The sequence below is a fragment of the Ambystoma mexicanum genome, chromosome 1q (assembly GCF_040938575.1).
Source record: "Ambystoma mexicanum isolate Mex_15411 chromosome 1q, UKY_AmexF1_1, whole genome shotgun sequence".
Classification (NCBI taxonomy): domain Eukaryota; kingdom Metazoa; phylum Chordata; class Amphibia; order Caudata; family Ambystomatidae; genus Ambystoma; species Ambystoma mexicanum.
In genome coordinates this window covers 612151436-612439793 of record NC_090922.1, presented here as the reverse complement: position 1 = coordinate 612439793, position 288358 = coordinate 612151436, and positions in this window count along the sequence as shown.

Below are 288358 nucleotides of genomic sequence, written 5' to 3'. Positions count from 1 at the left end.
GGCAAAATCGGATTTCCAGTAAAGGAAATGTGGGAGTTTCTAGATACAGTAAAAATCACCTCATAAACATGACATCACTTTTCTGATATCCAACCAATTGTGAGCAAGGCAGAGACTATGACCTTGCCCAATCCTATTGTTAGGGGCGTGGGAAGTGAATCCTGCCCCTGTCATATACTGTAATGATGTCATCTGGCATTATAAATAAGGGCCACTGTCTAGCACTCAGGACACACACTGATTCCTGATTCCTATGCCGGCGTCCTGTTCCTATCTGTTCCTGGTCCATTGTGACCCAGGGTATTTGAAAAGTGGTTGCAATATGAGTGGTGTATCTCTCAAATATTGAGCCTGTATATAATAAAATAAGCATTTCAGTTGTGCGCTCATGCTAGGCTAAGACCAGGGTGTTTCGTCTGATCGAATACTTAACTATGTGCATGAAATGGATGGGGTTCACAGAATAACTCTAAATCCAAATAATCGAACCAACTCAGGAAGATGGCAAAGGTTGTTGGTTTATTAACAATTATCTAAAATAGGGAGGTTACAAAGGACATCAACGAACATTCGCTCAGCTCTCGAGAAATTTCTCATAAATCATACACTTTATACTAAAAATACATCAGAAGAGATGTCAAACGACATGGCAAAATAAGAAAAACCTACAACCAATTATAATTGGTTCAAGGGGATCATCTAAGTATACTTTCTATGAGGACTGGGATTGTGATTGTCAGTTTACTGTCAGGTGGACAATTTATGCCTACCTCTAAACATGTAATCTTCAACACTGTTAAGTACACGGTTTATCAATTGCTCTCAACCTATAGTACCCTTCGTTATATGGCCCTCTATAATTGGTTGGCATGCTCGTGCCATGTCTGGAACATTCGGTTCACTTAACAGCATGTAAGCTCATACCCAGGTGCCAAGAAGTGGACTTGACTTTATCTCCCCACCCAATTAGTCCAACATCTCTCATCACCCATGCCTTCTGCCATGCAGATTGTCTTTGAACTTCGCCTTGCAAAGTATCTTTGTGTGTGGGAATATATGGGAGTGCAGGCACTCACTATCATTGTTGTAGGACTCCAAGCTCAACTCTATTTCCATCCTCAGCTCACGTGACAGGAGATAATGATTCTGGTCCATTCTGCAGTATTTAAATGTCTTACATGAATAAAACCTGGCACCCTTGGTGTTCTTTCTTTGCCCCTTAATAAGGGATGATTCATCCTTTGCACATTCACTGCTTTCAAGAATAGATAACTGAGTTTGGCTGCTTCTGTTTTGATGCCAGGACAGACGGCCTTGCCAGGCGCTTCCACGATCTCAGCTTAATCCTGCTCTGACACAATTCTCTCTCCATCAGTCCAAGCTTACTAAATTCATGTCACTGATGTCCAGTTCCTATACAATGGTGGCTTCGCCTGAAGCCTATTCACTACGTATAGCCAGCTTCTACGATCACTTGGTCTACTTGCATTTCTGTGTCTGTACAATTATTGAATGTTTGTATTTCTGTAGCACTTTGCACATGTGCTATCTTGTTTTCTGCATATGAAAGTTTACTCAATTCTTATCTTCATCATCAGTTTCCATAAAATCCATGCATTCTCTTCAGCCAGTATTCTCAGTGCATAACGCTTGTCACTTGTGACATCACTAACTTCTCTTTTGCTCTATTTCATATTCTTTCAGGGAGTTCCCCCCTCAGATTGTCGTCTCTTCAGGGATACATTCGATAGGGTTTTCTCTGTGGCTACCTTTTCTCAAATACTCGCTGCAGTATTGGCACAACTGCTGGTGTCAAACATGACACAGTCTCTGACTTCCAACCTATAGGAGGCAAGTGGCGAGAGTTCCTGCAGAGGCATGCAGCAGCTCCTCTACACTGTTATTGATGTCTGGCCTTATTGTGTAAATGTTTCTGCGCCATGATGCCTGCAGGCTTTCGGTGCCTAATAAATAAATACATTGAAAAACATATAATTAATTTTATGTATTTATATGACATTGGTGAGATATGGGAGATGATTGTTTTCTTCGAAGACTAAAAGAACCTATTCTGCATAATCACATTATAATAAAAACCTTGCATATTACAGGGAACCAAACTGTTGGGCTGTACCTAAAAAGGGCAGGGGGTACACAGTCAAGTCCCAGCCCTTTATTGGCTTAAAGAGAATCAATAGCCAACCTTACTTTGAGTAAAGTAGCTTATTTGGCAATTAGATTCTCAATCATCTCACTCAATAATTGTTATTTCCATTTCTTTGCAATGAAGAGCTATCTACCTGCACATTGGTTTCTATGTTATGTGTTGTCCAAAATGCTGTGAATTAACCAGGGCGGCAGCTTGAAGACATTCCTCCCATGTTTCTTTGGCCAACTCCAATGTACTGCTGCTTAACTGTACTTATAATACTTCCTCAATTTGCAAATCACTGGTTGACTTGGGGAGTTAGATGTTCACAACAAATCTCTTTTTAGCCACTTTTCAGGCAGAATTAAATGAACCCATATGACTTTGCTTCTTATGAAATTTAGATGCACAAATCATTTGGTCTCTAAAGTGCAGTATAAGGAATTGATATTTATGTAGAAAACTAGTTGGAACAGGTGTTATGGGCAAACAATCTATTGCAGTCCTGTTATTCACAAAAAACTCTAGTTAAATGTTTCCTAGTGATTAGATTTTTTTCCATCAATGATTTCTTGTACTATAGGTCAACACACCCTCCATGACCTTTGGGGAATTTTTTATTCCACATATATCCAATAGAATATTTAAATTTAGTGAATCGACTGAATAATCACTTTCGGCATGAGGCAGAATACTGACATTATTTAACAGATTTCCAGTGGGAAATATTTGTAACGAAATTTAGACCGGTGACTTTACCTTGATGCCCATTGAATGTAAAGTTGCCAGGTGAATACAAATGGTCTATTAATTTATCTCATGCCATGCCCAATTCATGCAAAAGACTATGGGCCTCATTACACGGATGGCGGAGAACCATGGCGCTATTAGCGCCATGGTTCATGCCGGTAAAATACCGGCACCGCCTTGGCGGAAAGGGGAATTACCGCCCCATTCCAAGGTTGGCGGGGCGGTAATTCCCCCTTCAACCATTGCCCCTCCCCATTCCCATTTTTGCCCCTTAGGGCATAATGGGAATGGGGAAGGCGCTTATTACGGTACTGCAAATTGCGGTACCGTAATTAGCTCCCTAGGTCCCTTTGCGGGTTGGTTTTTAACGCCTGCAAAAAGCAGGCGTTAAATCCCCCAACCCGCAAAGGGACCTCGTAGTAAGGCGGTAAGGATTTACCGGTAACGGTATTTTACCGGTACCGGTAAATCCTTACCGCCATCCATGTAATGAGGCCCTATGAAGGATCAGATTCTTTGTGTCGGTCTGAACAGCAATCATATTTATGCTAGGAATCTCTATATAGTCCTCTTCTGGTTGATCAATTAAAGCTTCAGGTGTACCCATTTCTACGTTCAAAGTAAAATCCCACCTCAGAATGAAATTAATCCAACATAACAGTATTTTCTCTTTAATTAACCTCCACCTCTCACCTGTCTTCAGCCTTTCAATGTCCTCTTGTTTCTTCCCTGCTTTGATTAAGGTGGCTGCCCTCATACCCATTTTGAAGAAAACTACAGCTGACCCCAACAACCCATCCAACTATTGACACTTCTCTCTACTTACTCACTATTTCAAAAATCTAAAAAGTGTAGTATTTAAATTCATCACTTACTACCTGAAGGCCAACACACTCAGCGACACCCTCTGAACTTGACTCCTCAAATGACACTTCATGGAGGCAATGCTTAACCATGCCACAAACTCCCTCATTGTATCACATCTGTCAACTCTTATCTATCCTCAAACATCATAAACTCAATGCTACATTTGATATAGATAACCATCCCAAACACCTGGACACTCCCACATCTTGGCTTCCAGGGCACTATTCATTCCTGTTTGAGAGGCCCCATACATAGCTGAGTACTCTTTTTCCATTTCCTGAAATACTGGGACCTTTTTTTTATTCCTCTGGGATGTGTGACTAACACTTTGCTCATAGAAGATGAAAACAGTAATTGTATGGGGGTGCAAGGACCTAAGATAATGAATGATGATTCAGGCAGAGCTATGCCTGGTGAAACACATGCTGAAATGCGATGTGGATCCGCTTGTGCTAAAGCGGTGCAAACTCACGGCCCAGATAACACATTTAGACATAAAAGGAAAGAGATAAATAACAAAGTGAATGGTGACGAAATGCTAACTGATATGGAAAGCTTGTTTCAGCTGCTGGACACCAAAGAACCCACTATATACAATGATGCCTCCCTCCACACAAATATCAGCTATTGTGCCTATACAAGATGACAAACAAAAAGAGAACTCAAATAAGGTCGAAACTAAATGAAACACAAAGTAAGGCACATAAAGTTAGATGTCTATTTGGGAACATGCAGGTAGACTACATTAATAGACAAAGATTTCTTGATCTGATTCATGAAATAATACTATTAAGATGTATAAACAATGAAGACATTCGAATAGTGGAAATCGGAGAAAGTGAACATAGAGTTACATCACACATACACTTCAAAATAAATCGCATATTTGATTACATCAGGCAGTATGACACCGGGAATAAATTAAATGAAACATTAATAAAATCGTCCCAGAAACGGTTTTGTCCATCAGGACAAAAGAACATGCACAAGAAAAGGATGAGGAGGGTTGGGAATGGTTGACAACATCATAAGGCAAAAACTAACCTGTGTTTCCTAATCAAGCATCCTTTCTGTTGTCATGGAACACCAGAGACTCTAGACATCTATTTGAAAATGCGGGGTTACTATAGTCTATACACATATTCACCATTATTACTTTACAAGAAACCTGGTTGGTGACCCCACTTATTGAAGGATGGAATTTCATCAGCAAGGGGCCAACCAAGGGCCCTAGACAAAGGCCCAACAGGGGTCTGGCATTGGCAGTCAAACACCATCTACAATTAAATGAGGTGGAAGAACACTCAAAGCATCTATTGGCTGGAAAAATTACATCCTTTGGAAAGGAGACTGGTGGAACTGCCAGAGAAGAGATACTAATTAGTGCAAAATATGATCCTCCTTCTGCTAAGGAACACACTGATATTATTAGAAACCCACCCGATGCTCTTACCCTGGAGTGGGTGGTGTGAGACAGGCATGGTATCAAGTGAGATGGCACAGACAACAGAGATATATTCAAACAAAGCTTTATTAATAATCAGGATGGTATAACACCTAACTAACACCATGCTATGGTGGGATTTCCTTGCCTAAAGAAATCTAAGAAACTTCTGTGTCAATAAGTCAAAACCAAAAATCTGTCTGTGTCTAAACCTATACTTGTTCTCACAACTTCAAAAAAACAATCAGGGAATTGCTCCCAACCAAATATAAGTGTTTCAAAGTTCCAAAGTAAATGTTCGCGATTGGAAAAGTAAGTTCTTCTAAAGCTTTCTGTCTCAAAATCAATACAGCTCCTATGTAGTCTTGTGGCAACAAGTACTGATCAGGTTCTGAGGTTACCCTCTGCAGATTCACAAATATCACAGTTCACATTACTTGCCAGTCTCAGGTTTCCCTTCCCCAAGTTCCAAAGGCAACAACGTTCACACAACACAGTGGTCTTGGGATTCCCTTCCCCAAGATGAATATCCAAGATTTACTTTCAGAAGTGCACTTATCTCTTACACTTACTTACCTGTTCACAAAAGACCATGGGGTCCACTTGACCCTTCCTTTGGTTAACTTCACCAATGATTCACCTCTTTGCTGCTTTTCAACCTTTTGTGGTTGTTTTTCTAGGCGCAGTTATCAGACCACACAGTCCACCCATCACAGGTCATGCAACCAACAACCACATTTGTTTTAACACGTTATGTTGGAAATGCTTGTACTAGGAAACTTCCTGGTCTAGAAGCAGTTGTCAGACCGCACAGTCCACCCATCACAGTTCACGCAACTATAAGTCTCCCAAAGATTATGCTTAAAAGTTCATAAGACAACACTTTAATTTCCTTGTAGGATTTTCACCTGCTTTACAAAGTGCTTTCTAACCCTGGGGCACTTACTTTACCCGGGCTGTTTTTATAGTTCTTTCACACTTTGTTGTTTCGATCAAGTAGCAACCTTCTTGTCATTAAATATATCTAACATTGCAGCATTCACGTGCGTTCAATCTAACCATGCTTTCCTGGTATTCACTATTCAAGATGTAAAGCTTTACGTTGTGTGAGTTCAAATAATGTCTTGCAAACAATTCAGTATTCAATGGATGCAAGTTTTACTTGTGTCTACTCAGCAGTTCCTTTCATCAAGTTCGGTACTCACTATTCCTACCATTCCCTTATGTGGGCTCAACAGCCCCTTATTTGCAAGGTTTGCTTATGCAGCCTCATCAGCCAGCTTTGTATTCAATATTCTGAAAGGTCACTTATACAGGCTCAGTAGCCCCTTTCATCAAGTTTGGTATTTAATATTAGCAAGGTTTACTTGCGCAGGCTCAAGAGCCCCTTTCATAAAGTTCGGTATTCACTTTTAGCATGGTTCACTTGCCCAAGCTCAACAGTCCCTTTAATCAAATTCGATATTCATTATTAGGAAGGTTCCCTTGCGCAGGCTCAACAGTCCCTTTCATCAAGTTCAATATTCACTATTAGCAAGGTTCACTTGAGTGGGCTGTACAGCTTTTCGGACCTCCCTGGAATTCTTAGACTCCTCGAGAGCCTTACCGGATTACTGCACCACTCTGCGACTTCCCCCTCCACACGGAAGAAGTAACTTGCCGGTTTGCTGGCTGCTTCCTTCCAGGTATGGCATCCTTCGTGCAGGGCTGCACCTCTGATCCTCCCTGGCTTCTGCTCTCTGCCTCCATCCACATGGGTTCCCGGTCCTGCTTGGTCCGCTGCACAGGACTCCTGGGATCTTAAACGGGCTGCTGAGCATCTTGGCTTCCACCCCCTCAGCACAGCACAAACTCGGTTCAGTTCTCATTCTGCTTCTCACCACCTGCATCACTCACGTTTCTCACACCCCTCATTAGGCATATTTGACTGCCACAATGTATATATCTTTTAGTAATAATGGGCTGCAGGTGAAACAAGGTATTCCCAATTGCTTGACATTGTTTAAGCCCATTATTGTGACATGTCTGACCTCTCTCCTTTGTCACAGTACCAGAGTGGTGTTGGCCATAAGAAATCTGCACTGCGCCTAGTTGCCTCTTCTTCTTCTCAGTACTTAAAGGAAAAATACTGGGGATGATAAAATGAGATTAATAATAGCCCATGAAGGATAAGGGAGGGGAAGGTAGGTCAGTGTTCGAAATGGGAGATATTATGCCCCACCTTTAGGTACCCTGTCTCAAATCCCCCAGGACCCTCTATGCAGGTGATTCTCCCTCGCTTGCCCACACCCAGGGTCGGGATCCAAAAGCAATGGCCTTTCACTGGCCACCTGAACAGAAGATCCCTCGGCAGTAGATGTCAGAGCACCTTCAGGTTTCTCACAGTGGGAGACTAGATCTAGGATACAAGAGAGGCATGAGCTGGCTTGGCTATTACATACTTTAGGTCTATCTATGGTGAATGAAAATTGTCTCTCTGACTTCCCCACATTACACCTGGTCATCTGCCCTTAGCTCAAGTATCATAGACTATGTATTCTGCATCCAACTATCTACAATAGTGGTCAACAAGTGCATAATGCAAAGAGAAGAGAGTGGCCACCTTCCTCTGATCTGTTCCCTTAACTGAGATAACCCAAATGACAACTCTGGAAAGATGGGCGTCCTTACTGCCAATACACAGAATAACTGCATTACATGGACTCCCAACAATTTACCTGTGGTGGGTGTGGTGGTGAATCGACTGCTCACTAGTTTCATTAATGAGTGTGCAAGGACATTCCAACAGGAAACAACCAAGGAGTCAGCCAGACAGGGAACAATCTGCTATAAGGAATATGTAAAAAATATCAGCACTAGTATTTATACAGTAAAAAAAAGACTAATTAACCAGGCAGCTAACAAAGTGCGGTTGATTCACCAACATGAGCTGGAACATGCACAATTAGTAGGCAGACATTGGGTGTCTTATAGAACATGGTTGAAACATCACAAGTGTGCCTTAGAATGCAAGAAGTGGTGTAAACTGGTATACTGTGGAATGAAGAATTACACAAAAATGTTTTGGAGACTTATTATTTCACATAAGGAATATAGTCCATTGGTCTGTGACGTATTGGAAGAGGAATGGGTAAGGCATATTGAGTCTTCCTTGGGTGTCATCTTTACCACTTCTTCCCTGCACCCTTATGATACAAAAGAGTGGTGGGTCTATTGCTAGAAACAGACAGATATTAGGCATCTGATTGGTGTCAGCAATACATCCAGGGCCCCTGGGTGTAACGGGAAGTGCAATTAATTGATAAAAAAAGATCCAGATGTATGGGCTGGGGCACTACGTTGGCTGTTTGCATTGATTGGCAAAACCCAGCAACTACCACTACATGGAGAGAAAGTACCATTGTACCAATTCATAAAAAAGGCAACATACAGTATCCATGTAACTACAGGCTATTAGCAATGCTCAATGCCCCTGCCAACATTTTTGAGAAGGTTCTGCTTGGGGAATTGAATCTCTGGATACAGGAAAATAACATTATTCCTTATAATCAAACAGGGTTCAGAAGGGGTTCCAGCACGGCTGACAATAGCCTGCCTCTGATAACAATCATAGAGCAGGCATGGTTAAAATGTAAGCTGCTGGTCTACGTAGCTTTTGTAGACTTTAGTGCAGCTTTAGATACTGTTGCTAGGAACATGTTATGGATGATGTTGACTAAATGGAACATTCCCAGGGTGCTGTTCAGTTTGATCATTGCCCTGCTCATGGACATTAAAGTAAGAGTTAGAACTAACCATCTTGGGGTAATGAGCAAATGGATTGAGAACTGCTCTGGCCTTAAACAGGGGTGCATATTAGCACCTACTTTGTTTAACCTGTACCTGGTAGACTTGGGTGATGGCATTCAGAATTCTATCTCTATCTCCCCGAAGCTGGGCAGGACAGGTATTCAATGGCTTGCATGTGCTGATAATCTGACATTGTTGGATTTACCTCTGAGGGGTCTGCAAGCTTGGCTGGATCGTATGCATGATTATGCAGTCCTTAACTCTTTAAAAATGAACATCAGTAAGACAAATATAATGGTGTTTGTTCCCCATCATTTGTTGGCATAGTGCAAATCTCGAACCTAAAAATTCAACTGAGACTGTCAACGCTTACAAATACTTTGGTGTAATATTCAACAGCAGATTGAATGGAAAATTGCAACTCCAAAATGTACAGCTCGGGACTGTTCAGGTCACTGGAGCCATTAAAGCATTGACCTAAAAAGCAGGAGGTTATTCTGTCAGTACCATCACTAAGCTATATAATAGTAAAATCCTCCCCATTCAGTTGTATGAGATTGAATTTTGGGGCTTAAAGTTGATAGTCAAACTATCTCTACTTGAAAGATGCATTTGATGCAGGTTATGGCAATTAAATAAGCATATTCCGGTGGAGTTTATCTTTTTAGAATTTGATAGCATGTGTATCGCTGCAAAAATGGATCAATGTAGTTTGCATATGCACTGGAATTTAACAAATGCAACAGCTGGCTCATTACAATGATGCCTAGGGGAAGCATACAATAGTAAACGAGCTTGCTTGTGGCTTAAAAGGACCCCTGGTCATGTATTGTGACTCTCGTACCCTATGTTTAAACATACGATGCAAAGAACTCTTGAAGAACACTGCAGGGAACAAAACATGGTGGAATTAGCAAGTAAATCTACTGCTGAATTATTTGTGACATACTACCTGGAATGTGGTGGCATACCCACATATTTGAAAAATGTCTTGGGGAACCACTTAATGTGGACTTATATACGAATTAAGTTCAATAATGTAATGACCCATGAAATATTGGGGACACATTTTGGGGTACTGAGGAAGGCAAAATTACATTGATGCTTTGGTGAAAATATCATTAAAACATCTTAGCATCTCATGATGGATTGCAATGCATTAAAAGATATAAGGAGAAGGTGCAAGTTAGCTTGGGGCAGAAAAAGAGAATGGTATTTGGGATTTATTTTGGGTCTTGAAATAGTGATGTGTGTATTTTTCACTTAATGAAACTATGGATATCTATTGATATTATTCTTTGAATAATCATATTTTTGATATTGGAAATTGCAAATTAATTTTTCCAGGTTTTAAGGTTGCTTTAATGTGAGATAAAATAGTTTTTATAGTTGACTACTTGTCATACTGAATAATACTTAATGAATGAAAACATATCTTTGCTCAGTTAATCATAGCGGAATTATGAAAATTGTTTCCATTTCGCAGGATGCTGCACGTCTGAACTGTGTTTGTTCGCCATTTCATCAAGTATTATAAAAGTTATGAATTTGGGCATTTTCTTCCAGATATCTAATTTAATAAATCACCAGATCCCCAACTTTCGGATTCTGAACATTTTTGGGGAAGCTAGAAACACATTTTAGGTTGTAACAGGGTTTTCAAAAATTGGATGCAGATACAAATGACATCAAAGTAACGGGCTTGTAACAAGCTTTACAATGACACCGCTATGGACTCAGTGTGACTTATTGCTGCAGAGAAAATGATCAGTTATGATAGTTAATTTAAAATAATGGAAATGTTCAAACAGATATGCAATGCTCACTTCCATTGCACCATATAGATTTCATTTCTCTTGAAACACCTGGTCCAGGCCTGTGTGCTGCAAAGGTGATTTAGCCTGTACTTCAATACTTAATCATTCATGTGAAGTCAAAAGGGCCGAGTCAATAAATGCTGAAAGATTTTATCTCTCTGTCTAGATGGGTCTCTGGCCTCATGTGACAATCTTCATTGTAGGCCACGCACAAGCCGGTCCAGGGATAGTCCACAACATTTCTTCAATTTGGGGTATTTTTCAAAGTTCATTACACTTAATAGCAGTCTCTCTGTTTATCCAGCACACCAATTTGGTATACCAGACTGCAGCTCCTCTGAGATCCTGAACTTCAAAGCAATTGTCTTTCAGAGGAACTGCAGAGTATAACATGTAATGGGTAATGGTGGCTTTGAATCTCGGTGTGGAAGTCAGCTCCAATTACCAACATTCTGTACTTTTCATGTCGCAATATCCTTCTTTAGACATTAGGCCTTCCTATTATTTTCAACTTGTTTGCACATCACTGTTCATTTTATGATCATGATATGTTCTTTCTTAACACCATTTTTCCTCATGTCTCACTGTGAAATCAACATGCAAGGCCCTATTGAATCAGATTGTCGTGCACACAGCATTTATTTTCCAATGGAACAACTGAACGTGAAACACTGCTGTTTGTTTCGTCATTTGCAATGTTCATTTTCAATAGCTTTTCGCAGTCTGGATTTATTTTTCAGCATACTCCTTGTTTCACTTGCAGACAGACACACACTCTTCATTCTCTAGGTACCTTGCATGTGTTAAAGTTTGAGGCTGGCTTTTCATTCTGCCAGTGTGCCTTTCCATAAGAAAAATGTATTTTACATTAGAGGCCTAACCTGGCTTTTCTGTTAATTTCCGTGGACTGAAAACATTCCACAGAGAAGATATGTCATAATGCTGGCATCCACACTCATGCAAAATTGATTGACCTTGTGCTTCTTGTCTGTAATGAGAGAATTTATCAATTGCACAGAAATGTTATGTGTTCTACTAAGACTTTACTTTCAGATCGTTTGGAGGAATACGCTGCCACTGAACCTTTGTTTGTATGGGTTCCTATCCACCTGTCCACACTAAAAAGAGAGCCCACATCCAAGCCTGCATCTCTGCGGCATCTAGCAACTCAGCTGAACTCTTTAAAATCTGCAAGGAGCTGGCCAATCCTGCTACAGTCTCTACCTTTCTCTGGCTGGCCCTGGCTTCTCATTTCATCTCTAAAACCCAGGACAACCGGTCCACCCTCTCGTCCTCTCCTCCTCCTCCCTCTACTCTCTCTTCTAACTCCAGCCCCGTGTGGCCACCTCTTCTCCATCTTTCTCTTCCTTTCCTCTGTTCTCCCCTGAGGAGGTTACTAGACAAGTACGACCTATGAAAGTCTCGTCAAAAACAGGGTCTTCCCTGTTCTTGCAAAACCATCAAGGACCACATTGACACCCTTGCTCCTGCCCTGGCTTAATTCTGCAACCACCCCTTCACCACTGGAGCCTTCCCTTCCCCCCTGAAGCTTTTTTTTTGCACCCTCGTCTCAAGAAACCCTCAGCTGATCCCTCCTGCCTGGCTAATTATGGCCAATCTCCATCACTCCTTTCAAGGGCAAACTCCTGGAAAAGCTGGCCATCTCCATGACCATCAGTCTGGCTTCAGACCAGCCAGAAGCATGGAAACTGCTCTCCTGAACATCCACGAAGACTTGCTCTCTAACCTTAATTCTAATCTCCCCTCTGCCCTCATCTTACTCGATCTCTCTTCTGCCTTTGACACAGTCAACCATGCCATCCTGCTCAATCATCTCTGTGATAACCTGGGTATCACCAATCAGGCCCTGGCCTGGCTGATCTTTTTCCTCTCTGATCGACCCTCCCAGGTCCAACTTGGGTCCTTCCTTTCCTCAATCTCACTCTCTACCTGTGGTGTTCCCCAGGGGTCTAACCTCTCTCCCTGGCTGTTCAACCAATACCTGGCACCTCTCGCCACTGCATTGCCACTCTCTGCTCCAACTCATTGCTATGCGGATGGCACTCAGCTCGTTTTCAGGCTCACTTCTGGCACCTCTTCTCCTTCTCTCATCTCTGACTGTCTGCTCTCCAGAAGCGGTGTGCCGTCAACAATCTCTGCCTTAATGCCAAGACAGAGATTCTCCTCATCAGTACATCTGCACCCTCTTTTCCTGTCACTCTCTGACTGGCCTCCTTTGGCCCTCTTCCTGCTCCCACCTGTGAGGTTAAGAACCTCTGGGTCCTCTTCGACTTCACACTCTCCTTTTCTCCTTACGTCTCTGACATCTCTAAGAAGTCAAACTACCAACTGCACCTCCTCAGGGATATTCTTCCTTTCCTCTCCTTCTCCCAGAAGCTCGCTGTGTCTAGAGCTCTAGTTCTCTCTAGGTTGGACTACTGCAACAGCCTTTATCTAAATCTGGCTGCTTCTACTCTCCGCCCACTGCAACTCATCCAGAACAGCACAGCAAGACTTTTCATTGGCCTCACACCCAGGGACCATATCACTCCAGCACTGAAATATCTGCATTGGCTCCAGTGGCTACAAGAGTTAAGTTCAAGACCCTCTGAATTGTCTACAAGGCCTTCTGGGGCCTGGGTCCTCAATACCTCCAACTCTCTATTCGCAAATACCTTCCTACTCGAGCTTTTCGCTCCTCCAACTCCCTCAGTGTCAGTCGCTTCTCCAAGCAACGGGTTGAGGTAGATCTCTTTCTTCGGCTGGGGCCTCCCTCTGGAACAGCCTCCCTGCCTCTCATAAACTTGAGGAGAATCATCTCAAGTTCCGGAAGCACCTCAAGACCTTCCTCTTTGCTTCTGCCTTCTCTCTTCCTCTCCCCTGCTGATTTCCTGCTTGATACCTCACTGGTCACCCGGCTACCCTCTGATTTCGGGCCCAGGTCCCTGTCCGCCCATTTGCACACCCGCACTGCCTCCTGGCAACCCCTGCACTTGGGTCTGTATCTGTAACCCTAACGTCTCCCTACCTGCACTTTTGGACACCTGCTGTCTGCACTTACCCCTGCACCTGCCACCCGCTGGCCACACTTGATGTTAATGTTTTGATCCCATGTACAGCACTGCCCCCTGCCCTTTCCCCTGGCACATTTCCTCTCCCCACCTCCCCTGCACTTGCGCGCTCTCAATGCACTTGGCCTAATAAGATCGTTGTCTCTGTCCTCCCTCTGTTCCCCCTTCCTTGCCTCATCACGCCTTGGAAAACTTGTGTATAGGTGCGTTACAAATGCCATATCATATCAAATCACCCATTATATGTTATTGTCCTGAGTGCAGGTTTATAGAGCAAAGAGAACTTTAAAAGGATTCTTCAAATGCATCCTCTTACAGACCTCTCACATTATTATATTGTTCTTTGCGTCAAGCAGCTGCATTTTAATTTGCATTGAACATGGTTTTTGAAATCTGCCAAGTGCATGTTAATGATGAAAAAAAACCTGTCCAGTTTTTCTTTTTCTCATTCATCAATGCCAAATGCAAAAGCTATTACAGAAATTCATTGTGTCGCACTTTCCTTAAAACACATGGGGGTAACAGTACACACCTCCTAAATTGCATGAGAGGGCATTGTGCATGTTTACACTTATGTGCGAAATGTCCCCTTCTGTGCAATTCGTGCCATATCCAAAACAACAGTGGAAATGTGAAGAGTAGAACAGCCTTTACGCGTCACTGCGTATGATGCTTTCCACGATCATTTATAATAGATTCATATAGAACCTGCAATTCCTTTCACAGGTCCAAAAGTATGACGGATTCCATAGGAACCCTTAGGTTTTTATCCCTGCAGGAAATGGGCAGAAAATCATAGTGCAATTTGAAGGCAGAGCGGGACAGCAACACTTAAATGCATATCTTCTTCTGTGCCCCCACACTGCCTTTACATTGACAGAACATCCCATGATCGTTAAGTTCAAGTGAAGTGTCCAGAGCATACGCCTTGCTCTTGTGCTTCATTTAAACGATTCAGGGGACTATAAGTGAGCCCCTAGGAATAGTCCTGTGGGCAACTAATTGCCATTTCACACTAGCCCTAGGTGATTTATACAGTTGCCCAGGTTAGTTCCCCTGTGGCAAGACTCACTATGACAGGTCAACCTAAAATATTCACTTCCATGATGGCAGCTGTACAAGGGATCCAGAGCGATCCTGTGAAAATGGGTCATGGTTGCAAGCAGCACATTGATTACACTGTTTTGACACTACTATCAGCTCACCCCTGCTGCAACATCAGGAATCAAAATGCCCCTTTACCAACTGCCATATATGGGCAAAGACACTCCAACTTGATGACTTCGACCAGGTGAAGGGCTAATATGTGCACAAAACAAACACTGCAGATGCCAAAATGGAAGCTCACTTGGACGGATTGCTGTGGGTGGGAAAGGCATCGCACTTGTATGAACTGTTGCTGGTGGGAAATGTGTCGCATTGGGAGGGATTGTTGGGTGTAGGAAATGGATTGTCACTAACCAACCATACTAAAAACTCACCTTTCTGAATACTCACCATCACACTTGAACTAAACACAACCACTCCTGCACAAACCGCACGCACTTCCCAACACCCAACATGAAAGCAAACCGCACACAAACACACCTCAACACCACATGACGGTTACCGACCAGAAACGCACCAACACTCAGTGACCTATTTCCCCGAACTCAAGTTGCCAACCGCACATCAAGGTCTCTTGCTCCTCTCCCTCTCAACCCCACTAACACACTTGTAATCCTCCTTCCTTTGCAGACCCGCCAACGCGCCAAGAGACCGCGCAAGTAGCAACAGTGCGCAGTAAAAGATCCATTAACATTAACACAGGATTAATTGTGCACAGAAAATGTCCACACATGTATGGAGGAATCTGCGGCCCCAAGACCTCAGCTGCAGATGTGGCCACATCAAAAGGATTGGCAAAAGAGACCAGAAAGCCGTGCGCCCACAACAATGACCCATTTACACCAGCAGCTGAAGACATCACCCAGAGTGAGGACTGACCAACTCAATGCCATGATAACATAAAATACAAACACACTAGCCACACAGAGCAAGCCCCATACACGAGAGTGATCATGTTATAATGAAAAGCACAAATGCGCTAGATACACAACATATTTTTTCTTGTCAGACTGCAGGCGCACACACATAGCACTGCTTCCAGCCAAGCAGAGTCGCCGCCCAAGTGCACAGCAGAGCTGCATAAGGCTCTCACGATGCAGTTCCTTTTGCCAAACATCAAATCCACACCCAAGTATGGACAACCATCTCAGTCCTCATCAATCTGCACATACACATCAATCTTTAAGCACCTGGAGAATCAAAAACACACTGCTCCAATATCATCACCCCACACTGAGCCAGCAATGTGGACAACACACTTGCATCACATATCCCTCACACCTGCATCAGTCAATGATGGAACCAGACCTTCTAGCAAACTGGGAAATCTTATCTGGACCCACACCCAGAGGTGTATACAGGATTGGGCCTAGCAGGCATGACCCACCCAAAATCTGTTAATGCCCAGTCAGTAGCGCTGTGTAGGCATTTACAGACGTTAATGGCACTATGGTGGACCCAGCCACCTTTAGCTTCAGGCCCCACTTGTTAGATAATCCTGGCTACACTCGGTCGTTGAACTATTGGCACACAACATTTGCCATTCCGTCCTGCCAAGACCCCATTGAAACTGTGCACAGAGTACCTGGAAATGGGATCCACGGTTGATAAACCCCATAGGCATGGGCACGATTGACCGCTGATGAGGTCGATCTGCAGATCCTCTCTGTGCACAAAAGTCATGCCCCGATCATCAGAAGGATCCCTATCCACGTGCAGAGCCCATCAAAGACAGCACAGAGGACGCTGAGCAGATCTGTGTGAAAAGTCTGAGGTCAAAAAGACCTACTACCAAAAGTCCGACCTTTTTTTTCTTTCCCATTTGTTCGCATATATATATGTGGGGGGAGAGCCACCCATCCCCCAGCGTACGCCTTTATATTTTCTATTAACTTTACCCCCCACACATATATATTATTTATATATATATTCCGGAAAAAAACCTCTGTTACTGATCCATTAATTACTGGGACCAGTGCAAAAAGTAGGCGGAATGCACTCCTTGGAACAGTGGGGGACGACTGGATGACTCTCCACTCGAAGACTGAAACACCAACGCTTTTCCAGACTGAAAAGTGCTTTTTTAATAAATATCAGTCAGCATGATAAGGAAAACAAACAAAAACGACGCGTTTTGCAGTAACACACCACTTGATCAGTAGTGTAAACATAGTCAAGGTAACTTAAAAGGGCTTGACAGTCTCTATCCCCTGTGAGTGAGATAGACTGTCCCCCTGAAAGGCTAAATGCCTCTGTAATACCAGCTTGGCAGACATTTTAACACTTGCAAAAAGTGGCGTTACTGTGAAGTTTGAAGATTTAACACAATAGAGTAAAAACACACAGTAGCGTAAATAGCTTTGTGGCTGTGTGTTTTTTAGAAACCGCATTCTCTCAAAGCATTTACTTCAAAATAACAAATATTCGTTGCATTTTAATGCTTAGTGCACAACAATTTAGCATATTCCATGTACAATTAACTATTGACAAGCAATAGCCGTCCATACTAATCATGACAGCTAGCATGATGATAAGACACCATTTGTTCCCATTAGTGTATACACAAAAGAAACGCTGTGCTGTAATATCCTTAATTAATGATAGTACAGAAAAATGTATATATGGGTAATACACATTACCAACGGCCTCAATCTAGATTTAAATTGCAAAAAGCCCTAGCCATACTAATATAAAAGTGTTCAGAGACTCTAGTGGACATCAGTCAATGAGGTACATAGTGCAAATACAAATTAGCATGATAAAATTCAAACCGTGCAAATATGCAATAAAGTGCATGGTGCAAGTGCAAGTTAGCATTGTAAACATTTGACATGTGCAAATATGCAAAGCAGCATCTGACTGGGATATGTATCCCTTACAGAACAATAAAGTGCTTAGTGCCTATAGACTTCTTATGTAAACAATTCGACTTGTGCAAACCTGCAAATATGTAATAACTTTATCAGTTTCATGCTAACACTAAGGCCGTCACTAAACGGTCCTAAAAATAGAATGATGCAAATCTTCATTACGTTTCTATACTACTAGAGTCTAACATGTATATAGTATACATAGTTCCAGGCCTCATGCTCAGTCCTTAAAAAATGCATCTTTGTGTTTCAAAAATTGAACAGTATAAAAACACAGCGTTAAAATATTGTAAATCGGACTCAGCCTGCTAATATTCAGGAATCCAAACCAAGAATAATAAATAAAGGGGGAAAGTGGCTGTTAGATGGAACCCTCTATGTTAATAACCTGAATACACTACCTAGGAAACAGAAATAATAAAATCAGATATCGAAAATAAACAGTACACCAAAACACTGTAAAAAGCTATGCTTAAAAATAACCTATATAAATGTCACACAATAGACATGGGTGTCTATGTGAGAAAATCTCTCTTCGGGGCACTGATAAACATCAGGCTAGGCGAGTAGCACTCTCCATATTTATGGAAATAAACAAGTCCGGAAGCCAAATGATGATTTGGTAAAAATGTACCTTCTTTATTAATGCCTTACAACTTGGCAAAAAAGTTTAAAAGGCCATCAGTATGTGGCACTCCCAAGGTGCATAGTAAAGGTGCGCGTTGGGGACGTTAATGCGTTTCGCAGCAGGACTTGCCGCTTGATCACAACCACGAATCCCCATTCAACCAGTGAGTTTATAACAATGGTGTAGAGCGTTTGGTGAATATTTTCACCGAAATAGAAGAAGGACTCCTTGGTTGGAACACTCTTTACGCAGCAAAAGCATGTTGGCCATCTTTACACGTTTTGAGCGTTGATGTTGTATGGGTGAGCTGAATGCTACTGTTCTGTGTAGGCTACACAAACAGTCCCTATCAGCGACCAGTTTTGATAATCAGTGCAATTGCTCAATATTTCATGGTTTCATGAATATGTATGCCACAAATATCATCATTTTAGCCTTTGCTGTTTCTGAGTGTGCCCTCCATGGAGCCCCTCAATACCTGATGTGTCTTTGAAAGCATTTTGTAGTTCTTAGCACAGCATTTACTTTGCTTTTTGTTGAACATGTGCCCATATTGTAGCATCTCATAGCAATCCCATAGTGTGTAATATGCAACGTGGGCATAGTCATTTCACCATTGCTATTGTATTTGCGAATGGTTAAATCGTGCCGCCTCCCATTATATCATGGAGTTATAGCTTGCTATGCAGTACGTTGGAAAGCAATAAACAGCATAATGCTAAGACTGCTACTTAGGTTTAAGATCCTTTTCTTGAGGTAATCAAATTGCATAAAGTGCGTTATGCATACCAATAACAATGATCAACATCATACACTGTTAGCAGCATAGTCATTAGGTGCAAAGTTGCAAAGAGATCCTAAAGTGCATAACTGGCAAATATATATATATGCGAACAAATGGGGGGTTGGAGGAGTCAGACTCTTGGTAGTAGGTCTTTTTGACCTCGGACTTTTTGGCATATACCAGCTGAGCTGAAGCAGTGGAAGGCCTCTGTGGAAACAGCACTCACAGAAGAGGATATCCACCTTCAGTCTCCTCCATCTCCGCCGATGACACCTAGCTAAGCAGGACCCTGAGCCATTCCTATGGAACCCGGCGCAGCGGCAGGACATACCCCATCCATGACTGACACTGATGACACCATCTAACCCAACACAGTGTCTTTCAACTTCAGTGAATCCAGACCACAGAGAGGGTTTGAAAAATGGCCGACTTCAGCAAAAGTGAAGTGCTGATTCTGGCTCGAAAGGCAAAACCACATGTCCTGCTGCTGTACCATGGAGGACACATCAACCGTCAGCAGCAGATGAATACCTGACAAGATATTTGTAGGCACTTCTTTGCACAAACCCAGGACCATAGCAGTGCTGTGAAATTCAAGATAAAATACTGCCAGATGCACTTATGTATATGGCAACGAGTAGCGGACCCATGTCAGTGGCTGGGTCTTGGGCATACACTTCGAGAAAATACACTCAGTGGTAAAAGATTGTCACTGCTGGACTGACCCAACAACAGGTGTCCACCGTGCCACAGTCAGACACTGATGACTAGGGTAAGTATGAAGGCACTTGTCTGAAATGCAAGCAGGGATTCCTATATGCCATTGCAACAGCAATAGCCATGTGGGGTGGGTTGCGGAGAGGAAAGGGATGCTCGGGCGGTGGGGGGTGTGATATCAGGCACTCCATGTGCTTCATGCCTTTCTGTCCTGAATCCATTCATGTACGCCTATCTCATTGCGTGCCATTGCACTATGCTCTTCGCTCAGATAAACCCAACCTTTGTCTAACACATTGACATGCCTAGAACATGTCCAGAGTAGTTCCTGCCATCATGCATTGTGCATGGATTGTCAATGCTGTCAGGGAGCTGCTCTAAGGATACTGCCTTATAGCTGATTGTCTCCTTGTTTGTGAGGTGTGGCAGCCGTTTATCAGTCAAGCCAACCCTTGACAACTCTTCCCTTCTCTTCTGCCCACACACAATAGGAGGCCACATATATTTGCGCTATGGGACAAGCGCCCATGGTGTCTCAGGAGGAAGTTTGTTCTCAGATGGAAGATCACACAAGAAGCACTGGAGACATGGTCAGTTGTACTAAGTATTGGCAACATATGTCTAGGATACCAGAGGCCAGATGGACCAAGACACCGGACCTGCAGCTACAATGGAGACGGAGTCAGTAGGAGCAAGTAGAGGAATGTGTAACTGCTTTTAGTCTCTGCCTGGGATAACAGCCACAGATAGGAATCATACTAAGATCACCAACATAACTGACTCCACCCGCCAAAGAGATCAGGCACCATTTTGGTCCAAGAGAACAGAGAGCTCCATATTTAGAAGAAGAAGCTGCTGCAGTGGGGGGCAATGATGGAGATGCCATGAGGTGGACAAGGCATTGCCATGGGAAGTGGACGGATCACCGTGGAGGAGGAGAGCCTCTTGAGTGCTGCATTACATGGCTTTAGAGAGACTTGTTTAGCCTGGTTTAGGAGATGGCAGAGCACGGCATAGCAGAGCAAGAAAGTTAATGTGGCCCAAACCAAAATTCCTAGTCCACTACTGAGATCTCGCTTCCGATACAGATCTACCATTCTTGCCACAACCCAATGCTTGGACAATTGACTTTGCGTCCCCGGAAACTCCTGTGGGTAAACCTTATATTCTTTCTGCTGGCCCACATGATAGAGGTGATCCTTGTAGATGTACATGGATTGCTACACTAGAATCTGCCTCAAGCTCTTTACTAATATGCTGATGTGACTACAGCCGGCAAAGCATGCCGCCCACCCTACTTCACCTAAGGTTTTCCACTGACGTCTCTCGAGCCATGAAGGCTCCACCCTCACTGCTGATAAAAGCAACACATTGATTTCGAGACACTCTGCTTCCCATGGAGATGTGCCATGCCACCTTGCCAGGATAGTTTCGATCTTCCAGGCCAGAAGCATAAGGCTCCCTAAAACTGCTGGTACTGTGGTGTCACGTGCCCTTACGCAGAGGGTCACGTGACACGAGTGGAAATAAAGGGATCACCGGAACTGGCGTGCGAGCGCCAGTCCGGGTTTAAGCACCGCACGAGTGAGTCGTGTTGTCTTTCGCGCTGCGGCCTCTCCTGCGCAGCGCACCCAACAGGCCCGCCCGCGCTCACTGCCTGATGCCGGGCGTGAGTGCAAATATCACACTGGCGACGAAGCCGGCATACGGACCCGACGCGGACCCGCGCCTACTCCTCGAGCGGAGCCGCGCCCCAACGCCTGCAACGACGCACCGCCTCCGACACACCCACACGCCGTGGACATCACGCGGCCGTGCATAACGCGGCACACAAGTTGGTTGAAGCCCTGCAACTGCTAATGACAAGGGCTCCCACACGCAGCAAGGAAAAGCCACTCAACGCTCCTCCTGCACCTCCGAGTAAAGTCAGGTACTGCAGAGCTGCGCACAGGCCAGTTGCATTAGCCCCTGCGACCTTTCAGGGACACCGTGAACACTGCCACCCAAGGTTTACGCCCCAACGCCAAGGAGGCCACGCAGTGTACCAACATGTCCAACCCAAGCACCAGCCCCGTGAGGACAAGCATGAGCTCATCCTCTAGGAGGAGCCTCTCCAATGAACATCCCGACCCATCACAGACGACATTCATGCCGTCATTTGACCCATTCACCACGGGTGCGGCCATCAGGTGGGAAATCTGGCTTCAACAGTTTGAGATGCGCCTCGAAGCCAGAGACATTACCACGCCGAAGAAGATGCGCACCTTCCTCCTACTCAACATCGGAGCTGCGGCCCTGCGCCTCTTCAACGCCACACCGAACCACGGTAACGCAGACAACTATGACGCAGCGAGATAAGCACTCACCAACATGTTCAAACCCGATCTCAACCCAGACTATGAACGCTTCCACTTTTACATGGCGAGGCAACGGGAGAAAGAGACAGTAGACAAATTTCACGCTCGCCTTCGCGAGATGGCAGTAGGCTGTGAGTTCCCGGACGAAGAATTTGCCATCCGTCTCCAGATCATCAACGGAATATCCTCTGAAAAATTGAGAAGGGCCATACTGTCTGAAAGAAACATACGCCTGTCACGCATCCTCGAAATGGCGCGCCTCCGAGAACAGACGGAGGACCAGGTAGCGGTAATGGAAGCGGCAATCCAGAGATTACCACTGGACAACCCTGGACCCGCAGAGGACGTAGCAGCCATCTCCAGACGCCAAAACAGTCGCACGAAGCAAGATCTGAGGCCCCACCCGTCACAGGGGCGGGACAAGGGCTGTAAGTGGTGCGGAGGCCCATGGCACAAAGGAGACTCATGCCCCGCGTGGGGATCCACGTGCAGGAAATGCAATCGCCTCAACCATTTTGCCGAGGTCTGCCTGAACCCGCCCGACAAAGACTCTGACCCGCGTCAGACGCAAGAACGCCGGAAAAAGTTTGCGCGCAGAGAATCCTCCCACCAACAAGCACGCAAAGGAAAAGCCAGAGCCGTCGATGAATCCCAGAGGTCCCCAGACACGAGCACTAGCGACGACAGCGACAGCAGCACATCTCCCGAAAGGAGAGACAAAGGAAGACGGAAAAAGGGAAGCAGACAAGTACATTGCATACACTTAATATCTGCAGTAGAACCGCACCGGTCACAACAGGGGAAAAGACAGTCGTGCACCGTTCTCTCTAATGGAGAACCACTAAAGGTGGTCATTGACACTGGCGCAACAGTAAACGTTATGCCGGTGGCAGCATTCAACAGACTTCGCCCGAAACCCGACCTTCAACAGAAGAAAGTCAGACTATATGCATACGGATGTAAGAAAACCCTCCCCGTGCGAGGGTCATTCAAGTCGTAGTAGACGCCGGCTGCGAGACGTTACTGAGCTGCAAAACGGCAGAGAAGCTAAAACTAATACACTTCGCATTCGGCCTCCAACATGACGAACTCAGCAACCTACTAAGACGACACAGAAAGCTATTCCAGGACATCGGGTGCCTCAAGGGGAGAACCATCTTGCTCCACATAGACCCCAACATTGAACCGAAAGCAGTTCGACACAGACGGATCCCATTCCACCTGAGAGGCGCAGTAGAAAAAGAACTGGCCAAGCTCGAAGAAGAAGGGATCATTGAGAAAACATCCGGACCGACTCCGTGGGTCTCACCCATGGTTGTAGCCCAAAAACCTAAACAGCCGAACGCAGTAAGAATATGCATAGATATGAGGCTTCCCAACGTAGCGATCGGGAGAGAACGCCATGTGACCCCCACGATCGACGAACTCATCGTAGATCTCACCGGAGCAACAGTCTTCAGTAAACTTGACCTCAGATCGGGCTATCACCAGTTAAGGCTATCCAAGGAGTCAAGATACATTACCACCTTTTCGTCTCACCTCGGCTTGATGAGATACAAACGACTCAACTTTGGAATATCTTCAGCCGCAGAAGTGTTCCAACATGAAATCCGCAAGGTCATCACGGGATTAGAAGGAACCACCAACATCAGCGATGACATCCTCGTATACGCCCCAAACAAAAGTGAGCACCATCGGCATCTAGCGGCAGTCTTGAAAAGGCTCGAAGAAGCAGGCCTGACACTCAACGCAGAGAAGTGTGAATTCAGCAGGAGTGAACTATGTTTCTTTGGCTACATATTCAGCGCGGAAGGCGTATCCCCTGACCCGTCGAAAGTGCGGGACATAAAGGACTCCAAAGCACCACAATCAGCCTCCGAAGTGAGAAGCTTCATGGGGATGGCAACCTACTGCGCACGCTTCATCCCCGACCTCGTAAGCATCGCAAGCCCGCTCAGAGAGCTGGCAAAGAAAGACCAGAAGTAGGAGTGGACCGCAGCCCATCAACAAGCATTTCAACAGATCAAGGACACTCTATCGGCCTCCACCACCATGGCCTTTTTCAACATAGGAAGGCAGACTGAACTCCTTGTCGATGCCAGCCCAGTTGGCCTAGTGGCGGTGTTAACCCAAACAGATAACGAAGGCAAAGTGTTCCCCATCGCATTTGCCAGCAGGGCACTCACAAAACCCGAACAAAACTACGCACACATAGAGAAGGAGGCCCTAGCCATCTTGTGGGGATGCCGCCATTTCAAAGTGTACCTGCTAGGCAAGCAGGCGAAAGTCTTCACAGATCACAAACCCTTGATCCCATTCTTCCGAGGCTCTGCCCCCCACCCGCCTGCACGCATTGAAAAATGGATGCTGCAGCTACAGCCGTACAACATCGAGGTGGAGTACCGCCCAGGATCGGACAACCCGGCAGACTATCTGTCCCGCCACCCGAGGCCAGCTACCGACAGCGAACAACACCACGCGGTGGAGACCGACGAGCATGTCTGCCACGTAGTTGCCTGCGCAAGGCCGCAAGCCCTGACACTGCAAGAAGTGGTGCGCGAGACAGAGGAAGACACCGTCCTACAGCACACAGCCACAGCTATCCATTCCGGGAATTGGAAAAACTATCTCGTGTCAATAGCCCAACGCACAACATCGGCGCAGACCAAGCTCAGAGCACTGTTCGGGATCAGACACGAACTCTCAATAGCCCCGGAAGGAGTGCTGTTAAAAGGGCACCGAATCATACTACCAGAATCTCTGGAAGAGAGAGCTCTCAAACTAGCCCATAGCGGGCACCAGGGAATCATAAAGTCAACAGCATACCTTAAATCTAGGATGTGGATGCCGAACATGCGGCAAAGGGTAGTGGAACTAGTAGAATCCTGCGCAGCCTGCCAAGCATCCAGGAGGCCCGAAAACCCTGAACCGATCAGCAGTGTCCCGAGGAGCTCCATCCGCTGGGACGCAGTCAGCATGGATCAGTGACAACGGACCCTCTTTCACAAGCCAGGAGCTACGCGAATACTTTAAAGAAGTGAACTTCAAACACCAGCGGATCACCCCGAGATGGCCCCAAGCAAATGGAGATGCTGAGCGATTCATGGGGTCGCTCAACAAAGTCATCAGAATTGCCAAAGAACAAGGACACCCGTGGCTGAAGACAGTATATCGGTTTCTGAGAAAACACCGGCAAACCCTGCACTCAGCCACTGGGATCAGCCCCGCCGCCCTCATGTTCAGGGTACCCATACAAGCAGAACTCCCCATACACCCCCACTGGACAGCCCCAGAACCTGACATCCCAGCAATTGACGCCAGGCGGCTAAGGCGAAACGAACAAGAGAGCATCGCCAGGAGAGCCTTCCACTGAGAACTGACCCCCGGAGACACTGTCATTGTCAAGAACCGTGCACCACCCAAAAAGATGTCCCTCAACTTCGAAGTGCGACCATGGACAGTCAGTACAACCAACCATAGCATGGTTACCGCCACCCGAGGGGGAGAGACCGTGACAAGGAATGTGTCGCACTTCAGGAAAGTACCCCCAGAAATGTGGGAAGAACCGTCAACGCCCCCGAGAGGAAACAGAGGAGAAACGCCGGCTACACCTCAAGGACCGACACCACTGGGTGGTCTAGCCGCACCAGGATACCCGGACAGATCATACCTGCCAGACGAGAGAACCGAAGCAGAAGCCACCAAAGACGACATGCCCAAGGAAAGAAACACCCGCTACCGTCTGAGAGAGAAACCCAAACCGTCGTGCCGCCTCCAGGGGTATGTAATAGACGGAGTCTATCGTCAGACACACACGCCAAGATGAACCCAGAAAGCAGCGAATGAAAGCAGGTGCATTACGATTATGTAGTACTTTGTAAGTCAGACCCGTTTACAATGGTTGTTGTCAATTACCGTATAAATACCTCCAAGTTGGGGAGGAATGTGGTGTCACGTGCCCTTACGCAGAGGGTCACGTGACACGAGTGGAAATAAAGGGATCACCGGAACTGGCGTGCGAGCGCCAGTCTGGGTTTAAGCACCGCACGAGTGAGTCGTGTCGTCTTTCGTGCTGCGGCCTCTCCTGCGCAGCGCACCCAACAGGCCCGCCCGCGCTCACTGCCTGATGCCGGGCATGAGTGCAAACATCACAGGTACTACACCAACCAAAATCCACAGGTTTACATTCGCAAGTGAAAACATCTGGATCTGCCTCTCTCTTGCCTGGATTGAGATCAGGGGACAATCACAACCCACCAATCCCGTTCCATCTTTGTGAATTTAGGTTGACAGATTACCCCTCTGTTTCCAGCTGATGTTTTTGGTCTGTCCATCCCCAGTTACGTAAACGATCATAAGTGTCCTCCGGATTGTATATATATTAATACATTAAAACGAAAAATGTTTTGCCTGTGGGACTCCACCATGGTCTGCATCAATGTTAGCAGTGATTGGCAGTCCTGAGAAACAGCAGCTTTATGCGAGAGGTGCTATATGGGAACAATTCGGGGACTCCTCTAGTGAAGTGTTCATGCCACCCAAGGCTTAGTGGTTCTATTTTCTTTTGCCGCCAGCTTTTTTTCCGTTGAGTTTTTTTCAGAACATTTTTCATTGAAAAGCTCATCAACATTTGTAAGAAAATATTTGGGGGAGTTCTCATCCCAACCCCCCTCGACGCTATTATTTAATCTCTGTGCCTAACCCCCTATCATTTTTATACCCTTACCCCCAACCCCCTTTATTATTCATTGAGTTTTTCGATTCATATTTTTTGGGGAAAAACTCGTTGGAAAAAAAACCTGACACCGAAACCAGTGTATACCGGCTTAGTGGTATCTTGGTTCCCTCACCTGTTTGTGGTGATACTCTGGTGCCCCGAGCCGGCCGCCTAAATTTACTTTACTGTAGAACTGTCTCTGTCTGTAAGATTCTTGATTTCTCTAAATAAGTGTTTTTCTTGCTTTCCTGCCAATCCCCCTTCCAAATGAATCCGAGTGACACCTCTGTGCTGAGTGACACCTGGAAGTATAAACACATTTCTGTTGCTATGCAGCAGGCGCCGGTGCCTCACGGCGTGCGTGTGGGGGCAGAGGCACTCCGGAAGATGCCTTTCATTTTTGAGTACCTTTCTCTCTCCTCTATAATAACCTTCCCGATTGATCTTGTTGTCCTTTGGGACTTGGTGATTAGAGATCCAGGGATCAGACTCTTCCCAATGCAGCCTGCTGTTTCCAAAGCCTGGACTCCGAGTCCTTTGTTAGACATTGTATGAGCCTAGGTGTCCCCAAGGCTTTGAGCAGGGAAATGGCTGCAACAAAAATAGCACCACTCCTTATCTGGCCTAGTAACACAAAGGGCAGATAACTCAATAATTCAGGAGTGAACTAACTGTCCAAATCTGGCATGCCCTGAATAGCGCTGATTGGTTCCCTGGAGGACTAGTGCAGATATGCAAATGCCCTCCACCCCTTCCCTCTCCTGGACCACACATAAGGCTTTGTGGCGACCAAAGACAACATATTTGTAACGATTATTCAGGATAAGCTGGGAGCTGAGCTGAATCTCCAAGGAATACTTCGCAGCTAACTTTGATTGTGAACAAATACTTACATCCAGATTCCTCTGCTGGAGGACCAGATCTCTGGGGCTCTGCCTACAGTTAACCCTCAGACGAACATCCAATGTTAACACAAATATTGTGGGGCAACATAACTCATGGTGTTATGCGCTCATCTGCATGACTGATTTACAGCTTCATCCTTCGGGGGCTGTCGGTGCAATGGGTACCGTTGTAGAAGCAGGAGCAATCTGGCATATGTAGCTATTTAAAATGGGACATACTCATTATTACTTTCAAACTGAATACTTTCAACTTTGTGCTATGACTATTCTGGGTTTATCTCTCTCTCTCTCTTTCTCTCTCTCTCTCTCTCTCTCTCTCTCTCTCTCTATATATATATGTATATATATAGAGCATTGTTGACTGCAAAATGCCATTATCTCGTTATAGACCACCAGTCTCTATTGGCTGCTCGCTGCTTTGCTCTTCTTGGAATCACAAATAATGTAAATTTGGAACAAGTGCAATATATTGTGCCGTTGGAGACAGCTTGAAAACTCAGTGTTGGCAATCACAGAGAAATGTGTGACATGTCTGTCAAATCGTACATGGGAGGTATTTCTGGGCTCTGTCACATCACCGGTTGTGACACCATTGAGATATGCCAGTGTTGCGTGCAAAGTCTTAAGGCACAATCGGGGCACATATGGCTGCAGGAAGTGACATCAAGGGGATCTGGGCATCGCCAAAATGCTGTCTAGGCAAACATTCTGGTATCACATTTTGCTTCACCCTCTAGAAATACATTGTACATCTACCAAACTGCATATTTTTTCACTTGCCCAGCAGGTTAACTACAATATGTATGAATGCTCAGTTATGCTATTTTAAGGACTAGTTGTAAACAGCAACATTTGATATTTCCATGGCTTGTATGTGCCAGGCCCGGCTCCAGGAATTTTCATCTGGGGGGGCCAGGGTTGTGATCATGGGGGCCCACATTCCATTGGGTATGGGTCTAGGAGTACCATAAACAAAGTGCTGGCGTTGATCCAGATTTCCCAGATCCGTGACCAGCAAAAAATGTCTTCCCAGGTCTGCAAAAATACATTTGCACCCCTCTATAAAAAACAGTACATGGCAAAAGAGAAGCAAGGAAAATAGTGTTGCAACATCAATCTACCTATCTTCCCTTCCCATCTGCTCTCCCCTTTCTGTTATATCTGACCCTCCTTCACTTTTCACCGTCCAGTCACCTTCCTTCAGTTGCCCCTGCCCACCATTCCCATTTATTTCCACTCCCACCTACTCCCACCAGCAACCAGCATGTCTTTCCTGGCCTGGCTTGGGAGAATTGAGGGTGATGCCTCCTCCTGCTCCTCTGAGAGGGCTGAGCAGTGAGGCCCCCAGTCTTTGTACCAACTTAGATGGTATCCACTTAACAATACCCTGCTGAGCACTGTGGCTACACCCAAGAGGCCCCGGAGGAGATGCTTGTGCTCCCTCCATCTTGTTGGGAAAGATATTCCCCCTGCCCCTAGAATACCGAAGCAAGGAATAGGAGATTTTGTTTCCTACAAAATTACATTTTTTTCCAAACTTCTTTTCATTTCAAGGACAGAACATAACATGTCCAATCAATACAGGTAGCCTTGTTGATCTTAAGAATATTTCGAGCACAACAACATATCCTCCAATAATAAACACAGGTATATACAATTCACCCTTCACCCACCCATTCCACAACCTCCTCCCCCCTCCTTTCCAACAGTAGTCACATTCTAAATTTCTCCCATCAATGGTTCATGTCCAAAATTACATTTTAAACACAAAATGTTATTTTGCGTTGCATTTTTGCAGCACATTTTAATTGAGTTGAGAGTGCAAGGGCTGTAAGGGCTGCATCAGGAGGTAGACAGTGCTGTTTGAGAGGTTTGCAGCCTCCTGGTATCACTCCTGGTGGGGCGTGCCCCTATACATCATTTTCTGGTACATACTGTTAACATACTGGTTATAATATGCAATTGTCCATGATGACTCTTTGTTTGATGTGTTTACTTTGATTTGCTATTGAATGACACAATTCTGTTCAATACATGTGGCCCAGATATTTTCAAAGTTAGATGTGTGTGCATCCTAATGCCTGTGCTGCCCATCTATTAAACCATTAGTGAGGCTTTTTGGATTAGCTTATAATGCAAACTGAATCACTTCTAGGGGCACCTAATTTTAACAGGTAAGGCATAGTGAAATTAAAAAATATGCTTGTCGTCAAAACGTAAAGCCATAATTTGAGCCTAGCTTGAAATTTAGATACTTGACCACACATTTTCCGAGCTCAAGTTGGTACAAATATGTGTTGAAGTTTGGCTTTGAATACCTAAAATAATACTAAATGTTATGCAGATTACTTTAAAAATGCACAAGTCACATGATAAACCAACCTGACAATGTATTTATCAAACATATTGATGAAAAGATCAAGGGGGGGGGGGGGGGGGCATTTTGTTTTGAATCCTAAATTGCACTGAGCGGAATTCTCCTGTTTGCACCTTTTTTGCAAAAGGGGCCATTCATTAATGTTAATTGTTTTCACCAAGTACTGGAAAAGTAAAGAGTAAAACCCAGGCGAAAATTGCATTTGCTCCTTTCTTTACCACTATGTGTCTGGAAAAGTGTAAATCACTTCCACAATTAACAATTGTGGGAGCTATCCACAATGTATTCCTTTGGCCTCTGTCCGCTTTTACCAGGTGTAAAAGTCAGGCAGATCCCATAGGAATCCATTCGTTTTCTGACAATGTAAAAATACATGCTGGTGGAACACCAATCGGATTTGGCAGGGGGACCTTGTTAAGTCGGATTTGCTCTCCAACTTCGCCTGTCAAATCATACAAAAACCCGCAGCTCATAAAAAGTGGAGCTAAATGCATTTAACGCCACTTCTTCCACTCCGCTTGACCTGGAATATTATCCCCTATGACTGTAGCTTTATTTTCCCCATCCTGAATGGAAGCCTACAAGCTGCAGCATAGCAATTAATGTGAACTTACAAAAAATGTCATACAGACTTTACTTTAAATTATTTGTTAGGCACAGCCAAACTGTCCTGGAGGCACACGGGCGCCGAAGACAGTAGTTAGCAAGCAGTCAGATTGTAGGAGTCTGAGGACCCCTTTATTTAAACAAGAGTGTTTTAAGTTTGTTCTTGAATAGCTCAAGTGTCAGGCAGTTTCTAAGGCCTGAAGGTAGAGCGTTCCATCTCGCCGGGGCAGCTGCCCAGAAGGCGCCCCTTTTAACGAGTTCCAATGAGGTTTTTGGAATTTGCTAATTTTTGCCATCATTAGAGCGCAGAGTGCACGCCACCTGTTTGTACTTCAGTCTGTTTGATATATAGGCAGGAAAGGATCCTTTGAGGGACTTATACGTGATGGTAAGCAAACTAAATTCAATCCTTTCTGGAATAGGTAGCCAGTGGAGCTTTCTTCTTATCTCCGATACATGTGCAAACTTACATAACCCCATGATGGCTTTGATCGTGCTGTTCTGCACCACTTGAAGTTTACAGAGTTCTGTTTTACCCACTCCTATGAGAAGGGAGCCACAGTAATCAATTTAATCGCTTGAGAAATCGTTTCGCAACCCCGTTGGGATAAAAATGGATAAATATGCACAAGGAGCCTGATATAATAGGCTGAGGTTGACACTAGGCTATTAACATGATCTGACATATTCAAGGCCTGATCAAATGTCACCCCTAGGATGTTTATGTTGTCCCTTGTCGGGATGTCGTGATTCGCAATGCAGAAAGATTCGTACTGTGGTGCAAGTTTTCCAATTCTAGGTCTGGCTCCGACAATCATAAGCTCGGTCTTGCTATGATTCTATGCCATCCCACTCATGGCCATCCACAAATTCAAATGAAATGCATGACAAGGTTGTTTCACACAGCTTGCTCTGTATCCCCTTAATTACTAATTACCCAACAATTACACTTAAATAGCTTCTTAAAACCCTATATATATTTTTTTGGTCACTGCCTTTTTCCTTTTCTCATCTCTAATCACTTCCTGTTGTAAATAATCTGCCTCTGAGACATGTTAAAAAGATAAGATCTCACTGGTAGGGCCTGTTCAGCCCTGCTGTTTGCATCTGATGGGAGGGAGTAGAGTGGGGGGCATTGGCATTTGTCCCTTGTCCAAATGTTAAATCCACCTCTGATTGCACTTTAGGATATATTTAAATACTGCTTTTTAGGTACACCTTTTATTCTTTGTCCGTAACATTATAGAAAATTCTTTGTTATTTTACAGGTGTTCATGTTTCATTTCCGGCACTGCCTAAACACCCAGCACCCAGGATTTACATCATACTTTCCAAACAAATCCCACAACATACATGACATATTCTGTTTGTATGCAAACTCTGTAAAGTTAATCAAACGGAATTAGGTTATCAAGGCAGTACTTATCAGTTTGAATCATGAAACGTTCTGGCAGAGTAGACTATGCTTCCAAACAAAGATGCATTCTATTTAGGTCAGAGCCCCACTGGTAAGTATGCATTAGAAGATCTGAAACTGGTCAATACTTGCCAACCTACTCTTATCATTTTCAGGTAGGGCCTTGTTGGACCAGCTCAGTGAGGTGCAGCTTGATTCCATAGGCATAGCAAGCAAGACACCAACATCTGGGCATATACACATTCACTTAGGGAGACAAACTCAAGGCAACATGCATTGGCCTAGCCAACAGCTTGGGCTTTTGATTAGGCATGGATTGGCATTTGCCAGGCACTGCCATAAGGTTACCAGCTGGCCATAAAATGGGAAAAGCTGGAAAATGGTGTCAGTAATTGGGCATATGATGGCATGGAAAATGTCTGCTACTACTTATACGCATGCCAAAACTGCTGTCTTTGTGGTCGCTTGTTTAAGACAGGACTTCAGTGCAAGTCAGAAGCATTGACAAATATATTGCTTATAAAATCAACTTGCTGAAGACACACATTAAGAGAATTGTACTACAGCAGGAGTTCATTTACAGAGGCAATTAAGTAATTAAACACTCAAAAGAATGCTTAGATATAACACTGGCAGGCCCTATACAGCAACACATTTGTTGTTACTTTGTGATAGAGCTTGCTCAAAGGGTTCTGGAAAGGTTAGATTTTGGTGGTGAGGCATGAACATACCCATGGCTAGTCATTAGGTGGGTAAATGACCAGACACACCCGTAAGATGTGTGTTTCTCCTCACAGTTTATTGCCATCCTATCTGTGGTCCACAGCATGCGTTCTGGTTGTACCTATTAGGTAAAAAGTCTCTGAATCAATTAGAACCACCATCATTGCTCTGGCTAGCCTTCTATACCATTGTTTGCATATCAGTCTTGGTCCTGTCACTAATGTCAGAAGTCCTTCCAAAACTGGTAGACCACAGGGACAGAATATGCATGTGGTTGTTTGTGTTCCAGGGCAGATGGAACACGGCCTAGCAATTGAGATTCAACTGCACCTTTTGGTGGCAGCACCAAAAGTAATTTGCTAATGGCTTTTCCCCTTCTCTAATCGCACAGACATACTACAGAATTATGGCATGGAATGTTGTGCACAGCAACGGTAGTGGTAATGTTTAATTCAAAGCATTACATCTATCCATTTTTGATTTTACTACACTCTCCCCTCCAAAATTAAATTTGTGTTACTACCAACCTTATCTTTTCACTTAAACTCACGTAGTTAATGCAGCAGAATATATACTGTGTATGTAATTTGTAAGGCCCCCCGTCAGTTGACGCACCTTCTGCAGAAATCTGTGTTAAAGCAATTTTACCTGTCATTTATTGTTTGATTTAGTTAACCATTTTATTACACATGATGTGAAAAACCACTATATTCCCACAAAAAACAAACATACTTTAAATTACGGAAACCAAAATTGTGATTTTAGGTTTCAAAAAATAGTTGTAGGCAGCCTGTTTGAATAAGTGTGCTACCTCACTTAGAGGTGTGAATGTCCCTCCATCTCCCTGGTCATTTGTACTTTTATGGCTTTGGGGCATAAATCATTTTCTAGGGTAAGAAAACAAATCCTGGCCGGGCCTCCTGCAATTCAGCCTCTCAGAAAGTCTCTGAGGTTGCTGCTGAATGTTTAGAGTGACATCCACCCCCACTCCCTCGTTTACCAGTGGTGTATAACACACCACTGACATGGCCTCCTTTCTAGGGGGGGCCAGAGGCTGGCTCTGGTGGGGCCTGGCCCACCTGCCCCCCTGCTGGAGCCGGGCCTGGTATGTGCTGACAGCTGTCACAGAGGAAGGCGAGAATGTGATGAAATGACTACTGCTCTGCAGGAGTGCAGGCATGGGAAGTGGCTAAACAGCCTACTCAGACCCACACTACTACTAAACAAGCAGTGATCCAATCATAAAGGTAAAACGTAAACAGCCCATCCAGTATACCACCTTCACCTTAGTTAGAGGGCAGTGCTCTAGTATTCCTCAAATGCACCTGTGCTGACCTCTGTGGCAGAGGACTTTGGAATGGATTGGAATCCGACCATGGTTCCTAGGATTTCTTTTTATTGGTGTCCAGGAAAGAATCATGGAAGGATTGTGAGTCTCCTTCCTTACAAAGGTAAACACAAGTCTGCTTTAAGGGGTTCAATCCATGTCACTTTGACAAGTAACCTTTGCATTCTGGCATCAAACCCGTAGTGCCTTGTAAAACAGGAAATGGAGGTGACAAGAAGGAAAGAGAGCACAACAGAAAAGCAAGATGGTAAAACCCTTCTCAGTTCCACTCATTGCCTTTTGGCCACTCAAACCCCAGCCATTTCCCAAGCCAGCATCACAAATGCACTTTGGTGTGTAAACCCCTGGTATGAGGCTTGCTTTTGTTATATATGTGCCTCTTTGAAGTATGGTTCCCAGGAGGTCTCCTCGTCAGTGCTCCTGTGCTTGAGGGGAGGTGTTACTGCTCCTCTGAGTGGATCAAAGGGGAGCAGCATCCTGCCTTTTTTCTCACTTACTGAAGTGGAGACAGGCGGGCTTGCCATCGATCCACAAAATATGGGTTGGCTTATTCTTAGAGTTTACCCTGCCATCAGACTGATAGGACCATCCAAAAATCCAAAAGAGCAGCAATCCAACTCATACATTCTTCTAATGTCTTATGATCATTTTGCCAAATAATCAAAATGACATCTTGATCATTGATGACATCTTGATTATTTGGAAACATTATTGTGTAGAGTACTAGCTCTGCTCATGGCACAGTGTAGGCTCAAATATCACAAGATGCCTACTCGACTGCTGCAATAGCAAAGTCACTGCAGCATAGGGGTGACATTTCCGATATTTCCCCTGAACCCAATGAGTTTAGGGCCCTTTAGGAACATGTATGCAATGGATGGGATCACACAGAATAACTCTAAGTCCAAATAACCAAACCAACTCAGGAAGTATTGTTTTATTAACAATTATCTAAAACAGGGAGTTTACAACAAACATCAACGGACGTATGTATGCTCAGTTTATCTCTCAGCACTCTTTACACAAACAATATCTTTTATAACAAAAATACAGCAGAAGTAACGTTACACTACGTGGCAATAATGTAAAATCTATCAAGGGTCGGGAATGGCTATGGAGAACATCTAAGTCTACGTTCTATAGAAGCTAGGATTGTGATTGGCTGTCCACTATCAGGTGGACAACATGTGCCTACCTCTAAAAAATGTCATATTCAGAAACATTAAATACACAGTTTTTCATTGGTCGCCAAACAATAAAGTCCTTTGTTATATGGACTACTACAATTGGTTGTCACGCTTGTGCCATGTCTGGAACGTTAGTAGCACGTAAGCCCAGAATCGGGTGCAAGGAGGTGGGGCATGACACTACCTCCCCATTCAAATAGCCCAGCATCTCTCATCACCCATGCATTCTGCCATGAAGATTGTCTCTCTACTTGGCCTTGCAAAAGTGTCCTTGCACGTGGCATTGGGAAGTGGCTGTTAGGCTGGACGGACGCTGCCTAGCTTTGCTCCGGCTTCTTCTACGACTGTGAAAATGCTTCTGTTTGCCGTCGCTGTCGGCAAGAGGAAGCCCTTCAGAGTGTTTCTTCTCCGTAACACTCCAAATACCACAACACAACGCGCACCTTGGCCACGCCCCCATAACTCTCTCCCGGCGATTGGCCTTGGATATTTACTGGTGATCCCGCGCATTGCGCCCGCATTGCAAGTGGCATTGGGAAGTGGCTGTTAGGCTGGACGGACGCTGCCTAGCTTTGCTCCGGCTTCTTCTACGACTGTGAAAACGCTTCTGTTTGCCGTCGCCGTCGGCAAGAGGAAGCCCTTCAGAGTGTTTCTTCTCCGTAACACTCCAAATACCACAACACAAGTAATGGACTAACTCATGGACTGCTTTCCTTTTTGTTATTGTGTTTACCTTGTGTTTACTTTGTGCATTTGTGCATTCACCGCTTACTGCGGTGCAAGTCTTTTCAACTTGGTTCTGACGATAGCCCTTTCTTTTCTTTTCCTGCAGCGCACGCCTTGGCCACGCCCCCATAACTCTCTCCCGGCGATTGGCCTAGGATATTTACTGGTGATCCCGCGCATTGCGCGCGCATTGCAAGTGGCATTGGGAAGTGGCTGTTAGGCTGTTTGGATGTGTGGCTGTGCAGCTTCCTTAAGGTATAACTCAGTGACTACAAGGTAATAGATATTTATTTTTGTGGCGGTTACGGGTTAAAGCTTGGAAAGAGTCCAGGATCTGGTCTAACGTAAATTTTAGGTAGGAGTTCTATTTGACCACTCTGTGGATTACATTTCTAATTGACAGGATAAAGTGGAGTACCTCTATCCTCTGGGCAAGTGTAAAAGAATTAAAATGGTGAAAAAACTACGTAACGGTAAAAGGTGTCTGAATATATCCTGCGGGGCTGCATATGAGGGTAGTCTCTCAGAAGAAGAAGATATTGATGTTCAGGCGAATCAGGCAAAAACAAAAGTTGCAATATGTATAGCACGCTTGCTAGCAGTGACTTAAATGCCCATGAGTGCTTTCCAGCGGCTTACAATTTAGCTGACCACACACATGTGGCTAGCATTGTAAAGCCCATTGACTTAGAGAAGGACAGTTGCACGGAACTTTCTGATGGTATTATATATCCAAAAAATGTGATTACTAATGTACCTATTAATGACAACTCAATGTTGGGTGTTGTTGGAGACGAGGACTCCTTGCCGCCATTAGATACCTCCCTAGTTGCTCCGGTGGTGTTGGCGGAATTACACAGTCGAACCAGACTGTCAAATGGGCCTTTTACGCCAGCCGCAAGCTCTCATCAATTTAGAGAACAAGTTCATTTTCATGCTGCCATTGAAGCAAATTTGAAACAGCTTAAAAAGGACATGAAAATAAATGATGCATCTAATGCTAACACCATGAGGAAGGTCAGCTCGCCTGCACATGAGTTACCTCAAATGTATAATGAATCAAGTAATTCACAATCCCCTGTTTTGGGCATAGGCCGAACCCAACTAAAAGAGAGAAATGAAAGTCCACGCTTACCAAACTTGTCTTTTCCTCTCTACCCACTTGAGGATACCCTAATTGACCTGAACAATCAAGAACTCCAAAATTTTCCTGTGCTTGCAAGAATTTTGAACTTGCTTGATAAAGGTCATAAGTATACACATGGAGCGCTGCATGCATTAAGTAACTCTAACGCAGAAATTATGAACAACCTAAGTAGAATCGAAGGATTTATGATGTCATAGGAAAAGTGTAATAACTTCTGGGCTTCACAACTGGACACTGTGAGGCAATTGGAACACCCTTTAGTTAGGCCTCCATCTTGTGATCAGGCTACTCAAACTGAGGGGATCTACGTAGAAAAAAGAGAGGCATCTGAGTCACAATTGCAGCCTGTAACTAAGGACAAGCCTATACCTGTCTCTGAATATCTTGAAATTGCAAAATTACAACATGACAGGATACTGGTCCTTGAAAACATCGTAGTAGCAGCGAACTTAGTTCCCCCAGAGTTAATGGAAAAAGATGGTGTTAATCTCCCGATAGCAGTGAACATGGTCCTGGAAAAACCAGATAGTCCTTCAGCTATCACGGATCTGATTGACCTAAATATGGCCAATCTTTCAGTGACAGAAATTCCCTCATCGATAGAGGCAGAGGAAACTGAGCCACCGCAATCTATGTTTTTTATGTCAAGAAAGGCAAAAAAACAATATGCGAAAGCTCAAAAAAGAAAGGGACGAGTTACAGTCTCCTCACTGCCCCTAGATATTACGAAAAAAAAGAAAAATTCAAAAAAATCTAAAACAATAGCCACCCCCTTGTCCACTAAAATGGGTGTTGCACAAAGGCAATTGGACGATATGGGCATTGACATTACACAACCGAATAAGGAGAGTCGGGTGTTCTTGGAGGAGAGTAAACTGCTGGCTGAGACCAAGTAGCCTCCCGCAAGTACCTCCTCTGAAAAGACATCCGAGAACTCTCCTATGCTAATACAAACACAATTACAGAGGTTTTTTGAGAAGATTGATAAAAAAATGACATCCATGTCGGTACATGTGATAAATGACTCTTCTGAATGTGTGGGGAATGATGTGGAGAAACAAGCAGGAAATGAAATTGTCATCCAAAAAAGTAATATAACAAGTGGGTATTAGCCCACCCCGTCGCCAGTCTGTACAAATGTGAAGGGGTCTTTAGATCCAGTCTTGTCCTATACAGATAATGTAGAGAAAGTGGGTAGGGCGGTCCAAAGGGAAGAAATACCATTAGAAATGAAATCTATAATAGGATGGTGGGCCGATTATAACTTGATTGATAAACCCAGTCTAAATCGAGCGGCGATAATGAAAATCTTTCATCAGATTCCAGCTTTACGAAATTTGGTCTCAAACGACATTGACTGGGTCAAATTACCATTCACATACAATCACCGAATGATTTGCAAACTACAATCTCCCATAATTGCATCTTTAATTTGGGCTCACTATAGAGACCTAGAGTTTTTGGGTTATAAGATATTTCACTTCCACTCAATGGAGGATGCGTCTGCCTTCATAGACTATCAAGATGTAGAGGAAAAATTAAATAAAAAAATTGAGCCAAGGGACACTCAACTGTCTATGTTACATGAAAAAATAAGCTCACAGGCTGAAGCTGTTGATCAAATAATAAAAAGCCTTGCATGGTTAGAGCCCCTGATGAAATTGATGATTAAAGAAAATCCTGTGGTTGACAACTCATAAAAAAATGTATTTATTATAAAATCTTGGAACTGTTGTGGTTATAAGAACTTAATGACTTGGTCGAGGACTAATTTATGTCTAAACAGGCCTGCGATTATTATTCTGCAGGAAACTATGGCCATTGCAGATATGCCCATTGAAGGTTTTTCTTGCTTCTTTAGCCACGCGCAAAAGGGACTCCTGGGGCGGCCAAGAGGGGGCCTTGCAATTCTAGTCTCATTGGTTTTTGATGTGGTTATAAAGAAATTGTATGTTTCTGAAGAAATCTTGGCCATTGTCATATTGTCTCATAACTCCCAGAATACTCCGCTAGTAGTCTTATCTCTGTACTGGAACCCGATGAGGTCTACAGTTGATGGAATATTAGAAAAATTGAATGCTCTGTTAGAGGTGATTATGAATGAAATGCCGAATGCTGAAATTATTCTGGGTGGGGATTTTAACTCTTCCTTGTTGTACTGCCATGTTGAGTATGAACACTCAAATAATCAACTTGCTTTATCGTCTCATGAAAGAGGTCAATTGTGGGGTCATTTTTTTGATGACTGGAACATGCAAGTTATTCCGTTTGGAACAGATGGTCCTCAAACGACCTGGAAAAGAGGCCACTATAAGTCTTCTATTGATTACATCGTTGTATCGACCTCTTTAGTCACCTCTCATGTGCATTGCACAATTGAACAATCAGCTCTTAGTGATCACTCTTGCTTGAGCTGTGCGTTAGCATGTACCTTAGATGAACACAAATTGTATGGTCCGTTAAAATTGCCTGTAATTGACAGAAATATGTTTTCCATAAGATGGAATTTAAACACGTGTCGCAAGTTGAACAGTCTTGTGAATCGTGACCTGCTTACATTTGATCCGAAAATGTTGTCAATGGCAGAATGTAGGTGGTTGGACTTATGGAATGGGAAAATGATTTGTAAACACCTGAATGATATGTCCTCCACTTTCAAGCCTGCGCGGATTGTGGAAGGAGGTGGTATATTTGACTTGGCGATTGCAAAGAGAAAAACACAAAAAGTTCAAAGAATAAGGGTCTTGAAAAGGGCATATAATCTCTCGTCTGCCCAAGGAAATTATGGCAAAATACAAAAATTATATTAGATTTTTAAAATACATTATACATATGAAAAAGAATCAACAATTGATTAACATGATGCTTGGTCGAAAAACCAGAGAGATTTGGGGAATATTAAGAGACCCATTGAATAGAAGCCAGATTCAGAAATCCTCTACAGTAAGCGGGGAAGATTGGGTTGTATTCTTCCGGAACAAATATGAGATGCCTGAAAAATATAAGTCGATTAAATATGAGGTATGCTTAGCAGATTTACCTAGCAGTTGTCCATGGGAGGTGGAGGCAATTGAGTTGGTAATAACGAATCTTAAACAGTCAAAAGCAGCTGGCCCAGACGGAATTCCACCGTGTGTATTGAAAGATGATCCAAAATTCTGGGCCTCTTATTTACATCGCTGCTTTGAGCTTATAAAAACAAGCTTTAAAACAAAAAAATTGACCCCCTCTTGTACCTCTGCCTTAGTTATCCCCTTACACAAAAAAGGAGACATAGCTTATCCTGCCAATTTTAGACCTATCGCTCTGATCGATATCTCGGCAAAAGTGTTTGCTGCATTAATTCTAAAAAGAACTAAATTCCTTTATAACTGTTTCTCAGACCTTTTCTCGTTATCAAGTTGGTTTCAGAAAGGGGCTAGGGACACAATTAAATGCAACTATTCTTGCACACTTATTAAAGAGCGTAAGGCAGGATCAAAAAGGTACAATATATATGGCATTTGTCGATTTATCGTCTGCATTCGACTGCGTCATTAGAGAAATTTTATGGGTGAAGATGAAACTGTTTCAGATTCCAGATCACTTAATAGCAATGATTGTTATGCTTCACTCTAACACCAGCTATAGGGTGAGAATCGATTGTTTTGGTCGTTTAACTGATCCTATACAAACCTTCATTGGGGTCAAACAAGGGTGTAATTTAGCAGCAACCCTATTTAATTTATACCTTGCTGACATAGATGAGCTCTGGAGTCAGATGGTTTCTTTTCCAGCGAAATTGGGTGAGCTATGCATAAATTGGATGGCATTTGCCGATGTTATAATTCTTCTAGATCGCACCCCCTATGGGTTACAACATAAACTTCAACGGTTTTTTAACTTATGTGAAACCCAGAATTTGTCAGTTAATCCAAGCAAATCAAAGATACTTATCTTTAGTAACGAAAGAAAGGCGGTATCATTTAAATGGTCCATAAACAGCAATGAGATTCCTCGGGTGCCAGGACTTATTTATCTGGGATGTAATCTGTCAAACGCCGACTCAATATCTAAATGGCAGGCGGCAATCTCAATAAAAGCAATGCCATTGATTGGTCAGATGAAGATTATTCACAGTAAGTTATGCGAATTTTCGCTTATTCCACTTATTGAGTTTTGTCTACTTAAAGTTGAATCAATCATCTTATATGGGTTAGACCTATGCTTACTTTCAATTGGGCCGATACTAAATGCACTGCAGGGGTTGATCTGGAAGAAGGTGCTACATTTGCCCCTTTCTATGCCTAATTCGATCATCATTCATGAGCTACGACTCAATTCTCTGGCATCTAAACTCTTGTGGCGGAGACTTGCTAATTTTGGAAAAATGTTAGATCCTGTTAAAAACTCACTATATGAAGATCTAGAATCCATGGTAATGAAAGGTATTCCTATATCCTTGCAGAAGGCAAATGCCGAATTACTTAATGCCCTGTCTATGATTGCACAGAACCTATCAGATTTGGTCCGATATCCCCAAAGTGTAAAAAAAAAACTTTACATGTGTGATTGGGCCAACACCGCTGATAAGATTGGACAATATAGCAATCATACGGAATATGCAAAATTCCGCCACAAACAGCAACCTCTTCTTTTATATCTTACACAAGTTCCCAGTAAATGGGTGAGAATTTCTTTTATGCGATTTAGAGTTAACCTTCTATTGACTAAAGATTGCATGAAAAGTTGGAAGAAAAACATTGAACAAATAGACATGAATTGCAGATTATGCATGACAGGTGCTCAGGAAACCCTGAAACATCTTGTATTATATTGTACAGCCTTGGAATCAGAGAGGGTGAAACTTCTTGGAAAATATATATTTTCAGCTACTGGCGTTGCCTATGAATCCTTGTGAGCTCAATGTATGTGGGGATTTAGGGTGCCGGTTGTACTTGCTCTGGTACGTCTGCTTCAAATTATAGAAAAAAGATTAGGCACAGTAAATGTTGACTGAAAAAGAAGAAATGAAAATATGGTTGTAAAGATATCTAGTTATAGCCTCTACTTTGAAAAGGGAATATAATGTTCCTCTTAATCACTATCATAACTTTTAATATCAAATGCGTGATAACAATTTATTTGGAAGCCTAAACTTGAATTGTGAAAATTTAATTTTCTTTTATATTGGACATGTTTGTCTGATTCTTTTATTGATTTTTATATCCCATATGTGTTGTTTTAGTATTGTATCGTTGAAAAAGATGTTTTGTAAAGTTTGAAGTGTTTTGATTTATTGTATTGTTTAAATTATATGTTGTAAAGATGTTCCATCAAACACAACAATAATAATAAAAAAAAAAAAAAGAAAGGTGTCCTTGAGAATGCATGCGAGTGAGGGCATGTACTATCATTTCTATGATTCATCCTCTGCATGTTCACTCATTTCCAGAATAGATAGCTGACCTTGGCTGCTTCAGTCTTGACTCCTGGCCAGACAACCTCAACTTGCAACTCCCCAATTCTGCTTATTCTTGCTGCGACACAGTTTTCCCTTCCCGCTTCGTGGGTCCTGGCTTACTAAATTCATGATACCGATGTCCAGCTTCTATATAATGGCGGCTTCACCTGCTTTCTATTCACTACGTATAGCCAGCTTCTATGATGACTTAATCTACCTTGCGTTTCAGCATTTGTACATCTATTGAACGGTTGATTCTTTGCAGCACTTTGTGCACGACTAATCTTCTTTGTATTTAAAAGATCACCTGATTATTTACTTCGTCATTAGTTTCTTTAGGATCTATACATCCTCTTCAGTCAGTATCTTGGGTCATTGTACATACGTTTTGATGATGTCACTAAATTCTTTTCTTTTCTCTTTCTCATATTCCTTTAGGGAGTTCCTCCCTTAAGTTGTCATCACTTTGGGGGTACATTTGATAGGGTTGTCTCAACTGGTATCTTCTTTCGAACACATGCTGCTGTACTGGCACAATGGCAGGTGTCAAACATGGCATGATATCATGTCTTCAACATATAGGAGAAAGGGTGTTGCAGTCCCCTGCAGAGGTATACAGCTACTCCTCTACAGTCCCTCCCCTGGTCGAGACCTCGACCACCTCCTCGAGTTTTTCTACAACTTGGTATTTTCTTTTGAAGTGTTTCTTATGTGGGAACACAAGGAAGGGCAGGGACCCTCTTTTATATTAACAGGGGGCCTGACTCTAGAGGGTAAATATGTAATGAACCGAGAGAGCATGTGCTGAGAATGTGCTACAGTACATTCAATAACTCTGTATTTGGTACTCACTATGCATTAAGCCCACACTTTTTTGATATTACAAGACAAAAGTGAATCCTCGCCCTTTTGTGTTTTTACTATGTCTATTTCTTAATTAAACTTTGTTTTATCTGTATCTTTCTATGTTGCCAGTGTGATCATCTATGATTAGTCTAAATAATTACTAGCTTACAGTAGGTTGTTCCAAGCACCTCTTGTGCGTTTGAAGGAGGGGTAGCCTGTACTCTGCTCTCTCTGTTCAATAGGTGTCCATATTTTCATCACCCCCTTCAGGGTGCATGCTGTTTTGACATGTTCTTCAACACTCCAGGTCATGTAGTTATGATTCTTTGCACGCAGAAACTTTGTTCTCTCAGGTGCTACGATGCTAGCCTATATATATATATATATATATATATATATATATATATATATATATTCTGACAGCATCATCCGTCAGCTCCTTGGCGTTTGGTTCATCCTTGACATCAATCATGATCTTCATTCCCACTACCTTCTTTGCTGTTTTCTTGCATTGGGAGATCACCACCCTGACTATAGAGAATCCAAAAATTACTAGCACCATTATTCCTCCAAGAACCTTGAATAGATTCACTAACCACTGAGGAATCCATGAAAACAAGGAGGTAGACCAACTGTAATCTTCAATGTTATTTGTCTCATCTTCCATTTTGGTATGCAGGTCTGTCAACATCGATATGGCCTCTCTCAAGGTCCCATTCTGACCATTGTGAGAAGGTATGAATGTGCACATGATGGCCCGATTTTGGCTCAAACTCCTCCTTGCATTGCTGTGATCATATCAAGGACATCTCTATTCTGGAGGGTTATCAAACGCATGGCCCTCAGCTCTTCTTTAATTGCATTGATTCCCTTAGTGGTAGCATTGATTGTCAGCAGAAGCACCCATCTGGTGATTTGCAACCATTTGGCGTTTACCAATGTCTCAATTCCAGGCATGAATACAGCTGTCATTATCATAGCAGTCTTGCTGAACAACTTGTGCTCAACAGGAATAGTGTCACAGGCTGTTATTGATTTGGCTGAGAGGTCATTTTCTCTTTTCATCCGTATAAATTCAAGTGATCTTCTCCTTCTCAAATGGTCATTCACATTTGGAAATTCACCAATGTTTAGATTGCTGTGAGGAATCACTAATGCTGGAAAATGGATGAGCACCAGGGAACACACTATGCCTCAATCCTTGGGCAACTTCATATAGGCTCTAGATCCACAAGCACAATATAGACCCATAAGGACAGCTGTCACCTCTCTCATTCCTGGACAATCATTTGTGATTTTGCATTCTTTGTTACATCCCACATGGTTATCTCCATGTCTTCAGAAACCAATTGAATTACAGCTACTGGGCCTGATTCGCCTTCTGCCCATGTCAGTAGCTAAGAGTGCTTGGTCCATGACTTGAAGCATCCATCATTCACTTTCTGTACTTCTTGTACGTAGTCTGTTTTCAGCAGATGAGCTTCACAGGACATCATTCCTTCTTCCCATCCCTTCTTGGTATGCACTCGTCCATGGATCAATAGTTGTGTTTGTTCCCAACATCCAGGCGATCCTGCTATTTCCATCACAACAGGACAGTTCATTCTCTTAATTTCTTCAATGATTACTTCATCCTGTCCTTCAGCAGGATACACAAGCATTCTGTCTGTCCATCCAGGCTCCTTCTCCATTCGTATGGTCTTGATTTAGTCATCCTGGTATGGAAACTACAATTTTGATCTCCATCGCAAGGTCGCCCAACTTCCTTGGAACTGTCCTCAGTTAGTACATGCTGCAAGATGGCTGAGGCATTTCGGTCGTGTGCTGAAACCTCCTTCATAATGAAAGTCCTTACTGTATTCATGGCATAGGGGATGAGAGAGCAGACATAGCAACTCTCATCAGATGCTCTTTCCCCCATCCTTTTCATTTGTTGATTTAACATGTTATTCCCCAGATGAGCAGACTTATCTGGATATGTATGTATCCCTGCATTATCTTCTTCTGCATCTCTTTTATGTCTTCTAACATACCCATTAAGGTCAATGGCAGTATAATTATTCGCACTCATAGTGGGGAGAATCATGGGAGCTCTTTCTTCAGCAGAACCATTAAGATGATAGAGATTGTGAAAAATAAGGAACAAAAAGACAATGAGAACAATCATGCAAATATATATTATGCATATTATGCATAGAAATCTGGGCAACCATTTATCGTGCCATCCTACTGCTTGCTGAACTCTTTCTCTCTCTATAATCATGCCATCTTCATTAATCATTTTTAATACAATCATTGAGTTTCCTTTTATTTTGCAACTGCACAATTTGTTCTATTATAGCAATGAGGAGTCTGCTTATCACTGGACCATTTTTAGGATCCTGTAAAAAATTGTGAATATGAACGTCTCTTCGAACAAGAGCAGGGTAAGATTGAAGTATTAACACAAAGACATCAACCACTGGCTTTCCAGTGCTTTCCTGTTGCCATAAAGCTTACATGGGGATAAAGAACACCCCCTTCGCTTCCATAGTTCTTGCTCATCCTCTGTTGGACTTTCCTGCACTTCTATAAATTGGGATATTGACAACGTATTAAACCCCTCCTATAATAACGTAGTTGTAATCTCACTCTTTTTAATATCCTCCGTATCAAATTTCTGGAGAATATGCAACCCTTTTGGCTTGTATGACTGCAGCTTCTATTTATTTTAACATCTTTTTTCATTGGCATTTGATCATATACAGTACTTTCATTTCCAATCAACAACATCCCATTTCAGCGTTACTACTTGCATTACTGTACTCTCATACCGAGTGTTGCCATTTTTGTGGAACAAAGAAAATACAACTGTAAACAAACAACAGAGTAAACATTCCTCACAAAGTGAATCCAACCTCGCTCTCGCTTAGCATATGAATAGAGCTATTCAGGGGGCAGCACCCAAAACAATGTATTCCCTCAGCAGTGACAGCCACATTAGCTGTGTTCAGTAGTCAGCTTTCAGTGTTTAACTATGTCTTCGCATATCCTCGCTTGTTGGTAGTACAATTAACAACAATTCCTACTCTCATGGTGGTTTGTCATCCGAGAGGTGGAATATGTCCCAAGTCAATGCTTTCCAGGATCTATATGCAGCGCGGGCTAGCACCTCTAGCCCATTAATTGCGCCACTCCACACCCTGGTTTTGATCACTGACCAGACCTCACATTTTTTAGGCCAGCGTTTGTATTGTGGCCCACCAGTAGATTTTCACGCCATTGCAATACATTTTCTAGCTAATATGCAGGCCATATCCATGAATTTTACTACATGTTAACATTTACTATTCCTTGGATATGCACCCAGCAAGCACTCCTATGGGGTCCAGTCATATATAGCAATTCCAGCAAGCTATCTCAATTTGTGCCCAGAAGCTTTGCATCCTTACACAGCTCCAGAACATATGCATTAAGGTCACCTCAATGTCCCGCTCCAAGGACATGTGTTTTGTTGTTAAACTTGAAACCCTGCTTGGGGTCATATAGGTGTGATATAGCACATTGAACTGTATTAGCCTGAAGCAGGGATTTCTGGAGACCTCCCCAGCGTATCTCACTATGCGCTCCCATTCTTTTTCTCCAATGTCCACCCCAAGGTCTCGCTCCCACCTGGTCTTTAACTCCATACTCTTAGGGTTAGGTTTGTCTATCAGACTGCTATACAGTCTAGACATCGGTTTCCAACCATCTTCCAAAGTATGCATAAGGGTCCAGAGTGTTTTTGCCTCTGGCTCCTCGGGCAATTTTGACCGCTTCCGCTTGGCCACCACCCTCACCCGTGAATAACACAAGAACTGTCCCCTGGGTAATCCCACCTACTCAGTTATATAGACTACTCAATCCTTCGGCAACTTCATACAGGCTCTAGATCCACAAGCCTAATATAGATCCATAAGGACGGCTGTCACTTCTCTCATTCCTGGAATGTCATTTGTGATTTTGCATTCTTTGTTACATCCCATATGGTTCTCTCCATGTCTTCAGAAACCAATTGAATTACAGCTACTGGGCCTGATTCGTCTTCTGCCCATGTCAGTAACTAAGAGTGCTTGGTCCATGACTTGAAGCATCCATCATTCACTTTCTGTACTTCTTGTACGTAGTCTGTTTTCAGCAGATGAGCTTCAAAGGACATAATTCCTTCTTCCTATCCCTTCTTGGTATGCACTCGTCCATGGATCAATAGTTGTGTTTGTTCCCAACATCCAGGCGATCCTGCTATTTCCATCACAACAGGACAGTTCATTCTCTTAATTTCTTCAATGATTACTTCATCCTGTCCTTCAGCAGGATACACAAGCATTCTGTCTGTCCATCCAGGCTCCTTCTCCATTCGTATGGTCTTGATATAGTCATCCTGGTATGGAAACTACAATTTTGATATCCATCGCAAGGTCGCCCAACTTCCTTGGAACTGTCCTATGTTTGTACATGCTGCAAGATGGCTGAGGCATTTCGGTCGTGTGCTGAAACCTCCTTCAAAATGAAAGTCCTTACTGTATTCATGGCATAGGGGATGAGAGAGCAGACATAGCAACTCTCATCAGATGCTCTTTCCCCCATCCTTTTCAGGTGTTGATTTAATATGTTATTCCCCAGATGAGCAGAATTATCTGGATATGTATGTATCCCTGCATTATCTTCTTCTGCATCTCTTTTATGTCTTCTAACATATCCATTAAGGTCAAGGACATTATCATTATTCGCACTCATAGTGGGTAGAATCATGGGAGCTCTTTCTTCAGCAGAACCAATAAGATGATAGAGACTGTGAAAAATAAGGAACAAAAAAACAATGGGCCTCATTACGAGTCCGGCGGTAAATGAGGCGGTAAACCCGCCTGGTTACCGCCGGACTCGTATTACCATTCCACCTCCATGATTCCCGGAATTACCAGGGCATTACAACCCCTTTTTCCCGGGAATCACGGAGGCGGAATGGTGTTAATCCCCATTCCCATTGAGTCCTATGGGACTCAATGGGAATGGGGATCATGGAAACACCAGCAGCATCTCGTGATGCTGCCAGTGTTTCCTCGTCCGCCTGCAGGCGGGCGGTGTTAAACCCGCCAGGTCAAACCTGGCGGGAACATCACCTCCCGTCTGCAGGAGTCGGGATCAGGTGGTCCGGAAACAAGGGTGGCGGTGGGTTTACCGCCACCGTTATTTCCGGACCGCCTGATTTGAGAAATCTGGGCAACAATTTATCGTGCCATCCTACTGCTTGCTGAACTCTTTCTCTCTCTATAATCATGCCATCTTCTTCATTAATCATTTTTAATACAATCATCGAGTTTCCTTTTATTTTGCAACTGCACAATTTGTTCTATTATAGCAATGAGAAGTCTGCTTATCACTGGACCATTTTTAGGATCCTGTAAAAAAGTGTGAATATTAACGTCTCTTTGAACAAGGGCACGGTAAGATTGAAGTATTAACACAAAGACAGCAACCCCAAGCCGATAAGCATCACTATCAGCAGGTATCATGTATTGTTATCACTTAAAACAGATGTTCTCCACGTAATGAATTTGGATATTGGTCTCTCTTCCAATTGCTGATTAAGAATGACGTTTAGTTATGATTCTAATGCATTATTCACTGCTTGAATATATTTCTAAAGTTCATTTCAAAACTCTAGAATTTCTCTGCAAATCCTTGCACTCCCAGCTAACATATATAAGGAGTGTATAAGGAGTGCCCATTGACTTACAGTCCAAATGAAGTACATGTTTAATAACTCATTGCTTTTTCATCCTTATCATCGTCCATATAAATGCCATATCATATCTTATTCTTAGTCATCGATTAAGTCTGCACACGTGGAAATTCTTCTTCTTGTCTTGCATCTGGATCAGCAACAGTGGGAGGGAGGGTCTCGCTTTAAAAATCTTCATGTCATTCAGATGCAACCAAGCATGCTTCCTGAAATTTTAACAGCTGAAGGGGAAACTTATTCAACAAGGAATGGGCTATTAAAGCGAGGCTCATGCCATTTCCGGGTGAAGTTTTTGATCAGGATCAGGTCTCAACATATAACTTAGGTGGTGGTAATAGTTAACTCGGATTGGTGGCCGAATTATCTTCTTCCATGTTCCTAGATATTCCCCCCCAATGCTTGATTTGATCTGAAATGAAAGAAATACTGGTAGTCATACATGTCAAATAATCGTGCATCTCATCACCTAATGTTTTGGCTACACTCTGGACGTCACTCCTGATCCTAGACAGAGGTGTAAGGGGTTTTCTCATTCGATGCCCTGTTACCAGCTCATGTGGGGTGAGGTGGTGGTCAGAGCCTGGCTGATTCCAGAGGCCATATAAGGCCTGGGGTAGACGATAAAGCCATCCCTTTTAAAAGTCAATTTACTCTTGGCAATCCTCTCTTTGAGGAGGCCTTTGAGTCTCTCACATATCCCATTCACTAGTGGGTGATACACAGAAGAGTACTTGTGCTGTATACTTAATAAAAAACCCTATTTGTTTGAATAGCTCATTGACAAAATGTGGCCAATTGTCGGATCTTAGTACTTCGCACACACCCCACCTCGGGAAAACTTTGTGTACTAAGAACTTCACTGTGCAAGTGGCATTGGGCCTCATTAGGACCCAGGCGGTAAGGGGTTTACGGCGGCGTAAACAGCGCCGACCCTTACCGCCTGATTCCGAGGTCCCTTAGCGCCATGGCGGATTTAACACCTGCTTTTAGCAGGTGTTAAAATCCATGGCGCTAAGGGACCATGTTGTTAATTACGCCACCGTAATTTACGGTGGCGTAATTAACGCCTTCCCCACTCCCATTATGCCCTATGGGGCAAAAATGGGAATGGGGAAGGGTAAATGGGGATTGGGGACTTACCGCCCCGCCAACCTCGGAATGGGGCGGTAAGTCCGCCAACCACCATGGCGTAAACGTAGTTTACGCCATGGTGGTAAAGGTACGACCCAGGCGGCAACTTACCGCCTGGGTCGTAATGAGGCCCATTGTGGTGTGCACACAGACCCGCTTCAATCCACCTAGAGAAGGGGCACACCACCACTAAAAGATACCTATATCCATGACATGTCTGCAGCATATCGACAAAGTCAATATCTAAATGTTGAAACAGACCATTCGGTCGAGGTATTACTCATCTAATCGCTCTCAGTGTATGCCCAGCAGTAAACCTTTGACACATGATGCAATTTCCCATAAACAGTGCAACGTGCCCCAACAAATTAGGAATGAACCAGTCTTCTGCAATATTGGCAGCAAGGCTTTCTCTGGTTACATGCACAGGGTAATGCAGCTGTTCAAGTGTGACGTTTAATAAGGTAACCGGCATCGCTGGCTTTCCAGTGCTTTCCTGTTGCCATAAAGCTTGCATGGGGATAAAGAACACCCCCTTCACTTCCATAGTCCTTGCTTTTCCTGTGTTACACTTCCCTGCACTTCCATTAATTGGGATATTGACAACATATTAAACCCCTCCTGTAATAACATAGTTGTAATCTCACTCGTTTTAATATCTTCAGTATCACATTTCTGGAGAATATGCAACCCTTTTGGCTTGTATGACTGCAGCTTTTATTTATTTTAACATCTTTTTCATTGGCATTTGATCATATACAGTACTTTCATTTTCAATCAACAACATCCCATTTCAGCCTTACTACTTGCATTAGTGTACTCTCATACCGAGCGTTGCCATTTTCATGGAACAAAGAAAAGACAACGGTAAACAAACAACAGAGTAAACATTCCTCACAAAGTGGAACCAACCTTGCTATCGCTTAGCACATGAACAGAGCTATTCAGGGGGCAGCACCCAAAACAATTAATTCCCTCAGCAGTGACAGTCACATTAGCTGTGTTCAGTAGTCATCTATCAGTGTTTTACTATATCTTTGCATATCCTCGTTTGTTGGTAGTACAATTAACAACAATTCCTACTCTAATGGTGGTTTGACATCCGAGAGGTGGAACATGTCCCAGGTCAATGCTTTCCAGCATCCATATGCAGCGCTGGCTAGCACCTCTAGCCCATTAATTGAGCTACTCCACACCCTGGTTTTGATCTCTGTCCAGAACTTAAATTTTTTAGGCCAGCGTTTGTATTGTGGCCCACCAGTGGATTTTCACGCCATTGCGTTACATTTTCTAGCTAATATGCAGGCCATATCCATGTATTTTACTACATGTTTACATTTGCTATTCCTTGGATATGCGCCCAGCAAGCACTCCTATGGGGTCCAGTCATTTCTAGCAATTCCAGCAAGCTAGCTCAATTTGTGCCCAGAAGCTTCGCATCCTTACACAGCTCCAGAACATATGCATTAAGGTCACCTCAATGTTTTGTTGTTAAACTTGTGATATAGCACATTCAACTGTATTAGCCTGAAGCAGGGATTTCTGGAGGCCTCCCCAGGGTATCCCAGTATGAGCTCCAATTCTTTTTCTCTAATGTCCACCCCAAGGTCTCGCTCCCACCTGGTCTTTAACTCCATACTCTTAGGGTTAGGTTTGTCTATCAGACTGCTATACAGTCTAGACACCGGTTTCCAACCATCTTCCAAAGTGTGCATAAGGGTCCAGAGTGTTTTTGCCTCTGGCTCCTTAGGCCATTTTGACCGCTTCCGCTTGGCCACCGTCCTCACCCATGAATAATACAAGAACTGTCCCCTGGGTAATCCCATCTGCTCAGTTAAGGACTGCATCCCCGTCAAGATGCCTTCCGCATACATATCCCCCCACCCACGTTGAGAGCCCTAACCCCTCCCAAAGCCTAGCCACTGCCAGTTCACTTTTACTTCTACATACATCCACTGCTAATGGTATGTCAGGTGAGTATGGGTTCTCTATTTTGTGCAGTTTCTGTATTCAGAGGCACACCTGTCGAACCAGAGTCACTAGTGCCGGCACACTGCCCAAGCATTCTCGCGGAAACCATAAGATCTCTTTCAGGTAAGCCGGTGCCACCAGCTGCTATAGCAGCAATGATTCCGACGTGGGTTAGTCTGATAGTCATTTGGTACCAAACTAAGCTGCGCCACTAGATAATACTTCAGATCTGGCAACTGCACTCCCCCAACCCTACAGGGCAGGCACAGCGTCGCTAAGGCAATTGTGTGTCGCAGTTTACCACAGAGGAATTCCCTGAGCATCATTTCCACTAGGCAGAAAAAGAGAGGTGTTATGTAATGATGAACATTGTGAAAAAGTACAGGAACTTTGTAAAGATTATCATTTTTACAAAGGCAACCCTACCCAACAGTGACAACAGGAGTCTTGACCAAAACACCATGGATCTCCTCAACCCCTGTACCACAGCCCTAGTGTTGTAGGCATGCATGTCCCCAGATGAATGAAATATGTGTAGCCAGGGTAGCTCTATTTCTGGCAGTTCATCCCCCCTCCCCCAATCCTCTCAGACCCGCTAACGGGAAAAGGCAAGACTTCTGTCTGCTGAAGCATATTCCAGACACCTTAGCGGAGTTATCCAGCACCTCCATCACCAACGTTTGTGCTGTGGGTCCCTAACACTTAGCAACACATTGTCTGCATATAACGATATCAGGTGACCAACCCCTCCGACCCATATACCTGCCTCCAGAAACCCCTTGCGTAGATAAATTGCCACTGGTTCAAGCACGAGCACATATAGCATGGGTGCAAATGTACACCCCTGCCTTGTGCCCCTTTGTATGTCCAAAGCCTCAGACACCTTCCTACCCGATTTGACACGGGCAGTCGGGGATGCATAGAGTATTCTCACCCAACCTATAAACTGTTCACCAAATCCAAACACCATTAAAACCTCGAACAACCACTCCCAATACAGGGAATCAAAGGCTTTGATTGCATCAAGTGACATCACCGTGCAAGGTTCATGGCGGCTAGCAGTTTGTGCCACAATGTGCTGCAATCTTTGCAAGTTTAGAGCAGTGCTGCGGCCTGGAATAACACCATTCTGACCATCATACATTAATCCCCCAATCACCCTGCAAAGCCGCCCCACCAGTATCGCAGCCAGATTGTCATATCATAATTCAGCATGGCTAACAGCCTATAGGAATCACAGCTATCAGTGGGCTTCCCAAGCTTCGGAACCGGGATCACCAAGGTCTCCCTCATACTACTCGGAAACCGACCCTTCTCTTAGACCTCCATAAATACCTTGTGTAGCAGCGGGGCCACCACCCCGTGTATGTTTTATAAGACTGTGGCTTCTATGAGTGTGGTTTAGTTCCTGCAAGAGATAACGTCTGTTTGTTTAGTATACGCTGTGCATTTAACAACCACTATGGCCACAGGGAGTTGTAGCACCTTAATGAGCCTATCCAATAAGGATGCATGCTGCATTGGAGAGCCGTCTGCGCAGAGATAGCCCCTCCCCTTCCAACGTGACAATCCTGCGTGTATGGTTGATGTCACATAGGCGGAGTCACTTCCTGCCCTTCATGTTTCTTAAGTGCAATAATGAGCGCTATTAATTCTGCTGCTTGTGCTGAAAAATGAGACGGTAGCCTTGCACTTGCCACAACCTCGAATTCTCCATTTAATTTTGTCTTACTACTGCAACGCCTGAATGCCTTTCCCCACTAGCCTGATCAATTTCGAAGAACCATGAATAAAAAGAATCCCCCCTCCCTCCAAAGCATTGTCTTTCACACAGGGTATATCATCATAGAATTCAAGATAATTGGCACAGTCATGCACATGATCACCTTATTCTACTGGCTCAGCTATGAATGGGGCTGGGTTCATGGTTTCACATCTTACACTTTTAATCATTAGATTTGAAATCATTACCTCGTAATCTCAAGCTCTTTGGGATGTCAAAGTGCCCTTGGGTTTTTCTAAAATGGCAAATAGAGCATGCTCCACATAAAGGGTCATAGAGCAGCCCATGACAATACTTGTGGACTTCTCAATTGCAAACACGGCAGCTGCCAAAGATTGTTCACAAGCAAAGTGTCCTCTCAGAACTGGGTCTAAAATCCAACTTTAATATGTCAAAGGTTTATACCCTAATGTAGTTCTTTGTGTAAGTGCTGCTGTCATGAGTGTCCCATTTGTGTGCAAAAGCAAATAAAACTCCTCGCCATAATTGGTAATCCCTATAACAGGGGCTGTATAAATTGCTTTTTTCAACTACTGAATCCTTCCTCCAAATCTTCGGTCCATTCTATTTTGTTTTACCAACTTGTGCTTTCTTTAATGCTTACACAATTGGCTTGTGTATGTGCTGTAATCAAACACCCAGGCTCTAATATAATAGCATAAACCCAGGAAAATTGCTGCATTTGTCTCACTGTGTTCGGATTTGGTATTTTCATGATTGCCTCATACCTTTCATGTGTCACTTTCTTTCCTTCATGTGAAATTAACTGACCTATGTAGTACACTTCATCCTGACAATACTGTAATTTCTCCTTGCCTATATTATATTCCTTATCTGCAAAAATAGTCATCAATTGGACAGAATCTTGCCTACACTCATCCTCTGTTTTACTGTGAATCAATAGGACATCTATGTGCTGTATCACCATGCTTCAAGATTTATATTGCCTAGATACATCTGTAGAACTCTGTTAAAAATGGATGGGAACTCACAGTGCCCTTGAGGCAAATGAGTGTGTTGTAGTTTCCTTTTGGTGAAACGTAAAGGAAGTCAAGTCTTGTGAGTCCTTGTACAACAGGCTCGAGAAAAATGCATTTTATAAATCGATCACCGTGAAGTACAGAGCTTCTACTGGGATACTGGACAATATTTTTGCCGGATAAGGAACTAAAGGAAACTCAGCATCTACAATCTGGTTAAGAGGTCTCAAATACTGGATAAATCTCCACGACCCACCTTTAGATTTTTTTTATTGGATACACCGCGGTATTGCCGATGATTCTGATGGCACCAGAATCCCCTCATTCATCAGTGCTGAAATAGTTTGAAATATACCTTCATCATCTTCTTTAGGCATGGGGTAGTTTTTTGCTTGGGGTAAAATTGCTCCAGGCTTAAGCTTTATTTTAACCTCCCCTATGCCTTTCAATACACCTATGTTATAGGGGCCTGTCGTCCATAGGGCACTTGGCAACTTTTCAAGAGGTGTCCTTAAAATATGCTGGTCATTGCTACATTATCACCATTCTCTGTGGGACATCCCTTTTTTCTATCCTTATCCAATATGTAATGCTCATGAAGAGCACCACTTCGTCATTGCTTTGGTCTTCCCTGAACATATCATCATCGGTTAGGTCAGTCAGTCTGTACCCCTCCTCAAAAGATATCACTGTTCTCTGTGGTCTACCCTCATCATCTGTTCCTACGAGCATTACCATCTCTTTTCATACTATAGCTGCTTCCAACTCAATAGGAACAGTCTGTCCACCTTCCTCATCCATAGGAATTTGTGGTCTAAATAAAAGCTCATCTGGTATTCTCACAATCTTTCCTACCAGGCCAGGTAGCCATGGCAGCAAAATACTTACTCCATATAAAACATTCTCTGGACCTACCGGAACGCCCCACAGGGCCACTTATGAACACCAGTATGTACTCTCCCACGTTGAAATAGTGTATTCCCGGAGTGGAGCACACTATGTTTTTATTTTTTTTAATTTTAATTATAACATTTAGTTTGATTACAAACTTTAATTACAAATTTCAGTTCATCAAGCTCACTCTCCTTTACAATTTCATGGTTTGAACATTTCACATCTAAAAAACAAAAGGAAACAATGATAATGAGACAATCAAAAAATCAAAAAATATGATAAAGCCCTCATATCTTCACTTTATAATGTGCCTTTCTCTATGGTATCTGCTGTTATTTGACAGATTCTTCTCCAAAAAGTCAAGTACTGCACATGTCAATGGAACATGCTTGCTTGATAGCAACTGGTACCACCACTCATCCATATTACCATTTACAGGTGCATACTTCCCCAGATAAAGAGATCTTGAGTTGGTTAATTTTTGGCATTCCGTAATCAGATGTTTTAAAGACTCAGCCGAGGTCTTGCAAAACCTGCAGCAGTTGTTACTGGTTTCTTTATCATGTCTGTACCGCAGTATCTCTTTAGTTTTATACGCAATTTAGCCGGAGCCTTAGAAAACTATTGCTGTTTGCCACTATTCCCATATAATGAAGTTGTCAGTTTACTCCTCCTTTCGTTTTTTTGCAACCAGTTCTATAGTCTCAGTTTTTTTTTGCTATTTGTGGAGTTGACATTACTGTTTCCCATTTTATATCTGCGCAGTCTAGAATGTCTTTATTTTTGTGGCCCAGTTCAGTAGAATGCCAGAGTGTGGAATTGCTGCAGTCAAAGCCAATATCTGATAGGCAGGAGCCTGATCCGTCAAAGACATTTTTCTTAAGGCAGCAATTGATCTCCATAAGACCGTGCCGTACATTGAGTAAAGGCCAAGCTCATGTCTAATTGAGATCAAGGAAACATTAGATGGCTACCTAAGAATATATCTCCAGAACTGACCTTCTAAAGAAGACCACATTTGCTGACCAAGGTTCCAACCTGCCTTAGCAACAAATGTGATAGATGGAATAAACCTTTGAGTATAGAAGGTCAGAACTGGTTTTATTGTAAATTTGCCATATTCGTCATGTAGTTTAACTCCCTGGTGTGAGAATGTAGTCATACAATGTTTCAAGTCCATCACCCAATCTCTTTCTCTAACGAAGTTATTAAATTGAATGCCTAAATAACGAATGGTGGGGACAAGGTCAATCGTTGTTCCAGCAAGATGCCACTTGAAATTCTTATCCTTATTTTGCTTTATTGCACCGATTGCAAGGATCTTAGTCTTACCTGTATTTATTTCAAGATCGTTTTTGTTTAGATAGATTTGCAGCTTGGTTAAAAGCCTCTGTAGGCCATTCAGGGTGGAATCATCTAGGACAATGTGGTCCGCATAAATGGCCCAACTGATCCATTGCCAGTTTAGTTTCAGTGGGAAACAACAAACTTCCTCTAGGGCCACTGACACATCAGAAATGAACAACTTGAAAAGGAGCGCTGCCGAGCAGACCATGGAGGCAGAAGAAAGATGGACGATGATGCTTAATGGCAAATCAAACAAACTGATCTTTACGATATGCCAATTTCTCCAAGAAATATTAAAGTTAGACAAGGACACCACAAAGTAAAATGGAATAACTGTAGAATCTGAGACAAATGAAAAGTTTAAAATTAAACTATACCATTTAAAAAAAAAAGAAAAAAAAAGTGAAAAAAAGGAGTGCTGCCAAGGGGTACCCCTGTTTGACTCCTTTGTCGGTCACAATTTCGTCTGTAAGATCACCTATTTCATTGATCTGGACTCCGAGTGAGGTGTTCTCATGCTTTTTTAAATATGGGAATTATTATCACCGTTTGCCATGAACATGGAAGCTGCATCGAGCTGGAAATTACTTTGAATAGTTCTTCCATGAATCTTGCCCATAATTCTTTTGTTTTTTTAACATCAGATTTGTTAGGCCATCAGGGCCTGCTGCATGAGGGTTTTCCAACTGTTTAATTACTAATGCGATGTCTTCTGCAGATTCATTTACATCCCATTTATTGATCTGTGTGAGAACAGGTTTAATTTGTGAAATCTTGCCGTTGTTTTAGACCGTTGTTAAACACCTTTCTGAAATCTTTCTGAAATGTTGCTGCCAGCTCACTTTAGAGATACCATTTGTAAGTGTTTGTCGTTATCAAACCATGAAAAGATCAAATCTCCACACAAGATTACTGGCAGATCATTATATTTTATCATAAAGGACTCAATCAAAGAAGTGATAGAATGTATATACTGGGAAGTAAAAATCATCATTGGGTTCCAGTATGTATTGATCAGTAACAGCTGTTTAGTGTGTACAAGGTCACTGTATTTTAACTGGAGCACTGTACCTTGAACAAAGATGTTAGCATTACATGTTTGTAAAATATTCCAACCATTAGCATTGTTCACCATTGTGAGCAGACCAGAATAAGGCCGTCCAAATTAGTCTTTTCCTGCAGGATTTAGCAACATAGAATAACCATCTCTCAATGGTGCCTCCTGCAGCCAAGTCTCCTGGAGACATATTGCAAAGTTGTTATCCAATACAAGTTGGGAATTCAGAAACAGATGTTTAACACTCGGGGCCTCGCTAATACGCTGTGATAGTTAGGCTGATTGAGATTTTTCATAAGTCACTGACTTTGGATATGACTTTCGCGAAACATTCTGAGAATCTTCTTGACTGTCTCTGTCTTTTATACTAAATTGATTTCTCAGAGTTTCACGTCTTATTCCATTTGTGGTCCTATTGTCACAGCTTGACTGCTGACTTTCTTGCACAGACGTGTGATGTTCTTTCTCCACAATTAAATCAAAGCCATATGACAAGAGCTCTACCTTTGCCGCCATCAGTGTGTTTTCAACTGCTTGAGAACTAATGTGTAGATACACCTTATCTGAGCAATCTTCAGTTATATATTTGATGATCGAAATGTCATCTGATTTAATACTTCTTAGTGATGGAAAGTTATGAAAGAGACACATTACATTATTTCGATTTAAATTAACTTCATTTTCATCTGGGAAGATGTTATCAACTCAAATTTTCCAGGTCTTAAACATCTTATCCAGTTTCCAAACTGGTAGATCCTTTGGCTTATTCTGATTTTGTTTATGACATTCGGCTGCTGTCATTTACGGATTTAAATTTGTGGGTTATTTTTTAGATTATGTATTTGCTGATTCCAGATTTCTTTGCAGATTGATTTTTTTGCTTGTACCAGGACTTTTTGGAACAATGTTCTTGACAGCATTAACATTGATCATCCGCAGTTTAGTCTCAAAAATTGACATTTGACTGCTCTTTGTGGTGCCGACAGTACAGGTGGCACCGCATTTCATAGTTGAATGGGGGCAACTGTCTCTTCTTCTGACTTGATAGAGTAGGTTGATAAATCACATAAGTCAATTGAACACTCTGTCGAACCAACCGAACAATCTTCAGACTCTAACCTTCTCTGTTTATTTGGGTTTCTTTGATGCATCACTGAGGTCTTCTCAGCCACATCAATTTTTGTGTCGACTGAAGTAATTCTTTCTGTACGACCTGATGTTTGTTTGCATGGGTTTCTAGTGAAAAGACCCAACTTCTGAGGTGTTGAAAGATTTCTTACAAATTGTTTCGTCTTCGTTGTGTTTTTTATCGCTTTATTTTTCCTTGTCTTGTTTTGCTTTGGAGATATTTTTTCAAGTTTTCCTACTATAGGAGAATCCTGTTAACTCACTAGAGTGTTTGCAGTTCCAGAAAAAATTCCAAATGTGTTCAGCTGAGTTTTAGCAGCGACTACTTGTGGTCTGCCATTTGTGTCTGTGCTTAAGTCACGACGGATTTCACTTGTTTGCTTCCCGTTGGATGTCTAAGAGAGTCGGCAACTGTGTGAAGCCTACTGCAATAGAGTCCAAATTTTCGACACCAGTTTTATAAGCAGCTCTTTCTAACTTGCCTTTTTTCTTTTCTTGATGTCTAAATCTTTTGTATGGTTGACTGATGATGTTTGCACCTGTCAATGAATTGCTGGCGTGTTTGAACCAAACTTAGCTGTCTCCAGTCTACTTCTTTCGGTGTGGTGAAACCATTTCATGCATTCAAGAATAGCATCCATTAAATCTGTTTTGTCTGTATGCTCTTTCATGGCTAAATCCCCTAGTCGGTATTGCCATTGGAACAATATCTTTGATACTCGTTCTAGTTTTTGCTGCAGGATGACATTAGTCTGTTCAATTGTTGACAGTTTGGATGTTAGAATTAACAACTTTGTACTTTGATCTTTCATGGTTTTGCTTAGTGTCTCAAAAGGTTTCACGAAAGGAATTCATGCTAAAGTTGTCACTGCTAACACATTATTGTGTATCTGGATTCCTGCCACGACAGATACATTTGATTAACATTGTTATCCTGAGCTATGTCTTGGTTTTTCACACTTTTTGCTGATGATAGGCGATTTGTGTCTGGAGTCTGCCTTATTTTGTCATTTAAGTCATTATTTTTCAAGTTAGAAACTCTCTTTTGAAACACCTTTAGCTTCATTATTGTTGTAGCCGGCGTCTTTGATGTATTATGGGTAAGAAAACCTTTCCAAAGCGGCATACTTGTCCGGTCCAAATGCAATTCTTGCTCTACAGGCCATAATGTAGGTGTGCATCTGTCACACTTGGGTCTATTTTTCTCCCGAATTGTTGTCTTATTGGCTGAAGCATTGACAAAGCTGTTAATAAGTTTGTCTTTAACCATCTGATAGTCAGCTGTTAAACATTCTGTTAACCGAGCTTCAGGACCAGCTAGATCAACTCCACTTGTGGCGAGCATGTTTGTTTGCTTGTCATTACCCTTTGTCTTTACGTGCCCAATAACATTTTCCACAGGAGAGAGTGCAGGATGTGCCATAGCTGTCTTTAAGCTTGATTCTCTCCACGCCTGCAAACACATTTTAAAGGCCAAGCACAGAAAATGCAGAGTTCACGAAGCATGTAGCTGCAGCTCCTCAATGCTTGAAGGACTGGGGCAGACTGGGACTCTCACACGGAATCTGCACAATATTCCTTGCTCAGTAAATGAAATTGTCATATTAAGTTTCATCATTAAATATCTTCCTAAAAAGTTAACTGGTGTCTGTCGTGAATATAACAAAGGGACAGACATATCACCTTGTCCTATGGAGACAAGGTAATTTATCAGTAAAAGGAACTAGACTTGGAAATTCAGAGAATCCTTGAATATTCATGGCAATACCTGGCATTGGGTACTTTCCCTCCTGTATACACAAACGAGTTGCCCTAGTGTCTAGAAGAAAGGGAAAAGATTTTCTTCCTATCGTCACATCGACCCTTGGTTCCTCTTTGGGGTCTGGTGTCACAGATAGTACTGAACACATCAAGTCACCCTGTGAACTGTCCAATTGCGGGTAGAAGCTCATTCCTGTCCCTGTGAAAGGATTTCCTCCTTCCACAATGACACCTCCTAGTCTAGGTGTTAATACTTGTCCTGTATTCACATACTGCTGTTTCTGAATAGGGGCCTGTAATGACTGCCCCTGGGGTGGATTCATTTGTGCTTGTCCCTGCTGTGGCACCTGCTGTACTTGTGGTGCTTGTGCCTGATAAAATATGTGATCCTGGGCAACGCCCTCTCTGGTCTGTGTGCTTTATGGTAGTGGATAAGCTGCCTCCCTCTGGACAACTGGCCATTTTGTACACTCCCTTGGCTCTCGCATACACGCACAATATGTCCTGTCATTCCACAATTCCAACATACTGGAGAAGCCCTTCTGGTAAACCCTCCTGGGCTATAGCCTCCCTGTGCACTCTGGTTCTCGTTCTGTGTATTTTGAAACCCACCTTGGTTATTCTGAAATCTGCCTCCTCTTCCGCTATAACCCATACCTCTGCCTCGTGGCATAAACCTATACCCACCTTGGTCCATCGGGCGCAAATTGTTTGCCTGCAAAGCACCTATTGCTTCGTGCATTCCCAATCCTTCTCAGCTTGTCAATACCGCCCCTCCTATGCCGAATTTTGATAATTTCTTCTGAACTAATTTAGCTTCCTGTACCCTGTCGCTGCTCTTAATTTCTTTAAAGTATACACTCCTATCTCTTCCGTAGCAACAGTCTTTGCTTCAGGCAAAGTAGGGGAGCTGAGGGTTTAACGCCTTCCACCTTATGTTGATTAAGCATCTACTCCTCACATGGCGGATCTTCTTTTTCCTCTTAGTACATCTTACAAAGTTGGATTGCTAATCTTTTCTCTAATTTCTTCCCTGTATATGCAGCATAGAAGTATGTGGTCATGTGCTGCAATACTGATTTTGACAATGGTCCCCCTTGTGGCCACAGCATGAACATTTTATCTGCTTTGCCCTTTATGCATTCTGCACTGTACCTTTTGAGCTTGGGCATATGTTTTGGCAGTGTCTTGCATAGGTGCATGAGAGGAGTATCCCCCATAATGACAAGTCTCAATGGACTGCCAATACTTACCAAATCGTTAAATAAACCTTTTATTTTTACTTAAATCACCATGTTTAACATTTCAAAACATCAAATATGAGCAACCACCATCAATCAATGCTCAATCCTCTTATTTCAATGACCTATCTATTCTTTTGATTGGTGCCAATCGTTTTACTACACTTTAACTTTAGTCACTGTTATTTTTCAACTCTTCACAATTCTATCCGCTCCTCTATATTCTACTCGACAAACAACATTTAGACTAATCACACATCACAATTTATTAAACACTGTGATAACCTCTTTTCTTGCCTTCACTTTTTACCCTGTACAGGTTTTGAGACATCACCTTACACAGTCCTGACCTGTGCATTTTTCTCTATTTCTACTCCCGTTGGAGTTTGAAATGTCTCCTTCTAATTCCCTTGAATTAGGACTCCCAGACGGTCTCTCTTATCTCCACAATATTTCCGGTTACTCAAAATGATCACAAATCCCTTTATTTGCCATTCCCTTTAGTCCACTTAACATTTGTTAATTGACTCGAGACCTTCGGTATCTACTCCTCCTTCAATTCAACCACTTTGCCTTCCATCTGCAGAGTGCCCGTGGAAACTGAACAGGGATTTATTCAAAGGTGGTCCTGCCCAGCATCTCGGTTATTCTTGCAAGTTTATTTCTATTTGGCTGCTCTCCACAGGAAACTATGCGATCTTCCGGAACTCTGGAGCTGAACTTGTTTGGATCTTTAAACTATCCGCACCACTACCACGTGAGCTTAGGGCCCTTTAGAAACCTACATGTAATGGATGGGATCACACAGAATAACTCTGAGTCCAAATAACTGAACCAACTCGGAAGATGGCAAAGTACTGTTTTATTAACAATTATCTAAAACAGGGAGTTTACAACAGACATACACTCAGTTTTTCTCTCAGCGATCTTTACACAAACAAAAGCTGTTATACCAAAAATATGCCAGAAGTAATGTCATACTACTTGGCAATAATGAAAAATCTATCAAGAGTTGGGACTGGCTAAGGCGAACATCTAAGTATACTTTCTATAGGAGCAAGTATTGTGATTGGCTGTCCACTATCAGGTGGACAACATATGCCTACCTCTAAAACATCTAATCTTCAGAAACATTGGATACGCAGTTTCTCATTCGTCATCAAACTGTAAGGTCCTTCGTTATATGGGCTACTACCATTGGTTGGCATGCTTGTGCCATGTCTGGAACATTCGGTTCACTCCCATCACCCATGTCTTCTGCCATGAAGATTGTCTATGTACTTGGCCTTGAAAACGTATCCTTCTCTTTCAGAATGCATGTGAGTAAGGGCACTCACTATCATGTCTAGGACTCCTAGTTTGAACTCTATTTTCATCCTTGGCTCATGTGACAATTTGGTCAATTTTCCAGGTTTAAAATGCTTACATGATTTAAACTTGGCACTCTTAATTTTCTTTTCTTGCATCTTAACAATGATTGATTCATCATCTGCATGTTCATTCAATTCCAGAATAGATAGCTGACATTGGCTGCTTCAGTCTTGACTCCAGTCCAGAAAACCTTGCCTTGCTCCACGATTCTGCTTTTCTTGCTGTGACACAGTTTTCCCTTCGTGCTTCATGGGTCCTGGCTTACTAAATTCATGATACCGATGTCCAACTTCTATATAATGGTGGCTTTGCCTGCATTCCATTCACTACATCTATTGAAAGGTTGATTCTCTGCAGCACTTTGTGCACGAATAATCATCTTTTTATTTAAAAGCTTACTTGATTCTTTACTTCATCATTAGTTTTTTAGGATCTATACATCCTCTTGAATCAGTATCTTGCGACGTCGTACATACTTTTTGATGACGTCACTATCTTCTTTTCTTTGCTCTTTCTCATATTCTTTCATGCAGTTCCTCACTTAGGTTGTCATCACTTTAGGGATACATTTGATAGGGTTGTCTCAATGGGTATCTTCTTTCGAACACACGCTGCAGTATTGGCACAATGGCAGGTGTCAAACATGGCGCAGTCTCATGTCTCCAACATATAGGAGGAAGGGGGCGGGGTCCCCTGCAGAGGTATACAGCTGCTCCTCTACACCAAACTACAGTGATTATGAGCGCCCTATGCTGGTGGCAAGGTAATCTCTAAGAATAGGCTATGCCTGAGTTTAGGCACAGTGCATGGCATTACTTATGGTCCAGACCAGCACATCCCAATTGATATTGCACATTGTCAGCTCTCGTGACTCAGCTCTGCTGTAGTAGGGCATGTGTCTTAGTGTCAGACGTGCCGATACTGCCACATAGCAGGACAGAAACCCAGAGGACCCACCCTCTCTTTGATTCTCTTTGTGAGGGCCTGGTAACCCTCTCCCCCAGAGGCAGCCACACAACAGGCAGTTGCCCTATGAAAGGAGCAAACCCATTGAGCAGGAGTAGTCTCACACCAGGGTGATGCATGTCTAAAGGGCTTTGTTGTCAATTGGGGCGGGAGTTGGATAGGCAGGAGTGCTCTGGACACTTGAATAAGCCTTCCACCATATTGTTTCTTCCTGTCTCTTTCCGTTTCCTGTCCCCACCACTTCCTCTTGAGCAAAGCACTTTGTGTGTGACGTCAACACAGCAAAGTCTACTCCATTCAGGAGCAGGGATTGGTCCCCTTAAGCAAGATAGCTTTAGACCAATTAACTTGTGCCTTTAAAAGGATGGGTTTTGCACTGCTTAAACCGAATTCTCTCAGTTCCTCAAGGATCTTTTAAGACCAAAGAGACGTTCCAAACATTCTTTCCTTGACTTTGTTTGGCACAGTTGCACTGTCCAAAACTCTCAGCCTGAGGTGAAGAAGGAGCCATCCAAGTACGAGGGACGATATGTCCTCTAACAATCCCAGGGAACATCGAGAGTAACCAGTGCTGTGGACCAGGAACAGCCACTCTATAATGGATCTTCTGTACCAGAAGGGCAGACCTTGAACTGGGGCATCCTGTCCTCAATTCCTTTGCGAAGGCCTCACTGCAGCAGGAGGCCCAGACCAGTGAAGCTCCCTGTTCTATCACACTGAACCAGTCGCTCAGTGTTCCTTGCATCTTGAATCATAGAGAAGGCGCTGGTGCTGGTGTCTGCATTCCTCCAAGTTGAACTATTGAACTGCATCTAAACCAGCTCAACACTGTATCATGTCCTAGTGAAGTATGTCACTGCCAAGCCTGATGTGACTGCTCAACCCGGAGTCTGAACCAAATCACTGGAGGGTAACTCAGTCCAGCTAGCCTTACAACTGCCACCTTTGGGGTTCAGATTCCGTCCCAGACAAAAAGGAAGCTGCATTTGGCTATGTTGGGCCTAGAAATGCAGAGCGTTAAAAACACACAGAGATGACTGCCAAACTGAAAAGGCAGCATTTCATTCTCAACTGCCATATCAAAATACTGTTTCCAGATAAATAAAGATTAATTGGCCCTACACATGATTGACAAGGCTCAAAACTAAATGCCTACTTTTGAATACAAGTGACTGAAGCCCCAAAGTGCACTTTTTCCAAAAGAAAGATGCCATGGCAGAAATGCAGACATTCTGCAGCCTGGAAGGAAAGGAACTGTTTACCAATGAAACTCCCAGGCCTGAGCCATTCAAATGTATAATATGGTATAAAGATGGTCTGCGATGACACAATGCCATAATTCATATGCATGTTTTTCACATGTTAAGAAAATGCAACAGATATAAGGCATCGTGTGTAAATGAAACTGTAACATTTAAAAGCACCAGTTTCTTTTCAGGACAAATGGCATCAGTTTCTGTTCAGGGGTAATGGCTTTTGGTGTCTGTTAAGAACACTCAAACAGTGACCTCCCCACTATATTCTATCTTTCTAAAATATCTTTTTGAAGCCACAGCAGTGACCAAGAAGGAGTGTATGGTGGGTTGAGGCCTGTGCTCAAAGATAAGCAACAGATTAGTGCTGGAGAAAAACAATGTTTATGGATTAATTGCAGGCAAAAGCACCAAAGAAAGCAGAAGGTCCAGATCCCATGTTAGGTGGGGAAACACATACACATATTTGCCATAATGTACTTTTTAAATCCTCAAATCGAAATGTGTAGAAAAGTTAATTTCAACTGGGAGTACTTGCCCCTGCCAACTTTGGCCTTGGTAAACTGAAGAGACCAATCAAAGGAGAGGGGTTAGCCTTGGATACAGGAATGGAAATATTTGTCCAATCAAAACTAATGACCAATGAGCTAGCATGGCATATTTAGACATTTTTGTGAGAGTGGTAAAAGATTTAAAAGGTGTTGCACAGTGTGAATCAAGGAGATGGCCTGAAATTACCTGGGTTGGAACTCTGATGTAGGAAACCAGGAGAGGGAACAGAGGGTGGGTCTATGACCAAGGAGATGTAAAATAGAGAGATTGAGCCTGAAGAATATCCCTGACTGCTGTTGGTTTCTGGTGGTCCCTGTTCTATACCTGAAAGATGACCTGAGCCTTGATCTCCTTTTTTCCTGAGAGCAAACCCAGAAATATTTGATGCAAGTAAACTTGTTCAACCAAACCAAATCCTGTAGGGATCTGTTTGATTTAAAATCTCCCCATTATTGATTGGGTGGTGTGAGGTTGGCATCATGGAAGGAGACACAGACAACAGATTCAATGTATAACAAAAATCTTTTATTAAATAAAAGGTCAGGATGGAGTAATGCCTCGCTTGCCCTATGCTAAGGTGGAGATTTCCCTACCTAAAGAAACTAAGGAAAGTCGGTGTCAGTAAGTTCAACTGAAAAGTCTGTCTGTGTCGAAAATCTATGCTTGTCCTCACAACTAAGATACAACAATGTGTAGGGATGTCAACCATAAACCAAATAGTGTTTCAAAAGAAAGGTTCTGAGCTATTTTCAGCTCAGGCTAACTCTTCAGCCTCTTCTCAAATGGCAACCAGTTTACCACAATGTTCAATTTATCTACTTTTAGACTGCAGTTAACAAAGTTCCACACCTTAGTAAATGTCTGGATGCCCTTCCCCAAGTTCAATATAATTCCAAGGCAGCACGTCTCAGGGTTCCCTTCCCTAAATTCAATGTCAAAAGATGATATCGCAAAAAGAAGTATCATGATGCTTTGTTTTTTGGATTGATTTTCACCAGTTTATGACAGCTCAGGGTTCCCTTCCCCAAGTCTTATATACACCAGTGGTAGCTTTCCTTTAAACACAATGGCAAGATTCCTTGTGAGCATATACGGGATGTCAGGTCTTGGCGCAGTTGTTAGACGACATGGTCCACCCATTACAGTTCATGCAACCAGGAACATTGTGTTTGCTTCAGTAGTTCATTATGCCACATGTAGAAGTTCTCTAGTCTTGGCTCAGTTTTTAGACCACACTGTCCACCCATTACAGGTTACGCAACCAGGAACTTTCAGCTCTCTCTTGATTAGTTCAACATCAAACTGAACCACTGGTTTGTCAAAGTCAGCTCCACAACTTCTCTAATCAAATGGCTGCTTAAATATAGTTTCACAACAAGCACTTGTTCAGCCCTGGTTTCAGCTCTGCTTTGCAGCTTCACTATTAGCAGTTGTATTGTTTCACACAATTCAATATTCAACATGCAATATTCTTGCCTTTCTTTTACTTCAGTATTCAATATATGCAGCTTTCCTTATTCAGTTCAGACTGCACTAAATGCAGCTTGGTGTGTTTCATTCAATTCTGTATTCACTAAACGCAGATTTGCTTGTTTAATTCAGTTCGATATTTAGTAAGTATAGATTTGCTTGTTTCATTCAGTTCAATATTCAATGAGTATCGATTTCCTTGTTTGATTCAGTTCAATATTCAATTAGATTTGCAATAAGTACTGATTTGCATACTTTTGCGAACTGTTGCTACATTAAGGGTCCTTCGGAGCACCCAGGTGGTTCCAGTGTCCCTGACAGTTACCCGGACCCGTCAGCTCCAGTTAGCGGCTTCCTCCAAGTGGGAAAGCTCATTCACTGGGTGCTTTGTGCAGCACTTTCTGGCTCTCATGCACAGCTGCGCCTTCACTCCATGGCAGTGCTTGATGCCCGCCTTCCCTTCCAAGCGTTCTCCATCCTGCATTGTCCCACCAGCAACACTCCTGGGGTCTTGGTCAGCATCTCAGCTTTTCGGCGTCTCATACTCCTGCATGGATCCTTCTGCGGGGGCTTCCTCTTCACCTGTTGTCTCTCCTCTCTTCTACTGCACTCCACCTCTAATACACATGTAGTCCCTTAATGGGCTGCAGGTGTATTCCCTCAATTAATGTTGTCTGACCCTGATTACAAGGACATGCCTTACCTCCATGCTTCTTCTTTGTCCCAGTACCAAGGTGGTGAGAGTAAGTGATATTTTTTGCTATCAGTTTCTTCTTCCTCGTCTCAGTACTAGTGTGGGGAAAGTGTGCAATGTGCCTTCCTTTCAGTTGTTTCTCCCTTATTTCCGTATTAGTAGATGTCTCAAGAGGGGAGTAAAGGGGAACTGCTTTAAAATGCCCCATAAACGTCAGGGAAGAGTTGAACGGGCTGGACAAGAATAAGGGGAATACTGAGCTTTGCCCCAAGACACCGTATCCCCAGTCCTTCTCCTCCTCTTTCCAGCATGCCTGGGTGATAATATATCTTGCCCTTTTTAGAGACAATGGAACATGGTGAACAATATCCCATGACTACTTCTGGGATAGGGTTTCGCTCCTGCACAAAGTCACGCCAGTGCCAAGCACTCGACATCACCCACAAATGACCAGAATCACACACCAAGGAAACATGTGACTCCCTCGTCCCATCCTGCCGGACCCATGATGCCAAATTTCCACTGACGCAGTAAGTGCCACAGGCAGCAGGCACATGGGGACCACATCCATGGTACAACCCGCCACAACACAATATTATACTGCTTGTGTGCCACACCCCTAATACCCTACCCAGAAATCACAAGTACACCACAACAGGCACACACCATGTAGGCATATCACACATCCACCCTCAGAGTATCCATGACACAGGCATGTTTGCACCATGCCATTTCCCCCACCATGTCCCTGACACTGCACTGTCATCAAAAAGTCATAGCATTAATGTCTGCCCCATCAATCCACATGCATCACTGATGCCCTGCATTTCTCACTCCCTTAGGCACATCATCTGGCAATGAGGATGGCCAGCCCAGTACATCAAGGGACACCAGGAGTCGAGACCGAAGGACCACCACCACCTCAACACAGGACTATAGAGCCTCAACAGGCAGATGTCCAAGTGCTACGCCAGCTGCATCCCTCCAGCCACTGCAGGACCCTGTGGCACCTCCACCACAGACACCGCAGGCCCCTACACCACCTCCACCACAGCCACTGCAGGCCCCTGTGCCACTTCCACCACAGTCACCGCAGATCCCTGTGGCATTTCCACCATAGCCACCGCAGATCCCTGTGGCACCTCCACCACAGCCACTGCAGATGCCTGTGGCAACTCCACCACAGCCACCGCAGATTCCTGTGGCACCTCCACCCCAGCCAGAGCAGATCCCTGTGGCACCTCCACCACAGCCACCACAGGCCCCTGTGGCACCTCCGCCACAGCCACAAGGACATGCACATGGGTTTTTGCGAGAGAACTCAGCGGATGAGGGTGGTCTCGAAACTGACGACACACACCAGAGCATTGATTAGGCCCTGCCCTTCAATGAGCCACCAACCTCAACTTCCACAGTGTAAGGGATATAGAAGGCAGTCTAACCAGGATGGAGCAACGCCAGGATGCACATCCCTGGTACAGCGGCACCATCATGAGGCACAGCTAATGCAAGAGAGCATGCAGGCCACTTCCAGGTGAAATGCATGGGCACTTGCACAATGCACAGTTGCTATAGTTCAAATTTCACAGAGGGTGAGGGAGGGCAACAGCATCATGTCTTCAATCGCTGAAACTATGGCCATGTTGCTCCAGGCCTGCCTGGACAGATGGCCCCTGGCAACACCACCTGCTCCCTCAACTAGCACAACCCCAGTTCAGTCCAGAGCAGCCAAGGCGCCGCTCCATGCGGCTGTCTCACCCCTGCACACAGCTGCACACTGGAGCCTAAAAGGGGCCGCAAATAGGCCAAGGACCCATAGGTGCCTTGTCTGTGACTCATGCCAATGTAAATAGGAAAACAGGACAGGAGTTGGCTACAGACAGTTGGGGAGGGGGTGTGGGCAGGGATAGTTGGGTAGGGGGTGTGGGCAGAGATAGTTGGGGAGGGTGTGTGGGGAGGGATGGTTCGGGACGGGCTGTGGGGAGGGATAGTTGGCAAGGGGTTTTGGGGAGGGAGAGTGGGGAGGGTTAGTTTGGGTGTACAGTATTAGGGGTGTAGTCATTTCACGTGTACATATTTTCATTTCTCAAAATATAATTGGTATTATAAACAGAATTAATGACTGGATATTGATTATTCAGTGTGAGTGTTTTTATTCATGTTCAGTGCTCAGTGCGCTAGCTGGCCTGTGCCGCGTGTGTGACAGGTGATTAGAAGTAGTGCTCTATAAGTTCATCTCGTGCAACACATCCATCCATGCCATCACGGCGCTGTGTAATTGCCTGATCAACATCACTGTCGTCCTCAGCCTCTGGCGGGTGCATGTCCATGTTGGGAGCCAGGGGGACGTTGCGCCTGATACACATGTTGTGCAACAAGGCACAGGCAAGCACTATCTTCCCCAACTTTTCTGGGCTGTTCATCAGCGCTCCCCCCCCCCCCGATCTGCTCAGGCAGCAGAACCTTGCCTTTAATAGGCCAAAATGAGTATGTACATGGGCACGATTGTATGCCTGCTCATGGATGTTGTGTGATTGCCTCACAGGGGTCATCAACCATGGCATCAGGGGGTAACCAGCATCACTTGCACGGGGGCAAAAGAAAGTGTACAATGTAATTCGACTGGCCATGTCGTGTTGGCACAGACTCTATATTGTTCATTTGAGTGGACAGACATGCACATGCAAAATGTTGTTTAGTTAGCATATTGTTGTAGAGTGAAGAGTGTGTACGCATGCGTGAGCCTCGTGTGGGCTCAAGCATGTGCATGTGAAATAAAATACGCCCGTATGGCAGTTGCCGCCGGACCTCGCACCAGACAGACGTGTCTCTGAGTCCTTCTTGGTATGCGTGTGTGTGAATGTAGCGAGGCGACCCGAGGTGCTCAGGCAAGACCAACATTGGCGACCAGGATGTTGGCTCGTGCTGGGAGGTGAATACAATGCAGTTATGGCCTGCAAGGCGTGGCAGTCTACACTCCTACGCAGCCGGAATCCGACGCTGATACGGTTGGCCATCTTTAAATCCGCTCGTGGAGCAGTAGCGGGCCGCGAGGCTGCCCACGTGTCAGAAGCTGTACATTTTTGGAACTTTCATGGTTTTCCTTCGGGGGAGCCGCGATTTTTGCCCTGGGGGCCCAAACAAAAGAAAAAAAAAAACAGAGAAAGGTGTCATCCCTGCCTGAAGGCCTAGGCCAGGAGGTGCCACTGGGACATGGCATCTGTGTGCTGCATCTAAAAGACAGGTCAGTGGTCACCAGTGCTGGACTGCAACTCACTGCTGCCTATAGTTTTCCTGCGGTAAAGTGCTTCCGAGGGGAGAAAGGTTTGAAGCCTTGTACATGTGGATGAGGTGCCTGTGCGACCTGTGAGAATGAGTGACCAAGATGGGGAAACAGCGGCGCCTGCGCAAGCGCCACGTCGACAGCATGTCACTCTGGCACCGATGCCAGAATTCAACACCTCAGGTCCGCCCTCCAAGTTGGGGCCCAAGTGGCTCATATGGATCAAGAAGCTGGACATGTTCTTCAGAGCGATTCGGAAAGATGACGATGATGCAAAGGTGGCAACACTGCTATACTCGGCGGGAACCAACATGCTACGCATCTATGAGTCATTGAACATTCAGGTGGTCACATATGCCGCCGTCAAGACTGCTCTCCAGAATCATTTAATGGCACTCTCGAATGTTGACTTTGACAGGTTTGTGATGAATGGCGAAAAGCAACACGACGATGAGTCCCTAGACAAGTTCTGTGCACGACTGTGCCAACTGTCAAGCACGTGCAGATGGGACAATGAGGAGGTGATGATCAGACACAAGTTAATACAAGGGTGCAGTTCAAGTATGTTGTGCAGACAAATCCTGCGGGAACCTGGAATGACATTAGTCCAAATCCTAGACAATGGCAGGATATATGAACTAGCGGAAAGCAGGGGGGTGAAAATGGATGCGGCCGTACGGCCTAGCAAAGGTGAGGAGGCGTGTAACATAGGAAAGTCCGCCCCATCGAAGTCTCGGTGGAGCCAGAAGCGTCAAGATACATCTCCTGCCCAGGGCACCCCACCAGTGTGTCAATACTGTGGATACGATCTACCGCACGCAGAGGACTGCCCCGCAAAGTCGAGGGTATGTGGTAGGTGCAACACACCGGGCCACTACGCAAGAATGTGCAGAGAGGCAGCGCCAGTGATGACACACAGGGGCCCTGCGAGGGCAAGCGGTGGAAACTTCAGGAGGCCAAGGAGCGTAGCCACGCTAGAACAAGACACACAGAGACTCAACCTGGCTGAAGAAGAAGAGGGGGACGAAGAAATATTCTTCATATCTAACATAGCTATGGGAGCCAAGAAAAGAAGGCAACTTATCTGCGTAGTAGACATTAAGGGCACCTCCACACCAGTCCTTATAGACACAGGTGCATCCGTGTGCGTTCTGGCCACAGAGCATTACAAGGCCCTCCCTGGCCCACCGCAGCTGGAAAATTCGAAAGCCAGGATCTACACATTTGGAGGCTACACGTCCCTGCCGATCCAAGGAGTCTTTGTTGCACCTGTGACCCACGGCCCCAATGCGATCAAAGCTCGTTTCTATGTGACGGACGTCAGCCCACACTCTCTCCTAAGCTGTGCAGCGTCAGAGGCTCTGAACATCGTCCATTTCACGCTAGCAGTGTACCAGGCAGACATTGAACAGCTCCTGAGCAGGTTTGGAAACATTTTCCAAGGGGTGGGCACGCTAAAAGCGGCACCGATTCGCCTACGCATTGACGACACTGTAAGGCCCACCGCTCTCAAGCACAGGAGGATATCCTTCCATTTGAGAACGCAAGTGGAGAAAGAACTGCAAACTCTAATTGAGATGTATATCATCGAGAAAGTCAAAGGTCCCACGCCGTGGGTATCGCCAATAGTAGTAGCACCCAAACCCAAACAACCGGGTGCTGTCCGTATCTATGTGGACATGAGGTTGCCCAATGCAGCGATAAAAAGGCAACGCCACATTACCCCAATGCTGGACGATGTTGTCAGTGAGCTGCAAGGGGCCAAAGTCTTTTCTAAGTTGGACCTACGGTCCGGGTACCATCAGCTTGAGCTTCACCCGTAATCAAGGTACCTTCACAACCTATGAGGGGCTATATCAATTTAAGCGACTGAACTTTGGTGTATCCTCCGCCGCCAAAGTGTTTCAAAACATGGTCAGGGGTGCACTGGCTGGCCTACGTGGGGTCCTCAACATAGGCAACGATATTTTAGTGTTTGCTTCGTCGGAAATGGAACATATGAAGGGGTTAGAACTGACCCTGCAGAGATTGAGCGATCTGGGTTTGACGCTGCACTGAAGGAAGTGAGAGTTTTTCAGAGACCGCATAGAGTTTTTCGAATTTGTTTTTCATGCTGGAGGGATATCGCCCGACCCAGAAAAGGTTTGCAACATTCGTGAGGCCGCAGCACTGGAATCGCCCGCAGAAGTGCGCCGTTTCCTCGGAATGGTGAATAACTGTGGCCGATTCATCAAGGGACTTGCTTCGCTCTCGGAACCCCTCCGAGCTCTGACGAAGAATGACGTGCCTTGGATGTGGGACAAAAGAGAACAAAAAGCGTTCCAGGACATTAAGCTGGCACTGTCTGATCATGACACCATGGCCTACTTTGATCCAGCAGTCGAATCGGAGATAGTGGTGGATGCCCGTCCCATGGGTTTGGGGGCTGTACTGCTGCAGGCTGGCGCACAAGGAAGTATGCGTGCAATCGCGTATGCAAACAAGATGCTGACAGAGACGGAAAAAAGATATTCTCAAAACGAGAGAGAAGCGCTCACAATTTTGCGGGGCTGCCAACATTTCCAATGCTGGATGCTGTCACTCATAGAATATGGGGTGAAACTTCAGTACACGCTGGGGACAAACAACCCAGCGGACTACCTGTCTCGCCACCCAAACAGTAAACGGGAGCAAGGCCAAGGAGAGATCGTGGCGTGTCAAGAAATAATACACAATGTCATGGAGGTGGCTATGCCAGTTGCGCTATCGAGAGAGGTCATCGCCAGAGCGTCCAATGAAGATGAAATATTCAAAGTCATCCAGTCGGCCATCAGGAATGGGGAGTGGAAAGAGGTCCTGAACAACAATGCAAAAAGGGAAGTGAGAGCACAACGAGATCTACAGGCGCTGTGGAAGGTGAGAAACGAACTATCAATCTCGGAGGAACGCCTGCTCCTATGGGGCCGACAGATAGTGATCCCATTTGCTCTCGTACCAATAGTGCTTGAACTTGCGCATATAGGTCACCAAGGGTCTGCCAAAACCAAGGCGAGGCTGAGGCCAAAAGTGTGGTTTCCAGACCTGGAAGACAGGGTGGATGAGCATGTGCGGAGCTGCTTGCCGTGTCAGGCCGCAAGTCCAGCAGAGAGGGCACCCCCCATCAAGTCTATGGACAGGAGCGAACTCCCGTGGGGAACGGTACACGCAGTTTTTGCTTCGACTGGCAGAGGATGTACTTTTTAGCCGTTATGGACCAGTGGTACCCCGAAATAGAGCTGGTAGAATCCACGGCGTGTGACCACACAATACTAGCCCTAGAGAAAATGTTTGCGACCCACGGATTCCCCACCGTCCTATGCTCGGACCATGGGCCTCCGTTCATGGGGAGTCAGTTTGCAATGTATATGGAGGAGAGGGGGATACAACACAGGAATGTGACACCTCTATGGCCCAGGGCAAATGGAGAAGTGGAGAGATTTATGAGAACTTTGAACAAAATCTTTCGGATCTCTACGAATGGAGGGGGAGAACAAAGGAGGAACCTGTTTGAGTTCTTGCGTGAGTACAGAACAACACCCCATCAATACACAGAGGTCACCCCCACAGAGGCCCTGTTCAGACGCTGCCCAAGAGGGCTTCTCCCAGAGCTAGAAGGGAGAGAGCCAGGAGTGATCAACAATGCCCGGGTCAGACAGGAAAGAGTGGTCAGGAACGAGAAGGAGAGCGAGAGAAGACGTCTACCAGAGAAAGAAGTGACAGAGGGCGATACTGTGCTGGTCAAGAATCGCCATCCAGAGGGTAAACTGTCACTCACCTACAAGCCCCAAACCTGGAAAGTGACACATGTGAAAGGGTCGATGATAACCGCGGCCAACACGAGAGGAACAGTAACCAGGAACAAGTCGTTCTTCAAGAAAGTGGACTTGGGCCTTGCAGAAGGATCGCAGGAAGATTTCTCGGAGCCAGGAGCAGGAGAAGGTTCCCCCGAGGCGGATAGAGCAGAGGAACCCGCGCTCAACGAGGACGCACCGCTGTTGACCTTTGGGAGCAGCAGTCGGTACCTGACCCGGCAAGGTAGACAACCCCCTGCGCGGTTCAGAGACTACATCATGGACTCAGGTGACTGAGCTGGCAGTGGCCAAGGTTCAACGACTCACGTTGAGTCACCGTTATGTTACACATTGTTGATGTTTTCTGTTTTAAAGAAAAGGAAGGATGCTGCAGAGTGAAGAGTGTGTACGCATGCGCGAGCCTCGTTTGGGCTCACGCATGCGCGAGTGAAATGAAGTACACCCATATGGCAGTTGCCGCCGGGACCTAGCACCAGACAGATGTGACTGAGTCCTTCTTGGTATGCGTGTGTGTGAGTGTAGCGAGGCGGCCCGAGGTGCTCAGGCAAGACCAACACATATGTCCTTTTTCAGGTACCTGAAAAGCACTATGTCAAAATGCGTGTTGGGTGTGTGGTCTGCAGTGGCATTCACTTGGTCCATTCACAGACACATGACCTTTGACCCTTTTAGTACAACTGACACAAATTGTACTGCTGGATAGGCCATTATTGAGTTATTAAGAATAAATACCAAGATGTCCATGTACTAGAGTACTTTTAGATTTGTAATGACATGCATGTGTGATTGTGTGGTTCGAACAGACAGGGGACATGGACACTTGGTGTGCTGACAAACGCTGTTATGTGGGTGGGCGCAGAGTATTTTCTGTCTGTGCATCATGTGTTGTGGGTTTGCTTGACTGTGTTAGTACATCTTGTTCTCAGTGTGTTGTTGTCCATTCTGGTGCATGTAGTTATTTTGTTTACAGCTGTACCGAATTTATTTTCTCATGCATGCACTGGATCTATTTTGTTAATTCTGACACGCCTGTCAAGGCCTTGAACTCAGGCATGCTATTATTGGGTTGCAACTTGAGTGACACATGTTCACTTTCATAGTGTTTTTGTAATTTTTTGAACGCTGAGAAGAGGGATGAAAGATGGATTGAAGCATTCAATGAGCACAGCTACTGGTGATGGGTGTTATACAGTGCCATGATTCAACTTTGTACATGGCCTTGTAGTTAGACTCACCCAGCAGCCAGATAAGCTATGCTGTTTTCTGTCCCCCACCCACACACATTCAACTGTGCACATGGCCTTGTAGTTAGACTCAACCAGCAGCCAGATATGCTGTCCACCATGACGTGCCATGTACCATGGCAGTGTGGAGTTGTGCAGCACCATGGGGTCGTGGGTGGAACCTTGAAATCTGGCACAGCAATGGGTGGTGATGTGGCGGGCATCACACACCATCTGCACCATCAGTGAATGATAAAGTTTTCTGTTGTTGTACACAGCCTCCACATCATGCCTGGCCACCAGCTCCCCATGTGTTCAGTCTAACGCACTGATGATGTTAGCCTTCCATGCCCTTGCAGACATGCCTATTTTACGTGCCATTAACCTGGTCTGTGGTCCTGGGTAGGGTGATGTGGTCTCAAACATGATGCAGGAGTGCATAAATGACCCGGAACAGGACATGCGAAAAGCAGGGTTGCGATATCCCATTCAGCTCACCAACAGTGTGCTAGTATGTGCCTGTGGCAAGGAAGTGTAGCACAGAGACTACCTTGAGCAAGATGGGGATGGCTGTGCAGATTTTTATGAGGCTGACCAGGTCGTCATGGATCAGGTCCACTAAAGGAATGATGGTGTCCCTGTTTAGCGGGTACAGGGTGTGGATCTGGCTTTGGCTCAGGTTGAAAGGTGTGGCCCTTAAGCATGGGATTGGTGGCTGTCTGTGTGGTGCAACCACCTGGACAATGGGGTTTTGCTGGGCCATGATGGCCCTCCTTCTCCTCAAGTGCCTCCGCTGCATCCTCTGCCTCCCTGCCTCTACAAGCAATAGTCCTGCAGGCATGGCATTCAGCTTCAGTACTACTACTGCTAGCATTGTTTCGTGGTAAGGGGTGTGGGCTGTGGGAGTGGTCCTTTTGTGCTATAGCACTGCTCATTTGTGCCACCTGTGCTGATTTTTTGCACCTGTGATATGTTTCTACACACATTAATCTACTTAATGCCTGGTCCGCGATGCTGGTGTTTCTGGCATCGTTTTCACGTTGATACTGGCATATCCATGCTGGTAACTGCGTGTCTGTGCTGCTCGGATTGTGCACGTGCCGGTATGTCAGGCACGGCTTCCGCATCTCTCCGCAAATACCAGCAACGGTGTTGCCAGATGCAGTGGGTCACTTGCGGTGCTGGTGTTACCAACATTGCAACTCAGACTATGCCGGTCTGAAAAAAGGTGCCGTACAGAACTACCGCCAACACTATTTAAAGAGCGGCATACTTGTAATGAGGCCCATAGTCTGTTAAATCAATTTGAGACTCGTACTTCTCATTGCCAACCACAAAATCCCCTAAAGGGAGGGGTGAAAACAAATCGAAATTCCCAACTGTTCACCATTTCTTAGACCCTGCCTTAAAGCTGAGCGGTTCCAAATGATCAAATGAATACCTGGGTTTGTGTGCTGGGGCAGGACAGTGTCTACTCAAAGTTAAACCGAGTGGAGTCACTGATTTAAAAACTTACCTTCCGCTGAAAGTGAGAAAGTGGCTCCTGGGAGAAGGGAGATTATGCATTGCATAGTGTCAAAGGAAGAAAGGTTTTCAAATATAAATAAAACGTGTTTGTTCTGTAAGGTTTGTTGTGCTATTGACTGCCAGCTTTGCTAAGAGAGCAGCGCCAGTCAACATTCGTTTTACATGTGATTAAGTTACACACTACTGAAAGCATTTCCAAGTGTGCAGGGAGATTTAAAAGACAGAGCACCGCATGTGTGCTTTGTTTTTGCCAGTGTCATTCAATTTGTAAAAAAGAAAAAAATTAATTATTAGGAATGAAAAGCATTTAGACCATGGTGTAAGGTGGTGTGATCTGTGATTTTGTACAAATATTAATTTTACTATTCTGTAATAAATATAAATTATTTTTGTACACCGGCCTGCTTCATGGCTTCTTGACATATCTGTGGCGCAGAGATGAGGGACCTATGTGGTTCCATATGAACTCTAGGTATTTTACCACCGCGCCACCTTTACTGCATTTATAGTCCCTCCAGTTTGTCTATACCCAGTATGAAATGTTCCAATGGTACATGGCTTTGGTTTTGTTTTTCAACCTTCGGTAGAGGATAGAATAGTCCACACACTGGGCCTCATTATGACCCTGGCGGTAAGTGAAAAACGATGCCGGTAAAGGATTACCGGCATCGCCTACCGCTAGGGCCGATTATGACCCGACATAGCGCTATTAGCGGCAGCGTAATTAACGGTGCCGTTCAAAGCACCATGGGTGCGGGCACGCGACTCCCATGCCGTAAATTACGCCATGGCGTTAAGTTGGGAACATTACGAGTCACGCGGACATGAAAATGACGCCTTTGTGAAGGCCGTAAAGTACCTTACCGCCATGGTGCTAATACCGCCATCGCGGACCAACCGTAAATGGCCATGTGCAGTGTTCCCAGCTGCCACAGGTGCCCACAATCAGCACAGGTGGAGGCAATACAGACTGGGCAAGTACAAAAGGAGCACACCCCACCACTTCCCACACCCAGTTACACTCCACAATGATTCCAATACGACTAGCAATGTTGGGGCTGGAGGACCTGATTGCAATGGAAGTGCTACAACAACAACAACTACTACTACTACTACAACAGGCAGCACAGAGGAGACGCAGGAGGAGAAGGAGGGCAAGGCAGGGCTAGCAAGCCCCACCAGCACAGCCAGTGCCACCACACAGGCAGCCCCCACTCCCACGCATCAGAGCCGGTCCATTCAACCTCACCGCTGAGCAGATCCACACCCTGTACCGTTTGGACCGGGACACCATCACCACCATCGTGGACATGATACACGACGACATTGTCAGCATGATTGAAACACCCACCGCCACCGCCCCCTACTGAAGCTAGTGTCCGTGCTCCACTTCCTGGCCACAGGCACCTACCAGCAAACAGTGGGGCACTTGCATGGCATTTCACAACCATTATTCTCACGTACGCTGATCCAAGTGCTTGATGCCCTCCTCAAGCACACAGACAACCACATTTCCTTACCACGGTCTGCCCAGGAGATCGCAAACACCAAAGTGGGTTTCCATGCACTGTCCGGCATACCTGGTTGCATTGGTGCCATCGACTGCACCCATGTGGAATTGGTGGTCCCACATGCCATGGAGGTAGTGTACCGCAACCGTAAGCTATACCACTCAATCAACGTGCAAATGGTATGTGACTCGAACAGGATCATCACACATTGTTGTGCCCGATTTCCTGGATCAACCCATGATTCAATGGTCCTGCGGAACTCCACAATACCACGCTACATGGAGCGACATGCAGGGCCGAGATCTTGGCTACTCTGTGAGTCTCATGTCATGGCCATGAAAATGTGAGATAGGTAGGTGACTGACGTACAAATGCATACTTTACCTGTCTGACATGGTGGGGGAGAGATGCATACTTTACCTGTCTGACATGGGGGGAGAGATGCATACTTTACCTGTCTGACATGGGGGGGGAGAGATGCATACTTTACCTGTCTGACATGGGAGGGGAGAGATGCATACTTTACCCGTCTGACATGGGGGGAGATGCATACTTTTCCTGTCTGACATGGGGGGGGGAGATGCATACTTTACCTGTCTGACATGGGGGGGGAGAGATGCATACTTTACCTGTCTGACTTGGGGGGGGAGATGCATACTTTACCTGTCTGACATGGGGGGCGGGGGGATGCATACTTTACCTGTCTGACATGGGGGGGAGAGATGCATACTTTACCTGGCTGCGAGTACCAGAGGTAATTGAGCAAGCTCATAACCTAAAGCAGGCCAGACTTCAGCTGACACCAGACCACATAATGCTAGATGTGATCAGCCCTACCATGTGAATGAAGCTGTGTTCCAACCATTCCACAACCATCTGCATGTGCACTGTACCAAATCAGACCACACCCACCCCAACGCAATGTAGCTACCTTCAATGACTTCAGGCAATACACAGAACCAAACACCATCAACTGAAAGGCCAGTCCCCCATAACTGCGCACAAAGGAGTCACATGGCGGTCATGAACGCCAATACACCACTACACTGACACAGAGGCCCAACCGAATTGCATAACAACATTTTTAGTGCTCAGTGAGATCATCATGAAGCTGACAGCAATGGTGCCATGATGAAAGCATTAATATCACTGGACATCTGCCAGATCACCAAAACAACCGCTATGGACTAACACAGTGGATGGGCACTCACAAGGTACTGGACCTCCTTGCGTACACTAGTTGATGGCATGCAAAACTGTCCATAAGGGGGATACACATATAGCGGTCACATCATGTGACTCCATTCGTGCATGGAAATGGGGTTCAAGCTAAAAGTTGAATGCATGCCATGGTGTCACGTAATGATTTGCAATCTGATGTCCTGACAGACACATACATTGTTTCCCACATACAGGTGATGCAGGCTATCCCTTGAGGAGGTGGCTCCTTACCCCAGTCCGGAACCCACAGAACCGGCATGAGGAGGACTTCAATTGTGCACATGCACAAACTCGTGTGGTGATTGAGCAGACCTTTGGCCTCTTGAAGGCACAGTTTCACTGCCTCAGCAGGTCTGGTGGGGCACTCCTGTACCGCCATGAGAAGGTGGCAAAGATCGTCATGGTATATGTAATGCTACACAATATGTGCATCAGACGGAATGTGCCCCTGCCCCCTGACACTGAACTGCAACCACCTGACGAAGAGGATGATGAGGGTGGGGATGGGGCAGCACCTCATGGAGGAAGCGATGCACAGGAAGGACGTGACATGCGTCAGACTGTCATTAACCAATGCTTCTAGCACACATTGACGGGGGGTGTCACATGGAGATGGCATTTGGGGCACTGTGTGTGTCTGGGACATGCACACTGTGGACTGTTCATCAATAAAGCACACGTACGCAATGAGCAATGTCCACACATGTGATTTGTGCATAACCAAAAAGTGTATTGAAATAGTGATTTGAATGAACACACCCACTCCCCCCTCCCCCTCAACTCCCCAACACACCCACTCCCCCACCCCCTCAACTCCCCAACACACCCACTCCCCCCTCCCCATCAAATCCCCAACACACCCACTCCCCCCTCCCCATCAACTCCCCAACACACCCACTCCCCCCTCCCCCTCAACTCCCCAACACACCCACTCCCCCCTCCCCCTCAACTCCCCAACACACCCACTCCCCCTCCTCCCTCCCCCTCAACTCCCCTTAACATGTTGTGGATGTCAGTGTTCAAGTGCATCATGTGTGATCGTTCCACAGGGCGGCCTGTATTGGCACCCCCCTCTCCCGGCACCCGGTGCACCCCTGTCAGTACGCCGCAGGTTCCTGCCCGATCTACGGACGGGGTTGGTTCTTGTAGAACTTGCAGCCAAGTAGGTACTGGCCTGCTCACAAGGACACATGTCCCTCATCGTTTGCACAAGCTCCGAAAGTACGTTCCGCACAGCGGCCAGTTCTGCACAAATATCCTTGGAGCTGGACTGCATTATGCATTGCATAGTGTATTGCAGCCTTCACAGTTTCTGCACATTGTTGCATTTCTGCCCTTGCACTTCCACAATCTGCCACATGCTGTGTCAAGAGGGTGGACAGTTGTTGTTCCATCGACTCCTGTTTTTTTTGGACTATGGATAATGCTAGTGGCGTGTCCATTGTGCTGCTCCCCTCCTGCACATCTGCCACTGGGCATGGAGTGGCCGGACAAGAGTCATCAGGAGATTGCCCCTGTATGCCATCATCATGCTGGCTGCATGGGGACAGGTAGGGGGAATGAAGGGGGGCAGTGGGGGGACCCACAACAACATCATCATCCCCTACATCATTGTCCGAGCTTGCTGTGGTGGCAGCAGTCTTGCCAATCATGCTGCTTCCTGCAGATCCAGTGCCTTCAGTGGACACCACTTGGTGGATGTTTCTCACAGGTGGTACCGTGATGCTTAACTTGGTGCACACCTGTGCCCTGGCCTGTGTTGTGCTGGTAGATTTCGGCTGCTGTGGGGTTTTGCTTTTTGCAGCAGAGGTGGAGGGTCGGTGTTTTGGGACTTCGGGCCTGGCATTCTTGGCAGGTGTGGTGGCAGTGTCATCGTCGGCACTGTCCGAAGGAGAGCCTGTGGTCGAGCAAAGGAGGGGAAGGGTTAGTGATGGGTCTGCGGACATTGAGCAGGCATTGTGATGGCTGCATTCATTTTGATTACTAGATGGTGTACATTGGAGGCAGTGACATACAGGTTGTCTCCCTCTTAGGTGGTAGAAGCATGGAGGCATGTGGGTACCTACAGAAAGGGTGTGCATACTGCATGTGTAGAAGGTGGAGATCAACACTGCCTGTAGGCAGTCCTCTGCGAATGTGTCGTGTTAACCCAGTTAGGCATCATTGCACTTCCCAAAAATCTGGACTTCAGTGAGTTTGGCATGGCTGGATTCAAGGCACCTACCTGCGTCACCTGATTTCGGGGCTCCTCTCTCCATTTCTCCGACCCCCTCGATGCTCTCTGTGCCTATGGTTGCGGCCCATATCTCCTCCCACGGCTGCATTTTGATCGGTGACTCAGCTCCTCCACCAGTTGCCATGCCCAGGTTTCTATTTGCAGACAGTATAATCCTTACGCGGAGCCGTAGATCGTCCCACCTTTTTCTACACTGTCTTGCATTGCGGGGTGTTGTGCCAACTGCACTGACCCTCTGTGCTACAATGTCCCATATGGCCTTCTTCCGTGTTATCGACGGTCTGGTCATCTCTGCCGAGAAAACTACATCGGCATGCTCTTGTAGTGTTTCTGCCAACATATTCAACTCCTCCCTGGAAAAGCGCTCCTGCCGCAGCCGATCTCCATTTTTTTCAGAACTTTAGGCATTCTGACGATTGATAGGTGTAGGAGAAGGTTTGTGGAGGTTGGGGGGTCAGGTGTCCACTGGTTGAAGAGGATGGCAATGGATTGTGTTTTTAAAGATGGCCGCTGTGCTCTTTCCCGTTCCTGTGCGGTGACGCAACTTCCAGATCCTCTTATTTGCGGTCACTGCTAATTGCGGTTCCCGCTATTTGCAGTCACCGCTATTAGCGGTGACCGCTAATGTCGATAGCTAGGGTGGCGGAGGTGCTATTTGCATGGCATACAATGCCGGTAAGTGGGGTTTTAAGGACTTTGGCGGCATGGCAGTGATTACATTACCGGCATGGCGCAATGCTCGTGCCCGAGGTGTCGTAATGTGCCGCTTTTAGCGGCATCTGGACAGCACGGACACGTTAATTGCGCCATGCCGGTAATGACCGTTACTTAGCGCCAGGGTCGTAATGAGGGCCATTGACTTCTACGCACCTCTGGCTGACATATGGCCTGTCTACGTACTGATTAATTCAAGTCCTTTGTACTATGTATGTAGTGGCTTCTAACATCCGGTAAGCCACCACAGCGGATATTTCATGGGCTTGCAATAACCAGCAGCCCCAATATCCTGTTTCAAACAATATATACATTTTAGTTTTGTTGCCCGTATGTACGTATCTTTTACATATTAGGAATACATAATGATTGAAGTCTGGGGTATCATGTCCTCTGCTCACCACATTTCCTTTGAGGCTTGCCTGCTTTGAGTCTTGATATAGGGCAAGCTTGTTTAGCTCACATAGAGGTGAAGCAATCACTGTTAATCTGTATAGTATGTTAGTCACCAAAATGATGCATGTTTCTATATTGCAGGGTGATGTACTCAGCCCTGACAAAGGCGGCCAACTAACTTTAGAACTGCAGAATCTCGTAATTTTCCAGGTCTACTGACACACGTCTATGACCTCACGGCACGTTCACGTCGGCATGTAACAGCCCGTGCATCTATTCAATGTCGGCAATTAAAAGACCCAGCATTTATTTTATGTTTAGACTCATGTTTAGGGATTTTCTAACCTTTAGACACCTTTAACTGTTCAGTAGGATTTATTCGCTACCAAAAGCACTCAACTGACTGAGTTTGTATTTGCTATTTGTATTTGTAGTTATTTTAATTTATATAGAGCTTTAATCCAAAGCGCTTTATATGACGAACAAGCAAATACAACAAGCAATACTTGACATTAAATCTAAACCAGAAAACAGTAAAAGGAACAATTTACATTATTGATGAGGTTAAGCGCAAGTGGAGGGGGACCAAAGTGAGAGAGGGGGGTAGGAGATGGAGGTGGAGGTGGCTTCAGTGGTGTGAGAGGAAGCAAAACTATGCTAGGGGGGTGAGTGGAAGAGATAGGATTTTAGAGAAGTGCGAAATGAAGGGTAGGAGGTAATAGAGCAGACCGGGAGGGGTATGCGGTTCCAATGGAAAGGAGCAAGAAGTTGGAAGGAGCAAAATGAACTAATGTGTTGCACATTATTCTAAATTTGAAATCTTACAGCGTGTGTCTTGTGGATCAATGTATTTCTTGGAATCAATGCATTGCAGATGAAATTATTGTTAAAGACACGACTAGTGAATTGATTTTCGACAACTTTGACAGTTGCTGAACCAGTATGCAGGTCTGTTGTCTCTGAAAACTGGGAAGATCGATTGGTGTGTCCATGACATCGACACTGGAGCCAGTATTATGGTGAAGAGTAGAACTCACCAGATGTTGTACAAGATCAAGGAAAGCCTCAAGGAGGAGGTCTACAAGCTGTTGGCCTTGGAGGTTAATGAGTGTTCCTGCAGCCCCTGGGATATCCCAGTGGTACTGGTCACTAAAAGGTCCAGTAGTGGGAAAATCAAGGCCTGCTATTGCGTGAACTATCAGGGGCTCAACTCTGTTATGAAGACAGATGCACACCCCATCCCAGGGGCGGACAAGCTAATCAACCATTTAGGTGCTGCCCGTTCATGAGTACCTTCGATCTCACGGCTGGGTACTTGCATGCCGGTCTGACCGATCCTGCTAAAGAGAGGTCTGCATTCTCCACCCCGTATGGGTATTATCAGTCACTTTTATGCTATTCAGACTCAAGAATGCCCTCCTTCCTTCCAGAGGATGGTAAACCAGGTCCTAACTGGCTGGGAGACTTCAGCATCACCTACCTCGACAAAGTTGCTGTATTCAGCAACACATGCGAAGATCACCTGTCCCACCTGGAACAGGTGCTTTAAGCCATGCAGAAAGCGGGCTTGTCTATCAAGGCGCCCCAATGCAAGATAGTGCAGAGTACTGTTACTTACCTAGGAACCAGATTGGTGGCGTTAAAAAAACAGGCTTCACTTGCCAAAGTTCAGACGGTAATCTACTGGGCGGACCCCATCACCCAGACACAAGTGAGGGCCTTCCTGGGCCTCACTAGTTATTACCAGCCTTTCTGTAAGGGCTGTGGGACTTTTGTCCTTCTCCTGAATGACATAACCTCTAAGAAGCTGCTGAACAAGGTCACTTGGAAGGTTTATAGTCATAATCCCGAATTTAGAAATCCCGAAAAAAAAATCTCGAATAAAAAAGGGCGAAAAAAAATATCGAATTTTTTTTATGACGTTTTTTGTTCAAAATGGGGGGGTTCCTCCCCAACCCCCCCCCCTTTTTTTTTTTTTTTTTTTTTTTTTTACTTATTATAATTATATTACTAGAGCCAAAAAAAAATATGAAAATTCGATATTTTTTTTTTCGCCCTTTTTTATTCGAGATTTTTTTTTCGGGATTCTGAATTCGGGATTATGACTGACCACCCACTTGGAACGCTGCTTGTCAGTCATCCTTCCAGAGCTTGAAGGTTTGCCTCTGCCAGGTCCCTGTTCTGAAAAACCTGGATTTCAGAAAATAATTTATCATACAGACTCGGGTGAATTTGGCATGAGTGCCGTGTTAGCAAAACTGCACCCTGAAGGGGAAGGGGTAAACAACCTTGTGCATGCCTAAGTAAGCTCTTGACCAAACAAGGGCGCAACTGGACCACCATTGAAATGGGGGCATTTGTAGTAGTTTGGGTGTTAGCCAAGCTGAAGACCTACATTTTGGGGTCACACTTCACTCTTCAAACAGACCACAGACTTCTGAGGTGGCTTATGGCCTTGCAAGGACAGAACCCCAATTTATTGTGCTGGGCCATATCCCTATAGGGTTTGGACATTTATTTATTTATTGGGCCTTCGTTTTGTTTTTTAAATTGACGTTTTATATACAAGGGAACAATAGGAGGAAGCACTGACAATGTGCAACCACAGACCGATGAAAACATTTTACTATTAACAGGATACAACCAGGAGAGTCTGCATCAAGTAGTGGGGGGTCACTGTGGTAAAAGCAACAAGGACGATGCACTCCTAAGGTGGTGCCCCAAACACATGATATGATATGATATGGCATTTATAACACGCCTATTCACACACAAGTGTTTCGCAGCATGACGAGGCAAGGGAAGGGGAACCGAGGGAGGACAACGACAACAATCTTACTAGGCCAAGTGACATTGAGATCATGCAAGTGCAGGGGAGAGGGGAGGGGGGAAAGTACCAGGGGAGGAGGTGGGGGACAGTGTTGTACATGGGATAAAGCAATAACAAGAAGTGCAACCAGCAGGTGGCAGGTGCAAGGGTACGCGCAGACAGCAGGTGTCCAATAAGTGCATGTAGGGGGACTGTAGGGTTACAGATACAGACCCAAGTGCAAGGGTTGCCAGGAGGCAGTGCAGGTGTGCAACTGGTCGGGTAGGAACCTGGGCATGAAACCAGAGGGCATCCAGGTCACCAGTGCAGTATCAAAAGGGAAGATCAGCAGTGGAGAGGAAGAGAGAAGGCAGAAGCAAAGAGGAAGGTCTTGTGGTGCCTCCGGAACCGGAGATGGTTCTCCTCAAGTTTCAGAGAGGCAGGGAGGCTGTTCCAGAGGCAGGCCCCAGCCGAAGAAAGAGATCTACCCCCAACTTGGAGAAGCGTCTGACCCTGAGGGAGTTGGAGGTGGAAGAGCGAAGAGCTTGAGTAGGAAGGTATTTACGAAGAGAGAGTTTGAGGTATTGAGGACCCAGGCCCATAAGTCCCTGTGGACAATGCAGAGGGTCTTGAACTTAATCCGTACAGCCACTGAGAACCAATGAAGAGATTTCAGCGCTGGAGAGATACAATCACTGAGCTCGTAGGGATCATCAGGGATAGTACAGGCTAACACCAAGTATGAAAGGGGTCCAGCAGGGCAGCATTTTAAGTTTTTATAGGTGAGTCACATTAAGGGAAAAGGTTAACCATCAGAAAACAATGACAAACCAGCAGGATTCATTGTGATCCTCAACATCGACCACTCTCTGCTAAAGGATGAAAAATAGAGGGAGTTCTGTCCTGCCACAAGACCTTTATTAGGTGTTGTTGCCAGGTGACATCTCTCTAGTGATGGTTTTCAGCAGCTTATCGGCACCCTTTGTATCCCAAAATAGATACTCCTTCCAATTCCAAGAAATACTCCTTCCAATTCCAAGAAACCCTCAACTTGGCAGGTCGCAACAGTCCTGCTTGAACACTGCACCCCAAAAACCCCTTCTCAATTGCGTTCAGCGACCACCTTCTGTTTTCAGTGGCCGGTGAGGGATCCGGAAAAAGGTGGACTCGGTGAACCTGGTATTCCAAAGATTTCTTTGCTGCTGCTACCCTCAGAATCCTATCTCTGTCATGTGTGTCGCTTAGTCGGGCTGACAGCGTGGGCCCTCCTGCCATTGCCATCTTCACAGTGGAGGACGATGATTTGGGCGTATAACATTTATCTACGTAGATAGGGTCTTCCTCCACCTCAAGGTACAACAACTGTGGCAACCAGATGGTAACTAAATCAATCAGGTCTGACCCCTCCACTCCCGCTGGGAGTCCGATGACCCGCAACTTTGAGACCCACACTGTGTTCTCCAGACTTTCCATTCTGTTCTCCATTGCCTTGATACCCCTTGCCACTACCTCCAGGTCCGATGACCCGCAACTTTGAGACCCACACTGCGTTCTCCAGATTTTCCATTCTGTTCTCCATTACCTTGATACGCCTTGCCACTACCTCCAGCTCCAGGCTGATTTTCTATGCTAGAGGTAAAGTCTGAGAGCACTGTTTATCCAGCTCGCTTTTCCTCTGCTGCAGTTTGGAAGACCTCACCTCCAGCTGGGCTACCCTTTCTGATAGTTTATCAAACTTGCCATCCAATCTGGAAATAAATTGCTCAATATGGCTTAATGCTGCCATGATGGGGTCCTCAGAAGCTGGCTTCTCCTGGCTGCACTGCCCACTACGGGGAGCAAAGAAGTATGAGTCCTCCAGGGGAGGTTTTATTTTTGATTTCCCTGCTGCCATTCCACCTGCTGACTTCCTAATTAGGTACAGGACCCCGGGGCCTCCATGTCGGAGCACGTCTCACTGTACACTCTCCAGGACTAAGGGCTTTCAGCTGGATGTTCAATCGCTGACAATTCAAAGAGTAGCAGTTCACTGTGCCACCGTGGTCCCGGGCCCTGCGGTCAATACTGCGTCTCTAATACCGTGCTTTTCCTAGCGCTGACGCATGCGATGTATGTGCAGGTGCTCACAATGTCCATGCCCTTCCACTGTCACACTTTCCAGGAGCCTCTTCCCCTCCACCCTAGCAGGGCATCATACTCTGTGCAGAAGCGCAGAGAGTTTTCCGTGCATCAGGGTGCATTTCCCCACCGTGAGTTGCTCATAGTGCAACTCCCCAGGCACGCACTCAAGGTGCATTCTCGTCACCTCGCCTGTCTCAACTCACGGCACCAGCCACTGCTGGTCAGATCTCAGCTTCAGAGGGGTCAATCGCTCTCTGCTCTTTCAGCCATATCAGCTCGGCAGGGTAATAAACAACCCGCGTCCGTCTCGCCTCACAAAAATGAAGGCAAGCAGCCCTTTGCATCATCTGCCTCATTTCGTGGCCTGGAGCCGCCATATTATTCGGGGACTCAAGCTCCCCCCCCCGTCCCCACCCTTATGGACATTTGTAAGGCACTTATACATCAACAAATGTGTGTTTCAAAGCGCCCACAGAGCCCAGGAAATGGAACAAGGGAAACAGCAAGACAATGGAAAATGCAAATACAGAAAAGCGGTCCTACTAGGCCATGTGAACATTTGGATTGTGCAAGTGCAGGGAGAGAGAAGGGACAGGAGAAGTGGTTAAGTGCTAGAGGATCTACAGAGGGCTGAAGTGCCAGGGAGATAGTTGCAAGCAACAGGTAAGTGCAAGAGTCAGTTGCGAAGGCAACAGGTAAGTGCCAGGCAGTGACAACCAGAAGAGGAGCGGTCACCAGCCCACCAATAAGTGCAGACCAGTGAGGCAGCACAGGCCAAGTGGTGCCCAATGGTAAGGGCAGGTGGAGGGTGGATGCTGTGGGCAATCGGACAGAAGGCCAGGCCCCAGAAGGACAAATAAGGGCCCAGGCCACCAATCAACAGCTACTGTGGGGTTTAGCATGGGAGGGATAGAGGGAGGAAGAAAAGAGGAAAGTCTTGAGGTGTTTGCAGAACATGAGGAGATCTGGCTCAAGACAAAGAGAAGGGGCAGGCTGTTCCAGAGGAGGGAGACAGCTGAGGACAGGGAACGACCACCAGCTCTCTGCTTAGCAAAGTTCTTGACAAGCAGAGAGTTGGAGCCAGAGGATGAGAGGGATCTACAAGGAGAGTATTTGGTGAGAGCAAGTTGCAGATAGCATGGTGCCCAGCCCCAGACAGCCTTATGGATGATGCAGAGGGATTTAAATTTGATCCTTTCAGCAACTGGGAGCCAGTGGAGAACTTTAGGGTTGGTGAGATACGGTCCCTGGGTTTAAGGCCAATGATAAGTATTGCAGCCCTATTCTGGATTAGCTGGAGGGGGCGGATAGAAAAAGAAGGTAGATTAAGGAAGGGGTTTTTGCAGTGGTCCAGCCTGGAGAGTACCAGAACTCTGGTGACATTGAGCTTCTGGGGGACGGTGAGGAAATGGAGGATTCCCCCTATGGAGCTACAGTTGGAAATTGTCCTTCTCGGAAAGATCCAAGATGTGAGGGATGAAAGAGAGAGAACGGTCAAAGATAACTCTCAGGTTTCTGGCCTCAGAGGAAGGAGATGGGGGAGAGCCCATTGAGGGTGGCCAGAGTGCAGGGAGAAAAGAGGCAACATGATTCTGATAGGAAGAATCTCAGTCTTGATGGCATTGAGACAGACTTCATGGAGGTGCACCAAGACTGGATAGTGGACAGGCAGTCAGGAATAACAGAGGAGGTCAGATGAGATGTAGAGGGTAGTCAGAAGAAGAGTGGTGTGTCATCTGAGGTGAAGAAGGAGCCGTCCAAGACAGAAGGAAAGAGCTTTCCCCTAACCACTCCAAGGGAACATCCGGAGTGGCCAGTGCTGTGGACCAGGACCAATTACTCTGCAACAGATCTTCTGTGCCAGAAATGGTACATTCTGTCCTCAAGTTCTGTGTTAAGGTCTCACAGCAGCTGGAGGGCCAGATCAGCTGAAGCTCCTAGTTCTATCACACCAAACCTGCTGCTCTGTGTTCCCTGAATCTTGAACCATTGGGAATGCTCTGGTGCTGGTGTCTGTGTTTCTCCAATGAGGCGAACTATTGCACTGCAGCCAAACCTGCTGTATCATGCCTAGTGAAGCAGGTCACTGCTATGCCCGAAGCGACTGCTCAACACCGGAACCCAAACTGAACCATTGGAGATCACTCGCCAACTCTAACCGGGGATTACAACCATAGCTCGACCCAGCTATCCCGAGAACTGTGCCTCATTGAGTGCACAACGATGCACACTCGATCACCACTTTCATGACCGTCGCCTGCCGACTCAAAACGCTGGAGCATCACTCACTGGCCTCTCCCAGTGGCTAACGCCTGACACTCCCAGGCCAACTGTGAAGCGTTCTTGGAACTGCCCCAGCCTGCATCACTTGAATTGCTGCCGTTGAACTGCACAGAGCACCCGCAATAACCCCTACTCAGCACCCACTTGTTGCCAGATCCTCCACGATCCTACTGCCCGAACTGAGCCTTATCGGCTTGCATCAGCGTTTGACACCGGGTCTGATGCATCAGGCCACCAAGAGCTGAATCCAGGTACTGTTGAAACGGAACTGCCTCCACAGTCCACTGGGACCCTAGGGACTGGTTTTGTCATGATGGCTTCTGTTTTCATCAATATATCCTTTTTATAGTAGTACCTTACCTAGCACTCCTGGAACTACACTCAGAGTGCTACTTTCTCCAGTCTCTTGCATATTCTCTTTTCTTTCCTTTGGGGTAAGTTTTGTATAGTAATCTCTTACTGTTCTATGTGCATTTGGCGTGCTTTATTAAAGTGTTTATATTTTTATCGAACCTTATTTGGACATTCCCCTTATTTTGACTGGCCACAATAGCACACTTGTCAAGCTATTGATTATCTACAAGGCAGGTGAAATCAGATGTAGGTGGCTTGTCTGTGGTGGTTGATCGCACTGAAGTCAATGGCAACTAATGCAACTTTTAATGTTGCTAACACCTTTTCTGGGCGAGCAAGTCAACTGAAGTCTAGGGAAGACAGTGGTGTGTTGCTTGGGTGATTATATGTCGAAGGAAGGTGACAACCTCCAAATGCGGGTGAGTTGAGAGGTATGCAATACAGAAGATGAAGACACCAGCACAGCAGAAAATCTGATACCAATACAAGTGTTTCTACCCACCCCAAGTGCACTGATGATCCCACGGGCCAGTGAAACTCCAAACACAGAGTGTAACTGGAAACGTAAGGTTGTGCCAACAGGTATAAGGGCAACACTGACAATATCTGGGAAAAGAGAAGGGATTAGAGGTGCACTACTCATTCGTATATGTGTCTAATGAATACTTCTGTTAACATTCCTGTATTTATCAATAGGTCATTGGGTTCAAATTAACCTGATTATTTCAGGTGCTGGAAAGTGTAGAATCTCTAGACCAAAAGAGACCCCAAACGAGTAAAATACAAAGGATTACCCCTTATTTGCAAAGGGGTGAAACTTTCCTGCACTCCTGTAGGATCAATGCCCCTCTTATGTTATTTCTTACTTAAAGGATAACCACTTCTAGAATTCAAGTGTTTTCGCTTATGTTATCATTCACGATATTCAAGAAGTAATTATTTCAATCAAAAGTCATTTTGAATACTTTACTTTCTCTTTACGAGTAAATCTTAAAAATCATAAATACATTTTTCCAAATACATTTTTCCCAAAAAGTTAGGAAATATACACATTTTAATCCAGTAAATCACAATACGCATTCATTACATGTCCTTATTAGGTATGTAAACAGTTTTAACTTCAAACTGTACACCATATTCAGTATTCAAAATTAGAGCAGAAAATTTCAGTTTAAACATAAAAAAATGTCAAGTTGTTTCTGATAGTTCACCGTCTATCTATTCCCCACTGGTTTCGTGTGGTTCTGAAAATGTAAGTCTTTAAATTATAAAACATCCAGAATAGTTTTATTTAAAGTTATTTTCAGGGTCCGGAGGATACTAGGAATGATGCTTTTGAAATTAGTGCCAACGTGTTTCAAACTTAATCAAGTTCATCTTCAGGGTCATCAAGTGATCTGTGACAATAAACAGGACACTGAAGTACAGAGACTATTTAATACGGTCCTTGTAAATTAAAAATCAGATGGGACAAGCATCCAAGACATATATGAAGATGCTTTCAAATGGGTGGCATAGAGATTCAACACAGTTGCAAATGCTATGAGGAGCCGTCTGACATTTTACACCATGAGGCAAGAAGTGTCAGAGACAATGGATGAATGCCCAGGGAACAAGTCAACCTGGACAGTACCACAAGGGACATGCCAGTAGTGTTGTGCAGGAGAGACCACAAAAGAAGAAGGTTTGGCCATCAAAAGATACCAAACAAAAGGTTGGCGGACTGAGACACAGTCCTGTCAACCAGTACCCAAAATACTATCTATTGTAGAGCTTAAAATCTGCATACTTAACACTAGATCTGTGAATAAGCATGCTCTTTGTATTCATGATAGGATTGTGGAGGAGGATATTGACATATTCTGCATTACAGAAACATGGTTAAAAGAACCATTAGGCCCCACATGTGATATTGCAGTCCCCGTTGGATAGGCAATATATTTCACTAATAGAGAATCAGGCAAAGGAGGAGGAGTGGCAGTCATTGCCAGGGATTCGTAAGGGTAGCAAAATCTTACACCATAAATACTTGCCGACCGGAAACAGCTGTCTCAACCTAATAGTCGTATATAGACCTCCCTCTAGCACTCCCGACTTTAATGAAGAGTTCTCCCACCTTCTTAACCTTCTCAAAGGCTCTAATTGTGCCACATTGGTAGTGGGTGATCTCAATAGATGGTACGGTGACCCAGCAAATAAAGATGCCATCAACCTAGAGAGACTATTAAACAATCTTGACTTTCATGTCACCAACAAAGAACCCACAATGAAAAATGGACCTCAATTAGACTCGGTAGTGACTAACAACTTAAAGACACATGACTATAGGACAGAACCATGTATTTGGTCAGATCACTTCAGTGTCACTTTTCAGATTACCCCTCCATCCCCCGGAGATAAAATCCAAAACACACATTGTAAAATAGCCCAAAGGGATTTTAAAAACATCAGTAGGGAACAGTTAGAATCTTGCACAAAAGAGGTTAATAATAACATCAAAGAGGAAGACTCCTGCGAAGGCTTGATGACCAACCTACTAGAACACCTCAAGCAGTTGTATGACCAGGATGCTCCCCTACAGTCTACAACTTGCAGATCAATTGCTAAACACCTTACTTGGTTTACTAAAGGTTTGCTAGAACAAAAAAGGGAAAAAAGAAAGTTAGAAAATGTATGGAAAAGGCCTACTGTACAGAAAAAGGAAAAATTGAAGAATATAGAGCAAAAATATAAGAAAGAGCTAATTGAGGCAAAAAAAGTACAACAATAACCAAATTACCTCCACGGGTAATGCCACAGGCAAACTATTCAGTATCCTGAAGTCTATCGAAAAGCCTAAGGCCATTTCACCCCCCCTCATCCCATCACAACAAGATTATGAGAATACACAACAACCATTTTTCACGAAAATTGAAGCTGCTAGAGAGTTAATTACTAAATCCCAATTAGATAAACTTAAAAACTCAAATCTACCTAGGGAAGAGGCCATTGACAAAGTTAACATTTTCAACTTCTCTAATATTATGCCAGAGGAGATGAAAAAAACACTTGCTACCATGAAGCCAACTTTTTGCGCTGAAAATATTCTTCCAGCAAAAATGATCTTGGACAACTCTGATCTCTTCTCACCTATACTATCCAAAATTATTAACACTTCTTTTAGGGACCAAATAGTCCCTTCGGACATAAAAAGGGTTACTGTTACTCCACTGGTTAAGAAACCAGGTCTGGATCCCAGAAACCCTAGTAATCTCAGGCCAATTACTAACTGTAATTTTGTTTTGAAATGTATGGATAGGATAGCCACTCAACAATTACAGGCGCATGTAGAAGCACCTGAATCTGTTCATCCACAACAGTCGTTTTTTAGCCCAGCCCATAGTACTGAGACAGCGATGTTAGACCTTCAGCCAAAGATGCTCTGTATTATGGACACTGTGAAAGCAGGCCTCCTGGTCTTTTGGATCTCGGTGCGGCCTTCAATCTTCTAGACCACGACCTTCTTGAAGTGACACTGAGTAAAACAGCCAACTGCTCTAAGGCAGCTAAGGGGTGGATAATGTCATTTCTACAGAATAGTACATCTCGGGTTCACTGGGGTGACACATTTTCGGCAGAAAGAATAATCCTCTGTAGGGTTCCCCAGGGAGGAAGCATGTCTCCCCTGTTGTTTAACTTGTATCTTAGATTTCTCTGCCTTGTATTGGAGCAGTTAAATGTCTACTTTACGAACTATGCAGCTGATTCTCAGTTAGTGACTGAACTTTGTGGAGATCATAAGAAGGATAATGAAAATCTACTTAACATCTACTCCAGCATTGAGCATTGGATGGATCTGAACTGGATGTGTTTAAACGGAAAGAAAATTGAGTTGATGTTCTTCGGTTCCCAGCAGGTCAGAAACTCTCTTTCCCCAGAAAACAAATCTTTTCAGATAGATAACACACCGATCAAGGTCCTTGATATAGTTAAAATGTTCGGCATATTGATGGAAGCATCATTAGGAGCCGAAGCACAGGCAGAATACACAAAATACTATCTTAGACTCCTTAAAATCATCAGGCCCTATCTCTTAGAGGATAATTGTGCCACAGTGGTTAGGGCAACCATCCTATCTCGGCTGGATTATGGAAATGTCCTTTTGGTAGGAGCAAACAATAAATGCATTAAAGCCTTCCAAATTATACAAAACAACGCAGTCAGGATTATTAAGCGCATATCCAAACGCAATCATATTAGCAATTACAGGAGAGAATTGCGTTGGTTTAGAATAGAGAATATAATTCAATTTGAAGCCCTTACCATCTTACATTGCTGCATTTACAGCAAAGCTCCAGTGTACTTGAAAGCAAAAATGTACACACACATACCCACTCGCTCTCTTAGATCAGCCGACCAAAACAAAGTGGTGGTAGAGAAGCATAATCGTAAGCTAGGCATATGCAAATTTTTCCCGACAGTTACTGCAGGTCTTTGGAACAACCTACCCATTAATATAAGAAAAGAAGTGAATTACTTAAGCTTTAGGAAGCACGTGAAGACTCATATTTTTAGCTAATTGACCCTCATTTTACATCTAGCTGCAATCTTTGTTTTGTCCCGTGTCTTATGATGGTATAACGTGTGTTCATATTTCTGCGCCCCGAGACTCGTGAGTTACCGGCGCAATATAAATGAAATAGAAATAGAAAAAAAAAGAGAATCTGACATCAGATCCAAACCTAAAGGAATCCATGACCATCATGCACAGCGGCCAGTCTGTACAGTGTGGTCACATTTCAGCTTGATGTGCAATCCTGCTGATTGCATTGTGATATTCTGTGCCTGGGGATTTGCATTGTGTGTGCTTTATTGCTGGTTTGAATGCAGCTAATGATGCGTTGCATCGGATTGATGCTTTGCACCCTATGCCACTTTGCTCCCCATTCAACCTCGCTTTGACTGCACCCAGTGATGTTGTGCTCCTGTCTGGTGTTTGAAACCTAAATTGCACCCTACTAACCTTTTCTGACTCTCACCATAACAGATATTACATCTTACTTCACCACATAACACCAAACACAGCAACTGGAAGCACCAACAAGCACATACCTACCATGCATGAAAGTATGCGAGCCACCATGCAGACCCATGCTTGGAAGAATACCACTAGTCCACAGACCCCACAGTGGTTTAATCACCTGCAGGGCATTCTAGAGATTAACCGATGGGCCCCTAGATCACGAGCCCCTTTTTTGTGATCAACGTGGTTGTGTGCTCCTCTTACCCTCTCTCCCAGTAAGGTCACTCCCATATCTCCACATCCCCCACTTGCCTTTGAAGCACAGAGTTTCTCATTAAGTTTCCACTATGTTATTACTCACTGTTAACAAATGGATATTGTCCGTTTATTGATAGGGTTAACCACGTTTTAACCTCTATATGGGGATGAAACGTACTTTAAAATGCACCATTTGGACCAATCTTTCAAAATTCCGTTGGGCAGAGAACGCCCACACCCACTACCCCAATAAAGCCTTACTTAGAAGGATTTCGCTTGCATGCAGAATCTGCTCACATGCTGTAATATGAGGCCACTTTGAAAAACATTTCCTGGGCGAATCTTGGTTTCCAGTCCACCTTTGGACCATCCCACCACCAGAGACGTCATTTAGGGGTCCCCCTTGCTACCCCTGAGGTCTCCCTTGCTACCCATGTGGTCTCCCTTGATACCCCTAAAACAAAATTCAAATACACATTTTTTTAAACATATTGAAGCTCCTGGGCTGGCGCCAATGCCATGTGGCTCTTTGTTTTTAGCGTGGCTAGCTTTCTTGTTCAAGCTTCTTAAAAACAGGGGTATCCACAAGTGTAACACTTTGAGCAGTGACCCTAAATAAGAAAGAATAGGAATAACAATTTGTTTTTCGGTAATTCTATGCAATAATTGCTAGACTCACCAAAGGTTTATTTCAGGCACACTTCCGGGGGTGAGTCACTAATTTGCAGACAAAATCCTCCAAAAAAGCATTTAGAGTAGAATAAGCATCCATTTCCGACTATGTATTTGGCTTTTTCGCAAATTGCAGTTATAGCAAGTTTTTTTCTGCCGAAACATATGGTGATCCATTCTTGTATGAAATGTGTATCATGTTACAGTAATATTGTTAACCTATTTTTCATAGTGTACTTAGAAACAATGCTATGTGATACCACTTCCTGGTTTGTCAAGGCATAAACCGTCATGTTCCATCGCTTCCTGTGATGTCACTTTGGTGTGTGGTCAAATGACAAAACTTCCTGTGATGTCATCAGATGTCAAGGGTCATGTGACGTCACTTCCGCTAGCCCTGGCATTTTGGTGAAAGGATGTACCTGACCCCCCCAGCAACAATAAAAATGGCAGCAAAGGCGCTTTATAAAACCTAATAACATACCATAACATAGCAGTGGTAAGGAAGCAATACAGGGCCACAGTGTCAATGGCTAGATCAGATTGGAAACCACAGCACTCCCAATCACTGAATAAGGCAGTAGCTGGAATTGATGGGTGCATTTAAAGGTCCCAAACAGAAGTCCCTTTCACATAAATATCAAAATGTAAACACTGCAACCAAAAGCGGACTGGCCTTTGCTTTTATTTTCACATGAGTGGCAAGAATGTAAACACTGAAACAAAAACGGCCTGGCTTTTTCTTTGTTGTTCACGTAAAATTAAAGAACAATGAGGAAAGGGGTCTACCTGTCATTATCAATGGCCAGCAGCAATGTAATTCACCCAAGAAGCAGGAGGAATCAAAGAAACAGGATTTTTAAACATTAAAAGCAAAGACGGCCTGCATATTTGTTTGCAGATAAAACGTCTTTAAAAAGCCACAATGGAAAAAGATATCACTGCTCACAGAAGAATGTCAGGAAAGCAGAACAGGATGTGTGGGTTGACCAAAGCAATGCATATTATGGTTCGCCCACAGAACTCCAGTGACAGTTGGAAAGACACTTACTTCAGGAAAAACCTGTTCTGGCTGGGTGCAGAAACTTCACAATAAAAAACACTAATCCAGCTGGATGTCGCACCTCCGAGCTAACAACCCTGCAATAAATGTGATGCTTCTGGAGGCATCAAATTTCCCTATTCTGCAGATTAGCTGGCAGGATAGCAGGGATTTCAAAGAAGACAATCGTTAGCTAAAGCATGACAAAGAGGTGTGAGCCGGTGTTGCACCCACTTCAAAGGAGCCCACAATGACTTCAAAGGCACTCTAACCAAAACTCTGGTCACAGGCGAGCCCAGGGAGACAAATGTCTGTGGGGGATGATGCAGCCCTCCCATATGTTGAACAGACACTCCCAATTAATATTAAAAGACTATGTACATTTTAGGCATTTTGTGCAGCCATCAGACTGCGGATTGATTTCAATTTTATGCTATTTTTCATGTAATTTCCAGGTAGCTTTAGGGGTATAAAATGCATCTACTTGTGACTTTGTGAACTGTAATTGCCGGTTAGATTAGGTTTCTGGCTGATCTCAACGTGTGACAATTGTGAGAATTGGTGAAAAGGTGGAAAATTAAATTAGGAATATGCTTGACTACTTACACATTCATAACTATTGTACATTTTATGAAAATGACAAAAATGTGGCACATGGCCATGCTACATCATACGGAATAGGCGGTCAGCTTATCTAATTCCCCATGATCAGCTAACACCGAATATGTTTCATATGGCAGTTGCTAACACAACTATCAAGGTATGATATATAACTAGTTTTTGCAAAAAATTTGTAAGGAGAACAAAAGGATGATGACAGAGTGAGGATATTAGCCTCCTGAAAAGAAGAGGTCTGAGTATTCCCAGATACTACAAGAGTTACAGAAAGAAAGTGAGGCCATGTGTGAGGATAACAAGGGGTTTCACGGCCAAGTAGTGGCCCAAGGTAAGGTTATAGAAGCCAGTCAAGCCCTAGTAGCAGAGTACAAAGCTCAGACCTCTGAATACTACCAAGAAATAGGGTTTGAGAAAGATAAATTAGATAGATTAGAAAAAGAACGGGCTAGATTTAATCAGGCCTTAAGGAACCCCGAACAGTTAGGGAATGGAAGGGCGACCCCTGATTATGGTGTAATGCCCCCTGTACCAGGGACCTCAGGCCAGCTCACCACCTTGCATGCGCAAGAGGTGGCCACCTTCTTACCTATGAGTTAACAAGAACCAGGAAATATGAGGCAGCTGGACCCAAGCAGGTCTTTCATTACTGAGCAGGAAGGCCAGCCCCCACCAGAGATTGATTGACTTGCCTCATTGCTTAGGTTTACAAATATTCTGGCAAACATATCTGACCAGGAGGACTCCTATGAAGAGAAGATCAGGGAGTTTGAGACATCAGCTACAAAGGGACCGACTTGGCAGATAAAAAAGAGTCTGGGTTTAGGCCCCAAAAGAGCATCCTGAAAGCCTCCACCCATTCAGGGAGGTAGGGGGAGTTCTCCAACAACCCAGGAAGAAGGGGGGAGTCAGATGAGTACTTCCCTGTGCAAAGAAGGAGTCTAAGGGAAGTGTCCCAGAGAGCCCACAATACAACAGGGGAGAAGAGACCAGGCCCTTCATTCTGGGAGAGACTCCCAGTCTCATAGGGATGGGACCTCAAATAGCATCAGCTCTGAGTCTGAGGGCGAATGGAATCAGGTGCAGCGTAAAAAGAAGGCTGCCAAAAAAAAGAGAACTCCGGTAAAAGCCCCATTAGACAAATAAAAGCCATTAGAAACTTCATGACCCTTTTTCCATAAAAATGCCAAATACTCAGTCTGGGAGCATCTGGAGCTGTATGACTCCAGCTTCTTTGCTGGGTTGGAGGATCAGAATCATTCAAAGTGGTCTACCTACAAGGCAGCCATCTTGAAGCACTTCTCCATGCACTGGAACACCCAGAAGGCACCAAGAGAGTTTGTCCAAGAATTAAAGCGGGCATTTGCCCAAACCACTAGACGGGGTGCGCACAAACAGTAGGGAGTTCATTTATACCTATTTCCATGCCCTCTCTAAGTACATAATGACACAGCTGGTTAGGGATAGGGACTTCCACGTAGAAAGTGCCCTGGACTGAGTAATAGAGCAAGCTATCCAGATCTATTAGGTCCAAAAGACAGTGGAAAATAAGAATTCCCCCAAAAATCCCAAAGTGACCAACACCCCTGCTGCTGCCAAGGTGGAGGAAGTGAAGAATACCCCCATTTTGGACCTAGAAATGGGGTGAGGGGTCTAAAAATACACCTCCCGCTAACAAACCAAACCAGAGGCAGAGAAGACCCTCTGACCAGTCCCAAGAATGTGGTAGCCAGGCAGGGTAACACACAAATGTGTCACATGACTCTGCCGACTCCATTAGCCCAAGGTATAAGGGGAACAGACCCATCTAGGGGTACATATGGACTCCCCTGGCTCAAGGGGGATCCAAACAGGTAAGTATGGCCCCAGGTATCTTCCTCCCAATTTTCCCCAAAATTTCCCACCAAACTTCCCGCAAGAGGGCAGTAATATTTCACCCTCCAGTTCAAGTTTCTTCCCCAGGTACCCTCCAAACCCCAACATACAGAACAATCCTTCTGTCCCCGCTTTCAGGATTCTAGACCACCAAATCAGGCAGAAGGGAGACCAAGAATGCAGGGCTACCAGGGAAACCCTCAATACCCAAGCTACTCTCTGAGAAGGGACAGTTACCCTTCCCGAGAGCAGCAAAGATTTGACCCAAGACCCCCGTATCAGCCAGAGAGGGTGTCACAACTGGAGCGCCAGGTTCAGAGCTTGACCCAAGACCTGAGTCACATGTTGAGGGCTCAGCAGAGTCCTCAAATGAACATAGCTACGCAGAACAGCTTGAATCCTGGCTCTGACACCACAGATCAATGACAGGGAGAAAACCCCTAAAACCAACAGGTTCCAAAGAAGGGGGCTTGGGAGAAAGGGGGATGCAAAGCCCTAGAGGAAGCTTACTTCCTTAGCCGTGAAAAGCCCCTAGAAACCTCTGAACCTGAACCCAAATCTCCTACCCCCCAAAAACTGCAACCTAGGGAACAGAGGGTATAGGAGAAACCAAGGGACAAAGAAGACCCATTTTGTGGAGGAAGTCAGCGTCCTCCATTTTGAAGGGGAAGATTCCCTGAAGGCTTCTGTGAAGAAAGTTTTCTCTTTCAAGGATGGGCAATTCCGCCAAAAGAAAAAGGGGTCCCAAAAGACCCTAACTTAGACTGGGTAAGTATGGGGCCTGACCTAGAACCGCTTATCCCTGAACCCCAAAAATGTCATCCCGAGAACTCAGAAATAAATGAGGGATCCTCCCCCCAAACCGGTTCAAGTGACTGTCTCCAGGAAAAGGAGGACAACACAGAATCAGGGGAAAAAGGGGATTCCCAAACTCCCCAAATCTCATAGTGCCACATTTTATTTACAGTTTCCCGACCTCCAACACAGAAAACTGTGCAAGATCCCATGGTTTCGGAGTCCAAAATAAAGAAATTAAGTGCCCAGCTGGCCCACAATTCACATTTCCTTTGTCCACTGGAGGAGAAAGAAAGCAGGTTGTATGCCCCTGTAAAGGTGTAAGTTCAGCGCTGGTAGACACAGGATCCCAATCCACCCTTCTATCCAAAAGGGCATTTGATCAACTCAATTCAGGAAGGGGAAGAGTCACTTCATTGCCCTCACACCTCTTCCTGAACAACTCCAGAACTTCAACGGAAATGACATTTCCGTCGAGGGGACTGCAGATCTGGAGATCAAAATTGGGCAACACAAGGTGAAACACCTGGTTATAGTCATCACTCCAGAAGGAAAACCCTGTCTCCTAGGGAATGACTTCCTTTGGAGGGTGTCACCCCTAATAGACTGTGTGAACAAGGTCCTCTGGACACAGACTCACTGGCCAATAAAATTAAAACAGAACACAAACTATGTAAGCTTAAATGGTGCTTGCCATATTGTTGAGAAACGGTCTGACAAAATTGATTTCTACTTGAGGAACAATCAAGTCCCTGACGTAACTGTAATTGCTGTAGGAGAACAAACTGGTGATGAGAACCCTTCTCCACTCCTGAAAATCAACCTTCCTCCCATTTCTAAGTGATATTCCACACTTGAAGTTGAAGGAAATACCCTGAAATGTTATATTGATCCACAATTTGATGGGAATCCAATCCCCATGATAAAAAGTGATAAAAATTCAGCTCAAAGCATGGCTGATATTCAGAAAAGGGTGAACAGCTTTCCTCCCAAGTCCGGTAAATGATGGCGGGCATGTCCTCACCAGAGTATGCCAGAATAATGTAAGAAGCTTCATCAGCGAAGTGGTATTTAGCAAAGTGCCAAAAGATCAGACCATTCCCTCATTAAAGTTGAATGATAAGTGGGATATGAGCCTGGAAACTCCCAATTTTAAACATTTCCTGCTTAGCAGGTGCGTGTTCAAAATGTCCATTGGTAATAAAAGCATAGAGAATAATTGTGGGGTCTTGCGATATGTCCCCTCTGCATTCTACTTAGGCAGTGACATTCGCAATCGATTCACAATTAATTTGGACTCAATTTATTGCCAAGTCTGGTCCCGACAGGGGGGCGGGTAACACCCTGCGCTTTGACAATCCTGAAAAAACATTTTGGTCAGCTCAATTGCTGCTGTATGCAGTTGAAGTTCAAACTGGAGAAGAGGTCACCATCCCAGGACTGGCCCGGCAATTCAACATCCCCCTAAAAATTATCCTCCGAGGAGTAAAGGTAAGGAATTGGAACCGGGATGAGAAAAAAATAAAAAAATAAAGTGAATATATATATATATATATATATATATCAGGGAGTTATTTTATTTACTTGAAGTCATTGTACAAATGGAAAAAATAAAGATAAACATTTTCTTAATGAAACTAGAAGGTCATATGATCACTGGAGGTTATTGTTGTTGGACATTCTTTGTCAGAGCCCGAGCAGAATCCCGGGGACATGGAAGGGAAGGAAGAAAGGGGATGCCGTGCCACATCCTCCATTCCAGAGACGAAAGGGGATACTGGAGGTCCCACTCCCTGATGAAGGAAAGTTGCACCAAAGGAAACCCCACTCTGCCCTGTTCTTCCCCAACAAAGAGTCATGGGAAAGCAGGGGGGGCATGCAGGGTGCATTTTAAAGGCCCCAAACTGAAGTCCATTTCACATAAATATCAGAATTTAAACACTGCAACACACACGGCCTGGCTTTTTCTGTGTTATCAATGGACGAGCAGCAATGTAATTCACCCAAGAAGCAGGAGGAATCAAAGAATCCTGTGACATGGAAAACAGATTTTTTAAACATTAAAAGCAAAAACGGCCTGCACATGTGTTTGCAGATAAAACGTCTTTAAAAAACCACATGGGAAAAGATATCACTGCTCACAGAAAAATGTCAGGAAAGCAGAACAGGATGTGTGGGTTGACCAAAGCAATACATATTATGGTTCCCCCATATAACTCCAGTGACAGCTGGAGAGACACTTATTCAGAAAAAAACCTTTTCTGGCTGGGTGCAGAAACTTCACAATGAAAACCCCCACTCCAGCTGGACGTTGCACCTCTGAGTAACTACCCCGCAATAAATGTAATGCTGCTGGAGGCGTCAAACTTCCCTATTCTGGAGACTAACTGGCAGGATTGCAGGGATTTTAAAGAAGACAACCCTTGGCTAATGCATGACAAAAATGTGCACCCACTTCAGAAGAGCCCACACTGACTTCAAAAGGACTCATAAATAAACTCTGGTCACAGGCGAGCCCAGAGAGACAGATGACTGTGGGGGATGACATAGTTCTCCCATATGTTAAACATACACTCCCAATTAATGTTAAAAGACTAAATTAGCAGTTAACAGCAAAATGGCTGCGCTGACAATGTTGAGCACTATCGCCTTGCCCTAAAAACTGCATTTTGTAGTCACCATAATAATGGCTTTGCTGTCTTTGCCAAGTACATATGAGGCAAGATGGAATCGGGAGCACACCAAGAAAGGCTGCCAGTGTGTTTCCGGATGTGCACCAATGAAGAGAGTTGAAAAACAGCGCTTCTTGGCAGCTAGCTCAAAGATTTCCCACGAAAAAAGTAAATATTTTACATTAAAATGATGATGCCCTGATGCTCATTTTAATCTGTTCAACAATATACAGTTCTGATCCAGTGAGACCCAGCTATGCCCAGCCATATTCAGGTTGTGCTCCAGCAAAAGAAAGTATTTCTCACTCGGTAAAATCACAAACAACTTTACACCCAGCCGTACGTGTCATGATTCCTGCCTCTCATGTCCCCAGCCCTCCAAGATGTCAGGCTGGAGCCAGGCCACGATCACCGACATGGCCCTCACGGGCCTCTCCATCCCTCCAAAGACCCACTTGGAGTCAGACTTGGCGCTTGTGGCACCAGACTCACTTATTCCCATAGGATAACATTGGGGATTGGACTTGTAGTGCATTGATGGGGACAAGATGGATGCCCCACATATTTCGGTTCCCAGAACTGCATGTGCGGTCTAGTCTTTTGGGTGTGGTTCAGCCCAGATACACCTGGGACTATTTAAGCCACACCGAGGCTGAGAAACATGCTTTGCGTTTTCTGCGCCTGCAGCGTGACACTCACCGTGTTCAGATCGGTCTCCAGTAGGGCTGCATCTTTCTTCTGCGCTCAGCTCCTGCAAGAACAAGAACACTGTTAGGAACAGCCTTACCTTGCGGCGCTTCTGCCGATCATTCATCGCTCCTTCTGTTCTGCGGGCATCTTCAGCGGTGTCATTCCCATCCCGGCACGCCGCTTCCTAAGGAAAAGGGAAAAGAACAGAAAAAAGGCATTAGTAAGCAGTCTGCAAATCTTCGCTTATTTTTAAATACTGTACGAGCTTCAAATGCTTCCCTGAATCCCAGCCGCTCTGGGGGAACTCTGTCTCCGGAACTTCTCATCCATCTGCAAGAGGGAAAATACCTCCAGGTTAGCGTGGAAACATCTAGAGGCACTGCATACCGCGCTTACCCACCGCATGTGTTCTTCATAACCAGCATCCAAGCTGATAACGACGCGGCACCTAAAATACACAGAAAAATAACTCATTTTAATGCAAATACGAAAAGGGTGCATCGCGCATCGCGCTCTACTCACCTTCAGCGCTACTCATCTCAGCAGTACGCCACCATCCCCAGATGCCGGCCATCATCTAAGGAAGGAAAGGAACAAAGTTAGAGAACTGTTCAAAAGACTCTGTTGGACTCTTACCAGTGAAGTAACTAGGCAGCAACAAGCCCGCATCAATCAACGTGCCCCTGCGCTGAAAGCAGGACGGAGAGCACACTATCCAAGAAAACAAGGTGAGCTGTAGATCAAAGGGAAGGGTTGGACCCCAGGGAAGAAGGGTTTCAAACACATAGAGGCAATAGGGAGTTAAACTCTACCAAACCTGTGTTTCAGGCCCAGTCTCCAGTCGAATAGCCTCCAGGGAAGGGTTTGAGGTCGTAAGAGGTCAGAACAGGCTGAGTGATGTCCCCGTGGATACCAGGTGAGCGTTACACGTACGGAAAAATGTGTCACTTTTTGCTACAAAATATCCCAGATAAACTCTCCAAAAGAAACCCTATCTCTCTGTGCATATGTCAGTTTCAAGGAATCTTTATTTTGACATATGCTTGGGGCTTTGGAAAGATTCAGAAAATGGATGTAAGAAGGCCGCATTTGAAAGTGACATCCCAGCAGAATTAAGCATGTGTAAAAAAGGTTGCTTTTTGCAAACAAAGAAAATGCTGTTTAAAAGTGAAATGTGGCGTTAAGGCCTTGTCCTTGCATAGAAATGTGAGGGAGGGCTTGTTTGAAATCTAATATAATGTTTTATTCCAACACCCTTGCTTTTTGGCTCAGGAAAAGAATGCATTTGCTGTAGTGGGGAACCAGCAAAACAGGGTTCCCTGCTTGGTTTCAAAGGAAATTTGTTTGCTGGGAACAGGAGTTGCTTTCCCCCAAAAGGGGCCACCCTCTTGGAAACTCTGAATGGACCAAGAGGAAGCATACCACACGCCGTCAGACTTTGTGCCTGGACTTGAGCCTCATACAATAGATTCCAGGGTACCTAGGTGTGAAATTGCAAATAACACCATCCCTCAACTTCAACTGGGGGGCTTCAAAGCCAACTCCTCAGCAGCCTTGTAAATGATGCCCTTATTTGAGAGACAATGCTGGCCATCTGGCTCAAAAGACTATTTTATTAATAAACTTTAAGACTGTTATTTCTGCTGTCAGACAACGCAGTAATTAGAGAGTTTTTTCAGTTTAAATGCAATTTTTGTGGCTTTAAATTAAGACGTGGTAGCCTTCACTAGTGTATTGCGGATGGAAATAGCAGAAAATTGGATATTCTGAGGAAAGTGTAAATGGTGCCACTTTGAAATTCAGTACTAACATGCCTTTTGATAATGTGTACATATGTATAAAATTATAGAATTGTAAGTGAAATATTTCCCACTGAAAATCCCCAAAAATTATTAGAAGGATGAAACAATGTCGTACAGACCTGGGAGTTGGACGTGGAATATGTAATTTGCATATGTGATTTGCGAGAGCGCCAGAACTGTAAAAATGTGCAATTTTTGTCAAAACTGATTTTTGGCAAAATTAACCGTGGGAGGGCCTGGGCATAGCAAACACACACCATAAAACCTGATGTCATGTCCTTGAAGTCCAACTGGCTGGCAGGAAAGTGGTAACAGTCATGCCTGGCCTATCCAGTTGTTAGAGTCATGTCCAGCCTAAGCCTGCCCCACCGTATAATCCTATGATGTCATCTGCCTTATAAAAGGGGGAAGCTCACACAGACAAAGGGCACACTCTCTTCTGAATTTTCCAGCGCCTGCGTATCCAGACATTCCACTTTCACTCTGCAAGATTCCAGATTCTACTGCCAGGTCAGAGCATAGCTGACCCTATCCAGGCAGAACCACCCTTCAGAACTAAACCCCATAACACAATCACACTAACTCAGTGAGAAAGGGGGAAAAGCTATAATACCCTTTTTGAGAGTATCCTGTGACCAGACCGGCTTTTTGCCCCACTACCTGCAGGCCGCTGTGCTGTGCCCAGCTGTTTTCTGAGCTGATTGTGAGTATTACCCCATGCCATGGCAACACATAGTATAACCCAACTTGATACCTTGTCTTTGTTCCACCTTCTAAGTAATCCCATCCATAGTATGTAAACTTGTTGAAGGTAGTCTGAATCCTCTGTGTATTCTGATCTTTGATTTTCTAGTGTTAGCGCAATTCTGCTATTCATTTCTGTCTTGAATAAGTCCTTAGTCATATTTTGGATAATTTAATTAATTCCCACATAAAGCTGAACGCGGGGTGAAAAGGTTAACCTTGCAAATTAACCTTGGAGCGCACTTTGTCTTTCTTTAAAAATCTAGCCACTAAATCTAGTTTAAGTGAAACTTGTCCTTTCCTTTTTAAACCGATTTTTTCTTTTAACTGCTTTTATTTTTAAAACCGAATTTCCTTTCACCTTGAAAATCTCATCCAGTTATCCAGCTAGAGTCACTCTTTCACTTTCCTATTATCCCTGTGATATGCATCTATCATCCAGCCTCAAAAACCGCATTTCAATTCTGTCTATTAAACCACTTTTTCAAACCGTTTTTGACATTAAACCCATGTCATTTAGCAAATGCAAATTCTGTGTGTGTGATTCTGGCTGCACTGTGTTGTCACTTCAAAGTTGATTTTTGAATTGTATGACCTTTGTTGGTAACTTGTTTTGTAGTTGCTAGTGATATTACATCCCTGATACTGTAATAACTCATATTTACCTCATTTATTCAACAGCCCATTTAAATTAATTATTTACCAATTCCGAGTGTCATATATGCAATTGCAAAGAGTTTGCCTCCCATTTCGTGAAGGAAGGTCAGATTGTAATTCTGTTTGCTGCCTAGTATCCCTGACTCCGTGTTGCTCCTTTCTATCCACCCAAAATTCGATTAGTTGTGGTTTGAGGGAGCATTGCAGGGGGAAATCATAACTCGGATGCTATCTACCCGAACAGTAAAATTGCTCCTATTCATCTGTGATTTGGATATGTTCCAGTAGAAGGTCATCCAAATGTATTTCACCAGTTTACATTGTAATTATCACCCCATTGGTGATTGCTGCTCAATATTAAAATTGTGTGATTTTCTTTGAATTTAAAATAAATAAATATTGTATTCCCACCAACCGGCCTGGTTCATGGTCCATTGTGACCAGGGATATTTGTAAAAGGGGATGTGAGACGGGTTGGGTGCTAGCTCAATCTGAATTCTAGGAAATAAAGAAAACATCGTCTAATTGAGTGCTACATCCTAGGCTAAGGGCAAGGGTCCTGGTCCGGTGTGTGACGCCCGATTAGAATCCTTGACAAGTGGTACTGTACTACGACTCAGGACACACAAAAACCAGGGAGACAGAAAAGGAGGACGGAGAGAAGGCTGCTGAACTTTATCATCTTTGACAGTGGAGTGGCCAGACCCCCTACCCTTTCTTTCCAGGCTTTTTATGCAAGTAGCAATAACCCCAGTCCTAATCTGCATAAGCCCTTCATTTTTGTAGCAGTGCATCCAATATTTTCCCATTGAAAAACCCAATTGCTCGTGTAGTTCAGTCATCAGCCCATAAAAAAAATCTCCTATTTGCCTGTATATGTTAGCATATACTCATTAAGAAAACCCTGCATTTGTCTGTGTAAATCCTTAGTATTTTTGTAAGTAAATCATTTAATTCCCCCATTGAACTTCACAGATCGGGATTGTTGAAATTCGAAACCAACAATCTTGTTCCTAGTGTTTTTATTTAATTGTTATAGTCATTAAGGTGTTGCCTCAAAAAAATTATTCCGACTGTAAGCTGAAAACTGAATTTGTCTGTGAATTGTGTGCATTACCAAACAAATACCTATTTGCATCTGTCAGTTTAAACCCCAACTGGTTTAATTAGTTTGAGCAATCCCTTTGCCTATAAGTCTACCTGTTATGTGCCTCTGTCATTGTCACTGAAAACTGATTTTCCTATTGCAAGCTAAACCCCTTCCCTGAGCTGCCTGTCATTGTAAGCCATTTGCCACTGTATTTTTCCCTTTGCATTTGCTTTCTCCCCAAAACCAATTCTCCTACTTCATTTCTATTTTGCTCTGTTGCACTGATTAGTATTCTCTAAAACTTCGCCTATCTCCTAAGTGTAAGCAATACCAATTGTCTTCTGGTCTGTCCCCTAGCAGTTGTGAGAAATAATCAAAACCCCATTCTTCCATGTTGCTCCAAAACAGGTTTTTCCTTTCTTTGCTGGCTTCCCATCTTGTGCTGGTGAGCTTCACCCCAAATCCCATTTCCCCTCTATATTCCTACTCACTGCCTTCCATTCAAAGGAATCAAGTTTAATTGATGTTTGGCCATGAGTGTTGCAGGGGGAGTGCTTAACTGTAGCTGCTATCACTTTGTGCTAAATTGTTCTTTTTCTGTTTTTAACTGGTTGTTTTGCAGAGATGGTTGCATTTTGTGTTGCCACAAGCTTGGTGGATGTGTAATTGGTCGATTTTCCTTTTTCATTAAATTATAAATTAATACATATCTTATTGATACACACAGGCCTGGTTCCTGGTCTACTTGGACAAAGGGTCCTGTTGGAGGTTGGGTGTGAGACGGGTTGGAGGCCTTCTTAAAATAATTTGGTGGTAATAATAAAAAGTGTTATCTTGTGCACCACCGTCATTGCAAAGGGAGAGATCCTTGACTTGCTGGTGCTGCATAATATATTGGGACAGAGTGTAGAGAGATATGTAAGCATGCTGAAGAAGCAAAATAGCAACACCACGGCACACAAAGGGTGCAACAGATGCGACTGGCATGGTCCCAAGAAGAGTGAGTGATTGTCCAGTGAGAGGCAGATCCTTCTCTTAGAGCCCTTCGTGAAAGAGTTCAGGAGCAGGAACATCAAGCAAGTCACACTGAGGGAAGACAGTGCGTATAGCTCCTGGCCACCTGAAGGCACAAAAAATGGCTCTTGGCACTGGTCATTAGTCATGCTTCTGCATAAGGGAGAAACCAGACTGCAAAGTGACGGCAGGTGTATCAAAACCCATCGACAGCAGACTGTGGCGCAGACCTTACGATCCTTAGAAAAGAGAGGATTTGCTGAGCCGTGGAAGGAAGATGAGTCCAACTTGCACAAGAATGACATTACCCTGGAAACCTTTGAAAGGGATTCCCATCATTTTGATGCACTTCAGAATGTTTTAGATTTGTAAAATCAAAGGAATGGTGTGCATTGCGAAAAAGGGAAACGCGGTCAACAGCATCAAACTCGACCTGAATGTGCAAGAGCATGTGATGGCCATCTAGATGAAAGGCTTCAACGAGACTCTAGACAGACAGAAAGTCCTGTATCAATCGATATTCAGGTCTCTCAAAGTATAATTTCACATAATTTGCATTAAGCATGCATCATACCTAGTGAAAACACTCAATGAGACTGGCACTGGTCATTGAAAGGGTGAAGTGGTAGAAAGTGCTCACCAAATTATTGAGCAATACGCTCTGAGCCTTATCAAAGTCACAAGAAAGGTGCAGAACAACAAACTGATGTTGTGTGTTGTCTAAAGAAGGCTTAGGAAAGAGGTCATTTATGACAATTTCCCATTGCCAAACATAATTGGATTGGTATTATGCCTCAGTAGACTGAAGGTGTTTACCAAGCTGGATACAAGGCGTGCATACCAACAGGTGAAGCTGCACCTGAAGGCTAAGCAGCTCACTCCATCCATAATGTCGCTCAGGCATATGCCAACCCCTGAGGATTTCATTTGGGTTATGGCCAGCAGCTGCAGTCCTTCAGAGACTGAGGTCATCCACACTGAAAGGGTTAAAGGAAGTCAAGTACCTCCTACACAATAGATGAAAAAACTGAAGCCGTGCAATGGGATACCTTGGACAAAGTTCCAATGAGGCTACAGATGGGTTGTATACTAATTGACCTTTTCACAATTGACCTCGGGAGAATTGACCTCGGGAGAATTGACCTAATTTAGAAGGTCAATTAGGACATATATGCGGATGGGAAACCCCCTGCAATCCCCCCACTCAATCCAAAACCCCCTGCAACCCCCCACCCAATCCCCTTATATTATTTATAATCCAAAATCAACCCAATACATATGTAAAACAACTAAAATAATATAAAGGTCAATTGTGCAGAAGGTCAATTAGGACCACTATAATTAGGTCAATTGTGCAAAAGGTCAATTGTAAAATGTCAATTTGGGTAATACCTACAGATGAGCAGTCTCTGGCAAAAGAAGCCAAAGAACAGTTTTCTTTAAGTGCCCTTAGGCTCCTTAGTGTGTTCAATCTCATCAACAGGAGTGCACCTGAAAGAAGGCCTGTTCAAGAACCTAGCATGATGCCCTGTTCCCAAAAGTTAAGCAACAACCAAGATCCTTTATGGGAATGGAGGAATATTACACCGAGGGCTTGATCCACACCACGTTTTCCCATTATTAAATGCTTCTGTGAATCAGGCCCCAAGTCGTCAATGACTTTTCTACCACTACTAAATGTATCAGTGTGCTTTTAAGAAAAAGGGGCACACTATGAATAGTGAGGTGAAAGTGACAAAACCTTTAAAAAGGCGATGATGGAAAAAAATGGTGGACACCGCAGATACTGCAGATCTATGGATTCAACGCCTATGGCCTTGGTAGCCTTCGCATCATGATCTGTGACTGAAACAGAGACACTTTACTTAAGCCATGCAGACCTAGCCCGATGGCTTCACCAGGAGTTATGGGCCCTGAAGACTGAATTAAAAGGCCACATGCAGCAAGGGAGTTCCACAAGGTTTATGAGCCTATAACTCCTGGTACCTCCAGATGGCATGGTATATAAAGCTGTTATCCCCCTTTGAATGAAGGTGGGGTTACAAAACAAAGCAGGTCTGGAATAATTGTTGGTAAATGGCTAGTTCCCAGCAACCCCATACAGCTTGATGAAGCGCTAGGGGCAGGTCAAATACTGCAGTTGGACCTCATCTGCCAGGTGTGGCCCGGAAAGGATTCGTGAAGGGGCTGAACCATCCACCCCCCAGTTTAAGCTAAGGAGGATGAGTTGAGGGACAGGGGATTCACTCTGCCTGGGCCTTGTTTGTTTGTTTGTTTATTAATTTGTAGGGCGCACCAAACCCTTAGGTAACTGGGTGCACAGTATACCAACAATACTTAAAGCTTAGTTACATGCATAGAAGGGTACAGAGAGGCTGAATTACAAATGTCGAGAGGGTCAGGTAGGAAACATATACATAAACATACAAATGCAATCATTTGTCTTAATGTTGTTAAGGCGTAACCAGGTGAGGGTGTTATGCCTGAAGTTGTAATAGGACTGATCCCTTCTGAGCTCAACTGATAGTGCATTCCAATGTTGGGCTGCTTTTACTGGGAAGCTATTGCCTCCTGTTTTTTTTTTAGTCTGAATCTAGGTATTTGTGGGCAGTATGAGTTAGATGTCCTGGAAGGTCGTACATAGGTTTTCCTAATTATTCTTTCCTTCAGGTATGGAGGGGCTGAGTTATTGAGACATTTGAAGGTTAGTGACACAGTTTTAAAGAGGATCCTGTCACTAATTTTCAACCAGTGATGGTTCTCTTAGCATTGGATATATGCTCTCTGGTGGGGAGGTTGAGGGCAGTTCGGAGCGCATTATTTTGCAGTGTCTGAAGTTTGTTGATGATGTATTTGTTGGTTCCTAGGTACAGAGCATAACAGTAGTCCAATTTTGATAAAATTAGAGCATTAGCTAGGATAATGCAACTTGCTAGTGAAAGGAAGGGTCTACATGCTCTAATGAGTTTGCCGGTGTAAGCTGTGGATGAGGCCAAGGAGTTTACCAGTTTTTTTAACATTAGCGTGGAGTCCAGATAGAAGCCAAGTGTCTTCACTTCTTTGGCGACTGTAATCACATTGCCATCAATGTTGAAGGCACTATAGTTAGTATCAAGTTTTTTTTTAGGTTATTAGCCGAGCCAAGGATCAGGATCTCCGTTTTATCGTCATTCAGGCAGAGACCGTGGGTTGCCATCCATGCCTGAATGAGGGTGTATATTTTGTTTACTAAGGCTGTATCTGAGGTGAAATTGGCCGAAAGGGGAATGAGGATCTGTGTATCATCTGCATAATTTGTATAGGTGACACCCAATCTGTCCAATTTGTCAAATAGAGGCTTAGTAAAAATATTGTACATGGTTGGTGAGATACAGGAGCCCTGTGGGACGCCGCATGTTGTTTAAATTGGGTCTGCTGATACTGAAGTGGAGAAGACTCGCATATTTCTATTGCCTAGGAAGGACTGGACCCAAGCTATGGCTTCACTCGAAAAGTGGGCAGCCGATGCTAGGTGTTTGCATAATGCTGCATGGTCCACCAAGTCGAATGCTGCCGACAGATCAAGGAGGAGTAGCATAGCTGTGTTTCCTTTGTCGTTAAACTCATCAATTTGCACTTTAAGGTCTATTAATGTTGTCTCCATATCGTGCTGGGGTCTAAGGTGAGGCCCGGTTGAGACTTAATGGTGCAGGTGGGTGGCGGGGCTCTCAGCATGGCGATCCCTGTAATGCGAGGGAGCGCCACGCTGAGAACCCTGCTAGTGCTCCCTCTCATCACGTGAGCATTGTGCTGACAGACCGGCCGCGGCCGGCAGAGCTCTCAGCAGCATGGTGCCCCTTCTCATCATGGGGAGTGCTGTGCTGAGATTTCTGCCGCCAGCAGGTTTCTCAATGTGGTGCTTCCTCTCATATCAGAAGAACCACGCTGACAACCCTGCTGGTGCCTTTAGCTGGGGGAATCACGCAGCTCCCCCTCTCACTAACCAATTGCTGTGCCGTTTATTGAATTGTCAAGCCATTCTGGCTCGTATGACATGGACATTGGCTAATGAGGCAGTGCTCCATCACTCCCCCGGGTCATAATCTGTAATAGAGTTGGAGATGCTGGCATGCACGGGGGTTAAGGCACTCTTCAGAACCTACCTATGATGGTGGACATTCAGGTTTCAGACAGGTCACACGCCATTAGTGAACATACTTATGCCGCAAAATGCAGGAAACTATATGCCCAGATTATGTTGGCTTGTTTGCAAAATGTAGGAACATCATTTCTACATAAGGCAAACTAATGGGTAGCAAAACAGATAAGTAGCTATCCCATCGGCCACTCGCTGGGGACCAGATCTACATGCCTCTCAAGAGAGAACGCATCATGTTCAGAATATTACCTAATCCCAAGCCCATGAAAGGAATGATGACACGATTTGAATGGGAAGAGTTCACACTAATGGACACATCTTAGACAAAGTGAAAGAGTACACCAGGAAAGCATTATAGGATGAGTGGAACATGGCATCAGGCCTACATGCCTACCACAAAGTGGCAGATGAACTACATGCAAACAAGGACTTACACCTAAGAGTTGACAAAAAGGTTCTGCCCAGGGAAGCACAGATGACACTCATTGGCCGTGTGCGGTAATGCCATTTGGAGAAGATGCTACGCGAACATTATCTGTGGCCTGCAGTGGACAGCGAGGTCCAGAACTGCATAGACTATTGAAGAATTTGCACTGAAAGAGATAAAAGGTCTCACCACCGGATCTGCTCCACTCACACATGTGGAGTGGGAAGCAGATGGTTGGGAGAACATTGGAGTTGACTTCATGGGTTCTATATATCGCCTCTGGGTCTTATTTTCTGATTGCATGCATCCCATAGCCTGGGCGTTGAAGAGAAGGGACTCGGCAGAAGGTGGGAAATGGGGGTGTGGATGGGATAGCCAAAGGTGGGAGATGAAAGACTGGGTGAGACTTATCATGCACAGCTGCAGTGTTTTGGAATTTGATGCCCATCCAGTCAAGGATCCTGGTTGATCACGTTTCCTTTCGAAAAGTCCCAGGGAAAGCTTTAGAATATCTAGTTGGCACCAATGTTGGTGTTGTACTCCTGAGCCGACTTTCTTTAGCACATTGTGACTTCTTCACACTTACTTCGAAGGGACATTGTGCTCTACACGTTCTCCAAATAAAAATAAATAAAACAAAGGCTGAGAACCCCTGACTGGTCATGGCCCACACAGTGCATTAGAATGGCAGCTGATGACGTGTTAAAAGGGGTGGGGAATTCAAGCAGCGTGCCCCCCCATTTTGGAAAGATGGACAGGCTAGGGTCAGGGAGGATTGACTGGTTTGGAGGATGGGTGGGGGTAACTGGAAGGAATACCAGGGAGGGACAGTGTACCTCCTAAAAATGCTTGCTGCTTCTCAAGAAATTGAAATTGCATCACTTAGGCCTCAACTGCTTTTTCAAGCAAACTGCCAGTCATTCGTCCTACTTTTTCCACAACATATAGACCACGACCTTCCTCAAGGGCTCCCATACAGACCCCCAGCAGACAGACCTTCACCAAGACTATCCCAAATATACCTCTTGCTGGCTACGTCACCACTCCCAATGTCTGCAAAAAACTGTACCCACGTATCCCATCGCCATTTCTCATCCCCACTCCTTAGACTAAGATCTGGTCATCCCTGGAGGAGACGCAAGATGCCTACTTCCTGGGCAAGCTAGGTGTGTTGAGACCACTACAGTCGTTATTTGGTGCAGAATAAAAGCTTCATAACTTCACATAAGATAACATGAGCAAAACGTTAACCATGGTCTCTTCGGCCAAAACGATTTCCGGGAAAACTGCACATGCATTAAATCAAAGGATTTAAGGCCAGTAGAATAGAATTTTCTGATCAAAATCTGTGCTGCACTCGTTTTTTAGCTAAAGCTCTGCAAGTCAAAACTATTGCCTTAGAGTGCAGATATGGAGAAAGGCATATGAGGAGGGGCACACAGCTTGAAGGTGTTGCATTCCCACCCAGTTCCCACCCCTCTCCGCCCAAAACACCTCCTCGTGGGAACCCCCTCGAGCTCACTTCAAGCAAGCCTTACCATGAAAAGTTGCACTCAAAAAGCCTCATCAAGAGTTTGGCGGTAGCCCTTAAATGCGACGGTAGCGCTGCTACTGCTGCATTTAAGGGTCCGCCAAATCACGGCTTCGGCTGATTTCTCCCCAGCTCTTAGCTGGGGAGAAATCTGCTGAGAATTTGCCGATTTTTGGCACGTTTACCACCGGTGGGAAATCTGCCGGCGGTAAAAGCGTGGAATTTCCCCTTTGAGCCCAATGGGGAATGGGGAATTCCCGAATGGGCTCAATGGGGAATGGGCAATACCCGTTCCGCCAAACCTGTGATCTGGCGCTAATAGCACCGGTGTGTTTGGCGGTAGGGCTAATAACGCCAGCGCTATTAGCGCCGGCGTTACCGCCCAACTCGTGATGAGGCCCAAAGTGCCTGCCAGTGTTTCTTTTTAAAGCAGTCTTCTGAGAGATAATCACTTAATCAGAGCTGTAAACACGCTACTCGTGTTATAAAATGTCAGCCATGACCGTCTTCAGCCACTTGATTTATGCTGAAGTCCTGTTAAAAACAAGCAGTAGCAAAGCCAACAGTTTTGGCTTGTGTTTAAGTAGTAGGCCTTTTCCATGCACTGCTATTAGATGCCCAGGTACTCGCACCATTTTGCACCTATTATTACCTCTACGTCACTGCCCAGTTAGTGCCTTTTCTGTGCCTACACAAAAGCCCAAACTGTTGGCATTGCCAATGCTTGTTTAGTCAAGGTTTCCACTGACACACACACAGTTTCAGAGAAAAGTCCTTATAGAGCTGGCGCCTCTTGAAGGCCTTGACAGAATGATCGTACAGAGAAGCCTGCTGAAAAACAAGTCGTGCATTGTATGCCGAGGACAAGAGCTTGGCCTTGAGGTGCTGTTCATTCACGAATCACATTGTGTTGTAAATGTCAGACGAGTCTATCAGTGTAGGGGCAGTCTTTCGAGGCACGGTGCCATTGCTGAGCAGCCAGCTTTCCTGTCGACAGCCACATATATCACGTCACTATTCTCTCACAGCAAGAAACATTTTCTCCACATTCCCAGGCGCCAGTCAGACTCTTTTCTAGTGTTTGAATGAAACCACCAGGCTCGGATAGGCCTTTAGGGCAATGGGCAATGCCCGAACCCAAAACGCAAAATGCTGGTGTGGACAAGGCTTTTTTGTCAAAGCGGGCCAAGTTTTTGGCCAATGTGTGCCAGTTTGATGCGTTACTTCACTATGTGGCTAGTAGTTTTGACCACTGTTGCTGAATACATATTGTTTAAATTGCACTAGTTGCATCACATTTTATCAATAAACTCCACTTTGGGTACTATTCAAACAGCCTGTCACAAAAGGAGTGGATTGCCATTTGCAACTGTGGGCCACTTTTTCATTTGTGTGCCCGAGACAATGTTATGCCCCAGTCCGAATTCAAAAGAAGGGGGATGTCAGGTATAAAGGAGAGGGGGGTAAACCTGATATAAATATATCAATATAAAACAGACTCCCTGTCTCCTAAATGCGGGTGAGAAAATTCTCTAGACTATGGGGTATAAATCACCTGTAAACATCAGACTTGATCCAACAACTGTACACAAATACATGGAAAATTCAACCAATCGCACTCTAACTCAACAGTATCACAATTATTTTTAGTACATAATTATAAAACACAATTCATAAAAACATCGTAAAGAAACAGTATAAAATATCCCAAAGTGCTAAGTGCAGATATCTAAAGTATGTGGTTGACACCTCAGGGTGCCAACTGTACAAAGCATGCAGTATTGTTACAATCATATGAACACCTATTTACAACACGCAAATGGTAATCAAAAGTACAATGTAAGACGCCAATCGGCGTAAAGACCAACAACCTGGTCAATGAATGATCAAGACCACAGCCGAAAGGACCGCAAAAGAAAACAATTAAAGTACAGAGTGCTCCAATGAAGAGTTACTCTAAAATTGATGTGTTCGCTGTCTGATGCTTTGTTGACATCATATGTAGTTATTGATACATCTCCTAACACTTGATTTTAGTGTTACGATACACCCTACATGTTTCGTTCCTACAGCTAGTAATTATAATACAGGAACTTCTTCAGGGGCATAATATTTCTAAAGCGTGGACCCAGAGGGTCACGGTTTTCCGTGGTTTACAGTCCAAATCTCAATTTTGGATAACAAACAACTGATGTTAAAATTGCAGATGACAATGCTCAAATGCTTCCCCAGAGGAACAAGTGCTAAGTAGCTCGTTCCATAGACTTTTCTCTGTGTAGTAGAGTTCAAGCGTCTAGACCCAACCTAGAAACAAACATAAAAGAGAGGGACCTAATTAATAATGGTCACCAATCTTATTATCCACTATATCAAGTAACAGTGGTATAATAATTGTGCTTACCGTCTATAAGTGTCGGTGTAGCATCCTATGTTTCTGGTAACAAAGTCTATAATCCAGTCACCTTTATCCTTATGGATATACAAAAGAGGACATACAAGGTCCTGTCATCAAGTGCACGAAGTGGAGGCAAACAAGAATTCAATCATTTCACAGATAGTCGTGTAATTATACCAGAGAAAACGTTATAACACTTACTGTCATTCTCTATGGTTTACTGTTAAAATGTTGACAGGGATGTTGTAGTCATGCGCGGTTCTACCTGAAGAGTAAAGCACGCTATAATTAGGAGGTAGGTTGTAGTATATATGTTTTGAACAAATAGAACTAATCTTAATATGTGTATAGGAGGAAGTCGCCAAAAGTACAACCTATACGGGCTGTCTCCACGTGGTTGCACTAATTCATGTTTAGGATAGTAGAGAGGAAAAGTAAACACAAGATTGTGTTCACACCATAATGCGTTAATGTCTGGGGTTGCCGGGTGAGCCGAACCATCGAGAGTGAACGTTTAAAGTGTCACATGCATCGCCCATTATGCAACCAAAATATCACAAGCCATATATAGAGAGTGGAATGAAAGTAAAATATAATCTATATTTCACTGTACGGCGGGTGTGGCAGGAGCCACATATATTAAAAAGAAAACTCTGCCAACTTAACCGAAAAATGTACGCTAGCGGTTCGGTTTAACGCGTCTCTTTCCAATACGGTGTACGATAAAAGATGCACGGTAAATATACATTGAATTTAGAATTAAAGCTGACTCTATATAAGTGCACTCACAATCAGGTTAAGATCCAGAGGAAAGTAAAGCAATGATGTGAACTAAGTAACACACAAGAGTAGCGAGTTTAACGCCATATCTGTCTTGTCACGGGATAGGGTGTACACCAAGCTAAATTACACATGCGTATTGAGTAGGTGGTCAGCTGTGATAAAAAACGGACTGTCAAATCGTACTACTAATGCTTGACGCCATGGTGGAGTGATTACATTCCGTATTGGAATTAAGATCTTAAAGCCAATTGGAAGATTCAAGTACATATAGCATAGTGCTCAAGATTGCAAAAAAAAGAAAAGAGAAAACTTTAATACCGCGGGCCATTGTAATGGTATAATTATTATTACGGAGGTGAATAACCCCATTCGCGTTAGTAATGTAGTGAAGTAGATAATGGTAATGCGGCATAGAGGGGCACATATGCGATACTATTACTACGTAACGTTGTGTCGACATAATCGCATTAAGAATTAGGATTACATATCAAGGGGCAAGTTCATAACTCTGAGTGCATAAGATCTAGTACTCTATATGTTTTGTGTATGTTAAAATAAAAGGGAAGACACAAATTACATGGACCATCAGGATGGCATAATTATTTTAACAGAAGTGACTCGCCTACTCAGGAAATAATAAGGTAGATAATGAAAAAGCGGCAAAAGAAAGGCACATTCAGTCTCTTGAACCGCAAATCAAAACCACAGTCACCAGTGTATTGTCTAGGTCATAAACACACTCCAGTCAATGTTTTCGTTCAGACCCGTAAGGTGACTTTTGGTGAGAAAAATAATTTTCTGTTCTTGTATACTGAGCATTTTTTTACTGTTACAGGTGTTATCTGACTGTCCAATTTTCATTACAACCGTCCATCTCAATTCTTCCGGTTTATGGCCTCGGCTATTAAAGTGACCAGTTAGGGGTGCATTTAAGGTATTGTTCCTTATGCAGCTTTTATGTTCCCCTATTCTGATTTTTATTTTTATTTCTGTTTTTCCAATATATAACCTGTCACAAGGGCACCAAATCGCGTAAACTACCATCGTGGAGTTGCAATTATTCAAAGATCTTTGTTCCCACAATTTAGGTAGACCTAAATCAATTTTCTTGGTTCTTTTAGTTTGTGCACAACAGGTACATTGTCCACATTGACTATGTCCAGTGGGTTTCGGTAGGCCCCATTGTTCTGTAAGTGTGGTTTGTCTCTGTTTAATCATCACATAATTTCTCGTTGTTAGTTCTTTCAAGTTTTTGCATCTTTTAAACGCATATTTTGGTTGTGCGAGAGGCCAGTCACCTTCTTCTAGCAGGTGCCAGTTCTGTTTTATGATTTTCGTAATCCCATTTGACAATGGGTTAAAAGTACTAACGAACACTAGGCTGTCCTTTTGGCTATCCTCTTGATCATTTGTCTGTCGGTATTCCAATAGGGAATCTCTGTTATTATTTGAAGCCCTTTTGAAAGATTGTTTAACAACTTTTTTGGGGTAGCGTCTGCTCACCAGGTTCATTTGTAATTGATTTGACTCTTGCTCAAAATCCTTCTTGGTGCTACTAGTCCTCTTTAATCTGAGGAATTGGCCAAACGGTAAATTTTGCCTGATGTGTTTGGGATGGAAGCTCGAATATAGAAGCAAAGAATTTTTGTCAGTATCTTTGTGATATGGTATAACTTCCAAAATTCCTTTATTTTTATTGACATATATTGTCAGATCTAGGAAGTTAATTTCATTCTGACTTTTTGTGTTAGTAAATTTCAAGAAAGGATTTTGTGCATTGAGCCATGATATAAACAAATCATATACATCATTGTGTCCAGACCAAATCATAAGGATATCATCAATATACCTTTTCCATAGTTTTATATATTGTCTGTAGGGGTTGGTCTGATTCAGTATCACATTAGATTCAATTATTTCAACATATAGATTTGCTAATGTCGGGGCCACTGCTGAGCCCATAGCTGTACCGTGTATTTGTTTGTAATATTTACCATTAAATTCAAAATAATTTTCACAAAGGGCCATTTCCGTACACCACAGGATAAAAGAGTTAGGAGTTCTATCTGTTTGTCTACAGTCAAGCAATTTGTCTTCAATCATATTTAGGGTTTCAATTTGTGGAATTTTAGTATAAAGAGAGACCACATCTAGGCTCACTAGCATATCGTTAGTCTCGATCTTAAAGGCTTCTACTATTCTGATAACTTCAGTAGTGTCCTTAATATATGAAGTCATCAGTTTCACAAAGGGGCTTAAGTAGCGATCAGCAAATTTGGATAAGGGTTCCAGAAGAGAACCTGTGCCTGAGACTATTGGCCTACCAGGTGGTTTAACCAAAGTTTTATGGATTTTTGGTACGGTACAGAATTTAGGCACATTAGGTAGAGGTGGCATAAGATAATCTGCTTCTTGTTTCGAAATCCAATTTCTATCCTGGGCTTTCTTAACTTTGTCATTGATTAGAATCTGTAATCTTCCAGTTGGATCTGTAGGTAGAAGTTCATAAAAGGATGAATTGCTTAATTGATGCTTACATTCATCTACGTAGTCTTGATGTGATCACAATACCACCTCCTTTGTCAGCTTTTCTAAGAATGATGTCTTGATTGAGTTTCAGGGAAAGAATAGCATCTCGTTCTTTTCTTGAGACATTTTGAAATATATGTTTGGGATTTTGTTTCTCTAATCTCTCTACGGCATTCATCACTCTCTTTTCGAACACTATAGATTCTGTAGTGTAGCTGGTAGTAGGAGGATTAAATTTGGAAGGTCGTCGTAAGCCCGTTTCATTAACTTCACCTGAAAAAGGGTTTTCCATAAAGAACTGTTTCAAATGTATTTTCCTGAACAATTGTTCAAGTTCTGTTCTGGTTCTAAATTTATCATAGCCTTCTGTTGGTACAAAGCTGAACCCTTTTTCAAAACTGTCTTTTCAATTTCACTGGGTTGATACGTTGATAAATTGACTAATAGTGTGTTTTGCTCCGAAGTTGTCTCGGTTCGAAGTCCCAGGTTGCCAAGTCCTGATCCAAAAAAGGAGACTGTGATCTCGTATTGCCTCTTCCTCTTGTCCTTGGGGGTCTTTAAGGTTGCCCCCTTCTTGTGTTCAATGGTCTCCTGCCTCTATATGAGTCCTTCTTCATAGGGTATTTATCATCTCTGTCATCAAAGTTATCGTCGCTGGAGCCATGTGAGCTATAAGAGGTATTCCAAAAACGTACTCGCCGACCCCATAAGGCACTCTGATCTCTTTGGGTATTAGATTTATAATTATCTTGCGTATATATGAATGCTTTCTCATGCGTGAAATTAGTTAAATATGTTTTCATTCTTCTTACTCTATCTCTAGTCCAGTAGTCTTTAAAATCATCGATTTCTTGGTTGATTTCATCTAATCACTTTTTATAAATGTCCAGAGATACCAGTTTCTTAATCTCATCTTCTGAGGTCAACAATTCTGTGGCCAATTTGTCTGTCATCTCTTTAGCATTATCAATGATTAAAATGAGCCAATCTCTACCGCATTTATTGGCTATATAACTCCATTGTAAAAAGATTGTTTGTTATCTAGGAATAGTCGTGGTTCATTTCTTACTACTAATCCTTGTGGTAGTGTACCATTCCTCAGGTATTCAATCATTATTACTCCATGCATTTCAGTCCTAAAGAACCTTTTTTTAACTGTGTGGAAACAGAAAAATAATATGAGGCCGGGAAGCCCAGAAAGAAACACACCAACACAGGTTGCAAAGAACATACAAGTGCTTTATTTAAAAGCTACAACAGTTACCAAGTCAATTGACAAACGGATACCTATTCGGCTCTCAGAGTAACATAAAGAACTTCAACGAGGGTTCGATGTGTTAGTGATGGAGACCGTACATTGGAATACCTGGGCCTTTTATACAGTTTGTCCAGCCCTTGGCCAACTCTCTCGCGGGTTAACCATTCTATGAGCCGGGCCTATGGGTTCCTTGCCAGGTCAATCCTGTAATATATGCATTTCGATTGATTTCACTGATATAGTTGTACATTTACATATAGGTCAACGGTTGGACAAGGTCTCAGTTCGCGACCCCGACAAGTGGCCTGCAGGCATATTAATTATTCATGTGTACGGAGGTCACAACGGCCAGAATCTTACTCAGAATGTCATTCGGCCTCCATTTTGATATTCAGGGTGACTTCCATATAACAAGAGAACCTAAAATGGCGGCTTAATCCAAGATGGCGACTTACATTGCTTTCTCTAAGGTCAAGACCTTGCCATGGAGTTTGTTCGCATATGATGTTTAGACAACTTGGCGTAGGCCAATACACATACAATTGTTACGATAGGAGGCATAATATTGTTTCAATTCCGACAAACCCTCCTTTTGGCCTATGCCAAGTGCTAATATCATTTCTAATATCTTTGTAAATAACTCTGTGCATTGTCGTCCATACATCCTGAATCATTATCTGTAATATCTATAGCCATTAGGTCGTTCATCAGAACCTCTTGTAACACAAACTCTTTAGATGCTGTATCTGGGGCATACATTTTGGGCCCTATTGTGCTCACTGCCTGAGCACAACATCCCCCTAGCATTGCACATATACTAGGTAGACATTGGAAACAGCAACAAAGGAATAGCAGGATTCCCAAAATAACCAGTATAACAGAAAGCACCTTCCAACCCCAGGATCATAGATAATCCCAGAACCAAGCACTAATACTCCAATCTCCCACAGGAACATGCACTTCTGAACTAAGGATGTGCAAGTTCTGTATTGCTTTGAAAATTGTCGGTGAGGAATCTGGTACGAAAACACAGCAAGCGGACCCCACTAATTTGCATACTCCACCACGTTCTGCCAGGATGACATCGAATGCCATCCGATTTTGGAGTGCTACCAATCTTATTGCTTTCTGTTCTAGTGTCATATTGTAGAGTATATCCGTGGTCCGATTGATGGTTCTCTCCAGTACCCTTGCTAGCCCCTAATATTTTCAGAATTTGCTATCTGTCCCCAAAATGGCACAACTGATTTTGCTATATCTCCCAATACTTGCCCAGGGGTATCTCTGTTCTCGTCCCGCCGTGGGCGAGCCTTAGAAACTTCCAATGTACTAGTTATGAATACCCTAGGTAACAGGATTCCTAAATAACAGGTTCCCTGCCAATCCTTGGGCAACCAGGGAAATGCTGAACTACCGCAAACGAAATAGACAGGCCCCCCTACATACAGAGGCCTGTTCTCCCCAGTCAAATTTACAATGTTTACGCAACCTTCAAAGTTTCCCATTGCCCGAGTGCCATTTCTTTGTACACAAAAGGGGACTGAATCGGGGCTATGATTAATAGAGTAGGAAGGAGGCACAGCGTCCTTATTGCCTATCGGAGCCATTTTAAAGGAAATTAGAGTTTGAAAAGGAAGAGATAGTTTATCAGATGGCCTAATAGAAGCAACATTAGGTTTACTTCTATTTGCAAAAAGCGAGCATCCCAGGGGAGTCAATTCACGTTTCTCAAAATCATTTAAATTAGTTCCATCAAAGTTCCCTGAGATGCTATCATTCCAACGGCCAAAGAATAGTGCTCTAAGAGAGGCATAGCAAGCAGTCGTTAAAGGTAAAGGGTGAATATACCATCCTAGCCCATTGTTCCCATGTTGCGGTAAATGGGTGCAAATCCAGCAATTACTCTTATTAAAAATGGCATGCGTTGAATTCATTATTATCATTAAAGTGTTATTATGGTACTTTCATCTATGCTGGGAGTCTCTAGGTGACAAAGTATGAAGGTGTACAGAGGGAGTCAAAGCAGTAGGTACAATCTCAATTGGCAGTGGAGGTTTTAGAGGGTAAATTTCTTCGAAGTACCAAAGTCCCACAGCAGTAATTATACAAATTCCAATTACTATTAACACAACACAGCAATACGTTTTCGGGGCCCAGGCACATTGTTCGTTGTCCGAGTTGGTCACCCCCTTATTTATATGTCCAATGCGAGCAGCAGCGGTGGAGGTGGCAGGCATCGTAGTTTCTCAATCGACGACCCCAATGTTCGTTGCTGGCGACACTACGGTCGCGCGACTTCTTAGTCCTTCCCCAACCCTAGCCTGCAGAATCCCTTTTTTCCTTTGTTTTTTCAAAAACTTCCTTTTGCAAGAGAAAAACTCTCAATAACTTTTTCTTTCCAGATGTACAGGAAAAACCTGTGCCGTAGTTCTCTTTTCTTCATCGAAGGTCGTACCTGGTGGTACCCAGTACTGTTTGATCTGGAAATAGGGTAACGTCACTTCCTGAGGGAAGCAACGTATCGGAGGCGACGGAAGTCGCAGAACTTAAAACCGTGTTTTCCGGAAGTGACCTTTTCAAAGAGTGTGGAGACGAAATGGACTGTTCCCCAAGCTCCACGGGGTCAGAGAATTTTTCCGACAGTCACAGCGCTGTTTGCTACTCCAGGATCAGAGATTGTAGCATCAGCGAGGGGTTCTGCTTCTTCTGTAGCGTGTGGCGTCGGGTGAGGAAGTTTCTTGACATGCGTCGCGTGGATCCAATGCTTCTTTCCAGCCACCCGCACTGCTGTCTGGGTGACCAACAGCACCTGGTAGGGTCCCCGCCAGCGAGGCGTGAGACAGGCAGACCTTTCGTAGGCCTTCACTAGGACCCAACTTCCAGGCTGAATGTTGTGTCCTGGGCCTGTAAACCGTACAGGTAAAGCTGATTGGACCTGATGATAAATGAGATGCAGATTTTTAGTCAACTGGTTACAGTAGTCTACAAGCAATACATTTTCGACCTCTCTCAGGGTTTTGGGCTTCGGAAGGCCCCAAATGTTAGCAGGTCTCCCCATCACTACCTCAAATGGAGAGAGCCCAGTCTTAGTTTGAGGTGTGGTACGCATGGCTAACAATACAATAGGTAAGGCATCTGGCCATTTCAGTTTGGTGCTGGCACATGTTTTGGCAAGCTTATTCTTTAGGATACCGTTATGTCTCTCTACCAACCCAGCACTTTGAGGATGACTAGCCGAGTGCAATCGCTTTTCAATGTGTAACGCTGTGCATATCTGCAAAATTACTGCTGCAACAAAATGGGGACCGTTGTCCGACCAAATTACCCTAGGTAGCCCAAATCGTGGAAAGAATTCCTTTACCATAGTCTTTGCAGTGGGCATTGCAGTAGCATCCTTAACGGGGAAAGCCTCAACCCATTTACTAAAGGCACAAATAATCACAAGAACATATTTTAGATTGTTACACCGTTCCATCTCAATAAAATCAAAGTGGATGGCCTCGAAGGGAACAGAAGGGGGCCCAAAGCTACCCCTTGGAGTTACTGTCCCCTTCCCCACATTGTGCTGTAAGCAAATCATACAATTCTGAACATGTCGCTGTGCAATCTTCAAAATTTTATCATTCACCCAGACTTGTTCTAACATTTTCGTGATCTGCTGAGCACACACATGCGTAGGACTGTGTGCCATCGTAACCATCGCCAGTACATATGAATCAGGGAGCAACCATTTCCCTTCAGATGTATCCACCCAACACCCATCGTCATCTAGTTTCCCCATCCCTTCGGCCACTTTCTAGATTCTTCTATTGTGGCATCAGTTTGGATATCTCCCACAGACCCGATACCCTCATCCATTACATAGGCATCTTTTGTTTCCCTTAGAGCATACATGTCTGCGCTAAGGTCTGTGGCCGTTTGCCTGGCTATCTGGTCAGCAAAAGCATTTCCCTTTCCCACATCATCTATGACCTTACGATGTGCTGCACATTTCATGATCGCTAACTGACTAGGGAGCGAGAGTGCAGAGAGCAATTGCACTATCAGGGGACCATGCTGAATCTTGGTCCCATGTAAGGTTAGGAACCCTCTTTCCGACCAGAGCCTACCAAAGTTGTGAGCCACCCCAAAGGCGTACTGGCTATCAGTATATATGTTTACTGTATGCCCTTTGGAGAGTTCACAAGCTCGGGTCAACGCTATAATCTCTGCGGCCTGCGCAGAGTTATGCGGAATTCTCTTAGTTTCAACAACCGTACTCAATGTAGTAACTGTAGATGTACCATCGGGGAGTTTGAAGCAGGAGCCATCACAAAACAGCTCCCCTTCTGCATTGCCCAAAGGAGTATCTATAAGGTCTATCCTGCCCTTCGTTTCCTGTTCAGTAGTATACAGGCAATTATGTAATTCTTCGTCCCCACAAACAGTATTTTGCGGGAAAGGTAGGAGTTCAGCCGGATTAAGAACACAACACCTCTTAATTTGAATGTGAGGGGCAAACAGAATTAATTCATACCTTGTCAGCCGTGCAGAGGTGAGGTGTTGCGTTTGGGTTTTATTCAATAGGACATCTACAGAGTGAGGTACCATCAGGATTAAAGCATGGCCTAGGACCATTCCCTCACTCTGTTTTACAGACGCGGCAGCAGCAGCGACAGCTTGCAAACATCTTGGCAAAGCGCATGCGACAGGATCAAGGGCGGAAGAGTAGTAGCCGCACGGCCTATTCTTCCCTCCGTGTTCTTGTGTTAACACAGCCAAAGCACACCCATCACATTCATGCACAAACAACACAAAGGCCTTGTCATAATTTGGAGAACCCAGAACTGGTGCAGAGCATAACGCAGTTTTGAGAAGCTCAAATGATCGTTGATGTTCCGATTTCCATGGCAGCGGCAAAGAAATGCCCTTCTTTGTCAAAGCCAACATCGGTTTTATCACTAGTGAGAAGTTCGGGATCCACAACCTACAGTAAGAAGCCATACCTATTAAGGCTCTGAATTCCTTCTGTGTATTTGGAACAGACATGCCAGAAATGTGTTTTATTCTTACAGGTGTCAATCTTCTCCCCTCCTTTGACAGGAGGTAGCCAACAATATTGAAATTTTTTGAGCGAAGTTTTATGACCGTTTTCAGCCAGGTGAATAAGCAACAATACAGTGCCTTCTTTACAAGCACTTTCAGAATCTGCAGCTAAAAGTAAGTCATCGACATACTGAAGCAATGTACAAGTAGGTGGCAATTCAAGGGTTTCAAGCTGCTCTTTCAAAGCCCTACTATAAATGCTTGGACTTTCAGTATACCCTTGAGGTGCACGAGTAAATGTGAACGAACGTCCCCCCAAGGTGAACGCGAACAAATATCTACTCTCCTTGTGTATAGGAATACTAAAGAAAGCATTCTTTAGATCCACAACACTAAAGTGCGTAGCTGTAGCAGGGATCATTGTTAGTATTGTTGTTACATCAGGCACAATTGGAAATTGTGGGGCGACAACTTTGTTAATAGCACGTAGATCAATTATGAAACGGTATGGGATTGCATTGTCGCCTTTCTTGTATACAGGCAAAATCGGGCTGTTACATAAACTACCTGTAATCTCTTCAATCACTCCTCGATGCACAAAATCGGAGATAATGCACTTCAAAGCACGCTCGCCCTCAACTGATATTTTATACTGCGGAATGCGTGGTAGTTTAACTCCATGTTTGAAAACTATTTTAACGGTTTCGATCTCTAGCACCACGACATCATTGTCGTCAACAGCCCACAAACATTCCGGAACAACGCTAAACTCAGGAGGCAATGGTCGAATCAGAAACTGAGAATTGGGAAGTTGCTGTGGTGAAACCGTCAGTCGCACACCGTCAGAGGAACAATTAATTACTGCATTCAGTTTCTTCAACAAATTTAACCCCAGCAAATTCTCTCCACAGTTCGAGGTCAGGAGGAAGGGACAATGGTCCGTGAAGGGACCCAAAGAAACAGACACCAGCGAAGAAACCGGGCAAGCAATTGGTATGCCAGAAAACCCTACAGAAACATTTGTTTGCCCTGACAGTGGAATGTTTGGAACCCGAGAATGATCAATGGAGCACTTCTGTGCTCCAGTGTCTATCAAAAACTGATGTTTCCTATTCCCCACTAACAATTCAACGTAGGGACCTTTCTGATTAACGGGAAAAGGTGAAGGTTCCAAACCCTGCTTCGGGCGGTCCTAACGAAATAAAATGTCGTCGGAAGGAAGCTCTTCAGAAAGGTAGGCAGCAGAAGGGTGATCAAATATGTTTCTCGTGTCCACACTCGAAGTCTGATTTTCCTGTGAAAAAGGTTGCTGAGGATTTTGCAAGAACTGACCTCTATCAGGGCCCCCCGCTCCGGGGCGACCTCTAGGTCGTCTACCCATACTCCCAAATGCGTTGTTTGACCTTTGGCGAAGGACGGGGCACTGTGCTCGCCAATGACCTTCCTGGCGGCAATAGGCACATTGATTAACATTCACAGGACCCAAAGGAGCGTTTCCTTTTGGGACATACTGACCTCTGGTTTGTGAAGTACCTCCTCTGGGATTTCTAACAATTTGTTGTAACAATACTTTAGTCTTCAAATCTCCTTTCCTCTTCTCTATTTTCTCTTTTTCATTATTAACACGGTTCTCATAATACTGAGCCATGTGCAAAACTTCAGATTGGGATTTCGCCTGCCAAGCGCTCTCAGAGGACATAATCTGTGACTGGATGTCGGGCAACAATCCACGTACAAATGTGACCGCAAACAACCTTTCCCCAGACTCTGTGCCCAAGTCCTGTCCACTGAAGTCAGAGAATACCTGTTTGAATCTATTAAAGAACTCGGTGGCACCTTCAGTTTTTCCTTGAACATAGGCCGTAAGCTTGTCCCAAATAATTCTTTTCTCAGGAATTATGGTTTTCAATTTTGCGACAATACTATCAGGCAAAGTAAGTATTACCTGAGGTGGTTTCTCACCAGCTGGTCTTTCCCCATCAAACCTAGTCATGTTAGCCCACGTATCTCCAAACCCTGGAACATCGTCTATTGTTCAAACCTGCTTCCATAAATCTACGGACAGGAGTACAGGGAATAGCAAGTCAATATCACTTAAGGTGAACACAGAGGACTGCAAAACGGACTCTATCTCTTTGTATAATCCTGTCGGGTTTTTCCTAATATCGGGAATTGATTGTCTAATAGTGTTCACTTCCTGTCATGAAAACGGGACGTGAACAAATTGCGATACATAATGTGCAGGGATGTCCACAGCGGGTGCACCAGTCCCAGCGTTAGCGGGAATCTCAACCTTTGGGACAAATGTCGGAGGAACCTCTCTCATAGGCAACTGAGATATAGGTAACTCTGACCGCTTACTAAGCAACAGAGCCAGGTCGAGCGCTAAGGCAGCTGAAGAAGTGTCGGAAGAAATAGCCCTCTTACAAATACCCAATAACTCTATAGGACAACTAACCTTCTTCCTTACACATTCATCCTGCAGGTACTGTACCATTACCTGAATCATCTTCCTCTGCATTTCTACTGTATACTGACTATACGTGTCATATACTTCATCCGGCGGTATCGATGAATCCGAGATCCATCGAATCGCATCTTTGGTAGAAATTCGTACTTCCTCAGATGCCGATCTACGACACGGAAGGAACCGTTTCTGTACATACATACTGTCGTCTTCACCATCCTCATCCCGTAATTTTTCAAAGTCCCTCCTATACTCAAACAATCTCCCAACATGACCATGTACTTTCTCCCCTGTGTCCCTCGAAAGTGCTAAAGTATTTAGATCCCTCACCCCTTGTGGGAGATCCGTATTATGTAATCTACCCCACATCACACATAAATGAGTCCCCAAACCTTTGATAAAAACATTTTTCTCGGGAAAATTGCACATATTTGATAATGTGGAAAAAACGTTAACTTGATCACCTCTCTCCATACAGTGCTTAGCCCATGCAAATAATTCCTGTATCTTGTCTGCAGAAACACTATTTCGAGTGACAATCTTTGACCCCGCACCCCAATCAACTTCAGTCAATACAGAGCGGAGGTGGGCAAATTCAATGAGGGTGCAACTATCGGCGCAAGAGGAAGGGGTGGTAGGATAGGTGGAGGAACAACTGGAGGAATAGGAACAGTAGGTTGTACAGGGGGAACAGGAATACCAGCAGGAATAACAACATGTTTAGACAACTTGTCGTGGGCCAATACACATACAATTGTTACGATAGGAAGCATAATATTGTTTCAATTCTGACAATTGGGTTAATTCATCCCAGTTGTTCACGTTACTCAGCGATGAACTTCGGTTATCTGGATCCAGAGCTGTTGCTCGTGCTAAAAGATCTAAGACATATTTGTCGTCATAACTCTTTACTTTGTCTGCTGCCATTACTTCTTTACACTGATGTCCAGTTATGCCCTGTTCTAAAACAATCCACTAGATTATTCTATAGGGTAGAGAGAGCAAAATCCCACGACAAATAGCCGTGCTAACAACAAATTCAAAAGAAGGGGGATGTCAGGTATAAAGGAGAGGGAGGTAAACCTGATATAAATATATCAATATAAAACAGACTCCCTGTCTTCTAAAGGCGGGTGAGAAAATTCTCTAGACTAGGGGGTATAAGTCACCTGTAAACATCAGACTTGATCCAACAATTGTACACAAATGCATGGAAAATTCAACCAATCAAACTCTAACTCAAAAGTATCACAATTATTTTTAATACATAATTATAAAACATATCATTAAAAAAACAGTATAAAATATCCCAAAGTGCTAAGTGCAGATATCTAAAGTATGTGGTTGACACCTCATGGTGCCAACTGTACAAAGCATGCAGTATTGTTAGAATCATATAAACACCTATTTGCAACACGCAAATGATAATCAAAAGTACAATGCAAGACGCCAATCGACGTAAAGACCAACAACCTGGTCAATGAATGATCAAGACCACAGCTGAACCCTGGAAATCACCCGAGGGCGAGTGAGGCAGATACTGTTTGAAGGGGTGTTTGAGAGAAGGCTTGGGGGGGGGCCTGGCTGAGAATGGGGTGCGAGGGAGTAATGATCAAGAATGATTGGGGGGAGAGAGAAAAAAAGACAGAGGTAGCGAGAGAGCTAAAGAGAAAGAGAAAGGGAGAAATAGGGTGTCTAGAGAGCTTATCACATTGTGAGAGAGAGGCATTGGTGCTACACATGTTAAGAGGATGAGTCCGCCCACGCCCCCAATCAGGCACACATGGCATGCTTGGGCTGAGCTTCTTTTCGTTCACTTTCCAAGAAGAAGAATCCGAGGTCAGCTCAGCCTCTGGGTCGGAGATCCCCTGTGCCCTGCCACAGACTTAGTGTGGGAATTGTTTGTGTTGTGGTCACCAGGGATCATTGAGACAAGTAAGTCCAAACTTCTTTGCTGGTCGGTGTGTGGTGAGGTGGGCATGGATGAGCATCCAGATGCGTGTCTCATAAAGGCTCATCAGTTTTAGCTGGTCAGCCCACCTCGCTGGGCAGTCTGGCTAAGACTGAGTGGTCTCTAACACTCAGAAGAGAAAGGGGCCAGGCTGCCGGGTGGGCCTTCAGGCTCTGTTCCTCAAGTTGGGCATGTGTATTTACCCCATCATCAACGCCCACTGCCTGTGAGCTTCACTGCCTAGGCGTCAGGTGCAGAGTGAAGAGTTTACAGTGATGCTGCCACTTATTTTGACTACCAGGTGGAGTGGGGGTATGGGGAGGCCTTGCAGTGATCTAGGAGTCAGGTGTTTTAGGGCCAGCTCTGGGTACGATGACATGGCCAAGACTGAAGAATGCTGAAGAAAGTTTAGCATATATGTGCACGGACACTGGTAATACCTGTGACTGAGAATGTGGAAAATCTAAATATCTGTCACTGGCCATGGGAAACTGCCACTACCTATTACTATTGGTCAGCTGGTGACATATGACCTCAATTACTAAGAAAAATTGACCTTACTAAACGTGGTGGATGCATGAAATAGCACTTACTGGGATGTGTGAATTGGCAATACCTTTATATTTTTTCCTACGTTTTGCATGTTACATTGTGAAGGTCATTAAGAGTATGGCAATAATAACATTTATGCCACCAATCTGTCGAAAAACCATAGGAAATATGGCGGAACAGGGTATGGCATGTTTCCACCAATCATGAGTTTGGCAAAGGCAGCTTTCTGCACATTGATACAAAAACAGCAATCGTCCAATTGCATTTCCTCAATGCTGACATTACACTGGCTGTTCACCGTCGAAAAACCAATCAGTTGGCGTACATTTTATGAATGAAATGGAGTCGCCATTACGCAATGACATCATCGGATATTCCTCCGGAAATCACTTCCACAATGGATCCGGCGGAAATAACATAAAAACCAATAAATATGTGCCTGCCAATCAACCAGGCCATGATGGCGGCTGCAGGGGCAGACGTAGCATGACTAGTAATTCACCTGTGCTTAAGCAGATGAAAGCGAGCAAGAAAACCAGCGGCACTGGCAGCACTGCATAGAGATAGGGAGTGGGCATCTCAGGACGGTCCCTATAACACCACATGTGGGGTGTGTCTTGCAAAGCAGATTTGGATGCATGGGGACCTGTGTGACTGTAGAGGAGGTTTGAAGGGCAGAAAAGGGGTATTTCTCATGCAGCATGACAAGGTACCCATCACACATCCACGTCATTTCTCCCGCCTATGTGCTTTGCAGCATGGCATTGCCATGCTTCATGCCAAAATATGTGTGCTCTGGGACACATCCACCAATGGGGTGTGCTGTAGGTATAGTAACATCACATTCTTGTGCAAACATAGCACTGGTTGTTGACATGCATTGTTCCTCCCTACATTCCATATCATAGACAGGATCTAATGAGGGCATGTCTCCAGGTGAGGTCAGGAGAGCACACGCTCCACATCTACTGACTACATCAACGGGCCATCAAGGACCTCACAGATGCCAAAGCTGCAGATGTGACAAATCATCTCCCGGGACAGAAGGTTAGTCAGTAAAGAAATCTTAACTGTTCAATGTTATTTGGTTTAAGCACCAAGCGAGATAGGGGTCGTAAATGTGACTAGAGGCCTTCGGCGATGGACCATGGGGACAGAACCACAATGTACCTGGTGCATGAGATGATCTTGATGCTCGACAGCGTCAAGTCAGTTCCAGGACCGTTTGCAGCTTCTGTGACAGAGTTCCAGAAGGGAGACAGCTGCTGGTGTCAGGCGGCAGGCAGTTCGTCAAGTGAGGCTGGACAGATGGCTGCAGGATGGCCTACACAACAATTCAGGGTCAAGAATCGTTGTTTCTGTGCTAGTTTGAGGATCTGCCACACTGGGTGAGGCGTCTCAGATGACTTTAGTGACTGCAGCATGACAACAGTAGGTGGTGCTGCCACTGGTGGTTTGAGGGCTCAACTGCTTCGAAAATGTCCTTAAAAGATGGACGCTGGTTGATGCTTGTTGTGCCACTCCTCCTAGTTTCTTCAAGGGGCTCCTGTCGCCCTTTTAGGCGGACGATCCAAAGCTGAGGAGATTGTTTGCAGGCAACAGTCTTGTCCTTTGTTCAGAGACTCTCTGGCACTTCCCACCTAGGAAGCTTACTGGCAGAAACTAGAGGGGCAAGCTCAGTGCTGGCTGGGTACCTGTTCTGGAGCTGCTGGAGGGGTCCTCTGAGAACAGTCTCTCCCTCTGTTCCCTGGGAGATGTTTAGAGGAGGGATCTTGCTTCCCTCTTGGATATCCTGGCCTTGCTTCACTGGAGGAAGATCTAAGGCAGACTGCACATTCAGCCTGGGTCCAAATGAGTCCTTCTTCTTTCTCCTTTCAAAGATGTCAGATGATCTGCTAAGTGAGAGGCTCAGCCCTCTTTTAAAGAAAATTGGCCTCAGTAATTGGTACATGCTAAGCCTACCTTAAGGAAACAATCCTGGATCCCCACCAACAATATTCTGCTATGTGTGAGGTCGTAACCAGAGTGCTTTGCAACAAGAATGATAAGAGGTGACAACATGTACTACTAAGTCCCACCCAGCTCCCTGTGTTTTGTTTGTTTGTTTGTTTATTTATTTATATGGCGCACCTTACCCAGGGGCACCAGGGCGCAGGCAGAAGATAATTCGAAGCTTACAATGTTGCGGCAATATACACATTGAGGTAATGATAGAGATAACCAAAATTACAGGATAAGAAATGTACAAATCTTCAAACATACAAAGTCAATATCTATGCAGGGGTAAATAAACAAATATACAAATATGTACAGGGCTGTTAGAGGCGGGTACTCCAGAGAAAAGTATTCCGGTTTACAGGATTACAGGAATAGGAGGTATGGAAGTGTATGCAAATCTTCATACAAATAGATCAATATCTATACAGGAGGAAGGTGTACAGATGTGTGCTGTAAGGGCTGTTAGAGGCGAGGGCGAGGTCACGAGCAGGGTATCACTATCTATACCTAGGTATAGAAAGTGCAGCTACAAACAAGGGTTGTTGGAGTTAAGGTGACTGATGAGGTGTTTTCTAAAGTGTAAGTATGGTTGGTCAGCTCTTAGGTTATGTGGCAACGAATTCCAGAGCATGGCAGCTTTCACCGGGAAGCTGTTCCCACCAATGGTGGAGAGTTTGAATCTGGGAATTATCAGGCGGTTGGAATTGATAGTTCTTGTTTGTCTGATGGAGGACTTTCTCTTTACCTTGTCCATCAGGTAGCTGGGGGCGGCATTGTTGAGGGCTTTATGGGTTAGGGAGGCCAACTTTAATTTGATTTTGTTGTCTGTGGAGATTTCTGTTGGCGTCTGGTGGTAGAGATATGATCTCTCTTATTAATGCCGAGGGCAGCTCTCAAGGCATTATTTTGCAGGATTTGAAGCCTGCGGATAATGGCTTTGTTAGCGCCACTATAGAGGGCATTACAATAATCGAGCCTGGATAGTATGAGTGCTCTTGCCAGGATCAAGCAACTGTCATTGGAAAGGAATGGTCTGCCTGCCCTTATTAATTTGCAGGTGTACGCAGTGGTAGATGCTAGTGAGTTGACCTGTTTATTGAATGACATAGTGGCATCTAGATAAAAGCCGAGGGTTTTTACTTCCCTGGATACTCTAATGAGATTGCCATCTATGTTGAATTCAGCATATTCAAGGCCTAATTTGTTGATATTGGCGGGGGAACCTAGGATGATGAGCTCTGTCTTGTCATCATTCAGGCATAGACCATGCGATGCCATCCATGCCTGAATGATGAGATATACCCTATTCACCAACTCTCTGTCCTTACTGTGATCCCCTGAAAGTGGGAGGAGAATCTGAGTGTCATCAGCATAGTTAGTGTAGGTGACACCCAGATGGTCCAGATCGTCGAACAGGGGTTTGGTGAAGATGTTATATAGTGTGGGGGAGACGCATGAGCCCTGCGGGACTCCACAAGTAATAGGAGAGGGGTCTGCTGCTGCTGAAGGGGAGAAGACTCTCATGGTTCTCTCGCTCAGAAAGGACTCAATCCATTTGATAGCTTCTGGGGAGAAGTGAGCGGCTGAGTCAAGGTGTTTGCAGAGGACCTTGTGGTCGACGAGGTCGAAGGCCGCGGAGAGGTCGAGTAAGAGGAGGAGTGCTGTCTTACCCTTGTCCCTAAGATCATCAATTTGGGTTTTCAGATCGATAAGGGCTGTTTCCGTGCCGTGAAGTGGGCGGAAACCTGATTGTCTGGAGCCTAGTAGCTTGTGTAGTTCTAAGTATTTTTGAATCTGGACGTAGGCAACTTTGTCCAAGATTTTCAGTAGGAAGGGTACCGTGGTGATGGGTCGGTAGTTAGTGGGGATGAGGGGATCGAGCGTCTGTTTTTTGAGGAGGGGGAGCACCCAAGATTGTTTTAAGTTGGCGGGGATGCTGCCTGAGGAGAAAGAGGCGTTTATGAGTTTAGAGATAAAGGGCGACAGGTCTCTGGCTGCGTCCTTTATTATGTGCGCGGGGCAGATATCGCCTTTACAGTTTGATGGTTTAAGGGAAAGGATGATTTTCTCAACCTCCAGGGTGGTGGTTTTAGAAAAGGTGAATGAGTTGATGTGTGTACTTAGTGTGGCAGTGGGCGGAGTTATGGGAGGGTTAGTGAGGTTTAGTGAGTCTTTTTTTAGTTGAATTTTGTTTTGTAGGGTGTTTATTTTATTTGCTAGTGCTTGTTGTATGTCTGTGCACCAAGTCTGGTTCTTAGTGCAGGTGTCGGGTGTAGCAATGGGTGACTCAAGTTCCTTCAGTATGGAAAAGAGCTCCTTCATACTTGAATTGGAGTTGGCAATGCGGATGTTATAGGAGTTCCGTTTGGCTAAACAGATTTCAGCTTTGTAATGACGAGAAATCATGTCAAGGATGGCTTTCCTTTCACTGGAGGGGCATAGTTTCCAATCAGCTTCACATTTTCGCTTTTTTAGGCGGAGGGCTTTGAGTTCGGGTGTATACCATTTGTTTAAATGGGTTTTTGGCTTGCTGGTGCGGAGTTTGAGTGGGGCAATTTTGTCCATGGTAGATAGCATGATTTTATTGTATTCGTGAACTAGTGTAGAGGGATCTAGATTGTCTGGTAATGCGTTTAAGGTTGGAAGGATAGCTGGGATGATTTTTTCTATTGAGATATTTTTCTTGTTTCTTGTGAGGCAGGGTGGTGCCAGTGACACGGTTGTGGTAGTTGATCTAGAGGTCAGTAGGTTGAAGGAGACCAGCGAGTGGTCGGTCCAGGGTAGTGGTGTGGTGGCGGTGATGACCGCTGAGCAATTGGCATCAGCAACCCAGTCTAGGGTTCTACCCTTCAGGTGGGTGGGTAGGTTGACTTTTTGAGAGAGTCCGAGTGAGGATATCGTATTGGCTATGGTAGATGCATGTGAGTCTGCTGGGTCGTTGAACCCTAGGTTGAGGTCCCCTAGTAGCAGTAGTTGTGAGGTGGTTTTCGCATTGTTAGAGATTAGGTTATGTAAATCTTCCTCAAATGTTCCAAGTGGACCTGGTGGTCTGTAAATCAGGTGGATAGTGAGGGATTGGGTGTGATTTATGGGGAGTTTGGCAGTGAGGGATTCACACGACTGCAGAGTTTGAGTCGGGGCTAGTCTGAGAGCTAAACTTGCTTTGGATATGATGGCGATGCCACCGCCCCGGTTACCTACCCGGTCCTGCCTAGATATAGTGTAGCCGTCTGGGATGGCCAGCATTAGAGATGGGCCTGCTGCATTGTGGAGCCACGTTTCGGTTAGGGCAATAAAGTCTAATTTCTCTGTGATAATTAGATCTGCTATATCGAGGGCATGTGCGACCAATGATCTGGTATTGAGGAGAGCTCCTTTGTAGGAGTGTACATTCGTTTTTACCGAGATGTTTGTATGGGTGATAGGTTTGGACTTAGTTGTGGGTATAGTGGTGCCTTTGGTGGACCTTTTAGCTTCGCATTTGGAGTCAGACAGGGATCTTCGGGGCGGCTCATAAAGTTTAGAGAGTCTGGCGCGAAGTTTGTTGTTTCTTTCGGTGGTAGGACAGGGAAGGGAGGCAAGGGTTTTGGGTCCTGACTTGCAGTAATATCTTGGGTAGGAAGGGTCAGGATAGTATCTAGTTGTGTGGGAGTTGTAGGTGAGATTGGAGCCTGGCTGGGGAGGGGGGGCTCCTGACTCAGCCAGTGTGTTGTGTATCAAAGTGCCTCTCTGGTTAATTGAGCCCTCTATGACTCTTGATCAAAGCGCAGGTCTCCCTTGAAGTTTGTGGCGAGAACAGACTTCTGTCTCGATCAAATCACATACTTCTTTCCTCTGTAAGGGTGTTCCCTGCAGTAGTCAATTGTGCCAGACATGCCATTCACTGCCCTTCATACAGAGGGGTGGGAGCTAGCTTCTAGTTGACACATTGCATGTCAAAGAGGTGTTTGGTTTCCTGCCCTCTTTTGTCCATTCTGCGAATAAGCCCCTTCCACAGGCTTGCTTCAATTAACTCTCATCAGTATGCCCTGCCAATAGCCAAACTTTAGACAATAGAGAGGGCACATCCATGGGCCTTTTGCTATTTTAATTAGGCTTGCCATGGCCGGAGGAAGTGTTGCCTTCCCATTCTTGAGATGCTTTGATGTACCCGTGGCTGTCACATTCAGCTGAACATGACAGGGAGGACTGCGCTTGTAGGTTGTGTCGCCCTGGAATAAATATGGCTATATGTTTGTTGTCCGGTGAGCAGAGGAAAATGGGTGGGGATTAGCCCCACACATTTTCTGAGTTTGATCTCCCATTATTCATTTTCATTACATAACTTCAAAAAAGCCCAGACGAACGCACACTCCCTGTGCGGATGGTCAAATTCCTCAAAGAGACCTAGAGGTGCAGATCTACATTGTAAACTGGCAGTCCACCAATAATGAAGGAGATGAGTGGCTTGCATTTTTGAGCCAGTGAGCATTTTCAGACATCTGCCAGTTGCATTGCTTGTATCTCTCAACCAGTATTCAGTACCATCATTCCACAGGTGCTGAATACCATCCTCTCACGTATGAGGGATCACATAACATTCCCAACAAATGCCACCACCATCAACATTATGAAGTCTGTGTTCTACAGTACGGCTTGCCTCCCCAATGTTTTAGGCGCCACTAATGGACAGCATCCAGGGAACAGAGGGAGAGACTGTTCTCAGAGGACCCCTCCAGCAGCTCCATCCATGCAGACTATGGCTTCTGAGCCCCTGAGCATAATCCTCAAACAAGTTCCAACCAAGCACACATGAATATATGCAATGTGATAGAACATGCCTTTGGCATGCTGACAAATCGCTAGGCGCTACCTACACTGTACAGGAGGCACACTCATCCATGCATGTAGCAAGATTCGGCAGTGATGCATCTTACACGTCATCGCCATGCGTAGCTCTGTGCCATTACCACAGTATAAAGACAGAAACAGTGAGGATGAAGAAGACTCCACAGAGGGCACAGATAATTCACCAATGCCCTTAGATGACCACACATCCATGAGCGAGCCATTGATCTGTCACTACTTCTAGAGGTGACCAGAGTGCCACTCAAAGTAGTAGACACCCAGGAATGTGACTATCAGACACTAGTTGGCATTACTACATGTGCGACACAGGGTACACAGGATTTGCAGACAACCAGTATCACACATCACCAAATTGTGAGTGGACAATCCCCACAAAGAGGTATCCCCTCCCTACTTCCCTGCCCGGTATGCACAGTTCCACATACAAGCGATTGTCCTCCTGAAGCTATTGGTGGCCTCCATATACCGCCCCACTGGAAGATGCCAGCAGCCGACACAGCACGGAAGAATCTTCGCTTTGAGGAAGCATGTCCAGCCGCTTCCTGCACCTTAAGTGCTTATTACGAGTATGTTCATGCTCAATTGCCATAAGGAATCATTGTAGGCTCTGCCCACTCCCGCAGCTAGGCTGCATGTGGCCCTCCCTCGAATGCTCAGGAAGGACCATGAGAACTTCAGTATGTCTGTCCAGTAAATCCTTTATTGATGCATGCATGTCATTCTGGCATGTGAAGAGCTCAGTGTGCTGCTCGAGCTTTGAGGATACTCTCTTGTATGCGCAGCTGCTGTTCAGCTGCATCAGCCACCCCTGTGGTCTCTTGGGTGAGCTCATGTGGGTCCACAACCAACAGGTGGTCAGTGTAGGGGATGCAATGGTGGGCATGTGCCTGTGTATTGGCTGCTGAGGTATGCCATGTGTATGTGTGACTGGTCAGATTGTTTTTGTTCAATTGGCAATTCATGTGGATACATTGGATAGCTCTGCCATGTTCCTCCTCTAGGCCATGACACTCTCCAGTTCTACGAGTGGGACACCCTTCTGCTCTCAGGTAGTCCACTATATGGTCTCTCGTCCCCCCACACTCATGCTGCCCATGGTTACCTGGGCTTTAGAATCTTTCCTCTGCATGGCACACTTGGGGCCGTTTCACCTCATATATAGTCCCTCTTTTGTGTGTAGCCCAGTGGACACGGCCTTCGCCAGCATTGTCCTCATGTCCCTCTTTTCCCGGCACTGGATGTATGCACCCCAGCCCTCACGAGGCATGTTTCCATTGGCATTATGTTGTCAAGCATCACTTGCAGTTTATTGTCAGTAAAACATGGGCCCCTATATTAGAGGTGGGGGCAACGCACAGAAACACGTTCACCTGCACGTTCACACTCAACAAACACCAAAATACATAATTACATTCATGCTTTAAATTAAAAAGAAACACACTTGCCACGCCTGCATGCTTTCACACACGCCGTGCAGCCACTTGGAGGACCGGATCGCCACCCCCTCCTCTCTGCCTGACAGGCTCAGATGCCTCTCCGTGTGTTAATGTTGCCTGTCTCCATAAAGTGAACACAGTGACTGACAGGAGAGGTTCTTATCCTGTCAGGCAGTGTGTTTACGCTAGCCGGCATAGCCAGTCTTCAGACGCCCAGCCAACTCTGATTATTCGCCCGTATGTTCGTTGCGGAGCCCAAAAAACATGGGCATCATGGGTAAAGCAAAGATAAGTGTTGTTACGTGGATAGATTGGCTTACATTGAATGTAATAACACCTCGCTGACCTTTTTGTGTGCATCAAGGGTAAACCGAAAAAGAATGCCATGCACAAAGCAGCCTCACTGATAAATGTAGGGGCCCCCGTCCCCTACATTTAGGGGGGCGGGTTGAGACACACACAATCAACGCACAAAAACTCGTTCACACACGATTCACACACAGCAAACAGCAAACCACATAAATAAATGCATACAATCCATACATTAATGTGAATATGCACATGTTTTAAAAATACACTTACCTTGCCTGCATGAATCCACACGCACCCGTGCAGCCACGGAGAGGTGCGGGTGGGCCGCTCCTTCTCAGTGGACGCAGGCGCACTGCGTGACAGGAGAGGGTGCCTTCTCTGTCATTCAGAGTATTAACATTGTTGGTCTCCGCAACGTGAACACAATGGCTGAAAGGAAAGGCTCCTCTCGTGTCAGGCAGCAGGCCTACACTGCTGGTGCAATAATGAGAGCTGGCGGGGGCCAGTCTTCCAATGCCCAGCCAGCTCTCATTATTCGCCAGTACATTTGGCTCAGCAATAAAAAGAAATAGTGTAGCTGGGGATGCACCCCTGCAGAGAGGCAGCAAGCACAGTCCCCCATGAAAATAAAGGACACAGGAGGCTGTGTTACCTGTCAATCAGGCGAGTTCTCGGCCGGCAGCTCGGGTGGGCATGCAGCGCCCCCCTGCCCATAGTGGCGGGGCGGCAATGAATAAAACATCTGCTGAGCCGCATGTCGTGTTAAACCACTCTTCACAGTGGCTGAATGACTACACATGGAAAGATACAGTAGTGTGCAGACACATCTACTTTCTACGGCACAAAATATACTGTCCAGTCACAGTGGCAGAATAAAAGTGCTACTGGCAATGCATATCTACATTGGAAGGGGTCAAAACCTGCATAAGTGTTTTATGCTGAAGATGGTTACTGTAATCTGTACTGTAACTATGAAAGTACTGTAGAATCGGAGTTTTAGAAGCTTTGCACAGTGTAGGATAGCACAATGGCCGGGGAAGAAAAAGCATCTTCAACTGGTCGAAAAATCAGTGACAGACTCTGTAAATTTAAATGATTAGCACCTTTCCGCCTTGGGCACGTACTGTACATCATACCGGCTAATATGATTACCTCATCCAAACAAGTATTTATATTAGGTATGGATTTATTTATTTATATACAGGAGGAACAATGCTCTTTTGATCACAAAAGAAAGTACAATAGATACATCAGATTTGACAGGAAGCAGTGAGTTTCTTACAATGGGATGAGTTTGAGGGACATTCTGACCAGCTTGTGGAGGGGAGACAATGGAATAGTCACCAGGGACCGTACATAAGTAGACATACATAGATTAAGGACAATGAACATTGGACATTTTTAAGTACAGGTAGGTGGTACGGCCAGCTGTGCTCCGGGTGTTACCATAACGGGTGAAGTGCAAGAGTGGAAGCAGAGGAAGTGAGGGACAAAGGCTGGTTAGAGGCGAGGGACAAATGTTAGCTGGCAGGCAGATGAGAGGTAGGTTAAGAGGGTAACTCAGATGTGAAGAGGTAGGATTTTAGTCGGGTTTTGAACACATCTGTGTGGACTGTTTCTCAGAGGATCGGGGGAAGAGACTTCCATGCAAATGGAGCAAATAGGCAGAATGAGCAGAAGTGAGAGGCAGCACAGGGAGGGCGAGGAGCCACACAGGGAGGGCGAGGAGCCACACGGATAGTCGAGGAGGCAGAGCAGAGATTGCGAGAAGGCTTGTAGAGTTGGATAGAGGAAGATAAATACAGTGGTGCCTTAGCGTGGATAGATTTGTGAACCAGGAGAAGAAATGTATATCTGGCCTAGTTTTGCATCATCAGCCATCCAGCCTGGTGATGGTGTGAGGAAGTAGGTGTGAAGTGAGGCAGTTCAAAGACAGTGTAGTTTGGGAGACCGAAGAGGAAGCTGGCACAGTAGTACAGTTTGGAGAAGGCAAGAGTGGTTAAGAGATACTTGGCGGTGTTGAAAGGAAGAAGGTGCCATAGTTTCATAATATTTATAAGGTTGAGGTGAGCTGCTTTCCTAGCTTTGGTGATGAAAGTAGAGAAGGTGTGAGAAGGGTCAGAGATGACGCTGAGGTTTCTAGCTGAAGAAGAGTAGGGGAGAGTGTCTGGTGGGAACTGGATAGGGGAGAAAATATGAGAGAGAGCGTTTCGCAGGGTAAGGGGGCACCTCTGTTTTCATACAGTTTAACATCAGAGATTGCAAAGCCATCCAATATTTAATGGCAGAGAGACAGTTTGAAATCTTTATAGGCAGATTAGAGGAACGTTCAGTAAAAGAGAAGAAGATTTGGGTGTCATTCGGGAAGAGTTGATATGAAAACCCAAAAGAGGAGATTAGTGCTCCAAGAGTAGAGATGTAGAGTGTAAAGAGGAGTGGACCCAAAAAAGAGAATTGTCGAGGTGAAAGATAGGATTCAATCAAGGAAAACGCCTGATCATGAACGCCAAGAGGATAGAGTATTAAGGAGATCGGAGTGATCGACATTGTCAAAGGCAGCAGTACCTCAACACAGAAGAGGGGAAAATGCTTTCCACAGCATTGGTTGAAAGCAAGTGATGTGAGTGGAACAACATTGTGAAGTTTAAATGACCTGGCCTGGAGCAAAGTAACACTGCTATAAAGTGACATACGCTCATCGACAATCCTCTCTGCCCTCTCCCTGACTATCTCTCCAACCCCATACATGCTCCAGTGTGGGCACTGTCCCTACAGCACTGTGTGTTGAAAGGTATTAGATGTTTTACTAGATCCAGCTGGTGTCATGTGTCTTGTGTCCTGAGAGGTTGCAATGCAAAAACAGCTATAAATTTGGAACCTTAGCAATAGGGGTAAATTGAACTTCGAATCACAGATCGACAGAAATCACCCATTGTAAAGGTGTGAATCTGCACTTTGCACGAGACAAGAACCCGAAGGAACCAGACGTCTAATCAATAGCAGGCCCGTGTCTGAGGTAACACATGATTTCTTGTCAGGCAGCACCCAGAATAGCATGCAAGAAAGACATCACAGAATTAACACCAAGTCTTGAGACAATGCAGACACTGATCCAATATTTAAGACCTGGGGCCTGAAATGACCTCATGAAACATAAGCAGGGGGATGGAGGAGAGGTTGAGCTTAGCCCTCATGGTCAGTAGCAGGCCATTATATACTGTAGGCCGTCACTTCTGTTCTACCTTTCTAGTGCCTCCCTGTGCCTGACCCCTTGCTGTATATCTCTGTTTTTATTTTATTTCACATTTGCACAGATTTCAATCATTCAGTACCACGCCAGTTTTATTGACACACTTGGATCCCATCCATGGATCATAAATTAGGGGTGGGGGGAAAAAACAAGAAAAGATAATAAATTGCTACTGGGCTACTTGAAGCTCCCAAGAGCAGATAGACTTCCTCGTTAGCGAACCCCCAAAAATTAAAACATAGTGTACAGTTACCATACATCACTTGGCACTTGGTGCTATTGTAGGATTGTCTTTCACCAGCTGAACACCAGAACAATGGATAATGCGACGTGTTGGGTATGGCCAAAACCTTGTGCATGGTCAGTTATGCTGCGTCCACCCCCTGCTAATCTCAGCTCACAAGCACAGCAGCACCCCTGCTTTAATTTTCTGCCAAATGCCTTACAAGATGAATAGCCCCAAAAATATATCACATGATGAACGTGTAAACGTTTAATAGAAAGGCCAGCCATGTAAACACTTAACATTTGAACGTTCATCTGTATGGGAAGACATTTACTGGCCCCCTTTGATTTGCACTGCAATCAGTACTGCACAATTCAATAAGGTAGTTTGTTTTCATTGTAGCAATTTAAAGGTGCTCTGCTGTTTGTAGAAAAAAAGGTATTGGTCATATGTGGGGCTCTGAATGTGGGCACCTTGAGGTTAATGGTTCCAACAAAACACCATCTAGTTCACTTAATTATTGGGTTGTTTTTTTATTGCGCGCCATTTGAGCCCTTCTACAAATGCATCGGTGGAAGGGAGCTGCCATTCCTTCCGTTCAGGATAATGGGACATGGTGGCCCTAGAATGGGCAGCAGACGGGAGGCACAGTCAGCTTTCACAGTTTGCAAGAGACTGGGAGGATGTTCGAGCCTTCCTCAAGGAGGAATACAGAGCACAGTGGCGCCTCCAAGGACTAACATTAGCAACATTGCGGAATATAGAATGCTCTTCAATTTTCGTCACTCTTGGCGGGGGAGGGGACAGAGAGAGGGGGGGGGGGTTGGTGCAAATGTTTTTTTTCCTGTTGAAACTGAATAAAGAGATTTTTTTTTTATTTTTAATGCATTGAAGCTGAGATGTGTAGTCCGCCCTCAGACTGCTCCTATTACGGAGTCGAGCGCTCAAAGCGTGTACAAGTTTGCCTTATGGAAAGGCCAGGTTTACTCTGCTACAATGCTCATCTCCATTCTTTCCCATCGACTCCATTTCCCTGGCAGCATTTTCTCTGGCTGCCTAGGCACTCTTCGTCCCTGCCTCATGAGGACAGCTCCCGTGGCTGTCTTCCACATCCATCATGCCACATGGCTCTGGAAGTTAAAAGCTTTCACTTTCGCTCACCCTGAACTTCTGGGCTCCATCAGCATGTGGCCTAGGGAGAACCCAAACACAGACGTGCTCTCTTCCTTTGTGTATTGCAATGCCCATCTCATTGTCTAGGTTCGGCATTCAAGGTTTTCTACTGCGTACACCTTCTGGTTTCCTTGTTCGATTCGTATTTATAAACATGTGGTTGCGCCGCCTTTGTGTGAAAAGAAGTGTCACCCATCCTGTGAAAATGCCTTGTGACTGGAGGCCATTGCCATATGCTGTTTAATCTATCAAAGAGCACAGCCACCAAAGAGTACACAGTTATTGTGCTGCTGTGACATCTGGTAAGAGCTCACAGAATATAGGACTGTAATCTAAGGAAAGACATTGCGGTACAAGGACAGACATCAGGCTAACACCTTCTCTTCTAAATACCTTAGGCATTCGCTTATGTCTGTAGGATTGTGAATGCATCATTATTTCATATTTCGCATACCTTTTCCATGACAGCACAGGAGCAACCATGTGCAAGTCACTCCCTCCCTGCAAGCAAATGAAGCAGTCTGTCTGATATGCTAAGGGAAAGCCCCCTCCGCACTCGAGAACCAGTCTGTCCATCAGAGTCTTTGGGACTCATGTTGTTTAGTGGCATAACATGAATAAAAGGTGTAAAAGCCTTTGAGTAAGACTTTAACTCCTTTCAATTAGGCCATGCCACCTTTTCATGCATTTGCACGGAGGAGAGGAGGGGTGGAACCCGGGGGTGTTGCTATGTCTGGAAAAGATCTGGGGCTACGCTAATGTCGGGACTGTTGCGACTAGAGGCTAGCTAGCCATTGGGTGTAGCCCCTGAGCTTCTATCTGTGGCTACAACCATAAGACGTGGGGCTAGAGCCCCCTCAGCCACTCCCGAGCAACTTGTGTTTCTGCCGCCTCCTTTCCTCTCGGCCCTACAAATGCTCCAGCATTTGCACCAGCATGGATTTTCATGCTGATACAAATGCTGGAGAGCCACATGCTGTCAGCCAGCTCCATGCACCAGCGTAAAGCAGGCGGACCCCACAGGGATCCATTGTACACGCTGTCTGCCATGATCGCATGTGTGCAGGTAGGCCGGGCAGCGTTTAATTTTAAATGTGAGCGCGTCTTGTGATGCGAGCCTGGCCGGCAATGTTCACAGTTAAAAGTAAACCCTGCCTGGCAAGTTAGCATGCCAGGCAGCGTTTACTCCCTTTGCGCACAGGAGTGCAAAAGTGCAGTTCAAAAGGCGGAATTCACACGTGAACACTGCCTTTTGCCCTGCACTTTTGCACTCGGCCGTGCAGTATGATTAATATCTTGGGCCGGGGAGCTGTTTACATTGCAGGGCTAACATAACGGCTCCCCGCCATCAAAATACTTTTAGGAGCAAAATTAGCTCCTATGAGTGAAGTTGGTGCTGGGTTTTTAGGGCATATCGATTAAGGGGGTCTTAAATGAACATTGCACCCCTAATTTCAAGCGGATCAATAGAGTTTCACTCAAACTCAATGCAAATGCTGTAACATACTTTTCTTGTGCCATGGGGCCATCACTATGTTTTACCCCAGAGCAACACATGCCAGTTTCTTCCTTGCTGAAGGTGCTTAATTGCACTTCTAGGGGGAGGCAAGGACACCATAAAATCATCACACAAGGTAGTTGGACGTGGCATTAGATTGTCCCTAACTTTCTTCAGAAGTGTTATCACGGATGTTCACACTCTCTCCGTCATGTACATATGTGGATATTCAGCACAGGGGGAATCCCTCGAAAGAGAGGAAGGATGATGAAATTCAAGTCAAACTGCAAAAGTAGAATAACAGCATAGGTCAATCCGTGAAACCAGTCAAAGAGGAAAGGACCTTAGTCAGCTCTGCTGTAGCACCTGTAAATCAGTGGGGCAACCGTTTTCACAAAATAAGACCACTTTCTTCTACTTTTCCAAGACAACTTTAAAACCTCACATCAAAAATCTTCATGGAAACTTAGATACTAGACATTTGAAATGACTAAACCCAGGAGTCTGAAAGCTTGGTGATAGTGAGATAGTGCCTATGACGCATTAAAGGGAGATGTTAATTAAATATTGCTGTAGTAAATGTATATCTTTCCACACTCGTGCATATTCCAAGCTTGTATCTTCTTGTTAAATGTGAAGCATGGGTATTCGCCATGGAAAAAGTCACGATCTAAAGTGTGCACAGAAACACTCACACTTCAGCATTCACATTTGCACTAATAGTGCATTGCCACTTTAATGTATTGTTGGTTTAAACTAAAACATACTTTAAAATGATTCCTTTGAATTCTTTTTTTTGCGCCAATTACATTGAAAACACATCATGGTTTGGCTGTAACCCTTATAGTCAACGTTTTGGGCTTGGAGCTTTCTGAAGAGCCACTGTTCATATCCGATAGAAATAAATATATAATTCATAGATTAGCATCAAATATAAAACGTGCTTTCTGAAAAGATATCATACTTTATGATAAAAGGCCCGATGTATGTTTGTCTGAAGCCGTCATGTGCCCACTTCACCTTGTACTACTTCTAGAGGGAGCTGTTGCCCTACGCATGCAATAAGAAGACTACATGTTCATCTTCCAGGTGAACAAAATGTGTATCCCACCACTAGAGGGAGCTGTTGCATTACATGAACAATAATAAGACTGGACGTAAATTCATCTTCCAGGTGACAAAATGTGTATTTCAACAAAGATGTGTATTTCAACAATAGAAATGTTTATTTCAACCTCAAAATTGTGTATTTCAACAATGTAATTAGCTGAAAAAAGCCCAAGACAGGGATACCAACACTTTCACAGCATACTTTATGTTGCATGAAGAGAATCATGCTGCGCGTGAATTGTATTACTTTGTCATCCCTCAACATTATGTATTTGAATTAAAAAAACGTTAGTTTCATTCCTAGACAATGAGGAGCAAATACAACAATTGGCCATATGTAATATGTTGAACTTTCAACGGCTTGTGAAAGGTATTGTTTTCTGGATACTACCTCTCCACGTATAAGGAGAAAGATCCTTTACCATTTTTTGTCTATTAACATAAATTATGTGTAAATACACCACATAATATATTTACACTCTGAAAATGTCTTCCTTTACGTACATTAGCCCGTGTACACTGGTTACAGCAATAATTCTATATCATTTCCCCAACGCTCTGTGATGGAGATTCTCTGTACTTTCTCCCACATGAGTAATTCCAACATACACTCCTGCAAACTCTTTGCCAAATTCTTCCTTTTTAGCACACAGAAACATGCCGCTATACACACGCCAACGCTAATGTCACATGCTCTTCGTAGGAAACGTGAGAGATGAAGTTGAAATCTAAAACACCACCTTCAGTTTAAGGGTTTGATTTTCTCTCTCTCACCACCTAGTTTAAGTTCTGGCTCTTCTAGAATCTAGATGCCTACCATAACTGGTCCATGTTGCTTAAAAAGTGATTATATCATCAATTTCTTCCTGATGTTGCTTTTCTGTTATCTGATTTTTTTTATTGGCCTTGTTGTTTCACCAACATATAGTTATCAACTAGAACACTATTATAGAAGTAACATTTTCATGTCTATCATTGCAATATTTCATCCATAAATATCCATGTACCAAATGTTAAATTTTCAAAGTTAGCGGACTTAAAGAAAATGGGCATGCACTATGATGGAGCGTCTAGGACTAACTTCTGAAGACTATCTTAACCTTTGTGGGTGCTTTGCGCTGGACTTTTTAAGTTACAAACATTTTGTAGAGGTGGCAACTGCATTGAACTTAGCTGTTGTATGCATTCTCTGCTGGAGCATCCCTTCTGGGACTTTAATGCCTTCCAGAGAGTAAAATACTTTTTGGTCACATTGTTTAGCTATGATTTTAGAGCAAAACGTGCAAGAATGTGCAAGCTATTGCTTGAGACTAAGGAAGTTGACCTTTTCCAAAAGCTAATGTACAATACCTTTGACTTAGGGTCCTGTTCATATGAAACATATCACTACCTAGGGCCTATATGAATGTTTTAACATAAAGTTTTACTGGCAGTCCCTAAAGGACTGAAATCTCTACACTGGCACCCAGTGGCTGCGAGGATTACGTTCAAAACCCTCTGCATTGTACACAAGGCCTTCTGGGGCCTGGGGCCAAAATACCTTCAAATCTCTCTTCCTAAATATCTTCCTTCTCGAGCTCTTCGCTCATCCGCCTCCAACTCCCTCAGGGTCAGCCGCTTCTCCAAGCAACGAGCTGGGGGTAGATCTCTCTCTGCAGCAAGTGCCTCCCTCTGGAACAGCCTTCCTGCCTTCCTGAAACTTGAGAAGAACCATCTCCGGGTTCCGGAAGCACCTCAAAACCTTCCTCTTTGCTTCTGCTTTCTCTCCCCCTCTGCCCTGCTAAATTCCTGACTGAAATTGCACTGAATCTCCAACTGGGCCACTCTCACCATTCTCGGTCCTTGGCCCAGCCACTCTCCCCTTGCACTGCATACCTGGCAACCCCTGCACTGCGGGACTGTCTCTGTATCCCTACAGCCCCCCTTCCCAGCACTTGTCTGCACTTACCTTGCACTTGCCACCAGCTGGCCCTTATTATTTATCTTGTTATTCTACTACCCCTGTACTGCACTTCCCCTCTCCCTTTCCCCCTGCACTTTTCCCTTCCCCTCTACCCATGCACTTGCGCGATCTGAATGACACCTGGCCTAGTAGGATCGTTGTCTGTCTTCCCTTTGTTCCCCCTCCCTGCCTCGTCGCGCCTTGAAACACTTGTGTATAGGCGTGTTACAAATACCATATCATATCATATCATAAATTACATAGAAAGAAACGGATGATTAACAGGGCAAGTCGATCAAATAAGGTATGAGACAGAATCCACTAGCATACACGTTGGACTCCACTGAAACTACAGATATAGTACTCGTGCAGTTTTACAGCACAAGTGGCTGTGGCAATAACAGAAGTCAATATCGTATAGATTGCTTTCTTTGATAAGGCTTTGTATAGCGTCACTGAGGCCACTGACAATGTCCTTTGGTGTCCGAGATCGGCAGGAGAAAGGGATGGGACTGGTGAGTGGGAGGAGGGAGAGCAGTGCAAGATTGCTTTGCTGTGTGGATGTTGCAAATCGTAATCAAACAACCTGTGTGTTTTTGGCACTCTGTTTAAACATGGATTGGGGAGTCCAGAGTGTACATAGGTAAGTGGCACATCTGATCTATGTGTGGTGTGCTGTGGGTGGTCTGAGGGCAAGGGTCTTTGCTTCATCTGTATGCATGTGTGATCATCGATATCAATGCATCCATGCTTAATTAGAACAGCAAACCTTAGCAGAATGACACCAGGTGCTGTCCACGGAGCGGGTACCATGCAGCGTGGTAGTAGAGGGTTCAATCCTGGAGCGGCAGCTCAATCACGCGCAAGCATCAGACATCCAGCGCTAGCACTGTGGACACTAGTCTAATCAAGTATTAACAGGTGTAGGGCCATTCAGGGTGGAATTGGGGCACAATGTCTCACACAGGAGGAACCAATGTCACTCAGAGTTACTAGGGAGCCAGGCTGTAGTATGGGGCGGACTTCTTCATGGGGCATTCCAGGCCCCTAGATGTCAGTAGCTGCCCAAGAACAACAATGCTACTCTTGTGTATCACCAAAAAGAGTGGAAGGTTATGCAGAATGAAAATGAACATTAATACAAACGTTGGAATACAATATACAGGATATAAAATAGGGGAACAAAGTGCATAGGATTTGCGTAGGGTTTGTCTAGTTGCTGATTTTCCAATGCTGTCACCAGCAGATCAGATGAACTCCCTCCATGCAGGAATGGAAGAGAAGAGGCCCTTGGAGGCGGTCTCGGATTTTAGGGAAAAGGCATCAAGATCAGTGGTTGATGCATTGAAATCATTGGCTCTCTTCAGCTATGCCAAACAATCTATCAACTAGTTTGGAATTGTTCTCCCACCTTCTATTTCCAATTTCTAACAATGTAATATCCCTTCCCCCAGTTGTTCACATGAATAAACAAAACATGAATACATTTTGTTAGGGCTTGCAATAGTTAAAATAAACATAAGTCTCCCGCTCTTTGACATGGAATATATCGGGGCTCCTGGTTATGACCCCATTCTGTCCAGGAGGGCTAAATAATTATAACAAACAAATGAATGGGTCACTCTTACCCAAGCCTATGCCGTACGGTTGTGTACAGAGTCCAAAACACACCTTGTGTAGTTGATATAAAGTGTGTATATTTAAAGGTAAAGACTTAATGGTCTATTAGCACACATGAAACCAGAGTTATCCATTCCGAAGCATGTTACAAATACATAGTGGTGTAAAACAGGCAATTTGAGACCCAATTGGACTCAAAATCCAATACAGTAAAACAATAAACATTGGGAAACCTACTGCTGTGTGACGTCACAATAGGGGTTGAAACATTAAGTACTTAAATTAAGCAAACAACATAAAATTTGTGGATGAAAACAGTGTTCACAGTTTGTCACTGCACTCGGGATTTGGGACTTGTCTACACAAATGTGTTTCGGCCCTCACTGACTGTAGTGCCAGTCATTCTTGAGCGGGCCTTCTTCAAGATGAGAAAAAGCCAGATGGACTGCTCTATATGTGTGCTGCCTTTGAGATAAAATAAATGGGCAAGTGTCTGTAGTCAGGCTCTAAGGGGTAGGTAAATTAAGACAGCATAACTAATGACTTTTATGCCTCTGGATGGTTGATTTTCTTACTGTGCTGGGGAGAGTTAGTTCTGCACGGGTTCAAGGAAGAAGCGGTAACCCTAGTGAATTGGGTGGCCTCTTGATTGAATAGTTACTTCTTGTTGCGTAATAACCTGTGTGGCGAAGGCAGGCGTCAGATTTGAATCAATATACATGTGCCTTCTAGTGGCGTTTGCCAGGAGAGAATCTCATTGGCTTATCTGTGTGAAATACAGCTCTTTGACTCCTTCCATACCCTCCTGCCCATGATTCCAAAAGCCACACTCGAGGATAGACAGACATCCCTACTTTAGTACATTTGGTGGGATCAAAAACCTAGGATAAACAAAAGGATATTGTTCTGACCCAGGAAGGCTGGAGGATTCGAATGCCCAAAGATCTGGGAGCATTTTCAGGCTACCAAAATCAAGGTCCTAGGAGAATGCGTGTGGGATCATTCCAAAAAGCATGTACTGTTCATCGAACATGCTTTATCAGGATCACACACATGGAAGCAGACCATGTTCCTTTTATGTTTATCCAATTACCAAGGTAAGATTGGACGGCATTGCTATAATGACCCTGGGGAACTCCTTTCCCTCCTCTTTAAACCTCCTTCTCGAAACTACTGTTCGTTCCATATCTGGAGGAGAAGGCATTTCAAAATGGCAGGAGGATGTTGCAGGATAAGTGATCTTTTTCAGAAGGGAACTATGGACACATTTCTCAATGTGATATTGATATGAATTGACTGAGAAAGATCGCTTGCAATAACTGTTGTGAAGACACTGGGAAGTGAATGCGGATAATAGAGGGTGAGGTAGGAGGCTCCCAGTAAGAGAAAAGGCCATACAACACGCCTCCAGTCTAGTAGGGGCCTCGAGCTCTCTCTATGCAAGGTACTGGACCTGGGAACACCATTGGATGATGCTAAACCGTTCCAGATATGAAGAGGTCCCTGATCGGTGAAGATATTGGAGGTGTCCATTACCTGCATCTGATATTGACCATATTCTTTACAGCAAAATGGTGCACCCCAAGACTCGGGCAAGAAAGAACCACCAGAGAAACCTATGTGGTCCATCAGAACTTGGGAGACACTCATGTTGTCGATGACTGACAAATGTGGTGCAGGTAATGGCTGTACAACTCTATACAAAGCCATCTTCTTGTTTTTTCTATGGAGAAGAAGACTGTGCACACGTGTTTCGTTACTTTGGTTCCCTAGACTCGTTTCATGTATAGGAAGACGCAATTAGGGAACATGTCTCTCAATATGTTGTTCATTATGGACTGCAAGATGGGGATTAAGAGGACAGATGGGGGGCTTTTAAAGGGTCATCTATTTTGCATAATGGCCCAGGGAAAGCAAATGTGAATTATTGCCCTAGATGGCTCCTTCGGCCAATTAGCCAGCTCAGAAGACAGGCCTTATCTCTTGGTATAAGCCTGATTCCTCTGAATGCCTCTGGTCCCCTGCCCCCATGCTCACTCTTCCCTACTCGAATTCCACTTGCATACTTCATGTGCCTTGCTCTTCTCGGCCAAATAACAATAATCACCGAGTGTGCACTTACCTTATATGCTGCAACAATGAAGGTTTTACTCTCTGCCACCAGTTAGACAGAAAAGTTATGTGGGCATTTCCATAACAGCTCGCTCTTCAGTTTACTCAGCCCAGGGATTTGTTTATTGGTAGAACATTGTTTTTCTTTTTGTTCAGCTGGTTAGCGCTCTTTATGAAAACTCATCAACTCTCAATTGACGCCTGCCATGGACGGCTATAATGCAGTAGCGGAGGTAACTTTTGGTGTCGGGGCATTTAATAGGGAACCAGTGGGAGGATGGTGGGGCACACAGGGCACTAGGCGAGGCCAACCCCCCTGCCCCTCCCCTTGCTCCGCCACTGCTATAATCGGTTGTAACGGTCCACCACTCTAGACAGTAGGCTTGAGCACTGCCCAGAGCACAGCCAGCGGTATTTCCAATGTAACAGGAGTGTTGAGGCAAAACAAATTCAATTACCGAGACTTCTTCATGTACTTGGACTAGCTCTGTGAAGATGATGCTAAGAGAAGCACACTTGGTGAGGCATGAAAGATAGCAGGAGACTTACAAGTCAAGATATGTAAACTTTATTTGGCTTTCCCTTTAGTGGGGGTCAAGATAAGCTTACAGTCAGGGGTGTTGCTAGGTCTGGAAAAGATCCGTGCCAAGCTAATGTCGGGACTGTCGGGACTCGGGGCTGGCAAGCCTTTTATTTGTAGCCCCAGAGATTCTATCCGGGCCTACAACCAAAAGCTATAGCCCTAAAATAGCCCCTAGCAACGCCTCTGCTTACAGTTAAATACGCGTTTCCACTTTAGTTATCTCAACTCACATGCTTTTGCCGGGTGTCGCCCTCCATGTTATTAGCTCACTCACCCTCCAAGCCTCTTACACACAAATATTTGTCAATGGGCTCTCATCCGCCAAAAACAAAACCTGGTGTTGTTACCTTTCCTGGAGGCACAAAAGGCGGAGAGCTCGGATTATTTTAGTTGAGGTGACGTTTAGGCTACAAAGCAAAACTATATGACTACTGAAATGTGTGGGTTGCGGTTGGTTAAGTGCAGCAGCATATGCTGCTCATAGCCTCACACATGACTTCTCTGAATCCCAAAAGACTTCATCAATGAGGCCCTCCGTGTGTTTGTTGTTTGCAGGACGGATGTTGACACTGCAAGGGAAAAGGACAACTGAAAGGAAGAGAGCAGCTGAAGAGGGAAGTGGGAAGCGGCGTTCAAGATTGCAGTGGGAGACGGAATGACAAAGCACAAGAAGAAATCTCCATTTCAAAACCTACTGAGGAGTTAAAACAAAAGTCTTTGCCTTGTTTAGAGATGTATGTTGAGCCCAATTAATACCAGGAAGGAACAGGTGTTGAGGATGCGTGGGTTTTTACCACATCAGACTGAGGGCCCGATTCTGAACCTGCTCTTAAGTACGGAAAAGGTTCTTAAAATGGGTTAACGACCTTTTCAGTACTTAAGACCTATTCTTAAGGTGGCGCATTCTTCCAAAGTCGGTAGGAATGAGCCACTTTCGGAATACATGTGGCGGTTGCTAGTATGTGTTGGAAACCAACACAGCAACTGCCACATTCGTTACCTGGCTTTTTAGAATGGTTTGCTTGTGGCACTCCTCCAGTTTTCTATGTGCGCTAAAATCGCGCACATATACGGTACCATTTTGGTGCCGTTATACTGGAGGAGTGCCACAAGAAGCCTTGTTTGGTGTATATGAAAGTGTTCATATACACCCGTGTATATGAACACTTTCATATACATCAAAGCAGGTTCAACGTTGCATTCTGCATTCTGTAACGTTGAAGCTGCTTTTTTTCGTGTATATGAAAGTGTTCATATACAACACACGGGTGTATATGAACACTTTCATTTACACCAAAGCAAGCAGCTTCAACGTTGAAACTGCTTACTTTGGTGTAAATAAATGAACACTTTAATTTACACCAAAGTTAGCAGCTTCAACGTTGAAACTGCTTACTTTGGTGTATAGGAAAGTGTTCATATACACCTCTGTTCTCAGCAGCATTTTTGTAAAATAACTAATATGTTGTTATTTTACAAAAATGTTGCAGAGATTTTCAGGATTGCACCCGTTATGACTAATACAGGCACAATCCTGAAGGTGCACTGTCGGGCACTACGAGGACGCCCACGCCCTCTTGAGAATATAGGTGGAGCCTGGGCGTCCTCAATTAGCACCCTGAATCATGCTCTTTAGCACGTTCACTGCACCAAGTTATGCATCGGGCCCTGAGAGTGCCACTAGTAGAAGATAGCCACATTCTTCCATGCCGATCCTTAATTACTTCCATTGCCGCCTGCCATTCCAATCAAGCAGCGCAACAACCGGTAAGATAGCTCAGTGAGTTGAGCGCTCGCTGCTGTGATCTGCAGGTCGCAGGTTCAACTCCTGGCAAGGCCAACTCAGCCTTTCATCCTTCCGAGGTAAATGAGTACCGATTTCGGTTGGGTGATATTGTATGTAAATATGTGCTCTGTAAAGCGCTTAGGATTAAGGCGCTATATAAATAACACATCATTATCATTATTATTAACAAGGGTGATATCGGAATGACCTGGTGGTCTTGATGTTATTCCTGGTGATTAATAGAAAACGCAAGTGGCAGGGATGCCATTTCACCAAAATGCCAGGGGTAGCGGAAGGGACATCCATGACACTTGACCCCCGATTACATTCCAGGAAGTGATAGCACACAACCTTTCACACCTTGACAAAACAGGTAGTGGCATCACAAAGTATTGTTCCTCACTACACTAAGGAAAATATGGTTACGATATCACTGTAATATGATATATATTTTATACAAGAATGGATCGCCATATGTAGCTTTAAAATCAGTGTGTATATGCCCATATTAACAAATTACTGTGAATGTAAGCAGACGTCCAACACAACAACCGGAACTATTGTACATCACTCGGGCTAAACTGTAAACAGACAGAGCATCACGAAGAGGCCTAACCCCAAAAGCGCAGACATCAAGTGCCTGCCAAGTGTCTGGCCACAGACTGGAAACAGCAACTGACCAACACAAGTCCACCCAGAAAAACAATGGTCTGCAGGGTTGCCCAGAGCTATGCCAGTGGTTATGAATGATTTGAAACCTTCCAGCCATCACATTTCTGTTTTGCCTATTTGGTAAGTAACCCACAGGTTTTTTTGTTAGTTGGGAGACAGAGGGGAAGAATGTGTTGCAAGTCACAGTAATTACAGTTTTTTTTCCTTATTTTAAAATGTAAACAGCAGCAGCAGCTCCATGACATCACCCCTAGAAAAAGCCAATTTTATTATTTTCTTTGGGTCTTTATATCCTGCTTAATGCCAGCCTCCTCAAGCCTCTAAGCACTGTAACAGGAACTGAACCCATGCTACACTGTATCCTCCTGTTCCCAAAGCAAGTGTGTTGCCCCGGAGCAATCCTTCCAAATATATATATATATATTTTGCTTCAGAAAGCAACAGATGGTTTACTTCAAAGGCTGGGGGCAACTTCATGTACATTAATTATCTCACCTTGAGTCTATCTACAGTGTGCATGTGTTGCAGGTTCTGGCAGAGCTGGGTCAGGTCACACACTGCCCAGGCAAGATTGGTGGCAGTAGCCTCTGGGGCATGCCCCTCTCATTACAGGCCCAGCGGCTCACTGGATCTGTAAAGTCGACAATGAGAAAAACTGGTGAGATTTGCGTTGATGCTGTGCTGTCACTAAGTACTGCAGCGCGCACCCCTCGGAATACACGTACCCCGCTTGCGCCAGGTAAATTGCGTGGAAAAGTCCCCCCTGTGGTGTGGGCTGCCTGTGGGGCATGCCCAGGGTGGATGGGCTGCCTGCGGGGCATGGGGAAGGTGGATGGCCCACACCACAGCGGATTACCCTACACCCCTGACCATGCCCTGTAGGCAGCCCACATGGCACCATGCACTTGTGAGCCCGACTTATGTCCCCCACCCACCCACCATTGACGGGCACCTGCCAGCAGGCCCCGGCTCATGTCCCCCACCCACCCAGCCTCCCACCCACCGTTGACGTGCACCTGCCAGCAAGCCCCAACTCATGTCCCCACCCACCCACCATTGACAGGCACCTGCCAGCAGGCCCTGGCTCATGTCCCCCACCCAAATTGACGTGCACCTGCCAGCAGGCCCCGGCTCATGGCCCCCACCCACCCACCATTGACGGGCACTTGCCAGCAGAACCCAACCCATGTCGCCCACCCACCATTGACGGGCACCTGCCAGCAGGTCCCGGCTCATGTCCCCCACCCATTGATGGGCACCTGCCAGCAGGCCCCGGCTCATGTCTATCACCCACCCACCATTGACGGGCACCTGCCAGCAGGCCCCGACTCATGTCCCCCACCCACCATTGACGGGCACCTGCCAGCAGGCTCTGACTAATTCATGTCTCCCACCCACCATTGACGGGCACTTGCCAGCAGGCCCCGGCTCATGTGACCCACCAACCCACCATTGACGTGCACCTGCCAGCAGGCCCTAACTCATGTCCCCCACCCACCCACCATTGACAGGCACCTGCCAGCAGGCCCTGGCTCATGTCCAATTGACGGGCACTTGCCAGCAGGACCCAACTCATGTCGCCCACCCACCATTGACGGGCACCTGCCAGCAGGTCCCGGCTCATGTTCCCCACCCATTGACGGGCACCTGCCAGCAGGCCCTGGCTCATGTCAAATTGACGGGCACCTGCCAGCAGGCCCCGACTCATGTCCCCCACCCACCATTGACAGGCACCTGGCAGCAGGCTCTGACTAATTCATGTCCCCCACCCACCATTGACGGGCACCTGCCGGCAGGTCCCGGCTCATGTCCAACCACCCACCCACCATTGACGGGCACCTGTCAGCAGGCCCCGGCTCATGTCCCCCACCCACCCACCATTGACAGGCACTTGCCAGCTGGCCCTACTCATGTCCCCCATCCACCCACCATTGATGGGCACCTGCCAGCAGGCCCCAACTCATGTCCCCCACCCACCCACCATTGACGGACACTTGCCAGCAGGCCCCAACTCATGTCACCCACGCACTCACCATTGTCGGACACCTGCCAGCAGGTCCCGGCTCATGTCCCCCACCCATTGACGGGAACCTGTCAGCAGGCCCCGGCTCATATCCAACACCCACCCACCATTGACGGGCACCTGCCAGCAGGCCCCGACTCATGTCCGCCACCCACCATTGATGGGCACCTGCCAGCAGGCTCTGACTAATTCATGTCCCCCACCCACCCACCATTGACGGGCACCTGCAAGCAGGTCCAGGCTCATATCCAACCACCCACCCACCATTGACGGGCACCTGCCAGCAGGCCCTGGCTCATGTCCAAAACCCATCCACCATTGACGGGCACCTGCCAGCAGGTCCCGGCTCATGTCCCCCACCCACCCACCATTGACGTGCACCTGCCAGCAGGCCGCAACTCATGTCCCCCACCCATCCACCATTGACGGGCACCTGCCAGCAGGCCCTGACTCATGTCCCCCACCCACCCACCATTGACGGGCACCTGCCAGCAGGCACCGACTCATGTCCCCCACCCAACCACCCACCCACCATTGACGGGCACCTTCCAGCAGGCCCTGATACGTGGCCCACCAAACACCATGTTCTAACAAAAAAGACCCATGGGCCTAATGCCTACACAAATCCCCCTTGCCCCCATTACAAGCAAGCAAGCATTCAGTGCCCCCACTCCCAAATTACCCATGCCATGAGAACCTCAAAAGAACCACCATGGCCATGCATAAATGTACAACAGAGCCACACATGACTGAGGCAATGCTCATTGAGACACACACAAAACCAATGAGAGTACACAACACCAATAATGAAGAAATATGATTTGTATTAAAATACATAATGAAAAAACGTGCAAATTAAGAAATGATTGAATCAAAAAAAAAAAAATCCAATGAAAGCCAAAAATCCACAAGAGGAAAAAAGGGAAGTGGTCCATTTCAAATGTCCAAATAAAGTGCATGAAAAAATGTAAATACACCATTGATCCATGGGATGACAAAATAACTAAAGTATGTACAAGTCTGTGAAAGTCCGAATGGTTCATAATGCCCAAACAAAATGAAACCTACAAAAAATCCTATAAAAATAACGATGTACATAAAGTGAAGCAAAGTCCATGTACTCCAAAATAAACAAAAAACAAAGGAGACCTAACCCTAAAGAACTATGTACAAAGGCGGTGGGCAAGTCCAACGGCTCACTTGTTGATGTCCCGGGCAAGGGAATCATCGAACTCCTCTTCAACGTCCTGGAGGCGGGCCTCTTCCCTGGCCCCGAGGTCTCGCAGGGATGCAGCCATGGCCTCCTCCACCTCCCTGCGAGTTGCCTCGAGGCACTCAGCCAGCGTCAACGCCCTGCGCATGGAGTTCTCTGCCCTGACCAGAGTGAGCCGTGCCTCTTCCGCCCGCTGCCGCTCCACATCTATTTGCCGGCCCAACCGCTGCCACACGGAAGACACTCCCAATCCAGGGTCCTCCTGCCCTCTGGCCGATGCCTGCCCCTGTGATGTTGATGGCCCTGAGCTATCATCCCTCCCACCTTGAGCCTGCTACTGCCGTGCATGTGCCCTGCCTGTCGATGCCTGCATGTCCTCCTCCTGCTGGGGTCCTGAATGCCACGTTGATGCAACTCCACCCCAGCCAGGACAAGCTCAACACAGTCCTGGATAGCCACGTCCGCAGGGAGATGAAGGCCAGTTGTTGTGTGCGCATCCCCTCCCTGAAAACTGGTCTGGACGAAGGCATCCCTGCTGGTGCCGGATGATGCAGTCACAGGATCGGGGACAGGATTACACACAGGCACCTCCGCGGCCACCTGTGCTGCCTCCTGTCCCTGCCCCTGGACTGCACCACTAGCACCAGTGGAATCCCCCCTCCCAGTCCCTCCAGGCCCCGTGCGTGGGCCTTCCACAGCCTCCTCCTCAACCAAACCCCCACCAACCTGGATTATTCCATGCCATCTTCCTCCATAGGCCCCTGTGGGGTCTCAGCTGCCCCTTCTGCTGCCGAGGAGTCCACCTCCAACCTCCGCCTCTTGGACCTACCATCATAAGCTGCGGCTGCGGACGCAGCACCAGACTCCTCACTCCCCGAAGAGATGACAACATGGGAGGGGAGCTGGGCCTTGCGTCTCCGGCTGGTGGTGGGATCCCTGCACCTGTGCTCCACAGCACCATCTCCGCCCTCTTCATCAGTTAACGCTGCAGACAGGGAGAGACAGAACACAGGCATCAGGGCACTGTACAATGGTCTGATACACACCTGACAGTTGCACATGAGTGGCAGTCTCAAACTTCACAGATGGCATCCCACTCCCCAACACACATATCATTTGAACCCACACACATGCGCAAATTAACAGGAATGATTCAGCAGGCAGCACCATCCATACACATACAACAGCATGAGCATCTGAAGGTCAGCCTCATGTCACATGCAACACGGGGAGTGCCGAACACATGCACACACGCCACCAGACATACATACATCTGTACATCTCCCCCACCTGTCACAGTGAAATCATCGGCAACTATGTCACATCTGCCAATCAGCCCCCTACATGTCGGTGTCACCTGCATCCATGGTGTATCAAAGTGGCACACATGTCAAATACACACACACGCACATGTACACCATAAACGTACATGAAGGTAGAACCAGCATCCATGTGTTACACCCCAACCATGCCATAGTACATACACAGAAATGTAAACAAGTGTGCACCCCCACATGCATTTGGGCATCATGCATTCAAACACATACACCATTGATGTGCCTCACACATGACTGGACTCACATGTGGCAGGCTCATGTACCTGAACATACACATCCATACATGGGCCTTTCAAGACATATGTCCAACCTGCGCATTCCTGGCACACCTCAACATGCACTGCGTCCAATCAGTATGCATGGACACTTACTGCTCGACTCCAGACGGGTCTGCCTCTGAAGGACTTGGAGGTGGAGTGCTGAGCGTGTACGTTCCAGGACCCTCATCTGAATGTTGGTAAGGCGGACCCGGCACCCCTCTGCATGCGCTGGCTCCAAGAAGCGCCGGGCCTTGCTGAGGATCCTGGACCTGAAGTCCTCCCAGCGCTTCCGGACGTGTTGCATGTCACGGGCTGCCATCCCCTCCACGTTGATGGCAGCCACGATGTCCTTCCAGATCCTCTTCCATCCTTCATTGTCGGCGCATGAACTTACGAAGAGGGCATCATAATGCATCAGGACTTGCTCCACCAGGATACCAACTTCTGTGGCACTGAAGCTGGTAGCCCTCTGCCTCTCTGGCTGGGGGTTGCCAGTGGTCTCCAATGGTGTTTCCCAGACATGACAACCCCCGAGGCAGGTGTGGGTGGGTAACTGGGTCATGGTGATGGGCTGTGGAGTGATGGAACTTCAGTCGGGAGTCTTCTGTTCCAGCAGGGGTGGTCACAGCAACTGGACCCCTGCAGATGGCTGATGTGGAGGCACCAAATAGCAGGGCACGTGGCCAGCAGGCAGGGGGGCAGCAGCAGATTGCAGATGGGAGCGGGCTCGGGGCTCTGGGGGGCAGGAAAATGGCCTTCTGGGCAGGAGTGTGGTCTTCCGTGTGTTGTCGCGTGGCCATCTTGATATGGAGTGAATTGGCACGTGAAAAAATAGCACATGAACGTGTAATTCGAGGAAAGGCCCTTAGCGCGTAAGCACATCTGTGATGTAACGCGCACGGACATTTCCCTCATGACGGGTGCATAGTGAATCAGCACGTGAAAAAACAACACATCCGCATGTTAATGTGTGTAATTCGAGGAAAGGGCCTAAGCGCGTAAGTGAAGTGACGAACGCAGGCGTATCCCTCAGCATGGGTTAAAGCTGAGCGGGGCCAGCAGTTCTCTGTTTGTGCCTTTCATGGAGACCGACGTGTGTGTTGCTACTTCGTGTTGTTTCGAGCACCATCACAACCTCACAGCGGATCAAGGACGTATCTCTTCTTTTGGCGGGGCTATTGGCTACGTGTGTTTTTCATTATCATGCTAGTCTGACGGTGAGTCGCGCATGCTATTTTACCCACTGCGGGTGCCACTGTGTATCGCGTACCCGTTTTCGAGGTCATACTTAGCTGTGTGTCCCACGCATATGTGTTTTTCATGTCCCTGGGTGCCACTGCGTACTGTGTGCGGTTAATTCCACACACGTGGGCTACCAGGGGTTCCATGCACGGTTTTACTGCAGTTTTGGGGTGCCTGAGCATTGCGTGACCCGTTACTTTATCACCGGGGTCATATACAGCCTTGCCAGTGCACAGGGGTGCTGTTAACATCTTGTATCCCATCCCCTTGACCCCAATTGCCCAGGACAATTGTCGTGTACACCTCCCATTGGGACTACTCCATCTGTGCCGGCACTATTCCATCTGTGCCATGGTTGGGAGGACACAAAAGATGAGGGGCACCTCAGCTGGTCGTACTCTATGTGGCAGGTGTGGTCAGGGACGTGGCCGGGATGACCAGGGAGTAGGGGGACTCCAGGGTGTCCAGGGTGTCCACAGAGGGGAAAGAGGCAGGGGTGAGCCAGTTTGGCACGATGTTGTGCCACGTGTTGGTGCAGTCATGTCACCACCCCCTGTGGTTACGGGAGATGCAGCTCTTGTATCTGGCACTGGTGCCCATGTGTCCCGGCAGTCCGTTTCATCGACTGCCACGGGCCCAAGGGTAGTGGTAGCTGCAGGTGTAGCTGTGGACACCACCACCCAGGCTCAGGGTGGGCCAGCACATGCTGCGTTGGCACCAGAAGAGTCCCTGGATGATTTCCAGGATTTCAGGAGGCACAAGGTAAGTGCACGCAGGGCTGCCCTGACCGAGGCACACGTCCCTGGGGCAGTATTGTCATCTGCTGCCCCGAGCAGCAGGGTGTTGGCAAGTTCATGGGCAGATGTAGACGACACCACCCCGGCTGTGAGTCTACCATCCAGGACAGTCCACTTCAGTGACCTTAGCACAGCAGATGTTGCTGCGCAGGGTCAAGTCAGGGACACCCAGCAGCCACTGACGAAAGTCAGGGCTTCCATCATTGTTCCACCTGCCACTCCCTTGGTTCAATCCACCAGTGCCACTGCCCATACTGATCAGGGCGGCATTTGCCAGTCAGGGTCCAGACCACTGTCCAAGAGGAGGAAGGTTGCACCTGCAGTAGAGCGTGGGACCCCAGACACAGCTCCGGCCTCCGGCACTCGAGGATGAAGCCTTCCTGCATGCAGAAACTGGACTTCCTTGTGGATTAAGTTCAGGACCACAACCATGATATGCTAGTGGGGCCGGATTGTTACACTACGGCTGCCCAAAGTATGTCCCACTGGAAGCAAGTTGCGGGTTGTTTGAGTGCATTCAGAGGTGCGCACAGCTCAAGAGTGCAAAAAGCGGTGGGATGACCTCAGACGCAGTGCTAAGGCAAAGTGTGCCTCCAATTATGCCGTGACTGGGTTGACTGGCGGTGGGTCACCAGCTCAGGAGGAAGACCTCACTTCGCACGAGTCACTCGTTGCAGGGTTCCTACCGGCAGGATTGGTCAAAGGAGTGGGAGAGATGCAGGACTTAGATGCCCCGTTCAGTGAGTGTTGTCATGTGTTTGTCCAGACCATGTGTGTTTTGCTTGTGTGATGTGTCGTGCTTGACTGCCACTACATGTCATGTGTACATGGTTCTCATGTGCGAGTCATGCAATGCTTCACTGATGCATGCCTGCTGTGCAGCATGCTGGACATGTAGAGCAAACGGGGACTGTCCTCATCACCACACTTGCACCCTATTCACATGCTACTCACCCGGTTGCCCCTCAGGTCCATGTTCCAGCTCACTGGCCCTTCTGCATGTAGCCTGGGGTGTCTTTCCTCTCAGCACTGGGACTATGTCATTGCATGACTGACGTGCATGTGTGTTCTGTCTGCATGCGGGTACTCCACGTAGGCATGCTCCCTTGCCCCTCCAATCCCCTGCACCCCAATTTCACCATGGCACTGGTGTGTATCATGTTGGAGTACTGCAATGGCCTGTTCAAGGCTCCTGTGTACATGCACACTTCCCCCAGCCGACCTGCCAGACACATACAGTGGAGTACATTCTTTGTCCTTGATGCAGGGTGTCTCACTTGGACTGTGCAGATGGCAGATGTTCCGCAGGGACATGAGTGCCCATTCATGCTCCATGTTCATTCCATGCATGCCCCATGTGTCCTTGACTGGATGATCATTGTAGTACGTGTCCAGGATGATCTACATTTCATGGCATTTGATCATCCATTCCATGGCCACTCTGGCTCAGTCCTGCATCACGCACATGTTTAGGGTGTCACAGTCTGTGTGGGGCACAGGCCTCCCCCTGTAGCAGGCTCCCTGACTCAGTTCAACTGGTGTAGTGGTTTCTGCACACATGGGTTTACTACTGAGGGTTCATCATGTGTCCTGCGTACTGTTGCATTATCATCTGATGTGTTGTCAGTTGACTCAGATGATGCAATTGACGCTAGTCAACACTGTCTGCCAATACAAAAGTCTCTGGTCACCCTTTTGCTGCCATGCAATGCCTCCCTGCATTTTCACTTAGGGGGGGGTTTGCTTGTAGCCATGCAACCCATTGAATGCACATTCCACGTGATGCCTGAACTTGCCCTTACACTGCCTTCACGTTTATTGATATACATCATAATGTACTAGTTCATATAGATAGTGGGTAACGTACACCGGTTCTGCACTGCATCAACCCACTTCTGAGCCGTGTTACACCGTTCTACATGCCTACTCACTGATGCAATGTCAAAGTGACCTGGCATGTACGGTCAGATTTTCATCCCTTCTCTGTCATGAATGCCACATGCACAGGTGCATCCTGTGACACATGTACTCAGTAATAGAACTCCCTAGTGGTTGTTTAGAAAAGTTGATAGGACAATCTGCGGCCTATACCAACTGGCATAGGGCACAGATTGAATGTAGCCTACCAATCGGGTTGTAATGACTGTGGAGCTGCCTTCACGTGTGTATGTGTACACTTCCACATACATCAAAGCAAGCAGCGTTTTAGCTGCTTGCTTTGCTGTATTGGATGCTGTTCATGATCACAATACAGGTGTATGGGGAAAGGGGTGTTTTTAAATGCTTTCACATGTACATATGCAAGCAGCTACAACATTGTGTAGTGCAACACTGCAACTACTCACTTATGTGTGTGTGAAAGTGTTCATTTACACATGTGTGTTCCGCAGCTTTTTTGTTGACTGACTAATATGTAATTGATTGACGTTCATGCTGGTGAGATTTCTGGATTGCACACGTTATGTTCAACTGGTATAATCCTGAAGGTGCACTGTTGTGCAGTATGTGTACGCCCAGCCCCACTTAGCTAATATGGTGGTGCCTGGCCATGGAGATTTTACACAAGGAATGATGGAATAGGGCACATTCATCGCACAATGTGCTCAATCAGGCCCTGAGGGGTGTTGTGGAGGCTTCATGTCCTGCAGCTCGGACCGTACTGGGCGTTATGGTCCCTCATGCCTGGCTGCAGGCTCTTGATTTGCTTGGGACATTCACTATATCTACATGGCCCATGCCACCCGGTATGGGCTGAGCTGCAGATGGATGGAGCTATTTTGGTGATGATGGTTTAGTGATGCATGTGTACATGCATATTACGTGTGTCATTGTGTGTTTGGATTCACTTGCAGCAGTGGCCAATTTGCAGTTCAGACATGCTTATGGTATGTGCCATCTCTTTGTTGCCATCTGTCTTTTCTGCCTGTGACATGTGCCAGACCGAGGTGGTGTCTGATGGAGTTCATATACTACTTTTTGTACTTGTGTTGGCTTTACTATTCATGCATATCCATTTCTGCTTTTGTGATGTCTTTGCATATCAAGGCCACTGGATGCATGCCAGGTTCTCATTTGTGTGTGACATGTAGCTTCATGTGTTGGCTGTCAATGTGATGTCTATGTGTGTGTGGATTATGTGCTTCTGACATGTGTACTCATGTTTGTTTTTTTCCCCTTTTCAGGTGATGACGCAATGGAGCCAGAGGATGGGGTTGTCATGCCAGGCACAAAGTTACTATCACACCAGCAACCCAGCACAAGTGGGGGTCGTGGGGTGGTAGACCACGAGAAACCACTTGTGTTCCAGACCATCGTGTCTAGGGCTGGCAATGAGTCTAGCCCGGATGATCACTCTGACGACAATGTTGAGTTGGATGTGCATCAGGTCCATTCGTCAACGGTGAGTGATTCTGATGTGGACGCTGATGTGGTCGCAGACAGAGGAGCCTCTGTCCGCAACACCTGCACTGAGGGGCCAAACGGTGGTGGGACCTCCGCCTGTGGTGGATCGGGACGCAGGGTCACACTCCACACCAGTTGCTGATGTGCCTGGGGCAGCACGTCAATGGAGGAATGTAGTCCTGCAGCCGCGGGCGGTGCCAACCCAACAAGGACGGCGGCTCCTTGGGCCCCACAGGTGTCAAGCCCAGCAACGTGGTGGCCGCGCGGCACCGGCATATACTGAATGGGAGCAAGCCATGGTTGCTAATTCCGAACAACAGGGGGCAGCAATTGATAATATCGCTCAGAGCATGGAGCGTGTCGCCCAATCCGTGCTCCCCCCTGCTAGGCAGGTGGATCTCCAGCAGCGGGTGGCACAGTCCACGGCCCGCTCACTCAGGCTGGGCATGGCGGCCTCAGACATGGCACGCTGGGCTGAAATTGAGTCTTTGCGTCAAGCAATTGCTGCTCACGCAGAGGCACACATGGAGGCCATGAGGGTTGACTATGAATCCCTCAGATCTACTCTGGGTGTGCTCTTGATGTCCCAGAATCAGCTGTCAGAGGAGAGGTTGGAGCAGCTTGAGAATACCATCTCGGCTGAGCTACGTTCTTGCCGGGAGGTGTACCCGTTGTACAGCCAGACCATGCAGGAAGACCTCTGTGTTACAGGTGTTACCTTGCAAGAGAAAGTACGCGTTTCACGCGAGGTTCTGCATGCTGACCTACGTGTCATCGCCGCACAGAACCAGGCTCACCCGTCCTGCAGACTTGCTGCCAATGAGGGTCAAGCTGCGCATAGGTGTGGTCAGGGACTGTGCCACGTCAGCCTTTTCAGCCAGAGGGTGAGGGTACGACGACTTATCTCCCACACAGGTCGGGCTTTGCAGGCGTTGAGCCCATGGAGTTTTTTGTTTATCTCAACTTCATTGCATGTGGGTGTTGAGGTGCACCCTGCACCTCCCCCCTCCTGGGTGCCTCCCCCCCGGGTTTGTATGTGGCCATTTTTTTTTATAGTTAGTTTAATTAGTTAATATGCTTTTTTATAGTTAGTTTAATTAGTTAACAAATGTTTTATAGTTAGTTTAATTAGTTAATATAGTTTCAAATTGCTTGTCTATTGTGCATTCATGTGACGGTGTGGTGCTTTGTGGCTTTTGAAAGCATCCACTGTCTGTTCCAGCTGGGCCCTTCAAGCTTGTCTCGTGTATGTGTTTGCAGCTTGGGGTTCTGACTCACATATGCCACTCCTGCTTCCCCTATCCATGGGCTTGCAAGGATGGTTCGGTGTTACAACCATTTACACAAGGGCATTGGACTTTCGTCATATCTGTGGCCTGTCTGCTGCTGTACTACTTGTGTTGACACCCCTAGTGGGGATAATGTAGTTTTTCTCCACGGCATGTCTGCAATCAATTTTGGTGAGTACATATTTGATATATCCATTTATTGATGTTGATTGTGTTGTGTGTTATTTTCTTGCCTATATATGTGCTTGATGCACTTCATGCTGTAGACAGTAGCCTGCACCCTTTGGCTGAGAAAAGTCACACTGATGGTGGGAGGAGGTACGTCTCAAACATGGCCAGTGACAACCAGCATGAAGACACACACACAGGGAGCTTTCCAGCCTTGTTAATAGCTTTTATGCCCTTTCTGCAGGAAGATGAGCCTCCAGACTACCTTTCCCAGCAGACACGGGGCCAAGAACTACAGAAACCTGGTCACGTTGGGTGGTGAACACATGCCCATGCGTGCGCAATCTGAAGCACGGTGCTTGAGCACAGACATCCAACAGAAACAGACGTGTTTCCCGGAGCTCCAGGCAAGGTGAGCAGCACAAGGGGCCACACCCGAGCCGAACTTCATCCAGGCCCCTTACACATGCATGCTAAGTAGCACCAGTGCTGGGGAGCTTGGCCAGGCATTGGGGATGAAGCGCACAGTACAGCTAAGACGCATTGAGGAACAAATGCCAAGTAGCTTTACAAGTTGTCAGGAGCACACGCAGGGGGCGTCGCCCATATCCTCGAGTCCCCCCTGCTCCATATGAGCTGAGTTGTTAGTGCAGTAGCGTTCCTAGCCAGAAACCTATACAGCGCACAGGGGCACCCAGCGACACACAGACTCGAGTACTGTGCATATCATTTGCATATGCAAATTGCCACATGCACTACCTATTGAAATCCGCAGCTGGCAGAACACGACTTGTACTGAAGTCACACCTTGCCAAACGCGTCTAGCAGATCACCCAAGGACCATTCTATCATGTGTGATTCTGAACACATTGATCTTCCATTTACCGCGGGGCCACATGCGGCTGTCTTACTGCATTGTCAGTATATGAACCATCACGGGGCCAAGCAAAAGTATACGAACAAAGCAGCAGACAAGAGTGTTTGTTTGTGCAGGAGTCACTTAGTTTGAGGCATGAATGGTGTTGTGTGTGTGCTGGAAACACACACAGATTAGTAACTCACGCTCTCTTTGCAGCATTAAACTGCTCCTGTTAGCGGACCTGAGAGTGTGCAGGCAGGAGGCCAGCACTCATCTCAGTGATAAGTCTCTCTTTGGCTTGCATTTGACCCATTTTGTACAATGTGCATGAACAGCATGGTTTCTCTGATTGAGTATGTGTTATTGTCAATAGCTGTATTTTGTATTTTGTCTCCTTTCCCTTGCCCATCCTAATCCCCTCTCCTGCCCCTCTTTCTGGTTATCCTGAATACCAATGCCTATCCAAACAACGTATCCCTGACCCTCTTTCTCTGCCGGGGTCTCGAAGGCCTGTGTAAGTTTTACCTTGCAGGCGCCCAAACCGCGGAGGGAGTGGTTGGTTCGTGCCACTCCTGCGCTGGAGACCGGAGCTGTGACAATACCCATCAGTTGTTGCTTGCTCATTGTATATTGTGTACTGAAAAGGCTACCCATCCTGTTGAACCACTGTTGAACTGTGCTACCTTGGTTGTTCTATCATTCTGCTTGGACATGTGCTTGGACATTTTCAGCAACTTCAAGTCATCTACCAGAGACTCTTCCTGGGTTTTTTGGTGGCTACAGACTTTTTACCTGGTTTGGGGGTTTGGCTCCTTGGAGTTCTCTGCGATTTGGTATTTTTACCAGTCAAGGTGGCCTCTGATGGGGCTGGACCCTATTTACATGCAATGTAGAACATGGAAACCAAGGGGTAAGGGGATCCTGAAGCCAGGTAGACTAGAAGGAAGAAGGCTACAGACCCCAGACACAGTTCTTCAGAAGGTCATGGTGATGTGTAAATGAGGGAGGGCCTTTTGTTGTTGGACATTAAGGTTGGGCTACAGTGTTTGCCCACTCTCTGACATTGTCATTGTGGGGTACTATGTACATGATGTGTTTTGCAGTTCAATGGCTGTTCCTGTGTTGTGTTTACTTTTCAGGTGTCAGGGGATTGTTGTGGTTTGACATGCTGGGGTGTACACCTGGGCAATGTTCACATGTGATGTGTACAGGACACTGAGGGTCACTTGATTTCACATGCATATATTGAGTGCATGTCCCTACTGACACACACACTTACACAATGCTCCACCACACATACAACCACCCTTCCATGCCCACACGTGCACACAGATTGTCTTCTCTAGCACGCTGTGTCCCTACAGCGCATGATCAATTACCATTTGGGGATCGTGTACATGCGTCAATAGGTTATTTTTGTTGCTTGTACTTTTTTCATGTAATGCTCAAGATGTATCCCCAACACAATGGCTGCTAACTGTGCTGTGTGCTGAGCAGTGTGTTGCAGGAGACACACACAGCACACGGGTTAGGGATTAGTGGATTTGACTTGGCCAGTGTGCATGTGAACAGGCATTCAGTCTTTGGTTGATGCTACCGCTGGTGGCAAGCATTTGTGTATGACTTGGTATGTGTGGGAGGTTGCTGGTCAGTCATTTCATCTGATTCCATGTCAGGCGTGATTGTGTCGGGCCTCTTTCCATTTATCACATGTCACTTCGTATGTAATTGGACATGTGTTGGGCTTTTGCTGTTGCATGCAATGTCATGGTGTGGCAGACAAGGGTGAAGTGGGTTGGGAGGGTTTGGGTGACATACCAGTGATTGTCATGGCCTGTTTTGCAAGGGGTGGTGTGATACACACCTTGCATGTGTTCCTTTTGGTCACACAGGATTGCTTATGTTTAAGTAGGTAGGGATGCACACAATGTAGCACTTCCATGGCAACATTCTCAGGGTGGTAAGGTTGTGACAGTTGACTGTCTCTTTGTCATCATCGATTGGCACCTGGTATGTGCCAGGCCTGTGTGCACTCTGCAGGGATGGGAGTTTAGGTGAAAAATGTGGCCACAAGCTGGGTCCAGGCTGCCTCGCCACATGCCCTTTCCCCTCCCATGGGCAGCACCTGTGCATGTGGTTGGAGATGTGGGGGCACCACCATGTCCACTGGTACGTCCCGCTGTGTTGCAACATTCTGCAGGACACATGCTGTCACAATGATCCTGCACACTACTGGGGGTGCATATAGTAGCTCTCGGCCAGAACGCTCAAGGGAGTGGAAGCGTGACTTGAGCACTCCGATGTTCGCTCCACTATGGCCCTGGTTGCAATATGGGCAGCATTGTATCTTACCTGGGGTGGTGTGGTGGGGTTCCGGATTGGCATCATCATATGGTTGCTCAGAGGGTAGGCACTGTCTCCTGGGGAGGTGATAATGGTTGTGATTAGTTGGGTTTGTGTATTTGTCTGTGTGTGACATGCATGCATGTGCACAGGCATTTGTACTCACCTAGGAGCCATGTGTCGCCATGCTTCCCAGCTTCCAGGGCCTGGCTCACGGCAGACATTCTGTATATGAAACTGTCATGGGTAGAGGCAGGGTAGTTTGCATAGACAGAGGTGATGATTCCCTTGGCATCACATACAACCTGCAGGTTGATAGAATGGCAGTGCTTGTGGTTTCGATAGATGTGCTCAGTGGCCCTAGGTGGACGCAATCTATAGCACAAAGCCTTTCTGCGGGTGTTCTGGGCATGTATATGTGCCTGCGGACTGAGGGGCGCACAGTCATGATTGCCAACACCTGGTGTAGGCAGCGTGACTGAGTGGCCTGTGAGACACCCCCGACTTTGGCAGTTGTCTGACGAAATGACCCAGTGGCCAAAAAATGCAGGATATTGAGCACCTTCTCCAAGGGGCTCAATGCTTGGGAGCACAGGGTGGGTGATGTAAGGTCATCTTCGCACTCCCTGACCAGGTCTAGGATGATACGAGGTGGAAACCTATACCTGCCATAGACCTGGTCGTCAGGTATCCCAAAAAGGCCGGTCCGGGGCAAATAAATGTGAGGCCTGGCTCTTCTCCTCCTGCGGTGTCCCATGATCAGTGCTGTGACAAATGGGGCATTCATCGTAGCTGTATATACGTGTTTGTTGTTTGCGCGCACTTTTATACTGTGCACAGTGACGCTTCCGCCTGCCTTTGTGTAGCAGACGTGTTGACACCTGTGCGCATCTTTTGCCGTGCGCGGGTTTCCCCTATTCGATTCCATGAATACATGTTGTTTGCGCACGTGTGGGCGTTCCGTGTATTTCCCTGCAGCACTTCCCCAGTTATGCCTTCTTTTTCACGCGTTGTTCCCCATTCTGCGTGTTCTGTCCCCTGTTCCGCCCCCTTTTTGGTGTGTGCGTTCAGGATGTTGCAATGACTTGTGCACCCGTGTGCGCCACGCATGGATTTGGCGCACATCCCGTGGTAAACACACGCAGGGCCTTCCATGAATCGCAGGCGTGTGCTTGCTTTTTCACGCTTGTGCCACCTTGCGCCACAATTTTCGGTGCACATTTGTTCCATTAATCGCCCCTTTATCTTTCCAATGGTGCACCCAGAATCATAGAATTCTGCCGCCTGTACGCTATGGGCAGCACTCGCTCTTATCACATTGCGGTTTTGAACAGACTGTACAAGTAGAGAATTGCGCAGCAATGTGTACTGCATTTGATAATACTCAGAATTACTCAAGCGCAGTGACCGCAGTGAACACAGTTCCCTAGAGTCCTTGTAATTTGAAATTTCACTGCAGACCAGAGCTCAACTCTTTAGCGCACACACACACACACACTAAAATAATACATAGGGTATGAGAACACGTTCGGGAGTGTTGAGAATGTTCATGTGTCATCTATTAGGGCCATTACACATTTTCGGCACATATATAAGAGTTTCGAAGACAACCATCAAAGCTGTGCTTAAAATAATCATTAGCACGTCTGGACTTTTTTAACACCATGAGTAGACCTGAAGCGATCGTCTCAAATGTGTCAATTCGCAACTTAAAAAGCTTGGTAGTTTAATATGTGCACTCTTGGTAGTTTAATATGTGCACTCTTCTGTTATGTATAGATAAGTGCAACATACTCTGCTGTGAACTCCAAAACCTTCAAAAAATCGTGACTGAAAATGTATCCAGCAACCCGAAGCCTTTTAATTAGGCCTCATTATGAGTTCAGTCGTATGCAGTAAAAGTGGCGGCAATAGAAATTGCTGCCACCTGTACCACTCTGCCGAATTAGGACTACCTGGAAATGGCCGTTTATTGCGCTGGCGGCATTAGCTTCAGCAGAATTACTGGCAGCTGTAATTCTGCCAAAAACTGGCAGAATTACTGCATGGGCTAATTTGGCATGCAGGTTTAATGCCATAAATAAGAATGGTAATTCCACCACCATGCACATGTAATTACCACCAGAATACTGCCAACAATGGGTGGTAATTCCAGTAAAAACACAGTACAGTTAGCACCACCTAAAAGGTGGAGGTAAAGGCATCCAGGTGAAGAAGAGGGCCTGTATCCAACCCAGCATCTGTGAGGTCAATAACAACACAGGCAAACTGTTAAAAATCTGCAAGGAACTCGCCAATCCAACTGTAGTCTCAAACTTCTCCCCTGCTATCCCTGACTCTCTGTACTTCACTGGCCTCCCACTTCTTAAACAAAACTCAGAACTGCCTGTCCTCACTCACCTCTACTACCCTTCCTCCTCCCTCCCCAGCTCTCAGACCTCCCGTGGCCCCCTCTCCCTTCTTTTTTCCTCTTTCTCACCCATACCACCAGATGAGGTCTCCAGACCAGTCCTCTCTATGAAAGTCTCTTCCAAACAGGTGCTCCCCTGCTCCTCCAGAACTATCAAGGACAACACTGCCTCCCTTGGCCGATTTCTGTAATCACTCCTTTGCCACTGGCTCCTTCCCGCTACCGCTCAAGCACTCCCTTGTGCATCCCCTCCTCAAAAGACCTCTGCTGACCCGTCCTGCCTGAATAACTACTGCCCTATCTACATTAACCCCCTTCCTGAGGAAACTCCTGGAGAAGCTGGTCATCTCCCAACTGATCCAACACACTGAATCTCCAAAACCAGCAGTCTGGCCTCAGAGCAGCCAGAGGCATGAAAACTGCTCTTCTGAACACCCGTGAAGACTTGCTCTCAAGTCTTGATTCCAACTCTCCATCCCTACTTATCCTTCTAGGTCGTTCCTCTGCCTTTGGCATGGTCAATCATGCCACCCTGAAATATTGGCTCTATGAAACCCTTGGCATCTCGGGCCTGGCAAAGGACTGGTTGACCTCTTTCCTCTCCGACCAACCTTCTCAGGTTCGACTGGGCCCTTTGCACTCCCCTATCACACTGTCCAGCTGCAGTGTCACTCAAAGCTCTATCCTCTTGCTGTGGCAACATCGACCATACCCCTCTGGCCCACCTGATCGCCTCCTTCTCTTCTCACTTCCAGTGTTACACAGATGATACGCAGCTCTCCTTCAAGCTCTCCTCTACTTTCTCCTCTCCCTCCTCTCTCCTCCTTGACTCTTGTGGGATGTTCTAACCCACTAGTCTATGCCCTGCAACATCACTGCACGCTGTATTCATTAAAAAAAATAACAGGATGGCCGCCAAAAGATCTATGCGCTAAAAATCTCTGAAAGTGCGCAGAAAAACCTGAAAATTAGGCCGCCAATCCATTTTGCCTATGTCAGTGGTAACACAGGAGACCACTGCCAAAACCTATCATTTGGCTGCCCACAGAGTAACATGAAACTACTTGAAGAAGCAGTGCTGCATTGCAAAGGAAACCCAGAACAGCTTTAAAAATCAGTTTTTCCTTGGCTGTGGGAAGTGCAAAAATCATGGTACCCAAAAATCGCAAAAGATCCAACATCCTTGTTGGGTGTTAAACATCACTTTATTTAAAGAATCCACCTAAGCGTAATGTCAGCAGAAGTATATCTTATCAGAAGAAAATCCACATTCAAAGATGCTTGCATTGGAAAAATATGTCAGATATGGGCGCAGTACCGCCGCTCTCCTGTGTCAGAAACTGTCATTTACTTAACCTGTCAGTTTAAAACGTGTACATTAAAATCAAAGTATGGAAAAGAAGAGACTTCCTATCAAAAGCAATATAGGGTGACAATTCAATCTCTATGTTTTAAAAAGGCTGGAATTAAGAGATTTGTGGCTATATTTGTAAAAATGTAAATTGTATTTTAGAAAAAGACTATTTTAAACATTGTTTTAAAAGTAAGTTAAAGAGAGCCACACTGAGCTTCTAAGACATTCCACAGTTTCTCCAAAATAAAGGAATCTTCCCCCCTGCTCTCTGCTGAGGAACTGGCAGGGAGGTGTGCAAGGAAGTGGGAGGTGACTTTGGCCTGTTGCTCTGACAGGAGACAAAAGACTCCCTTGACTGAAAGGAAATGATAATTTGGGTGTCGACAGAAAACAACTGCTGGCAGGAAGAAGCCTGGGACTGCTCTGGCCCAGCCAAACCTTGGGGGCGGGGATTGACAGTTTTGTTTATTCGGAGAGCACAGAAAATATCTTTTTGGAAAAGGCTCATAGAAAACTGAACAAAATTGGTAAAAATCTGTAAATATAGTGTTGTTAAAATTAAATTTCTGCTCACGTTTTAAAATTACTCTGGAATTTGTGCGATATTCAGAGACAGAACTATCAAAATGTTGACTTTGTAGCAGTTGTGATAATGCTAAAAATATGAAACTTCACAGGAGTATGCCCAGATGTTATGTGTATGTGGAAAAGTTTGTACAGATCTGACACTGGGTAACCAACCAAAAGCGCGAAAAACTGTCATTTGTGAACCGAAACTCTTAAAAAGACTTTGATGGATACGTGCCTTGTTTAATTTGGGATTTAAATGTAAATATGTATTATTAGCAAGTTGGTGATATTGGAAAAATATGTTTTACATGATAAATAGATTTTCTGTGTAGAAACAAAGGGGAGGTTTTTTTTCCCTGGACCATAAACACAGCATCACCATGACACATCATGACACACTGTTTCCTTCTCAAATCAGGAGAGAGGGAATACTTTGACCAATCAGTTTCCTAGAGGTTGGGCTTAGTTTAATCAGCCTACTCACCCCTTTGGGAAATACATAAATAGGGACTGTTGAGGACCTAGAGACACACAGACACATTCATCCATCAACTGATTTACTGGTGAAGCACTCTGCAAGAAGAACCCAGATCCAGACTCCAGAACTCTGAAAGCAGAAGGCCCAATTCCAAAGCTGAACCCTTCCCAGCTGGCCTTTACAATCTTGCAACCTGATTTTAACTCCAGACTTCCAAGGGGCACAACAAATTGAATAGCCTGCTGTGCTGTTTTTCTGGTTCTTGCCAAGAACCCTTGCTAGAACCCAGAGATCCAAACCAGTAGAGCAGAGCTGTAACCCAGAACCAACCCGTCAGATCCAGTCCAGAGGGCCATGCAGAGACAGAGTGCCGTGCTGAGAGCCGAACTAAGCGCCTGAATCCTGTCCGGTGGCTAGCAGAATTCCAGTCCAAAAACCTTGACCAGATCTCTGACGGGCCTATTCCAAAACCATAGTTGTGAGTATTTAGCATAGAGCTGTCCATAGCCAATCTCTTATCCTTAAGTAATCCTATCCAACCCATTCTATCATATCCAGACTGCATTGTAGAATCTCTTTTGTCTGTCCTGAATCCTTCTCTCATCCGTATAATCCTGTGATAATTGTAGTGATAAATCATCTTTGCGCTAACATATATTTGCTGAAGAATGTCAAGTGTCGCAACGGGCAAAGATCAGACAGAGGCGCCTCTGGACTGGTGTCTGTACCGTTGGTATCTTGCATCTTCATAGCCCTTTAGTGTAAAGCCAATCCTTGTTCGTAATCTTCAAAAGCACATCTTTCATTTGAAATCTTGACTCTTTTTGAGAAAAATCGACCTTTACTAAAACCTTCATAACTTATGAACCGTACATGCCAGGAATGGAATTTAAGTGTCAGATTGACGCTAACATCCTCAGCTTTCAAACAAATCCAAGTTGCCACAAATCTGCATTTGGCTCAGTTTCACCACATGTAAAATAGCTATTTATTGCCTTTAAGCTCTGAATTCAGTTTCCTATCTGTCAGCCATGCAATCATCATTGCTAGTGTCTACCTGGAACTATCCAAAGCAGCTCCCACTAGTACTGAATCCAATTTAGCAAATTAAAGTCATTTTTAGCAATGTTTCCATTCATTTAAATCACTTTCAAAAGCCTTTGAACTGTTGTGAAATCATTCCTGTTTCTCTCTATGCTTGCTGGGGGGAACTGGGATTGAAACTGCATTTGCTAAGAGTGTTTATTCCTGAAACCTGTTTTCTCTCCTTCCATCTCTATATTGCATATTAGGGGGGATTGAGTAGTCTCAGGGGGAAAGAGTGATTACATTGCATTTGATTGAATTAATATCAAGATTATTTCTGTGCTGCATTAATTTCCTATCATTGCATTTCATTGAACCCACACAAAGTTGTCTTCTATGCTACATTATTCTTCTCATCCATACTCCTATTCATTAAAGAGATTGTTGATTACTGTCATATCACCTATTGCTGATCATTGTATAAATATTAATAGTGTGCTATTTAGATATTGTTCATATTCATAAAAGTGTGATATATATATATATTGTTCAATTCATAAAATAAAACTTTTAACTTTGCAAAAAAACCTACTTCTTGGTTCAGTGAGACCGGGGGATTCAAAGAGAGGGGCGTGATATAAGGGTACATCATTCAGAAATAAAAGAACTTTAGACATAAAAATATATAATTAAGGGTTCCAGCTGGTCATCCCACGCCAGGCATTGATTTAGGTGGAGTGCTGGGTTGAAACCACTTACAGATTGGGGGCTCGTCCGGGATTTCTGGATTAGAGATACCACTTGTGACAGCTTAATACAGTGTGCTAACTGACAGGGTACATAAATCCTGCTCGGCTACCACGCTGTGTTACATTGTGAAAAGCACCCCTCAAATAGGAACCCTCTAAGGAAACAGTCTGTTTTGCAAAAATAAAAGAAAACCTCTGTAAGTCGGGAAGGACATCAATATTTCCAGAATGGCGACATTGGTAGAGATCAATATGGCTAGAGAACACCTATTGCATAAGTTATTTGTGAGAGGTGAATGGACAGAGCAGGATCAGAATGTGTGGTTGCAGGCAATCACACAACAGATCACTGCAACAGGATTAGATTCATGGCAAGATCAGGGTCCCTTCCATATCGCCCTGAGTGAACTATATATGGCCCCTAAGTCAAAGGAAGAACAAAACAAGATTGCCAAAATAGCAGCATATCTATACTTATATATTTGAGCCATACAGGATAAATGTGCTGAAGGCCACGATCTGGCAAGTAAGCAACTGCAGGCATTAGGAAAGGCCCAAACTGATCTGGACTCTTCTGAGCAAAGGCTACAGAGGAGCCAGGAGTCAGAAAATGAAAGTAGGCAGTATATATTCAAAATAAAAGAGGACATGGATATCCTGCAACAGGAAAAGGCAGAACAGGATACCAGAATTCTGGCCTTGCGGAAGGAGTACCAAGAAGGTTTGGACTCTCTACTGCAGAGCCAGAAAAAGTTGGAGAAACAGATACATTTCAACAGGGCATGCGCAGAGGTGTTAGCCATCCTGCAAATCCAACTAGATAGAGAGAAAGAGGAGAGCAATACATTGATTTTGAAAGGCCTAGATACCCAGGCAGAGTTTGATGAAGAGTGCCAGAAAGCTGGTGCTCTTCAAAGACAGAGGGACGACCTGGCGGCACAAAGGCAGGCTCTTACTCAGGAAAGGGACACCTTAGGCCAGGAAGTCTGTCATTTAAAAGAGAAACTGGAAGAAAATCACCTGGCCCTCCAGGGACTGGGTGACCTCCAAAAAGAGCATGAAAGAATGTTAGGGCACACCAGGAGGGTGGAAGATGCTCTAGCAAGGAAGGACAGGGCCAGTCTGGACAGGACTCAGAAGGTAACCCTCCTGCAGCGAAGACTGGCCCAGTACTCAAAAACAACCCAGGAAGCACAGAGAGAAAATGAGGCTCTCTGTGAGAACAATGACAGGCTCCACAGACAGGTAGCCATGCAAGAGAGATTGATAGAGGCTAGTAAGGCCTTGATTGAGGTACAGAAAGCTCAGGTTCTTGCATGGCAACAGGGAGCAGGGGCTGATAGAGATGAGGTTCGCTGGGAAAGGGAAACACCTGAGCATAACCTCAAGAACCCTAGTACCAGAGGTCTTCATCTCTCCCAGTCCGTGAACTGCCAACCCCATATCCACTGGAGCACATGAGCCCAGGGCCACGGGGATGGCAGATTTCAATCCAATCAGAAATATAGGCTCATAGACCAGCACCTCCCAGGAATGGATGGGCGGGCATCTGGGTATGGGTACCCAAGTACTGTGAAATTTAGTGGGGAACTCCATGAGAGTAGGCCCACTAAGGGTATCCTGAAAACCTCTGCCCAGCTAGGACGGTGGGGGGGGGGGTACCCATCAAATCCTGGGAGCAAGGAAGAATCAGAAGACTCCTCTGAGTGCCCCAGGACACAGGAGACTAGGTCCCCACATTCTGCCAGCCATTCCCAGGCTCACAGAATCCGGGAAAACCTAGAAGACCAGACGGGCACCTCTGGGAGCAGTGCCTCTGAGTCAGAGGAGGAATGGACCAGGGTTACCCGAACCAAGAAGGCCAATAAGGAAAAAAAGGGCCTTGCTTAAGGACCCCTTAAAACAGATCAAAGCGATAAGGAGCGTCATCACGCCTTATCATAAGAACGCTAAGTATTCTGTTTGGGAGCACTTAAAGCTCTTTGAGCAGATGATGAAAACTTTCCATTTGAAGAACAGCAGTAGCTGTATTCAGTATGTGAAATGGACCTTCTCACCAGAATACTCCAGCTTCTTTACGGGGCTGGAGGAGCAAAATCATTCTAGATGGTCCACCTATAGGGCGGCCATCTTGAAGCATTTTTCTGTACATAGAAATTCTCAGGAGGCTCGCAAGGCAGCCTACAACTTGCAATGTGGGGAGGATCAGGCCCCACAATCATTTGTGTAGAAATTAAAGCGTGCTTTTGCGCAGACCACCAGAAGGGTGCGCACGGACAGCAAAGAATTTGTCAATGCTTTTTTACATGCTCTACCAAAGTACACCATGACCCAGCTAGTGAGAGATTTTCAGGAGAAAAGATCAGTAGACTAAGTCATTGAACAGGCCACCCGAATATATGAGGGGCAAAAGCCCATAGAAAGAATAATCCTAAAAGCCCCAAACCAACCAACACCCCTGCTGCTGCTAAGGTGGCAGAGGTGAAGGTTGCCCCTATTTTAGATTTGGAGATGGCGGGGCCTAAAAACCTGCCTGCACAAAATCAGAGCAATCCCAAGCTCAGAAGGCCCTTGGGCCAGTCACAGACAGGGAGCCAAGGAGGTAGTCCCAGAAATGGGATCCCTCACTCCCCTGACTATATAAGTGCCCGCTATAAGGGAAACAGACACATCCTGGGTTATGTGTGGACCCCTCCAGCCCAAGGGGGGGGATCCAACCAGGCACTAGCTAACCCAGGGAACTTCCCTCCTCACTTCCCCCAGGAGGGCAGAAATTCCCCAAATCCTGGACAGAACCTTTTCCCCAGGTACCCATAAAACTTTCAACCCCAGAACAATCCATTCTTCTTCCTCCATTTTCCTGAGCCCAGACAAACCAATCCGGGAGAGAGGAGGCCTAGGGTGGAGGGGTACCCAAATTTTCCAAACCCTGGGTATTTTCAGAGAAGGGATAGCTACCCTTCCCGGGATCAGCCCAGGGGAGACAACAGAACCCCTTATCAGCCTGAGCGGGTGTCACAGCTAGAGCGCCAGGTCCAAAACATGGCACAGGATCTGGGTCACATGCTGAGGGCTCAACAGAACCCACAGATAAGCCTGCCAGCGCAGAATGCCTCAAACTCAGGACCAGGTGCTCCAGAGCAATGACGGGAGCAGAACCCTGACAACCCACCGGTTCCCAGGGAGGAGGCACAAGGGGAAGGGGGGTGTAAAGCCTTGGAGGAAGCTTCCTTCCCCACTTGAAAAAATCCCCTGGAAACCCAGGAACCAGAACCAAAATCTCCTGCCCTGAAAGTCTGCCACCCAAGGAGCAGAGGGGGGGGGGGGTTAGGAGAAACAAAGAACCCAAACAGACCCATTTTAAGGAGGATGTACACATCTTCCTATTTGAAGCAGAGGGATCCTCAGAGGATCCTGGGAAAAGGATATCCTCCTTCAGATATGGGGGAACTCCTCCCAAAGAAAAATGGGTCCCAAAGGATTCAAATCCAGACTGGGTAGATGTGGGGACTGAGTTAGCACCGCCCATCATCCAACCCCAGAAACAACAAAATGAAAATCCCCTGGTTCAAACCCATCCTTGTGACTGCCTCCAAAAAGGGGGGGCTGCCCAAAACCGGAACCAGGGGAACCCAAACCTTCTCCCATATCTAGTTGCCACCTTTTCTTTTCAAATTCCCTAGACTCCACACAGAATTCTGCCCAAATATCTTCTCTATCAGTGTCCAAAACTAGAAAACAAAGCCACCAGTTGTCCAAAAATGTACATTATCTGTGCCCCCTTGCGGAGAAGGAGAGAAGATTCTATTCCATGTTACAAATACAGGGGCAGGGTAAAATGTTGGCACTGGTGGACACTGGATCCCAAGCTACACTTCTGTCCAAAAAGGCCTTTGATAAACTGAATTCAGGAAGGGGGGAGAATTACCAAATTCCTCTCACCCTTCTTGCTGGACAACTTCAGAACTTTGACGGGAAGGAAATTCTCATCGAGGGGACTGCGTATTTGGATATTAAAATTGGGCGACACAAGGTGAAGCACCCGGTCATAGTTGTGACTCCAGAGGGCACCCCTTGTTTACTAGGGAATGACCTCCTGCAAAGGTTGTCACCCCTAATAGACTGTTTAAACACGGTCCTCTGGACCCAGACTAGCCCACCCATGAAATTAAAACAGAGTGTCAACCATGTTAGTTTAAACGGCACCTGCCACATGGTTGAACAAAAATCTGACCAAGTAGAATTTCTCTTCCAGAACAACCAAATCCCAGACGTGACAGTAATAACAATACAACAACAAACTGGTGATTGGGGGTCCTCTCTATTTCTGAAAATCAACCTTCCTTCCAGTTTAAGGTGGCATTCCACACTGGAAGGAAACACTCTGAAATTCTTTACCAATCCACAATCAGACATTCCCACTCCTATAGTCCAGAAAGGTGAGAAATCAGCTCAGAGCCTGGCTGATATTCAGCAAATTGGAGAACAGTTGTTCCCCATGTTCTACCAACTCCCAAAAGATCCAGCCATTCCCACATTTAAACTGATAGACAAATGGGAAATGGAACTGGAAACACCCAATTCCAAACATCTCCTGCCAAGCAGTTGTATGCTCAAAATCTCCATAGGCAACAAGAGCATATTCCATAACTGTTGGGTCGTTCGAGACGTCACTGCCGCCTTTTACTTAGGCAGTGACATTCTCAATCGCTTTGCCATTAGTTTGCACCTAATAAACTGCAAAGCTTGGTCCTGATTAGCGGATAATCCCATGGGCTTTGATGACCCATAGAAAGCATTTAGGTCAGCTCACCTGCTGCCATATGCAGTTGAAATTCAGATTGGAGAGGAAGTCACCATCCCAGAAAGGACCCGACAATTCTCCCTGCAAGTGAAAGTTAAAAGAGGGCAGAAATTGAAAAACCCTGATGCCTATGTTCATCTAGATGCTTCTCTCCAACAGCAAGGGTTGGGGGTAAACCCAACACCACTAGTTAATATAGAACACAACACCATTCCAATAGAGGTGGATAACAGCGACTTAAAGAGTATCACTCTGGCCGCAGGCACCATTATTGGAATGGCTGTTGATGACCGACATTTTTGCATAGATTCAGGAAATTAACTGTTAGGACCAATCCCCAAGGACTGTTTTGACAGTGACAGTGATGACAACAAAAAACCAGACAGGATCTTTACCCGGCATGGGGGAACTTCCTGGTGTACACTTCCTGCCCTTATGGTAAGGAAGATGTGACCTGTGACTTCAGGAGGGATGAGGTGATTTTCAATGGTCCATGAGGGCTGCCTTCCCCACCTGAAGCTACCAGTCCAAATCAGCAGTCTGACCAGGGACTTCTCCACCCAGCTGGAGGAGGCCGCTGAGATAGCAAACCCAGAAGTCTTTCCAGGCTTCAGGCAGATGGTTGAAAAGAGAGTCAACCTAGCTGATGCCCGTGAGACTCTGGAGCAGAAGCAAAAATTGAAACAAGTTTTCTTGGATTTTCAAGATCTCTTTGCGGTGGACTCATATGACTGTGGTCGCACAGACATCCAGACAACAACAATTTCCACGGACCCGGGGATGACTCCAGTGTTTGTGAAGCAATATCGCTTGCCTCTCGCATTGATGGAGTACCTTACTGAAATAATTAAGAACCTTGAGTCCTGTGGGATAATCCGTCCAGTCCACAGCACCTTCAATAATCTGGTGCTGGGGATATTGAAGCCCAACGGCCAGTGGAGACTCTGTGCCGACCTTAGGGAGCTCAACAAACGGGTCCATACTTCCCGATGGCCTCTTCCCTACATTGACCAATGGCTGGCCCAGATCCAGGGGTCACAGGTGTTCACTGCAATAGACCTGACCAATGGATACTGGACTGTACCTGTCAGTGGGGAGGACCAATACAAGCTGGCCTTTACCTTTGGGGGGCAGCAGTACACATGGACCCGAACTCCCTTCGGATACATCAACTCTGGCAAAGAATTCAACATTTTTCTACATAAGGCCAAAGCCCAACCTGGGTGAAAGGGGTAACCTGGCCTATGTAGATGATGTTCTCATCAAAAGCTCGACTGTGGAGGAACACATAGCGGAGATCCGTTATGTTCTGACCCAGTTGAGGGCAGCCGGAGCAAAACGTTCCTTTCAAAAGACACAGTGGTGTACAACCCGTGTACATTTCTTGGTGCATGAGATTACTCCTCAGGGTCTCTGTCCCCAGGAAATGAAAGTGGAAGCACTCCAGAAATTGAAAGACCACACAACTCTGCGGGAACTAAGGAGCCTCCTTGGACTGACTAATTACAGTTGAATGTTCATGGAGGACTACACAGAGATCACAAGACCCCTGATTCATCTTTTGAAGTGGGGTTCAAGTGGGAATGGGGTCTTGAACAAGCTGAGACAGTAAGATAGCTCAAAAGAAGCCTCTCACAAGCGCCTTGTCTAGCTTACCCTGTCAAAAACAAGGAGTTCTTCTTGGAGACAGGGTTCTCAAATACATGCCTGACTGCAGTATTATACCAAAAGCATGACAAGGTCAATAAAGTAATCTCCTATGCGAGCAAAACTTTATCGTCTGTGGAGGAAAAATTCAACGATTGTGAGAAGACACTCCTGGCAACGGTGTGGGCATTGAAGTATTACTGCCCGTTTATTCAGGGGGGACACATCATAGTCGAGACTCCACACCACCCTCTGCAATATCTCCATAGTGACAGAATCCAAGCCGGAAATGTAAGTAATTCCCGAATTACTTCCTGGATTCTGTCAATGCAAGGCTTTCCTGTGGAGGTCAGATATGGCCAAAACAAGAAGAGTCCCCTCGCGCAAGGTCTGGCTGACTTGCATGATTGTGCCAGAGAAAACTGTCTCGAGGACGAGAGTCTAAAAATCAAGGACAACATGGAGGCATACCTCAATTCCCCACACAAAGTCTTTGAAGAAGACAAGTGTGAGGGACTGCCCACTGTCTATGTGGGTAGATGCTCCTACCATGTTGACAACAATGGGGAAAAATAACTTGTGGCCAGCGTAGGGATTGCATGGGTGAATGAGACCCCAGAACCCTCCACTGGGTACAAGATTGGTCACCAAAGTAGTCAAGTGGCAGAGTTGATGGCTGTGCATCAAGCCATCCTCACTGCTGTCCAACATCAACTACACAAACTGGTCATAATCACAGATTCGGATTATGTTTTGAACGGGTTCATGGAGCACCTGGTTAACTGGATAACCAGAGGCATGTCATGTGCTAATAATAATCCATTGAAACGTGGGAAATTAATTCAAAACATAAATGATCTGGTCACCTCGAATGGGATGACCATCTACTGGAAAAAGATCAAGGGTCATTCTAAAGTAGAGGGACCAGACAAAACTGGAAATGACTTAGGTGATCAGCTGGCCAAAACCGGAGCCATCCAAGGGGATCTACTGGAGATCGAGTCCCTGTTGGGGGAAATCCAGGTCACTGCCATCACTAGGTCCCACACAAATGCTCACAATGAACTCTCAACTGCACAATGGAGTAAGGAAACCCCTGATGCTGATTTGATTACCGCTCAGAAGGGGGAATCCAATAATTGGTAAATTTTACCAACAGATTGAGGACCCTGAGAACTTTCCCCTGACGGATACCGATTACCACGGGAAAGAGGACCTTAGAGTGTTGATGAAATGTCCAAAAATGTTCCGGATCCAAGACAGTTTGTTGGTAAGGAAATCCCAAGTTGGCCACGATCAGTGGGTGGTTCCTACCTCCTTTGATTTGATTACGACTCAAAAAGGGGATCCAATAATTGGTAAGTTTTATCAACACATTGAGGACCCTGAGAACTTTCCCCTGACGGATACCGATTACATTGGGAAAGTGGACCTCAGAGTGTTGGTGAAATGTCTAAAAATGTTCCGAATCCAAGATGGTTTGTTGGTGAGGAAATCCCTAGCTGGCCATGATCAGTGGGTGGTCTCTACCTCATTCCAAAGCCTGATGTTAAGTCACGCCCATGATGCGGCTACAGCCGGTCATAGGGGGTTTCATACAACACTTGAAATCTTAAGAGAGGTTGCATACTGGCCACACATGGGGCAGGACCTCGACCAATATTTGAAGGGGTGTCTTGTGTATGCACATTTTCAGCCAACATCCCTCACACACCGTGCGCCTCTCCAAAAGAGGGGGATGACACTGCCTTGGTCAGATTTACAAGTCGATTATATCGGGCCCGTGATTCGCTCCTCTAGGGGAAACAAGTACATGTTGACCGTGACATGCTTGTTTATTAAATGGGTGGAATGTCTCCCGGCCCCAAATTGCAAGGCAGAAACAGCAGCTGCCCTGATGATCAACCACATCTTTTCGCGTTTTGGACTACCCCAAAGGATCGAGTCAGACCGAGATAGCCACTTCACCAGCTAAATAATGACAAAGATGTGGGAGATACTTGGGGTCAAAAGGAAGCTACACATTGCTTACCGGCAAGCCTCTAGTGATGCAGTAGAGAGATACAACAAAACAATTGTGATCATATTAAAAAGGTTTGTGGAAGATTCTGGGCCAAGTTGGGATATCCGATTACCTCTTGTCCTAATGGCCATCAGATCTACCCCTTCATCTGCAAATAAAATGTCACCGTTTGAGCTGATGACTGGACGCAGGATGGTGCTTCCTCAGCACCTGCTCTACAGAACCCAAGAGCAGACATTGATCAATGCCTCCACAACTCAGGAGTATGTTGAAAATCTAAGAAAACACCTTCAACATGCTTTTGCCAATGCTCAGCGAAATCTAGAAAGAGCTGCAGACAGCATGAAGACCCACTATGACTTAAAGTCTACCAGAAAAGAATACAATGTAGGAGACCGGGTCTACTTATCCAATTTCCAAAGGAAACAGGCCAAACAGCGCACATTTTTGCCTTCCTGGAGGGGTCCTTTTGAAATTGAAGACAATATCTCACCAGTCGCCTACAAAATCTGCATCCCCAAAGGCAGTTTGGCAGAGGGGGAAGATAAGTGGGTCCATATTAACCAACTAAATTGTTGCCATCCTAGGCATACTCTGCAGCAACTGGAGGAGTCTTCTGGAACACCAGAGTGGGTCACTCCAGCTCCCTAGAATTCCAACCATATAATATTCCATATATAGTCCATAATTTACAATAGAAAAATGTGTCTTGATTGTCAAAGTGTATGTGTCCGCCCCACTACATTAATAGTAGTGGGGAAATGTCTACAAATATGTTTTTGCTTTGTCATCCTAGGAATGGAAACCATAGAGACTAAAACCAAGGAGGACCACCCACGGACCGGGAGTAAAGATCCAAGGGGCCCGGAGTATTGCTCAATACTCACATCAGGACTGGGAGAGAACTGGTCGATCGACCCCTGATGGAAGAAAAGATGATGAACTTTGCCATTTTGACACCAAAAGAAAAGAGACTGACATCCCAGTCTTGCGACTTCCCATTGATGGATGATCAATGCCAAATCGCAAGAGGGGGGCTTGTGGGAAGTTCTAACCCACTAGTCTATGCCCTGCAACATCACTGCACGTTGTTTTCATCAAAAACAACAGGATGGCCGCCAAAAGATCTATACGCTAAAAATCTCTGAAAGTGCGCAGGAAAACCTGAAAAATAGGCCGCCAATCCATTTTGCCTATGTCAGTGGTAACACAGGAGACCACTGCCGAAACCTAACATTTGGCTGCCCACAGAGTAAAATGAAACTACTTGAAAAAGCAGTGCTGCATTGCAAGGGAAACCCAGAACTGCTTTAAAAATCCGCTTTTCCTTGGCTGTGGGAAGTGCAAAAATCATGGTTCCCAAACATCACAAAAGATCCAACATCCTTGTTGGGTGTTAAACATCACTTTATTTAAAGAATCCACCTAAGCGCAATGTCAGCAGAAGTATATTTTATCAGAAGACAATCCACATTCAAAGATGCTTGCATTGGAAAAATATGTCAGATATGGGCACAGTACCGCCGCTCGCCTGTGTCAGCAACTGGCATTTACTTAACCTGTCAGTTTAAAACTTGTACATTAAAATCAAAGTATGGAAAAGAAGAGACTTCCTATCAAAAGCAATATAGGGTGACAATTCAATCTCTATGTTTTAAAAAGGCTGGAATTAAGAGATTTGTGGCTATATTTGTAAAAATGTAAATTGTATTTTAGAAAAAGACTATTTTAAACATTGTTTTAAAAGTAAGTTAAAGAGAGCCACACTGAGCTTCTAAGACATTCCACAGTTTCTCCAAAATAAAGGAATCTCCCCCCCTGCTCTCTGCTGAGGAACTGGCAGGGAGGTGTGCAAGGAAGTGGGAGGGGACTTTGGCCTGTTGCTCTGACAGGAGACAAAAGACTCCCTTGACTGAAAGGAAATGCTAATTTGGGTGTCGACAGAAAACAACTGCTGGCATGAAGAAGCCTGGGACTGCTCTGGCCCAGCCAAACCTTGGGGGCGGGGATAGACAGTTTTGTTTATTCGGAGAGCACAGAAAATATCTTTTTGAAAAAGGCTCATAGAAAACTGAACAAAATTGGTAAAAATCTGTAAATATAGTGTTGTTAAAATGAAATTTCTGCTCATGTTTTAAAATTACTCTGGAATTTGTGCGATATTCAGAGACAGAACTATCAAAATGTTGACTTTGTAGCAGTTGTGATAATGCTAAAAATATGAAACTTCACAGGAGTATGCCCAGATGTTATGTGCATGTATGTGGGACATTTTGTACAGATCTGACACTGGGCAACCAACCAAAAGCGCGAAAAACTGTCATTTGTGAACCAAAACTCTTAAAAAGAATGGACTTTGATGGATACGTGCCTTATTTAATTTGGGATGTAAATATGTATTATTAGCAAGTTGGTGATATTGGAAATATGTTTTATCTGAAAAATAGTTTTTCTGTGTAGAAACAAAGGGGAGGTTTTTTTCCCAGGACCATAAACACAGCGTCACCATGACACATCATGACACACTGTTTGCTTCTCAAATCAGGAGAGAGGGAATACTTTGACCAATCAGTTACCTAGAGGTTGGGCTTAGTTTAATCAGCCTACCCACTCCTTTGGGAAATACATATTTAGGGACTGTTGAGGACCTAGAGACACACAGACACATTCACCCATCAACTGATTTACTGGTGAAGCGCTCTGCAGGAAGAACCCAGATCCAGACTCCAGAACTTTGAAAGCAGAAGGCCCAATTCCAAAGCTGAACCCTTCTCAGCTGGCCTTTAATATCTTGCAACCTGATTTTAACCCCAGACTTCCAAGGGGCACAACAAATTGAACAGCCTCGTGTCAAACGGGAAATTATATCGTGCCTCCTATTGCAATGAAAAATATGTATATTGGCCTACGCCAAGCTGCGTGTAAGTCACTTGCGAAGAAATCCGTGTCGCAAGGTCCTGACCTTAGAATCGATGTAAGCCGCCATTTTAGGTCAATCCGCCATTTTAGGTTCTCTATCTAAAGTCACCCTGTGAGTTAAAATGGTGGATGATGTCATTCCGAAATACAACATGGCCGTCTTGACCTCTGTGTGCAATTAATATGTAACTTGCCTGCAGGCCACTTGTTGGGGTCCTGAACTGAGACCTTGTCCTTCGTTGACCTGTATGTAAAGGATTACCTGTGCCAATTAAACTAATCCACAAGCATATGTTAAGAACAATGTATCAAAATACTGAACTGAGAACACTTGTTTAACTACATTGTATTAATGTTTGAAGAAGACTTTATGAGAAATCCTAAAATACACTGATACCGTGTAGGCTTGTTGGCAAATGTATTAAAGGCAAACCTTATGCATATAGATGTGCGAACTCGGCATGAACCCTAGATCAGTAATGTATCAGAGGAATATTAACCCACAGTAGGGTTGGACATCATGTTCACAAACGTATATAAAGTAGGACTATTCTAATGTACAGCCCCACTCGTTGAGTACACCGAACCACGCTGGAGTTCATTGTGTTGTACTGAGGGCCGATAGCTATCTGTTACTTTGTCCTTTGAAACGGTTCAGTATAAAATAAAAGATCTTTGTATGTTCCTTTGTAACACGTGTTCGCTGTATTTCCTTTTGGGTTACTCAGCCTCGATATATTAACTTTGTTTTCACACTGGCTGTGCTGTTTTTCTGGTTCTTGCCAAGAACCCTTGCTAGAACCCAGAGATCCAAACCAGTAGAGCAGAGCTGAAACCCAGAACCAACCCGTCATATCCAGTCCAGAGAGCCGTGCAGAGACAGAGTACCGTGATGAGAGCCGAACTAAGCGCCTGAATCCTGTCCGGTGGCAGCAGAATTCCAGTCCAAAACCCTTGACCAGATCTCTGACGGTCCTATTCCAAAACCATAGTTGTGAGTATTTAGCATATTACTGTCCATAGCCAATCTCTTATACTTAAGTAAACCTATCCAACCCATTCTATCATATCCAGACTGCATTGTAGAATCTCTTTTGTCTGTCCTGAATCCTTCTCTCATCCATATAATCGTGTGATAATTGTAGTGATAAATCATCTTTGCGCTAACATATATTTGCTGAAGATAGGCAAGTGTCGCAGCGGGCAAAGATCAGACAGAGGCGCCTCTGGACTGGTGGCTGTACCATTGGTATCTCGCATCTTCATAGCCCCTTAGTGTAAAGGCAATCCTTGTTTTAATTTTCAAAAGCGCATCTTTCATTTGAAATCTTGACTCTTTTTGAGAAAAATCGACCTTTACTAAAACCTTCATAACTTCTGGACCGTACATGCTAGGAACGAAATTTAAGTGTTAGATCGAAGCTAACATCCTCAAGTTGCCGCGAATCTCAATTTCACCACATGTAAAATAGCTATTTCTTGCCTTTAACCTCTGAATTCAGTTTCCTATCTGCCAGCCATGCAATCATCATTGCTAGTGTCTACCTGGAACTATCCAAAGCAGCTCCCACTAGTTCTGAATCCAATTTAGCAAATTAAAGTCATTTTTCCCATTCATTTAAAATCACTTTCAAAAGCCTTTGAACTGGTGTGAAATGATTCCTGTTTCTCTCTATGCTTGCTGGGGGGAATTGGGATTGAAACTGCATTTGTTAAGAGTGTTTATTCCTGAAACCTGTTTTCTCTCCTTCCATCTCTATATTGCATATTAGGAGGGATTCAGAAGTACCAGGGGGAAAAAGTGATTACATTGCATTTTATTGAATTCATATCAAGTTTATTTCTGTGCTGCATTAATTTCCTATCATTGCATTTGATTGAACCCACACAAAGTTTTCTTCTATGCTACATTATTCTTCTCATCCATACTCCTATTGATTAAAGAGATTGTTGATTACTGTCATATCACCTATTGCTGATCATTGTATAAATATTAATAGTGTGATATTTAGATATTGTTCATATTCATAAAAGTGTGATATATATATATTGTTCAATTCATAAAATAAATCTTTTAACTTTGCAAAACAACCTACTTTTTGGTCAGTGAGACCGGGGGGATTCAAAGAGAGTGGCGTGATATAAGGGTACATCATTCACAAATAAAAGAACTTTAGACATAAAAATATATAGAAGAAGAAAGTTTTCTCCTGGTTATCTTGCTTCCGTGGTTCAAAGAATAGTTCTAACGCAGTAGTTATTGCGATACAAGTTTCGCTTTTATTAGTTCTAGTGCTGAGTTGTTTTTAACATTCAGTTGGTAAGCATTGAGTACATTAAGGGGCAATTGTATCCCTTGTTTGTCAGCCGACACGTGTTTCGACCTGTGGGTCTTTATGAAGGCTGATGAAGATTCAAAAATTCATGTGAAGTGTGCAGTTTGTGACATTTTTGTGACATATATTATATTAGTGCACAGTGACTGGAGTTTGGTGAGGTGGGGTGTTTAGGCACGTGATGCAAAGTAAGATGGCACATACATTTGATGCAATGACAAGGCATTCAAGACAGAGTGAGAGGGGAGAAAGCACAGAGGAAAGGATAGCAAGGTGGTGGTAGGGGGTAGTTGGGATTCATAGTTATGAGTAATGAGGAATTAAGCCTCTTACCTATTGTAAACAGTCTCTAGCCCCCTAGGGGTCCTGGTCCGTGGAATTGTAAGCTGTCCTGTAGAGACAGTGGCTCCTGTTGGGCCCTGTAAGGCAAGTAATTTGATGTTACTATGGGCATGCTGTCTGGTCTTCATGCATGTTTTGAAATAACATTAATGGGAGCTCCCGGCGGAGTCTGGACTTGCAGTTATGGTCCTGGTATATGGTGGCATGCTATGGCAATGGGGGTGAGTCCAAGGGTTGGGAGATCTGCCCTGAGTTGGTGGAAGGGCCACCGGGCTGCATTAGTTGTGGGATGCGGCCAGGTGCAAAAATGGGCTCCTGCTGGAGTCAGGATTCGTGGTCTATGCTCCGGATACGGTAGCATACTGTGGCGAAAGGGGTGAGTCCCAGGTGCAGGGGATCTGCACTTGTTCAGTGCGAGCACCATGGAGGAGTGCGCCCCTATACTATATGGCATATGGATAGCGCCATGTGTGGTTGCCTTCCTACCCAGTGGGGTAAAAGGCAATGTCAACATGGGTCCTGAATGGTAAAACCGAGTGGCGTGCGAGGCCCCATGCCCCTGGTGGGCTGGGGTTGGGGGCATCCCAAGTCGGTGGAGGCGTTTAGTCTCCCCGGTGGATAAGGGTTTGCTGTGGCGATGCCTGGATGAGATGGGGCCCGACTACCCTCATGAATATATAATTAAGGGTTCCAGCTGGGCATCCCACAAAAGGCATTGACTTAGGTGGAGTGCTGGGTTGAAACCACTTACACTGTCTATCTGCTATTGAGGCATGGTGTGCTGCCGATGATCTCTGCCTTAAAGCCAGTAAGACTGAGATCCTTCTCATTGGGCCCCCAACTCCCTTCTTTCCTGCTACCCTCTGGCTTCCCTCTATGGGTCCCATCCCCTCACCCTCTTGTGATGGCAATAAACATCAGTGTCATCTTTGACTCCTTTCTCTCCGTATCTTCTCACATCCTGGACCTTGCCATAATAGCCTACTATCAGCTGCACCTCCTCAGAGGCATTCTCCCTTTCCTCACCTTCCCCCAGAAACTCAATGTTTCCAGAGCTCTGGTCCTCTGTAGGCTGGACTACTGCAACAGCTTCTTCCCCAATCTTCCTTTATCCTCTCTATGCCCCCTTCAACTAATCCAGAATAGGACTGCAAGACTTATCCTTGGCCTCAAGACCAGGGACTGCATCTCTCCATCCCTAAAATCTCTCCTTTAGCTCCCAGTTGCGGCTGGGATCAAGTTTAAGACTCTCTGCTTTATCCACAGGGCTTTCTGGTGCCTGGGACTGTGCTACATCCAACTCTTTCTCCCTAAATTTCTCCCTGCTAGAGCCCTTCAGTCTTTTAGCTCCAACTCTCTGCAGATCAGATGCTTCTCTAAGTAGAGAGTGGGGGGGTGGATCTCTCTCCTCCATAAGAGCCTCCCTCTGGAATGGTCTCCCTGCCCCTCTAAGGCTTGTGCCGGATCTCCTTAAATTACAATGCTCCTCAAGACCCTCCTTTTATCTTCTTCCTTCCCTCACCCCCTCCACTGCTAACACCCCCATCTGGCACCAGGCCTCCCCCACCCAGTCCACCCCACTCCTTGCACCTAGCATGTGAACTCTCTCTCCCCCTGCACCCCATGCAATCACTGACACTTGCCCTCTAGGCCTCCCCTTAGCACTTGCCTAGCTCCTTCAGCCTTCTTCCCCCCTCCTCCACTCCACTCCCCCCTTTCACTTGCACCTGCACCCTCTCCTATTTACCCTGCACTTCCCTTCCCTCCCTAGCACTTCGCATTTCATGCAGAATGGCACCCCTCCTTCTCCCTCGCACTTCTTGTTACTGCACTTGCATGATCGGGATGTCACAAGGCCTAGTAGGACAGTTATTGTTATATTTATCACCTGCCCCCCCCACCTTGAAGCACCATCTGTTGTATAGGCGCCTTACATTTATCCAATAAAATAAAATAAAATGACTCCAGAGCTGCTAATATTAGCCACCAAAAGGGTATAACAAGGTCCACACCTTCCCCAAACACACTTTCAAGCAACATGCAGTGACAACCAGATGTTAACGACGGGATCCATAACCTGCTACTGTTCATTGAGCTATATCAGAAAGCAAGGCCAGAGCAGGGAAGGAGTAGGCACTACAAAGGCAGAGGAGACGTGGGCTGCAGAGGCCACCCATACAACATGTCCGACCATCCCCTTGGAAACTGACTGACAAACAATTAGTCACACTCTATTGCTTGCAACGGCACACCATATCTGACCTGATGGCCCTGATTGAGACTGATCTCCAGAGCACCATCACCATCAGAACTGACTTCCCACCCCTGTTAAAGCTGGTGCCCTTCCTACACTTCTGTGCCACGTGCATATTCCAGCACACTGTTGGGATGCTTCATGGGATGTCCCAGACAACATTGTCAAAAGTGCAGGAGCAAGTCTTGGATGCTCTCATGAGGCATGCACATCTGAATATCTCCCTGCCCACCAGCCAGGCTCAGGTGCATGCTGCAAAGGCACATTTCTACGCCATTGCTCTGTTCCCCAATATAATTGCATCACTACATTGCACACAAGTGGTATTAGTGCCCCACCACCCCAGGCAGTGGAGCCGGCATATCAGAACCGGAAAAAGAATCATTCCATGAACATTCAGATGACATGCAATGCAGATCTCATCATGAGCCACTGCTGTGCCAAATTTCCAGGTGCCACCAATGATGTCATGGTTCTGCGGAACAGCACCCTATCAGCTTACATGAACCCACACAGAGGGCAGCGTCCCTGGCTTATTGGTAAGTAGTGAATCTGACAATGATTTGGCACAGAGGCACACATGGAGACAGGAATGAGAACAAATATGGTGGAACTACAAGTCCCATAATGCCTAGTCAAGAATGCATTGAATAGGCCATGGCCCATTACTCACTTTCCACAGGGCACATAGTAACCCGAGAAAACCCAGCAGGCTATCCTGGAATGCATTAAAGCAGGAACATGCTTTTTCGCATCTATCAAAGCCCCTGTAAAATCAAAGAGGTGATTCAATGTCAATGCATGACAATATGGCAGTAAGTGGACTAGCACCTTTGCCATTGCTGAAGGTTCACTTTCAGGATTGAGGTCCAAACAGACCAAAACACATGAACAATGATGCCGGACAAACGGCAAATTATTGCAAGTGCACATTGAAAGCCAACGCCCCTCCAGCTCAATTGATTTACAGTGTGTCATCCACAAGCACTGATGAGCACACAAAGGCCACTAGTGCAATAGGATAGAAAACATGTACTGTGACAGACAATCAGTTATGTACAACACTGTCCTTTTATTTTGTTGTCGGTGACTCAGGCTATCCGCAGTTACCCTGGTCGATGACACCTGTGAGGATCCCTTGTACACTACAAGAGATAGCCTATAGCCTAATAGCCATTTTCCTGGCCACCCTCTGTCCTCTGGGCCCAGGTACCTGCTCATCTTGCCACCCTCACGCACTGCCTCCGGGCCACCCCCTGCACTGGGGTCTGTATCTGTACCCATAGAGCCCTCCCCTTTTCTTCCTGCACTTTCAGACCTACACGGCCTGCTGCCATAAACCCAGCACTTGCCACTTGCTGGCTGCACTCCCATTGTTTGTTGCCTTTTTATGTATTATTTTATTAATAGTTTTGTTTTTTTTCCTTCTCGCTCCGCACTCTCCTTTTGTTCCCCCTTCCATGCACTTCTCCCCCTTCTCCCTCTACCCTACACTTGCACGTTCTCAATGTCACTGGGCCTAGTAAGATCGTTGTTTTTGTTCTCCCCTGTTCCCTTTCCCTGCCTGGTCGCGCTCTGAAACACTTGTGTATGAGCGCGATAGAAATAAAATATCAATCAATCAATAGCCTATAATGAGGCACACAAGAGGATCAGGACATGCATTGAGCGCACATTTCGACTGCTAAACGGACGATTCAGGTGCTTGGACTGGAACATTCCAATGTCTCCAGATGAGGACTATTGCCCCCCTGGCTTTGATGAAGTTGAAGGTGAAGGTGACAACAGGGCACCTCAGGATATATGGAAAACAATTTTTGATTACAAACATATGCACCTCTCACAGTACTGTAACCATTCACTGAAAGCACATACATCACTTCAATTAAATAAATATTGGATACATTGACTGTACTCAACAGTGATTTATTCTATACGTAGACACCCTCATCCCCAACACCATCCTTTCCCACACCCTCATCCACAACACATGCCCTCCCCACATCTTCATCCCAACACCATCCCCACCCTCCACCCATATCCCCAATACATCCCCTCCCACAGCCTCATCCCCCACACCCTCATCCCCAACACATCCCCTCCCCACATCCTCATCCCCAACTCCATCCCCTTCCCACACCCTCGTAGAATTCAGCCAGTCACATGAACATGTCCATTATCTCCCTCTCTTGTCACCTTTTTTTGAGTTGAGGAGCTTGGACCTGATGCGCAGCTGGGGGCGCCTTGGTGGGGTGCTTGCCGCAGATCCCTCTGTTGAGGTGCTCGACACAGAACTGCCCAGTTCACCACCCCAGATATGATGCAGGCTGTGGGTTATGGCTCATGAGATATTCACATTTGTGGCTGACATATTGTATTGTGTTGTATTGGAGTTGTCATTTATTTAGCGCCTTTTACTATTATTATAGTCTCAATGCGCTAGTGGTGGGAATGCCCTCGGGGACTGAAGTCCAGAGTAGGAGTAGAACATGTGTGGGCATTTGGCCATTGTAAGGCGCAGGAGGGCTGGCCATGCTCCATCAAAATGCGTCCCACCAGTTCAGGCATGTGAATGGGTGCTAAGAGAGGTCAGGTGGAAGCGTGAGAGAAAGAGACTCTTTATGTGTCCCGCTTGCCAGAATTTGTCATAGGTCTTCGCTGCATACTAACAGCAGAGGTGATGAGGCATAGTCTGGTCTAAGTAGGCAGAATTATGTGACCAGCGAGACCGAATTTGTCGTAGTCATTGCTGTAATCTGATGTGTGTGGGTAGCCATGCCTGTGGCCGGTCTCCACCGGACTGGTGCATTTATACGTACTTAGAAACTCTAATGGAGATTGGTTGTAGATGTACCTGATTGTTCAGATAGTGTTATTCTCTGTCAATTCTTGAGGCTGTGACAAAAAGCGTCACAGGCTAACCTTCACAAATGTCCACTATTACCAAGGCCGGGTGCAGTGGCAAGCTATCCTGACAGATCTTTAAGTGCAGAAGGGGCAATCTTAATGCATCTTCTAAGAGCAAACACACAGTCTCTCCTCGATGGACTTCAAGGCGCATTGGCCGGTTCTCACTATGCCATTCAGAGTTCTGGGGACAGAACATCTTCATAAACATCTGCCTAAATGGACAGGAAAATGAAAGAGTTAGCCCCCCGAACCCTGAGAAACATATGCTTGGCCAGCTCCTGCACCTTTTGGATCATGAGCATCGTGCTTAAATGCTGTCTGCAGAATGCCAACACAGACGGTCCAGGGCAATGGCCACCCTCCTAGAGGCACCCTGCACTGTGTACTGCATCACCTGGGCGTGGTCCAGTTGTTCCTGAGAAATCCTTTCCATTGTCTCCTGGCACTGTTCAATCTGAAGAGAGCCTCAGATGGCATTGAATGTGTTTTGGGGCACTGTCCTTGGAGATTCATGGGGCTCGCTTTCATCTGAGGCAGACGCCTGTTCCCCATGTTCTCATCAACCTCTGTAGGGGATTATGTTTCCTCTGGTTGGCTCCAATACATGGCATGGCACATGGATGAACGGGTGGGACTGGAGTTAAGTGGCGAGATGCTGGTTAGGGGAGATGAGTCTGTGGGCAGCTGTCACAGCAGTGTTGGCTGCCGCATATGTAGCTAAGTTGGCAGGTATGGTGGCTGTGTCCTGTGCAGTGACCTGCTCGACAGACTCACTGGTGTCTTCTTTTGGGTGGGTAATTTGCACCCCTGACACTGTGGCAATAGTAGTGGAAGGCGGTTGGCTGGGGGTGGAGGGTTTTTGCAGGGTCTATAATGGCTGGACTTGGGCCAACGCCCATGCCAGGTGTGCCTTTGCCCCTGTGGTGGCTGTAGAAGTGCCCCTGGACTGAGGGGTCCTCATGCCAAATTCTCTTCCTGGATGCTTCAACACTGACCCATGCAAAACATCCTGATACCTAATTCCAAATTCCAGGAGCAGGTGGGCCAGGTCTGCTGCGGTCTTCCATGTGTTCTGGCTGTCTTGTGTGCCTGATGGGAGACAGGAATGTTACTTCTATACCCTTGTTCAAATGTTGTAGGGTGTTATCTGATACAGTGTACTGTGAACACTGGGGGCCAAGGGTGCTATGGTCCCATGAGTGCCTTCTTAAATTGGCAGACAGTAGCATGGATTACTGACTTGCTGATTTAGTGGGATTCTTCGCCATTGGGAAAGTCTATCTTGCCTGCACTGTGCTCTCATGTACTTCACGGTTGTGCAAGGTCATGGGTGCCCAACTAGTGCTGAGCCAATTGTGCATGCATGACCTGTAATACTGCCACATGCGTGGTGCCCTGCTAGATATAGTAGTGTAAGTGTGACATTTGGTGGCACAATCTTCATAGAGTCCCTGCTGCTACTGATCTGTTGCACTTGTCTGTTAGGCCAGGATACCTACAGATGTCGGATTTGTGCCATGAGATAAGTGGGTGATTGCCATTAGGCTGATTTGCATTGTATATGCATTGCTGCTTAGTGTGCTGCCAATAGGTGTAGGTGATGTACCATGTGATTGGTTGGGTGTCCATGTTACTGGCTGTAGCATGTTTGTTGTGTATATCCTACAAGAATGGCTTACTTCTTCTTGATGGTGGACATTTTGGGGGGTTCACACCTACAATGCCTCCTAATGTACAGTGCTGTCGTGTTATGTGTTGGCATGCATTGGCTGGCCAATTTCCTACTGGATGACTGCACGTGTGTATGTTGACATTATATTGGCATTGGTGTGAAGTGGGACATTATTCTCTCATGTACTCACCGGGGTCTTCCTGCTTGACAGACACAATCTTTGCCGATCCAACACCCTTGAGGCCCATCATTTGGAGGAGGTTGCTCACTGTCTTCTTCTAGGTTGTGAGCTGCAGCAGCTCTACTGTACATCCTGCAGTGGCTGCTGACTCACAACAGTGGTTGGCTATGAGGGTGGGGAGCCTAGCTTTGAGGTCGTTCCACCTCTTTCTAATGTCTTCACAGCGCCCTGGGACATTCCCTATGGCCGCCATCTTGTCCTGAATCTCGTTCAGGTGGCATTTTTGCACTGAGGGGAGGTCTTTCTATTTTGGGCCCGATACAGCTCCTCCGAATGTGCAACCACCTGCTCAGCCAGGACAGTGAGCTCTTGCTCACTATATTTTGGCTTCTGGAGCTGCTTTTCTAGCACCTTGGATTTGCATTTTCCTCCATTTTCAGCTTCCTTTCAGGGTCGGATGGCAATTCTAAAATGATGATTTTGAATGGATTGAGGCAGCTGCAGAACATTCTATTTACGTCGCCACGACTTTCCATTCGGGTGGTAATTCTTTTGACGGAATTGCCATTCAGTAGTTCCGACGATGTACGGTGATAACGGTAAATCGGCCAGATATTGCTAAATGTATCCCTTTTCTTCATTTTTCAGCCATTATTCTGCTGGACCGATTTACAGTGTCATCTGATGGTTGGTGGGCGCACCTGTCTGCTACTATTTTAGTGGTAATTGCGCCGGATGATCACAACAGTAATTGCGTATGGCAGTATTACAGCTGATTTCACTGCAAACTCGTAATGAGGCCCATATTCCTCCTCTGCACACTTATTTGTTCAAAATATCTCAATGGTCGTGTGTTTTGAGGGTGACTGAATCATTAAAATCTCTAATGAGTCATTCAAATGCATTTGCCTAATAGGGTCTTGCAGGGTAATAACACAAGGGAGAGCTCAGCGCTTGAAATTGTATCTTTTTATCTATTTCTAGTGTTTGCCGGGGAGCCCTCTCATTCCTGGCCCGCACTTCAATAATTACTATTGCTAACCTGGATAGGCCAGCACTACAAGAGAAGAAATATTGCTTGCTGGAGCCACTGGGTCTGCACTAAAAATACTGCTTATTATTACTTACAGGGTATTTTAATCTTTGTATTGAGTTTGCAGATTCCCTACCATCAAAAACCTTTGTGCAGGGATTAGCAAATTTGCAGCTGCACCACCAAATTAAGGAATCCACCCGTGTTGCAGGACACATACTTGATGTCATAGACGGCCCAGGTGGCTTGTTTGCTTTTGCTTCTCCTCTACCCTGGACTTGGTCTGATTACTCAGCTTTACTACTTCAACTGCCATCTATAAAGCGTCCACTGGGACCTCTTCTCTTTAACAGAAGAATCAAGGTCGAGCTTGGAAAACACACTGCCTTTTACAGCTTTACCTGAGATCTTCGAATCACTTAGTTAAGCATGTACTGATTGACAAAGTGAGTCCAGTATCGACGTTTAACTCTCTACACTCATTGGGTGGTTGAACAACAGCTTTGACAAGCTCGTTCCTACCGGGGCGTCCTCCATTCATAGATATACCAAAGAAAATGGACGATTTACTAAGGCTCCACGACTTCTTAAGAAAGAAAAAGGAAATCGGAAAATACACAGAGACACGATTTCTAGCCCAGCCACTGAAATCAAACCTCTGACCCTCAATCGCTAATACAAGCCATTTAAGAATAGAAACTTCAAATCTCTAGCACTCAAATATTTTGCAGACACTCACATGTTGATATATTAAACCCCTCCCCAAGATCAGGCTCCCTTTGCAGAAGTCTGAAAATAGTGGTAGCCATCGTTATTTTCAAGGGGGAATCGGCAAGTCCTTGTGACCGCTCTAAATAGCTGCTGATTTCCAATTTACCTTACTTGGCAAGGCCAATCCAAAGACAGGTGACACATCAGCTGCTGGTATGTCGGCAATGTTAACATCCTACACAGCCATCAGGCAGGTTTCACACCCCTCCGCAGCACTGCGACTGTTATTACATTTATCATTGCACACAGTGGTGAGCCAAGGGAGGGGCAGGGTGTGTGGCCATCCCTCCTGCCCTCTTCACTGCACCCCAGTGTGCCCCCCCCCATAAACACCTGTGTGGCCGAGCCACTAACATGCTAAAGAATGAAAAACAAACGATTTGTCGAGCAGAGCTGAGTACAGATCTGCACATAGACTCTTCGGCTAGCAGGTTGTTGGGAAACCAAGTTTAGATCCTGGACTAGGCCCTGTGCATGTGGGTTTCAATATCAGCTGCCTGTTGTGACGTAGAACTTCCCTGGTGACAAGTTACACGTTATGACATGCGTTAATAAATAGGGGACATGCCCAGGTACGGGCGTGATTCCGACATACCTGCCTACATTTGAAAATCAAAATTCCTGAGATTTAAGACTCCGCCCATTTCCACACGGCTCCGCCCACACGCCCCGCCCACCCGTCAAAAAGGTAAACTTGGTTGTTGTAGCCTTCAGTTTGCTTACTATAGTATTGAAAATAATTAATTAAATGCTATAGTAAGCAAAATGTCATTGGATTGAAATCACTATTATTGCTGTGGTGGCGCCCTCGGTGTGCTTACTATAACATTGAATGAATGATTTTCAGTGCTATTTTAAGCAAAATGAAGGCGGCGCAATAGTGCTTTCCATCCATGTCATTGCATTGAACGCAGCATTATTTCGGCAGCGCTGCCGCCGCCTTCATTTTGATTAAAATAGCACTGAAAATCATTCATTTAATGCTGTAGTAAGCAAAATGAAGGCGGCGCCGCAGCAGAAATAATGCTGTTTCAATCCAATGACATGGATTGAAAGCAGCATTATTTCGGCTGCTGCTCCGACTTCATTTTGCTTACTATAGCATTGAATTAATTATTTTCAGTGCTATGGTAAGCAAAATGAACGTGGCACCACCGCCGTAATAATAGTGCTTTCAATCCAATGATATGGCTTGAAAGCACTATTATTATAGTGGTGCAGGCAGTGGGCACGAACATTTCGCGCCGGGTCCCGTCATATTCTCCACCTGATTGGCTACCGCGGCAGCCAATCAGGTGGAGAATATGACGGGACCGGAAAGAATCTCAAAATTCCTGAGATTCAAGGAACTTTTCCGGAGACCCGGAGAAATGCTTGAAATTTCGGAGTCTCCGGAAAAATTCCGGAGGTTAGGCAGGTATGGATTCCGAGTAACCAAGAGTTTCTTCTCTGTGTACTTTATTGTGAGGCTCTGGGTCTGGCGGAGGCCTGCAACAACTGGCAACGAGGTCGGAGGAGGGCCTGTAGCCCCCCTCATGCTCTGCACTTGTAAGCGCTTTGCGCTGTATTTCACCATGTGTGAGGCCGCATCAAGCCTCTCTGGGTGCTGTGCCACCTCCCGGCATTGCTTTCAGCATTCTGCTCCATGTGGTCAGTTGGTGGAGCTGGTGGCCTGCGTTTCTCCCGAGGTGCTCAAATGCCACAGCACCATTTTTAAATTCCTATGTTTGGTGGGTGGTGCGATCCAGGCACTGGATGCCTTGATGCATCTGCTTTCTTTCCCCTTGGCTCCCTGCAATCAGTGAGTGGAGCTCCTCCTGTTATCTGCTGCGCACCCACCGGCCCCCACGCTCAGTGTTCCTGGACTCTGGGCACAGCGGGTTATGTTCAAAGCTACAAGGCAGGAGGACTCCTGCATGAAAAATAACCCTACCTGTGGTCTACTGCGTATTGACTGCTCTGGTGTTGCAGTCCCTGTTTTATATACATGACCACAGGAGTCCTCAGCTGGACCTATTTGCTAGGTGAAGGCCTGTGCGTCTAGAAGCAACAGCTCCTGCACTGTGGCTGAAGAGGCCTTCATAGCAGGCTACATTGAGGAGACACATGAAATCGCCTCAAAAGGCCCATTGCAGCCTGAGAACCGGAACAACCAGTGGGAACAACTGTCAGCCCTCAAATCCTTTGAGGAGCATCGCAAGTCCTGTGATGCATGTCGTTGACTACACCCTCATGTCCAGTCATGACCAGCTACATGCGGCAGATGTGGAAAACCAAACCACTTTGCAGGGCTGTGCCGCGCCCCTTGGACAGTGCCTCAAAAAAGCCGCCCCATGCCGGAAGCCCCGGGTCCGCATCAATTTAGAGTGGCTGCAGTCCACGATGACCAGGGTTCCATCGTGCCGATAACGATGGATGCAGATGAGGTTGAGTACATTTTCTTCATTTTGTAAGTTTGCCTCAGGACCCAAGGAAAGTGTTGGCAGACCCAATATTTTGTTTCCATACTGTCTACACTGATGTTGATCCTCTTTGACACTGGGGCAACAGGAAATGTCATGCCCTCATCATAATGCTGCTGGTTGAGTCCCTCCATGAAGGAAGCCAAACCTTGCATCTGCTTTTTTATCTATGGTGGGTCCTGACCTCTGCTGCTGGATGGGGTGTTCCACACTTAGGTGGTACATGGTAGAGTGTTGGTTGCATAAATATTTTATGTGCTGCTAGTGGAGAAGTACACCCTCCTCTGCTGCTCAATGGCAGAAAATGAGGGGCTCGTCCACTTTGCAAACCAGGTGTAATAAAGTGATGTTGACCCCTTGCTTGAGGAGTACAAAGACCTTTTTGTGGGCGTGGGGTGCCTGAAGGGACATGAGGTCCGGCCGCATGTCAACCCCTTCGTTCAGCAGATAGCACTAGGACCCTCAGGTTTCCGTTCCACTTGCGTAAAAGGTTTGAGATGGAACTCGGTAAATTGGAAGCCGTGGACAGTATTGAGAGGGTGCTGGGTCCCACACAGTGGGTATCTCCTATTGTGGTAGCCAACAAGCAAAGTGTCCTGATGGAGTATGAATTTGCATTGACATGAGGCTACCTAATAGGGGTACTCACAGAGCATGACATCAAACCCCTACCTTCAATGATATATTGCTGATCTAGAGGGCCAAAGGTCTTCTTGACCACTGATTTGAATTCAGGCTACCACCAAGTGCTGCTGCATGCCAACTTGAGACCAATAATGACCTCCTCACATGTCAGGCTGTTTCAATACAAATGGCTTAGCTTCGGGGGGTTCTCTGCTGCCTATGTGTTTCGGCACATGATCAGGGCTATGGTAGCAGGGCTCCCTGGAGTTTTTAAAGTGAGCAATGACATTCTCTTCTTCCCATGCTCGGAGCGTGAGCATATGGAGAGGCTGTCAGCAGTGTTTCAACGAATGACCCAGAATGGGTTGATGCTCAACCTCCAGAAATGTTGATTCATTCTGCCGAAAGTGGATTTTTTCCATTAGGAAATGAAGGAAGCTGCGGCTCTTCCCTCTTGGCAGAGGTGCGCAGCTCCCTGCAAATGGTGAATGTCTGCTGATGGTTCGTTCCCAATCTGGCTATTTCTGACAGAACCATTTTGGTTGCTCACCAATATAGACCAAGACTACAGGTGGGGCCGGGCAGAGAATGAAGCATTCTGCAAAAGCAAGCTAGCTCTCATTACAGAGACTTCCATGGCGTACTTCCACCTGTCCAGTACAATAGAGTTGGTGGTGGATGCCTGCCCGGGTGGGCTTTGAGCTGCTCTTGTGCAGATGAACATTCAGGGTGACAGATGTCCTGCCGCTTATGCTAGTAAGGCACTCACTCCCACCGAGAGGATGTACTCGCAGAGAGAGGGAGGCCTTAGCAGGGTTGCTGGCACTTACATCTCTACATCTTGGGTCACGCAGTGAATGGGGTTACCTGGTTACTGTTTTTACAGATCATAAGCTGCTGATTCTGATCATGCAAGGGTTGGCGCCCCACCCGGCTGGAGAGATGGCTGCTGCAGCTTCAGGAAAATGGAGTGGCTACTTGGCCTTCCTAGCAGGCCACATTGAGGAGACACATGAAATCTCCTCAAAAGGCCCATTGCAGCCTGACAACCGGAACAACCAGTGGGCACAACCGTCAGCCCTCAAATCCTTTGAGGAGCATCCCAAGTCCTGTGATGCATGTCGTTGACTACACCCTCATGTCCAGTCATGACCAGCTACATGCGGCAGGTGTGGAAAACCAAACCACTTTGCAGGGCTGTGCCGCGCCCCTTGGACAGTGCCTCAAAAGAGCCGCCCAATGCCGGAGGCCCCGCGTCCGCATCAACTTAGAGTGGCTGCAGTCCACGATGACCAGGGTTCCATTGTGCCGATAACGATGGATGCGGATGAGGTTGAGTACATTTTCTTCATTTTGTAAGTCTGCCTCAGGACCCAAGGAAAGTGTTGGCAGACCCAATATTTTGTTTCCATACTGTCTACACTGATGTTGATCCTCATTGACACTGGGGCAGCAGGGAATGTCATGCCCTCCTCATAATGCTGCTCGTTGAGTCCCTCCTTGAAGGAAGCCAAACCTTGCATCTGCTTCTTTATCTATGCTGGGTCCTGACCTCTGCTGCTGGATGGGGTGTTCCACACGTAGGTGGTACATGGTAGAGTGTTGGTTCCATCAATATTTTATGTGCTGCTAGTGGAGAAGTACACCCTCCTCTGCTGCTCAATGGCAGAAAATGAGGGGCTCGTCCACTTTGCAAACCAGGTGTAATAAAGTGATGTTGACCCCTTGCTTGAGGAGTACAAAGACCTTTTTGTGGGCGTGGGCTGCCTGAAGGGACATGAGGTCCGGTCGCATGTCAACCCCTTCGTTCAGCAGATAGCACTAGGACACTCAGGTTTCCGTTCCACTTGCGTAAAAGGTTTGAGATGGAACTCGGTAAATTGGAAGCCGTGGACAGTATTAAGAGGGTGCTGGGTCCCACACAGTGGGTATCTCCTATTGTCGTAGCCAACAAGCAAGGTGTCCTGATGGAGTGTGAATTTGCATTGACATGAGGCTACCTAATAAGGGTATTCACAGAGCATGACATGAAACCCCTACCTTCAATGATATATTGCTGATCTAGAGGGCCAAAGGTCTTCTTGACCACTGATTTGAATTCAGGCTACCACCAAGTGCTGCTGCATGCCAACTTGAGACCAATAATGACCTCCTCACATGTCAGGCTGTTTCAATACAAATGGCTTAGCTTCGGGGGGTTCTCTGCTGCCTATGTGTTTCGGCACATGATCAGGGCTATGGTAGCAGGGCTCCCTGGAGTTTTTAAAGTGAGCAATGACATTCTCTTCTTCCCATGCTCGGAGCGTGAGCATATGGAGAGGCTGTCAGCAGTGTTTCAACGAATGACCCAGAATGGGTTGATGCTCAACCTCCAGAAATGTTGATTCATTCTGCCGAAAGTGGATTTTTTCCATTAGGAAATGAAGGAAGCTGCGGCTCTTCCCTCTTGGCAGAGGTGCGCAGCTCCCTGCAAATGGTGAATGTCTGCTGATGGTTCGTTCCCAATCTGGCTATTTCTGACAGAACCATTTTGGTTGCTCACCAATATAGACCAAGACTACAGGTGGGGCCGGGCAGAGAATGAAGCATTCTGCAAAAGCAAGCTAGCTCTCATTACAGAGACTTCCATGGCGTACTTCCACCTGTCCAGTACAATAGAGTTGGTGGTGGATGCCTGCCCGGGTGGGCTTTGAGCTGCTCTTGTGCAGATGAACATTCAGGGTGACAGATGTCCTGCCGCTTATGCTAGTAAGGCACTCACTCCCACCGAGAGGATGTACTCGCAGAGAGAGGGAGGCCTTAGCAGGGTTGCTGGCACTTACATCTCTACATCTTGGGTCACGCAGTGAATGGGGTTACCCGGTTACTGTTTTTACAGATCATAAGCTGCTGATTCTGATCATGCAAGGGTTGGCGCCCCATCCGGCTGGAGAGATGGCTGCTGCAGCTTCAGGAAAATGGAGTGACTACTTGGCCTTCCTAGCAGGCCACATTGAGGAGACACATGAAATCTCCTCAAAAGGCCCATTGCAGCCTGACAACCGGAACAACCAGTGGGCACAACCGTCAGCCCTCAAATCCTTTGAGGAGCATCGCAAGTCCTGTGATGCATGTCGTTGACTACACCCTCATGTCCAGTCATGACCAGCTACATGCGGCAGGTGTGGAAAACCAAACCACTTTGCAGGGCTGTGCCGCGCCCCTTGGACAGTGCCTCAAAAAAGCCGCCCAATGCCGGTGGCCCCGCGTCCGCATCAATTTAGAGTGGCTGCAGTCCACGATGACCAGGGTTCCATTGTGCCGATAACGATGGATGCGGATGAGGTTGAGTACATTTTCTTCATTTCGTAAGTCTGCCTCAGGACCCAAGGAAAGTGTTGGCAGACCCAATATTTTGTTTCCATACTGTCTACACTGATGTTGATCCTCATTGACACTGGGGCATCAGGGAATGTCATGCCCTCCTCATAATGCTGCTGATTGAGTCCCTCCATGAAGGAAGCCAAACCTTGCATCTGCTTCTTTATCTATGCTGGGTCCTGACCTCTGCTGCTGGATGGGGTGTTCCACACCTAGGTGGTACATGGTAGAGTGTTGGTTCCATCAATATTTTATGTGCTGCTAGTGGAGAAGTACACCCTCCTCTGCTGCTCAATGGCAGAAAATGAGGGGCTCGTCCACTTTGCAAACCAGGTGTAATAAAGTGATGTTGACCCCTTGCTTGAGGAGTACAAAGACCTTTTTGTGGGCGTGGGCGGCCTGAAGGGACATGAGGTCCGGTCGCATGTCAACCCCTTCGTTCAGCAGATAGCACTAGGACCCTCAGGTTTCCGTTCCACTTGCGTAAAAGGTTTGAGATGGAACTCGGTAAATTGGAAGCCGTGGACAGTATTGAGAGGGTGCTGGGTCCCACACAGTGTGTATCTCCTATTGTCGTAGCCAACAAGCAAGGTGTCCTGATGGAATGTGAATTTGCATTGACATGAGGCTACCTAATAAGGGTATTCACAGAGCATGACATGAAACCCCTACCTTCAATGATATATTGCTGATCTAGAGGGCCAAAGGTCTTCTTGAGCACTGATTTGAATTCAGGCTACCACCAAGTGCTGCTGCATGCCAACTTGAGACCAATAATGACCTCCTCACATGTCAGGCTGTTTCAATACAAATGGCTTAGCTTCAGGGTGTTCTCTGCTGCCTATGTGTTTCGGCACATGATCAGGGCTATGGTAGCAGGGCTCCCTGGAGTTTTTAAAGTGAGCAATTACATTCTCTTCTTCCCATGCTCGGAGCGTGAGCATATGGAGAGGCTGCCAGCAGTGTTTCAACGAATTACCCAGAATGGGTTGATGCTCAACCTCCAGAAACGTTGATTCCTTCAGCCGAAAGTGGATTTTTTCCATTAGGAAATGAAGGAAGCTGCGGCTCTTCCCTCTTGGCAGAGGTGCACAGCTCCCTGCAAATGGTGAATGTCTGCTGATGTTCGTTCCCAATCTGGCTATTTCTGACAGAACCATTTTGGTTGCTCACCAATATAGACCAAGACTACTGGTGGGGCCGGGCAGAGAATGAAGCATTCTGCAAAAGCAAGCTAGCTCTCATTACAGAGACTTCCATGGCGTACTTCCACCTGTCCAGTACAATAGAGTTGGTGGTGGATGCCTGCCCGGGTGGGCTTTGAGCTGCGCTTGTGCAGATGAACATTCAGGGTGACAGATGTCCTGCCGCTTATGCTAGTAAGGCACTCACTCCCACCGAGAGGATGTACTCATAGAGAGAGGAAGGCCTTAGCAGGGTTGCTGGCACTTACATCCTACATCTTGGGTCACGCAGTTAATGGGGTTACTCGGTTACTGTTTTTACAGATCATAAACTGCTGATTCTGATCATGCAAGGGTTGGTGCCCCATCCGGCTGGAGAGATGGCTGCTGCAGCTTCAGGAAAATGGAGTGACTACTGTTTAGGATGGGGGCAGATATCCCTGCAGTTTGCGCTTCATTGATGTTCCTCATGCAGTGGACTGGGATGTGGAAGGATTCGCAGGATGATCACGAGGTAGGTTGTCCCAAAATCTATCTCCCTGATGGATGTCACAGCTGCCACGAACCGTGAGAAAGGGCTGTAGGATCACCTTGCCCAATTGTATGCTGGCGTGTGGAAGACGATTCTGACAATCACACAACACAGTATACTGGAATCCCAGTCGTTTCTCTAAGACTTGTGGAAGGTGAGAGGAAAACTCTCTGTCGGCCTCAAGGGAGTACCATTGTGTCAATACCCGTTGGTCATTCCTCTGGAGTTGCAAGATCAGTTATGACATAGTCCATGTGGGACACGAGGGGGCCAACAAGACGAAGTGTGACCTTTGTAAGAAGGTGTGGTTGTTGGAGCTGGATGCCAAAGTGAATGATACTATCGGCTGCTGTGTCTGGTGTCAAGCAGCTAGACTAGTTGCAAAATAACAGCCCATCACAACTTTGGAGAGGGCCAAAGATCCATGTAAGGCTCTCAGTATGGACTTTGGGACAGTGCAGAAGTGTCACCACTTCCTGGTTGTGCTCAATGAGTTCTCTGATATACTGGAAGTGCACTTAATGGCATCCATGGCCGTCGACACAGTCATTCAAATATTGGAAGAGCTATTTTCTTTTCGTCTGATTCCAGGGCAAGGCTTCCAAATGTTTCTTAGTGCACTGACACAGAATGTCATACTGGCCCAGGGCCAATGGTGATATAGAGCACTTCCTGGGAATGCTCAACAAGGCGTTCGCACTGGCTAAGGGCTAACATTTGAGAGAAGGGCTGACATAGTTTCTCATGGCATTTCTGATGACCCCATATGCCACCATTGGGCAAGCATATGGCCCTTTGGGTATAGTGCATTCAATGGATGGGGATGCAGAATAACTCTGACACCAAATAATTGAACCAACTCAGGAAGATGGCAAAGGTACTGTTTTATTAACAATTATCTAAAACAGGGAGTTACAACGGACATCAACTGACCTTTGCTCGAGCTCTCATTGCATTTCTCATTAAAAAAATCCTTTTATGCAGAAAATACGTCAGACGTGAAATCACACTACTTGGTAAATAAGAAAAACCTACGAGGGGTTGTTGAACGTTCAAGGAGAACTTCTAAATATACTTTCTATAAGGGGTGGGATTGTGATTGGCTATCTACTGTCAGGTGGACAACTTATGCCTACCAGGTAATCTTCAACACTGTTAAGTACATGGTATGCTATTGATATTCAAACTATAAGCCCCTTCATTATACTGCCCTCTGTAATTGGTTGGCATGCCCGTGTCATGTCTGGAAGATTTGGTTCACTTAGCAGCATGTAAGCTCAGACCCAGGTGCCAGGAGATGGACTTTACCTCCACACCCAAATAGCCCAACATCTCTCATTACCCATGCTTTCTGCCATGAAGATTGTCTTTGAACTTGGCCTTGCAAAGTATCCTTGTCTATGGTAATATATGGGATTACAGGATTTCACTATTGTTGTTCTAGGACTCCACGCTCAACTCTATTTCCATCCTTGGCTCATGTCATGACAAGAGACCATGATTTGGTCCATTTTGCAGTATTTTAATGTCTTAAATGAATAATATTTGACACTCTTGATGTTCTTTCTTTGAACCTTAACAAGGGATGATTCATCTCCTCACGTTCACTGCCTTCGAGAATAGATAACCAACCTTGGCTGCATCAGCTTTGGTACCAAGCCAGACAGCCTCGCCATTCGTTTCCACGATCTCAGCCTATTCTTGCTGCAAAACAGTTCTCGGCCTTTCCTCTCCTTGGGGCCTGGCTTACTAAAATTCATGACACTGATGTCCAGTTTCAATACAATGGCGGCATCACCTGCAGTCTATTCACTACGTATAGCCAGCTTCTATGATCTACTTGAGTTTCAGCGTCTGTACAGTTATTGAACTGCTTGCATGTTCTGCAGTGCTTCACACATGTGCAATCTTCTTTTTGCATATGAATGTTTACTTCAGCCAGTATCCTCAGGGCGTCACACTCCTCTTTTGTGATGTCACCAGCTCCTGTTTTTTCTCCTTTTCATATTCCATCAGGGAGTTTCTCCCTCAGATTATCATCTCTTCTGGGATACATTGGATAGGGTTTTCTTAGTGGGTGCCTTCTTTGGAATACTCGCTAGGGTGTGGTCACAACTGCTGGTATTATCCATGGCACAATCTCAGGTTTCCAACATACAGGAGGTAGGGGATGGGATTTCCTGCAGAGGCATGTAACAGCTCCTCTACATTCCCCCCTCTGGTCAAGTCTTCAACCACCTCCTCAATTGTGTCCACATCCTGATATTTTCTCTTGAAAAAGTGCTTCTTTGGAGTCCAAACCTTCATCACCCCTTCAGGGTGCCAGCTGATTAAACATGCTCATCTACACTCCGGGTCATATAGTTGCACTGTCCATTCTGATAACAATAGACCCATCGTCCCACATACTTCTTGTGATTTTTTGGATACAGGAACTGTGTTCCTTCAGGTGCTATGATTCTGTCCTCTATGTATTTTCTGACATCTTCATCAGTCAATTCGTTGGGTGCAAACCCAAATTCGACATCAATCGTAATCTTCATTCCTACTGCTTTCTTTGCCTTTTCTTGGATTGGGCGATCACTATCCTCATTACACAGAATGCAAACATCACCATCACCCATATTGCTCCAAGAAACTTGAAGATCTTGGCCATCCACTGCGGAATCCATGAAAATATGGAAGCAAACCAACTGTCATCCGTAATGTCCTCTGTCTCTTCTTCAGTCTTGTTATGCAGGTTTGTTAGCAACGTTATGTCCTCTGTCAAGGTTCCATTCTCGTCATTGTGAGAAGGTATGAATGTGCAATATGATGAACCGATTTTAGTGCAAACTCCTCTTTCCATCGCTGTGATCATATCAAAGACATATCTGTTCTGAAGGGTCATTAGTCGTATGGCCCTCAACTCTTCCTTCATATCATTGAATCCCTTAAAGTCCTTGGAGAGGCTGGCCTAACTGCTAATCCAGCTAAATGCAGACTGGCCCAGTCAGCCATAAAATACCTTGGCTTCTTTGTAGGGAATGGGAATGTATAGCCTCATCATGAAGGTAAAAGCCGTCTTAGATATACCAATCCCCAAGACCAAAAGAGATATTAGAGATTTCCTCTGATTAATTGGATATTACCGTAGGTGTATCACCAACTTTTCGGACAAAACAGCTAGGCCGGCCGATAAACTCAAGAATGCCGAACCCCAGAAACTTCTTTGGAATGGCGAGGATGATATATGTTTTAACACCTTAAAACAGACACTGTGCCAGAACCCAATCCTTATGGTAGTCAACCTCTCTAAAGAGTTTATATTACAGACGGATGCCCCGCTTACAGGTTTAGGAGCAGTCCTGTCCCAAGTTTGCAATGGATTAGAATACCCCATCCTATTTGCTAGTCACAAACCTTTCCCATGTGAAAAAAATTACTTTGTGTTCGAGCTAGAGGCCATGGCCATCAAGTGGGCCATTATTCATCTTAGATTCTACCTATTAGGAAAAAGGTTCACACTCGTTACAGACTATTCAACCCTAGTTTGGATAAGCCAACGCAAAGATTCCAACCCTCGGGTCATGCAATGGTTCCTAGACCTACAACCCTATTGTTTCACTGTGGAACACTGAAAAGGAAAAGAGCAGGGAAATGTGGATTTCTTTTCCCGATTCCCCCGTGAAACAAATGCAGCTACATTGTGTGGAGGAAGGGTATGTGAGAAACCTGAAGGTGTTTCACCCGTTAGTCCCCAGGGATTTGTTATCCAGGTGGCCAGGACATGACCATCGCTATTGGATCCAGTTCCTGGGGGTGGACCAGTGCGGGAGGATCACCTGGATGAGGGGTCCACGGGGAGTGGAAGTAGGACACTGACGGGTGAGATGCAGTACCCAATTCCCTATAACACCTTTTCCCATCTTGCGTAGGATATTCAGAAGTTTTAATCTCCCCCTTTCTGACACAAAAACGTCCCTACACCATGGCAGACAACGGACAAACACCTGAGCCGTTTACCTGACATGTCCCAATAGAAGGGTTACGCAGAGTCAGGAAATTGACAATAACTATGCACACCTGACTGCCCTTTCCCTTCCTCACAGGGATAAAAGTCGGAGCACAAAAGCACTCTTCGAGCAAGGCTGAATGCATGAGGAAGCAGCTATTCTGGACTGGCAGTTCAAATGGAGGAGAAATGCGGGGAGACCTGGAGGGACGACGACGAAAGAATTGCCCTTGTCACCTCTGACCCCATAAAGCCTCCTAAAGGGAAATCATAGGACCGGGAAGTCCAGCTGGCGTGTGGTGTGAGAGGTGTACACGGCACTCAAGGCCCTCCTGCGCTGATAGTCATAGCGGGGAGAAGCGCTTGCAATTGTGGTGCCGTCCTTGACTCCCGAGACAAGAGACTCAAACAGTTCAGCACTGCCGGTGGGTCGGAGAAGACAAATTGTGATACTGAACTGTGCTGGGCCCAAGGTTGCAGACGGCAACCTTGTTGAACAAAGAACTTGTGTAAATTGAACTTTAAAGAAACCCTAGTAAAAGGTTGAGAAGCAGAGTGGTCAGGTGTCGCGGGTGCGCTCATTCAAAGGACTCTGACTGAAGCCTTTTTGGGGTTATGTTGTTTTGTTGAAACTACAAGACCAAGTGGACTTAGGAGAGACTAGTGTAAAGTGTCAAAGTGGTCCTACGAGGTTCGAGCAAAACCCCTCGTACACTGGAAAGTCTTTGACATATGGGAGAAAACTGATTGAATTGTGAACTGTGGCAAGTGTGAACCCGACAGAGGGATGCCTAAAAAGTAAGGTTAACCAGTAATATACCTGTGAACATTGTGACAACAAATGTGAACCCGGCGGAGGGATGTCCACAATGGATAGTTGGTGAAAAGGACATTGAAACTGTTAAGTGATATATTTTTGAGTGAAAGGCCGTAGTGAACCGGATAGAGGGAGGCTAACATTGTTAGAGGGATCAGAGTCCGGCTGAGGGAGATCCAAGAGGCGAAGAGCAGTCATCCAAAATCAAAAGATTGCTAAGGGAACTTTTATTTGTTTATTGTTTTGGTACAACCAGCCTTCTAAGGCAAGAGACTTTTGCAGGAAAGAGACTTGGCCCCGGAAGGCCCTGGCATCGTTGAAAAGAACTGTAACCTCTGGCTGGCGAGCCACAGGAGTGTGTTGTGCTCAAAGGTCCTGCTTAGTCCATACTAAAAACGTGGGGAAGGGAGACCCAGCCATACCATCCTGATTTATAATTTGGTGAACACTTCTTTCTTTTCGTGAGAACTGTATCCCACACTATTTTGTAACTTAGTTGTAAGGATTGGCAATAGGTTTTTTAGGATAGGCCCTTTTTATTTGACAAGACTCCATTAGGCCTGCTTTATTATTATTTAATGGTCGTAGTTTGCTCCCATCTTAGATTTAGGTTTAGATTAGACGTTTTTCTCACCCACTATAAAGTTGAATAAACACCCTTTAACTGTGATCACTTGTGTCTGTCTTTACTGTTGCCACCAGGAGTTCCTTACAGACCCTCACTTAAGAAGCCAATATGAATGGGTCTGGGACCATTTAGGAAACCTATACAAAGGGGCCTGGAATGCACATTTGAGAAGGCAGACCCTGGCAGGAGGGTACACCAGGGCTGCCTAGTGAACAATCAAGAGGCAGCCTAGGAAGGGGTCTGGGACCCACAATTGAGAAAGACAGTCCCTGGCAGGGGAGTATACTAGGTCTGTTCAGTGAACTGCCAAGAGAAACCTAAGAAAGACCTGAGGAAAGCAGACATCCCCCCAAATATAGTGAACTATCAAAGGAAGCCTGAGAAAGGCCTGGAAAAGGGTGACATTCCCCCAGACAACAAGAACTATCAAGGGAACCCTTAGAAGGGTGACATTCCCCCAACTGCATTGACTTGGCAAGAAAAGCCAGACAAAGGCCTGGGCAACATTCTCCCAACCTGAGTAGATTATCAAGAGAACCCCGAGAAAGGCCTGAAGAATTGAGAGATTCCTCCAACTTTGCAAACCATACCATCCAGAAGAAGGGATTCATTCTTCTGGACCCTGAAGAGAAGTAACCTTTTTAGTTTTGGTATAAGTGTGAGGGTTATAAGTAGTATTTTGACACAGGACAGTGGACTTTTTAGTTTTGGACATTCTATCATTTCCTTAGTTTATTTGAGGCAAGGAAACCCCTCTCAGAATTAGGGTTCGATAGGTTTCTTTCTTATTTTTGGTACCAAATAAAAGACTTTGGCAAAAAGCAGCCCTCCCGTGTGTCAGTCTCCTCTTTCCACACCCTCACATTAGTCTTGGTAGCAGACCTATTTCAGCATTCATCATTAAGAAACTTCATAATTTCCCCTTCTGGAGATGGTGCCCAAGAAGGAAGCAGGCAAGCAGAGAATGGTACACTTTTCATCATACCCCAAGGATCAATCAATAAACAATGGTTGGGCCGTAGCAAGTGCTCATTTTCCTGTGCATCCAGCCCACGGTCCATGAGGAGTTTAGCAGCCCAGAAGGGTGATGTGACAGCTTTGGGGGAGCTGGTAGAAGAGCAGGGTCAGTGGGTCACGGAGTGTAAGTATTTACTCAGCCACATGGCAACTGAGGGTGGTGGTAAAAAAATCTTGGGTGAAGGATGGTAATGAGTGTGTTGAGTATCACTGTGGACCGTTGAGTATCGTTTAGTAGTGTTGAGTAGTGTGATGTGAAGTATAGTAGGGAAAGGAGTAGAGGTAGATGTCATTTTTGTAGTTAGGATGCATTCGGACTTGAGGTAAAAGGTTAAGGAGACTAACCTAGACTATTGACTTAAGGTTACGGATGAGAAAACAGTGAAGTTAATATTGGATTCCCTATGTATTGGGCGTTTTAGGCTGGTTCATGGACGATGGTATTCACGTGTATAGGGCTTAGCAAATGGAGCTAGCTTAAATTGCAGAAGGTGTTCTTCTGGTTATGTCTCGCCTAGGCGTTTTATCTACAAGGTGACGCTGTAGGTAGAGATTGAGCATGAGAAATATTGGTATTACGTGTTAGGAGGCAGGAAGACAACTGTAGGTAGGTTCATGTCAGGTTCGTGAAAATGTCTGTGTGGTGGAACAATAGCATTGTAAGCTTAGTCAGTGATTTCTATCATTCCCTTATGTAGTGAAGCAGTGATGTCACCCATAAGGCATTTGCATAGGACTACGAGAGTACTAGAAGGTATAGAAGTAGGTGTTCACAATTTACAAATGATGGAATAAGCTGTTTAGAGGCGGTGCACGGAAGGCACATGCGCAAGGTTGGTGATTGTGCCTGAGAAGGCAGAGAGTTGTAGAAGGGCGGGCACAGAGCACGCCTGACAGGTTGGTTGGGAGCTAGAGAGGCTCGTAATAATTTACAAGAACTGGTGGTTGTGAAATTGAGAAAATAAGATTAAAAGTATTTTTATGTTTGAATAACAGCAGAAGTGTTGAAAGCCTCGACTTGAGGTCAAGGGAGTATAAAGGAATTTATCAGGGGAAATGCAGGGGGATACGCCCCTACAGCACCTACGTACGGCCCTTCCACGATATAAGGTCAACATTTGTAAATATAGCGTGGAATGGATGAAAAGTACAGAAGGTAAAAAGACTAAGCCATGGCCACAATGTGGTAGCTTCTCCAAATATGTGCAGCAATAATTAACCACATACACACACACATACAAGAGGCTTATAAAGGGAAAAGTTTGAGCAATCATATGGCAATATTTGAGCTCTGGAAAATGTTTCAGGATGAAGAAGGGAAAGCAGCAAGGCATCAATGGATGCTGAGCCAGCAGTAGAACACAGGGGCTGTGCCTTTGTCCCCCGCTCCTCCACCTCCTCCTGACCACGAGACCAAAGGGTCCACAACAGAAGCACAGGGATTGTACCCTGTATGGAATTAAAAGCAGCTGAGGCATACACAAACCCAACATTCAAACCTCCACCATGTACCAAGGAGGAGGGGCAGAAAGGGGCGCACAGCACGTCCCAGACGAGTGCCAAGGAGGGGCTGTAAAGAATAGCATCGGACGAGTGGGTAGGAGGGCAAATACTATTGAATTAGATGGGAAGACAGCCGGGTATAAAGGATGGGCAAGTAAGGAAGTAGCTGGCTGTAAGGAAAGCAATGAAGCATGAGAATGGGCAGAGATAATGGAAGAAGTAGAAAGGCAACAGAAGGAAGAAAAGGGGAAATGTGAGAGGGTGTGAAGAGAAAAGCAAAAGAAAGAAGAGAAAGAGCGGAAGCAGCGAGAGATGAGGAGAAAGAGGGAGCTCGAGGATAAAGAAAGCAAAGGGAGGAAGACGAGAAGGAAAAGCACGTTTTGGTAAGAAGGGAAAGGGGGAAGCGGGAACTAGAGCAGCTCACAAGAGAGTGCAAATGCAAAGAGGAGGAGGATCGCACAGTAAGAGATATATGACAGAAATGGGTATTGCCCGCATCTAACGACAACGTGGGAAGAGATAGGCAGGCGGAGCCAGAGCGCAGCAAGACATGTGATAAGACATGTGACAAGACTGCCGCACTGCCAGACAAAACCAACACAGGGTCCTCTGGCTGGAAGCTGATGGACTTAGAAGGGGAACCACAGGAAGGCAGGCTACTTAGGAGACTGAGCTTCCATGATGATTTTGACAGTGACCTTGGAGACACCGAGTCAGAAGACGAGAGTGGGGATGAGGGGATGGAGCAATCTGTTAATTGATCGACAGGGAATAAGAGCGATCAAAGCTCGACATGGGGAGCAGACAGACATGCAGGGGAATTGTGGGGTGACAAAGACAAGAGACCACGACAGTCCAGGGATGCATTGCACAACCTGGATGGTGTGACTCCATATGCACAGAGGCTTAGGAACCTCCCAGCATGAAGGAGTAGATAATGTTTGTTTGTTTATTTATTTATTGTGCGCGCCGGACCCTGAGGTTGCAGGGCGCATGTGAAAAGAAGGCTTACAGCTTAGTCACAGAAGTTACAATTTTACAGAGCATGGTAAAAACAATTTTCTTAGGCTCAACAGGATGAGTGTAAGGCGGTACATGTGCAAACGGTATATAGACAACAGGTCATCAAATAGCTGACTTTACATAATGGCAAATCAATATCAGGTACATTACATGCAGGTAAACTAAGTAAGTACGTGGGGAGAATGCGGGTTACATATCATTCTCAGTAAGCCATTTTATTGTGTTTTTTCTGAATTTGTCGAACGTTTGGTCAGATCTAAGTGCGAGAGGTAGGGAGTTCCACAATTGAGTTGCCCTAACTGGGAAGCTGGACCCTCCAATGGTGGACAGTTTAAATCTGGGCACTAGAAGGCACTTGGGGCTGACTGTTCTTGTTGGTCTAATGGAGTTTTATCTGGTAAATCATTCTGTTAGGTAACGAGGGGCTTTAATGTTTAAACATTTGTAGATGAGAGAGGCGGATTTAAGGTTAAATTTTTCCTGGGTGGAGAGCCATTTGTGTTTCCGTCTAAATTCAGAAATATGTGCTCTTCTGGGAATGCTTAGGGCAGCCCTAAGTGCATTATTTTGGAGCACTTGTATTCTATTGATGATTTGTTTGTTTGCCCCTATGTAGAGGGCATTACAATAATCTAGTTTTGATAGGATGAGGGCTCTGGATATGATTAGGCAACGGTCATCTGATAGGAATTGTTTCCCGGCTCGTATTAATTTACATGTATAGGCCGTGGATGAGGCCAGGGAATTCAGCTGTTTGGTGAAGGATAGGGTCGAGTCGAGGTAGAAACCTAGGGTTTTTACTTCTCTGGTGACCTTGATAGTGTTCCCATCGATAATAAATGCGGAGTAATTTGGGTTGAGTTTTGCGATGCGAGCTGCAGTGCCCAGGATGATGAGCTCCGTTTTATCATCGTTCAAACATAGGCCATGGTTGGCCATCCATGCTTGAACGATGCTGTAGACTCTGTTCACCAGAGCCAGATCTTTCCACATAATCCCCAGTAGGTGGTAGGAGAATCTGGGTATCGTCAGCGTAGTTGGTGTAGGTGATACCCAGATTGTCAAGATCGTCGAAGAGTGGCTTGGTGAAGATGTTGTAGAGTGTTGGCGAGACGCATGATCGCTGGGGCACTCCACAGGTAATGGGTATCGGGTCTGCTGCCGCCGAGGGGGAGAACACCCTCATAGTCCTGTCACTGAGGAATGACTGTATTCAGACTATAGCCTCCCCTGAGAAGTGGGCCGCAGAGTCCAAGTGATTACATAGGACTCTATGGTCCACCAGGTCGAAGGTGGCTGAGAGGTCTAGTAGGAGGAGGAGTGTTAATTTTCCTTCGTCTCTGAGTGAGTCTATTTGGGCCTTTAAATCGAGAAGGGCAGTCTCTGTGCCATGTTGAGGTCGGAAACCAGATTGGCGAGCAACAAGGAGTGGTTTACCTCAAGGAAGTTCTGAATTTGGGTGTATGCTACCTTGTCTAGTATTTTTAGTAAGAATGGCACCGTGGTGATGGGCCTGTAATTAGTGGGAATGTTGGGGTCCAGTGTTTGTTTTTTCAGAAGGGGGAGTACCCAGGATTCCTTTAGGTTGAGCGGGATGGTGCCAGTGGTGATGAATGGAGGTAAATCTCTAGCAGCGTCCTTGATCAGTTGTGCTGGGCATTGGTCGCCTTTGCAATTGGTTGGTTTAAGTGTGAGAATGGTTTTCTCTACCTCGATCACTGAGACCTTAGAGAAGTTGAATTGGGTGGAATCTTTGGGTTTGGGCTGATAGTGAAGCTTTCTTTAGAGCAATTTTAGTTTGGAGGTTAGCCACTTTGTTGGTTGGTGCCAACTGAATGTCTGTACACCAAGTTTTGTCATTAATAGAGTCATCCTGTACTGCAATTGGGGTTTCCAATTCTTTTAGAATGGAGAAGAGCTCATTCATACTGGAGTTAAATTGGGTAATCCTGTTATTATACGTTTCTTGTTTGGCCAAGATGATATCCTTTTTGTATTGTCTTAAGATATTTATTCGATTGGTTTTATTTTCTGCAGTAGGGTGTAGGTTCCATACCGTTTCGCATTTTCTTTTCTGTAATCTCAGGTTTTTTAGGTGGGGTGTATACCAAGAGTTAAGATGCTTTTTAGGTTTACTGTTCCTAAGTTTAAGCGGAGCAATGCTGTCGAGAGCAGTGGTCATAGCATTATTGAATTCCTCCACTAGAGAGCTGGGTCAGTATGGTCTGGTAAGGAATTAAGAATAGGTAGGATATGGGGCAGGATATTGTTCGCTGTGATATTTTTCTTATTTCTAGTTAATGTTGGTGCGGCGAAGGGGGGTGTTGGTGCAGTAGGTCTTTTAGTATTGAGAGTAAAGGAGATTAGGTGGTGGTCAGTCCATATTTGGGGGTTATAGATGTAATGGAGAAGTTGCAATTGTGACTGGCAATCCAATCGAGAGTTCTCCCTTTGGTATGGGTGGGCATATTCACTTTCTGTGTGAAACCTAGTTCTGTTAGGATGTTGGTTACGGAAGTCGCCTGGTGATCATTGATATCATTGTGCCCTAGGTTAAAGTCTCCTAGCACTAGGGTTTGTGAGGAGTTTTTTAGCTTCTCTGAAATAATAGTGGTAATATCTTCATTGAAGGTACTGATAGGGCCTGGGGGTCTGTAGAGGAGATGGATATTTAATGTTTGAGAGTTGGTGGTGGGTAGTTTAATGGAGAGAGACTCGCAAGATTTAAGGTTAGGTGAGAAGGTGATTGTCATGGAGAGATTAGTTTTGGCAATGATCGCTATTCCTCCACCTCGTGCATCTATTCTGTCAGCTCTAAGGATGGTGTAGTTGTCTGGGACTGCCAGCGTTAGTGCTGGGCCTGCTGCCTCATGGAGCCAGGTTTCAGTAATGGCAATGAAGTCAAGGTCATTTCCCAGGATAGTGTCTGCTATGGCAGTAGCATGAGCGACTAAAGATCTAGCATTGATTAATGTGCCTTTAAGGTCCTGTTCTGGCTGTAGTATAGGGCGCAGGTTACCGGTGGCAGGTTGGTTGGTAGTGGGCTTATTTCTTTTAGTGTGGAGTTTAAGGCTAGGAGGAACGGTGGTTTTCAAAGGGGGAAATAGCTTGGGCCGAAGGTGATCCAGGTTAATGTCATATTTATTAACAGGTTCGAATATTTTGGGTAGTCGTGCAGTGTCTGTAGTTTCTCTGTGCTGTGTTACAAGGGGATTCTGAGATAAATGGCATATGAGAGGTTCCTACGCCCTCTGGGGGCAATATGGGGGGCATGGTGATATAGACAGTAATAATAAATAGAGCTGTCAAGTTAATGATTGTGGCCCGATAGATTGGGGTTGGCAGGTAATAGAACATAGGGCCTCATTACACGGTAGGCGGTGGACCAAGGTGCTATTAGCACCTTGGTCCTTGCCGGTAAAATACTGGCACCACCTTGGAGGAAAGGGGAATTACCGCCCTATTCCAAGGTTGGCAGGGCAGTAATTCCTCCTTCCCCCGTTGTCCCTCCCCATTCCCAGTTCTGCCCCATAGGGCTCTATGGGAATGAGAAGGCTCTTATTACGGTGCCGCAAATTGCGGTACCGTAATTAGCACCCTGGTCCCTTTGTGGGTTGGTTTTTAACGCCTGCTAAACAGCAGGTGTTAAAGTACCAACCCGCAAAGGGACCTCGTAGTAGGGTGGTAAGGGTTTACCGGTACCACTCCACGGCGATGGTGGTCTGTGGGGGCAAACAGGGCAAGTGGCCTTATGTGGTCCTTGGGTGGATGCCGGCTCTTCCGCCTGCCGGCGGATGTGTGGCCTCAAATGAGGGCACACAAACATTGCTTAGCAACGGTAACGATGCCCAGCTTCGTTTTCAGGCCGCATCATGCCCGACATTTTGTTTTTTCGAATGTCGGTGCGCACGGTCCTGGGGGCCTAGGAAGGCTGCAGGGGGCTCTGCAGTGGGTTGTTGACGGGTGCTCTAGGGATCCAGGTCGTTATTCACCACCACCAAAGACACCAGGAGATCAGGGGGGAAGATTGGGTTCACAAAGATGCGCTTATTGAAAAAGTGAGGCAGCAACCTAAGTACGTACCATGGAAGCATATAGACAAGGAAAACTTGAGGTGTAGGCTACCCTAGTTAACTACGGGTGTGGGGAAATGGATACATGACATGGAAAGGATGATGGGAGGACAGAAATGAGCACTGGGTGATGTTAAAGGGTTGTTAGTGGTGACCCTCGGAGAGGCCGCTGATGATGTATGGAAAAGGTCAGGGTACCCAGGAGTAACAAACTAGAACACGGAACACAATGGTTCACAGTTCCCTAACTGCCAAGCAGCTGTATGGCAAGCTCTGCGGACGCAGTACCCAGACACGTCAGACATTAGTGCAATTATGGCACGCAGAATGGGGGAAGACAAAGACCCCTTACAATATTTTCAGGCTATTCAAGAATTATGGCACCTTAAACGTGAGAAACGTGGGATAAAACAGTAGCATTATTCTATGATATATCATGCCAGTGGTTACCAGAACATGTGCAAAGGCATCTAAAGAAGTTGGTGTGAATGGATGCAAAGCCATGGTCAGAAATAAAACTCACAATAGTACATTACTGCTGGTTAATGCAAGAGAATGCAAGGAAAAAGTGTGAGGAACGAAAGCAAGAGGAGGCAAAGTTAGTGCAGAAGAAGCTATATAAATATGCAATGGAAGGGGCAGTATTAACAGGCACCAGATGACAAAGGGCACGCCAGACACAGTACGTACCACTGCTCGAGGGAGGGGGTTCACAGGGTGGGGGCATGCACAGCATGAGTTCAGAGGGACAGGGGGGCCACCAAGGGGATGTGGGAATGGGCATCAATTACAAGAAAACCAAGGGGGATTTCTGGGAGGGTATCGAGGATGTGGGCAACACACGCAGCAGTGACCAGAAGGGTTTTCTGGGGGGTATTAGAGGCAAATGAGAGAACCGCCTCAGTGCTGGGTGTGTGGCAGATAGGTTGTATCTCAAGGGTATGCAGAAGCTGAGGAGGGATGCAACAGAATGGGGGAATGCAATACCAGCCAGCATATCTGGGGGAACAGAATGAGTTCTATGCCCAGGACCAGACACAACAACAAGGACAGGCTCCAAACGCATACCCGCAGGCACAACAGCCGATGACACAGACACCACAAGTGCAGGCGCCTGTGCATCAGTATTTACAGGCACCACAAATACCGCAGATGCAGTGTAACACACAGCAATTGTACACGACACAGCAGATATCGCAGATGCAGAACAGCACACAGCCAAACTATGGGACAATGGCATGGACAGACTCCATGACAATGACTCACATTATGAAAAAAGGGGGGGTCACTGTAGTGGGGGGCCACCCATTCTTGGGAAATGTAATGTCGTTATACCCTCAATAGGACAGACCACAGACAGACTTGATGTGTTCCATCCTATTGATTACACCCAACCCTGCAGAGGAACCATGCACAGGGATGACTATAGGTGACAAAATGTTTTCCTTTCTTGTAGACACAGGGCGACTAGATCCTGCATCTGGGAGGGGAAGTATAGTATGTGAGGGGATGCCATGAATGTTCAAGGGTTCTCTGGGCAACATAATTGGTTCCTTTTACAGAAGATGTTGCACTTTCCATTGGGGAACATGACTTAGCTTTAACTCTACTATATTCCCGACAGACACCCGTAAACACACTGCAGAGAGATATCATGAGCAAACTTAACATGACAATTTAATTCACTGACCCAGCAATAGTGTGTTCCACCAGGAATACACCTTCTAAGTGTGAGGGAGATCATCCAAGCTTATTGTGCACAGACAGTACAGAAGGGGGTGCCAGTAGATGAGGAACTGTTTAAATATGGGACTGAAATAATTATAGCATGGCTCCCAGGGATTCAGGGAAACATGTGGTGCCTTCCAAATTAGTACTTCTTCAGGCCAGAAATACCATTAGATGAGAAGAATGATAATAATAGTGTTACTAGAATTTAAGGCAGAAATAGTGGGTGCTCACTGGATAGCAGTGCATGGGACTAACAATACAGGGCGACCATGGCGAGCAGTGATCGCCGTGGCAGAAGGCTACAGGTTGACTATGGCTACAGATGAAAAACTATTCAAATACAACAGACCAGATCACGAGATGGTGTTCGAAATGAGCATCACATATTGGGTGAGAATACATTACAGAGAAGTTCCACAGAGAATGGCAGTGATGCTGAAGGTATTGAACACTAGAGGCCCTTTTTACTCAAGGTAACATGTCTTACTATGGATGGGATGGAGAATAACCTCTCAAACTAAATAATAAGACCGACTCAGAAAGTGCAAGTCATAGTGCAAGTCTTCTTCGACAGTAATTAGAAAGACACTAGCAGGAAAACGAGTCGGCATACATGGTTCTTGAACCAGAGGAGGAGTCACTGTTTATGGTCTCAACAGCGATACAAGAACCGCACGGATAAAAGACCTGCCACAACTCATTGTTTACGTGTAAACAACCATGCCTCGTAGCCTGAAACACTACATTACCCGCCGGCATTGCACGTGGAGGTTGCCATGGCAACAATGACATCCTCTACATGCTAGGCACAGTGTTCTACGTTCACATGACTAATGTATTTAAACTTTCACTTTGTGTCATGCCAGTGTTTCTGATTCGGAATCACGACACCTTGTTGTTTTCATTGCTTCTGGCTCCTTGTATTACCAGACCCTGCCTGTTACCTCGACCTGCTTACATTCTCGCCATTGTCTTATACAATGGATTTCCACGGTACCGTTTCACGGCCTTTGTACTATCGACCATTCATTGCCTTCTGTTTTGTACTGCTTTCTGTCCACACGCTTCCGACCCGGATTACTCCTTCACCTGATGCGTCTCAATGTTTTGTCTCCTGTTCTGCCTGCGCTGCCTCTGACCCAGGATTGCTTCACTCGGACAGTACAGCACTACAGAACTCCTCAAATCCTGAAGAACGCTGGTGGTGCTGGCAAGTGTGTTCTGCCCATACTTTATTGCACACAGACTAGAGACTTCCACATAGTGTGCATTGCCATTAGGTGTCCTCGTTCCGGTGGGATAGCTTGCTATCAGGAACTAGAGACTTTAGCCTCAACCTGCGTGCCCTCTGCGTGCCGGTGGGGTTAGTTTGCTTCCCTTCACTTGCTGCACACCGGCCTGCGGACTCAGAAACTAATCAAGTTTGCGCTTGCTCACAATCTGCTAAAATCTCATAGATATTGTTGTATATCATTTTTACTCTCAACTATCACGTAACCTTGTTCTCTCTACTTGGTGTGTAGGTTTGGGTTTCCGAATTGAGAAGGGTGGTGGAAGGAGTTCTTATCCCAAATCCAACACCATCTCAAGACAAGTTAGAAGAAATACAGTCTCCCATTGTCAATCGTGCTCTGCTACCTGGCAAACTATTGATAGTGTCCTTGTTTCTTTGCAGTTCTCTGGTGTTTCGTGCTGTGCTCCATCTTCCGACTAATTGATTCCTCTGCATGTTTAATCCATTCACAGGGAAAGATTGGTAGGAAGAATTTTTCGGCCACGCTACGTGTTCAACAGTCCAGAAATCTGACATATTCAGAAGTCTAATAAATGCACACTAATGAAACACTGGCTATCATCATGCAAATTATGGCAGATCTACGTTCTGATATGGCCTCAGCTCATGCTTTCACGAAGTGCCGCATAGATGGACTACAGGCTGCTACCCAACCTGCAGGGATTGTGGTGCCTCCTACAGCAGTAGCTTCTGGGTCAGGTGTCAGGACACCAGCCCAATTTACATGACATCACAGTTTCCTTTGGCCCCTCCGGAAAGATTCACTGGAGACACAAATGTGTTTTGCACATTTCTTAATCAATGCAGACTGCATTTCCTATGTCGCCCAAAGTCTTTTCCAGATTCCACGACAAAGGTAGCTTCTGTGTTATCCTATTTGGTGGGTACAGTAGCTGCATGGTGAATCCTTTGTTAGAAGCAGGCAGTCCGCTGTTATACGACTGCGACGCATTACTAGATGCCTTGAGTTGTGTCTTTGATACGCAATACAAGACACAAGCTACCAAATTAGAACTGCTAGCTTTGCAACAAGGAGATACTTCGCTCCTGGCTTATGTGGCCAAATATAACCAGTTAGTTGCTGAAACTGGTTGGCCAGAGGACAAAAAGGCCTCCTTATTCTACAAAGGATTGTCAGATTCATTGAAGGATACATTAGCTACAGTTCCTGTTGACCCTACTATGTTCCCCAAACTCCTTGATTTGGTCCTACAGATTGAAGCCAGGAGGGTGGAAAGAAAAGGAGAAAAAACAAGATTTGTACCCGTTCCTCTGGCTCCTTCAAATCCCACTATTGGGAATCCCGAGCCCATGCAAATCTGTGCAGTAAGGGGTCCCTTAACTCCTAAAGAAAGGCAGAGAAGCCGGACCTCTAACTTATGTTTCTATTGTGGTTCATCAGAACATTTATTGAAGGCCTGCACAAAGAAACCCAAACGACAGGGAAATGCCAAAGCTCGGCAATAGATGGAGTCCAGTTGCCAAGCTCTACATGCCTGGACTCTATCATGTCACCTCCTTTCAAGATTAAGGCTGAGTTTACTCTTCCGTCCGGTGTTTCTTGGACTGGTGAAGCCGTACTGGATTCTGAGGCTATCGGAAATTACGACCATCCCAAACTGGTCAATGCAATGGACGGTTCTACGCTATTGTTGGGCCTGGTAACGGAACATGCAGCGGATGTGGTCATGACAACAGAAACCAGACATACAGAATCAATCCATTTCAATGTAATTTTGGCACCTCAGTATAAGCTCATTCTGGGTTTGCCATGGTTGACCTTGCACAATCCAGTCATTGACTGGAGATCCGGGTATGTGTTCTTCTCTTCAGGTTATTGTGAAACCAGTTGTCTAGGGTATATGACACCGAATAAGACCCCCTGTAGGTCTCTTCTTGATGTTGCAGTCAAAATCGTTGTATACGAATTGATCGTTTTACAACTGCTCGAATGACAATTGACCTTTTCACAATTGACCGAATTGTGAAGGTCAATTGTACCATATATATATATATTACCAAACCATTATATATATATATATATATATTCGGTCAATTGTGAAAAGGTCAATTGTGACCCTTTAAATTCAGTTAATTGTTCATTCGAACAATTGTAAACAACCAATTTGGGTAATACCGTCAAAATAGGGGCAGTCACATCCACCACCCTACCAAAGGAATATGAGACTTTCAGGGATGTGTTTGATGCTGAAGGAGCCGATATGCTGCCTCCACACAGACCCTATGATTGCCCTATCAATTTAATACCAGGAGCTAAGATCCCTACCAGGCGCATCTACTATTTAACTCAGAAGGAGGATGTGGTCCTGAAGGAGTACATCAACAAAGCATTACAAACCGGCTTCATCCGTCCTTCACCCTATCTAGCAGCCTCCCCAATGTTTTTGTGCCCAAGAAGGAGGGAGACCTCCGGCCTTGTATTGATTATCGGCTCTCAATGCCATCACATTATGTAATCAGTACCCCATACCTCTGATCTCGGTTCTTCTAGACCAGTTGGGTTCCTCCAAGATTTTCACTAAGCTGAATCTGAGTGGGGCTTACAACCTCATCAGAATGCATCAGGCTGACAAAAGGAAGACTGCTTTCAAGAACCGGTACAGGTTGTTTGAGTACTGTGTAATGCCATTTGGTCTATGCAATGCTCCAGCTACATTCCAGCATTTTATCAATGATGTTTTCAGGGACATGCTTGATCTGTTTCTCGTTGTTTATCTCGACGACATCTTGATCTACTCCTCCACTTATGAAAATCACGTTAAGCATGAGTCTCTGGTCTTTGTTACGCTCACCTGATATCCCCGGGGGCGTCTGGACGGCTGTGAGATCTGGAACCCTGGATGCGTAGTTGCCCAGTGCTGAATAATGAATCTGCAATTACAGGAGGATTTGTGATGACTGTCTCTAATAGGTGAATCTCCCACCTCCCTCTGACCGATTCCCTTCCCACTGGGTTCTTTTCTCACCTTAGTTATTTGTAGGGTGAGCTATCCATCCTGCGGTTCTTGTGCAGGGACGCTTGACGTTTGTTGGCGAGCTGCCCGAGTTGCTTCACTGGTGCAGTATGCCTTCCTTTGGCCCAAGCCTGCTGTGACCCCGAATCTGCTGGTCGGCAGGTAGGTTTGTTAATTGTAAGTCTTTGTTCTGTTTATGGTGGGAATTTGTTAATGTCTTTATTTCCTTCTTTTCAGGTGCGAAGGTCTTGATGCTGGCGTGCCGGATGGAGAGGCACGTTTCTAGGTAAGAGAAAGCGCAAAGCGCAGTGCCTTTATTGTCTTTTAAAGCTAACCTGTGTTTTCTTCTTCTTCTCCTCACAGGCCACTGTGGTGCTGCGAGTGGATGAGAGAACGATGAAAAACAAGCCCTGGAATCCATTAAGGTAAGTACAGCGCTGTGCGGTTGTTTGATATTGAAAGCGAACCTGAATATGTCTCTTTTCCTTTGCAGGTGACGCTGTGGTGCTCCGGATGGAAGCTTGGCATAGCGCGATGGAATTCAGGTAAGACTGATGGAATTCAATGTTTTGGAAGCGCGCGTTCTAATATTGATTTTCCCTTTTTCGTTATTGCAGGTTGCAATGTTCACACAACAGCTGTGGTAGCGGTTTGCCGGAAGTCCTTTAGCTAGTACTCACAGGTGAGTGATGTTTCTTCTTCTCTCGGTTTCCACAGATTGCAGCCCAGTTGAGATGCTGAGTGCTGGATGGTGTTTTCTCAGGTAAAACAAAATAATCCTGTTCTTATTCTTGCAGGATTACAGGAAGATACTGAAGACCAGGAGATGGACATGGTGAGCGTCACGCTGCTGGTTGCAGAAGAACACGAAGCGTGTTCTGCAGTCAGGGTGTTGTTTATATAGCCCAGGTAAAGTAGTACCAGGGAAAGTAGTTCCAGGCCTGCCACACCCAAAACACTAGACCGCAAGGCTTGGTTCTTAGAACTAGACTGTGTTGGTGCTTCCATGTTGGATTTAAAGGCCCATGTACATAAATGGGACCTAGTTTGAACTGCCCTTCCTTCCTACATATGAACCTGGTGCCAAAGGTGCCAGGACTGGCTCTAGGAGCCCTTTTGTAGTGGTTTTCAGGCCCTCAGGGTTCTGGTGGGAGCATGCTTGTGGCACAACTTGTGCCCCCTCACAGTGGTCATGACAGTCTTGCAACACCTACGGGAAAACCATCTGTACCCCAAGCTGGCGAAGTGTCCATTTCATGTGACCACAGTAGATGTGTTGGAATATGACATCACGATAAGGAGTTTTGAATGAACTTTAACACAGTGAATGCTGTCTTAGAATGGCCAGAACCCATCAGTGTAAAAATGTGGCAGTCAATTTTAGGTTTTCCTAACTTTTATAGGCACTTAGTTCGGTCTTTCTCGAAGATTGCGGCACCTCTCACCGCACTCACAAGTTGCAAAACCTTCTTCGCCTGGAGTGCTACAGCCCAGGAGGACTTTGATTCCCTTTAGGTGGCTTTCATGACTGCTCCCATATTACAGCATCCAGATCCTGCCTTCCCCTTTGTTGTTGAGGCAAATCCCTCTGCCATTGGGGCCATACTCTCTCAAAGATGCGTTGATTCCAACGAGTTACATCCAGTGGCGTTTCATTCAAGAAAACTGACCACATTTGAAATCAACTACACTATCACAGAAAGAGAGCTGTTGGCTGTCCGGATTCCTTCTTCATATGGAGACGCCACCTTCTAGGGACTGCCCTTCCTGTGCAAGTCTATACGGACCATCGTAACCTTTTAGCGTTACAGTCCCTAAAGTGTACCACGGTGCGACATGCTCGTTGGCATGAGTTTTTTTCTATGTACAATTTTGTTCTTACCTATCGTCCTGGTCCTTTACATTCAAACGCTAATGCCATGTCTTGTATACACAGTGTTCTGGTGTGTCCTAAGGAAAATATGTCTCTCCTGCTTCCTCATCAAGTGGTATGCGGTTGCACCATGCACCCTTGGTTATGTGACAATGTCCAAGCATGGGTACAAGGACACCCGCAAGAGATCAAGGACAACAACATAGACGTCATTCAAGCGTTACCCTATCTCCATGGTCTGACTTACATGCCGAATGAAACTTGTAAAACTGCGTTGCGCTGGTGTCATGATTCAAAATTTGCAGCACACCCTGGCGGAAATAAAACACTAAACCTCTTGTGCCGCTGGTGTTGGTGGCCCTCCATGAATCTGGATATCTCTGAATATATCACTTCCTGTGCTATTTGCGCACAGGGTAAAAACGCTCTGAAGAAACCTATGGGCTTTTTGCATCCACTACCCATTCCTGAACAACCTTGTGTTATGTTATCAATGGATTTCATAGTGGAATTACCAGAGGTTCAAGGATACAACACCATTTGGGTAGTGGTTGACTACTTTTCCAAAATGGTCCTCTTTGTTCTGTGTCAGGGGCTTCCAACTGCTCCCGTTTTGGCTGAGTTGTTCCTTCAACATGTGTTCAGGTTTTTCGGTCTCCCCAACATAGTTGTTTCGGATCGTGAATCACAGTTCACTTCTCATTTTTGGAGGGCTCTCACGCGGTCTTTTGGGATCAATAACCGATACTTGAGTGCTTACCACCCTCAAACAGATGCTCAGACTGAATGTTTGAATGCAACCCTCGAACAATACCTAAGGTGTCTCATTCTACAGTACCAAGATACATCATTGTCTGTTCAGTTGATGGCAGAGTTTGCCTATAACAACACTCTGCATACTTCCACCGGTTCTTCGCCCTTCTTCGTCATGCATGGTAGATACCCTTGCACATTTCCCTTGCACCCTGTGGTTTCCCAACGCAGCCCTGCAGCTACCGCCTGTGTTCGAGACCTAATCAAAATCTGTGATGGTATTATGTTGCAGTTACAGAAAGCAAGGGCTCGTGCCAAGGGGTATGCAGATCAGCATCAAACCCCAGCACCCCGTACCAAGTTGGATCCAAAGTATGGTTGTCAACAAAGAACCTCCGTATACCAGGCCGCAAAACTCTTCTACCATGTTTTGTCGGTCCTTATGATGTTACGGCTATCATTAATCCAGTTTCCATATGTCTAGCCTTACCTGCCTCCTGGAAGATCCATCCGGTTTTTCATGTCTCCCTTGTCAAGCCTTGTCATTCCTCTACCAGGCTTCCGTCTCGTCCTACCCCAGTTTCTGTACAGGGTTTGGAGGAATATGAGGTCAGTGGCATCCTGAACACTAAAGTCTCAAGAGGAGTCCGGTTATACTTAGTCAACTGGAAGGGTTACGGCACGGAGGACAGGACTTGGGAAACAACCGAGAATATTGATGCCCCACTCTTGCTTTCTCGTTTTGTTTTAGTCCTCTCGCAGGGTGAGAGTCATTTTGAGGGAGGATACTATCAGGAATACGAGTCGGCATACACAGTTCTTGACCCAGAGGAGGAGTCACCATTCATTGTCTCAACAGCGGTACAAGAACCGCACTGATAAAAGAAGTGCCATAACTCCTCATTCCCCATGTGTAAAAAACCTTGCAGAACCATCTACACCTTGTAGCCTGAAACACTACATTACCCATCAGCATTGCACATGGAGGTTGCCATAGCAATAATGGTGTCCTCTACATGCTAGCCACAGTGTTCATGACTAATGTATTTAAGCTTTCACTTTGTGTCATGTCTTGTACGACGGATTTCCACAGTAACGTTCCACAGCCTTTGGACTATTGACCATTCCTTGCCTTCTGTTTTGTACTGCCTTCTTGCCTCACGGTCCCGACACGGACTACTCATTGACCTGCTCCGGTCTCAACGTTTTGTATCCTGTTCTGCCCGCACTGCCTCTGACCCAGGATTGCTTCACTCAGACAGCACAGCACTACAGAACTCCTCACATCCCGAAGGACGTTGGTGGTGCTTGGCAAGTGTATTCTGCCCATACTTTATTGCACACGGACTAGAGACTTCCACATAGTGTGCATTGCCATTAGGCGTCCTCCTTCCGGTGGGATAGCTGGCTACCAGGAACTAGAGACTTTAGCCTCAACCCGGATTTGGGTGATCACTTGCCGTCGGGGTTAGTTTGCTTCCCTTCACTTGCTGCACACCGGCCTGGTGACTCAGAAACTTGCTCAGAAAGTTTTCACTTGCTCACAATCTGGTAAGATCTCATACAAAGGGCCTCACCACGAGTTGGGCTGTAGCCCTTAAATGCAGTGGTAACGGTATTACAGCCATATTTAAGGGCTGTCCCCATCACCAGTTGGGCACTAAATAGGCTGTTTTACCTCCAGCCTTTCTCTGGAGGTGAAAATCCCCTGATTTTGGCTGTATTACCACCGGCTGTATTAGCACACATAATTAGCGCTGTAAATGCCCATTGAATCCAATGGACCAAATGGGGAATGGGGATTTACCGTTAACACCCAACTCGTGATCCGGCTGTAATACCGCCAGACCGGTCGGTGCTAGGGCTATTACAGTCGGGCGGTATTACAGCCGGGATACAGCCGAACTCGTGATGAGGCCCATAGTGTTGTATATCATTTTTACTATCACAACTGTCACGTAACCTTGTTCTCTCTACTTGGTGTGTAGGTTTCGGATATCGAATTGAGAAGGGTGGTGGAAGGAGTTCTTGTCCCAAATCCAATACCAACTCAAGACAGGTTAGCAGAAATACAGTCTCCCATTGTCAATTGTGCTCTGTTACCTGGCAATCTATTGATAGTGTCCTTATTTCTTTGCAGTTCTCCAGTGTTTCGTGCTGTGTTCCATCTTCGGACTAATTGATTCCTCTTCATGTTTAATCCATTCAAAGGGAAACATTGGAAGGAAGAATTCTTCGGCCACGCTATGTGTTCAACAGTCTAGGAATCTGACACAACACTTCATTGGCTCTCAAACTATAAGACTCTTAGTTATGCAGCCTTCTATAATTGGTTGTCACACTGGTACACTTTTGGAACATTTGATGCTCTAACAGCACTTTAGCTGGTACCCCAGGTGCTGGTGGGTGAACTTGACCATGTCTCCCCACCCAATTAGCCCAGAATCTCTCATCATTCATGCCCTCTACCATGTACATTGTCTTTGAACTCGGCCATGTAGTAGCTTCTCGCCACTGGGAATATAAGGTAGTGTGAGCAATCAATATCTACAATCTGGTGCACCATGCCCATCATCTAATTTCACCCTCAGCTCACGTGATCAGAGACTGTGAATTTGCTCATATTAATGCCTTTAATTGTCTTTCTTAAAGAAACTTGGCACTCATGGTGTTCTCTCTTTGCAACTTATCAAGGGATGCCTGGGCTTCTCACGATTTACTGTTCTTCGCAGCTGATAACCAGTTCTTGGCTGCTTCCAGTATTTGACATCAAGCCAGACAGCCTCTTTGGTCTTGCTTTGAATTTGAGCCTATTCTTTGCTGTGTCACATGCTTAGCTCTCAATCCATCTTCCTTCATGGAGACTTGCTTACTAAACTATATCATCAAATGTCCAGAATTCTATATTCATATATGTTGCCAGCACTGCCTGCAGTCTATATACTACATATAGCCAGCCTTAAGAATACTTAGTCTACTTGCGTTGCAGCATCTGTACAATTATAAAACAGCTACAATCTTCATTCAGTACATGAAAGCCTTCTTAATTCTTTACTTCACCATGGGATTCTATATCACCTATGTATTCTCTTCTTCAGTCATCCTTTCCAATGCGTCACTCTCATCTTTCGTGATGTCACCATCTTCTTTTTACGTCTTCACACTTCTTAAGGTGCTTCTCTTAGGAGATCATCAGTCTTTCAAGGATACTTCACATAGGGCTTTCTTAGTGGATACCTTGTCTCAAAGATTCCAAGTGGTATATGTACCATTACTGGCGTTGCACATGTCGCAATTATCGGTTTCCAGCATATAGGCACAATAGCGAGGGACTTCCTGTAGAGGTAATCAGCTGCTCCTCTGCAGCACTGCCAACATTTCTCAAGTAAGACTTGGCAAAAGTCCCCAGCATCTTATGGACCACAAGTCCCTATGATGTGGGGTTTCTGAAAGGGATAAGAGCAGTAAAAAGCAAGCTGAAGCCAGGAGCCATTTTACCAAGAGGTAGGCAATATCCACTGTCGAGGGAGGCAGACAAGGGTATCTATGAGACCATTGCAGCACTAGTGAAGCAGGGTATCCTAGTGCCATCAGCATCACCATGCAAAACGACTGTGTAACCTGTCAAAAAGGCTACAGGGCGTAATGGCATTTTATACAGGGCTTGCGCCCTCTTAACCACATTGTAGAAGCAGGGTTTTCTTTAGTTCCGAATCCAGCAACAATGTTGTGTAGCATTCCCACAGAAGCTGCCTACTTCACGGTCATAGATTTGAAGAATGCATTCTTCTCTATACCATTACACCAGACTCACAGGACTTAACTTAATTTTTATATAGAAATAAGAAGTGGGAACATACAAGCCTTCCACAGGGATAATGTGAATTAACTTCCATATTCAATAGCATACTCCAAATGGACTTAGGCAACATACAGATGGAGAGCATGGTTATACAGTACGTAGATGACATATTGATTTGCAGTAAGATAGAGGAACAGTGTAGAAATGACTCAGTACACGTGTTGACAGTATTAGCAGAAAAAGGGTACAAGGTAGACAAAGCCAAACTACAACACTGACAGATACATGTGTTGTACATTGAGCAACTGATATCCCAAGAAGGGAGAAAAGTAACACCAGAAAGAGCAGAATCAATACGCAGGAGAGCAAAAGCCACAACAGTAAGGCAAATGCATTAGTTCCTAGGACTATGGAACTACTGTAGGGCATGAGTATTGGACTACAACACATACACAAGGCCTGTATTGAGTGCACTGAAGGAAGCACCAAGAGGGGAGAAGACATTACAATGGACAACAGATTGTGACTTCCCCTTGCTCCTCCCACTAGGACAATCAAAGATGCAAATAAAGCATATGATGTATTGGGTCAGGAAATGTATGACTATGCTGCTTCCTTGATTGCTAGTGCTTCTTTTATTTCTCGTCAACAACAGAGACAACAGGAGAACCCGGAAGCAGTGGAAGAAAGCAGCAACACCAAAGACTTACTTGAGCCGCCACCATTGTATCCGGGGGACCAGGTCCTCTTCCGAAATATTTCCAGGAAGGGGCACACACTGCGCTTTACAGGACCACATACGGTTGAACTGATCACTGAGCAAACAGTGAAACTAGCTGGGAAGAATACCTGGATTCACCTCGGGGACATTACACCCTACAAAGCAGTGGCCTCTCCTAGCACCAATATGGAAAGGTCCAATGATCCACAAACAGAAGAACAAAATAATAACTCAGCATAACACAGCAGAGGACATCCAATGGTTACTCGCTCACATGCAGGAGAGATAGGGCAAGGACTTCCTTCACATCCAGAGTGAGGGCACAGTGTCTGTTTGTTATTTTTCTTTCCACACACATTCATTGTAAAAGTGTGACTGTTTATATTGCATTTGTTCCATGATTCCCCGTGATCCTCATCCTGAAACTTTCCAAAGCCAATTTGTCCAATTTGTTAGGCGATCCAACAGTACCAGAAGATGTCAACCCTAACGTGTTTTTCCGCAACTTCATAGCTTATTTGTCCCAAGTATATCCACACCTGGAAAGGGGAAATCCATCTGTACTCTCAGTACTCCATAAACCCAGAATAAAGCTGTGTGGGAGCAGATATTGCTTTTTGCTTTGGCAGATTATTTCATTTGCAGGGCTTGAATTAATACCATATTAACACGATAAGGCTTGTTTTGTGCATTTCAGATGGGCAACTGATATCTTCAACTATACAAGGATCCAAACTGGTGTAAATTAGAGAAAGCATTATTAAAAGAATGATTATTGTGTCTTGTGTCTTATTCTCATGTGGTATTTTAACCTCATCTTTTGGTGAGTATCCTATGTTGCTAGAAATGCCACTGTATCCTCTACTAACACAACCCCAACTCTGGCAGGTGGAACAACCACATCAGGTGGACCAGTAAGCACTGTTAGTACACTAAAAGAGAGGTAGACGCAGTGCAGATGCAGACATGGGGGGTGGACATTTAACGCACTGATACTGCTTGAGTATCAAACAACAAGTGCTATAAGCACATGACCAAAGTAGGTAAAGAAATGACTATGGAGAGCTGCTATGTCTGCTCACTAGTCTCCTATGCCATGAGTACCTCCAGAACATTTATAGTAATTGAAATACCAGCTGCAAGAGCACAATGCCTTATGTACCTATCCATGGTTACAACCAGAGGAAAATTCCAAGGGAGAACAGCAACATTGAGATGGATGTCCAAGGCAACATATCCCTATGAAGACATTTATCTGAAGACACTTGACATGATGAACAATTACTGCCAAATGGATAAGGCTATACAATATGTAACTGACGGCCTACAGAAAGGAGAGACAACAACAATCACACTGAAAGAATTACCGTGCACTAAGAACGGACCCAAGGAAATAGGAAGAGTACTGGCATGTTGGGAAAGACCACAAATGCTTTTGTATGGCCAAGTATACACAGCTGAAGGATGGAAGGAGGGAGTGGTGGGTAGCAATGCACACACCCTAGTACACATGCCAATAAACACAGTAAAAGGAGAAAATGACAAGTGGCTGAAAGAATGGGATGCAAGCACAAGGTTACTGACCTGGATGGACAATGAAGCTGGACAAATGCCTAAAATACCACTGAAGAAACCAGCATTGTGTTTCTAGAATGATGCAGGTACACAGAAAAATATCCAGCAATGAAGATTGGGACAGTAATATTAATGGATCACTATTGGGCATGCAGATCTAAGGTGTAAGAGAAGCTGCCACCCATCTGGGGAGGAGTGTGTTTGTTGGTACTCATCCGCATGCTAGCACTAGTAATACCACAGAAGGACATCAAGATAGACAACTTCCCTAACATGGACAATACGAAAAGAAAGAAGAGGTCAGTAAAAGTGAGTTGAATGAAAATAGAGAACTATTTTTCATCAGCATCAGAAGCATCACTGGACGATGTGCACCCTGAGCACCACTGTTCAGTAGGACAGAAATGTTTTTCGCGTCAGTAGTTCCAGCTGTACGGACATACACAAATGTGAAATGGATGCAGATAATGAGATGGGAGCTGATGCAGACTATAAACTCAACAGTAAATGGCTTCAATGTGATAAAAGAACAGCTCAGAGCAGTAAGGTTGATGGCTCTCCAGAACAGATATGTTCTAGACCTTCTCACAGCAATGGAATGAGGAGTTTGCACCAAGTTCGGGAGTTCCTGTTGCATGTTCATGCCTGCAAATGATGGAGAAAATGGTACACTGACAGAAGCAGATCAAGATTGCCGATAATTCTTGCCAAAATGGAGGAAGAAGTCATAAGAACAGGAAAAGATCAGAGCTGGCAGTCATATATATTTTTTGGGATGCCAATGTGGCTGGAAGACAGACTGAAAGTACTACTAGGAGCACTGATCCTAGAACTAGTAGGACTGTATGTGATCAAGATTTCCATTACACAATGTCGTAAAACAACTGAGAAAGCAATAGGGATGAAAGTGTTAGTATGTTAGTAGATATAAATGTTGAAGAGAACAAGGACAAGATAGTAGAAGAGAGAAATAACTTGAGGGCAAAACTAAAGGAGTGCCCACTGTTCCCAACTGAGATGATAACATTTGATGATCCCTTTGACTACAACAAATACCGGGCGAAATGGGTATGGTGCAACACAGAAGGAGACTGCAGTTACATGACATGGAGTTTTGATGACCATGCAAATTACTACGGACATCTTGGAGGAGTAACAAAGATATGGTTACCAAAAGCAACAGTGACTAAATATGTGTGCCAATGTAGGGCTGGCCCGTTGTTTCATGCATATCCTCTTCCCCTGTCACATGAGGTATGCCCTGCTAGCTATGGGAGTGTTAGTGTGACATTTGGTGTGAAGCACTCTTCACAAAGGCCTTATTGCTACTGCTTTGTTGCATTTCTTGGGTGTTTGACCCAGACATCTGAAGCTGTTGCATGCATGCCGTATGTGCAGTGTGTGAAGCTCTTTGGCGGATGTGATCTTACATGGGTGTTGAACATACTGGCACGAGTTGGTGGGGATATACCTTGTGAATGGGTGACTGTCCATGATACTTGCTATACCATGGTTGTTGGGTATGTTCTACATGAGGGCCACATCCTTGGGTTCACGCCTACCATGCACATTGATGTACTGTTCCAAGGTGTTTCAAGTGTTGTTTCTGTATTGTCTGGGTGTCTGCAAATGTGTCTATTGCCATTCCATTGTTGTTGTTGTGCATGTGGCCCATGATTCACTCATGTGCTCACCAAGTTCTTCTTGGCTTCTGGCTCCAACCTCTGCCGTACCCACTCTCTCTAGGCATGCCATGTGGAGGATGCTTTTCACCATCTACTCCCACTGTGTGATTTGCAGTGGGACCAAAGTTCCTCCACCTGTGGGCGCTGTATCCCTGTGGTGGTTGGAGACAGCATTCGCCCCCTGTCTCTTAGGTCCTTCCAGAGCTTCCTTATTTCCTCACAGTCCCATGGGACATTTTCCACAGCTGGCACCTTGTCCCTTATTTTGGTCCGCATGGCATTCCTGTACTAGGGGACGTCTTGCAGTGGTTTGGCCCATTTATCTCCTCTGCATTGGCCAACACCTCCACTGCTAGCACAGCGAGCTCATGCTCAGTGCATTTTGGTTTTCTCATGCGCATTTCTGGCACCTTCCCTTTGCCTTTGCCTGAGGACATGTTTGGGGTGTGTTTGGGGCTGGATGGCAATCCTATAATGATGATTCTGAGTAGATTGAGGTTTTCAAAATGGCTGCCACTGTGCTTCTCGTTCTGGCGATAAAGCTATTTCCAGTGGCGGTCATTCCCTTGGTGGAATTAGCACCGTATGTATGACAGTAATTGCAATTCTGCTAAATAACGGTGGAATTACCATTGTGGACTCCATTTTCAGTGGTATTCTGCAGGACTGAATCACTTTTACCACCAGTGGTGTGTGCATGCTCCTGCCAAATTGCAATACAGCAGTAAATCCGCCCCACACCATGGCGCTAACGGTAATCCAGTGGTGTTGTAATTACCTCTGGATTACCGCTGTATTACCTCCAAACTCCTAATAAGCACCAAAGTAATTAAACATAACATGTTCTGCTTTTCCTGTAGATTTAAAGAAGCCTTGATTCGTGGGACATGTGTGGTGGTGAGGGAAGAATACATTGCACAGCCAGGTTGATGGAAAGGCGGCATTGGTCTTATATACACAAAGGTGGCCTGGAAAGTAGTAAGAGGGGTGCAGTGGGCAGGTCTCATTGGATGCTTAGCAAGTGAGTTAAGTAAGCATAAGCAGCCAGGTATACAGGTAACCGTTTCGGGGGTTGGCAGAGGACAAATTACCCAAACCAAACAAACAGGCTGAGACAGTCCCACATCATATGTTTGGAAATAATTGCGAGCCCTTTATGGCATGACCCAGGTCAGCATGGGGCAATGGAGAGGTCCATATGCTGAATAAATGTGACTATCGAAAACTTAAGAATGTAGGAGGGCTGGGTTTCGCAAGCCACAGCCTAATAAGTCTGGGGTAACCAGGCTATTTAGTTATAGGGGCACACCAGTCCTTGTGTGTCACTGAAGAGAGGCCGTGGAGAAGTGCCCTAGTTTGGGAACCCCTCTAGCAGTGGCTGGACACTAGAGAGGATTTTCATATTTTTGGGTTGATCCTCTATGATTATTTTTGGAGTAGGGTAATACCAAGAAAATTGGGATGCAAAAGAAGAACCCCAGGGGTCACTGAGCATCAGTTAAATGCATGGGGGTATTGTTCATTGGCGGCTCCCAAGTTTAAGACCAGCAGGAACTGAGGAGCTGAATTGTGGACTGTAAGCAAACTGCAACTAAGTGTCAGAATGTGGACAACTTTTGCAAGAGGTGCAGTATCTCTGTCAATAAGTCTGAAGGATTTATTTTCCATCAAGTTGCCTCTTGTCAGTCTTGTGTCAAATGGTGGGCTCACCGAGAGGCTTTGTGCATGGGCAACTATGACCGCAGAAATGGAGAAATGAATACGGGCATCAGTGAAGTCTTTTATGCAGCCTTGTGGTTGTTTGGAGAGTATGAAACCTCTCATGTTTCCACTCCTCAATGGTTTTTCTGTTGCTCATTATATCGATGCAGGTTTTGATTCCTTCCAAGGAATTGCCATTAGCCTTTAAGTCATTGGGCCTCATTACATGTTTGGTGGTATCCCACCGGTAAATCCGGTGGGATACCACCAAACGGAATTACCGTTACTGATAGATTCTGAGTGCCAGTAAGTGTAGGTTAATCCCTATTCTATTGAGTCCCACTCCATGGGGGGGATTGCAGGTAATACCGACTGTTTTTTGCCTGTGGGGTGCTTGACAAACCTCCAGGTCTTGAATGGAGGTAAATCATGTCATCCCACCAGCAAACCAGTAGTTTACTGGTTCGGAAACATGGCAGTAAATGTAATTACTGGCATGTCAAACTTGTAATCATCCCCATTGCCTCTTACCTGTACCTTGCTCTACTCTCCTGCCCTCTTTTTTACTTGGTTAATTAAATTTCTGTTTGGTTTGTAATACATCCCATCTCATCATAGATACTTTATTCCGTCAAAACGTACAATTTCTCTGTTCAACAGAAACATGGATTTCTGCTACCGACTGCTAGTATTGCAGCTATAACCCTTCAACCTCAGGGCTTCTTGTTCCTCAGAGAAAGGAGGGGGCAATGGACTCCTCTATCATTCTTCCTTCATCCCTGCATCTTCCTCTTACCTTTCCTTCATTTGAAAAGCATTACTGTCGCTTTGTTAAGCCTTCTCCAGTAACTTATCTGTTCATTTACCATCCACCTGGTGCTCTTTTTTGCTCCCTATGGCCACTTGACTGTCCTCTGTTCTTTCACAGATATTTCAATCTTCAGAGTTGCAGAGGCCATCCGCCAAAGCAATGAGCTGGCAGGCTAAGAGCTCCTGGGGGCCAGGTCCATCCCTTCTAGTTCAACAACACCAACAGGGGACTCCCAGGAGAGCACACCTAGGCGCCAGTCCCTGTGCCAGCTGCGTTCCAGATTCCCAGCTGCTAGGAGTGGGGGGAAGAGGCCATGGACAGACATAGACAATGACGCACAAACATTTGCCCGGAGTGGCCATGTCGGCGAGTTGGTGGTGGGCATGGGGAGGGGGCCAGTGTGCTGGGGAGTTGGTGGTGGGCATAGTTAGCGCGCAAAGTTACATTAACAATTATTGAAAATCATATATGCAAGGGCATTCCTGATTGTGCTCATGTGCCGTTTATTCACAGTGCTGGAAGTGGGCTTGAGACAGTTTACTGTACTAGACGAAATTGTCTATTAGTCACTGCAGGGCCACACTCCCATCCCTCATGTCATCCCTAGGAGTGGCTGTTCTGGCTCTTGCCTCATCTTGCTCATCTGTGTGTTCCTCTGGCTGTGGCATGTTCGCGTCTGGGGGTAGTGGCACATTCCTCCTCAGGTGGATGCTATGTAGCATTGCTCACACTAGCACGATCTCCTCAACTTTGTCAGGGGCGTACATTAGGGCACCGACAGTACAATCTAGGCACCAGAATTGTGCCTTGAGGAGTCTGAAGGTGCATGGTCTGACTGCGGGCATGGTTGTAGGCGGTCTCATGTGGTGTAAGTGGGTCACGCACAGGGATCATCATTGCCAGCTGCAGATATTCAGAGTCACCTTCATAGGGTGGAGCACAAACATTAGTCACTTTTGTCATGCCTGGGGATGGTCTCACATAGTATCGGGGCATTCCTCAGCATGTGCACGCATGTGTACATCCCCCCCCATGCTATGTGTATGTGTGACGTCTGTGCAGCCTTTGTCAATGGCAACATGCATTGCTTTGCCTGCACATGCACCATGTGGCATTGTGGCAGTTGTTCTTTGCATTGTCCCTGGTGGCTGTCTTGCGGCTGTGTGCTGCTCCCATGCATGGCACATTCTGGGTTACCTGGTGTCCTACCCACTCTTCTAGGGGCAGTTGGTCTACATTCCAGGTGGCAGCACATCAGCGCACGGCAGTAGCACTTGCTGGCCTGCTGTTGGGTGCTGCAGTGTGGATCCTCGTTGTGCCTCATTTCTGATGCATTGTGGTACATGTGGTAATGTGTGTTGTCATTGCTGCGGTATGTGTATGTCAGCGTGTGTGACCCTGTGTGCCAGACATGTGCATGCTGACTTAGATATCCCCTGACGTTGGTGCAGGTGCTGGCCGGGTCCTGCTATTGCATCCACTTGTCATGCCATGCTTCTTGTCAGTGTTAACACACTGCAGCCAAATTTGCTCAGGTGGTGCACTGTGCATATGTGGTTTAAATTGTACTCACCCACTAGCCATGTCCATTGTCCACTGTGCCTCTCCATGTATCCTGGCAGTTTGCTGTTCCGTGGGACCATGAAGTCATGGGTGGAACCTGGGTAGCGGGCAGAGCAGTGGGTGATGAGGTCAGGGTCGCAGGTCACCTGCACGTGGAGGAGTGGTAGTGCTTACAGTTCCTGTATATGGCCTCATGGTCTTGGGGTGCCACTAATGCAACATGGGTGCAATCAATGGCTGCAATGACATTAGGCAGTGAGGAAGTGGCACAGAACCTTGCCTTCATGCCGTTGACCTGGGCCTGGCTGTAGTGCAGTGCAATATAGTGGTTCACTTGCCGCAGGAGGGCATCCAGCACCTGGGCCAGGAATGCACAGAATGTGGGCTGTGCCATGTCGTGCATTATGTCCAAAGAGTGCTGGAAGGTGCCTGTCCCTAGGAACTGCTGGACTGCCACCAGCTTCACCAGTGGGGGCACAGCTGTCTGGATGTTGATCCTACTCCCTATGTCTTCCAGGATTGTGCCCAGCAGATTGATGATGGTCTCCCTTTTGATGAGGTCCATGGTGACCAACAGGGTGTCGGTGAGGGCCCAGGGTGAAGGCCTGGCCTTGGGGATTGGTGCTTGCCTTGCTTGGACAGTTCTCCTCCTCCTCCTATCCCCACCCCATGCTCCTTGTGCCCTGGCCTGGATGTCCTGCATATCAAGTTCCAGGCACACCATGGGCAGCTGTCTGTCACAGCTTGCAGTGAATAATGGCAGCATGGTGTTGGAAATAGTGTTTGGGGTAGGGGCGTGCCTTATGTAGCCCTCTGGGGTGGATTGGGTGCACCTGTGGCTTCTTTTCTGGCATCTGTGTTCATTTACCTCCAGCTGGAGGCTGGAGGTAATTCTCGGCTGTATTATTGCCGGTGTTCCGCCATAAATGTACTTGGGATACAGCTGTAATTGCATTAGCGTGACTGTATTTGCACCGTCTATAATAGTGCTGGCTGTAATAGCACTGGTTTGTTTTGTGTCTGGATGTATTTGCACCGATTCGTGATCCGGCGAAGCGGTATTGGCGGCTCTAAGTTTGTTACCACCGGATTTAAGGGCTACCGCGCAACTCCTGATGAGGCTCTTTATCTGTAATCTCTGGTTTATTTCTATACTCCTACACCTTCTCTTCGATCCCAAGCTTACTTTCTTCTAACTACCTCAAAACTTCCCTGCGCGCCCTCCCATTTTCGGTCTATTACCTGTAGCTGTTAGCTCTTCTCCTTCTGAATCTTCATTCCACCCCTTTCTTAAAGCCCATCTGCTAGCGTCATAAGTATTTGTTTTTAAATTCATTAATTGTTCCATCTTATTGTACCACTGCTTTACTATTCAGCGCTTTCGCAAAAGCGGTATGCAATTTCAATAAATGAAAATATTGCTTTCTCCACCTCTTTAATCATTGCCGAGGATCTCTCGAAAGATTCTGTATAGAAGGCACTATTTCTTGCAGACATTCTGATTGGAAGATGTTTGTGAGCTTTTGGTTATCTGGTTTATATCCCAAGATTTTATTGTGAAAATAAGCACGAATGGCTGACTGGGAACTTGCAGAATTGGATGCATTACAATAGTACAGGGGATGCAAGGACAGATAAACAAAGGAGAAAGCCATTGTGACAGCAAAAGGTGGTGGCTCTGAATGATTAGAGACAGATATATAACACGATAAACTTTTGACGTTTTTAAAGATGCTACAAGTTTATCAATTTGCAGAATTCACATCTATGTGGAGGTGATGCAGCAGGAGTTGGGATCATAGAGGGGTGATACCAGCAGACAACAGGGGCAATCTTTCAGGGGTATGCAGGTGCTTCTTGAGTGCAGTCATGAAAATTGGACTTCATGTTATGGGGTAGGGAGTTGCAGTGGTGGGGGGTTAGTAGAGTTGAGGAAGGAAAGCGAGAGGTAGTACAGCAAGGTTTACAGAACAGAGACATTGCCGAACCTTGAGATATCAGGATGGTACAACGTCCTTTTATCGCGGGATGTTTTTTTGCAGGGTTTTTCACCGCACATTTTTAAGGGGGGTTGGAGAAGGAATGGGAAGCAAAGTTAAGTAGCATGCTTCAATCTTGGGCCTATTAGTTAAGGCCTAGTCAAATGTCAGATTAGGGCTCCTAAAATATAAATAATTATTTGTTCTCTCCACATCTGTTAATCTTTTTTTTTTTTTTTGAACTTTTGTTTATTGGCAGGAAGTCAAAACAGGTACAGCATGGATAGCATACATGTAAGCGAGCATCATGACAGCACATAAATGCATTGCAAAACAGATAGAATCAACAGTACATAAGAGCAGGGGGGATATTGTGGGGTAGCTCGGGCGGGGCATACCTCATTTTTAGTCCGGTTGGGCAGGTGAGGGGGTGGAGGTCCATTCAACCCCATCCTTATTATTTAAATAGCTGCAAAATTCTGACCAGACATTCCTGGGGCGGGAGGGGGTGGGCAGGGATCCAATGTACTCCTCTTCACACGTTTGTACCCACGTGAGGGCCCTCAGCCACATGTTGAAGGATGGGGGTTATGGCGCTTCCAGCATTGCAGTATACATTTTTTGGCAACAATAGCACCCACATTTAAGAATTTCGACTTTTTCCTCTCGTCCTCCCCAGTCCAAATACCGAACAGCAAGGCTAGTGGGGTCGACTCAATTGGGGAGCTAATTATCTCCGATAGCGCTTCTGTGACCTCACCCCAAAATGTGTCGAGCGCAGCGCAGGACCAGAACATATGACCGTGGTCTGCCTCGGGAGCTCTGCATCTCGGGCATGTGTGTGTGGGGTTGGATGCGAATTTTGCCACTCTATGTGGCGTGTAGTAGAGTCTGTTGAGAAGTTTGTATTGCATGCAGCGGAACCTGGCATTGAGTGAGACTTTGCGCGTGTGTGCACACATTTTGCTCCAGACTGCGTCGGTGATCTCTGTGTTCAGTTCCTCCGCCCATGCTCAGCGTGAGTCTGGGGTCGTGTTACCCAGTCTGTCCAGCTGCATTTTGTACAGGGAGGAGATTATACCCCTACAGCCTGAGGAGTTAGCTATATATTGGAGTTCAGGGGAGTCAGGAGGCTCATCAGGGAAGGAGGGCCACATCTCCCGTACCGCTGCTCTCAACCTGTAGTACTGCAACAGGTCCAGTGCTGAGCCGGGGTGTCCTGAGCGCCATGTTTGGGGAGTAATAAATGTGCCATCGTGGTAGAGATCTGTTAGGGCCCGATATCCCAGGTCCTCCCACCGCCGAGAGAGAAGGCGATCATGTGTCGGAGGAAGGCCAGGGAACCGCCATAGGGGGAGCCACTTGTAATACGGACGCTGCTCCCGAGTGGAAGGGAGGATATTGTTCCAAGCCCTAATCGTAGTGGCCACTGGGTCCGATGGGGCATCAGTACGGTATGTATAGTGTAATAGTAAGGTCATGGCGTGGGTGCCATCGCCAGCCATTTTCTCTAATTTGACGTGTGGGGGCGGATTTGGGTGAGTGTACCAGTGGGTGGCATGTTGGGCCTGTGCAGCATTCCAGTATAGAGTCAAATCGGGGGCAGTGAAGCCCCCTCTTTCGTAAGGGAGGGCCATGTGTAGCCACTTCTTGCGGACTGCTCCGGAGTGCCATAGAAATTGGGCAAACGCTGTGTGGAGGTTCTTGAAGTACTGCTTGCCTGGCCATACCGGCACGTTGGCGAATATGTAGAGGAGCTTGGGTACCGCGATCATTTTGATTAGGGAAAGTCTGCCCGCCAGGGATAGTGGCAGGTTGCGCCATTTAAGCAGCTTGGATTCGATGAGCTGAGCTGTGGCTGCGTAATTGTCTGCCAACAGGGATGTTTTAGCTAATGACACTTGCACTCCTAGATATTTAATTCCGCCCGGGGACCAGCGCAGGGGGAACTCACAGGACGGTTGCTGAGTTGTTTTAGTTAGGGGGAAGATTTCAGATTTGGAGTAATTTATAGTAAAGCCCGAGTACGTTCCTATTTTGGTTATGTCGCGAATGATAGGGTCAAGGTGTATGGAGGGCTGTCTGACATAGAGGAGTACGTCGTCCGCATATAGTGAGATGATTTCTGGTGAGTCCTGCAAGCGTACGCCCTTCCGGGTGTGGCGGTTCCTAACGTGATCAGCCATGGGTTCGATGGACAGCGCAAAGAGGATGGGGGAGAACGGGCAGCCCTGGCGTGTGCCTCTGTGTAGTTCGAAGGGGGAGGAGGGGACGGAGTTGATGAGGACCCTCGCCGATGGCCTTGTGTATAGCAACTTTATGTAGGAGATCATGTTCGGGCCTATCCCCATTTTCTCCAGCACAGCCCATAGGTATTGCCATGAGACCATGTCGAATGCCTTTTGGGCATCTAGTGTGACTGCCACTGCGTCGGCATTTGGATCAATTCTGGACAGGACATTAAAGAGGCGCCGGATGTTGAGTGCCGTGGAGCGCCCAGGGACAAATCCGCTTTGGTCGGCATGGACCAGGTGGGGCATGGACGGGAGAAACCTGTTGGCAATTATTTTGGCAAAAATCTTCGTGTCAGTGTTAATAAGCGACAGGGGCCTATAGGAGCTACATTCGTCTGGGGGTTTCCCGGGCTTGGGGAGGACAGTGATCAATGCCTCTCTTAGGGAGGGAGGAAGGATGAGTGTACGTAGTGCTTCCGTCCAGACCCCGTGGAGTATGGGCGCTAGTATGGCAACATGCTCTTGGTAGAACTCAGCTGTGAGCCCATCGGGACCCGGGGCCTTGCCCTTCGGAAGATCTGAGATTGCCCGAACTATCTCCTCTAGGGAGAACGGGGCGTCGAGGAGTTCTTTGGTGTTTTGGGAGATCAGGGTCATAGGAATAGATTCCAGTAGGTCATCTAAGTCCTGGGATGAGTGTGTCGGTTGGGGACCGTATAGGTTGGCGTAAAAGCCAGTAAAAGTGTTGAGGATAGCTTGGTCCGACCAGTGTCTCACGCCCCTTTCGTCGATAACACTATCAATCCGGGTCCTACCTCCCTCTGATCGCACCAGTTTAGCAAGGGTCCTGCCCGGCCTGTCCCCCTCTCCATACTTTCGAGCCGCAATGGGGCGAGCATGGTATCTCACCTCACTCAGGGCGTGCGTCTCAAACCGTTCCAGCTCCGTTCTAATCTTCGCTAGGGTTGCAGGCGCTGGAGTAGAGGCGTAATCTCATTCTAGGTTTTTAAGCTTAGTTTCAGAGTCCCTCAGCGCCTGCCTTATGGCCTTGAGGACCCCTGCCTCCCTGGAAATGCACATACCTCTAATATAAACTTTGAATGCCTCCCACCTGGTCCCCTCGGGCGTGTCGCAGGCGTTGTTGTTTTCGAAAAACAAGGCTATGTCCGCCAGAATCTCAGCCTTAAAGACTATATCTGACAGGGCGTCGGGCTTGAAGCGCCATGCAGGGCGGGCTTCAGGGGCTCTACCAAGTTGGATCTGTAGGAGCACTGGGGAGTGATCGGAGAGCGTGCGCGGAAGGATCCTGACATCCGAAACCCTGCCCATGCGGTCACCCGACAGGAGGAATAGATCTATCCTCGAGGAACTGTCGTGTACCGTAGAGTAAAAGGTGTAGTCCCTCTCTCGGGGGTGGAGTGTCCTCCAGGCATCGATCAAGTTGAGGGAGCCCATATGAGTTTGAAGCCGTTTAGCCGCGCGAGACATGGGTCTACGGGCAGTGGCCGTCCTGTCCAAGGTCGCATCAAGTATGAGGTTCATGTCTCCGCCCCATATGATAGAGATATCGATATATTTCATGAGAATGGCAGATAAGGTGTCTATAAACTCCGGGGAGTCAATATTGGGGGCATACGAGTTCACGAGCAGGCATTCGTCCCCGGCCAAGGTGCAGTGCAGAATTACATATCTACCTTCTGGGTCGATGTGGGATGTGTGAAGTGTAAACGCAACAGCCTTGTGTATAAGAGTGAGTACCCCCCTGGACTGGGTGGAATACTGAGTGTAGAATCTGTTTGGACCCCAGGTCTGTGCGAGGTTCGATGACAGGAGTTTCTGAGCGTGAGTTTCCTGCAATAGGAGCACTTTGATCCCGTGTCTCTGTGCGTACGCCGTTATCCTACGAGACTTAGTAAAGTTGGTCAGACCCCGTACATTCCAGGTCAGCACTCTGATGGCCATAGCAGGGGGTTACGGGACATCCCAAATGCGGGAACTGACTGCCACACCCACCAGGGGCGCCAGAGTGAAGTAGACCCACCACCCTGCCGCGTCCGTCAAGACCATCCTGCCATTTTGAATAAAGTAAACCCCAACTGTCCCACCCCCCACCCTCACCGCCCAGTAACAACTAGCAGTGCCTCGACATCCGCCCACAAAGCAACCTGCGTGCCATCCCCAACTCGGCAGCACCAAAAACATAGCCCAACAGGGGCTCGATAACATAACTCTCGCCTTAAGCGGCATTGCAGCTGCAGTGGGGGCTGCTGCTGCCGTCTAGACCACCTTTGTGCGATCATTGCATAATAAAGCATCGTTACAGTTTACAGTTTTTCCCCACCAGTGCGGCGGGGGTTACAAGCAGGAGGATAAACCGTGTTGTTCGAGATTGCAAGGACGGAGGGGCCGGGGATCCAAGATGTGAGCAGGCATCCCCCGGAGGAGATGCAATGTTAGACCCAGGGCCATGGGCCGGGGCAGGCCGGCCAGAGGGAAGTCAGGAGAGGGCCAGCACCAATCCACAGATGGGCAGACCTCAGTAGCCAGGGCACAAGAGGTTCACCCATGAGCACAGGGATGATAGTCTCAGTCCTCGCCAATTGGTTCCTCCGGGGGTTGTGGCAGTGGAATCTGTGCTTCTATAAACTTAACCGCTTCATCAGGGACCGTGAAGAAGTAGCTCTTGTTGCGGTGGATGAATTTCATGCGGGCAGGGAAAAGCATAGAGTATTCAATTTTCCTGTCTCTGAGCATCCTCTTCACCCCGCCAAATCGGCGCCTCTCCATTTGCACCCCTACCGAAAAGTCTGGAAAGATCCTGACAATTTGTGATTCAAATCTTAGCTCCCCCTTCTCTCTGGCCAAACGGAGTATATGGTCTCTGTCTTTGTAGCTCAGTAGCTTTGCGATGATCGGTCTGGGGAAGTCGCCAGGCTTAGGCCGGGGCGCCAGAGAGCGGTGCGCTCTCTCGATTGTAAAGAATGGTGAAAACTCCGGATCGCCAAGGAGATCTTTAATTAGCTGCTCGACCGCCACCTCCATGCGCCCTTTAAGTGCAGACTCGGGGACCCCCACAATGCGTATGTTGTTCCGCCGGGATCTAGATTCTAAGTCATCATTCTTGGCTTTGACCTGTTTCATGTCGTGGACGAGCTCAGTGACTGTGTTTTGGAGAGTATGAATATGGTCCTCGCTGGCCCCTATCCTCTGCTCCGTTTCAGTTATCCTGGTCCCATGTTGGTCCACCTTAGTCCGTAGGGAGGCCACACTAGCATTGATGTCGTCCAGCTTTTCGTGGAAGGATGCGAAGTTTTTCGCCATGGACTCCATCAAGGTGGTCAGATCCGGGTGTGGGAGGTGCAGGGGGGGCGCGCTATCTTCCTGTGCCGCAGAGGAGGACGCCAGGTCTGCCCTGGGCGCCGCTTTGGCAAACTTGTCCATAGCGCCCACTTTATTAGCACCCCGTGCTCTGCTGGACATGGCCAAGGTCGAGTCAAGGATGGGGCGACACGTGGGGGGTGGCAGCTGGTCAGGGGTAGCAGGGTGGAGGAGTCGTAGAGTCGGAGACTGGGCAGAGAAAGCGGGATATGGTGGTGGGAAGGTGGCGTGGTCTTGAGCGGCGGCAGCAAATGAGTGGGATCCCGTGCACTCCGGTGCCGCCGTGAGGTTAGCCAGCCGGCTGTCGGATCCCGGGAGCGGTGGCTCGTAGTGAAGTGTGTGGCTAGGGCAAAGGAGTGGGCCCAGTTCTAGCAGCAAGGTGAGGTAGGGGGGGGCCGCAGAGGTCCCAGCCCGTGTGTGGACAGCCCTCCGGGCGACTTAGGCCGATGGTACGGGGTCCGCACCCGAGGGGGCGGAGAGGGGGGGCCCCCCGCGTAGCGCCAAGCACCCACCTTCCTGCCCGTAGGTGGGCGAGACCGCCGCCTCCCAGGAGACGTCAGGGGATCAGGTCCAGATCAGCGGCCATCTAGTGGCGTGGTCTCGGTGATTTCGGGGGGGGGGGAGCTGCGTCCCTCAAGGCGCCCCCCGGACGGTGTTGCCGGCGGCTCCCGCCGCGGAGCACACAAGGCCGCAGCCGGCAGGGGCGAAGCCCGCAGGGTCCAAGGGATCAGGCCAGGAGGCGGTGTCCGTGTGGGGGGGGCAGGAGGCCCCCGAGCGCTGCGCACAGGCAGACCAGTCACGCCAGCCCCAGCCAGGGAACGGTCCACGGGAGCCTCGGCAATCAGTCCCGGCGGCAGGGGAGGCCTCGGATGGGCGCGGAAGGCGGCGCACAGGTGACGGGCGCCGGGACGCCACGCGAGCCGGAGGTCGCAGCGGCCGCGGCAAGGCCGTGGGAGAGAACCCACTCCAGCGGGGCCCGCGCGGCTCCCAGGGTCCGATTCAGCCCGGGATTTCGGGTGGGTGTCGAGGACGGCTCCTGCTTTCAGATCGCAGCAATTGCTGCAGTTGCGAGTGCGGATAAGCACCGATGCGAGGAGGATTCCGGTGGACTGCGACGGAGCTCTCGAGCTAAGCAGCCATTTTCGTTGGCTGCTCAACAGCGCCCCCCACATCTGTTAATCTTGAAAAGAGAAGGTGAGCCGTTGCAACGCCTTTTGACGAAACAGTGTTCCTCCAGAAAATAAGCTTCTTTGCAGCAATCATCACAAAAGCAGTGGTATATGCAAATGAAACTAATTTTACTCTCAGAACACCACTTATGGAACATCTGAAGCACACACCAATAGTGCAGAACATTTTACGATTCATCAAGAAGCGATACACGTAAAGATGAGACCCATGACATGGCTCCCTCCCAAGATTTAAGTGAGGTCAATCGCACATCTGCTGTGACAGGGCTTAGACTCTTGTCAGTCTCCTATTACCATCCAACCAAAAGGCATAACATTTGAATGTTGACTTCCTCCCATGCCTTGTTTTAATTTCGATTGCCAGGGTATCAAAGCTTTCATCTGCCTCCTTGGATCCTTATGAAATGAGATTCTTGGGAGACGATCAGAGGATTTGGCAATTACTGTCTTATGGTGGCTTTGTTCGCACATTTGCAATAAATTGTCAAATTAGACACTAGTATTCTGCAAAACTTCAGGCCCATTTCATGCCTCCTCTTCAATGGTAAGAACTTAGAAGGGGGGCAACGTGTTAGCTATCTAATTGTCTGGAACAGCAGGTCGCTGAGCAAGCTGCCAGTTTGTCTTTCATCCTGCCAGGAGTGCAGAAACGAATACACAAATAGGATCAGGATGGCCACATCTCTTTGAGCTCCGTGCTGCCACCCAGGACATCCTGCAACATCCTGCCTCTTTTCCATAACAGAGCTCTCGTGAGGGGACACTGAGGGCCTGCTGCAGGAGTCGTGGGCTAAAAGTGGTGACACGTGGTTGTCTGGAGGTGCAGATGGAGGCCAGGGCCTATGAGACAGGATCTGCGTGGGTAACGTTGGAGGATCAGAGGATCGGTGGAGTCCCCTCTGAAGCCCAGGTAGCTGAGGTGGGCTGAGGAGGTGTCACTGCGGCACTCACACAGAGGAGGAGGCGCTTGGCTACCAGCAACGGCAGAACTACCCGGTTTGGGATCGGAGCCGCTCAGGCCTCCAACTGAGCTGACTTGCCTGAGTGAGGACAGGGAGGTGCCCCAACCCAGATGAGTGGACTAGTGTGAGCATCCTTTTTGCTTGTGTGATGACTTGCTGAAGAGCCGTTAGGGGAAGTAAAAGAGAGTTGAAGTGTGGATCTTCATGGTGACCCCAGCGACATGGTCTTGAGGGCTCTGTCAGCGATGAGCTCGGGGAAGGCCACGTGTGGAGGAGAGCTGCAGCGGCCTGTATGGAGAGCAGGCCCTCGCCTGGACATCCTGGTTTTATGAGGAGGGGGAGCGCAGGGAGCAGCCCTTTCTGACCATGCTGGAACAACCTTTGGACTAGTGTGAAGAGGAGCATTTGCTGGCATTTAAGGGTCAATGCAGGCAGTATGGCCTGATTTGGTTGGGATCTCCAGGAGGCTGCTGACACTGGTGCTAGTCCTGGACTGGGTTCTTGGTCCCTGAGTACTGCTGGGTCGTGTGGAGCGCAGATGAGGAGGTAGTTGCTGGGAAGGGTGCGGATCTGCTTGGCCTGCCAGAGACATCCAGAGGTGCAAGTGATAGAGGTGAGGGAGTCCTGAGCTGGTGGACATCCAGAACTATGCCCCAGCAAGGGGCTGTCCTGGTGGCGGTCATCCTTCTGAGTGAAGAGTGGTGTGCTGGACCCTTGGGGGATGGCGGTTTCACAATGGTCGAGTCACCAGAACCTCGAGCAGTGTATGGGTGGCAAGGGCAGGCAGCCTAAGCAGGCGCAACAGATCACTGAGGAGACCAGAGGTGCTGTGGCCTCGGAGGGCACCATAAAGATGGTAAGGTTGCTAGAGGCGATTCAGGAGTCCAGGTCCTCACTAGAGAATAAAGAGCATACACTGTCTGTTGAGCCCTCACTGCTCAGAATGGACCTGAAGAAGGTTAGGGAGAGGGTGACCGAGGAGGAAAGGAGAGTGGGTGGTGTCGAGGACACTTTGATGGTGCTGCAGTCAAGGTTTAATGCTCTCACACCATCTACAAGATTGCTGGAGGAATGAGCAGAGGCCGAAGTGGTCCGCTCCAGGCAGACTAATGTCACTTGGGGACAGCACCGATACGCTGGTGGCTGGCAACAAAGGGCTGCTGGGCAATCTCAAGGATGCCAGGATGGAGAGGGGTTACAGTTTTGTTCTGTATTGAAGGAGAGGAGGGGCTGGTTATGGCGGGTTTTGGGTTGCAATGGGGAGTGGCTCACCCTAGTGTTCTGCCTCTTTTCCGTTAAGTTGGCCTTGGTGAGGCCAGGCTTGGGCACTCGGGGCTGAATCTCTGTTTGAGGTTTATTTCCGGGCGGGTATGCGGATGCATTTGGGACAGGGGGCTGGATTGTGTCCATACTTGGGGTACCCAGGCACAGGGTGGAGGGCGGGAGAGAGAGAATTTGTGTTAGGTTTGTTTTGGTTTCCTGTTATGTTTCTACACATATGGTGATCTCAACAATGTTCGCATCTATGGGAGAGTGAGTCTTAACATATGGGTGATTAGTTCATGCGCACTCCGAATGCAATTAGTTGGAATGTATGGGTACATAAGAAGGTGGTGAGGCATAGCAAGATTCACTCATATTTAGTCAAACATAAAGTGGACTTGGCTGTGATGCAGGAGACTCCTCTTGATGCTCACGGATATGGGAAGTTGGGGGCGAGTTGGAAGGGCCGAGTAATTGTGTCCACCTTTTCTTCCAATTCCACGCGGGCCCTTCTATGGGTCAGGGAGGCTTCTGGGCTGAGAATTACACAGTCTATTGCAAACGTAAATGGGAGGTATGTGGCCGTAGTGGGAGATCTTTTGGGGCGCTCTATGCTTCTGCTGGAGACATGCTCCAAATGTAGAACAGGCAGAGTTATTTAAGGGAATACTACACTTAGAGGACTGGATTCTATGGCTTGGGGATTTCAATTGTGTGCTTGACAGTGTTTTAGACATCGAGAGTGCAAAGGTGCGGCCCAGGGGGACAATATCTAATGGCTTGTAAAACACTTCAGCTGATTTTTGGTTGCAGGATGTATGGCAGAGGCAGTGTGTCACAGAGTGCAGCTCCTCCTATGATTCGGCGGTGCATGATTCCTACCCGCGCACAGATTATGCCTTTATGGGGGAGGAGGACATTGAGCTGGTTGCGAATGTGGAGTTTCTGGGTAGGACTTTCTAGGACAATGCACCACTACTCTTGAGCTTGCGTGTAGGGGTACTAGGCCACCCATTCCCAGGTGGAGATTTGATAATAGGATGTTGATGGACAGCGCCTACAGGTCTTCTCTGGGGGACCAGATTCATCTGTTTCTGGTTCAAACATAGGGCTCTACTACAAATAGGTACACAGAGTGTGAAGCCCTGAATGTGTTAATTAGGGGGGGTCTGTATCTCAGCAAAGGTTGGGGTACACAGAGTCCTGACGGCTGATGTTCCGGGTCTCGAACATAAGGTTTCTTCTCTAGAACAAGATTTGTCCAGGGGAAGATTTTGCAGGATGTACTGGCGAATGTCATGAGTGATTTGCAAGGGGCAAAGAAGAGATTGAAGGACCATGTTTATGCTGGTTATGTTGCAAGACAGTACTTGGAGGGGGATAAGGCGGGCATACTTTTTGCCTGGTTGATCAGGTGGGAATGTGAGCAACACATGTGCGAAGGGGTTAGAGATGGGAAGGGCGAGCTTTTCACGGATCGTGAAGTTTTATGCCAGCCTGTACGCCAAAAAGGATGGGTTTGATGTGGAACGAGCAGCCATGTGGTTGGAAGAGGCAAGCCTCAATGGGCTGACAGAGGAGTAAAGGGAGCAACTAGGGGTGAACATGGATGCATATGATGTTGAGCAGGCTGGTGAGGGTCTGAGCTCAGGTAAGACACCCTGATTTGATTGGGATCACAGTAGAGGTGTACAAAACCTACAAGGAGCTATTGGTCCCTAAGCTTCTCCAGGTCTTCCTGGAGGTTGAGGTGCACAGTAGGCTTCTGGGTCTATGTTAGAAGCTCTAGTGGTACTTTTGCCTAAGGAGAGCTGGGATAGCAGGGAGTGTGCTTTGTACATACCCTTACTTGATACATGTGGACATTACAATCTTGTGCAAACTCTTGGCTGGTTGACTGAACCCAGTAATGCAGGGCCTGGTCCACCCGGATCAGACAGGATTTTTTCCTGGCAGGTGCAGTATGCAGAATTTGAGAAGACTATTCTTTATCCTGGATAAATATAGGAGCTCTGCTGAGAAACTGGCTGTCATCCTGGATTCTTAAAATGCCTTTGATTTGGTTAACTGGGAATTCCAATGGATGGTACTGGGAAAGATGTGAATTCAGACAGTTTATTGACTGGGTCAAGCTTTTGCACGAGGACTCGACATCCAGGTTGCAGGTTAACGGGGCCATCTTGAGTCTATGGCAAGTGCGATGAGGCACACAACAAGTGTGCCCATTGCCCTTGCTGATTTTCATGTTGGTTATTGAACCGCTAATGTGGGTCTATCGGAAGAGGAATGAATAGGTGGGATTGAGGATGAGCGGAGTTATGCAATGCATCTCTTTATATGTGGACTAGGTGGTATTGTATGTTTGTGATCCGGCTGCAAACCTGGCACAGGCTTTGGTAACAGTTAGGAATTTGGGGGACTCTCAGGATTAGTGATGAATAACTCCAAGTCTATGATCTATGCCCCACTGGGGGGCGAAAGGGGATGAACTCACACACCTACAGATGGAGATTCAAGAAGGAGGGTTCAGGAGACTGGCTATCATGGTGAATTTGAATTGCGAATGGGTGTATCACAGGAACGTGGAGCAGGCAGTTGCTGCTTTCGGCATGCTGACAGAATTCTGGGAGAGGTTACCTATCATGCTGATGGGGCGGGTGGCGGCACTGGTAAAGATGATTGGGTTGCCAAGGCTGCTGTATGTGTTTCAGGTGGTGCCCATGCCTAAACCCGCCTCTTGTTTCAGGGTACTTCACAGGACATTTCCAAACTACTCTGGAGTGGGTGTTCACAGAGGATAGCATCGGATACTTTGCAATTGGCTGCAGGTACAGGGGCGTTGGGGCACCTGATTTTAGGTCCTATTACTGGGCCTCCGTGCCCCAGCATATGGTGCACTGGTTAATTCTCCTACATGTGGCCCAGATTACTGGCTGGATTAAGATGGAATCCGCTCCAAGAAGACTACTGGAGTTGCTCGGAGGGCGGGTAAAGGAGCTTAAGCAGCTTTTGACTCCAGTGAGCACAATTGTCTGGACCGGTTGGCAAGGTACTAAGCTTCGGGGCAGAAGGTGCCCTTCATGTCAGAGATGTTCCTCACTAGATGCAGGTTGGGGTACGTGTACAAGCAGAAGGCGGGAGGTAGTATAGGGTGAGTGGGGTATAGGGGTTGTTGGGAGACATCTATAAGGACAAAAGGGCCATCACATTTTGAGAGAATGGGGCAGCGCACCCGTCTGTCCGCCTTAAGTTTCCAGTGTTCGCTACTCTGATGGTGGGGTTAGGGCAGCATGGAAGGGCTTTCCGCAGAGGCCCAGAATCAATGGGATCAATTTGAGGCTCATACAAATGGCTGGTGGTGGTAGGTATATTTTTTAAATTTATGCAGTGGAAAGGGCTGAGCAGGACATTGAGGCGGTTGCCCTGAGTCTAACGTGGGAAGGAGATATAGTTGATCAGTTCACTTACGGGGGAATTCCAAAGAGTGTCATTACACATGAAGCAAGTGTCCAGGAATGTCAGGTTCCAGTAAATCCGATATAAAGTTGTGAGGCACGCATATATCAATCCTGTGATGATGGCCAAAATGGACCGGGTGCCTATCTGCATTGTTGGAGGTATAAGAGGGCACTGCGGTCATATCTGCACATGTGGTGGGAGTGCGCTCTAGTTACTGGATTTTGGAATGTGTTTCAGGAAGAAATGTTTGGGCTGATAAAGGTAAGGAATCAGCCAACAGGGAAACAGTGTCTTCTGGGGCTCTGGTCTAGCAGGAAAGGGTGGCACGATAAGGCACTAAATAGAGTGCTATTGTTAGGCCTCATATTGGCAAAGCATGTGATAGCAATGGCGTGGAGGAGCAGATTGAACCTATGATGGGTGACTTGCGAAAGGCGACGCAAATGTGGTTCAGAGCTGAAAGGGATGTGGCCTCGTCTATGGGTACTTCAGAGGACGGTGCTTATCAGTACAGTGTCCAGCATGAAGTTTGGGTCTTGCTCGAGGTCCGCTCGAACCTGCTACCACTGTAGACTATTTTCTGGGTGGCTGTGTCATTATGGACTGGGCTCTCAACTGGCACCTCGGGTGGTGGGGCAAAGGTGGGCAGGAAGGAATTACATGTACAGCATGGTTGGCAGGAGGCACTTTGAGGGTATTCAGTTCTGGTTACCGATAGGCCTAGGGGTTTGGGTGGGGTTGGACAGGGAGTAAATTGCTGTTGAGGGGTTGCATAGCTATGTTGTACCTGCCAGTCTAAGGGTTGTGTGGGGGTTTGTACAGACAGAAGGGATTGGACGTTGCCTGGATGGAGGGGATTATGCAGTTGATGTCTAAAACAGCTACTATCGTGAACTACTGAATGTGGACAGAACAATCATCCAATGTTCCCATATGCTGTAAGTTGAAACTGAATAACCAAAAGTGATAAAAAGTATATTCAAATAGAAAAGTCATATTTAATGGCGAACACAATTAATGAAAGAAACACATCCATAGTAACAAAGTTTGCCAGAGAGAATAAAACAAATTACAAAAATACCAAGTCAATAAAATGACAGACAACAAGAAAATGAAACATCTAAACACACCAATTCAGACAAATTCAGGATTCCAATGATGAATACATGAATGTTTTGTTCATGTACAACAAAACATTCTACTTGTCATTGCATGCATGATCAAAACTGAAGATTGGCACTTAATATTTTGTCCACACTTCAATTGAAATAGTGCTTTGGTTATACTTTTGATTACCTTTCACTGCTGAAGACTCATTTTGCTGTTGTCTTTGATTACCCCATTTTTATAGAGCACCTTGAGGGGAATAAACCCTAATATCTGCAGAGGAATAAAGAATAAAGAAACTGCAATCCTGTTGATGAGAGATAATTGTGTCTCCTGTATATAGTAGGAGTAGCTGCTTGGATTCTGTTTCAACCTATCTGCAGCGATTGATACAGTGGACATTGCTAGTCTGATCTCCCCACCTGGAGCAAATTGTGGACATTATGGGCCCAACTTTATCCTGGATTCTTTTCCAGAAGTCAGGGGGTGTGGCTTGGCAATTTCATCTCAGCAAGCAATCCAGTGCACTCTGGAGTATAGCAGGGTTTCTCTCTCTCCCCCCTTTTTTTATTTATTATCTTTATATATCACGATGCCCAGGCCAGGTGGTGAGGGGATTTGGTGTAGACTTCCTTATGCTATTTGCTGAAGACAGCCACATCTGCTTGACCTTTATGATGGTTCCGGGGATGCTTTGGAGGTAGTTAAGTGCCTTGTGGCAGTGCAGCGCTGAATTCAGGACAAGTAGCTATGTCTCAATAGTGATAACATGAAAGTCCTGCTCCTGGGCTGTCCCACCTCTGATATCCTACCCTTCCAATGGCTGTGTCCTGTGAGCCAACACCCAGTATCAGGAGAGTCATCAGGAATCAGGGTGCCATTTCTCCTGCTGCTGGTGCAATAGTGAGTGTACACTTTACAATCAGTTTAACATCAACAGGGTCTGAACCTTGCTGCAAAAAACCCACTCTAAATTGCTTGTAAAAGATTTGGGGATGCCGCGGTTACAGTATTTTATGTTGGTGTATCTGGTATAGGGTGCAGAAGAATGACTATGGCACATAAGTGGCCTGTTTGGGGCTAAAGACTTGTATTAGATAATAAAGCGAGAGAAAACATACTTTCCTATTCCTACAAGGGGTTTCTCTGCCTCATCTTAAGATCTAAGGTGACTGCCATGATATCTGCTAATGTAAAAGTGACACTGTCCTGTATCAAGAAAACCTTGCTTCTCTCTCTTACACTATAAACTAAAGAATAAAGTAGCATTGTTCTGGTCCCAGTGAAATTCCTCTCTTCTCCTGGGTTATGGTCACAGTTCCACACAATGTTTCCTTGTTGGACAAGGAGAGTGCTTCCCTTCTTCTGGCATTCAGTCTCAAACAGCCTCCTCCAGGTCAAAAAGTTCCAAACAATATTTGCTTCGTGGACCAGGAGAATGCCTCCTCTCCTGGCGTTCATTTTCAAATAGCCTAGGGGAATGGCTCCCTTCCCCAGGTCACAAAGTTCCAAACAATATTTAATTGATAGGCCAGGAGAATGCCTCCCTTCTTCTGGTGTTCAGTCTCAAAAAGCCTGGAGGAAGGGCTCCCTTCCCATGGCCACAAAGTTCTAAATAATAATTTCCTGGTGGGGCAGGAGAATGACTCCCTTCTCCTGTTGTTTGGTCTCAACCTAAATAAAAACAGGGAAAGACTCCCTTCCTCAGGCCTTAGGACCTTCCTCCTGGTCTGAATTACCAAGAGAATGACTCCCTTCTCTGGGTAATTAAAAAACAATATCTCTTACAACCAGAGGAATGATTACCCTCCCCTGGTCTTCTCTTCATTACGTTTCACACTTAAAACACCCAACTCTGAGTGTTACGAGGGTCCGCAACACTGTCTTCTCTTCTTCTTTGATTGGTCCACTTGGTTCACTTCCCTGACAAGTAGTGCAACGAGGAAGATAACTCATATCCTCTCTTGGCTTGGCTCTTCGACCCCGGTTTCTCTTCTTCTTTGGTTTGGCCGACTTGGTTCACTTCTCTGCAAAGTACTGCCATGAGGAAGATGACTCCTATCACTATCTTGGGTTGGGTCCACAACCCTAGTTTCTCTTCTTCTTTGGTTTGGTCACAACCTTGCTCTCCTTATTGCGGTTTCAGGTCCCAGACGCACAATTCTCTCTCCTTCTTTCCAGGCACACCTGGCCGTCTCTCTATCCAAGTACTGCCACAGAGGAGATGCTTGGGAAAGTTACTTCCAGGTGGGGTGTTTACATGCCACACCTTCAGGCCCCTGCACCTCTCTTGTTACCTCCTTTGGCTCTCAGGTGCTCGGCTGGTTCTTCCAGGGGTTTTCTGCCTTTTCTCTGGGTTGCGCCACAGTCTCCGGTTCCAGGCTCTCTCACCCAGCATAGCTTCTTCTGATGTTCTGGTGGGACAGTGTAGGTACCATTACAGGACCGCGCGGTCCACCTCTCTAGAGGTTGCGCCACTGTCTCCCAGCCTCCAGACACACACCAGGCTTCCTCCATGCCACTGGGGACAGGGTTCCCTGTTTCTACCTCTAGACGTCGGGAGAACCTACTCTCAGCCTCTTCACTGGTTTCGCTGCTTCCACCTTGAACTTCCCGGGCTGGACTACCACTCGTGCTAGTAGGCTGCTCTTCATTGTTCCTGTGTCCGACCTTGTCTCAGTACTTGGAGTACCTATGTTCCTGGTGTTCTTCTTCATCTCAGTACTTTTCAGAACCTTGAGGTAGTCTGCCTAATAAAAGTACATAGGTCTACTGTCTAAAAAGAGGTTAGCAGAAGAAGCAGAGGCTAGAGTGTGTGGAGTTCTGATGTTCTCATAAGGGCTATACCTTAAATGGTCATTGTTCTGCCCATGGAGGGAGTCACTTGAAATCCTCCCACATTATACCATGCCCAGGGTGACTATCGGGTAGCGGCCCCATCTCCCTGGCCTCATGGGAAAGGATAACCACCTTGGGAGAAGTGAAACATACAGTGATTTGTCACACTGGCCATTTAAAAACAGTCTTTAGCCAAACTGCAAGCTGCTCGAAATCGGAAAAATCATATTATCATTGATGGGAGGAAATGCAATCATGATCATGATTCTAAGTCCTGAACGTCTTTGGGCAGCCTGCTATCAGGATCAGATCCATGCCAGTGTTCGTAGGTAGATGTGCAAAACAGTCATTGGTACTGTTTACAGAGAAACATGACCCAAAACCTGTACGATGAAAATAATCCAAGAGACCAAATGATCACTGCACCACTTTGAAAGGGAAAACAAGGTTTATCACCTGCAAAAGGATCTCAGACAGTCCCGTAGAACCGAACTGACACAGAGCTCGTCAAACCCCAAGAAGTTAGAGGATATATAGCGCAATACCGCAAATCTGCATACAAAGATTAAACTGTTATCATACCACCCTCCTTGGCTACCACCTATAGAACATGCTAATACCCCCCTATTGTTCCTAGACCGATTGGCCACATCTTATTTATTCCCTTAGGCCTATTCACGTGGAGCACTAGATCATCATTATTAAATTCAGGTACGAGATTGGCTAATAGGTATATTGATACATTAATAAATTGTGACCGGCACATGATGTGCACCCCTCCGATCCAGACACGTTCCAAGAAAGACTGATTAGGCTAACTCTGCTTTGATGAAACAGTGGGCCTTTTCATTATACCAGACACTGCATGCAACACAAGCAGCAACCCGACCTTATACACATTTTCTGGCATCACCACTGCTTGTCCGCCCTATCCCAAATCACGGAACGTTCCACGCATGGCACCTCCCTATCTCCATCAAACCCCAGGTTCCCAGTAATGACAGGACCAGGCCACCACTCTTGAATCAGAATTTCAGGGATTTATTTGCTTTTGGGTATGCGTGTGCTTGTAATTCAAAATGGATGACCGTTCCTTAGGTGAGGGCAGTAGTGCTCCAAATCTTTGCCTGGTCTTTCGGCATCATGCCCTATTCTCATGGGCGTATCCCTACCAACCCTCCCCATAGCTAACATTCTGTTCCCACTGCTTTCAGGCACTGCAGCTGGACACAATTAGTGTTTATCTGTGCACCCCGGGCACCTCTGACCTCAGCTTCTCTCTTGGTGGATGGACAAGAGATTTGTCTTGGGAGTGAGTTAAATGGAGCCGTAACTCTACATCAAGGCTTACATTCTGTTCATTGTGTACTAGGATTGAAATTCAATATGGCAGCACTCCTGCCATGTTAACAAGCTGACGTTTCTCTTGCCACATTACCTTTCTGACTCCATCTTCCACCTCCTTCAGCTCTTTCTTTGCACCTCACTGAAAAACATAACTTTGTATACAACTACTGAACACAGGGACTATAAGAGTGCCCTATCTATAACCTCTTCAACCGCAACATTAATATATTTGTTGCTCCTTCTGTGCTGCTATATGTTTGTATCTTATATGTGTCAAAACTAACTGCAAGTGATACGTGTGCCATCTGCCGCGCAAAACTCACCCTGCTCACACTGTGGTATGTGCTAATAGGTTTTTCTCAGCCTGAACCTTTTTGCCTGGCTAGGACGCAGTAAGTGCATCTCAACAACTGCTTGACTGTAGCTCGCTAATTTAGTGGAACGCTATGTTCCAATTCAGACTATCGACTGAACAGGCTCAAGTGAGAGAAAGTAAATCCCATTGAAATGCTCTTCTTCAGAATATTCACAAAAACATTTTGTAAAACTTTGAAATCAGATTTAAAAATATTGGTCTGCTGATCTGGCAAACTAATATTATTTAGTTGTCTGTTATTTTGAGCTAATCGCTGTATTTGTGCTTTTCGATTATGGCTTTCATTTGGTACTGTAAACGTATCATTTGCAATGGGTTGGTGCTTTAAATGGAGACATAAAAGTGAGGCACAATGCTTTTATGCCCCTCTTTGACGTTAAGCCTGATTTTGATGCCTTTCCAAGGTGGGGGACGGATGCAAAGCAAAGTTTGCACCTCTGTTTTACTTTCCCCCTTCGTCTTGGAAGAGTCTGGTTTCACACCAGCAGGAGATTGTCATGCAGATGTAAAACCAGTGGATTGTTATGGAATCCGCCTCGATTTTGCATATAGGAAATAGCAGGCAAATTCCATAGGAATCCATTATAAAACGCGGCCTGCAAAGTGCAATTTGCAGGTGACTTTTAAGTTTTTATTTTTTATTTTTACAAAATGGAAAGCTAAAGTGAACAGTTTCATCTTGATTTGCTCTTCACAATCACACCCCGCTTTGTAAATTATTAGAGTTGCATGCAGGAGATCCAACAGCACACAGGTGCAAACGTTGTCTTTCCCCTGCATTGTGTGTATATATAAATATATATATATATATATATATATATATATATATATATATATATATATATATATATATATATATATGTGCATATACATGTATATATCCAATAATAACTAAATAGAAAAAATATGCACTTTATATAAAATTACCTCGTAAATGTTCTCTGTTGCCGTACGCCGTTGCGTTTTACATTTTCTATGCTGTTATATTTGTATTCTTTTTTATTGTTTATATTGTGATTGTATGTATTGCCTTGAAACTGGACCCATCCAGTACATGTGTTTGCGTTGAGTTCAAATCTTTTACGTCTTCTGTTAATAAAACCCCTGCTACTATTAATACTTTTACTACTACTGGTATCACTGCTACTGGTGCTGCTTCCACTACAAATGCTACTTCTAATACTACTACAACTACTGCTACTAGTACTATGACTGCTGCTGCTACTATTACTTTGTCAAGTGGGGTGAAGGAGTAGTCTTTGAGTCCCATGAAGGGGCTGGAGCAGTAGTCCATCCAGCCGAGGTAATAGTGGAGGTGAGGGTCTTCGCTGAGGGAAAGGTGAAATAGGTGCAGATTTTGTGGATGTTTGGGAGTTTGAACCTGGCAGCCATAGCACCTAGCTAAAGAAGTGCTGGAGTTTCAGATCACTGGCAACGCTCCTAGCAATCGAAAAGTGATTGAAGATGGAAAGGGGAAAGCAGTGCAGAGGAGGGTCAAGGTGTTAGAATCCAGGAGATAGGTCATGGGACCTCCAGAGGAGTTAAACATCAGTTAAAGGAGAGTAGGGTGGAGAGAGAGAGAGAGAGAGAGAGAGAGTGTGTGTGTGTGTGGGTGCGCGTGCGCTTGCATGTGTGCGTGCACGCACATCGTAGGCAAACAGATGATACAACATCCCAAGTGAGGATGATGTGTAAAGCATGAATAAAATGAGACCAAGGAAAGTCTCTCAAGGGACCCCAACAGGCAGAGGGGTGGGACATGATTTTTCACAAAACCAAAAGGAAGGGCCAGCAAGTTAGGGCGCAATCATGGCAAGGTCAGTGCCCTGGAAGCTCAAGTGAAGGATTCCGAGGAAGAGATGAGTGGTCGGTGGTTCCAAAAGCAGCAAAGATCGAGGAGGACGAGAACAGAAGATCGGTGTGGGAGATAAGCACTAGTAAGGAAGTTAGGCACATGGGTGAGCATTGTTTGCACTGCATTATGGTCCTAGAAGCCAAACTGTACGGTTTGCTGATTCTATGCATTTTCAGGCATGTCTGCTGATGCACGTAAATGCCACCTGTTCTAGGATTTTAGAAAGGTGAGGGAGAAGGGACACACGTTGGAAGTTAGTCAGCTTTCTGTGATACAATGTAGGCTTATTTCGGAGGGCTATGGCAAGAACGTTGGTTGCTAGTGCAGTTTGTTGGGGTGCACTGCATTTTTTTTAAGAGGGTTATGGCAGTGGTCACCTTTTAGCAGGATAAGAAGATCCCTTAGGAATTGAAGAGTTTGATGAACAGGGAGAGATGGGTATTAGAGATGGCCTAGTTCCTTAAGGGGCTGAGGTTCAAAGGGGTGTGCAAGAGTGGAAAAGGGGTTGGCAGAATAGAGGATGGGCACTATTTCAGTCGGATTGCTCAGAGAAAATGAAAGAGAATGGAAGTGCTGAGTGTGTAAAGGTGCAGAGAAGGGTTCCATGTGTTAAAATCACAGCAATAATGGCTGTGTACACAAAAAATGGCAACAAAAATGCTGTGGTTTTGCTGCCGCAATCCATGTAAAGGATGCGGGGGACACCCCTTCAACCCCTAGACCCATTATACCATTTAATGGGAGCGGGGTACACCCCCGTGACCCCCGCTCCACTTAAATGGTATGATGGGGTACACCTTTACCGGGTCAATCCACAGCATTGTTGCCACAATTTTTTGTACAGGTACATTTTTGCTGCGATTTTATTACTGTATACCGAAAGAAGAAGTGAGGAGGAGAGTGGGGAAGGATGATAACCATGGTGTCACAGAACTTTGAGTTTTTACTCGAAAAGTAAGCAGCAAAGTTGTCAACAGAGAAAGAGTAAGGTTTTGGGTATTCATTTTCTCCCTGATTGCTTGAGACTTGGGTTGCTATTTGTATGAAGAGGTGTTTTTTCCTGAGTTAGGTTATGACATAGGCTGTGTTTGTTCTGAAGCAGATGATAGTCATTATCTAGTATGCAAATCAACACATTTTGAGAACTCTGGTGACTTGTTTATTGTTTTTGTGTGAGCTAGGAAAAGTCTTAAGACTGTCACATGCACTTTCAGTAGTTGGAATTTCTAGATAACGTATGGCTATGTGTGGCAAATTGACATCTGCCCTACAGGAGAAAAAGGACGAGTAGAGGCTAAAGTGCCTACTCATCCCTCACACTTCTAAAATCCAAGAGTAAATCGAATCTTAAAAGGGAAACAGGCACAGTTAAAAGATGTACCTCCTAGTTCGTTTGTGGCAACGTGGGCAGAGGGAAGGCTATGCTCTCAAGAGGGGTGCGAATGTGATTCAGTAGCAAACCAAACAAAGAAATATAACAGTCCACAATAAAGGAATGTCCAATCATAGTTCTATACAAATATATATACTTTAATTAAATACACCATATGCAATAATTACTAAATAGAAAACATTTACAAAAACCCACCCCTGTTGAAAGAACCCAGATGCAAGATAGCAAGATGCAGCACTCTGGGTAATGAGAAAGAGGAGAAAAGGCAATAAAAACCCGAATGCTGATAAGGATATGTTCTTGAGTGCAAAAAGGGACCTTATTGTTTCTAGGACCCAAAATGGAGCACCAATGCGTTGGACAATGCAAGCCAGGCTTCTCTGTTCTGTTAGTTGGTTTGATTTGGTTGAAAGATGCGGCAGTCGTGATCGTCCAGTGGCAAGCAGATGTAGAGGCAGGGTAGAAAATAAGATGGCTGTGGTTTAAAGAATCACTGAAGTGATGCAGATTTTGGAGGTCACCAGATTTGGTTCGACGGTAGCTAGTGGTTTGACACCGTTCGAGCTGGTAACGGGAAGTGCAGGCGAGACGGTTCAATGCGAGGGCTTGAAGGATGCGGTTAAGATAGAAATGCAGGGTTGGTTTGATCATCAACTAGAGTGACGATGAAGAGAGTGGTGGTTCAAACAGCGTTTTGAGCGATGAAAATGTAGCGATTCTTCTTTGAGCAAAGGCAACAACGCACTTCAGCTAGTGCAGTGCGGCAGTGAGCTGGATTCAATGGGTGGAACAGCGACTCAAATGTTGCAGAGTGCCAAAGGCAGCTTTGGAGGATCCTGTTGGTTCATATTGGGTCGAACACACTAGAATCACGGTTATCAGTGGTTCATCAACGTAATTACAGTAATACGGACTGTCTTGGCTCTCAGGAGCTATGAGTCCTACCCCAGGGTCTCAAGGACAAGATGAGTCATTTTCTCAGTCTCCCGCACATCTTCAGGGGTCCTTCAGCATGCTGAGATCCTGGGCAGCAGTGTGGCTGGCAGATGTGCAGGTCTTGATTCAGTGGAAATTTACCCCAAAGGTCCCTGAGGATTGTTAGGCGACAGAGCTTGCCTTTACCTTCGAACATCGGCCTTCAACTCACAACTGGAGGACTTTGGAAAGGTCGGCTCTCCGAAAAAGGTCCATGGAAATCTTCTTGATGGTTTTGTTGGGGTAATTTCCCAGGGGGTCGGCAGGGATTCTGTGAGGTAAGTGTCCATCCCATGTACATCAATGGAAACACTACATTTATCCCTCTTTATGTTTGACCCGGTGCTACTTGTACCACATGACACCGTGCTCCTTGCACCATGGTAGGGGAAATGTTAGTAGAGGGAGATGCCATCACATAGAAAGCATAGTAGGCCTGCCAGACAGCGGCAGTAATCAGACCAGTGGTGAAAAATATCCCTGGCATGTCCCTCTTACCTTTGCTGCGGTCCTGCAGCTACTTTACTTTTGATGATATAGGTGCCCACCTGCAAATCTCTCAAAATGTGCGTTATTATTGTTAGTATTTGTATTCAAGCCCTGCGTATCAAACATTTGTTCAATGCCCAGGCGAAAAGCTCTTCCCACACTGCCTGCAGCTCCATAATCTGTGTCTCTGGGATGTGTGTGTACCCATCTTTCATCAACATCTGTTTTACCACCCCTTATCTGTTTGTTTTTCTGGGAGGGTCCATGTCTCACTAAAGTATGCAGCATATTTTGCATGTGCGTCTGCTGTTTCGTTACCTGTTGATATTGGGTCGTCACCATTAGTGTGTGCCTGACACTTCACCAGTGCTACCTCTTCCGGGTAATTAATTACTTCAATTAGTTCAGCCAGTAGGAGAGCATGTTGTACCGGAGTACCATCTGCTCTTCTGAATCCTCTTCTTTGCCATTTTATTAATCCTGAGTGTACTGTTGATGCAACATATGCAATTTGAGAGTATATGGTTACTCTTTTTTCATTGCTTTCTTCTAAAGCCAAAATGAGCGCTACTAGCTCTTCTGCTTGCACTGAATAGCGTTGTGCTAATTTGATGCATTTTACTGGAACGTGAGTCCAGTCCTTCCTCAATCACACTACTGCTGCTCCTGTCCTTCTTATCCCATTGCTTTGATCAATTGTTGATGACCCGTCAAAGTACATTATCTCCCCTCCCTCTAGGGCATTTTCTTCCACTTTTCTGGTACCTGAGTAAATTTCAATTGCCTGTGTGCAGTCATGTGCATGCTCTCCATTTACCACTTCTTCTGCTATGAACCATGCTGGGTTAACATTACAGCACCTTACTATTTTCAGCTCTGGTCTGGAGAGTATAATCTCATACGCTGTAGCTCTTTGAGTTGTCAGTGTGGATTTCAGCATGTTCAATATTGCAGAGAGGGCATGCTCCACGTACAGTGTGGTGGGGCATCCGATTGTGATTGAGGAGGATTTTTCAATTGAAAATGCTGCTGCAGCTAGGCTCTGTTCGCACGGGAAGTGACCCATCATTACAGGATCCAAATGGCCACTGTAAAATGCCACCGGTTTGTGTCCCATGCTTGTCTTCTGTGTTAGTACTGCTTTCAGCACTGCAGTATCACAATGTGAGAATATGTAGAATTGTTCTTCGTAGTTGGGTGTAGCTAGTACTGGTGTAGTTGCGATGGCGTGTTTTAATTCATTGAATGCCTCTGTCATTTCTCTTGTCCATCCCAACTTCCTTGCCCCCCTCTGTGCTTCTATAAGGGTCTTGAGAAGTGGTCCTATATATGATCTTTAGTCAAAGACCCATGCTCTGCAGTAGTTGCATAGGCCCAGGAATTGCTGCAGTTCTCTTACTGTCTGTGTCTGTGGTGTATTGGTTATTGCCTGTGTCCTTTGTGGTGCAATGTTTCTTCCCTTTTGTGAAATGATCTGCCTGATATAAAGTACTTGTTCTTGACATTACTGCAGTTTCCCCCTTGTCAACCTTGTATCCTTTCTCAGCCAGTACTGTGAGCATCTTTACAGAGTCCCTCCTGCACTTCTCCTCAGTGGTGCTGAAGATAATGATGTCATCTACATATTGCAGTCACCGTCCATCTCTATTTTTCCTAAATCCATTTTTATTACTCTGTTAAAGATGGATGGTGACTCGCAGTACCCTTGGGGTAGTCTAGTGTGTTGCGGTATGTGAAACTTGTCAAGTCTTGTGAATCAGGTTGTAGAAGTATTGAGAAAAATGCATTCTTGAGGTCGATCACAGTGAATCGTGACGCCTCTGCTGGTATCCCACACATTATGGTTGCTGGATTAGCTGTTATTGGGTACTCTGCCTCTACAATTTCATTAAGAGGTCTCAAATCTTGAATGAAATGCCAGGACCCTCCCTTTGCCTTGCGCACAGGGTACACTGCATTGTTGCATGGTGACTCTGATGGTACCAATATTCCTCTATCCACTAGGGCAGTTATTGTTTCATAGATCCCTTCATCAGCTTCTTTAGATAGTGGATACTGCTTCACCCTGGGCAGCATTGCACCTTTCTTAAACTTTATTTGTACTCCTCCAATGCTTTTTATGCAGCCTACGTCATATGGACTAGTGGTCCATAGAGAGGCAGGTACAGCTGCCAAATCTTCTTTGTAGAAAGGTACTTGGGTAGGGGTGGGTGCCTCTAGTGCCATTGCCATTTTCTGTGCTACCTCCTTGTATGTCAATCATTACCAGATACAGACGTTCATCTGGAACACCATCTCCCCATCTCCTGCTCCATCTGAGAACAGCTCCTCATCTAACACCTGTGTTAGCCTGCATCCTTCTGCTAGTACTATTACTGCTCTCCATGCTTTCCCCTCCCCATCCTGGGTGTGGACTGCAATGTAGTCTGTGGTTGCCACAATACTCTCGATGTGCACTAATATTATTGCCCCTTCCTCCTCACTAGTGGGTGTTTCTGGTCTGATAAGGTATGCTGCTGGTCTCCTCCACACCTTGCCCTCAATTCCTGGTAGCCATGCTATTGCCATGTCTGTTGCATATTGTAAGAGGTCCCCGTCCACTGGTTCTGCCATTGCCACTGTTTTGCCACAGTAAGCCTGTATGTGTCGTGCTGTGAGCATGTGTATGCCTGGTGTGGTGCACACTATTCGCCTTGTCAGTCAAGGATATAGTCATGTTGAGTCTGCTCATAAAGTCTCTCCCGAGTATGTGTACTGGCGATTGTTTTGAGTATAGCAGTGGTAGAGACAAGTCGTGATTTCCAACAGATAAGGAGATGTTATCAGTGAAGGGAACCAGCCCTCGAGCCCCAGAGATTCCGTGAGTGTGCATGGCTTCGCCTGACAAGTTGAACTTTCCTCCCTAATACAGGACCTAGTGACCCCATTGTCAACTAGGAAAGAAAATGTTTTGTCACCTATCGCCACCTTTATGCATGGTTCCTCCGCAGTGTTAGGTGTTACCGATAGGATGGGACACATCAAGGATGTCTGTGGGCTGTCCTATTGCGGGTATAGTGACTGTCCACTCCCTGTGTATGGGTTGTGACCCAATATTGTCACCCTCCCCAATTGTGTCTGTTGTATTGGTGTGTCTGCGGGTAATTTATTGTCCTGTATTTCTGTTAGTTGTTGTACTGTCTGGACGTGTTGTTGTGTTGTGGTCACTTGCTGTTGTGCCTGTTGTTGTGCTGGTTGGTACTGCACTTGCGGTTGTAGTGTCGTGCATGTTTGTAGTTGCTGCTCAGGTGGCGTTTGTTGTTGTATTTGTGTTTCTATCACCTGTTGTGGCTGTTGTTATTGATAGTGTTGTTGTCCCCCATTGTAACCCTGTTGTCCTTGTTCTCCCCACCCTGCTTGTGCCTGTCTTGCTCTACACATGCGTGATATGTGTCCTACTAGCCCACATGTCCAGCACGTTGGCGGCTCCCGTGCTTGCCACAGGTATTCTCCACAGCTATCTGAAAACCCCTGATGTCCATATTGGTTGGGCCCCTGGAACCCTCCTCCTTGCGGTGGTGCTGCTGGTCCAAATCCCCTCCCTTCAATTGCCCCCCCTCTCCCTGTAGTGTTTGTGTAACCATATCCAATGTGTGTGTATCCACCCCCCCATCTGTGCGGCGTATTGGTGTTGGGCTGTGTATGGCAGAGGTGGTGGCATTTGCTGTGTCGTCATGTGTGCTTGCTGTAGTGATGTTGTTTGTTGTTGTTGCTGTTGTGTGGTGTCTGGAGTGACCTGGGCGGGGCCTGTTATTAGAGCACCTTCCATGGCATATTTGGACAGTTTCCTTTGGACCAATTTTGCCTCCTCTGCCTTTCTGTTTTCCTCCTTCTGTTTCATCTTTTCTTGCCATAGCCTACAATGGTGTACTATTGTCAGCTGTATCTCTGGCCGTGCCTTTGCTTCCATTCCTACCAATTTCTTTAATTGTCTCTGTACTTGTTCTGCGAGGCCCCATTATGTGGTATAAAATTGATAGTGTTTTGTCCCACGGTTCCCGCGTTTCCATGTGCCACTTCTCCTGAATTTCCTGGATGTAATCAACAGGATCTTCAGTCTCACGCATTTTGCGTGACGTTATTGTCTCTATGTCTGAAGTATCTGGATATTGCACCCTCAGTGTCTGCCATAGCGCATGTCTTCAATTTGCAAATGGTGCCCCATCATGTGACATGTCACTTATTGTCACCCCTCTTCTAAATGTCATCTGCTGCGTTACCCAGCATGGAAATAAACAACCCCTTGACATCGCCCACTGCTAGTTTTTGTCCTGCAGTTTGTTTTTCCATTTCATATATTCATTTCCCGCCCCTCCACTCAAAGATGGTAGCCTGCATTTAATGTTTTCCTTGTCTGCATGTTTCCATGGGACATATTGTGGCCTTGCTCCCCCTCTCTCTAGTAATGGCATTAGAGTGTTCTCCTTCACCTCCCCTGGCGTTCGCCTGTGCGGGGATGTGTGCGCGTATTCGCTCTCCTCTTCCATGTCAGAAAGTTCCTCAATAAAGTCGGTAATGTATTGTGTTACTCTATCATCTCCTATGCTCCTATGCCTTCTCTGTTGACCCACTTGACCCTTCCTGTGTGTATTAGCTGATTCTTCCATTCTGCGTCCTGGGAGGTCTCTGAGTCTATTAACATATGGCGTGTGTTGTGCTGGCGGTGTCAGTGGCCATGGTGTTCTTTCTTTTAGTTGTGTTTCACTGTCCCTCCTTGTGTTTTCTTCTTCTCGTGTCTCACATTCCCACCATGACTCGCAGTCTGCGCGTATTATGTATAATTTGCTTAGCCCCTCCCCACTGCCATCACTGCGTCCTCCGCAAGATCCCTCTTCCTCCTCACTGCAAATCCATCTGAAAATGTCAACCTTGTGCTTGGGCATTTCCCCCCACTGTTACAGTCTCTAAATGTATGTCTGTGTACTCACCTGTCTTCTCCGTGCCCCCCTTTGCCGGTGTTATCGTTACCTCCTTATTGCCACACACGTATGTCTTGGCCCCCTGTTCCTTGTGTGTCTCTCTTAGTGCTGTATTGCTTTGCTTCATCACTTTATCACCTGGCTTCGCTCTTACCCTGCAAAGTTCATTCATTATTGCGTTGCATACCTGTTCTAATACCCTTGCCACTTCCTCCTTGTTGCTCCATAATCCGCCCTCCCTTGCCAGTATACTTTCTATAATCCTCCTTCCTCGTACTTTTGTGCGCTCTCTGATATAATCTTCTTCCTCCATAATCCCATCTCCCTGTCATTTTCTTCTCGTTCCTCTTCTTTCCTCCTGACCTCCCACTGCTCCATGCGTGCCACTCTTTCTGCAATCCCCCTTATGCGGTCCTCTTCTAATTTCCTTCGTTCTTCCTCTTGCTGTTTTAATCCCGCCTTGTCCTCATTACTTTCCTTCCTCTTCACGTTCCTTTCCCGCTCTTCCTGCTCAAACTGTCTAATCAACACACTCCGCACTTCCCTCAGTTCTGCTAATTTAACCTCCAGGACCTCCTCTTCTTCCTGTGTCACTCTTCCCTTCTCCCTTGTACTTACCCCGCACCCTCTGTGTGTGTGTTCTGTCTCTTCTTTAACTACCTTATTTACCGCTTCTTCCTCTTCCCCTGTTAACGTCCCTTGAAGCTTCAATAACACCTGCGTTGCTATCCATTAGTCCGGTCCTATACTTCCTAAGTCTATTTGTGCCTTTTTTATGCCCCCGGTGCTTACCTGTGTTGGTTTTGCGTCTGCGGCACTCCTCGCACCCACCCCCTTTTGGTAGCTGTCTGCTGGTGCATGTGATGGTGGGCTGTATGTAGGGTTGGAGTATCGCTCAGCTGCTGTTAACTGTGATCGTGTTGCTTCTCTCAACTCTCATTAGATACAGCCCTTCTGTTTCTTTCTTTACTTCTTTAGTTATGGGCGTTTCTCCCTCACCTTCCTTTTTTACCTCTGCAGCTGGGAATGATCCTTCTGATTCTTCCTCACTTTCCTCAGCACTGGGGGGAGCTTGGGGCGCACTGCACCTGCCCTCCCCGCTCACCTTCTCCTCCTTTACTCCCTGCACGGTGAACATCCCTGTTACCCCTGGTGCGCACCCCTGAAACATTTTCCAGAGGTCAAAAACTTCTAGGTGGCTCGCTAACTTCTTCCCCTTATATGTGTTATGCTGATACGCTAGCAGTGAATGTTGGGGGCACATGTCAAAACTGCCATTGGGCGGCCATGGTATCCTTATTTTGTTATCTGTCCCTTGCATCCATTCAATACTGTACTTTACTATTTTATCTCTGTGTGGTATTAGTGTTGCGCAGATATGCTGGAGTGGTGGTGTTAAGGTTCTGGCCCTGTGCCCCAACCCTGCTCCTATCCCATAATACATAGGGGGTAATTCCGAGTTTGGAGGTAAGTAACGTCCCTTACCGGCATGGCGCAAATAGCGTGTCCGTGCTGTCACCAGTCCGCTAATAGAGGACTATTAAGATTTCGCGGACACGAGCTTTGCGCCATGCTGGTAAGGTATTTAGCGCCATGCCGTAAAAGGCACCCAAAATGCCCTTACCGGCATCAAGCATAGCACAGATAACACTACTGACATTGTTCAATGCGTCATTAGCAGTGACTGTAAATAGCGGTGACTGTAATTAGCGGTCACCGCTATTTATGGTCACCGCTAATAAGCGGAACCGGAAGTAGCGTCATCGCACAGGAACGGGAAGGAGCACGGCGGCCATATTTAAAAACACAATCCATTGCCATCCTCACCACAATGGACCCCTGGGATACTGCTGATTGTTCAAAAACATCCACCTCCAAGACCACTATGCCTAAGGCCCTGAAGAAGGGAGCTGCCCGCCTGCGAAAATAACTTTTCAATGAGGATGAGCTGCAGATGCTGGTGGACACACTGCAGGAGCATGCTGCCACAGTCTTCTCTAGCAACATGAAGAGAGAGGCAGTGCTAAGGAAGAAAGAGATCTGGGCACTTGTTGCCCAGAAGGTCAGTGCTGTGGGGAACACACCACGCACAGTAAAAGCCTGTCGCAAGCGCTGGGACGAGCTGCGACTAAGGGTGCACAACATCCTCTCTGGTAATCGCAGCCAGGCCATGGGAACAGGAGGAGGTCCCAGTTCCCCGATAAAGCTCACCCCATGGGAGGACCTATGCGCAAGCATGATAGCGATGGAAGCCATCGAAGGTGTAGGCGAGATGGAGTGTGGCGCCACAACATCAGACGATGGAGGTGAGTGTCCAAAGTAAACACTGCAATGCCAAATCTGATGAAAGTCAACCAATATGTCAGTTCGAAGAGTCAAGCTATGGTCGCCCACACACACACACTCCCATCAAAGTAGGCTGATGCATCACAGACACATGCAGATGCCTGGTGCAAGGCAATATCGTACATGACACATACCACACAAAGTAGGAAATGCCACGAGTCACATAGCGTGCATGTCCAAAATAGTATGCATGTCAGACAGCACTGTTCCTGGCCAACATGAGTGACGCCGACATATGCCTGCAGTAATCACCCATCTATCAAATAACGTGCTCATCCAAACACAAATGCCTATTACCCCCAATTGTGTGGATGAGCAAATGTCTTAATTTATGTATGATGCTATCAAAACATCACTCATGCCGTCCCTCTCTCCTACCCCCACAGGCACTGACCATGACAGCGATGGGCAGGACGCAACCCCTGCACAGGCCACACCCCGGAAGAGGTCCTGGGATGACAGCAACCGGCCTTCAACCTCGAGGGGACAACCAAGAGGATGCCGTCTACCGACATGCAAGCCACCCCCGGCACCTATTGCACCGGTGCCACCAAGGCCCGTGGAGGGCGAAGCATCACCACCACCTCCACCCATTGCCCAGCCTGATGATACATGCGAGGCACCACCATCAGAGGAGTCGAGTTTGGCTGGGGAGGTGGCAGCCACGGCACCCCTGACTGTGGAGGGCACACAGGAGGACATATGGGTGCCCATGGAGGACGATCATTCGGATGTGGTCCATACCCCAACTCCACCGGCATCCCCCCAAGTATCGTCGCTTGATACAGAGCACGTTACCACCCCGGAGCAGTCTGCTCCTGAGCAGATGGAGGGACAGTTCAGTCCTATTTTCAGGGCTAGGGAGGCAGAACAGGCTGGGCAGGACAGCCAGGGGCCCAATACCTCCAAAGGTGCACCCGCAGGGCCGCAGCAGGCTGACCTGCTAACTGCCCTTGTGCGTGAGTTCGTCCATGACAACAGGCTGGCCAGAGAGGAGTGGAGTCAGGACTTAGCCGCACTTGGCAGGTGCATCACGGACAACACTGCCTCCATGGTGAGATCATTCCTTGACAACACTGCCTCCATGGTGAGATCATTCTCGGACAACACCAGCCGCCTCTGCAAGGAGGTCTCGGCCTTCCGGCAGGTGTTAGGCCACATTGCGGATGCCATGGAGGCAGGGAATCCCGCTACACAGCCACAGCAGGTGGCCACACCATCGTCCTCCAGTTCCATGCAAACAAGTCCACTCTGCAGGTTGGCCCGTACACAGCGCCGGCAAGACATGCCACCCCCTGGGCCAGGGAGTGCTGAGTAATTGTCAGGGCAGCCTCATGTAGGCTTTGGGGACTCTATGGGACTTGTGTGGGGGAGTTGTGGGGGGAGGGGAAGGGGGGTGAGGGTGTGTGGGGGAGTTGTGGGGGGAGGCGGAGGGGGTGAGGGTGTGTGGGGGTGTTGTGGGGGCAGTGGGAGGGGGTGGGGGTGTGTGGGAGAGTTGTGGAGGGAGGGAGAGGGGGGTGAGGGTGGTTGAGGGTTTTTTCATTTACGTTTACATTGTTACATTTAATACACCGGTTGTGTGAAAAACAAGACCTGAGTGGACATTCATCATTCAGCATGTGTCAATTATTCAGTTACAGTGCATGGTGTAGATGTACCCCCACACCCAGTGCTCTCTGTCCAACCATCATGTCACCCGCTGCTGCCATGTGTGTCACTAATATTGTGCAATCACTGACTTGCGCACAGTACGGCCCCCGTGTGCATCGCCACCGCGATGATGTCCAGCCACATCTTCTTCCTCCCCTTCATCATCACCAGGTGGTAGCAGTTCAATGTCAGGGGGAAGGGGCACGTTCCGGCGGATGAACATATTGTGCAGCTTGACACATGCCATGATGATCTTGACCACCTTCTCATGCCTGTAGCGGAGTGCCCCATCCGACCGGCTGAGGCAGTGAAATTGTGCCTTCAACAGGCCAAAGGTCTGCTCGATGTCCACACGGGTACGGGTATGTGAATGATTGTAGTCCTCCTCGTGCCTGTTCTGTGGCTTTCAGACAGGAGTGAGGAGCCACGGCTTCAAGGGATAGCCACTATCACCTGCATGAGAGGCAATTAAAGGTAAATGTCATGCGAATAATGATGGAAAGCTGTACTAGTCACACATGCCGGCAGATTATGGTTGGTCACATGCACATGTCCTTGGTTGTATGCAAGCCGTTTTTAGGCCCTCAATGTGTCCTGTGCCATGGAATAATGGTGTGGGTTGCATCTTCAAGATGATACACGGTGTGCTCTGCCGTATTGTAGCTCATGCATTGTGTACGCATAGTGCTGTGTTTGTGTGAATTTAGTGATTTGTTGTGTTGTGTAGGATTTTCTAATGGTGAGCGTTGGCCGTAGGCTCTGTAATTTTTGGCATTCTGTGCTGATTTTTCCTGTGCTGCGGGTTTGGGTTGGAGGGACTGGCTCTGATGTTTGGGATTGGGGGCTGCATGCGTGGTTAAGCTGACTGCACTGGTGGGGCATGCAGGGCCTGTCTCACCCACCTTCTCCTGCTGCGTCTCCTCTGTGGTGCCTGCTGTTGTTGTTGGTGTTGTTGCTGGTGTTGCATTGCATGCATGTCCTCCAGCTGAAGTGTTGATGCTGCTATTGTATTGCTCTTGGTGTGGTAAGGGGTGTGGTGGGTGGGTGTGCTCATTTTGTAGTGGGCCAGACTACATTGCCTCCACCTGTGCTGATTGTGTGCACCTGTGGCATTTGGGAACACTGCAAATGGCATTTTACGGTAGGTCTGTGATGCCAGTATTTACGGCATGCCAGTAGGCACTTTTAACGCCTTCATGAAGCCGGTATTTGCATGTCCGCTTACCTTGTGATCTCCTCCAGTTTACGGCATGCCGCTATTTCCGGCATGGTAGGTCACATGCCCGCGCCCAGAACGCTATTAACGGCACCGTACTTTACGATGACGTTAACAGCGGTCAGGCTGGTCAGAATAGCCCGTAGCGGTATTCGATGCCAGTATTCCTTTACCGGCATCGTTGTTCCCTTAGCATCAACCTCGGAATGACCCCCATAGACATTTTTTTAAACTTCACTTTTTCAATACCACTGTTATCTGGCCCCGTAAATTGGGGTCTTCCGGATTTCCTCTGCGAGAAAAAGCATTTTTTTTTATTACAATACCTTCGTGCTGGGTGCCACCGCCCTCTTGATCTTTACAATGATGTCACCTTCCTTTATACTTCTCCTTCCGGAACTAGGGCCCCCTTTGCAGCGTGGTGCACGAAGCCCCCTGCGGCTGCCTGCCCTGCGCGGCGTGCTTTTGAGCTGCCCCGCCTTCCCTGTGCCGCCACTATTTGGCGTACCTGCAATGCACTTCTAACTCCTCCTCCTTCCCCTCTGCCCTCACCACCTGTGCAGTGTATGACGTTCTTGTCCCCCTCCCACTGGCCACACCACCTCTTAGTGCGACACCCATTGTTGAGGACATGCCGGCGTTCTCTGTGCACGGCCGCCTCTCCCCCTTCACCCCTCCCTTACCACGTGTCCCTGCCCTGATCACTCTTGGAAAAAAAAAAAAGACTGTGGTATCCTATGCAAGCCCTATGGGTGATGTCACCAACTACTACAATGGGTTACCGGTAAGTACAATTATAGCAAAAAAGGAATGCGCGCCATGTTTTACAATGTTATTCCCCGCAATCCCCACAGCTGTCTTCCCACTACGCCTGGAGTGGAGTATACAAATAACTTTGTTATTACAATTGGATCACCGCTCAATTACCAAAATCTTTTCTGAACACACTGTAAGAGCCACCTGCCACCCTAATTACAGTGCCTCCCACCTCCCGCACAACATTGCATTGTTGGCTGTGTGTGCCATACTCACATCGGGCTCTTGCCTGCCGGTGCCACTCGATTGAGGGCACAGCTCCCAATCAGCTTGCCGCCTCCCTTCATCTGGACCACGTCTGGGCACTCGCCAACCACGGGCGGGGTACTTCTGAAGTCGGCTCCCGACAGCCAATCTCGGGATTGCGCTGTCCGGTCGTCTCGCAGTTCTGCGATGGTCCTATAGTCCTCCAAAATAGGGCAACGGCAGAGGGGGCCACGTTGCCGGGCCACCTTGACGGAAGCGGCCTTGCTGTGATCTCCCTATCTCAGCAGTGCCTCCAACTTGTCGGGGTAATTTCCTGGGAGGTCGGCAGGGCTGTCCGTGGACCTCGGGGTTGGGGAGACCCAACTCCTCCCATGTCCCAAAGGGGTATGAGACACACACAAAAGCAAAGAGTTACTGCTGTTTATTGCACAAAACAGACAGGGACGAGCTCTCAGGTCATAGGCATCCGGGAGACATCTCGTTTGTGGTGGGCTCGCAAGCCCTTTTTCTAACTGTATGATGCGACTACGTCCATTACCTGGGAGAACTAGCCCCAAAACCCAACACCATCTTGGGTTGGCTCCCCGAGAGGTAAGGTCAGTATAGGCACATATAGAGGAAAGTAGTGGTGGAGAAAGAGTCAGGTGGTACGCTTGGGCCGTCCCTAATAGTTGCTACAAGAGAATTGCTACAATGGGACAATTAGTGATTGGCTAAACTATAGTAGCGTCAATGTTGAGCCCACGGTCCATCCATGAGCCCCCAAGTCTGGGACCATCGCTGTTCCCAGCTTGCGTTGTACCAGGTGCTGGCAACAAAGTATGACTATGTGTCGGTGGTGGACAATGGACAGGTCTGACTATTAGCTGGTGTGTGTGTCTTTCCATCGCTGCTGGTGTCCAATTTGTCACTTCATTGTTGCAGTCTGTGTCTCAGACGTGAGACCCCAGAGCTTCTCTGGTCCTTGGGGCTTGACATCATATCAAGTCAGCCTGGTCACGTGTTGTGAGACCGTGGCTGGATCAGAATTATGAGCATTTGATTTGTATTTCGGCTCTGAGGAGTGTTTAGCAGTGGCAGGTGTTACCTTGGCGCGGGGAACGTGGCATGTAGATTGCAACATTGCGGCCTTGGCTGTGGGCTCTCGTCAGGGCTCGTTCTGCGTGATCAGTACCTTGCAGCTTTGTCTGAGCGGCTCCGGCCTGGGGACTCTGGCTTTTTGCGGCCTACCTTGGCCTGGCTTATGGGTGGCGGTACATAGTCCATAATATGGAGGCCGCGAGGGGCGACAGAGACTCATATGCATTAGTCCATATACAGGGTTACATCTTCATGGTTTTAGTGGCGAGGAAGCGTCTGCAAGCATGTACACGAGCTCTTCTGGCATCTTGCGTTTCTGCAGTGCTGTAGTTGGCCTATGTGAAAAATAACAACAATGTATGTGTGAGTGTGAGTGCTCCTCTACGTCATAGCACTGAGTATGTTCTTCGTGTGGATTGGTGTGTGGATAACCAATGTGCTTGGTGGTACGTGTGTTCTTGTCCGCTGGTTATGTCGTCATGGTATCTCTAACGATGGTTGTATTTGTGGGTGCCGTCTGATCGAGTTGATCCATATGGTCGGTGTCAGCTCCAACTGAGGTCCCAGCATGTGGTTTGATTGACACACAGCTTCCCTGGGTGTGTGAGGCGTGGCCACAGTGGATCTTGACATTTGGGGCAGCAGTGAGTGGGTTGAATTCCTCTCGTGGTGGGTGCTTGGGTCGTGATGTTCTAGGCCATGGTCTGGATGACAATCGGGGGAAGGGATCGTCCTACTTTCCCTCTTCAGTCCCCCCTCTGGTCGAGATGTCGACCACAAAATGATCCACTCTCTTATCTCCTCGTACTCACCATACCTTTGTTATTACTGCCAAGTGTCCGTACCGGTCCACATGATCTTCCAATGACCAGTACATATAAACACATCCTCCACAAGGTTTGCAATAAACCCATTTTCCAACATAGCTTTTCGGGTTCCTTGGGTTCTCAACCTTTATTGATGGTGGGTGTAAGTCTGCCTCTACTATCTGCTGGCGCAACCGTTCACATTCCTCAATAATGACGTCTGTGTGTTGGTCGTCTTCAGCTGGCATTAGGACATGCATGGCGATCATTGCTTCAGCAGTATGCTTTGATCTTGTCTTCCATACCTTTATCCCCATCAGAAAAGCCATTCCTAAAATGATGCATCCTGCCACAACCTTAAGGCCATCTGAGAGCCATTGATGGCATCCAGGACCAGAGGTAAGAGAACCAGCTACAATCAAACTGCACACCCTTTGCTTCTTCTTCCATCTTGGCGTGCATCTTTGCCAGCTGTGATACTGCCTCAGATAACGTACCGTTATCCTCGTCGTTGGCAGGAATAAACGTGCAACATGAACTTCCAATTTTTGCGTAAACACCTCCTTCCATTGCCGTCAGAAGGTCCAGCACATATCTGTTCTGTAGGGCCACCATCCTAATCGCTCTTAGTTCTTCCTTTATCACGTTGAATCCGTTAACTGTGGAGTTGATTGTCATCATTAGCTCCCATCTTGTTCTCTGGAGCCACTTTGCATTTGCATATGCCTGACCCCCTGGATGTATGATGGAGGAAAAGAACATTGCTGCTCTGCTAAACAGACTGTGTGCTGGTGGAATGTCACTCAGAGCTGTTTCTGACTTTCCCCACAGGTAGTTTCCTGTCAGTGGTTTACCTTGTCTTTTTACTCTGGATAAGTGTGTAGTGTCATTCCGTTGCTTGCTTCCTACCATCTTCAGTGATCATTTCTTCATTCTATTCCCTTCATCCATTTTAGGGAAGTTTTCCATGTTGATGTGCTTTTGCGGTACTACTAGTGATGGTACGTTGATGTGTACCATAGTGCACACTCCATTCCACAACGGTGGCAAGCTGTTGTATGCCTTTGCTCCGCAAGCCCAATAGTGGTCCATTAAAACTGCTGTTCCTGCACCTCCCTCAGGAAGCTTTATTGCTCTCTTTCAACCTTCATTTGCTCCAACATCAACTTCTCCACCATGCTGGTAACACAGTGTTGGTGCTGTGAGTGGAAGTATTGTTATGGGTTCCTCCTGTTTATCTAGCCATGTCATCAGTGCTGCACTCTTGGTCCATTCCTTGTAGCATTTGTTGTTTTCTTCTTGCACTGTCATCACTGGTGACTTTGCCAAAGTCACCATTTTACTCCCTACAACTCCATCCACCCATCCGTCTTTTGTGTATACTTTGCCATATATTATATTAATGGTCTTTCCCAGCATCCTGGTTCACCTGCAACTTCTTTTGCGTACCACTCTCATGGTAGGTATTTCAGTGTAACCTCTTCTGTTTCTCCTTTGTCGGGTCAATCTGTTATGTACTTGAACCCTTTTGTCTGCTGCCACAATTTGTCATACATTGGTAGTGTTTTGATGAAGTTATCTTCATAGGGGAAAGTTGACCTTGATTTCCATCTTAGTGTTGCTCTTTCCTCTTGAAATCCTCCTCGTGTTTGGAACAATGCTAGATATAACAAGCATTCAGCAGTTGTTGCAGGTACTTCAGTTGCCACAAACGTTCTCGAGGCACTCATGGCGTATGGGATCAATGAGCACACATAGCAGTTGTCCTTTGTCGTGTCCTTACCATTACACATGTTGGAGACGTGTGCAAATTTTGTGAGGTAAGTGTCCACCCTATGTACGTCAATGGAAACACTACGCTTAGCCCTCTCTATGTTTGACCTGGTGCTACTTGTACTACCTTACAATGTGCTCCTTGCAGCCATGGTAGGGGAAATGTTAGTAGAGGGAGATGCCATCACGTACAAAGCATATTAGGCCTGCCAGACAGCGGCAGTAATCAGACCACTGGTGAAAAATATCCCTAACATCTTTATTACAGTTGCTATTACCACTGGCATGTCCCTCTTACCTTTGCTGCGGTCCTGCAGCCACTTTAATTTTGATGATATAGGTGCCCGTCTGACAATCTCTCAAAATGAGCATTATTATTGTTAGTATTTTTATTCAAACCCTGCGTATCAAATAATGGTTCAATGCCCATGCGAAAAGCTCTTCCCATGCTTTCCTCACTGTCCTGTATCTTAGGGCGGGTAGTGCTGCGTGGAGATGCAGAAATGAGTGTACTATTATCATAAGGAACGTGTTATACTAAACATGTATTCTCCTTCGCCTTAAGTATTTTGGCCTTTTTATAACGTATACAAACTGGTGCAACAGTGCTTCTGGGGTGTTATCGTCAGTGGGTAGCATTTACCCCTGGGCAGTGACGTATGTTTCAGTGACGTATGTTCCTTGCCCTTTATTGCATATACAATAGCAATGCACAATACCTGCGTGTGCGAGACAAAAAGAGAGAGAGCATGCACGTGTTTACACAGTGTGGTGTATATTTGCAGATTGTTTTGACAATGTTCTTCATTAACTGGTGGCTGGTGGTAGTTAATTTTAGCTAAAGTTATCTATTTTATCTGGGATCTCGTGATCATATGGTGGGCTATGGGTGGTTGGTCGTTTGTGTCCTTTGGGGTATCCCATGTCTGTACTGTGTTGTTGTTGTTGTTGCCAGTTGTAGTTGCTGAAGCGTTGGCCTCTTCGCCGAGCTGAAGGGGGGTCTGAGCTTTGTAGAGCTTGATGTCGTGGATGTGTGTCCACACGTCCTTACCCTGCAACTTGACTGCTCTGGGGGCTATCTTTTCCACCAAGTGGGGACCTGTGAATCTAGGATTGTTCCACTTTCCACAATAATTTTTCAGGAGAACCTGGTCTTCCTCTTTCACTCTGCATTGTGCAGTCTGTCCCTGTTCCTCGTTGGTTGCTTCTCCCTGTTGGTTGTTCTTCGACCCGCCCTGTGTCCGGTGGATCTGTTGAGAGATAAAAGCGGCACTAGTACCCAAGGAAGAGACATACTCGTGCATTTCTTCACTAAAAACAGTACTTGTGTTGTAGCAATCAGTTATTGCTCTCGATGGTGGTGTGAGTGGAAGGTGCATTTGATGCCTGGTCACCACCTCGTGGGGTGTGAGGTGGTGATCCGACCCTGGTCTGTTTCTCAACTCAAACAAGGCCAAAGGGAGGCAGTACAGCCAACTCTTTGTGGTTGTTTGTTGGATCTTTGCTATTTCTTCTTTTAGGAGGCCGTTGAGGCGTTTGCAGACATCATTTGCTTGTGGGTGATACGCGCATGCAAACTTATGTTTAATTCCCAAGAAGGCAGTTATGTGCTGAAACAATTCATTGGCAAACTGGGGGCTATTGTCTGACCGCAGCCCTTCGCATACTCCCCACCTCGGGAACACCTCCCTCACCAAGAATTTGGCCGCTCTGAATGCGTCTGCATGGGAGCATGGACCTGCCTCAATCCACCTTGTGAATGGGCACACTACTACAATCATGTATCTGTAACCTTGACATCCATTGTTCATGTCAACATAGTCAATGTGTAGGAACAGAAAGGGTCCTTCAGGATGGGGTGGGATGTGTGTGTACCCACCTTTCATCAACATCTGTCTTACCCCTCCTTATCTGTTTGTTTTTCTGGGAGGGTCCATTTCTCACCAAAGTACGCAGCATATTCCTCCAACTTCTCGGGGTAATTTCCCGGGGGATCAGCAGGGCCGTCCACAGACCTCGGGGTTGGGGATGCCCCAACTCCTCCCGCGTCCCAAAGACGTATAAGGCACACACAAGAGCCAAGAGTTACTGCTGTTTATTGCACAAAACAGACAGGGACGAGCTCTCAGGTCATAGGCATCCGGGAGACTTCTCGTTCATGGTGGTCTCGCAGGCCTTTTTTCTAGCTGTCTCAGGTTGGCTCCCGAGGGTAAGGTCAGTATAGGCACATATAGAGGAAAATGTCAGTCGTGGAGAAAGGGTCAGGTGGTACTCTTGGGCCGTCCCTAATAGATGCTACAAGGGGACAATTAGTGATTGGCTAAACTATAGTGGCATCAATGGTGAGCCCCTTGTATTCTGATTGGTCCACCTGCAAGCCCCCAAGCCTGGGACCATCGCTGTTCCCAGCTCGCGGTGTACCTGGTCCTGGCAACAAAGTATGACTATGTGTCGGTGGCGGACAATGGACAGGTCTGACTATTAGCTGGTTTTGCGTTCCTTTCCCATCGCTGCTGGTGTCCAATTTGACACTTCATTGTTGCAGTCTGTGTCCTAGACGTGAGACCCCAGAACTTCTCTGGTCCTTGGGGCTTGGCATCATATCATGTCAGCCTGGTCACATGTTGTGATACCATGGCTGGAACAAAATTATGAGCATTTGATTTGCATTTCGGTTCTGAGGAGCGTTTAGCAGTGGCAGGTGTTACCTTGGCGCGGGGAGCATGGCATGTAGATTGCAACATTGCGGCCTTGGCTGTGGGCTCTCGTCAGGGCTCGTTCTACATGATCAGCACCTTGCAGCTTTGTCTGTGCGGCTCCGTCCTGGGGACTCTGGCTTTGCGACCTACCTTGGCCTGGCTTATGAGTGGCGGTATATAGTCCATAATATGGGGGCCGCGAGGGGCAAGAGAGATTCATATGCATTAGTCCATATACAGGGTTACATCTTCATGGTTTCAGTGCCGAGGAAGCGTCTTCAAGCATGAACACAAGCTCTTCTGGCATCTTGTGTTTCTGCGGTGCTCTAGTTGGCCTATGTAAAAAAAACAACGGTGTATGTGTGAATGGTCCTCTACGTCATAGCACTGAGTATTTTCTTCATGTGAATTGGTGTGTGGGTGACCAATGTGCTGGGTGGCACGTGTGTTCTTGTCCGCTGGCTATGTCGTCATGGTATCTCTAACGATGGCGGTCTTTGTGGGTGCTGTCTAATTGAGTTGATCCATATGGTCGGTGTCAGCTCCACCTGAAGTCCCAGCACGTGATTTGGTTGACGCGCAGCTTCCCTGGGTGTGTAGGGCATGGCCACAGTGGATCTTGACATCTGGGGCTGCAGT